We start from the raw sequence: 263,328 nt of genomic DNA, 5'->3' as shown, positions 1-263,328 counted from the left end.
GAGCCATGGCTACATGGAACTCTATTCCACATCGGCTAACTGATGCAAGCAGTAGAATCAGATTTAAAAAACGGATACAAATACACCTTATTTAAGGATTGGCGTTCAGTTGTAACTCATGCAGCACGTTATATCAAGATCACAGATCTTAGAGTAACAACACATTTCGGTACATAGAAGTGTCTTAAATTGGCTGAAAGCTTATATTCTTGTTAATATAACTGCACTGTCCAATTTACAGTAGCTATTACTGTGAACAAATGCCAGGCTATTGTTTGAGGAGAGCTCCTAAGAACAAAACTTTTTCAGGTTTGATAAATTCACCTCTGAAGGTGAAATGTGTACTTATATTCTGAAATCTTGCTCTGGTTTATAATCCAAAGAGTCCCAGAGATAACATGAAGTGCCGTTTTGTTAGATAAAATTATTTTTCATATCCTAAAAAGGTCTATGTAGCACGTGTGATCGATTTTGTGTTTCCACTCGTTCAATTTGCGAAGAAAGGAATCTGTGAAAATCTCACCCTAAACGTTATTTGAACGAGTCAAATCACATCCGTATGTATTCCTCAGAGATCCTAGAAGGTAACAAGACTTCACTATTTCATTAGGGCTGTAGTATATCCTATAGGACACCATATTTGGTCAGAGAGCGACACCTTCATGGCACGTAGATGACGCGGGCAGCCATCACTTGAAGGACTGTATCTTTGTCAAATAAGCACTAATTGGGGTCAAACAAAGCTAGCTATATAGCCAATGAGCTGGGCTTTACAGTAGTATCCGGAAACCCCGTCTCAAAATGTAGGCGCTAACCTTTTGGACACAACGTATAAGAATATTCAGAGTAATGAAGTTATGAAAACTGTTTTTTTTGCAAATGTTGAACTTATAATATGGCTACTAATACTTGGAAAGCTAATTCAAAGTCCAAGTATACAGATTTGATGATATTCTTGCAGAAAAATGTAATATGAATGCGAATGTCTCATTCACGATTTGCCCAAATGTACCTGAGGACTTGACACTAAACGTCTTGCTGTACAGTCATTTTTTAAGTTATCTATCTTACACTTTGCACATACACTGCTGTCATCTTGTGGACACTATCGGAATTACAACCAGAGTGATGGCTATAAATATGACCTTTCTCTTGCATTTCAAAGATGGTGGTAAAAAAAGACAGGTTGTTTTTTTCTTAGTATTTTCTTCTACCAGATCTATTGTGTTATATTCTCCTACATTCAATTCACATTTCCACAAACTTCAAAGGGTTTTCAATTCCAATGGTACCAAGAACATGCATATCCTTGCTTCAGGGCATGAGCTACAGGCAGTTAGATTTGGGTATGTCATTTAGGCAAGAATTGAAAAAAAGGGGACTATCCCTAAGAAGATTTTTTGGAACAACAGGGACTGCGAAGACACACACACAGGCACAGACACACACATAGCTAATTTTCCCCCCACATCGGACACCCCTAACTTCAGACCCTCTGTAGCGATTAGAGGATTAAATCACCTCGAGTTCAACATTTAAATGGACTGGAAAATAACAGTAAGTTTTGTGACTAAATAAACCCTTCTAGCTAGCTGACCATCAATTTTTATTGCAAAATTAGGTTTTGAGAGTTTTCAAAAAGTTATATATATACACATTTTGTGGGACACACTCTATATTGTAAAAATCGACTGTGCGACAGACCACACATCATTTAATATCCAACTTTTTACCTCTGAAATATAGGATTTTAGGCAAGTATTTTTTTTTTTTACCAGAAGACTAGCCAACTAGTCAACTATCCAGTAAACACTTCGGATACGAGGTTGGTAACATAATTAAACGGGTATATCTTGTAATTGAACAAAATAGTAAGGTGGCCAATAAATGGTGACCATATGCCGATAATACGGGACTTATCTTTTTTGCTAAACCGCTTATCAAAAAGCTGATAGTAGTAGTATTTCCACTGAAATGTCAAACATGCTAATTACTAACCCGTTAGCTAACATTTTAACCAATAATCACTAATATGAATCGATAATACCAATAATCACAAAACATTGATGGCTTGATCACAAGATAACACTGTTGAAGGTAATATATTTCTTAAACAAATCAAATAAAATTGTATTTGTCACATGCGCCGAATACAACAGGTATAGATAGACCTTACAGTGAAATGCTTATTTACAAGCCCTTAACCAACAATGTAGTTGAATATGCCGAATATGCCGATAATACGGGGTGCTACGCTACACATGATAAGACACTCGCTATTCACACACATATACATAAATGTTGTATTGTAAATATGTGATAGTGGAGTAATGGCCTAAAAGGAACATTCTAAATGTATTGGGTAAAGTTTTCTGAATTGTAATGCCATGTAATATTTGAAGTTGTATATAACTGCCTAAATGTTGGAAGAGTAGCTGCTAATAGAAATCCTTAATAAATACAAATACAAATGTTCTTTCAGTGTTTCCCAAATATACATTTAGTAGCCTAACTCTGCTACCACTGCTGGAAACTCCTAGGGGAAACACTGGTTTTGTGCCCTGTTTGTGATGGAAGAGAAAGAAAAAGCCCTCTGTAAGAGGCGAGTCTGTTATTCTGGCCTACATATGTGTACACACACACACACACACACACACACACACACACACACACACACACACACAGACACACACACACACACACACACATATCCTCAGGGCGCCAAATAAGTTACCATGACGCTGTACACATGGAGAGAGGTGTTTTCACACCGCTATAATTACTCCGGGGAGCACACACACACCAAATAAAATCACTTGGACGAGATATCACTAAGTACCAAGTACCAAGTAAGTCCAATAATCAGTATCCTATACATGATGCCTCATCAAAGCATACATTCGGTAGTGAGTTCCAGCCAGGGCAATGAAAACAGATTAAAGAAGATGATATTCTACATTACATTTAGCATATGTAACGGATATGAAATGGCTAGCTAGTTAGCGGTGGTGTGTGCTAATAGCTTTTCAATCGGTGACGTCACTTGCTCTGAGACCTTGAAGTAGTGGTTCCCCTTGCTCTGCAAGGGCCGTAGAGCGATGGGTAACAATGTTTCCTGGGTGTCAGTTGTTGATGTGTGCAGAGGGTCCCTGGTTCGCACCCGGCGAGGGGACGGACTGAAGTTATACTGTTACACATGTTCTATTCAGCTCTATGGTCTATACCTCATCATGAATCTCGTTGGGGTGTCTTTTTGAATAAATGCAATGATCTACAAAATATAAAAAATGAAAAAGGATTAAGAAATGATGAAGTGCCTTGATTTCATAGTGCTTTGCGTCTGGATAAAAGATGAATCCAGGATGAAGCCGACGTTTGGCCCATTACGTTCTTTGAACAGTGACAAGAGCCATTTCCGCTGCATTGTGCCTCCTCTATTATCTAATCTGAACACTTCAAAGCACCTTTTATCCAAGACATGTCAGAGAAATGTTTAATGTGCTCCGACTGATGAAGCATCAAAGGCAAAGGAAACAGCCGACAGTTTGCCTAACAGACACACAACAGTACACACAGTCTGCTGGACAATTTCCCTCTACGTCACACGACAGTATAGGCTACCTACGTGTTAGTGTTTATAGTAGTCCTATTCACTGCAGTGGTTATGTATTTATAATGGGGTGGATCAGAAGCCTCTTTTTAACCCACAGACCTAACAACTAAGCTTTAGCTAAGCAGGATGAATAAGACATTCTTAGATTTCTCAGACAACCCATGTTTGCTACCAGGGCAGTTGCACTATTTTGTTCACAAATCAGGTATAAAGACCACACAAATAATTGACCCCATCCTCATTCCTGATTCCACATGAGGTAGGTTTGAATCAAATATTCCCATCATCATATTTTTACACACAAAGTCTCCCTCCACATTAGAGCATCAGTCTAATCAGTAATGCTCAGTTAATCTTCGTTATCTAAGGCACAGTGTGCCTCAAGTCAATGCTATTACATAGGCCTAACTTCTGGCTTTTTCTAAATTCCCAGTAGTGTATAGGCAACCAACCAGCCAGAAGCGGTGTCATCTAGACATAAACATCGTGAGAATGCATTCCCCAGAATATTGCTATTCAATTTACATAGGCTACATAAGCCTGTTGGACAACCTGTCATCTATGCACTTGCATAAGACACAACGAAACACCCATATCCCCTTACCTTTCTGACTGGACAACATGCAGACGGTGATTCAACGAGCGTATGTGCAAAATCCCCAAAATAACACGTATTTTCCCCTGTAGCGTTGTCACAGATGACTATTGCCACTTCGCTTCCCCACCAGCCAGCTCGCAACATAGGAATCCCAATGAGTGACAGTTTCTGTTAAGAATTAGGTACGGCATGGGGTGTTACCTGTGTTCTCTTTAACCAATGGGAACAGTGCATAAAACACGATCGAGGAACGTGAGTTGTCACTTGTTACCACAGCCACAATGTCAAAATGGTCTAAATCCCCGAAATTCATGAAAACAAAATTCATGAAATTCATGAAAATGTGCTTTTTTGGTCTTAATTAAATGTTAGGGTTAGGGATAAGGTTAGCAGTGTGGTTAATGTTAGGGTTAAGGTTAGGGTTAGGTTTAAAATCGAATTTCAAGAAAATAAATATTTGAAATAGGCGGGGTTTAGACATTTGTGGCTGTAGTAACAAGTGATGACCAGGAAGCTGGCTGGAATGCAAGCTCATGGATAAATTAAGCACCACGGGAGCTCTCCATGGTATTACAGAACTTGCCTCTCCATGGTACTACAGAACTTGCCCAAAGGAGCTAAAGTGTGATGGTAGGCTATAGATAGGTATTCACCATCAGGTTGGTTAGGCTACCATATCATAACACTTGTCTTGGCATTATTATTCACTATTATCTAATGTATGGCTTTTTGTTTATCACCCCAATGTTTTTTTCTCAAATAAAAAAATATTGCAATTAAACTGTGTAACGCCTCTCTCCTAGTTGTTTCATTTATCTATAGGCAACCTATCTGACAGAAGTGATCAACTTAAAACAAACACACATATTGTAAACACTATTTAAGCTAATTCTCTTTGGTGTAGCGCTTGGGGGTTAGTTGTTCTTACAGAAAACATATATGTCAAATCAAATCAAATTGTATTAGTCATGTGCCAAATGCAACAGTTGTAGATCTTACAGTGAAATGCTTACTGACGAGCCCATAACCAACAATGCAGTTTTAAAAATATGTAGATAAGAATAAGAGATAAAAGTAACAAGTAATTAAAGAGCAGCAGTAAAATAACTATAGGGAGACTATATACAGGGGGGTACCGATACAGTCAATGTGCGGGGGCACCGGTTAATTGAGGTAGTATGTACATGTAGGTAGAGTTATTAAAGTGAGTATGCGTAGATGACAACAGAGAGTAGCAGTGGTGTGTGTGTGTGTGGATGTTCAGGCGTCTTATGGCTTGGGGGTAGAAGCTGTTTAGAAGCCTCTTGGACTGAGACTTAGCGCTCCAGTACTGCTTGACGTGCGGTAGCAAAGAGAACAGTCTATGACTAGGGTGGCTGGAGTCTTTGACCATTTTTAGGGCTTCCTCTGACATCGCCCGGTATAAAGGTCCTGGATGGCAGGAAGCTTGGCCACAGTGATGTACTGGGCCATTCCTACTACCCTCTGTGGTGCCTTGCGGTCAGAGGCCGAGCAGTTGCCATACCAGGCAGTGATGTAACCCGTTAGGATGCTCTTGATGGTGCAGCTGTAGAACCTTTTGAGGATCTGAGGACCCATGCCAAATATTTTTTTGTCTCCTGAGGGGGAATAGGTTTTGTCGTGCCCTCTTCACATTGTTTCATTGCTATGGATAAATCCCACTGCATCCCACTTCTGGCTTGCTTCTGAAGCTAAGCAGCGTTGGTCCTGGTCTGTCCCTGGATGGGAGACCAGATGCTGCTGGAAGTGGTGTTGGAGGGCCAGTAGGAGGCACTCTTTCCTCTGGTCTAAAAACATATTCCAATGCCCCAGGGCAGTGATTGGGGACACTGCTCTGTGTAGGGTGCTGTCTTTCGGATGGGACGTTAAACGGGTGTCCTGACTCTCTGAGGTCATTAAAGATCCCATGGAACTTATCTTAAGAGAAGGGGTGTTAACCTCAGTGTCCTGGATAAATTCCCAAGCTGTCCCTCATACCATCATGGTCATCTAATCATCCCCAGCTTACAATTGGCTCATTCATCCCCCTCCTCTCCCTGTAACTATTCCCCAGGTTGTTGCTGTAAATGAAAAAGTGTTCTCAGTCAACTTACCTGGTAAAATAACAGTAAAATAAAAATAATAATCATAATTAATTGTTTTGTTGTAACAAACGGAGGAGATTAAATCAGAAAGAGCAGCAGTGCCTTAACTTTATTAGATAGGCTATCATCAGTGCTTGACTTGGGCACCTCAAATGTTCTTCTGCTTGAGTTCCAACACCTCTTATAGAATATTGGCTTTATAATATTGCTGGGTTCTGGGACCTAAAAATAATCCCTAACGGTACCCAAAATGAATAGCCTAATGGCATCTATATCAGTCCACTATATCAAGCACGGGATATCTTCATATTTGGTTTCACTGCTGAGAGGATATGGTGTGTCTTTTATGTCATGTACTGTCATGTTGTCTTGTCTCTGTCCTTTCCCTTCACCCTGTCTCCCTCTGCTGGTCGTGTTAGGTTACCTTTTCTCCCCCGCTTTCCCCCAGCTGTCCCTTGTCTCCTCTAACTACCCATTCACCCCGTTCCCCACCTGTTCCCTTTTTTCCCTCTGATTAGGTCCCAATATCTCTCTCTGTTTCTGCTCCTGTCCTTGTCGGATTCTTGTTTGTTTGTGTCATTCATGCCTGAACCAGACTGTCGTCATGTTTGCTGTAACCTTGTCCTGTCCTGTCGGAATCTGCCGGTCCATCTGAGCCTACCTATGTTTGGTAATTAAAGAAGCTCTGTTTAAGTTGATTCGCTTTTGGGTCCTCATTCACGCACCGTAACAGAAGAATCCGACCAAGAATGGACCCAGCGACTTCGGATCCTCTCCACTCAGCCGTCGAGATCCAGGGAGCGATGCTAGGCAGACACAAGCAGGAATTGTCTGCTGCTCGACATGCCGTTGAGACCCTGGCCACCCAAGTCTCCAACCTCACAGAACAGGTTCACCATCTCCGCCTCGATCCACCGGCCACTTCCAGGGCTTTCGAATCTCCGGAGCCCAGAATCAATAACCCGCCGTGTTACTCTGGGGAGCCCACTGAATGCCGCTCGTTCCTCACCCAGTGTGATATTGTGTTTTCTCTCCAGCCCAACACTTACTCCAGGAGCACTGCTCGTGTCGCCTACGTCATATCTCTCCTTATTGGACGGGCTCGTGAGTGGGGCACGGCAATCTGGGAGGCAAGGGCTGAGTGTACTAACCAGTATCAAGACTTTAAGGAGGAGATGATACGGGTTTTTGATCGATCTGTTTTTGGGCAGGAGGCTTCCAGGGCCCTGTCTTCCCTATGTCAAGGCAATCGATCCATAACAGACTACTCTATTGAGTTTCGCACTCTTGCTGTCTCCAGTGGCTGGAACGAGCCGGCCTTGCTCGCTCGTCTTCTGGAGGGTTTCCGCGCAGAGGTAAAGGATGAGATTCTCTCCCGGGAGGTTCCTTCCAGCGTGGATTCCTTGATTGAACTCGCTATTCGCATTGAGCGACGGGTTGATCTTCGTCACCGAGCTCGTGGAAAGGAGCTCGCGCTCTCCGTCGCCTCCCTCTCCGCATCACTACCATCTTCCTCTGCCGGCTCGGGTGCTGAGCCCATGCAGCTGGGAGGTATCCGCATCTCGACTGAGGAGAGGGAACGGAGAATCACCAACCGCCTCTGTCTCTATTGCGGTTCCGCTGGTCATTTTGTCACTTCATGTCCAGTAAAAGGCCAGAGCTCGTCAGTAAGCGGAGGGCTACTGGTGAGCGCTACTACTCCTGTCTCTCCTTCAAGATCCTGCACTACCTTGTCGGTCCATCTACGCTGGACCGGTTCGTCAGCTTCCTGCAGTGCCTTAATAGACTCTGGGGCGGAGGGCTGTTTTATGGACGAGACCTGGGCTCGGGAACATGACATTCCTCTCAGACAGTTAAAGGAGCCCACGGCCTTGTTCGCCCTGGATGGTAGTCCTCTCCCCAGGATTCAGCGTGAGACGCTACCTCTAACCCTCACTGTTTCTGGTAATCATAGTGAAACCATTTCTTTTTAAATTTTTCGTTCACCTTTTACACCTGTTGTTTTGGGCCATCCCTGGCTAGTTTGTCATAATCCTTCCATTAATTGGTCTAGTAATTCTATCCTCTCCTGGAACGTCTCTTGTCATGTGAAATGTTTAATGTCTGCTATCCCTCCTGTTTCCTCTGTCTCTTCTTCACAGGAGGAGCCTGGTGATTTGACAGGGGTGCCGGAGGAATATCACGATCTGCGCACGGTGTTCAGTCGGTCCAGGGCCACCTCTCTTCCTCCACACCGGTCGTATGATTGTAGTATTGATCTCCTTCCGGGAACCACCCCCCCCCGGGGTAGACTATACTCTCTGTCGGCTCCCGAACGTAAGGCTCTCGAGGATTATTTGTCTGTAGCTCTTGACGCCGGTACCATAGTCCCCTCCTCCTCTCCCGCCGGAGCGGGGTTTTTTTTTGTCAAGAAGAAGGACGGGTCTCTGCGCCCCTGCATAGATTATCGAGGGCTGAATGACATAACAGTGAAGAATCGTTATCCGCTTCCTCTTATGTCTTCAGCCTTCGAGATCCTGCAGGGAGCCAGGTTTTTCACTAAGTTGGACCTTCGTAACGCTTACCATCTCGTGCGCATCAGGGAGGGGGACGAGTGGAAGACGGCGTTTAACACTCCGTTAGGGCACTTTGAATACCGGGTTCTTCCTTTCGGCCTCGCTAACGCTCCAGCTGTCTTTCAGGCATTAGTCAATGATGTCCTGAGAGACATGCTGAACATCTTTGTTTTCGTTTACCTTGACGATATCCTGATTTTTTCACCGTCACTCCAGATTCATGTTCAGCACGTTCGACGTGTCCTCCAGCGCCTTTTAGAGAATTGTCTTTTTGTGAAGGCTGAGAAGTGCACTTTTCATGCCTCCTCCGTCACATTTCTCGGTTCTGTTATTTCCGCTGAAGGCATTAAGATGGATCCCGCTAAGGTCCAAGCTGTCATTGATTGGCCCGTCCCTAAGTCACGCGTCGAGCTGCAGCGCTTTCTCGGCTTCGCGAACTTCTATCGTCGTTTCATCCGTAATTTCGGTCAGGTGGCAGCTCCTCTCACAGCCCTTACTTCTGTCAAGACGTGCTTTAAGTGGTCCGTTTCCGCCCAGGGAGCTTTTGATCTCCTCAAGAATCGTTTTACATCCGCTCCTATCCTTGTTACACCTGACGTCTCTAGACAGTTCGTTGTCGAGGTTGACGCGTCAGAGGTGGGAGTGGGAGCCATCCTTTCTCAGCGCTCCCTCTCTGACGACAAGGTCCACCCATGCGCGTATTTTTCTCATCGCCTGTCGCCGTCGGAACGTAACTATGATGTGGGTAACCGCGAACTGCTCGCCATCCGGTTAGCCCTAGGCGAATGGCGACAGTGGTTGGAGGGGGCGACCGTTCCTTTTGTCGTTTGGACTGACCATAGGAACCTTGAGTACATCCGTTCTGCCAAACGACTTAATGCGCGTCAGGCGCGTTGGGCGCTGTTTTTCGCTCGTTTCGAGTTCGTGATTTCTTATCGTCCGGGCTCTAAGAACACCAAGCCTGATGCTTTGTCTCGTCTCTTCAGTTCTTCAGTAGCCTCCACTGACCCCGAGGGGATTCTCCCTGAGGGGCGTGTTGTCGGGTTGACTGTCTGGGGAATTGAGAGGCAGGTAAAGCAAGCACTCACTCAAACTCCGTCGCCGCGCGCTTGTCCTAGGAACCTTCTTTTCGTTCCCGTTCCTACTCGTCTGGCCGTTCTTCAGTGGGCTCACTCTGCCAAGTTAGCCGGCCACCCTGGCGTTCGGGGTACGCTTGCTTCCATTCGCCAGCGTTTCTGGTGGCCCACCCGGGAGCATGACACGCGTCGTTTCGTGGCTGCTTGTTCGGTCTGCGCGCAGACTAAGTCCGGTAACTCTCCTCCTGCCGGCCGTCTCAGGCCGCTTCCTATTCCCTCTCGACCGTGGTCTCACATCGCCTTAGATTTTGTCACCGGACTGCCTTCGTCAGCGGGGAAGACTGTTATTCTTACGGTTGTCGATAGGTTCTCTAAGGCGGCTCATTTCATTCCCCTTGCTAAGCTTCCTTCTGCTAAAGAGACGGCACAAATCATCATCGAGAATGTTTTCAGAATTCATGGCCTTCCGTCAGACGTCGTTTCGGACAGAGGTCCGCAATTCACGTCTCAATTTTGGAGGGAGTTTTGCCGTTTGATTGGGGCTTCCGTCAGTCTCTCTTCCGGCTTTCACCCCCAGTCTAACGGTCAAGCAGAACGGGCCAATCAGACTATTGGTCGCATCTTACGCAGTCTTTCTTTTCGCAACCCTGCGTCTTGGTCAGAACAGCTCCCCTGGGCAGAATACGCCCACAACTCGCTTCCTTCGTCTGCGACCGGGCTATCTCCTTTTCAGAGTAGCCTCGGGTACCAGCCTCCGTTGTTCTCATCTCAGTTCGCCGAGTCCAGCGTCCCCTCCGCTCAGGCTTTTGTCCAACGTTGCGAGCGCACCTGGAAGAGGGTCAGGTCTGCACTTTGCCGTTATAGGGCGCAGACTGTGAGAGCTGCTAATAAGCGTAGAACTAAGAGCCCTAGATATTGTCGCGGTCAGAGAGTTTGGCTCTCCACTCAGAACCTTCCCCTTAAGACGGCTTCTCGCAAGTTGACCCCGCGGTTCATTGGTCCATTCCGTATCTCTCAGGTCATTAATCCTGTCGCAGTGCGACTTCTTCTTCCGCGATATCTTCGTCGCGTCCACCCGGTCTTCCATGTCTCCTGTGTTAAGCCCGTTCTTCGCGCCCCCGCTCGTCTTCCCCCCCCCCCCCCCCATCCTTGTCGAGGGCGCACCTATCTACAGGGTCCGTAAAATCTTGGACATGCGTCCTCGGGGCCGTGGTCATCAGTACCTAGTTGACTGGGAGGGGTACGGTCCTGAGGAGAGGAGTTGGGTTCCCTCTCGGGACGTGCTGGACCGTGCGCTGATTGATGATTTCCTCCGTTGCCGCCAGGTTTCCTCCTCGAGTGCGCCAGGAGGCGCTCGGTGAGTGGGGGGGTACTGTCATGTACTGTCATGTTGTCTTGTCTCTGTCCTTTCCCTTCACCCTGTCTCCCTCTGCTGGTCGTGTTAGGTTACCTTTTCTCCCCCGCTTTCCCCCAGCTGTCCCTTGTCTCCTCTAACTACCCATTCACCCCGTTCCCCACCTGTTCCCTTTTTTCCCTCTGATTAGGTCCCAATATCTCTCTCTGTTTCTGCTCCTGTCCTTGTCGGATTCTTGTTTGTTTGTGTCATTCATGCCTGAACCAGACTGTCGTCATGTTTGCTGTAACCTTGTCCTGTCCTGTCGGAATCTGCCGGTCCATCTGAGCCTACCTATGTTTGGTAATTAAAGAAGCTCTGTTTAAGTTGATTCGCTTTTGGGTCCTCATTCACGCACCGTAACATTTTAAGTGTTTGGACCGCAGCCCATGAGTTGTTTCTGACCACGTGACCTGACCAGGAAAAACATGTGACCCAACTAGAGTTTTACTGTGTGGTCAGGAAAAAAATGACTAGTTTAACCTTTGAGGACAAAGTGTTAGGAGGAGACAGAGTTTTTGACACCATTATCACTGCTGTTGATATGGACAACTCAGCCCTGCTTGGGCTGGGGCTGGAGCAGTTGGAGGCTCCCATCTCTGACAGCAAAAAGATAGCCAGCATTATGAAAACCATAACATCATCCCTGGCAAGAAACAATGCATATCTGGCTATCTAGGCGACACCTCAGAAGTACTCTACCACAGTAGAGCAGATAGGAAGCGTTGACCTTTCTGTAGAGAGCAGCTCCAGCTCCCTTAGCTGTGCAGCAGAGGCAGTAGCGGACCTACCAATATTCCCAGACATGGAGGACTTCATCGCAGTGCAGGCTAAACCTAGATAGGTATGGGGTTAAGGCCCCAGGATCAAGCACACAGAGCGGATCAGAGGAGGACAGCTCCAGTGTCATGAGTCAAGAGACTTTACGCAAGATCATTAGAAAGATCCTAATCGTAATTTTCAGGTCGAAGTTCCCCAGCCATATTCTGGTCTCGGTAACAATCTATGATCAGTTGCTGCAGCCTCTGGCCACATACAAGGAACTTACAGTCATCTGCTTTCATCAAGAAAGCAACGTTTTCAGAGGGGAGAAAGAACTGGGTGCCATAGTGATCGCTGTGTATAAAGACATCTCAGCTCTGCTGGATGTAGGGCTATCACAGCTGATGGCTCCCATCACTGACAGCCAGAGCACAGCTTGCACTTTCAAGGCTGTAACGTCATCGCTGGCAAGAAACGTAGCCTCTCTGGCTAGCCAGGCAACAGAAGTCCACAAAGGGAATGGGAGCACGATGGCTCAGGAGACCAGCTCCCGGTGCACTGGAGACATTGCAGAGGGCACAAGTACAGAGCCAAATGACACCCATTAATTAAGATGTTTCATATTTTATAGCTACATACAGTTGAAGTTGGAAGTTTACATACACCTTAGCCAAATACATTTAAACTCAGTTTTTCACAATTCCTGACATTCAATCCCATGAAAGATTCCGTGCCTTAGGTCAGTTAGGATCACTACTTTATTTTAAGAATGTGAAATGTCAGAATAATAGTAGAGAGAATGATTCATTTCAGCTTTTATTTCTTTCATCACATTCCCAGTGGGTCAGAAGTTTTCATACACTCAATTAGTATTTGGTGGCATTGCCTTGAAATTGTTTAACTTTGGTCAAACGTTTCGGGTAGCATTCCACAAGCATATTGACTGATATATACCGGCTGATATATCACATCCATATTTATGTAAGTACTGTATATATTTAAGAGAGAAGCATTTTATTTCCTTTGTATTGATATTCTAACCATTACAGACAAGCACTGGAGACTAAATAATGTTGATTTACTTGCATCTTTATTGATTCAGTTTGATTAAGCCAGGAAAGACTTTTGTCAAGCCATTACAGTAACATAAATATAAAAAATGTAAATAACAATTCGCTCTCTAAAACAATATATTAATTACACTGATATCAACAACATTAAAAGTCAACAAACAATGGCTTTGGAGATGGTTGATGTGGTTGTACCATGTAGTAGAGTCATATAGCATTCATATATACAGTACAGTAAAAAAAACATTAAAGAAAAGCTTGTAACACTCTGCCGATTCACAAGAATAATAACGATGATAATAGTCACAATTATCTTTAAAAAAATTCACAGGTAGTGTCTTACTATCTTGGTATACTGGAATAAACATGTCCACATTCTGTCTGACCTCCTCAGCAGGACATAGTGCAGTAAATCTGAACCATATCTAGGGAAGGCAATGTCTTTCTTTGTCTGGCTCTCTAACTCTATGAGCTGAATCCCACTTTGAAAAATGTGCACCCAGCCTTGCTGATTTAAAAGGCCTGGACACAGTCCTCTCACTCGTCTATCTTTACATGTGAAGGCAGTTTGACCTCTGTCTTTTCTCTTTCTGCTCACTATTGTCACTTTCTCATCCCACTTTTGGTCATAAAAGCATTATCTGAAAGTATAAATAACAACAATATCAGAGTAAAGCCAGCGTTCTGCCATGTCTCTTTCCCAGACCATGGGATAAAGTCATTTTCAAGTCATTTTCTCTGATGGTGGGGAGCCCTGACAAGAGCTTGGGGGCTGCAAAACATGCCGATACAATATGAAAAAGTGTAATTTTTCCACACTGAATTCTCCTAAATGTTGATTTCATACATTGTGACAATAATGACACACCATGAGAATGGCTGCAAGTGAACAGATATGCATTAGATTCCCTTTTCTTTCACACTATTTCTTGAATATCGGTTATCGTTGGAGTTATCGGACAATACCAATATAGTGTTAAAAGGCCACTATTGGCAGATAATATCAGTGAACCTATATAATCAGTTGGGCTCTAGCCCTGACACAACTTAATGCTGACCCCTTGTGTTCATCTTTAGGTACCGCAGACGGTTTGCAGTGTCAGAGAGCCAGGCTCTCCAATTACCCCACACTAAGAACCATTCAAAGTCAATTACATTTAATCTCAAGCCATTTGAGGATATTTTCTGAAACGGAACCAACCAACTACCAATCAACTTTACCATTATTTTCCTAATTTCCTCATATTAAAAAATACTTGTGAGTCTTCATCCCCAATTTTAACCACTGTCTCCAAAAACATCCCCTCACACACCTGAGTATCATCACCCCAGAAATGCCAAAGACAAGCACATTCTCCAAAACATCCCCTCACACACCTGAGTATCATCACCCCAGAAATGCCAAAGACAAGCACATTCTCCAAAACATCCCCTCACACACCTGAGTATCATCACCCCAGAAATGCCAAAGACAAGCACATTCTCCAAAACATCCCCTCACACACCTGAGTATCATCACCCCAGAAATGCCAAAGACAAACACATTCTCCAAAACATCACTCTTGATTATCATCTAAAATCTTCTTAAAATATGATTTTCTTATCTCCTGACCTAATGTCTCATTACCATAGACATGCGATTTGGCAAACTACCCTCCAGGTTGGCACTAAACCTTCCAGAGGAATAACGTTATCAAGCTACAATGTTATTGTCTTGCAACTTTTGGTGCCATCCTTGCTTCCCTTTAAGTGTCACTGCTTCCCACCAAGACTGCCTGGATACTTTACATTAAAGGCAAAGAATTTCAATATTTAACCTAAACCATGTCAATGACAGTTTGTATTGCATTCTACAGTGTAGCAGTTCAGTTTATGTTTTTTTTGTAGTTCTATGCTCTTTATAGTTTGTGTTCATAGTCTAAACTCAATTGTATGGTTCTCTGCTGTTCAGTTTGCATTGGTTGTTTTCACTATATATTGTGCAGTTCTGCGTTGTAGTTTAATCTGTCTTGCAGCCTATCCAATTGTGTAGTTTGTAATCAAGTTGATATTAAATAAAATGGAGCCTCTCTAAATCTCAGTGGACTCTATCCTCTCTAGACGTGAGGGTCCGGCCCAGGGGGTGGGCAGTTGGAGGAGGGAAGGGGAACCTTTCACGTCCTCACAAGGCGGTGGGGAGGGGGTTAGGGCAAGGGGAGCAGGGAGAGGGACTGAGTGCATGGGAGGGAAAATTGACAGGGCCGGTGGTGGGGGAGGGGAGCTGGAGGATGAGGAGGTGGGGGTGGGTTTGGACCCCAGCTGTCCCACCTGTTGCTCCAGAGCCTGGTTCTTCTGTAGAGTCTCCACATAGCTGACCTGAAGCTGTGCCTGGTATTTCAGCACATGCTCCTTCTCGTCAATCCAGCTGTCTCGTTCCTGGTCGAAACTAAGGGCCTGGCACTCTCTCTGTTGACGTTCTAGACGTAAAGTCCCCTGGAGCTGATCCAGCTGCTCACGCAGGTTCCCTGATTCCACCTGGGTCTCTTGGCACTTATGCTGGGCCTCCTGGTGGAAGTGGGCCTCCTGACACAAGTGGGCCCCCTGATGAAGTCGAGCTTCCTTGCGCAGTTGGGCTTCCTGGTGGAGATGAGCCTCCTGATATAGATGGGCTTTCAGGCGCTGGTGGGCCTCCTGGCGCTGTTGCATGTCATGCCACTGGGCCTCTTCACGCTGCTGCCTCTCTTTTCTCTGCACCTCTTGCCTCTGGGCTTTTGCCTCGTCACTCTGGAGGCTGAGCAGGGAATCTGAGGTGGGGGTGAGAGGGGTGGACGAGGGCTCTGGGGGAGTGCGGGGGCAGTAGAGAGCCCCCCAGGGTGGGAGTAGCCCCACAGCTCCTAGGGTTTGGGTTATGGCAGGATCAACCCCTCCGCCCATCTCCCACAGAGCTTGTTGAAGACCCAGCACCTCAGCCTCAAACACACCCAGCTTCTCCCTCAGGATAGACACCTGACAAAGGGAATGAGGAATAGTATGAGTCTGTCAATATGTGTGTGCATGGTTCAGTTTCACTTCCATCCCTAACTCTGAACGGACAGGATAACTCATCTACTGTAGTGTACACGTTAGTGTCATCAGATAGGTGACTTACAGGTTTCTATGTGTATGGGTTGTTGGAATCGGCTAAACTTTGAACATTGAGATATTAAATAAATGATAGAGAAGAAGCCTTGAATAGAAAGAGTGGAAAAGAATGGGTTTTATGTCAGAAGTTAAGTGTCCTCTGTAGAAAGCCAGAAGGCTTTGGAATGTGTTCGATGGAGGAGAGGCGAGCGACGTGTTGATATAGGGAAGACAGATGGATATCTGTGGATTAGGTGAAGGAGGGGTTACGGTCAGGAGGTGAGGGGTGAGGTCAGTTCCCCTTAAGGGAGTAATCAGGGTTTAGTATCTGGTTACCTTCTTCCAGTTGGGCATAAACTGTAAGGATTGGAAAGAGGGCGTGTTTTAAGTAGGATGTATATAACTGTGATGGAGAGACATTTTTGCAGTCTGATTACAGCTGTACAGCACCTTTGGGAAGAATTAAACTTGGTTAAAGCTTCTCTAGTGTCCGTGGGTTATTTACTGAAAAATAAGAACCTAACAGGGTATAGGTACCTCGGTCAGCGTCCTCCTCAGCTCTCCTTGGCAGCTCTCCAGCTCCAGGCTCTTGGAACTATATGAGTTCTTGAGGCCCAGCATGGCCTCCTCCCGGTCCCTAAGCTGGGAATTGGCCTCCTTCAGCTGGCCCCTGAGGGCCACCATCTCCGCCGCCCGCTGGGTCAGCTCCACCTGGCTCTCCCTTAGCTGCTGCTTCAGCAGGGAGATCTCCCCTGCCTTCTGACACACCTGGACCACACATAGTAGGTCAGTGTTATGAGGAGGCTGTTCACAAAGTCGCACACACACACACACACACACACACACACACACACTCACACACACACAAACACACCTCCCACTTGGTCTCATCCAGGCGTGGCAGTATGTCAGTCTGTTCCATCCTGAAGTGCAGACACTTCCTCTCCAGATCCTCTCTCTGGGCCAGCAGGGCAGCCATCTCCTCCTGCAGACGTCGCTTGTCCTGCGACAGACGGGTGATCTGGGCCTGCAGGGCATTCTGGGAGCGCTGGGCGCGACGGGTCACCTGCACACAGAGGAAGAGAGTATCAACATTTGGTAGACTGTTATTGGTTACCGCTGCTGTGGAATGTGTGGTCACCTGCTGCAGACGAGAGGCGTAGTTCTGCCCCAGCTCATCCATCTGTCTCTCCCACACACGCTGCTTCTCCTCAAACACCTGGACGATGGCGGCCTCGCTCTGCTCCAAGTTACGACACATGTGTTGCACCTGGGAAAGTGGAGGAGAGGTGAAAAAGAGGACAGAAGAGGAGGACAGGATTTTTGGGACTAACCCAAAGCAATGACAATTGCTACGCTCATGAAATCTATGAAAATATATCACGCATGAACATTGACCCCAAAATTATCTTTCAGCTCTCACCTCTTGCTCCTTCTCCCAGAGCCGGTTCTCCAGGTCTTGGATGACATCATCAGAGGAAGGAGTGGGACGTTGGGGTGGTGGGGTGTCCCCCAGGTGGTTCAGCTGCTGATAGGACGAGGAGCTCTTTACTAAAGAGGAGCGGTCACTGTACGAGGCACTCAGCCCGTTCTGGAATAGTTGCATACATTTATATACAATCCACTCCTGCTGTGGCTTTGGTATGATAGTGTACCAAACTGGATAGATGCAGATACCCAGACAAAGTAAAACAAATGTACATGAATTGCTGCTGGTGAGCTGCACTGCACTAAAAGGATGTTAGCACTCATCAGGAGTCGACTGCAGTGGCTTTCATTACGTTTAAAAAATCCCATTTGCGTAGCAGCAAGCAATGCACCCACCTGGTAGCCTGGTTGCTCCAGCTTTTCCAGAGCCACTGCAGCTCCAGCTGTGGTCCCTAGTCTGTTGATATTGCTGGTAGAAGCACTGAGAGACCCCAGGGCCTCTTGAGGCCCATAGCACAAACCAGAGCCTGCATATGTGGGCAGGCTGGTTAGAGAGTTCCTTCCCGAAGCTGACATCCCTCCATGGACCCCTCTGTTACTCTTACCCCCTCCTGCTCTCTCTGCCAGGCATCTGCCCATCCCTGGGCTGTCCTGGTCTAGGAGGAGGGCCTCTGGAACTGCCACTAGTTCTCCTCCCCCTGCTCCTTCTTCTCTCTGCCCCCCCGCACCCCTACCCTCACATCCACCCCCACTGGTTGGGTCAAGGAGGTTCTGCATGGAATGAAAGCTCTTGGGAACCACTGGTTTGAATGCAGAGGGACGAACCAGCCCCGAGTTGTTCTGGAGGGTTGAAGGCCAGGAAGAGGCAGAGAGAGAAAGGGAGATAAAAGGGGAGAAAAACGGTTTGCGTAGAGGGATATCAGTAAAGAACGTTCTAAAGAAACTGGAAAGGAAACTGTTAGCATACAACACTTTAAAGCCTTTACATTACTGTCTTGAATCAGTAGACAATATAAATAATTGTCAAATGCTATGCCAATAATTATTTGTAAGACCTTTTCACCATTCTATTTCATCAGTTGTTATAAGAAAAAAAAGTATTTATGTAACTGTGTAATTATGAAGTCATAATGTAACTGCAATGATATAATGATACAGCAGCGTATACGTGTCGCTGTGATGTAATTGTGAGCTAACCCAATATGCCAATAAGCCACAGGACCCTATAGCTACACACATACAGTACTTGTTTGAGAAGAGGAACATACCTGCTCTAGTTTGCCAGAGACAGGCAGGATTTTGGGTGGGTTGTGGGTTGGAGGGTTGTTGTGATTGTCGGTTTTGTTCTCTCCAGTTTCTCTGTGTTGGTGGGGAGTCATCCCGGTACCACTGTCATTCCCCCCCAGTCCCACCAAGTTACTGCATACATCCAGACTCACAAAACCTCCTTGTGTCTCTCTCTCCACCCTCTCTCTTTCCCTCTCTATCTCAACCCTCTCCCGCTCTCCATCCCTCTCTACCCTCTCTCTTTCCCTCTCTCTCTCAACCCTCTCCCGCTCTCTCTCCCTCTCTACCCTGTCTCTATCCCTCTCTGTCCTCTCCCTTTTTCTCTCCCATACTCTTTCTCTCTCCATCTCTTTGCTCTCCATTTCCCTCCCTCTACTCTCCCTCTCCCATTCCCTCTCCCTCCTTCCTGCTCCGTTCCCATATCCCACCCATGGATCCTCCTGGTCACAGTTGGATGCCTTTGTAGTGGTATGGTCTGTGTCAGAGTCCGGTGGCCGGTCTGTTCCAGTCCCAGTCCCAGTTCCAGTCCCGGTACCAATACTAACACTTCCTCTTTCGTCACTAGAAGCGGTTCCCTCTGAGACTGTCTCTGGGGGGAGTCGTTCGGTCCTGCAGCTACGGTCAGCGGTGCAATGGCGAGACAGGGCCGGGGAGTGGGGCAGGGTGGTCCTAGTGCCCACTGATTTCATGGCAAACTCCTGCTCCCCTGCCACTCCGCTACCCACACTGCCCATGGCGAGGGGTCAGGGGTCAGAGGTGAGAAGTTAAGGGGGACAGAGAGTCACTCTGCCTCACACACTGGGAAGCAGTGTCGGTCATCATGGGTTAAAGGGGGAACCGGATGCACACACACTGAAGAGAAAGGGAGAGAGAGAGAGAGTAGTTAAACATGTTCTGTTCATAAGTACCCTCACACACAATGTTCATCCAGATGGAAGAAGAAGGCAGGGGCAGTAATATTTACACAATGAATGGAGTTGGATCAACTGAACAATTATACACAGTGAAATGCAGTGTAGCTCCAGTCAAATAGTGTTGTAGTATGCAACATCCAATTTTACACAGTTACCATTACAATTGTTTCTGAGTTTATATTACTTATGTGTGCAACACGTGTGTGTGTGTGTGTGTGTGTGTGTGTGTGTGTGTGTGTGTGTGTGTGTGTGTGTGTGTGTGTGTGTGTGTGTGTGTGTGTGTGTGTGTGTGTGTGTCTGTGTCTGTGTATAGGTCTACAGATGTTGACAGCTACATCAGGTTACAGCTGGCTACGATTGCACCTCTCAATCTACTATGCATTCTAGATGGAGTGATTGCTGCAAAAGGAAGCAGGAGTGCAGCCCTTCTCACTAACTCTCTCCTACTACATAATGTGTGTTTGTTGGCATACAGCACACTACCCCGGGTGCCCTCAATGCCTTGATATGAGAGGAAGAGAGAGACAGAGAGAAAAAAAAAGAGAGAGAGAGAGAGAGAGAGTTGCTCTTGCCACAGGCAAAATCCCCTCCCGTGTCAATGTGTTACAATATTTACTTCCAGTGGTGAGTTGTAGTAGCAGCCTAACACACTGTCTCTCTACTGATCTGATCTCTCCTCTCACTCCCGCACTTCACGATTCTATCCAACTCTCTCACTCCTCCCTCCATCCCAACGCGACTATATCAGCATTCGAATCGCACCAAGACTGAATCCGAAACACTCACGGTTATTAGATTGGAATTGTTATCCTTCTCAAACGGACATGTATTTGTCATAGACCGAGCCGCATTGATGTAGCCTGGGATACCGTATCCCCCAGCAAACCCGTATGCCCTGTCTACAAGATACGTACTCTTTTCAGCACCACAGTCGTTTGTCCGTTAGAAAACAACCTTGGCCTCTTTCCGGTCGGTTATGAAGGACCCTAGGATGTGGTCAGTGGATTTTTTTTTCTCTCTCGATATTATCGACTTCAGCCACTGTCGGTGTTGTATCGATGATGATGGAGGAAGCGGCGGATGCGACTATCAGCTGTAACCACACACAACCCAGACACGCCCCTCCTTGTGCACGGCAGAAACGCCACTTTTTACGCCACTCAACCATACATGAGCAAAGGCTATATGTAGGCCTACAGTAGTGGTGCGCAGATCAGCTGTTCGTTCACCCGCACCCCGCCCGCAATTGATAATAACCCATCTGCAATTATATGTGACAAAGTGAAAATCGGAGGCCCGTACCCAAACCTAACCCGCTAATATAGAAAATGTGGTGTAGGCTGCAGTCAGAAATGGCAGAATGATTTTTTGACCGTTTTTTGTTGCTGTTGTGATTTCTGCTTATATTATGATTTCTGCTTGTAATTTATGACATTTTGATGGGGGTTTTGTTAGACAACTAGTCTATTAGTAGATACACGCAGCTTATTTTCTGTCATTTTACAGTATGTTGCCCTAGAATACTAAATAAACCACTGAGAAGCAGAAAAGCATCATAAATAGATAGAATGAATCTAATTGCCATCGCCGAAGTTTTTTCTGTAATATTTGCTTCTTTCACCGAGCAAAGACGGACCGGAGAGAAGATGCAGTAGCCTAACAAAAAAAACGAGAACGATTGCCAAATGACTTCAGTTTGACCGGTTCTAAGGATGTATAAAGCTGTGAAACGACCTAACTTGTTTATGATAAGATTTCAGTTCGGCTTGGATGCATATTTATTGTAGTTGAAATACTATCAATATCAGATATTTTGCTGTCCTGTCTTTACGATCATTAAATCGAAGACTTAGTTTTATCAAAGATTCTCTGTAATTAGTATTTCCCGATCAAACTGATTAATCATGTAACTGTAATTAACTAGGAGGTCGGGGCACCAAGGAAAATGTTCAGATTACAAAGTTATCATCTCCTAAAATAACTTTTCAGATATTTTATATCTGATCAAGTAGTCTTCTGATTAATGAAGTATTTACTTTACCTCACGTTAGTCTCATTCCAAACATAGTAAATTGTTGGTTATCTGCACGAACCCAGTCTTCACTATGAGTCATCCATAGATCCATTGTCTTAAATCATTTATTTATTAACTAACTACACAATCACAGAAATGCATAAACAAACAGTAGATAGTTACAAGGAATGATAGGAGAATGTGCCCTAGTGGGCTAAAGTGGGGGTCGACTAAGATGAGACACTACAAAGTTGATAATTATAACAATTGAAATGCTAATCCTTTGTACATGAACGCTCACTCATTCAGAAAATATTCAGATTTCAAAGTTATCATTTCCTAAAATAACTTTAAACGTTTGTTTCTGTTTGAGAGTTTTCGTCCTCTCTCTCTCTCTCTCTCTCTCTCTCTCTCTCTCTCTCTCTCTCTCTCTCTCTCTCGCTCTCGCTCTCGCTCTCTCTCTCTCTCTCTCTCTCTCTCTCTCTCGCTCTCCATAGAATCTCTCTCTCTCTCTCTCCCCTCTCTCTCTCTCTCTCTCTCTCTCTCTCTCTCTCTCTCTCTCTCTCTCTCTCTCTCTCTCTCTCGCTCTCTCTCCATAGAATCTCTCTCTCTCTCTCTCTCTCTCTCTCTCTCTCTCTCTCTCGCTCTCTCTCTCTCTCTCTCTCGCTCTCTCTCTCTCTCTCTCTCTCTCTCTCTCTCTCTCTCGCTCTCTCTCCATAGAATCTCTCTCTCTCCATAGAATGGATGTTTTGGCGGTTGTCGTTCTTCGCGTTCAATGATACCGAATTCCTAGCTGCAGACTAGTAATTCATATCAAAGACTTGTTCTTATTCTGTCGGTATCGATAGTCTAAGAGTTTAACCACGTGGTATGGTTAAAAAACTCAGCAATGGTCTACAACCTTTGTCCCCTCGTAATGGAGGAAAACATGGTCTGATTAGAATTTTTTAAAGGTGGGTTTTATTCGAAATTGCAGAAAAGGGCTGTCCCAGGATGCCTGACCCTAACTGGGCTCATGGGTGATCCCCTAATTTAGTTCAACTCAAAAGGAAATTGGAGTTTCCTTAATTAAACAGTCCAAAATCACATTACACAATTTTACAAACAGTATCATACTCACTTATTCATCTTATACAACAATTAAATGTAAACCTCATTTCTGAGGCTATTATACAAACAGCGTTATGGTAATGTGGCCACACCGTCTCCCATGAGCCCCAAGTTGTAACAAACAGACCAGTTCGTAGCTGGATTCTTCACCAATCTTTGATACCTTCTCCGGAACGTAAACGTTGTTCGGACCTCAAGTTCTGTGAGGTGGAAGAAATGCCTTTGTTCTCTATGAAACTTCACTCTGACCACAGCAGCCTAGTTGAAGGAGGCAAGCGGGAGACAGGGAGAGGGGTATGGGGCTTGCTGTACCCAAAGAGGGCAACGTCATGACAATGCTGATAAAGATAGCCCCTCTACAGAGGACTGCGCATTCGCATTCTCTCAAGATGATGAAATAAAGAAATCGTCTTTTTCCACTCCTGTTCGCGAGTAAAAAATGTTGACTACATTTGATGTATCATTTTATTGCAAGAAATGCTTAATTCTGCAAGAGTTAATGTTAAGGCTATGTGATAGGTGATAGACCTACTCTCAGTGTTCAGATTTCTGTTTTCATTTAACCCATCTGAACAGTAGGTTACAGTTCCCTTGACGTGCCAGAAACCTATTTGAAGTCATTGTCTTGTGACAGTCGAATCTGTAGGCTATAGCTGGCACTGCTAGCATCCTCTTCTACCACTTCACCAACTATTTCCCAAACATTACTTTTCTGTCCCTCCCTTCTCTTTATTTTCAACTCTACATTTCGCACCAAATAGCAGATAGCCTAAAATAATGAAAGAAAACCTCAATGTAGAATATGAGAATGATAGGCTATATATCGCGGGGACTACGGTTATGAGTCAACCCGCCTTCAGAAAGTACCTCACAGTACCTTCACACCTCTTGACATTTTCCACACTTTGTTGTGTTACAATATTGTAGTCAAATTGATTTAATTGTAACTTTTTGTCACCGATATACACAAAATACTCTGTAATACTATCTACACAAAATACTCTGTAATACTATCTACACAAAATAGTCTGTAATACTATCTACACAAAATACTCTGTAATACTATCTACACAAAATACTCTGTAATACTATCTACACAAAATACTCTGTAATGTCAGTGAAAGAAAAATTGAACAACAAAAAATGTTTTTATTTCATGAAAAATAAAACACTAATATATTTTGATTAGATAAGTATTCAACCCCCTGAGGCAATACATGTTAGAATCACCTTCGGCAGCATTTATAGCTGTGAATCCTCTTTCTGGGTAAATCTCTAACAGCTTTGTAATCCTGGATTGTACAATATTTGGCCATTATTGTTTTAAAAATGAATCATTGCTAAACAGACATTTTCAAGTCTTGCCATAGATTTTGAAGCTGATTTAAGTCAAGACTGTAACTAAACCATGTTGTCTTGGTAAGTAACTCCAGAGTACACTGAGTGTATAAAACATTATGAACACCTGCTCTTTCCATGGCATAGACTGACCAGGTGAATTCAGGTGAAAGCTATGATCCCTTATCCCGTATGATCCCGTAACTTGCTAAATCCACTTCAATCAGTATAGATGAAGGGGAGGAGACAGATTAAATAAGTTTCAAGCCTGGAGACAATTGAGACATGGGTTGTGTATGTGTGCTATTCAAAGGGTGAATGGGAAAATGGGGAATGGTAGTAGGTGCCAGTGTCACGCCTTCCGCCGAAGTCGGTGCCTCTCCTTGTTCAGGCAGCGCTCGGCATCGCCGGTCTACTAGCCATCGCCAATCCACTGTTCTTTTTCCTCTGCTTTTGTCTTTGTTTTCACACACCTGTTTTCCATTTCACATTATTGGTTCCTGTATTTAAACCCTCTGTTTTCCTCATGGGTTTGTGCGGGATTATTTTATTGTTCAGTTAGGTTTTTGTGTATGGCTGGTTTATTTCGACGAGTGCTGTGTTCACCCGGGCGTCATCATTACCATCTTATTTTTGTCAAGTGTAATTGTTACCTTGTGCCTTATTGAATAAAGTACGTTGCTCACTCATTCTGCTCTCCTGCGCCTGACTTCATGCATCAGCTACACTGACCTTCTGACAGCCAGGCGCACTGGTTTGTGTCAAGAATTGCAATGCAGTGGGGTTTTTCACACTCGTTTCCCGTGTGTATCGAGAATGGTCCACCACCCTAAGGACATCCAGCCAACTTGACACAACTGTGCGAAACATTGGAGTCAACATTACTGTGGAATGCTTTTGACACCTTGTAGTCCAAGCCCAGACGAATTGAGGCTGTTCTGAAGTCAAAAGGGGGAGTGCAATTCAAGATTAGGAAGGTAAAGTTTTGTATACTCAGTGTATTTTTGGCCTTGGGTTGTAGGCTATTGCCCTGCTGAAAGGTCAATTTGTTTCCAAGTGTCTATTGAAAAGTTGCCACATTTTTGGGAGTTTTACTTTAGTACCTTATTGCAAACAGGATGCATTTTTAAGAATATTTTCTGTTCAACCTTCTTTCTTTTCATTCCGTCATTTTGGTTAGTATGGTTGAGTAACTACAATGTTGTTGATCCATCCTCAGTTTTCTCCTATCATAGCCAGTTAACTCTGCAACTGGTTTAAAATCCCCATTGGCCTCATAGTGAAATCACTGAGCTGTTTCCTTCCTCTCCGTCAACTGAGTTAGGAAGGACGCCTATATCTTTGTAGTGGCTGGGTGTATTGATCAGGGGATGGAAACTGTTCAGGGAAGTTGGCCGAAAACAGAACCGAGAACGAAAGTGATCTATAATGTTCTGGAACAGAACCGTTATTTTTTTAAAGCATGGGAACCGGTTAATAATGTTACGTTCTGGGCATTTTTTAAATCTCCAGTCCCACAAAACAAGATGTCCAGTGCTTCATGCCCAGCACACTCCTCACCCGCAAAATGTCAGTTTAAACGTCTGTCCATTGCATGTACATAGCTTGCCCGCTCCATAGCAAACTGCTCTATCCACTGGTGAAGTCATTTCATGTTGAGCTAAACATACAAAAAATGTAGAATTCAGAGGTTTAAAAAGGAACAGAAAGGATTGATATAAACCGCTACTTTTTGGGGGTTCGAAGGTTCAGAACTAATGGTTCTGTTCAGAACAAAACGATTGGAAATAATTTTTGGTTCCAACCCCTGGTATTGATACACCATCCAAAGTGTAATTCATAACTTAACCATGCTCAAAGAGATATTCAATGTCTACCTTTTTACATTTTTACCCATCTACCAATAGGTGCCCTTCTTTGTGAGGAAATGTAAAACCTCCCTTGTCTTTGTAGTTGAATCTGTGCTTGAAATGTACTGCTCAACTGAGAGACCTTACAAATAATTGTATGTGTGGATACAGAGATGGGGTAGTCATTCAAATATCATGTTAAACACACATAGTTAGTCCATCCAACTTATTATCAGACTTGTTAAGCACATTTTTACTCCTGAAGTTATTTAGGCTTTCCATAACAAAGGAGTTGAGTTGTATTGACTCAAGACATTTCAGCTTTTCATTTTCTATTAATTTGTAAAAAACAAATGAACACATTTTCCACTTTGACATCATGGTGGATTTTGTGTAGATCATTGATACATAGTCTAAATGTAATACATTTTAAATGTAGGCTGTAACACAACAAAATGTGGGAAGAGTTAAGGGGTGTGAATACTTTCTCAAGACACTGCATTTGCTACTGTCATCATTTATCAGTCAAAAGTACTGGAAATAAGTTTAATTATTTTAGAAATGATAGGCCTAGAAAATCAACTTGACTGGGTTGGTGCATAATGACTATGGTGCTTCAGAGACACTAAGGGGTGCCATGTCACTCTGGGTTCTTGTTATAGAGCTTGCCAGATTGTAGTCCTAAAATCCAAAAATGAGTTTGTTCAGCCAATAAGGTCTGAGGCTAATACAGGCTTAGGAGGTATTCTATGTTTTGTTCTATGAGATAATATCAATCAGTTAATGTGACCTTAATACATTATGAAGCCTTTATGTGCTTTATAAAATTCCATAAATGCTTCAAAACTCACAAAAAAGTGTTAACTGATGAAGATTATCTCATAGAACAAAACTTCTATGATCTCCTAAACCTGTTTTTACCACAACTTATTTTTGGCATTAATTGAAAAACCCTAAAAAAATTCCATTCATTTCCCCATAGGCTTGGGCCAATGAACCATGGCGGAGTTAGTGCCTACAAAAAAATAAGAAATTACATCAGGCTAATTAGCAGCATGCTGGAACCCTTGTGGATGTAGCCTAACAGAGCAGAATGTTCGATCACTCTATGGAGCCCCAAAGATGTTCTCTCTCTCTCTCTCTCTCTCACTCTCTCCTCTCCTCTCCTTTCTCTCTCTGCACCTAGGCCTATACAAGTGACACCAACATGTTGGAGTTGCCATGGAAACATGCTCTGTCTGCTCTGTGATCATGAGTTGAAGATAGGGTAGTGGTTGGATGCAGCAGGGAAAAGGAGAGGGAGGGAAAAAGAGATTGAAGAAGAAGCAGAGTAATTTAGGGATTATCTCAAAGGCATAATAGAAGTAGATTGCATCCCAATCTTCCTCGAACCCTCTACAAATGATTCTACCAAGAACCCTTTGATCATCTAAAGGTTCTTCCTAACCCTTACACTCTATGAACTGTTCCACCAGTTAAACCTTAACACAGTGGTGTTAAGAAAATCAGGCCTGCAAGTCACACAACCCATACACTACCCACCATTGCGACCTGTACGCTCTCGTTGCTTGGCCCTCGCTTCATACTCGTCGCCAAACCCACTGGCTACAGGTTATCTACAAGTCTCTGCTAGGTAAAGCCCCGCCTTATCTCAGCTCACTGGTCACCATAGCAGCACCCACTCGTAGCACACGCACCAGCAGGTATATCTCACTGGTCACCCCCAAAGCCAATTCCTCCTTTGGTCGTCTTTCCTTCCAGTTCTTTGCTGCCCATGATTGGAACGAATTGCAAAAATCTCTGAAGCTGGAGACTCACATCTCCCTCACTAGCTTTAAGCACCAGCTGTCAGAGCAGCTTACTAATCACTGTACCTGTACATAACCAATCTGTAAATAACACAGCCAACTACCTCATCCCCATATTGTTATTTATCCACTTGCTCTTTTGCACCCCAGTATCTCAACTTGCACATCATCATCTGCACATCTATCACTGCGGTGTTGATGCTAAATTGTAATTATTTCGCCTCTAAGGCCTATTTATTGCCTTACCTCCCTACTCTTCTACATTTGCACACACTGTACATCTATTTTTCTATTGTGTTATTGACTGTGCGTTTGTTTATGTGTATATCTGTTGTTGTTTTTGTCGCACTGCTTTGCTTTATCTTGGCCAGGTCGCAGTTGTGAAAGAGAACTTGTTGTCAACTGGCCTACCTGGTTAAATAAAGGTGAAATAAAATGTAAAAAATTAAATAAATAAACATCTGGAGGATCAGAATTTGTGGGTTCAATTACAGGCTCAAAATGGCTAGAAACAAAGACCTTTCTTCTGTAATTTGTCAGTCTATTTTTGTTCTAAGAAATTAAAGCTATTCCATGTGAGAAATTGCCAAGGAACTGAAGATCCTGTACAACTCTGTGTACTACTCCCTTAACAGAACAGTGCAAACTGTCTCTAACCAGAATAGAAAGAGGAGTTGGAGGCCCTGGTGCACAACTGAGCAAGAGGACAAGTACATTAGAGTGTCTAGTTTGAGAAACAGACACCTCATAAGTCCTCAACTGGCAACTTCATTAAATAGTACCCGCAAAACACCAGTCTCAACGTCAACAGTGAAGAGGCGACTCCGGGGTGTAGACCTTCTTGGCAGAGTTGTAAAGAAAAAGCCATATCTCTGTCCAGTGTCTGTGTTCTTTTGCCCATCTTAATATTTTATTTTTATTGGCCAGTCAGAGATATGGCTGAGATATGTATGGGGAAAAAAGTTTTAAAAAAATTCTAGGAATGTAGTGAAGTGAAAGTAAAATATAAATCGTCAAGTAAAGTAAAGTACAGATATCCAAAAACATGACTTAAGTAGTACTTTAAAGTATTTTTACTTAAGTTCTTTACACCACTGTCCATGGTCAATTTGATTCGACATTCAATATCCCTATTGGGCTTGTTAGGGACTATCAGTAAAGTACACAATATACATGGGACAATAGTAAAACAATTTCAATAGCTCCAAATATCAATTACTTAAAAACCTCAAACCAACATTTTAGAAATGAATTTACAAATATTGAAATCATTAAATGGGACAACTGAAAGATCTGCAACATGAAAATATAAATATAAATTATTGACGGTCCCTAACTAGCCCCAAAGATAGGCTGTCCAATGTCAAACCAACTTTGCCACAGTGGCACACCAGCCGCTGAAGCTAATTGGCGAAAGAAGTTGGCTTGCTTGCTAGTTAGTCTAGGCGACTTCAAGACACAAGATCTGGTTAGACTGTTTCACATTATCTAGAAGGGTGAATGACTGTAACTTTGTACTGTTTCGGTAGAGTGAATGTACACACACACAATAGATGACCACAACTCTTGTTTGGCTTCAGTCATGGCCACTGCATTTCTTAATGACCAAGCTGAAAAACAAGGCAAAATCATCAAGTTCAGCCACCCTTTAAAATGTATGAACCCAGAACTTAATACATCAGTTTACCAATTACGGAAGTATTTAGTTTTGGGTTAACCAAGATTAGCAATGATTCAATTCAAACAAGAACGAACATGTTTGTTATATCTCTCTTTCATTTTAGCAGATGCTCTTATCCAGAACAATTAGGGTTAAGTGCCTTGCTCAAGGGCACATTGACAGAATTTTCACATAGTTGGCTCAGGGATTCAAACCAGCAACATTTCAGTTACTGGCCCAACAGTCGTAAGTGCTAGACCACATGCCACCTCTTTCACATCCAGTAAGTATAAGAAGTGTTCCACGCTCTCCATAGACACAACAAATCGTAACATAATTTTAAAAACATAAAAGGCGGTACCACAAAAATGTAGGTTGGGTTATGACGTCCTTAGTCTAAATGACAAATGGTATACTTGCTCTTTCAAACACAGAAACAAGGTCCCATTGACAGGCAGATAAAATCCATTGTCTGGCCAAGTACTGGGGCTGTTTTAGGAATATTATTGTGTTGTGCTTTGTTTACCATACTGTATTACTATATTCAAACATATTTTTCAAATGTTACCATGCTACTGTGGTATTCAGGAAGACTGTCACTGATAACAGGTCTATTACCAGTACATGCATACCTTAAGGCTGACACAGTGTCTTATGAAACATAACCCAATGTCAAAGACAGGACTGAGATAGACAGAGGTCAAATAAGAAGCATAACCACTGAGTAACGTGGTGTAAGTCTACCCCTACAGAAAAAAACACATTACTTGACATGTGGAAATTCACTTGATTTCACATGACATTTCACGTGTTTTCTGAACACTTCACGTTTTCATGTTTAGTTTCATGTTATCACATGTTGCTTTACATGTTGTCACATGTTATCACATTAACTTCACACAAGATCACTTAATTTCACATGAAATGTCTTGTGTTTTTGGAACACTTCATGTGGGTTTTGCTTAAGGGTAACGACAGCTGGAATAGAAGTCTAATAGCCTATTCTTTGGATCTAAAAGCTTTTCTATAAATGAAATGTCTATTGTTATCAGACTTGAGCTGTTTTCGTCACTGTCATGACTGCTGACTCCTGGCTAATGGAAGAGAGCATGAACAGTGCACTGAACAGATTCTTCATGGTCCGTCAGCTGATAGAGGCCCTTCAATGTTTTACGTTTCAAAGTGTAAATGGGGTCACAATCAGAACAGAATCAGAATATAACCTCCTTACATATGTTGCCACAAATGATAATATACTGTGTGGCAGATGTCTCATATACAGTAGGTCATGACTCATACAGCGTTATCATGGCAAAATAATGTGACTTTCTTTCAAGCTTGAGTCCTCTTAAGAAATGGTACACATATTTTTCAATGTACACATTACAATGTACACATCATGTACGAAAATAGTCATCATGTTTGCCATTGAAGTGACACTTATTTTTATTTTTTTACTTTTACTGTTCAAAAGCAATGCCCCAAGTATAAATGCAATAAAGTACACATGCGAAAGGGTAAAAAAAAAATACATGTATTTCCTGTGCACCTTTGCCTTTGTCTCCATTTGTGTGAATTATTGGTGATGCCAAGCTCAAGAAATGCGTTTTTAGCTAAATAGTGTTTTCTAGACACAACTGCAAACTTCAAGGAGTAGGGAATTCAAGGAATTGGTCTGATGGGGATTTCTGGTGTCATCGGCCTTCCCCCTTGCATGAGGAACAAAACCTGCGCCATGTCATGAGGATACCTGGACCACCTATTGAAATGTGCCTTTTGTTAATCAGGTGATAAATCAGGTGATAAATGAGCTGAGAAGGAGTAGAGTAGTACTAAAGTAAGACTTTTTTTTAAATAGACTGTCTTCTGCCAAGTTTATGAAGATATCTTATTTAATTTGTTTAAAGTAACACTGTCAATCTCATATTCTTGGACATGGTCGCCCTAAAGATCTAGTCATAGATAGAGATAGAAAGAGACAGAAAGAGATAGAGAGAGAAAGTACCAGAACATGGTGGAGGAAAGGAGATAGTGTGGTGCTGGGTCTGACTAGCTTCCAGCAGCTGTCCAACGTCACCACAACTGACTCCTGACAGACAGGCCCAACTGAGAGACCAAAATACTCCTTAGGACCCAGGAGAGACCAACTCAGGACAATGTGTGTGTGTGTGTGGGGGGGGGGGGGGGGGGGGGATTCAACAGATCAAAGGAAAATAACAATAAAACCATTATAGTAATGGTAACTTTCTCAAAAATGGCAGATGAGCTTTAAGGACACTAGAATGTGATTGCAGTGATTTTGGTCTAGGATTCCTTCAAGACTAATTTAGTGGCACCCTTCAAACCCACACCAACCCCCTTCTCTATCTGACTTGGTTCAGCTCAAGTGGTGGAAGTCTATTTTAGTAGATTGGGGTGTGGAATGTGCAGTTGTTGAAGAACGTGAAAGATCTACTTTGTAGAGGACACCCAGACAGTACTCACTTCCAGTCTCTCTCTCTCTGTCTCCTTAACCTAACGGACTGTTTCTCTGTCTCTCGGACCGGACCACCACACCTGACATGGACAACATTGAGGTGTTTGACTCACCTGGAAAGGGGAGGGGCCTTAGAGCCACTAAGGAGCTGCTTTCCGGAGACGTTCTTTTCTCAGAACCCCCTTTTGCTGCAGTTGTCTTTGACAGGTAAGAAGATGCTGCAGTATGGATGGGGTTTGGCTGGGCACATGAGACATGACTAACTCCTAATGCATGGGCGACCACACATGAGCCCAATATTCCGATCCCGTGTTATATGTCTTTATGGCTGCGTTTACACAGGCAGCCCAATTCTGAAACTTTGCCACTTATTGGTATTTTGGCCAATCTGATCAAATCTTTTGCCAATTATTGGGCAAAAGATCAGAATTGGGCTGCAACCATTAACATGTGTTATTCACAGCCACATATAATTAGTTCAAAACATGTACATAGTGTAAAATGGTGATGAGGACAGGTCACACACAGGTCCCGTGCATGCTGACACATAGGCTAAAGCCTGCCATCGTTTAGTTGAAGATACAGCACTTTACTATTGTGGTGGAGCATTTCTTGTTTATCTGGAGAGACACAACAAACTTCACAAGATATTATAGGTACATATCAGTTTGTTAACAACAAGATCAGAGTGCTATGACCTCAGCAGGGGACAGATACATGGGGTCAAAGGTCATCACATGAAGTCATGTGGGGATGTACTTTCCCATCCTTCTTCCCCTGCTGTGGATCATGGAACTAGCCTCAATCTCATGTAAATAAGTAAGCATTGGACAAGTAAACTTTGCTGGAGCCAGAAGGCTCAAATCTCCTATTTCTGTAGTGCGTACAACAGAAGAGGCTAGTGGGAGGAGCAATAGGAGGACGGGCTCATTGTAATGCCTGAAATGGAATTAATGGAACGGAGTCAAACGTGGTTTCCATATGTTTGATGTGTTTGATATCGTTCCATTTATTCCATTCCAACCATTACAATGAGTGTTTCCTAATATAGCTCCTCTCAACAGCCTTCTCTGTTGTACAAGTACACCCCCTGTATAGGACCACAAGGCCACTGAGTTGGTTAAACCTTGTGTGGCCTGCAGTAGGGCTATAGAAACTCTAAAACTCTATATATCCCTCTCTTCCATTCACATCCTTCATACTCCCCTCACTCTCTCGTCTGTCTCTCTCTTTCTTCTCTCTCTGTCTCTCTCTCTGTCCCTGTCTCTCTCTCCTCTCTCATACTAGTCTTGCAGACAAGATCTGCCACAGCTGTTTCCGCAGACAGGACAAGCTGCAGCGCTGTGGCCAGTGTAAGTTTGCCCAGTACTGTGACAAGACATGCCAGAGCGCTGGCTGGAAGGAACACAAGCTGGAGTGTGGAGCCATCAAGGCTTTTGGGGCCATCGGGGACAACTTCGGCAAGGCACCCAATGAGAACATCCGGTGAGGAGGGATTGTGTGTGTGGGTGGTACTTGTGGGCCGTGGGCGAGGTGAGGTTAGGGGGAATAGAGGAGGAGGAGCCAAAGACTTAGGGGGGTGAATGGGGAGCGAGGGGAGCGAGAGATGGGGGATGCAGGGGGATAGAAAGTGTGCAATGTTGAATAGTTTACTGTCAATTGAGTCATTATCATGTTATGGATGAGCATTAAGGTTTGACCTAACAACTCATGTTCCGTGTCCCTGTCAGTTTGGCCGCCCGCATCATGTGGCGCCTCGATAAAGAGGGCGGTGTCATGTCAGACATGCAGATGACCTCATTGGACGATCTGGAGAACCACATCAGTGACATGCCAGAGGATGATCTGAAGGAGCTGAAGGTGGACATCCACAACTTCTTGGACTACTGGCCACGCAACAGCAAGCAACACCGTGTAGACGACATCTCGCACATCTTTGGAGTGGTAGGTTCTTCCCTCTTCTCTTTCTTCTCTCCATTTCTACCTGTTTCTCTTCCTGTTTCTTCTTATTCTATCACTTTCCTTTTTTCATCTGTCCATCTGTTCCTCTCCATCCATCTGTAGATCAACTGTAATGGCTTCACAGTGAGTGACCAGAGAGGTCTAAATGCTGTGGGAGTGGGTCTGTTCCCTAACCTGTGTCTGGTCAACCATGACTGCTGGCCTAACTGCACTGTCATCCTCAACCATGGCAAGTATGTACTGTAATTCAATAACAATAGGGACACCATGAGCATTGAGGTTGACTGAGTTGTAAGCTGTGTGTGTGTGTGTGTGTGTGTGTGTGTGTGTGTGTGTGTGTGTGTGTGTGTGTGTGTGTGTGTGTGTGTGTGTGTGTGTTTGGTGTAAACTGCTTCTTGCTTTGTCTTTCAGTCAGTTGGCTGTGAATACTGTGTATCACTCTCAGATGAGGTGGGTCTTTCTGGTACAATAGTATAACCCCAACAACTTCCTAAATATCATCAATTAAAATCTCACCATCATAAATCCTCATCTCCAACATCATCAATAAAAACCTCACACCCATTACTCCTATGATGCATCACTGTCAGCGATAAACTTGAAACAGGGTTCTTCATAGGAAGGGCTCAGTAAGACCTGACTTCAAGTTTAAAGTTGAGTTGCTTCACCATATCAAAAATGGTTGCTTGTGTAAAGGACATCACACTGCTCACTCCTGATTCGACCCATACTGAGGCTCGAACCCAGGACCTCTGCCTCACAAAAACACATGACCACCTTCCACAAGTGTCTTACCAAGTCGTGATGCTAAATACAGTGCCTTGCGAAAGTATTCGGCCCCCTTGAACTTTGCGACCTTTTGCCACATTTCAGGCTTCAAACATAAAGATATAAAACTGTATTTTTTTTGTGAAGAATCAACAACAAGTGGGACACAATCATGAAGTGGAACGACATTTATTGGATATTTCAAACTTTTTTAACAAATCAAAAACTGAAAAATTGGGCGCGCCACCTTTTGCTGCGATTACAGCTGTAAGTCGCTTGGGGTATGTCTCTATCAGTTTTGCACATCGAGAGACTGACATTTTTTCCCATTCCTCCTTGCAAAACAGCTCGAGCTCAGTGAGGTTGGATGGAGAGCATTTGTGAACAGCAGTTTTCAGTTCTTTCCACAGATTCTCGATTGGTTTCAGGTCTGGACTTTGACTTGGCCATTCTAACACCTGGATATGTTTATTTTTGAACCATTCCATTGTAGATTTTGCTTTATGTTTTGGATCATTGCCTTGTTGGAAGACAAATCTCCGTCCCAGTCTCAGGTCTTTTGCAGACTCCATCAGGTTTTCTTCCAGGATGGTCCTGTATTTGGCTCCATCCATCTTCCCATCAATTTGAACCATCTTCCCTGTCCCTGCTGAAGCAAAGCAGGCCCAAACCATGATGCTGCCACCACCATGTTTGACAGTGGGGATTGTGTGTTCAGCTGTGTTGCTTTTACACCAAACATAACGTTTTGTATTGTTGCCAAAAAGTTAAATTTTGGTTTCATCTGACCAGAGCACCTTCTTCCACGTTTGGTGTGTCTCCCAGGTGGCTTGTGACAAACTTTAACCGACACTTTTTATGGATATCTTTAAGAAATGGCTTTCTTCTTGCCACTCTTCCATAAAGGCCAGATTTGTGCAATATACGACTGATTGTTGTCCTATGGACAGAGTCTCCCACCTCAGCTGTAGATCTCTGCAGTTCATCCAGAGTCCAGAGTGATCATGGGCCTCTTGGCTGCATCTCTGATCAGTCTTCTCCTTGTATAAGCTGAAAGTTTAGAGGGACGGCCAGGTCTTGGTAGATTTGCATTGGTCTGATACTCCTTCCATTTCAATATTATCGCTTGCACAGTGCCTCTTGGGATGTTTAAAGCTTGGGAAATCTTTTTGTATCCAAATCCGGCTTTAAACTTCTTCACAACAGTATCTCGGACCTGCCTGGTGTGTTCCTTGTTCTTCATGATGCTCCTCTGAGACTATCACAGTGCAGGTGCATTTATACGGAGACTTGATTACACACAGGTGGATTGTATTTATCATCATTAGTCATTTAGGTCAACATTTGATCATTCAGAGATCCTCACTGAACTTCTGGAGAGAGTTTGCTGCACTGAAAGTAAAGGGGCTGAATAATTTTGCACGCCCAATTTTTCAGTTTTTGATTTGTTAAAAAGGTTTGAAATATCCAATAAATGTCGTTCCACTTCATGATTGTGTCCCACTTGTTGTTGATTCTTCACAAAAAAACACAGTTTTATATATTTATGTTTGAAGCCTGAAATGTGGCAAAAGGTTGCAAAGTTCAAGGGGGCCGAATACTTTCACAAGGCACTGTAGCTAGCAATTTGGCAGCACAAGTGGAAACACTTCAGATGGAGGATTTTCACAGATCCCCAACTGCTACATTCACCCCCTAAGCTCCCTCCGCAGCGACCCCAACATTGATCTTAGAGCAATTGCAGATTGGGGTCAGGGCACCATTGTAAATGAGGAGTGAGTTTCACAAATCCTCATCTGCTACACTTGTTAACTTACTAATTCTGTTACAACTCCACCTACCTCTCCCAGAGCCATATCTTTAGATATATATGGCTCTGCCCTCCCCCTTTCCACCACTTCAGTCCTGCAAGTCACTAGCACCACCTGTTTGCAAGCCAAGCTCAGCAAACATAAGGAATGTCCACCTGTCATCATGTCTTCCTTCACCATTTGTGCTGTTGGCACTTCTCTGAACATTGTGTTTGGGTTTCCCTCTGTCTGTCTATCTCTGTATCCCTCTGTCCAGCTCTGTCACCCTGTCTCCTCCTGTCTGCCTCTGTCACCCTCTGTCTCTCCTTCTCTCTGTCTCCCTTTCTCTCTGTCTATCTCCCTCTGTCTCCTTGTCTGTCTTGTACAGAGTGCCGTGTGAGTGATAGTAGATAGTAGCAAATTCTATGCTGGTGTTTGGAAATATTGATGAAAAGATCTGTGTAATGTAACCAAATGTTGCCTAAGACCCATTCAGGTGATCTGTGCATTGTAGCTATGGGTTCATCTCAGAATTCCATTTTAGACTATTGAGATGCACCCTGCCCTTTGCCTCCGGAGCACCCCACATAACCCCCTCACTGCCCCTCTCCTCACCCCAGGATTGAGTTGCGTGCCCTGGGCAAGATCGAGCCGGGTGAGGAGGTGACAGTGTCCTACGTGGATTTCCTGAACGTGACTGAGGACAGACAGAGACAGCTGAAAATGCATTACTTCTTTGACTGCACCTGTGAACACTGTAAAGGTCACATCAAAGACGACCTCAAGATGGGAGGCAAGGAGGTGGACGGGGTCAAGGTAGGGGCATGTGAATGTGAAATCCACCCATGTATGTCATTTAAATTTGACCAACAAATATCCCACTGGGTTCAGATCATGACTTATTATGATAGGATCAAATGATGGGTCCTAGGACTGATTATTGTTTAAAGTAAAAAGAACTGAACCTTGTGTTGCTTACGATTTATGAACATCATATCCTATACTAGGCCTTGTGGGAATGTGTTGACTTGCTGTAGGCTAAATCACTGCTTGCTGTAACATAAAATCAAACCACTTTAAAGTTGCTAATAGGCCATGAGTCTAGATGAGTCACTGCTTGAGAGGTCAGACTCAGGACAAAAGCCAGCCAAGACAGCTGCCCTCGACGACTACGCTCATAAAAGCAATACCCTAACATTAGAGTACTGGGACTATATAATTTAAATTCTGTTCCTAGGGCTTTTGTCAGTCAGCATGTACACAGATGGCATCATTATGAAAACAGAGAACATTATTGAGCATCTGCAACGGTGACATTGGTAACAAGGCACAATGCATTGTCATGTGATAATAACATGTTGTCATCGGTGTCAATCAGTGTGTAATTTTGACAAGACCAGATTCACATGTGAGACATGTCTAGTGACACGTTATATACTACCCCTACATGTATTCCAGCATACATACACTACCAGTCAAAAGTTTTAGTACATCTACTCATTCAAGGGTTTTTCTTTATTTTTTATTTTTTTACTGTTTTATACAATGTAGAGTAGTAGTGAAGACATCAAAACTATGAAATAACACATATGGAATTATGTAGTAACCAAAAAAGTGTTAAACAATTTAAAAAATATTTTATATTTGAGATTCCTGAAAGTAGCCACCCTTTGCCTTGATGACAGCTTTGTACACTCTTGGCATTCTCTCAATCAGCTTCATGAAGAATGCTTTTCCATGTGCTGAGCACCTGTTGGCTGCTTTTCCTTCACTCTGTGGTCCATTTGTGTGTATATATAGTACAGAAGCTTGGAAACACCTACTCATTCAAGATTTTTTCTTCATTTTACTATTTTCAACATTGCAGAGTAATAGCAAAGGCATCAAAACTATGAAATAACACACATGGAATTATGTAGTAACCAAAAAAGTGTTAAACAAATCAAAATATATTTTATATTTGAGATTCTTGAAAGTAGCCACCCTTTGCCTAGATGACAGCTTTAAACACTTATAGCATTCTCTCAACCAGCTTCATGAGGAATGCTTTTCCATGTGCTGAGCACGTGTGGCTGCTTTTCCTTCACTCTGCAGTCCAACTCCTCCCAAGCCATCTCAATTGGGTTGAGGTCAGGTGATTGTGGAGGCAAGGTTATCTGTTGCAGCAATCCATCACTCTCCTTCTTAGTCAAATAGCCCTTACACAGCCTGGAGGTGTGTTGAGTCATTGTTCTGTTGAAAAACAAACGATAGTCCCACTAACCGCAAACCAGATGGGATGGCACATCGCTGCAGAATGCTGTAGTAGCCATGCTGGTTAAGTGTGCCTTGAATTCTAAATAAATCCCTGACAGCGTCACCAGCAAAAAAATAAATAAAATAATATTTCACCTTTATTTAACCAGGTAGGCTAGTTGAGATCAAGTTCTAATTTGCAACTCCGACCTGGCCAAGATAAAGCATAGCAATTCGACACAAACAACAACACAGAGTTACACATGGTATAAACAAAACATACCGTCAATAACAGTAGAACAAAAGAAAACAAAAAGTCTATATACAGTGTGTGCAAATGAGGTAAGATAAGGGAGTTAAGGCAATAAATAGGTCATGGTGGTGAAGTAATTACAATATAGCAAGTAAACACTGGAATGGTAGATGTGCAGAAGATAAATGTGCAAGTAGAGATACTGGGGTGCAAAGGAGCAGGATAAATAAATAAATACTGTATGGGGATGAGGTAGGTAGATAGATGGGCTGGTTACAGATGGGCTATGTACAGGTGCAGTGATCTGTGAGTTGCTCTGACAGCTGGTGCTTAAAGCTAGTGAGGGAGATATGAGTCTCCAGCTTCAGAGATTTTTGCAGTTTGATCCAGTCATCGGCAGCAGAGAACTGGAAGGAAAGACAACCAAAGGAGGAATTGGCTTTGGGGGTGACCAGTGAGATATACCTGCTGGAGCGCGTGCTACGAGTGGGTGCTGCTATGGTGACCAGTGAGCTGAGATAAGGCGGGGCTTTACCTAGCAGAGACTTGTAGATAACCTACAGCCAGTGGGTTTAGTGATGAGTATGAAGTGAGGGCCAACCAACGAGAGCGTACAGGTTGCAATGGTGGGTAGTGTATGTGACTTTGGTGACAAAACGGATGGCACTGTGGTAGACTGCATCCAATTTGTTGAGTAGAGTATTTCAACATTGCACCCCCACACATCACACCTCCTCCTCCATGCTTCACGGTGGGAACCACACATGCAGAGATCATTCGTTCACCTACTCTGCATTTCACAAAGACAAGGTGGTTGCAATCAAAAATTTAAAATTTGGACTCATGACACCAAAGGACAGATTTCCACAGGTCTAATGTCTATTGCTCGTGTCTCTTGGCCTTAGCAAGTCTCTTCTTATTATTGGTGTCCTTTAGTATGGGTTTCTTTGCAGCAATCAGACCATGAAGGCTTGATAGTCTTCTCTGAACAGTTGATGTTGAGATGTGTCTGTTATATATATGCCATACAACTCTCCTTCCGTGGCCTCCAATTGCTCTTAAATACAAGTAAAACTAAATGCATGCTCTTCAACCGATCGCTACCTGCACCTACCCGCCTGTCCAACATCACTACTCTGGACGGCTCTGACTTAGAATACGTGGACAACTACAAATACTTAGGTGTCTGGTTAGACTGTAAACTCTCCTTCCAGACCCATATCAAACATCTCCAATCCAAAGTTAAATCTAGAATTGGCTTCCTATTTCGCAACAAAGCATCCTTCACTCATGCTGCCAAACATACCCTTGTAAAACTGACCATCCTACCAATCCTCGACTTTGGAGATGTAATTTACAAAATAGCCTCCAATACCCTACTCAACAAATTGGATGCAGTCTATCACAGTGCAATCCGTTTTGTCACCAAAGCCCCATATAATACCCACCATTGCGACCTGTACGCTCTCGTTGGCTGGCCCTCGCTTCATACTCGTCGCCAAACCCACTGGCTCAATGTCATCTACAAGACCCTGCTAGGTAAAGTCCCCCCTTATCTCAGCTCACTGGTCACCATAGCATCTCCCACCTGTAGCACACGCTCCAGCAGGTATATCTCTCTAGTCACCCCCAAAACCAATTCTTTCTTTGGCCGCCTCTCTTTCCAGTTCTCTGCTGCCAATGACTGGAACGAACTACAAAAATCTCTGAAACTGGAAACACTTATCTCCCTCACTAGCTTTAAGCACCAACTGTCAGAGCAGCTCACAGATTACTGCACCTGTACATAGCCCACCTATAATTTAGCCCTATCAACTACCTCTTTCCCAACTGTATTTAATTAATTTATTTATTTTGCTCCTTTGCACCCCATTATTTTTATTTCTACTTTGCACATTCTTCCATTGCAAAACTACCATTCCAGTGTTTTACTTGCTATATTGTATTTACCTTGCCACCAAGGCCTTTTTTGCCTTTACCTCCCTTCTCACCTCATTTGCTCACATTGTATATAGACTTGTTTATACTTTATTATTGACTGTATGTTTGTTTTACTCCATGTGTAACTCTGTGTTGTTGTATCTGTCGAACTGCTTTGCTTTATCTTGGCCAGGTCGCAATTGTAAATGAGAACTTGTTCTCAACTTGCCTACCTGGTTAAATAAAGGTAAAATAAAAATAAATAAAACATTTGAACTTTATTTGGGCTCCAATCTGAGGTGCAGTTAACTCTAATGAACTTATCCTCTGCAGAAGAGGTAACTCTGTGTCTTCATTTCCTGTGGTGGTCCTCATGAGAGCCAGTTTCATCACAGCGCTTGATGGTTTTTGCTACCGCACTTGAAGAAACTTTCAAAGTTCTTGAAATTTGACGGATTGACTGACCTTCATGTCTTAAAGTAACGATCGACTATTGTTTCTCTTTGCTTATTTGAGCTGTTCTTTCCATAATATGGACTTGGTCTTTTACCAAATAAGGCTATCTTCTGTATACCACCCCTACCTTGTTACAACACAAATTAATGGCTCAAACTCTTAAGAATCGGTCCCTTTTTTTGTTGTCTAAATTGTTGCCTAAAATTACATACCCAAATCTAACTGCCTGTAGCTCAGGCCCTGAAGCAAGGATATGCATTTTCTTGGTACCATTTGAAAGGGAACATTTTGAAGTCTGTGTAAATGTGAAAGGAATGTAAGATAACATAACACAATAGATCTGGTAAAAGATAATACAAAGAAAAAAAAATGTTTTATTGTATTTTTTTTCTACCATCATCTTTGAAATTCAAGAGAAAGGCCATAATGTATTATTCCAGCCAAGGTGCAATATAGATTTTAGACTGATCCAACGAACCATTTCATTTCTTTTCAAAATGTTGTATCTAGACCGCCCAAATGTGCCCAACACTTTTCATGTTCAAAACTGTGCACTCTCCTAAAACAACAGCTTGGTATTATTTCACTGTAATAGCTACTGTAAATTTGAAAGTGCAGTTAGATTAACAATAATTTAAGCTTTCTGACAATATCAGATATGTCTATGTCCTGGGAAATGTTCTTACAACCTCATGCTAATCGCATTAGCCTATGTTAGCTCAACTGTCCCGCCAGGGGCCCACTGATCCTGGAGAAGTTTTCAGAAGGAAAGAAATTCCACAAATTAACTTTTAACAAGGCACACCTGTTAATTGAAATGCATTCCAGGTGACTACCTCATGAGGCTGGTTGAGAGAATGCCAAGAGAGTGCAAAGCTGTGGTCAAGGCAAAGGGTGGCTACTTTCAAGAATGTCAAATTTTAAATATGTTTTGATCTATTTAACACTTTTTTGGTTACTACATTATTCCATATGTGTTATTTCATAGTTTTGATGTCTTTTCTATTATTCTACAATGTAGAAAACAGGAAAAATAAAGAAAAACCCATGAATGAGCAGGTGTGTCCAACCTTTTGACTGGTACTGTATATCTTTACTCCGTAGTCATTGGACATTCTTAATTCCATTATTTTACTTTTTAAATTTGTGTGGATTGTTGTGTATGGCTAGATATTACTGCACTGTTGGAGCTAAACACACAAGCATTTCACTACATCCACAATATAATCTAGTAAATATGTGTATCAGGCCAATAAAATGTGATTTGAGCAAGGCACTTAGACAAGCTCCAGGAACACTGCACTGTGGCTGACTGTGCTCCTTCCAATGTGTGTGTTTTATTTTTTCTCTTTCCTTTATTTAACCAGACAAGTCAGTTACTAACATCTTAATTTCAAAGACGACCTAGGAACAGTGGGTTAACTGCCTGTTCAGGGGCAGAACGACAGATTTGTACCTTGTCAGCTCGGGAGTTTGAACTTGCAACCTTCCGGTAACTAGTTCAACGCTCTAACCACTAGGCTACTCTGCCACCCCAGGGTGTGTGTTGTCTGGGGTAGGTGGGAGCAGAGCAGAAGAATAATATTTTTCTCTAAACCAGGGCTCCTCTCCTGACCTCTACTGTCCTATTCTCTCATCTCCTGTCCTTTTCTCTCCTCTTCTCTCCACTCCTGTCATTTTATCTCCTGACCTCACCTGTCCTCTCCTGTCCTCTCTTGTCCTGTAGGTACCTGAGGAGCAGGTGAAGGAGGTAACAGAGTACAGTCTGCAGATGCTGCAGAAGATGGATAAGGCTCGCATGGAGGGGAACTACCATGAGGTACAACATAAACACACACACACACACACACACACACACACACACACACACACACACACACACACACACACACACTGGATTCCAAGCCTAAATCAAACCTCCCGCTCTCCTCCTCTCTCCTCCCAGGTTATTAAGATATGCAGGGAGTGTATGGAGAAACAGGAGCCAGTGTTGGCTGATACACACATCTACCAGCTAAGGATGTGGAGCACAGCCAGCGAGGTGTTAGCCTACCTGCAGTTTATTGACGAGGCCGCTGACTATGCACGCAAAATGGTGGACGGATACAAGTAAGTACAATTGACCATAAGAAACCTCTTAATTAACAGAGTTTAGAAAAAAACGGTGTAATTAAATGTATCACTGTATCACATTTTGACAGCAAGCTATACCATCCATGCAACGCCCACCTGGGGATGGCAACCATGAGGGCAGGAGTGACCCACTGGCAGGCAGGGAAGATAGAGGTGGGACACGGCATGATCTGTAAAGCCTATGCCATCCTGCAGAGAACACACGGACCCACACATCCAATCACCAAAGACCTTGAGGTAAGACATGAGACATGCACACACACACATGCATTCTCACACAGAAATGCACACACACAGGGAACGATCTCCAAGATTAAAGTCACCTTGACGACCTGATCCCTCCCCCTCTCCCTAGGCTATGCGTATGCAGACAGAAATGGAGCTGAGGATGTTTAGAGAGAATGAGTATATTTACAAAAGTATGCGGGAGGCTGCCCTGAAGAACCAGCCAATGAACATGATGAACGAACCTATGGCGGAGAGCGTCAAGAATCTCTTCCGCCGGCAGAAGAAGTGATCTCACATACACACACACCACACACACAGACACACACAATAGCATAGCAGTGTACACAGTACACACCTTGAGATCAGTTTACATACAGATTGTCAGAGGAATCAACCCCTCTCAGTTCCAACATCCTTGGCTCCTCACCAACCATACTGTAGCTGGGAGACCCCTCACCCTCATATCCTCTCTCTTTATCACCTTGTCAGCTACACTGGTGTGAAAGAACTAGTAAAAGCAAATTCCCAAAACACATCCACCATTGCTTTAACCCAACTTGCATTTTCAAAATCACTAGAAATTGAGGAAGCCACTTTTAAACTATTATGGGCCCTTTAATGGAAGGATTCGGGCCCATCTGGTAACCCTTATATTGTAACAGACTAGATGGACGGCCCTACCAAAGCTTTAAAGCTAGAATTCTTAGTTGCTGTATCTATTTTAGGACTTATAAATTAATTATATATACCTATTGATTCTTGAAGAATATAACTTATAAATATATAAGCTTGTTTTACTCCAATGTTTGTAAACAATGGAAATGTAAACAAACACTGTATAGCTTTAAAACATGGGTAAAACTATAATTATTATATCGTGAATGGTCTGTCCTTCCATCCATAGCTCTGTATATCAAATTGAGAGTGGTTACATTTCTCCAGGCCCATCTATCGGCCTCATACCAAAACAGAGGAGGGGTGACCGCTTTGTTATTGGTTCAATGAGGAATTCTAGCTTTATTTTCTACACTGCTGGGCTTTTTTAACTTTATATAAAAAAAAGTAACGTCACATTAAAATTGTTGAGAAAAATCTATTGTTGGCTTGTGTGCTGATTTCCTAATGCATTGAATCCCACTGATCCACTGGTCCATATTCTTCCAAATTCCAAAATTGGTGTCTCATTATTGTTGAATTTCTCAATTTTCCCTGAAGTTCTGCCTAAGTATGTAAAATGCTATTACAATGCATTGCAGTGAGACCAGACGATTCCATGCCTTTTAAATGATATTAATCCACAGTGCACATTTGTTTGCTGCTGTGCCAGCTACAGTCATGAGCGGAAAAGAGAAAGAGCTTCATCTAGTGGATACATTTAATCATTACACTCAATATATCCATGCCAGTGCAGTAGACCTACAGGGCTTATAAGGCTGTAATAAGAGCACGGGTGGTGGCGAAGGGTTGAATTGCATTCATGTCACATAAGTCATAAACAGTTCATTCATTCACAATGTATTGATAAATGAACCCTAAAATAGTGTTATTAAATTAACCCCCCATACATATACCCCTGGACTCATGTGAGGAGGGACTGTGAGCCCAGTCACTGTGAAGAGCAGAGGAGATTCTCTGCCAAAGAACATCAGTCCTCCCACAGTGCACACATACACAAGCAGAGGGAAGAGGAAACTTCTGTACTTTCTGAAAGGCCTACACCAGGTGGTAAGGGTAGACAACATCACCTCTGCCACACTGACTCTCAACACAGGGCCCCACAAGGATGTGTGTTTAATCCCCTCTTGTACTCCTTGATCGCCATTGTTGGGGGTAATGCCTTAAAAAGTAACACGTTAGATTACTCAGATTACTTTGTTGTGGTTAAGAGGAACCTAACACATTCGTTTTTCACTTTAAGTAATCCGTTATTTAGTTACTTTTTCAAGTAAGCAAGTATTTGGAAAAATCCCTCCCTCTATGTTTGTTGAGGGTCTCTTTCTGTTTCCCAGAGGAACTGGCTCTTGGACAACTCCCTAATTTATTGCTACTTTGGAGGAAAGCAGTGAAATAAATAACCAAGGTGTGATTGAAGGTGTGCAGTTTTATTTAGACTCTGAGTCATGAATGTTGTAATGTGTTGAATGTTCTAATGAATGTTGTAATACGTTTTCTTTTGAAAAGCCTCCTGTACAGCCGCCAAAACTCATTTGACAGGTGTGCAGCAGGTATGTGAGGGGTTGTAATGTCCCTTTTCATAGCCGGGCATTTCAGCAAATAAATGCCTGTTTCAAATAAATGCCGGGTCTAAATGAATTGTTTTAGAGTGAACTTCAGTGAGTACCGTAAAGATTGTGCAAAATAAGATAAAGGTGAGCAACATCATTGACATGGATGAGACGGCAGTGTGGTCTTACTTGTTCGGCTCAACTGGATACATTCTCTCACTCACCCAACTACTGAGAGAATGGTGCTGTCACAGCCATGGATTGTAACCATCTGATTCCAAGGGTTGCAAGTTTGAATGCAGCGATAAAATGTTGTTTTTTATATTTTTGTTTTAAGCCTATCCCAAACCTTAACTCTTACCTTAACCATTCAGAGTTAATGCCTAACCTTAAGATTTCAGAGTTAATGCCTAAACTTAAAATTAAACACTTCTAAACACATTCTGCAGTTTCCAAATCACCTACACTTGCCGAACAACTGATTAAAATGACCCCCTGAGCTCTATTTCAAAATATTACTTTTGGGCAGAATTGCTGTGATTCCATGCACTCCCCACTGGCACTTGCAACACTCAAAGCACAGTAATATATTTAAACTCAAAGCACAGTAATATATTTAAACTCAAAGCACAGTAATATATTTAAACTCAAAGCACAGTAATATATTTAAACTCAAAGCACAGTAATATATTTAAACTCAAAGCACAGTAATATATTTAAACTCAAAGCACAGTAATATATTTAAACTCAAAGCACAGTAATATATTTAAACTCAAAGCACAGTAATATATTTAAACTCAAAGCACAGTGATATATTTAAACTCAAAGCACAGTAATATATTTAAACTCAAAGCACAGTAATATATTTAAACTCAAAGCACAGTAATATATTTAAACTCAAAGCACAGTAATATATTTAAACTCAAAGCACAGTAATATATTTAAACTCAAAGCACAGTAATATATTTAAACTCAAAGCACAGTAATATATTTAAACTCAAAGCACAGTAATATATTTAAACTCAAAGCACAGTAATATATTTAAACTCAAAGCACAGTAATATATTTAAACTCAAAGCACAGTAATATATTTAAACTCAAAGCACAGTAATATATTTAAACTCAAAGCACAGTAATATATTTAAACTCAAAGCACAGTAATATATTTAAACTCAAAGCACAGTAATATATTTAAACTCAAAGCACAGTAATATATTTAAACTCAAAGCACAGTAATATATTTAAACTCAAAGCACAGTAATATATTTAAACTCAAAGCACAGTAATATATTTAAACTCAAAGCACAGTAATATATTTAAACTCAAAGCACAGTAATATATTTAAACTCAAAGCACAGTAATATATTTAAACTCAAAGCACAGTAATATATTTAAACTCAAAGCACAGTAATATATTTAAACTCAAAGCACAGTAATATATTTAAACTCAAAGCACAGTAATATATTTAAACTCAAAGCACAGTAATATATTTAAACTCAAAGCACAGTAATATATTTAAACTCAAAGCACAGTAATATATTTAAACTCAAAGCACAGTAATATATTTAAACTCAAAGCACAGTAATATATTTAAACTCAAAGCACAGTAATATATTTAAACTCAAAGCACAGTAATATATTTAAACTCAAAGCACAGTAATATATTTAAACTCAAAGCACAGTAATATATTTAAACTCAAAGCACAGTAATATATTTAAACTCAAAGCACAGTAATATATTTAAACTCAAAGCACAGTAATATATTTAAACTCAAAGCACAGTAATATATTTAAACTCAAAGCACAGTAATATATTTAAACTCAAAGCACAGTAATATATTTAAACTCAAAGCACAGTAATATATTTAAACTCAAAGCACAGTAATATATTTAAACTCAAAGCACAGTAATATATTTAAACTCAAAGCACAGTAATATATTTAAACTCAAAGCACAGTAATATATTTAAACTCAAAGCACAGTAATATATTTAAACTCAAAGCACAGTAATATATTTAAACTCAAAGCACAGTAATATATTTAAACTCAAAGCACAGTAATATATTTAAACTCAAAGCACAGTAATATATTTAAACTCAAAGCACAGTAATATATTTAAACTCAAAGCACAGTGATATATTTAAACTCAAAGCACAGTGATATATTTAAACTCAAAGCACAGTAATATATTTAAACTCAAAGCACAGTGATATATTTAAACTCAAAGCACAGTAATATATTTAAACTCAAAGCACAGTAATATATTTAAACTCAAAGCACAGTAATATATTTAAACTCAAAGCACAGTGATATATTTAAACTCAAAGCACAGTGATATATTTAAACTCAAAGCACAGTAATATATTTAAACTCAAAGCACAGTAATATATTTAAACTCAAAGCACAGTAATATATTTAAACTCAAAGCACAGTAATATATTTAAACTCAAAGCACAGTAATATATTTAAACTCAAAGCACAGTAATATATTTAAACTCAAAGCACAGTAATATATTTAAACTCAAAGCACAGTAATATATTTAAACTCAAAGCACAGTAATATATTTAAACTCAAAGCACAGTAATATATTTAAACTCAAAGCACAGTAATATATTTAAACTCAAAGCACAGTAATATATTTAAACTCAAAGCACAGTAATATATTTAAACTCAAAGCACAGTAATATATTTAAACTCAAAGCACAGTAATATATTTAAACTCAAAGCACAGTAATATATTTAAACTCAAAGCACAGTAATATATTTAAACTCAAAGCACAGTAATATATTTAAACTCAAAGCACAGTAATATATTTAAACTCAAAGCACAGTAATATATTTAAACTCAAAGCACAGTAATATATTTAAACTCAAAGCACAGTAATATATTTAAACTCAAAGCACAGTAATATATTTAAACTCAAAGCACAGTAATATATTTAAACTCAAAGCACAGTAATATATTTAAACTCAAAGCACAGTAATATATTTAAACTCAAAGCACAGTAATATATTTAAACTCAAAGCACAGTAATATATTTAAACTCAAAGCACAGTAATATATTTAAACTCAAAGCACAGTAATATATTTAAACTCAAAGCACAGTAATATATTTAAACTCAAAGCACAGTAATATATTTAAACTCAAAGCACAGTAATATATTTAAACTCAAAGCACAGTAATATATTTAAACTCAAAGCACAGTAATATATTTAAACTCAAAGCACAGTAATATATTTAAACTCAAAGCACAGTAATATATTTAAACTCAAAGCACAGTAATATATTTAAACTCAAAGCACAGTAATATATTTAAACTCAAAGCACAGTAATATATTTAAACTCAAAGCACAGTAATATATTTAAACTCAAAGCACAGTAATATATTTAAACTCAAAGCACAGTAATATATTTAAACTCAAAGCACAGTGATATATTTAAACTCAAAGCACAGTAATATATTTAAACTCAAAGCACAGTGATATATTTAAACTCAAAGCACAGTAATATATTTAAACTCAAAGCACAGTAATATATTTAAACTCAAAGCACAGTAATATATTTAAACTCAAAGCACAGTAATATATTTAAACTCAAAGCACAGTAATATATTTAAACTCAAAGCACAGTAATATATTTAAACTCAAAGCACAGTGATATATTTAAACTCAAAGCACAGTAATATATTTAAACTCAAAGCACAGTAATATATTTAAACTCAAAGCACAGTAATATATTTAAACTCAAAGCACAGTGATATATTTAAACTCAAAGCACAGTAATATATTTAAACTCAAAGCACAGTAATATATTTAAACTCAAAGCACAGTAATATATTTAAACTCAAAGCACAGTGATATATTTAAACTCAAAGCACAGTAATATATTTAAACTCAAAGCACAGTAATATATTTAAACTCAAAGCACAGTAATATATTTAAACTCAAAGCACAGTAATATATTTAAACTCAAAGCACAGTAATATATTTAAACTCAAAGCACAGTAATATATTTAAACTCAAAGCACAGTAATATATTTAAACTCAAAGCACAGTAATATATTTAAACTCAAAGCACAGTAATATATTTAAACTCAAAGCACAGTAATATATTTAAACTCAAAGCACAGTAATATATTTAAACTCAAAGCACAGTAATATATTTAAACTCAAATGTCACGTTCTGACCTCTATTTCTGTTGTTTTGTATTTATTTAGTATGGTCAGGGCGTGAGTTGGGTGGGCAGTCTATGTTTGTTTTTCTATGTTTTGGGGCATTTCTATGTTTTCGGCCTAGTATGGTTCTCAATCAGAGGCAGGTGTCATTAGTTGTCTCTGATTGAGAATCATACTTAGGTAGCCTGGGTTTCACTGTGTGTTTGTGGGTGATTGTTCCTGTCACTGTGTTTGTCGTCACAGGATAGGACTGTTTTGCGTTCTCACATTTCTTGTTTTCGTTAGTTTGTTCATGTGTAGTGATTTATTAAAATATGAATAACCACCACGCTGCGCTTTGGTCCGCTTCTCCTCCTCCTACAGACGAACGCCGTTACATCAAAGCACAGTAATATATTTAAACTCAAAGCCCAGTAATATATTTAAACTCAAAGCCCAGTAATATATTTAAACTCAAAGCCCAGTAATATATTTAAACTCAAAGCACAGTAATATATTTAAACTCAAAGCACAGTAATATATTTAAACTCAAAGCACAGTAATATATTTAAACTCAAAGCACAGTAATATATTTAAACTCAAAGCCCAGTAATATATTTAAACTCAAAGCACAGTAATATATTTAAACTCAAAGCACAGTAATATATTTAAACTCAAAGCACAGTAATATATTTAAACTCAAAGTATGCCATTCTGTTCTTTTGAAATTAATTTTCAGAGTTTCAATGTTCTTTAATACCTGCCCTTAATGATTTAATAATGAATTATATTTGTGATGTTGTTTATTTAATGGATTATAGTACACTTGAATTGTGGTGTTTTCCATATAGCCTACAGTTAGCCTATATAAACTAAATAAAATACTATTGTGTTCTTTAAATAGCCTACATTTTCTTTCATATTCTAATGTTGCCTTAGACCTTCATAAACACAACCAAATGATTATTGTTGCAATAGACATAGGTCTATATGAAATGTATTTACCTGTACATAGCCCATCTATAAATAGCCCAAACAACAACCTCTTCCCCTACTGTATTTATTTATTTATTTTGCTCCTTTGCACCCCAGTATTTCTACTTTGCACACTCAACTACTGTCAAAACTACCATTCCAGTGTTTTAATTCCTATATTGTATTTACTTTGCCAACATGGCCTATTTATTACCTTTACCTCCCTTATCTCACCTCATTTGCTCACATTGTATATAGACTTATTTTTCTACTGTATTATTGACTGTATTTTTGTTTTACTCCATGTGTAACTCTGTGTTATATGTGTCGAACTGCTTTGCTTTATCTTGGCCAGGTCACAGTTGTAAATGAGAACTTGTTCTCAACTTGCCTACCTGGTTAAGTAAAGGTGAAATAAAATGTAAAAAATGTTTACAAATTATTAGACTTAGAATGCTGACATCAAGAAGCTGTATCACTGGCTTAGGTAGCCTATGGGGTATCAAGACCTGTCTTTTCGAGTGTTAAGGAAATACCTTAAGAATGACCAAGTCATTTTTGGGGGGTTACTTTCGACAGCAAATAATGTTATACCATAACGAGTTACTTTAAAAGGAAGTAACGTTGTAATATAACAAGTTACTTTTAACTTCTCAGCACTCTGTGTGTAACATCTGCTTCCAACTCCCACTCTCCAACACGTAGATCCCCTAAATGCAGCTCACTTACCAGTCCACTTTCCAGCTCACATTCTCAAACACATAGATCCCCTGAACGCAACTCACTCTCCAGATTCCAATCACCTGAATTCTGATCACCTGTTCACACACCTGTATGTCATTATCACACACTATTTAATTCAGTTCTTTTCACCCCATCATTGTGAGGTATTGTTTGTTTTGTGACACACTTCTAGTCGGAGCGCTGGGTTGCCTGTGAGTGTCTCCTCCTGTGTATGATGGTTTTGGCCTGCCTCACTAACAACACCTTTTGCCTATTCCCTCCTTGTACTTTAGCCTGCTATCAACCTATTGCCTGATCTCCCAGATGACCTTACTAGCCTTTTAATTAACCTGCCTGTACTGTTGCCTTTTTGGACCCCCTGTGTATGACCTTCTGCTTGCCCCTGGACCCAGGTTCCTGCCTCCTCCTGTGTATGACCTTCTGCTTGCCCCTGGACCCAGGTTCCTGCCTCCTCCTGTGGTCCTGTACAAATAAACACCTGCTGCTCCCTGCACTTGAAACCAGCTCTCTCCCATCGTGTTCACTAAACTGCGTGGCCAGCAGGACTCCAACACCGTCATCAAGTTTAATGATGACATGACGTGGTGATGATGGTGATGACTTGTCCTACAGGGAGGAGGTCATAGACCTGGGTTTTTTTCTCATTATTTTTCTTGTGTTTTTCTTCATATCTAAAGTATTACCTTTCATTGTGCATTGTTAGTAAAGAGCTCACAAGTGAAGCATTTCACTGTAATGTTTTACACCTGCTGTATCATGTATATGGGACAAGAAAACATGAACCTTTGAACTGTTGTTAGATGTGGGTATACTGCAAGGATATTATGTAAACTAAAGCTGAAACTAATCATTGAAAAATTATTTAGTAAAATAATTAACAAACTCTTGAAAAACGGACTATACTGAAATAATTATATTTGACTCAATGCTCCTGATAAATGCAGCTAGGAAAATATGTTTAAAAAATGCCTAGTTTCTGCATCACTATCACTAGCTTTCACAGAAAATTGGCTAGGTAGCTAACTTCATTCTTACATATACTAGGTCTACTACAAAAGTTTAAAAGCATTGTATTAGGTGTAAATACAGGCAAAAGTGTTTCCTTCCATCATAGTTTTTTGCGCCAGTCTCTGTGCTATTGCTTGCCACATTTTGTATGGAGGTAGTTTTGTGCCAACAAAAACAAGGGGTTAAATGTGTCCAAAAAAACACAATTTCCTGAGTTTTTATATATGTCCTAGATACAGGACAGACACCTCAACCTTATGATGTATTATTTGACTGCCTTTTTTGCCATTTATGAATGTGTTATTCCATGCGTTTCTACTGGCAATAGTAATAAAGGCCAAGTTCAATATATCAAATTTTGGGATTGAGACTTTTAGAGGTTGATTATGATTAAAAATATGCAATGGGACTGCAATGGCACTTATAAATGTAGATCCTTCAAACACCCACAAACAGGGAAATCGATCCCAATCAAAGGTGTTATTACTTGCTCCACTAAGGCAGGTATTTATCTTATAACTTGTCCTTGTGGTAAAAATGATGTGGGTAAAACAAAGCGTGAATAAAAGTACGTATCTCAGAGCATCGTAGCACCATTAGGTGTAAAAACTTGACCTACCCAGTTGCAGCCCACTTTTTGGAGGCAGGCCACTGGATTTGGTCTCTGCGTTATATTGGCATGGAACATGTCACCCTCCCTAGGAGAGGGGGTGACCTTGATCATTTATTGTCAAAACGAGAGGCTGCCTGGATCTTTAACTTAAAGACCCTTGCTCCCTTCGGTCTCAAAGTAGACTTTGATCTGAAGCCATTCTTGTGATTATTGTGACTTTGCCATTGTAATTGTTTGTAAGCTTGTGTAGTCGAAAATGAATCTATGATCGTATGCTATCCATTTGTTGTTTGTATGCTGTGCTTTGTATGCCATTTTAATATTTGAGAATTAACTAATGATATTAGGCCACTATTGGCCATGATTACAGACACCTGTGTCTTTTGACACTATATAAACGAGTCATCCCGCAGCGTTTGTGATTATACCCTGATGAAGACAGCTTGGCTGTCGAAAACTTAGTAATTACATTGTTGCATTTGAGCTCCTAGAGTGTGCGGCTCTCTTTAATTTTCAAGTTTTCTGCTCCGCTAGCCAGCACCTCACCTAAATATTATTTTTCTTCTAGATCATTCAAAAATAACCTTACAAATTATACACTTAATGTTAGCTGTTAAACCACAGGTTTCTGATGTAGATGTTAAACAACTGGTAATTGTTTAGCTGATAGAGAAAACTGCCTAAACCATGCACACTCTCACGTTTTATTAAAATACACCTGTGGACTCCTAACACTTGTAAGATTAATGATAGCTATTCCTATACATACAGTACATAAAATATATTAGTATGGAATAGAAAGGCAATCTACAGAGGAGTACACAGGTTCCAATCCAGTGAGGTTGCCTATAAACTGAAGGAGGCCAGTAAATGGGTGTGTAGGTGAAATAGATTAATTAATCAATGAACTACAACTAGGTTACCTTGAACTACAAATCCTAACAACCAATCTCTCAAGTGACCCCCATGGAAACCTGGCATCATTGGCAGCTCATTGGTGGACTCGATGAGGAGGGGTGTGGCCAGCCATGTGAAGGAGCCTGAGGAGGGCGTCATCGCTGCCCTCTGATTGGCTGATTTGATTGTCGCCTTCCTCCTCTGCCAGACAGGATTGGTCCGCACTGCAGCCCTCTGAGATACAGAAAGCAAAGCATTTTATCCACCACTATATTAGAACCAGTGGAATAACCATAGAAATCATCCCAGAAACATGACATTGAAGTTTCCTTACCTGAGTCACAACAGATGCCTGGTGCAGCGCAGCGTCCTTCTTCAGATCCACAGGGTCTCCCTCCTGCCTGACAGGGGGTGGGCAGGTAGTTCTCCTCCATGCAGCGTGCCGTCTCTGGGGAGCCCATCCAGCAGCCCAGCCCTTCCCCACAGCAGATACTGGGGCCGAAACAGCGGCCCTGCTCCCCTGGCCCACACAACATGCACTGCAGGAGGAAAGAAGGGACAATCGGGTATTAAGTTATACAATCATTCAAAAACATTGATTCTTATCAACATTCTTACTCCCTTTTTTCACAGGGAAGGTCAAATCTCAGAATTCAGATTCTTCAGAATTCAGTGCTTCTACAGAGCTTCACTTTCAGTTCCTACTCCTCTTGATGCATAAGACAAATCATGCCTGCTGTTTACAATACACATACGATTTAAGTAGTGTAGATCTAGATTCTAGACAGATACAGTTGCCACTCACCTTACGTTGTGGAGAGTCCATGACGGACCTCTTGCCCCCGATGGGACAGTTGGAGATGTAGCAGGCTGAACAGAAAGACATGAGGAAGAATAAACACAAGAACACAGCGGCTCCAGTCATCTCTACTGAGAGAAGAGGAATAGAGTACAAGTCGAATGTGTTTCTTCGTTTCGGAGTGACTCCCTGGTGAATGTTGAAGTTATGTATCTTCAGTAGCACCCAGACCTCTTATATACCCTCTCCCCTCTCTCCCGGGGAGTGACACGGACCCCTGACATCCACTTAGGGTTAATTAATGAGCCTGTCTTACTCACCCTCCCTCCTGATAGCACTGGCCCCTGGCTTGGGCTTGGCAGATGCCTGGCCAGTAGTACAGTCATACAGTGAGTGGCCTGGCGCGGCCTCAGCCATAGAGACAATCATTAGTGGAGGGCCTGTGTCCGTGACTATGCATGTGAAAGAGGAGAGGTGTCAGAAGAATGAGACAGACGGGAAGTGTTTGGTGTGTACATTGGGATGGGGGGGATGTGTTGAACCTGAACCTATTATTAGAGAGATGACGAAATGAGATGGTGATTGTGAGGCAATTAGTGTAGAGCAGTGTATTTCAGTGTTAGCTAACTATCTGACAGACTAGTTGGCTACATCCTGTAGATGGTTCCAGTTCAAGGATTGAGAAAACAGCACCATGTAGTAATGGGATAAGAAGACATATTTGTACCTACTGAGATTATACACCATTTCATCGACTAGATTCAGTTGCGGATTAATTTTTGCTTGAGCAGAGGGTCGGTGGCCGGAACACAATTACAAATCATTTGTAGACTGAAAATTGACCGCAAGAAGCCCAAACAGATAAAATGTTTGACTAAAATGTAATCATTTCAAACATTGTTTATATTTGTATATGATCACGTGTCTCTGTATTATGCGTGGGAATACTAAAAAACATTTCTTAAATTATAATCACTTGGAGCTGATTTCCCGGTATGTCCAACAATGAAAATTCCACTCCATTTTTATAATTTAAGTGATTATTATTATTATTATTGCTCAGAAGACTTGGGGGGCCAAATAAAACCACCCATGGGCCAAATTCAGCCCAGTTGGTGAACCCTGCACTAGGGGTTATCTTATTAATGCACTTTATGAGCTTTTTATTGGCTACACACATTGGCACACTAGCACACACACTAGCACACACACAAGCACACACACACATACACACACACACACGATATACCTGATATGTCACCTTAATAAACTTTCTAATTCCTCATAGTAATTAGTACACATTGTCGAGGTCTTAGGTTAATTGATTAACCGAGTCCGTTAACAGAGACAACGCTAATCGGCTTCCTATTAGAGACTTTCACTCTTCCAATGAGATGAGCTCAATTAGTGCCTTCCGGTTTAGTCATCCTGTACTGATGCAGAAAGGCAGGGTGAATATATACGCAAATTGTGGGGGAGGAGTTTACGTCGGATGATTGGTGCATACACGTGTCATAAGATTTATGTGATATCACAGTTTTCAACCTTTAAGAGCCAGTACCCACTATGAAGAGTCACTGTGCGTAAAGACAAGTAAAGGCTGGGTGTTGCTTCCAGGAACATGTCTATATGCTTGTGTATTGGCCTGACTGAGAGAGTAATGATGGACCAGTTCAAATATGTTGTCTATGCACACTTCATCACTTTTAAAGAGTATTTGAAATGGCCCAACTGAGCTCTTCTCCCATGGTGCAGTGGGGTTATCCTTCCCACATGTGGCTGTATTGACTCACTACATGTTACACTGTCATACATGAGCCAACTCAATCCTTCTGTTAATGCTGAATAAAATCTACCCATCACTCAAGAGGCTAAAGCAGACTAGTTGAACAAAGGAATACCTTGAAATACTCTAATATTCCTAGTCATTACGTTGATACCCTAGTATATGTGTAGATCAGACAGAGCTTCACTTTGATTTAGACGTGCGTCTAAATGACTTGGAACACTGTCATGTCATCAAGACACTTAAATGTTATGTCATAACCGTGAGCATTCACAGAGCATGCACCAGCTTCACATGACAACATATTCATTACCTTTCTGTGGTGGTTCCTAATTGGTCAATTAAATCATCTATGCATAATTGTCTTTCCAGCATCACATTTTTTCCACACGTCCTGAAGCCATTATTGCACTAACTAACGTCACAGATGTTATGTTTAAGCCGTGTGAATCTAGCATGTGAGGCGTAATCTGCAGGATGGGAAAAACAGGGTTGTGAAAGTGATTCCCAGAACTGTTGGTGTTGGCAGTTGAAAACTCCTCTCCTGGACTTCCATGCTTGTTTACAAATGCACAACATTCAATCAGCATTGTACTACTATTCAATTGTTTAAAACAAGCCTCATCCAGTCTCTCCCAAAGCTGTGTAAATCCTTATTTTGTAGAGAAATTGAGATGTCTATCTAGTGTTTCCTTATTTTTCAGCAGGAAGGCTTGTTGACTTCCTCTCCCTCCCTTCCTTCCTTCTCTCCGAAGGTACTCATCTGAAAAATGAGAACAAAGCGATTGTTCCTGTTCTCTTTCTTAAGTCACATCAAATGCTGTCCGTGGATGGGTGGCTCATTGTCAGGACAGCAGCAGGCCAGAGAGATTGTTACAGGAGCTGGAATACAGCCTAACACAGCTACTGCACAACCGCTGGACAGAGAGGTGAGTCTCTCAGGTCCAGCTGAGGACTAACAGGGCATGGCATGACATGAGGGTGATGGGGGGGCTTTTGTTTTATTGTCTTAGTTGTGTTGTATTGTTTTCACTGGGGATATACACTGGCAGGGCAGACAGAGAGAGAGAGGAAGAGACAGAGTGGTCTTTCAGTACTGCACCGTTCTGTGTAGAATAGATAGTAAGGGCATGGTTCTGGGGAAACATTTAAAAAATGTTGAGAAACTGTGTGTTGCCTAAATAGAGATATTGTAAGTACTTGTGTATCTGACAGTACTGTGTGTGGAGCAGAGTAATGTAGTGAACGTATTTGAGGTGATTCATGAAAATGAATAGAGAAAGTGTTTGAATATGCATTGACATCTGGTTGATAATGAATTGCTTGAGTGTCTGACAGTCAGGTACATGTGACTGGTTACTTGTCATCTGTTTGCATTTGAGGAAACATTTGATTTAACTGGTTTTCATAATATCGTAATATGTTTATATCGCATACTTTACATCATGATATTTTTTATACACTGTGACTGGAATAACACATTGAAGCTTAGAGTAGCCCATTATTAAGTGTCTTTTTATTAACAATAATTGAATTGTGCCCTAATCTTTATCCTTGATAATGACCATCACCATCCCAATCCCTATCAACATTGGAAGTTCTCAGTGTTTTGGTCTGTAGATTGATAGCAGTTCAGAGAAATAGCACACTGTATTTACATAACTGGCATCATTAACAATTAACCTTTTACAGCAGTGGGCTAAAAAAAAATTACTTTGAAACCGAAGTATACAGCTGACACACATGGTTATGGGCAACAACAAAAAAAGAAGACACCTGTACAGTGTCAGATATACAGTGCATTCGGAAAGTATTCTGACACCTTGACTTTTCCTCATTTAGCCTTATACTAAAATGGATTAAATCGTTTTTTCCCCCTCATCAATTTACACACAATAACCCAAAATGACAAAGCAAAACCAGGTTTTTAGACATTTTTGTAAATGTATTGTAAATAAAAAACAAAAATATCACATTTATGTAAGTATTCAACCCTTTACTCAGTACTTTGTTGAAGCACCTTTGGCAGCGATTACAGCCTCGAGTCTTCTTGGGTATGACGCTACAAGTTTGGCACACCTGTATTTGGTGAGTTTCTACCATTCTTCTCTGCAGATCCTCTCAAGCTTTGTCAGGTTGGGTGGGGGAGTGTTGCTGCACAGCTATTTTCAGGTCTCCCCAGAGATGTTCGATCGGCCACTCAAGAACATTCAGAAACTTGTCCCAAAACCACTCCTGCGTTGTCTTGGCTGTGTGCTTAGGGTTGTTGTCCTGTTGGAAGGTGAACCTTCACCCCAGTCTGAGGTCCTGAGCACTCTGGAGCAGGTTTTCATCAAGGATCTATCTGTACTTTGATCAGTACATCTTTCCCTGGATCCTGATCCCTGCAACTGAAAAACATCCCCACAGCATGATGCTGCCACCACCATGCTTCACCGTAGGGATGGTGCCAGGTTTCCTCCAAATGTGGCTCTTGACATTTAGGCCAAAGAGTTCATTCTTGATTTCATCAGACCAGAGAATCTTGTTTCTGATGGTCTGAGAGTCTTTAGGTGCCTTTTGGCAAACTCCAAGCTGGCTGTCATGTGCCTTTTATTGAGGAATGGCTTCCGTCTGGCCACTCTACCATAAAGGCCTGATTGGTGGAGTGCTGCAGAGATGTTTGGCCTTCTGGAAGGTTCTCCCATCTCCACAGAGGAACTATGTAGCTCTTTCAGAGTGACCATCAGGTTCTTGGTCACCTCCCTGACCAAGGCCATTCTCACCCGATTGCTCAGGTTGGCCAGGCGGCCAGCTCTAGGAAATGTCTTGGTGGTTACAAACTTCTTCCATTTAAGAATGATGGAGGCCACTGTGTTCTTGGGGACCTTCAATGCTTTGTCAATATGGGGTATTGTGTGTAGGTTGATGAGGGGAAAATGACTTAATCCATTTTAAAATAAGTCCGTAACGTAACAAAATGTGTAAAAAGTCAAAAGGTCTGAATACTTTCCGAATGCACTGTAGTGTTGAAATCTATTCAATTATGAGTTTGCATTCCAATATTACACTTTATTTGACATTGAAACACAATATTTTGTATCATCTTTATTAATAATCAAATTCATTCCACCCATGAGGCCAAATAGAGCGCTTTTGGTCATTGACTGCAGGAAAGGGCTACTAACAGTATTGTCTCGTCCTCCTTTAGCCGAACTGCAGAAGTTGAACACTTTATTGTTTGATTGTCTGATTCCCTCTGTCACAGCCAATCTCCTGTGTCCCTCCCACTTACTGTCTTCAGCTCATAACTACAAAAATGCCAACACTAATCCAATCATTCACACTCTATAGTGGATGGAGTTGGTTGGCTCTTCTTAAGCAGAGTATGCAGATCTACAAAGTGGTCAATTTGTTTGGAACTTGTGCTTCTCTAGAGCTAAGTAAGAAATCTAACACAGCGTTGTAGTGGAGGACAAAAGGAGAAGTGCCCTTCCACTAATCCATGCAAAAAGATGAACAAAGCAGAGAGAGGAGGAGAAGTGAACGTTAGTTCCTGTTTCAGAGGAATGGAGGGTAGAGGAAGAAGGGATGGTAGTACAGAAGCGAGAAGTGACAGGTTATAACGATGTAACAGAGGACAGCGATTAGTGTTGTCACGGCTACCTGTGCAGTAGGTAGGTAACCCAGAAGGACTGGTTCTCTTCCTCAGGTGTTGGAGAAGCATGCTTATGGTAATCATATTGTAATGGTTGACATACATAACTGATATCTTCTGTATATTTCACCATGCAGGTAAATGATGGACACAGACATGCTAGGTTTCAGATCAGACAGGAGGAGTCCTCATAGGGAAGACCTGAGACCTGTCTCTCACCACAGTCTTTATCTGAGCCCACCCCCACTCTACCTGAACCCGACCAAACTCTCCCTCTTCCCGACCAGAGAGGCCTACAGCCCCCTGACTCACCATCTGCCACGGGGCTCTGAGGGCATGCATTACACCCAGAGGGAAGGTTCCCAAAAACGCAAAAGAAGGCCACAAAAAATGGAGGGTTCCGAATCCCCTACAGGAGACATGGAGGAGGTGGAGCGTCGAGGCAACACCAAGACTGTTGATCTCAACCACCTTCCGTTCTCCCCCCCTCCTCGCCCATGTCTCCCTCCCTCTCCCATGCCCATTCAAGGTATGATCGACCTGAGCCGGCTCCAGCTGCACCACAGGGCTATGTCCAGATATGAAACAACTATGGGCCTCCCATTGCAGGTGAAACAGGAACCACTCAGCCCCTCACCTTTGTGGCCTCCCTCTCCTCTCCTCCATCACCACCCTTCTCCCCTATTCTTCCCCCCTCTCCACCCCAGCCTCCTCCCCTTCCCCTTCTTCATGCCTGGGCCCATCATGCACCTCTCTCCTGGAGCCTTCTACCCCGGAGAGGCACCACGACCTAGTCGGCGCAGCCCAGACAGAGGGCCCCGAGGTGGGATGACCAGCGCTGAGAAGCTGGGTCTCAACATCCACATCGACGACAGCTACCACGTAGATGTAGGAGGAAACCAGAAGCGTTGGAAGTGCCGTACATGTGAGAAGTCATACACATCTAAGTATAACCTGGTCACACACATCCTGGGCCACAGCGGGATCAAGCCTCACAGCTGCCATCTGTGTGGGAATCGGTTCAAGCAGCTGAGCCACCTGCACACTCACCTGCTCACCCACCAGGGCACACGACCACACAAGTGCCAGGTGTGCCACAAGGCCTTCACCCAGACCAGCCACCTGAAGAGACATATGATGCAGCATAGTGACGTGAAGCCGTACAGGTCAGTAATGGCACCATCTTAGTCTAGATTAGAGTTACTGGAGTTAATAGACTAGAGTTACTCTTTATTTAGTCTAGCTGAGAATTAAGAAAATTAGTTCAACAAGGACCTTACATTACATGCCTAGTCTGTGACTCAAACGCAGACCAAGGATAGAACAAACTTAGACCTGTCCATAAATTGTCATCAGTATGGGAGAGTGGGGTAAGTTGACCAATTTTTTTCCTTACATTTTTTCATTCAGCATCACTCCATCAAGGGATATATAGTATTCTTTCTAACAAAAGTATCTACATAGACTCAGTTTTCTCAGTTTATTAGGTACATCACCCAGTTCACGAAAATGGCTCACTCCTACAGACAGTGAGTCACGTGGCCATGGCTTGCTATATAAAGCAGGCAGACAGGCATCGAGGCATTCAGTTACTGTTCAATTGAATGTTAGAAGGGGCAAAAGAGAGACCTAAGAGGATTTGAGGTATGATCATCGGTACCAGGCGTAATGGATCCAGTATCTCAAAAAATGTCCACCCTCATGGGACTTTTCACGCACAACAGTGTCTAGGGTTTACCGAGAATGGTGTGACAAACATAAAACATGCAGTTAGCGGCACACCTGTGGGCGAAAACAGCTTGTTGATGAGATGTCGAAGGAGAATGGCAAGAATTGTGCAAGCTAACAGGCGGCCCACAAACAGGCAAGTAATGGCGCAGTACAACAGTGGTGTGCAGAACGGCATCTCGGAACGCACAATTAGTCGGCTCTTGTCACGGACGGGCTATTGCAGCAGACGACCACACTGGGTTCAACTCCTATCAGCTAAAAACAAGAAGAAGCGGCTCCAGTGGGCACGCAATCACCAACACTGGACATTGAGAAGTGGAAAAACCTTGCTTGGTCCGACGAATCCCGGTTTCTGTTGCATCAAGCTGATGGAAAATTCAGGATTTGGCTTAAGCAGCATGAGTCCATGTCCCCATCCTGCCTGGTGTCAATGGTACAGGCTGGTGGTGGTGTAATGGTGTGGGGATTTTTTTCCTAGCACACATTAGGTCCTTTAATATGAATTGAGTAATGTTTCCATGCCCTGAAGAATTCAGGCTGTTCTGGAGGCAAAGGGGGGTCCAACTAGATAGGGTGTACCTAGTAAACTGTCCACTGAGCGAGGTTCTACCTCGAACCAAAAAGGGTTCTCCTACGGGCACAGCCGAAGAACCATTTTGGAACCCTTTTTTCTACGCGTGTAGAGACCACAACTGATGTATAGAGCAATCTTAAAATGATTTACTTTGGTTTAGATACAAGCTTCATGAAATCTCTAACAAAATAAAACATTTTTTTTTTACCTAACTTGCTTATCACTTTTTCTATGTGGTTTCTTCTTTCACAGACTCCATGACCCCTTCCTAAATATTTGGTCAAATTATTAATTTTGTTTATTGTTTCTACTCCTCTCCTATCCTACCCTCTCTTCTCTAGTTGTGGGGTGTGTGGGAGGGGTTTTGCCTACCCTAGTGAGCTGCGGGCCCATGAGCTGAAGCATGAGAAAGGCCAGGAGAACGTGTGTGTGGAGTGTGGTTTGGACTTCCCCACTCTGGCCCAGCTCAAGAGACACCTGACGGCCCACAGAGGTCCCACCCTTTACAGGTATGCCCAGAAACACCCGATGGGCTGCACAATACCTCGTGTCTGTTACCCCTATTTCTGCTTGTAGATATTTTACATTACCACCACTGGAAGATTTGTGGGTTTGACAGTAAAAAAACAACAACAAGCAGGTTATCAGGAAACTGTTACTTTTTGGCTAAATCCAGGACACATCAGAGTGTGAGTTTTCTGTGTAGAATTATAGTTCTATCTCAATTCCAATTCTCATTCTATTTCAATAGTTTTCTGTCCAGGTGTAGCAAGTGTCTGTTTTTTGTCCAGGTGTAGTGAGTGCCAGAAGAGCTTCCAGTACCCCAGCCAGCTGCAGAACCACATGATGAAGCACAAAGACATCCGGCCATACATCTGCAGCGAGTGTGGCATGGAGTTCATACAGTCCCATCACCTCAAACAGCACACACTCACACATAAGGTAAGACTGGGTGGGCTTTTCATACTGCCCGCGTACTGCTGTCCACTAATGTCAACATGTGTGTTTAGAGGGACGTGTCTTTGCACGGCTAGGTTGTGTTGTGGAGATGAAGTGTCTGTGGGTCAAAGGGCTGTTAAGGCTTTATCTGTTGACAGCATCAGCTGGCTGGTGCCATGACACGTAGCCTGCATCAAGGGCCTTTACATTTGTTGACATTAAATGGTTTTGTTATGGGGTATACGTACATGACAGTATGATGACTTTCATACTACAAATTTCACATCATTGTTTTTGCTTCAAACTGTCTTTTAGTACTACATGGTGAAGCCAGGACAAAGAGCAGCTCTCCTCAAAAACCTTGAGCCCAGCAAACAGACAAATGAGACTTTAGAAAGAGATGTGAGTGCATGCTACAGTAACCGTAGCTACAAGTTCAGTCATGTAATATTGTGAGAATCCTACAATTCTGCCTTTTTCAGACGATACAAGGCATCCGCTCTCTTTTTGTCATGCCAACATGTCTGTCTTGTCGTTCTTGTACCTGACGGCCTTGCTTGTCAACATGTAAGAATTTTCCACTCTGATGGTTATTTAGACAAACAACAATTAATTAAAACATTATACCTCCCTCTCTCTCCCTCTCTCGCTCTCGCTCTCGCTCTCGCACTCGCTCTCGCTCTCTCAGGGGGTGAAGGAGCACAAGTGTCGTATCTGTGGTCGGGAGTTCACCCTCTTGGCAAACATGAAGCGCCACGTCTTGATCCATACTAACATCAGGTCTTACCAGTGTCACCTCTGCTTCAAGAGCTTTGTCCAGAAACAGACCCTCAAGGCCCACATGATTGTCCACTCTGACATTAAACCCTACAAATGCAAGGTGAGTGTTCTTATGGTACAATATGTTGAGCAGAGCGCTAGAGACAGTTTCATTTATGACATTTCAAAATCAACTGCAACAACTCCTTTTATTAAAGCCAGGGTATCTTTCCTCCGACACATTGGTGCAGCTGGCTTCCGGGTTGAGGGAGCAGTGTGTCAAGAAGCAGTGTGGCTTGGCGGGGCATGTATCGGAGGACACATGGCTCTCGAACGTCGCCTCTCCCGAGTCCGCGCGGGAGTGGCAGCGATGGGACAAGACTGTAACTACCAATTGGATATCACAAAATTGGGGGGAAAAAAAGAACAAATAACACAAACAATAGTTTTATTACTATAATATAAAGTCTAGAGAAGCCAATAGACGCTCTGAAGCAGCTCAACACTGTTTCTGAGTGTCTGTATGACCTTGTTCACTGATTAAAGAGTTGAGACGATGAGGAGAATGTAGACAGAGAGAAGATTTGGCAGTGAGATCCCTCCTCTTCCATAGGAAGGATATCGCTGCACAAACTGCCTCTCTAACAATGGCCCCCAGCCTCCCCGGAGATCAGGCCCCGCAAATAGATTTCATCTCGCTTTCTCTGCTGCTGGAGGGAACACTTCCTGTTTTCTCACGGTCCTCTTGGACAGTTTACAGTCCCTCTCTCCTCCTGAAGGAAACCCTAATCAAAAAGAATACAGAGGAAGGACAGAGCAGGAGTTGCCCTTCCCATCCCTCCTCTTCTGGCCCTTTCTCTCTCTCTCTGTCTGTCTGTCTGTCTGTCTGTCTGTCTGTCTGTCTGTCTGTCTGTCTGTCTGTCTGTCTGTCTGCACACATACGTTCACGATTGCATCCAGCTCCTATTACAGCTCTGAATGAGGATTCGTCATCTAACATGTTAGTTGTTTGATAGAGAAGAAAGTTTGATAAGTGGACACAGTTCTAGACTTGCCGTCGTTTTTCTACCCTTGAATGGTGTTTATACCAGGAAGTGCTATGATGTGGTTTGATGAATAATGGAATTCCCAAATTGTAATCAAGGAATGTGTACACAAACTATTTCAATAGTTGGTATTCAATGCATTTGTTTGAGGAAAAATTACAATAATTCTTTGCCAAAATGCTGGTTTGGGTTTATCAACTGATTGTCTGTTGCTTCCAAGCACATGCCCTGCTTTCCTAGGAGCCTGATGAAGTCTTTTAATGCCGAAAATAAATCTGTTCCACATTCTGTTTGTTCTTCAATTCATGTGCCTTACTGGTTTGTCCGTGAGCACATATTTTATTTTATTTTATTTATTATTTATATTTATTTATTTTATTTTTGTTCTTCCTTGTTTTCAGCTGTGTGGGAAGGAGTTCAACAGAATGCATAACCTGATGGGCCATATGCACCTGCACTCTGACAGCAGGCCCTTCAAGTGCCGCTACTGCCCCAGCAAGTTCACTCTGAAGGGGAACCTCACCCGCCATATGAAGGTCAAACACGGGATCATGGACATGGGCCTGAATGCAAGAGGTAAGTACTCCAGGCTATGGATACATGCATCATATGGTTCCTCCCTTTCTGCAGTGAGACTTTCTATAACCTTCCTACCCTGAAGCTAAATCAAAAACAGCCAGTCAAATTGGGATAAACAGTTCCTTCGGAAAGTACTTTTCTACATTTTGTTAGGTTACAAACGTATTCTAAAATGTATTGAATTGTTTTACAATACCCCGTAATGACAAAGCAAAAACATATATATTTTTAAATGTTTGCTAATTTATATAAATAAAAAAAACTGCAATATATAATTAACATAAGTACTTTGTTGAAGGACCTTTGGCAGCAATTACAGCATTGAGTCTCCTTGGGTATGACTCTGCAAGCTTGGCACACCTGTATTTGGGGAGTTTCTCCCATTCTTCTCTGCAGATCCTCTCAAGCTCTGTCAGGTTGCATGGGGAGTGTTGCTGCACAGCTATTTCCTGGTATTTCCTGCTATTTTCTGGTCTCTCCAGAGATTTTCAATCGGGTTCAAGTCCGGACTCTGGCTGGGCCACTCAAGGACATTCAGAGACTTGTTCCGAAGCCACTCAGGCATTGTCTTGGTTGTGTGCTTAGGGTCGTTGTCCTGTTGGAAGGTTCCCCAGTCTAAGGTCCTGAGCGCTCTGGAGCAGGTTTCATTAAGGATCTCTCTGTACTTTACTTAATTCATCTTTGCCTCGATCCTGACTAGTCTTCCAGTCCCTGCCATTAAAAAATATCCCCACACATGAGCCTTTTACTGAGGAGTGGCTTCCGTCTGTACACTCTACCATAAAGGCCTGATTGGTGGAGTGCTGCAGAGATGGTTGTCCTTCTAGAAGGTTTTCCCATCTCCACAGAGGAACTCTGTTGCTCTGTCAGAGTGACCATCGGGTTCTTGGTCACCTCCCTGACCAAGGCCCTTCTCCCCCAATTGCTCAGTTTGGCCCAGATGGCCAGCTCTAGGAATAGTCTTGGTGGTTTCAAACGTATTCCATTCAAGAATGATGGAGGCCAGTGTGTTCTTGGGGACCTTCAATGCTGCAGACATTTTTTCCTACCCTTCCCCATATCTGTGTCTCGACACGATCCTGTCTCGAAGCTCCACGGACAATTCCTTCGACCTCATGGCTTGGTTTTTGCTCTGCCAACTGCCAACTGTGGGACCTTATGTAGACAGGTGTGGGCCTTTCTAAATCATGTCCAATCAATTGAATTTAACACAGGTGGACTTCAATCAAGTTGTAGAGACAGCTCAAGGATGATCAATGGAAACAGGATGCACCTGAGCTGAATTTCAAGTCTCATAGCAAAAGGTCTGAATACTTATGTAAATAAGTGACATCTCAATCAACCAGACAGGTCCTACAGGCCCTCGTTTTGTCGCACCTGGACTACTACCTAGTAGCACCAAAGAAGGACATAGGCAAATTGCAGTTGGTCCAGAACAGAGCAGCACTTAGATGTACACGGAGGGCGAATGTCTTAACATGCATGTCTATCTCTCCTGGCTCAAAGTTGAGGAGAGATTGATTGCACACTATTGGTCTTTGTTGTATTATATATTGTATTTTATGTTGCATTATATATTGGATTGTGTATTGTGTTATATATTGTATTATACTATATTGTATTATGTATGTTATTATATATTGAATTATATTTTGTATTATGTATTGTATTATATATTGAGTTATGTATTGTGTTATGTATTGTATTTTAAATTGTATTAGGTGTGTCATGTATAATATGTATTTTCTTTGTTGTGTTTTGTTTCCTGTTTGGACCCCAGGAAGAGTAGCCTCTGCCTTGACAGCAGCTACAGTGCCTTGCGAAAGTATTCGGCCCCCTTGAACTTTGCGACCTTTTGCCACATTTCAGGCTTCAAACATAAATATATAAAACTGTATTTTTTTGTGAAGAATCAACAACAAGTGGGACACAATCATGAAGTGGAACGACATTTATTGGATATTTCAAACTTTTTTAACAAATCAAAAACTGAAAAATTGGGCGTGCAAAATTATTCAGCCCCCTTAAGTTAATACTTTGTAGCGCCACCTTTTGCTGCGATTACAGCTGTAAGTCGCTTGGGGTATGTCTCTATCAGTTTTGCACATCGAGAGACTGAAATTTTTTCCCATTCCTCCTTGCAAAACAGCTCGAGCTCAGTGAGGTTGGATGGAGAGCATTTGTGAACAGCAGTTTTCAGTTCTTTCCACAGATTCTCGATTGGATTCAGGTCTGGACTTTGACTTGGCCATTCTAACACCTGGATATGTTTATTTTTGAACCATTCCATTGTAGATTTTGCTTTATGTTTTGGATCATTGTCTTGTTGGAAGACAAATCTCCGTCCCAGTCTCAAGTATTTTGCAGACTCCATCAGGTTTTCTTCCAGAATGGTCCTGTATTTGGCTCCATCCATCTTCCCATCAATTTTAACCATCTTCCCTGTCCCTGCTGAAGAAAATCAGGCCCAAACCATGATGCTGCCACCACCATGTTTGACAGTGGGGATGGTGTGTTCAGTGTGATGAGCTGTGTTGCTTTTACGCCAAACATAACGTTTTGCATTGTTGCCAAAAAGTTCAATTTTGGTTTCTGACCAGAGCACCTTCTTCCACATGTTTGGTGTGTCTCCCAGGTGGCTTGTGGCAAACTTTAAACAACACTTTTTATGGATATCTTTAAGAAATGGCTTTCTTCTTGCCACTCTTCCATAAAGGCCAGATTTGTGCAATATACGACTGATTGTTGTCCTATGGACAGAGTCTCCCACCTCAGCTGTAGATCTCTGCAGTTCATCCAGAGTGATCATGGGCCTCTTGGCTGCATCTCTGATCAGTCTTCTCCTTGTATGAGCTGAAAGTTTAGAGGGACGGCCAGGTCTTGGTAGATTGGCAGTGGTCTGATACTCCTTCCATTTCAATATTATCGCTTGCACAGTGCTCCTTGGGATGTTTAAAGCTTGGGAAATCTTTTTGTATCCAAATCTGTCTTTAAACTTCTTCACAACAGTATCTCAGACCTGCCTGGTGTGTTCCTTGTTCTTCGTGATGCTCTCTGCGCTTTTAACGGACCTCTGAGACTATCACAGTGCAGGTGCATTTATACGGAGACTTGATTACACACAGGTGGATTGTATTTATCATCATTAGTCATTTAGGTCAACATTGGATCATTCAGAGATCCTCACTGAACTTCTGGAGAGAGTTTGCTGCACTGAAAGTAAAGGGGCTGAATAATTTTGCACGCCCAATTTTTCAGTTTTTGATTTGTTAAAAAAGTTTGAAATATCCAATAAATGTCGTTCCACTTCATGATTGTGTCCCACTTGTTGTTGATTCTTCACCAAAAAATACAGTTTTATATCTTTATGTTTGAAGCCTGAAATGTGGCAAAAGGTCGCAAAGTTCAAGGGGGCCGAATACTTTCGCAAGGCACTGTAATTGGGGATCCTAATAAAATACTAAATACGTATCTCTGTTGTGATATGTGTCTCTGTTCTCCAGTGTTCAGCAAATTCAGATTGTATCATGTGTCTCTCCTCCAGTGTTCAGGCGGCGGGGGCGGTTCTGCTTGTCAGCCCCTCTGGGTCTTCGGGCCCGCTCCAGACAGGAAGAGCCTTTTGACCTCTCCCAGAAGCCCCGGCCACCGCGGCCCAGCCTGAGCCTCTCCCAATCGGACGGGGAGAGCGTGGAGGATGAGGAAGACAGCCTGTACAGGAGGAGCCAGTACAGTCCTGAGGTCTACCAACACCACACTGGGGGACAGGGGTACAGGTCTGAGACAGATAGACAGGTGTATGGACAGGACATGGAGACAGGTGGACAGAGGTACAGGTCTGAGACAGATAGACAGGTGTATGGACAGGACATGGAGACAGGTGGACAGAGGTACAGGTCTGAGACAGATAGACAGGTGTATGGACAGGACATGGGAACATGTGGACAGTTGTACCCGCCTAGGGCAGGTGAAGAGGTTTATCAGCCTGTGTCAGAGCCAGGTGATGCAGAGGAAAAGGTGTACCAGCGTGTGACAGGTAGACAGATGTATGACTCCGACTCCGAGCTGGGGGGCCAGCTGTATGAACAAGAGGCAGGTGGACACCACATAGGTGCCAATGTGCGTTACCCTGGGTCAGGTAATAGAGGGAAACATGTGTACCACTCAGATTCAGAGTTAGATGACCAGTTGTATAAGCCTGACCCTGACCAGCTAGAGATAGGTGACCAGGTCTACCATTCTGACGCAGGTGAAGAGATGATGGACACACCTGAACCATGTGAAAGAGACTACCACTCAGACCCAGGTGTTTATTATCAGAAACCATAGGGCCTGATGAGGAGAAAGAATAGGATTTGGTGAGAGCTGGAAGCAGGGTAAAGGAAGAACAGAGGAAGAAGCATAGACATTCTTAGCAGGAGGAAAAGGAGTAGGGAATAGGCTACTGTGCTGAAGAGAAGAGGGTCAAGAACCATTCCAAAAGGGGTGGGGAGATATTTAAGTAGTACCTTGAACAAGCTGTGAAGCGTGTTGTATTTCAGACTGATAGGACTGACAATACTTGTGCATGTGAAAATATGTGTCTTTAAGAAAATGTTACATTTGCATGAAATTGTGATGTAAATAAAATGAAAATGGTTAAGAAAATATGAAAATATTTTGTCCTAAATTGTTACTTTTTAACTAGTACTTTTATAAAGCCAATCTGTAATTAATGAGCATGGGATTTCAATGTGATAACAATCATTTATCTTTTGTAATGGTAGTTTTAAATGATTTTCTACTGAACGTTTGAATTAGTCTGTAAATTGTTATTTTGTTGTGTGATGTAATGACTCAACAAAAGTTATTTCATCTAATGAGGGAAGCCATGATTTTGTGATTTCTTATAAACGCTTGAGTGACTGACTTTGAAATAAATGAGTGTCTGTAATCTGTATTTATAAAAAAATGAACTGAGATTTTAAAACACAAGGTTGTGTTTAATATTTTCACGTGTAAAGGATAGTGAGAAGGCACACCACAGGGTATTAAGGCTATGGTATATAGTCACATACACCAGATAGATGCTGTAAAATGTGTTGTTTTAAAGGGTCAGCCATAGTAGTACAGCATCCCTGGGCCACATAGGGTATCTGCCCCATATAGAGTTGAGTAGTAGCCTATCTGTAGTCCCTTCCTGTCTTATCAACTCCACAGCATCTTTCAGTATGACTCTGTCAAAGCCTTGTGTATATGGTGAAATGTCCTGCTGATAATTCAAATCAAATCAAATTGTATTAGTCAAATGTGCCCGAATACAACAGGTGAAATGCTTACAATCCCCTAACCAACAAACCAACAAAGCAGTTTAAAAAATATGGATAAGAATAAGAAATAAAAGTACAAAGTAATTAAAAAGCAACAGAAAAAGAACAATAGTGAGAATATATACAGGGGGTACCGGTACAGAGTCAATGTGCACCAGTTAGCTGAGGTAATATGTACATGAAGGTAGAGTTATTAAAGTGACTATTGCATAAATGATAACAACAGAGAGTATCAGCAGTGTAAAAGGGGGGGTGGGCAATGCAAATAGTCTGGGTAGTCATTTGATTAGTTGTTCAGGCATCTTATGGCTTGGGGTAGAAGCTGTTTATAGAAGCCTCTTGGACCTAGACTTGGCAATCCGGTACCGCTTGCCGTGAGGTAGCAGAGAGAACAGTCTATGACTAGGGTGGCTGGAGTTTGACAATTTTTAGGGCCTTCCTCTGACACCGACTGGTCTAGAGGTCCTGGATGGCAGGAAGCTTGGACCCAGTGATGTACTGGGCCGTTCCTCTGTAGTGCCTTGTGGTCGGAGGCCGAGCAGTTGCCATACCAGGTAGTGATGGAATTGCCAGTAATCTACTGTATGTATCCACATTTGCATTCTATAGCAACTACGGTATGGCTGACGATAAGAGAGAAAAATGACAACACTGGAATAATGAGTAGTTTCCATTTAATTTCTTGCCTGTCATGTGAAACAGCTTAAAAATATATACAGTACCAGTCAAATCAATCCCAGAATAAAAGCAAACGACCTTGTGAAGAGGGTGGAGGAAACAGGTACATGTATCTATATCCACAGTAAAACGAGTCCTAAGAAGCCACAGCTCCAAAAAAAAAACAGACTACGGTTTGCAACAAATATCGTACTTTTTTGAGAAATGTCCTCTGGTCTGATGAAACAAAAATAGAACTGTTTGGCCAAAATGACCATATGATTGGAGGAAAAAGGGGGAGGCTTGCAAGTCGAAGAACACCATCCCAACCGTGAAGCACAGGGGTGGCAGCATCATGTTGTGGGGGTGCTTTGTTGCAGGAGGAACTGGTGCTATATAATAATTCTCTCTACTATTATTCTGACATTTCACATTCTTAAAATAAAGTGGTGATCCTAACTGACCTAAGACAGTGTCAGGAATTGTGGAAAACTGAGTTTAAATGTATTTGGCTAAGATGTGGCTAAGGTGTATGTAAACTTCTGACTTCAACTGTTTATATATATATATATATATATATATATATATATATATATATATATATATACTGACAGTATTTCCCCACTTAGGCTTTGCAATGGTGCCAGTTTGTTTCTGCTTTAGACAATTCATAGTTGTATTTATTGGCTAGGCAATAGTGTAGCATTGTGACATCAGAAACAGTGAGACACCCATAATAGGAGGTGTACTTAGGTGACTAACAGACATAAGAATGTAAGACTCATGTCTCCTGTTCCCCCAGGCACTAAGTATCATCCACCTGCCACATTGTCTCCTCTCTGAAACTGAACAATACAGAACCAGAGATGATCACAATGACTTTCAAATGAGTTGCCTTTCTTCTCCGGGAACAGAGATCTCTCACTTCTCTCACAAAGGAGAGGAAGAGGAAGAGAAAACATCTCTCCTCATACCTCTTTTAGGTCCTGATCAAACAATTGTTCACTAGACTCTGTGGGTGTCCCAGACAACACGTCTCCAGAACTCTTACGTGATTCAGAATAAAGCATTTTGTTGATTGTAGGAAAAGGGGAGTGTGTGCATTGTACTTGTGAGTTTAACTTTGTGTTATTTTGAAAGTCGAGGCCAGTTCTTGATCACTGACATGTTGATCATTGGACATTTGGAACAGCCAGCCCACCATTTATGTCATCTCAGGTAATTTGCTAGACAATGAAGTATGAATGCTTCCCTATTCTATCAAGAGAGACCACCAAATCCCAGGGATTAAACTGCAAATGGTAAGAGGAACTTCTCAGATCCTCCTCTTCTTCTCTTCTCTCTTGACCTAAATGTTTCGATCCCAACCACCAGCTAAACGACACAGAAAGGAAAGGCAGAGAAGGTTCTGGGTAGAAGTTAGTAGGCACAGATCTAGGATCAGCTCAACCTCCCCCAATCTGAACCTTAACCATGAGAAGGAAATGCTAAACTGACATTACATCAGCAGTTAAAGTAATAATCCACTCCAAAATTATTTTGTCAATGTTTTCATTAGTCCACTGTTGATACAGTTCCAAAAACGTTTTGCACGTCAGCAGTCAAGTTTTCAAGATATTGGACAGTATTGGCAGTGTGACATACCACATCATCATGATGATGCATTTTGCACGTTGCTTCTTGAAAGTCCAAGATCTTGAAAACTTGACTGCTGACATGCAAAACAGTGTGGGGCTGTATTAACAATGGACTAATGAAAAATAATCCCAAAATATTGTTTTTGAGTGGAGTTTTCCTTTAAGAGCAACTTCTTGCTGGTCCAGATCGACCACAGAGAGAATACCTCTGAAAGAGGTAGTGGGGTTCACTCTAGCTCAGGTTCTGCAGAAGTGAAACTGTTGGGGGAGTCAGGACAAAGGCAGTCTGGTAAATGAGTCACTCACTCTGACTGGAAAAGGTGTCCTGTCATTGAAGAAAAGTTAATGTGGCCGTTAGTGATTGGCCCGAAAGGTTTCTCTTTTGACCTTACCAGGCAGTAAGGTGTTTGTCTCATGATCACTAACGGCCACATCAAACCAGGATCAATCAACATAACAAAGCTGAATTGCATTTCAAAGCCAGATATACACACAGTGTACAAAACATTAGGAACACATTCCTAATATTGAGTTGCACCAACATTTGCCGTCAGAAAAGCCTCAATTTGTCAGGGCATGGACTCTACAAGATGTTGAAAGTGTTCCACAGGGATGCTAACCCATGTTGACTCCATGTTGACTCCCACAGTTGCGTCAAGTTGGCTCGATGTCCTTGAGGTGGTGGACCATTCTTGATACACACAGGAAACTGTTGAGCTTGAAAAACCCAGCAGCGTTGCCGTCCTTGACACACTCAAACCGTTGCTCAAGGCACCTACTGCCGTACCCTGTTCAAAGGCACTTCAATCTTTTGTCTTGCCCATCTACCCTCTGAATGGCACACATACACAATCCATGTCACAATTGTCTCAAGGCTTAAAAATCCTTCTTTAACCTGTCTCCTCCACTTCACCTACACTGATTGAAGTGGATTTAACAAGTGACCTCAATAAGGTCATCATAGCCTTCACCTGGTCAGTCGATGTCATGGAAAGTGTTCCTAATGTTTTTTACACTGTGTATTTTGGTGAATCTATTGAACCACAGCAGCTAGAGCTGTAGGCAGTTACTGCCACCATTTTGTGTTTTTCTACTTTTCTACTTAATGTGTCAGTCAAATCCGTTCGATTGCATCTGAAATGATTGATACAACCTCTTCTGTTTTCAAATACAGACTCTTCCTCTGCCTTATTCAATGTACATTTCTACCATTCCTTTCTTTTCCCGTGGCCAGACCTTCTGTCTGTTCTCATGGGGATGATCGTGTCCTTGCAACTTGGTTGTAATTGTCATCAGAGCCCCAAACTGGGTTGTAGAGTTCAAAACTGTTATTAGAGTCCTGAGAGTGTTTCAATGTGTAGTTTGATGTTAAATTTGGACAATATGTAATAATCGATGAGTGTAATATCAGTAATCACCATGAGTGGCTCAGTTGAACTATACAGATTGTGGGGATAGATTTTACACACAAATCAGGCTACATGTAGCTTGGAATAAAGAGGAACCCGTTTACGGGATGAAAGCCAGTTAAGGTACTGAAAAAGATTACTTCTGGATTCTTATCACCGCCTCACAGTCACAGAGAAAAACCTATTTAGACTTGGAAGCTCAATAAAAAACAAGAGTTTGTGACTTTAATCAATGCATAATGTGTAGAGATATTTCTGACTGGCAGGCCTTTATAAAATGCCATTTGACATTTAAAGTTGGGTGTGTAGCTTCTCTCCCTCTTTGCATGCACTATTGCCAGGAACGCACAAAGTTTCACAGAGGCAATAGTGTCTGTCTGGATGAGGGACAGCATTCTGTCTGCAGCTCCACTGCTGTGACTAAAACGGTTCACTTCCTGTGTGTTCTCTTTGGCACGTTTCTCAGGTAAGGACTTCCTGTTTCAGTGGTCACTGGACTAAAGCGTACAGAAACTATTCCCGCTTTTGTTTAATAACAAAGACCCACCCAGGGCACGACCTGTCACCTCCCTAGACCAAGAAGTTCACATACATCGGTCATGGTTTCCCCTAGTAAGAAAACATTCCACTGTTAGTTTACACCTGTTGTTTACAAAGCATGTGACAAATCAAATGTTATTTGATTTAGTTAACAAATATATTACACTACATTTTGAATATAAAAACATTGTCTCAAAGTCAAGGACACAAATACCTTAATACCTCCTGACACAAATACCTTAGACTACTTTAGTTAGTATATGGTCTTTGGTTAGAAAGGCCTGCTCTATAACTTACCTTTGGTAAATTCATTTATTCAATTGATTCAGAGAAGATTAAGCCATTAAAGTTATCTTGAATTTGAGGTAGCCTATATGTGAGTGGTGGAGTCAGGGTGGGATACATTGCAGTTACAATAACTTGTGTCAACTGCAATTCAGTTACGGCATTGAACTCACTATTATCCTAAATTGGCTACAATGACTGGCACAGTAGACAGTCAAATATAATGCTATAGACACAGCAAGTTGCACTTCAGAATCAAGAGGACCATAATAGATGGAAGTAATTTACATGTATTGAATGAAATGGGTTTGTCTCCCTCTCGTTAGCTTCAAGTTTGTGGAGAGGTGGCAGCTGCACTTAAATAAGTTGGTACTGATACCCGCACAACTACCTTCTGGGTCCTTTTTTTTTGCAGGGGAAGCAAACGTTTCGTTAGGGCAGCTGAGATCCATAGGAGAGCCTGTCGTTTCATTGGCTCATCCGCAGCCACAGTACCTGAACAGGTGACAGATGGCAAGGTATGACATCAAGATCGTAAATAGTACACAACGTAAAGGAAAATAAAAATACGCAGTTATTTTTATATAATACATTTTTAATTGTGTTTCTCCAAACCTGTTACAAACATCCACATACGTACAAACAACAATTTACAGACGCACACAAATGACTACATATCATCTGCCCAGATCCACATGCTCAGTCTCCCATCCCTAGTGTCTGCATTGGGTGCCACATGGCCTTAAATTGGGTCTCTCACTAGCCCCCTGAAGATAAAAAAGCATTCCTTATTGGACAAGTCCAGGTAGTCCCTCCCCGTTTCAGTCCATTTGGTGCCTGATGAATTTGACCCTAATAACTTCAATAACCACGTTTCCATCCACAGTACTTAGGGGAGTAAAGTCATATCGTATATAAAAAATAATAATAATGACAGCTGTGATGGAAACAGGAAGTATCGGTGTAATTTTTATATAATAGCCATCATATAGAAGTACATTTTGAGTCATGTGATGATATAGTGTGGGGTCCTGCCACTATGACTCGGGAAACCATGCAGTTTATTAGGCTACAGAATAAATATACTTCACAGGGTGCTGAAAGTGCATGGTGATGAGCTTGATGCTGCTTTCCAATAAATATCGAGGGTCTTATTCTGATGACCTGATCGATACTTGACTGCAGTTTGACAGATATTCTCTAATTGGCTATCCATAACAATATCATGTAGGCTAGCCAACCAGCACTGTATATGCAAACTGTTGGCCAGAGCGTAGGTGCCTATTTAATGCAACGGTGTGACAAAATTATTGGTAAAGTTGAAAATGCATTTTTATTTGGGTACATGAAAACGTAAGCAAAAAAGTACGTTGTGTGCATTGTCATCGCGCACTGATTTTTATTGCAACAAGTCCGCTTAGTGGGGTTGTTGCAATAAAGGGCAGCCCCAAGGTGGTGAAGGTAGGAAACATCTCCACCCCGCTGATCCTCAACACTGGGCCCCACAAGGGTGCTTTCTCAGCCCTCTCCTGTACTCCCTGTTCACCCACGACTGCGTGGCCATGCACTCTTCCAACTCAATCATCAAGTTTGCAGACGACACTACAGTGGTAGGCCTGGTTACCAACAACGATGAGACAGCCTACAGGGAGGAGGTGAGGGCCCTCGGAGTGTAGTGTCAGGAAAATAACCTCTTACTCAACGTCAACAAAACAAAGGAGATGATCATGGACTTCAGGAAACAGAGGGAGCATACACCCCCCCCCTCCCCCCCACAGCGACAGGACAATAGTGAAGAAGGTGGAAAGTTAGGTTCCTCTGCGTACACATCACGGACAAACTGAAATGGTCCATCCACACAGACAGCGTGGTGAGGAAGGCACAGCAGCGCCACTTCAACCTCAGGAGGCTGAAGAAACTTGGCTTGTTATCTAAAACACAAACTTTTGCAGATGCACAATCGAGAGCATCCTGTCAGGCTGTATCACCGCCTGGTACGGCAATTGTACCACCCTCAACCCCGGGGGCAAACTACCTGCCCTCCAGGACACCTACACCACCCGATGTCACAGGAAGGCCAAAAAATATCATCAAGGACAGCAACCATCCGAGCCACCGCCTGTTCACGCTGCTACCATCCAGAAGGCGAGGTCAGTACAGGTGCATCAAAGCTGGGATCGAGAGGCTGAAAAACAGCTTCTACCTCAAGGCCATCAGACTGTTAAACAGCCATCACTAACATAGAGAGGCTGCTGCCAACATACTGACTCAAATCTCTGGCCACTTAAATCAACGGACTTAATAAAAGGTACCACTAGTCACTTTAAATTACGCAACTTTAATAATGTTTACATATCCTACATTACTCATCTCATATGTATAGACTGTATTCTATACTATCTATTGTATCTTGCCTATGTCGCACACCATCATTCATCCATATATTTATATGTACATATTCTTCCCTTTACATTTGTGTGTATAAGGTAGTTGTGAATTTGTTAGATTAGTTGTTAGATTTTACTGCATAGTCGGAACTAGAAGCACAAGCATTTCGCTACACTCGCATTAACATCTGCTAACCATGTGTATGTGACCAATAACATTTGATTTGATATAGTGGAAACAGTGTGGAAATGGTGCCACTTGGATTTAAATGTAGTTATTGTCTCCCATCCTAACATTACAATCGCTCGTCTAAAATCTAAATAGTGTGTCTTTTTTTCCAAACATTGCTTTTTTGTGTCAGCAATTAGATAATAGTTCTTGGCTAGCTAAACTCACGCGCAGAAGTAGCTAATCGGAACTAAAATGGTTGTCTCAGGCCAAACGGCGCATGTGCAGGTCGTCAAGTGCACTCTGTATAACGTTGTTTAGGAAAATAACAGTGTCAGTTTGTCACTTTCATGTTGAGCTACATAAGACGTGGCTTGAATATAGGGTGCGATATTTGGAAGAGCACCACTATTTCCTCCCTTAGCTATATTTGCATCGAACACATCCTCCCTAGGAGAGGGGGTGACCTTGACAATTTGTTAAAATTAGGGGCTGTCTGGATCTTTAATTTAAAGACCCGTTCCCTTTCGGTCTCAATATAGAGTTAGAGCTGAAGCCATTCTTGTGATTGTGTTTTTTGCTATCCATTGTAAATAATGTTTGTAGGCCTATGCAGCCATTCATGCTTTTTTTTATAGCCTATGTTTTATTTATAAGCTCAGCAAAAAAATAAACGTCCCTTTTCAGGAACCCGTCTTTCAAAGATAATTTGTAAAAATCCAAATAACTTCACAGATCTTCATTGCAAAGGGTTTAAACACTGTTTCCCATGCTTGTTCAATGAACCATAAACAATTAATGAACATGCACCTGTGGAACGGTTGTTAAGAAACTAACAGCTTACAGAAGGTAGGCAATTAAGGTCACAGTTTTGAAAACTTAGGACACTGAAGAGGCCAATCTACTGACTGAAAAACACCAAAAGAAAGATGCCCAGGGTCCATGCTCATCTGCGTGAACATGCCTTAGGCATGCTGCAAGGAGGCATGAGGAATACAGATGTGGCCAGGGTAATAAATTGCAATGTCCGTACTATGAGACGCCAAAGACAGCGCTACAGGGAGACAGGACGGACAGCAGTGGCATACCACGTGTAACACCTGCATAGGATCGGTACATCCGAACATCACACCTGCGGGACAGGTACAGGATGGCAACAACAATTGCCCGAGTTACACCAGGAATGCACAATCCCTCCATCACCATTATTCCCTTTAGTCACATGGCTGTGGAACTTGTTCAGTTTATGTCTCAGTTGTTGAATCTTGTTATGTTCATACAAATACTTACATGTTAAGTTTGCTGAAAATGAGCCCAGTTGACAGTGAGAGGACTTTTCTTTTTTTGATGAGTTAAGCTGTAAATAGACCAAAGAAATCAAGCCACAGGCATCTGTGTGTGTCCTTTAAAACTATAGGCCAATATCTAGTGACAGGCGGTGCCTGTCATTATACGCTGATGAGAGGTATGCTGTCAAAACGTTGGTATTAAATTACTGCATCTCAGCACCTAGTGTGCAGCTCCCTTTTTCTTTTTGGAATCTATTGTGTGTCTTCAGATTGAGTAAATTAACAAAGCTAAAATGTCTCACTCCTCCCATTGAATTCCCAAACCAGGGCCTGGTCTGCTTAGTCTGATTCACAAGCGTTCCCAGAAGTTTTGCGATGTTGCCTCTCGGGTTAGATGCTGGTTTAGGGTTTCCCCAATTCTGTTTGATTCAGTAGGGTTATGGATCAATGTTGCCATCTACTGGAAGAACCATACATTACACAGGAGTGAAGCCATAAATCTTAGACTCAAAATAGCTAGACTTTGATTTCATTAAATTATACTGAACGAAATATAAAACATATGTAAAGTGATAAAATAAAGATCCCAGAAATGTTCCATTGGCATGAAAAGCGTATTTGTCAAATTCTTTGCGCAAATGTTTACATCCCTGTTTGTGAGCATTCCTCCTTTGCCAAGATAATCCATCCACCTGATTGATGTGGCATTTCAAGCTGATTAAACAGCATGATCCTTACACAGGTGCACCTTGTGCTGGGGACAATAAAAGGCCACAAAATTAGCGAGGTGGTCAAGGTCACAGATGTCTCAAGTTGAGGGAGTGTGCAATTGGCATGCTGGCTGCAGGAATGCCAATCAGAGCTGTTGCCAGATAATTTTATTTAAATTTCTCTACAATAAGCCATTTCCATCAATTTCTATAATTTGGCAGTACGTCCAACCGGCCTCAACTGCAGACCACACGTAACCAAGCCAGCCCAGGATCTCCACATCCAGCTGCGTCACCTGTAGGATCGTCTGAGACCAGCCACACACACAGCTGATGAAACTGGGTGTGCACAACGGAAGAATTTCTGCACAAACGGTCTCAGGTAGGCGCATCATCCTTACCAGGGTCTTGACCTGACTACATTTTGGCGTCGTAACAGACTTCAGTGGGCAAATGGTCACCTTCAATGGCCACTGGCATGGTGAAGATTGCTCATCATGGATGACTCCCAGTTTCAACAGGCAGATCGTATGTCATGCGGGCGAGCGGTTTGCTGATGTCAACATTGTGAACATAGTGGCTTTGGCATGGGCAAGCATTAGCTACAGACAAACATTTTAAATCAATGTCAATTTAAATGCAGTGATCCTTTGAGATTTTGAGGTCCATTTATGTCATCCATCCACCACCATCACCTCATGTTGCAACATAATGCACAGCCCCATGTCACAAGGATCTGTACACAATTCCAGGAAGCTGAAAATATCCCAGCTATGCCATGGCCTTACAGATGTCACCCATTGAACATGTTTGGGATGCTCTGGATCAGTGTAAGACAGAGCATTCTAGTTCCCACCAATATCCAGCAACGTCACACAGCCATTGAAGAGTGGTACAACATTCCACAATCAGCCTGAGCAACTCAATGCATAGGTGTCGCACTGCATTATGCAAATAGTTGTCACACCAAATACTGACTTTGCTGCTCCATGCCCCTACGTTTAAGTTATCTGACCAACGGTCATGCAAAATCCATAAATTAGGGTCCGATAAATGTATTTGACTGATTTCCTTATAACTCACTCAGTAAGATCTTTGAAATTGTTACATTTATATTTTTGTTCAGTCTAAATTCATTGGATTTTCACATTTTGCTTCCAGTCTTAGACCAAGCTGCAACATTTTATCACCAAATGTTCAACAAGGTAAGATATTACATTTAACTCAAAGGAAGGAGTAGTTCAGTGGATTATTTCTTACTTTTATTGACGTGTCAATAATCTGTTTTCATTATATTTATATCCTATTGCGTGTGCGGGACTGTCGCCATTGTTGCTGACCAGGGGGCTGGAACTAGCCATGTTGCGCAGGTTCACCTCCTTGGTCCCCCTACTTTTGCCATCGTAGCCGATGTCATCCGTTTTCCTGTAGGCATAAATCAGCTTCAATGGACTGTCCTATGAGAAGGGGAACGAACAAAACATACAAGAGAAAAGTATGGGGAAAAAAACAGGTTAACAAGTCAATGTAGTTGCATGGACTGACTCTGTATGCGATAATAGTGTTTATCATGTTTTTGAATGACTACTTCATCTCTGTACCCCACACATAAAATAAACTGTAAGGTCCCTCAGTCGAGCAATGAATTTCATTCAACCACAAAGACCAGGGAGGTTTTCCATTGTCTTGCAAAGAAGGACACCTATTGGTAGATGGGTAAAAAACAGACATTCAATATCCCTTTGAGCATGGTGAAGTTATTAATTACACTTTGGATGGTGTATCAATACACCCAGTCACTACAAATATAAAGGTGTCCTTCCTAACTCAGTTGCCGGAGAGGAAGGAAACCACTTAGGGATTTCACCATGAGGCCAATGTTGACTTTAAATCAGATACAGAGAGACGGGAGTACAGACTGTGATAGAAGAAAATTAAGGATGGAGCAACAAAGTATGTACTCCAAAATAATAACCTAATTAACAGAGTGAAAAGAAGGAAACCTGTAAAGAATTTAAAAAATTCCAAAACATGCATCCTGTTCGCAACAAGGCACTAATGTAATACTGCCCCCCAGAATTGCCAAAGCAATTCACTTTTTTGTCCTTAATACAATGTGTTATGTTTGGGACAAATCCAATACAACATATTTCTGCGTACCACTCTCCATATGTTCAAGAATAGTGGTGGCTGCATCATGTTATGGGCATGCTCGTAAATGTTAAGTACTGGGGAGTTTTTTCAGGATAAAAAAGAAACAGAATGGAGCAAAGCACAGGCAAAAATCCTACAGGAAAACCTGGTTCAGTCTACTATCCACTATACACTGGGAGATTAATTAATCTTTCAGCAAGACAATACCCTAAAACACAAGGCCAAATATACACTGCAGATGCTTCCTGAGTGGCCGAGTTATAGTTTTGACTTAAATCTGCTTGAAAATCTATTGCAAGACCTGAAACTGGTTATCTAGCAATTAATAAAACAACCAATTTGAAAGAGGTTGAAGAATTTTCAAAAGAATAATGGGCAAATGTTGCACAATCCAGGTGTGGAAAGCTCTTAGAGACTTACCCAGAAAGACTCAACTGTAATCGCTGCCAAAGGTGATTCTAACACATACTTACTAAGGGGGTTGAATACTTATCTAAACAAGATATTAGTATTTTATTGTTCATATTTGTTTTGACAATATACAGTATTTTGTGTAGATCATTGACCAAAAATTGTAATCCCGTAACACAACAAAATGTGGAAAAAAGTAAAGGGGTGTGAATCATTTCTGAAGGCACTGTATTTTGTATACTAAAATCAATTGGGAAATTATATTATTTTATACTAATACAAATGCTCAGAGAAATAGATTTTGTTCAACATGTACAAATTTTTTCTCAAAGGTAGGGTAAAAATGATTGACACCCTTAAAGATTCTTATGAATAAAGTAGTCAAACGTTTAGTATTTTGTCCAAATTCCTAGCATAAAATAACTACATCAAGCTTGTGACTCTACAAACTTGTTGGATGCATTTGTCGTCGTTTTGGTTGTGTTTCAGATTATTTTGGAATGGTAAATAACGATGTATTGTGTCATTTAAATAATTTTGGAGTTTCTAAACACTTCCACGTTAATGTGGATGCTACCATGATTATGGACCATCCTGAATGAATCGTGAATAATGATAAGTGAGAAAGTTAGAGGGTCAAAGATCATACCCCCAAGACATCCTAACCTCACCTGTCATTTTTAATGATGTGAGGTTAGCGTTTGCAAACTTGGTAGAATCTTATTCCAAATGATTCACAGCTTTAATAGCTGACAAAGCTGCTTCCACTAAGTATTAACTCTGGGGTGTTAATACCAGTACTGAAAAAGATTACTTCTGGATTCTTTATCACCACCAGTCACGGAGATAAAACCTTTTTAGACTTGGAAGGTCAATTTTATTTAAAGAGTTTGTGACATGGAATGGTACAAATGAACTGGTAGGATATCAAACTCCAAGGATACATCTTATACTAAACCCAACATGCTACAATTTCTACGATTTCACTGTTACATTTCATATAAAGAAATCGCTCAAATGAAATAAATTCATTAGCCTCTAATCCCCTCAAACTCAACTCTATACCTCAACGTCAGTTCCACTGCATTTTTTCAGAAACTGAAACTGACTTAGCCCTGGGACAGCAGGTGTGTGCAATTAATGACCAGGTAGAACAGAAAACCAGCAGGCTCCAGACCTCATAGTGTAGGAGTTGAGTAACCTTGCCCTAATCTATGGATTTCACATGACTGGACAGGGGTGCAGCCATGGGTGGGACTTGAGAGCCAGGCCCAGCCAATCAGAATTAGTTTTTCCCCTACAAAAGGGCTTTATTACAGACAGAAATACTCCGTTTCATCAGGTGTCCAGTTGGGCTGGTCTCAGATGATCCCGCAGGTGAAGAAGCCGGATGTGGAGGTTCTGGCGTGGCTACACGTGGTCTGCGGTTGTGAGGCCAGTTGGATGTACTGCCAAATTCTCTAACACAACTTATGGTAGAGAAATTAACATTTAATCATCTTGCAACAGTGCTGGTGGTGTCACGACTTCCGCCGAAGTCGGTCCCTCTCCTTGTTCGGCGGTCGACGTCACCGGCCTTCTAGCCATCACTGATCGATTTTTAATTTTCCATTGGTTTTGTCTGGTCTTCCTTCACACCTGGTTTCAATCCCTTCAATTACATGTTGTGTATTTAATGTCCTTGTCGGAGATTGTTTGATTGTGCTAGTATGTGTTGGTGTGCAACAGGTTTTGTACCCACTTTTGTTATTTTATATATTTGGGTTTTTGGAGTTTGGTCAGCGAATATTAAACGACTCTGTTTATACCTGTAATATTTGTGTTGTGGAGACATTACCAGGCAGGAGATGGGAGTACAGTTAGTTTTTGTTTAGTCAAAACCCCTCGTGCTCTACAGTTCCCGGCACCCTAGTGCCATGTGCATTTCCTATTAGGTGTAGTAACGTAACACTGCCGTAATACATTACTGCTTAGTAACAGCATAGTAACTAATATAAAGATGTAGATCCCAGATACTACAAAACCAAGTTCGTTCTCCTGCACCTGACTTCCCTGCCACCAACACGCACCCATTACAGGTGGACATTCCTGCAGTCAGCATTCCAATTGCACCCCGCCTCAACTTGAGACATCTGTGGCTTTGTGATGTGACAAAACTATACATTTTAGAATGGCCTTTTATTGTCCCCAGTATAAGGTGAACCTGTGTAATGATCATGCTGTTTAATCAGCTTCCCAATATGCCACACCTGTCATGTGGATGGATTATCTTGGCAAAAAAATAAATGCTCACCAACAAATTTGTACACAAGAGAAATAAGCTTTTGTGCGTATGAAACATTTCCGAGATATTTTATTTCAGCCCATGAAACCAACACTTCACATATTGCGTTTATATTTTTGTTCTGTATATGTCTGCCTGAATCAAAGCATAATGTGTAGACTGCCGTCATGCTTTTATATAAAATGCTGTAAGACTATTGAAGTTGGGTGTGTAGCCTCACCCTTCACTATTACCAGGAGCACACAGCTCTCCATGCTAAGTTTTACAGAGGCACTAGTGTCCATCTCTGGATGAAGGACAGCGTTCTGTCTGCAGCCCCTGTGTTGAGACTAAAATGGTTCACTTCCTGCACCGTTGGCACGGTTCTCAGGTCAGTGGACTAAAGGGTGCAGAAATTCTTCCCGCTTTTCTTTAATAAAAGACCCACCCAGGGCACAACCTTTCACCTCCCTTGAGAGAAGAATTTCACATAAAATTGGTCAAGGACTGCCCTCAAGTAAGTAAGGGAGCATTTCACTGTTAGTCTACACCTGTTTACAAAGCATGTGACAAATAAAATGTGATTTATTAATCAGATTACACTGTTTTGTATATAAAAACTTTAGCTCAAAGTGAAGAACTAAAATCTGACAAATAAATTGGACTACTTTCGTTTGCATATGATCTGGTTAAAAAGGCCTGCCCTAAGCATTACCTTCAATAAATTAGTTCAAATGACTCAAAGACTAAGCCATTATAGGGAGATTTCTCTTGGATTTGAGGTAGCCTATGTGAGTGGTGGAGAAAGGGTGGGATACAGTTACAGTAACTCTATTGCCCTTACTCCCATCCTAAGCTGGCTATAATTACTGGCACAGTAAAGTGTCAAAACTGCTTTATACACAGCAATTAGAACCTAATAACTGCATCAGTCTCCAATCCTAACATTAACATGGCATGTATTTCTCCCCAAAGTTGAATTTCCTCATTTTGTTTGAATCAGCAGGGTGATGCCATACGTCTGCATGCCCATAATAGCTAGACTTTATAGTCTAGTTAAATTCGTTGATGGTGTTGTTCAGACTAGCCCATATAAAGGAAAACTATTGATTGTGTCTCGATAAATCCAAGGTCCAGTTGACCTATTGGGTTTTGTAGACTTGAGATGCAACAGATTTATAAGATTCACATTTTGCTTCCAATCTAAGGCCAAAATGATACATCTATCAGTGTATAATGTTCAAACATGGTAAGACATGTAATATAAAGCATAAGAAGTTTAGTGGATTATTCCTTACATTTATCGACCAATATTTTCATCTTGAATAAATACACATTGACACATCTCCTATTGCGTGTGCGGGACACCCACCATTATTGCTGACCAGTGGACTGGATCTGGGCATGAAGTTTAGCAGGTTTACCTCCTTGGTCCCCGTACTTTTACCATGGCAGCCAATGTCAGTTTTCCCATAGGCATAGTTCAGCTTCACTGGACTGTCGTATGACAGGGGATAGAACAAAACATCAAATCGAAAACACATACAAGATAAAACAAAAATCACAGGTTAAATCAAATCAAACCAAATGTATTTGTGACATGGGCCGAATACAACAAGTGTAGACCTTACCGTGAAATGCTGACTTAAAAGCCATTGACCAACAGTGCAGTTCAAGAAGAGAAAATGTTTACCAAATAAACTAAAGTAAAAAATACAAATAAAAAATAAGAAAAGTAACATAATAACATAACAATAATGAGGCTATATACAGGGGGTGCTGGTACCGAGTCAGTGTACAGGTTAGTTGAGGTCATTTGTACATGTAGGTAGGGGTGATGTGACTATGCATAGATAATAAACAGTGAGCAATGTACAAAACAAATGGGAGGGGAAAATGTAATAGTCAGGTGGCAATTTGATTAATTGTTCAGCAGATTTATGGCTTGGGGGTAGAAGCTGTTGAGGAGCCGTTTGGTCCTACACTTGGCACTTCGGTACTGCTTGCCGTGTGGTAGCAGAGAAGACAGTCTATGACTTGGGTGACTGGAGTCTCTGACAATTTTATGAGCTTTCCTCTAACACCGCCTATTATATAGGTCCTGGATGGCAGGAAGCTTGGTCCCAGTGAGGTACTGGTCCGTACGTACTACCCTCTGACTGGTGAGGCAACCAGTCAGGATGCTCTCGATGGTGCAGCTGTAGAACGTTTTGAGATCTGGGGACCCATGACAAATCTTTTCAGTCTCCTGAGGTGGATAAGGTTTTGTCGTGCCCTCTTCACAACTGTCTTGGTGTGTTTGGACCATAATAGTTTGTTGGTGATGTGGACACCAAGAAACTTGAAACTCTCGACTTGCTCCACTACAGCCCCGTTGATGTTAATGGGGGCCTGTTCGGCCCGCCTTTTCCTGTCGTACACGATCAGCTCCTTTGACTTGCTCACATTGAGGGAGAGGTTGTTGTCCTGGCACTACACTGCCAGTTCTCTGACCTCCTCCCTAAAGGCTGTCTCATCGTTGTCAGTGATCAGGCCTACCACTGTTGTGTGATCAGCAAACTTAATGATAGTGTTGGAGTCGTGTTTGGCCACGCACTCGTGGGTGAATAGGGAGTACAGGAGGGGACTACGTACACACCCCTGACGGGCCCTAGTGTTGAGGATCAGCGTGGCAGACGTGTTGTTGCCTACCCTTACCACCTGGGGGCGGCCTGTCCGGAAGTGCAGGATCCAGTTGCAGAGAGAGGTGTTTAGTCCCAGGGTCATAATCAGCCTTTCAAAGCACTTCATGACTACAGATCGGTAGTCATTTAGGCAGGTTACCTTATTGTTCTTGGGCACAGGGACTATGGTGGTCTGCTTGAAACATGTAGGTATTGCAGACTCAGTCAGGGACAGGTTGAAAACACTTGCCAGTTGGTCCGCGCATGCTTTGAGTCCTGGTAATCCATCTGGCCTAGCGGCTTTGTGAATGTTGACCTGTTTAAAGGTCTTGCTCACTTTGGCTACCGAGAGTCGATGTAACACTAGCACAGTCCCCCCCTCAAACTCGGTCCTGTGTCCCAGTTTTTGCCCTAGCACTACAGCCGATTCAATAGATTTCTAGGGCAAAAACCAAAATGTGAACCCAGGACAGCATGGTCCAGAGCAGGGCTCTCCAACACTGTTCCTGGAGAGTACCCTCCTGTAGCATCACTCCAACACTGTTCCTGGAGAGTACCCTCCTGTAGCATCACTCCAACACTGTTCCTGGAGAGTACCCTCCTGTAGCATCGCTCCAACACTGTTCCTGGAGAGCTATCCTTCTGTAAGGTCACTCCAACACATTCATACCTGGATCTCGCAGCTAGCTAGCTGCTATCCGTGTGACTATCGGCTTTCGTAGATTCCGCAGCAAACATCAATTATTCCGGAGCTAGCCAGCTGAAGAGTTCCATCAATCACTCCTGGGCTACAATCACCTATCCGGACCCGTTTTACTGCCAACGCGGAGCCCCACCGGGCCTTCACAACTGGACTACTGACGTTATCTACCCGAAGGAGTTATCCGGCTGGCTCCTCCGTCGCGTTGTTACCTGAACGCCCATCTGCGGTCCGCTAACCGTTAGCTGTCTTATCGGCTGCTATCTGAATAGACCTATCAGACAATTATTTTTTTTATATACATCTTTTTTTTTCTTGGGCCTCTATAACTATATCTATTGTTTTTTTTGTGTGATTTGGATTCATCCCCTCTACCACACGGAACCCCACTAATCCTACCAACGGAAACGCACGAGGTGGCTAATAACAGACCTCCATCCTATGCTAGCTTGCTACCGATGGCCCGGCTAGCTGTCTAAATTGCCATGACCCCAACCAACCTCTCTACTCACTGGACCCTTTTGATCACTCGACAAAGCATGCCTCTCCTTAATGTCAATATGCTTGTCCATTGCTGTTCTGGTTAGTGTTTATTGGCTTATTTCACTGTAGAGCCTCTAGTCCTGCTCACTAAACCTTATCCAACCTATTAGTTCCACCACCCACACATGCGATGACATCTCCTAGTTTCAATTATGTTTCTAGAGACAATATCTCTCTCTTCGTCACTCAATACCTAGGTTTACCTCCACTGTATTCACATCCTACCATACCTTTGTCTGTACATTATACCTTGAAGCTATTTTATCGCCCCCAGAAACCTCCTTTTACTCTCTGTTCCAGACGTTCTAGACGACCAATTCTTATTGCTTTTAGCCGTACCCTTATCCTACTCCTCCTCTGTTCCTCTGGCGATGTAGAGGTGAATCCAGGCCCTGCAGTGCCTAGCTCTACTCCTATTCCCCAGGCGCTCTCTTTTGATGACTTCTGTAACCGAAATAGCCTTGGTTTCATGCATGTTAACATTAGAAGCCTCCTCCCTAAGTTTGTTCTATTCACTGCTTTAGCACACTCTGCCAACCCGGATGTTCTAGCTGTGTCTGAATCCTGGCTTAGGAAGACCACCAAAAATGCTGAAATTTTCACCCCAAACGACAACATTTTCAGACAAGATAGAACTGCCAGAGGGGGCGGTGTTGCAATCTACTGCAAAGATAGCCTGCAGAGTTCTGTCCTACTATCCAGGTCTGTACCCAAACAATTTGAACTTCTACTTTTAAAAATCCACCTCTCTAAAAACAAGTCTCTCACTGTTGCCGCCTGCTATAGACCACCCTCTGCCCCCAGCTGTGCTCTGGACACCATATGTGAACTGATTGCCCCCCATCTATCTTCAGAGCTCGTACTGCTAGGCGACCTAAACTGGAACATGCTTAACACCCTAGCCATCCTACAATCTAAGCTTGATGCCCTCAATCTCACACAAATTATCAATGAACCTACCAGGTACCTCCCCAAAGCCTTAAACATGGGCACCCTCATAGATATCATCCTAACCAACTTGCCCTCTAAAAACGACCTCCACTCATCACTGTCAAACGCTCCCTGACACATCTCTCATCGGCAGACTCGACAGCCTTGGTTTCTCAAATGATTGCCTCGCCTGGTTCACCAACTACTTCTCTAAAAGAGTTCAGTGTGTCAAATCGGAGGGTCTGCTGTCCGGACCTCTGGCAGTCTCTATGGGGGTGCCACAGGGTTCAATTCTTGAACCGACTCTCTTCTCTGTATACATCAATGATGTCGCTCTTGCTGCTGGTGAGTCTCTGATCCACTTCTACGCAGACGACACCGTTCTGTATACTTCTGGCCCTTCTTTGGACACTGTGTTAACAACCCTCCAGGCAAGCTTCAATGCCATACAACTCTCCTTCCGTGGCCTCCAATTGCTCTTAAATACAAGTAAAACTAAATGCATGCTCTTCAACCGATCGCTGCCTGCACCTGCCCGCCTGTCCAACATCACTACTCTGGACGGCTCTGACTTAGAATACGTGGACAACTACAAATACCTAGGTGTCTGGTTAGACTGTAAACTCTCCTTCCAGACCCACATCAAACATCTCCAATCCAAAGTTAAATCTAGAATTGGCTTCCGATTTCGCAACAAAGCATCCTTCACTCATGCTGCCAAACATACCCTTGTAAAACTGACCATCCTACCAATCCTCGACTTCGGCGATGTCATTTACAAAATAGCCTCCAATACCCTACTCAACAAATTGGATGCAGTCTATCACAGTGCAATCCGTTTTGTCACCAAAGCCCCATATACTACCCACCATTGCGACCTGTACGCTCTCGTTGGCTGGCCCTCGCTTCATACTCGTCGCCAAACCCACTGGCTCCATGTTATCTACAAGACCCTGCTAGGTAAATCCTTATCTCAGCTCGCTGGTCACCATAGCATCTCCCACCTGTAGCACACGCTCCAGCAGGTATATCTCTCTAGTCACCCCCAAAACCAATTATTTCTTTGGCCGCCTCTCCTTCCAGTTCTCTGCTGCCAATGACTGGAATGAACTACAAAAATCTCTGAAACTGGAAACACTTATCTCCCTCACTAGCTTTAAGCACCAACTGTCAGAGCAGCTCACAGATTACTGCACCTGTACATAGCACACCTATAATTTAGCCCAAACAACTACCTCTTTCCCTACTGTATTTATTTATTTATTTTGCTCCTTTGCACCCCATTATTTTTATTTCTACTTTGCACATTCTTCCACTGCAAATCTACCATTCCAGTGTTTTACTTGCTATATTGTATTTACTTTGCCACCATGGCCTTTTTTTGCCTTTACCTCCCTTATCTCACCTCATTTGCTCACATTGTATATAGACTTGTTTATACTGTATTATTGACTGTGTGTTTGTTTTACTCCATGTGTAACTCTGTGTCGTTGTATGTGTCGAACTGCTTTGCTTTATCGTGGCCAGGTCGCAATTGTAAATGAGAATTGACCGTCTGCTTCAGTCAGGAGGGTGTAGTTCTGTTTCTTATCCACCAAGGAGAATCCATTGCTTGTGGCATGATAATCCTGAAGGAGAGAAAATAAATACTGATGTTATCTGGAGAATGGATACATAGAGCCTACCAGAGTTCTGTGTTATAAAGGTGTGCTTGGTGAAAGCAAAGCACAACTTTAGACAGGCCAGAATCAACAGCCTGACCAACTCTGTGTGAGGCAAATAGTCACAGAAGATTCTGATTGGTTTTCTGATCCACACCCCTACCTTGGTTTTATGGTATCTGTGACCAGCAGATGCATATCTGTATTGATTTAAATAGATGATTTCCTTATATGAACTGTGACTTAGTAAAATCTTTGAAATTGTTTCATGTTGCATTTATATTTTTGTGTTCAGTGTATACAATGAGAAACTGCTTTTTACATTTTTTTATTTAACCTTTATTTAACTAGGCAAGTCAGTTAAGAACAAATTCGTATTTACAATGACAGCCTACTCCAGCCAAACTCAGACTATGCTGGGCCAATTGTGTGCCGCCCTATGGGACACCCAATCACGGCCGGTTGTGATACAGTCTGGAGTACACCTAATTTTGTTTGTAACTGGATCCTATCAAAAGTTATGATGGTTTGTTTAAACATAGTGTTACTTTGTACAACATCAATCATGACTGTTGCAAGTTTTCCCCTTTTTTCTACAGCAAATGGCATCTCCAGTATGTACATTAGAAGCTTTATTATCGCTTTTACTTTATGATTGGACATTACTTTAAAATATTAAATGTGTACAAATTATTCGTTCATGGGATTTAATTAAAGTAAATCAGGTTTTAGATTTGGATTTGTGATACCTCCATTATCAACAAAAGTACTTAAAAAAAAAAAAAGCATCCAACCTAAAAACCTGGAATCATATTTGTATGTAGTTTAATTCTGATATTATTTTCAATTATTTGTGTTTTTCCTGTAATTGGTCTTTTGACCATTCAGATCAGCTCTGAAATAGATCTAATGTGAAAAGATCTGTTGTGATTGGTCAAAAGACCAATTAGTGGTAAAAACATCAGAACTGGGGTGCATGTAAATGCAGCCTATGTCAGTTTCTTTTCAAGTACCTACATTATTTAACATAAGAATGTTAACAGTTCTAGGTTTCTGCAAATGCTTTTAAATCAGACAGGTTTACATAAGGTGAACAATACAAGGTAATTAACATAAATTAGTCTACCTTTAACATTGATCAGATCAAGCTTGCAGGGAACATAGCTCAGCCCAGCAACTGCCTTCCTTTCTGGACATCCTTGGCTGCTTTTACGCAGGCAGCCCAATTTTGATATTTTTTCCACCATTTGTTCTTTAAAAAAAATAATAGAAAAACCTATTTCCACTTTGACCTTATGGGGTATTGTGTGTTGGCCAGTAACAAAACAAAATATACATTTTATCAATTTTAAATTCAGGCTGTAATACAAAAAAAATATAGAAAAAGTCAAGGGGTGTGAATACTTTCTAAAGGCACTGTATCTAAATACCGAATACCGACCGGTATGTGCTCAGGGGCCCTGACCTCCAGGGGGTCCCCATTGATTTTCTTAGTCATTTTCACTCAGATATCATATCAACATGGCATAAGTCATTACAAAATGTGTAGAATTGCTGGAAATTAACTTTAAAATAGCAAACATTTCACTTAACCCCATGGCAAAATTGTAGAATCTTGCTTTAAAAGGCAACATTTTCTCTACACCCCCATGGAAAAATTATTATATCTCAGGAAATGAACTTTAAAACTAAAAACAATTCTATCCACCATGAAGAGGAGGGACACTAAAGTATTTTGCTGCGAGGTGGGGCAAGCAAATCTCACTTAGGGCCCCCAAAAGGCTATAACCGGCCCTGCACCTAATCATTAAGATTGGAGCAGGGTAAGCCCGATGATCCTATATCAGTGGTTTGGAAAAATGTTTCTTATTACCAGCTAGTAGCTAGTGAAATTGGTTGTTGGGCTGGGTTGCTGTAGTAAATGTCCAGCCTGTAGAAGTCCTCATAATCCTGTCCTCTAATAGGGATGCCAGCAAATGTCTGGAAGATCAAAAGCCTGGAATGGAGAAGACAATGAAGAGACAGAGCTCAGACAACATGCGTGTGGATGTGTGTTTATGCATGCATGCGTGTATGTACTGGTGTCCCCAGAACGGGGCAGTCTCTTACCCCTCATCCCACAACCCAGGCAAACACCACTCTGAAGCATTCATCCGCTGGTCCCCCCGTGAAGCATTTCTGCACGTAGGTCTGGTTCAAAGACAAGGGGCAGCCATAGACCAGCATGTGGTGGACCAGGTCCAGGTGCTCAATCATCGGCTCAATCTGAGATCGATAGAGAGAGAGGGAGACATGGGAAGGAGTAGGGAAAGGTAAGAGATGTTAGAAATCTTTATGGATAAACGTATGATGTAAATGTAAAATGCTTAGACCATAAAATGAAAGTGCTTAGACCATGAAGTGAAAGAGGGGTAATTTACACAAATGATGTGATTTTTCCTGTTGAGCTTTGGCACCTTTGTGACCTTGCAGTGGTAGTATGTACTGTATGTTTGACAGGGACAGTAACTGGCAATGGAAGAGGAAGTAGTGTGTTAATACTATGTGTTGCCAGTCCATTTTGTTCCAGTCACATGTTGTAAGCTAAGGATACTACCTCCTGATACCAATATCCCAATATCAAATCAATTCCATTTAATTCAATCATGTTTGACCCATTCCTGCCCAAGAGTAAAGTAAAATACAGTACTTTACTTCAAACTAAAAGTCCTGCTGTGGCTGACCTAGAGGGACAACATGATCCTTTTACAGGACATCATGTGCGTGAGGTCATTCTTACATTCTCCCCAACAATTTCCAGATAATTGATGTACAGGAGCCTGTGTCTGGGCATGAACTTGAGCAGGTTCACCTCCTTTTGTCATCAGTTTCCCCATAGGCATTGATCAGCTTCACTTAGGGTTGCCAACTTACTCACTACCAAATAAGGGACAAAAGGTGGCGTGGTGACACGTCGGTGTGGGTATGGTGTTATGGGAATTGGAAAGGCAAAAGGCATTATGAGTTATGTGAGCTAGGCAATTAGCTTTCAGAATGCGATTGTTGTCACTGCTCAATAACTGGTAAACGGAGTGGTGTTTTCCAAAGTTGACATTGGCATTATCTGCTGTATAGGCTGTGATGTGTCTAATATCCAGGTCATGATTTTCCAGGCAGTTCATCAGAGCTTGATGTATGCCATTTGCAGTTTAATCAGTCTTCATAAAAGTAAAGTAACTTGCACTGCACTCCATCAGACACAGAGAAATATCTCATGCACACTGGAAACATTTATATATTTCCTTGTTTGAGGCATCACTGGCAACTGAGAAACACACGGGCTCATCTTCCGTAGGAGTCAAATCATTTTCCGCAGTAGACGTCACGAAGAATGCGGCGATATTGCTAGCACCTTTAGCTAGCGTGGCATTGTGCATTTCTGTGGATGCATGCTGAGTTAGATCACTCTCCTCTCCATGGCCAATTGAGAATTCCTGACGGAATAAAGTACAGAAAGCTGTCGTCGAGTCACCACTGACAGCCTTAACCCACGTCTTTTTTGCTTCCCATTGTTTGCTATAGCTGCACAGTCTTTTCTTTTTTGCCGGTTTATCCATATTTCCTTGATATGCCAAACCGACTGAACAACATAAATTACTTTGCAGGAATTGGCGCGTTTACGCTATTACTGTGATTTGATGAATATACTGGACAAGGGCGATCCCGTATGACACAAACCAATTTAGCCCAATATAAGGGACATCCCGGCTAGTACGAGACAGTTGGCAACCCTAGCTTCACTGGACTTTCCAATAAGAGCAGGGGGGATAGAACCATTTACATAAACATACAAGAGCATAGAAGAACAAAAGATACAGGTTGACGACTATGTGTGAAGAAAAATACTATTGTAGGCAGAAGGCGCTTAAGTAGGGCCTACAGACTGCCGTGAGAAAATATTCTGGCCCAAACAATGGAAGGTACAACACTTGATATTACCAATGAATTAGCCACTGGGGCAATTGACATTGGATGTTCACCACAACAGGCGCTTGAGGCCGTACCAATAAAAGGGGTTCATTCAAATGTTATGTTTGATATCTTAAATTAAACGTATATAGTTACAGTATTTAGAAATATTAACGTAGTTTCTATTTCATTATTATATATTCCGTTTTTTATGGTGTTACGGTCCGCATTACAAATGTATTTGAGCACGGCTCTTTCTCTCACTCAAAATTGTTGCCTCCCTCTGTCATGGTGGTATCGTCCCAAGATGGCAGCCTCCCTGTTGCAACGCTGTTTAGGAGCTGTCAAAGTTATCCATAAATGTGGGACTTACAGTTTTATAGGTACATATTTGTATATGTAAAATATAAGTATTTAAATCAGTAACATTTGCTATCATTGATTCATTTTTTTCCCGAACCATTTTTATCTTTCCAAGCGAGTAGCTAGCAGGCTAGCCATATGGCTAGCTACCTAAAATGAATCCATTCTGACATAACTTATAACTGTCTAAATAAGATGCATCTTCTCCCGTTTGTTCAATACCTTAGTATTTGCTTGTACTGAAATCGTAATTAATTGCATTGTGCATGTTACCTTCAGTTCCAGCATTGTCTACCCAATGTAACTTGTAATCATTATTGTTTATATCCTACAGACAGAAGATGTCTACTTTCAGCAGCATACACAGACACCAAATTATGGGAGGAGAGAGAAAAAGATCATCAAAATCTGGGTAAACTATCCACCCAATACACTCTTTACCAATGATGTATTGTTCATTACTAACCATCCCCTTTGTCACTACCCATCACAACTAATAAAAAGTGGATCTCAAACACAGCTGTCGCACATTAGCTGTCAAGTAAGTGGACATGACATCAGTTGTGTTTTAGTTTTTTGAAACCCATGTGAATATAGAATAGACATTCTGTGCATAAGTACCCGAAGACATAACAACTGTAATTCGATGACAATGTCTATGAGTGTCTGCACCAAATGAACACAGGAGGGCAGTGTTAGCTAGCTACGTATTGACAGTTACAATACTGTGTCATTCATACTGTAAAATGCTTCAAGGGTTGAAATCATATTTTTAAATGGCAGAGAGTTTGAGCTTGGACTAGTTGTTGTGAAAGTAAAGCTTAATGTGAGTATGCCATCCTACAGCATTGATGGCCGCCTTGATGGACAGGATTTATGACCGAAACTTCCCTGTCAGCTCTCTGACAATATCACGGGTAAGAGCATGTTAGAGTGCAGAGAGATTACACCCTTCTAACCCAGATGTCAGCCTGTTTCTCCTTTAGAAAACTGCTTCATTGTCATATCTGGTACATTTAGGCTAAAACAGAATCCGATGTGTTGGCTAAAACTAGGGTTGCAACATTTCAGAAACTTTCAATAAATTCCGTCGTTTTCCCGAAATCCCGGTTGGAGGATTCCTGGAATAAGGGGGGAATAAGAAAGAAATCTGAAATCCTCCAACTAGAATTTCTGGAAAACCAATTTATTGAAAGTTCCTGGAATTGTGCAACCCTTGCCAAAAACAGAATCCAATGGGCACCCTAGTTAATATGATTTATGTTCTGCTCAACCTGTAGTCAAATTAGTGAAATATTCATCCATAATTTTTCTGTGTATTTTCTTTTTCAGTTTGTTGACAACATATCGTCAAGAGAAGAGGTTGATCAAGCAGAGTACTATCTTTATAAGTAAGTCTCATTTGCATGCCCTGTAAAATTATTTATTTTTTAGGGTGTTCACTTCCTGGTCTAAGATGCTTGCTAATCCTCTATGTGCAGACCTCTGTTTTGTCCTAGTCTTTTTTGGCGTGTTTATGTTCAGTCACATGCATGTTTCTTTGTTCTGTGCTGTGTTAGAGCTTTCCTGTTTTCCCCTTCTGTGGAATCTGTTTCTTATGTGATTAAAAGATTTACATGAATATTGTGTTGCAAGCGTATAGATTAAGAAGCGATTACACTTCACTTGACCCATCTATCATAAAGGCATCATAATAATTACATAACAAAAGTCATAAACATTCATGTCTTGTTTGTTGTTGTTTTTTAATGTTTGAACATTTCTCTCCTGTAGATTTCGCCACAGCCCAAACTGTTGGTACCTCAGAGACTGGACCGTCCACAGCTGGGTGAGACAGTGTCTCAGATACGGGGCCAGAGACAAGGCCTTACACACCCTCAAGAACAAGGTAGAGAACATTATGCCGAGCAGAGCCATAGAAAAAAGGTTCCACAAACTGTCCTCCATTTTGGCGCACAACCTTCCATGTTCATACCATTCTTTTTTATTCTTTTTTTATTTAGCCTTTATTTAAACAGGGAGTCACATTGAGATTAAAAATCTATTTTACAAGAGAGCCCTGTATACATCACAATAAAAACAGAATAATAAAACATACACTTCAATATGTGTATTTATTTTTTTATTTCACCTTTATTTAACCAGGTAGGCCAGTTGAGAACAAGATCTCATTTACAACTGCAACCTGGCCAAGATAAAGCAAAACAGTGCGACAAAAACAACAACACAGAGTTGCACATAAACAAACGTACGGTCAATAACGCAATAGAAAAATCTATGTACAGTGTGTGCAAATGTGAAAGAGTAGGGAGGTAAGGCAATAAATAGGCCATAGAGGCGAAATAATGACAATTTAGCATTAACATCGGAGTGATAGATGTGCAGATGATGATGTGCAAGTAGAACAATGTAGAAAACAATGTAATTCAGCACACAATAATAAAATAAATATATTTAATAAAAGCAATCACATTCAACAACATAATCAATAATGTAAACTGCCTGAGTGGCACCACACATGTAACTGCAGTGAACTCTGCAGATTGTTCCACAAATTATGTGCAAAAAAAAAAAAGATTTTCCCAAATCTGTGGAGACTGAAGGGATCTCTAATGTTGTCCATTCCTGAGAACGGGTTTGGTAACTTATTAACTTAATTAAGGAAGTTACATATGTTTGGTGGTGGCAGGTAGCCTAGTGGTCAGAGCGTTGGGCCAGTAACCGAAAGGTTGCTAGATTGAATCCCTGAGCTGACAAGGTAAAACTCTGTCGTTCTGCCCCTGAACAAGGCAGTTAACCCACTGTTCCTAGGCCGTCATTGTCAATAAGATTTTGTTCTTAACTGACTTGCCTAGTTAAATAAAGGTTAAATAAAAAAAAATATGGAGGCAATTTCTGTAAGATTTATTTGTAAATAAATAAAAGAGAACGTAGCTCTTTTTACAGACATTTTTATACAGACTAAAATGATAAAAGTCCTACAATTGTGCTGTGATAAAACATATTGTGGAATGTTAGACTGTGTCCAAGGGTATCAAAACAGGTTGCCGCATGTAAACAATATCACCAACATCCAATACAGGGAGAAGAGTTGTTTGAACAATCTTTCTCCTATTATCAATATGAGGCATGATTTATTTCCATATAAAAAAAAAACATATTGGATCTAAGCTTCTTAGTCAGATTTTCATATGCGTTACCAAGGACAACTTGTCATCAATCCAGACACCCTGGGTTAGAGCCAATTTCAGCTCCATTTGTTGCGCAAATATGCAGGTCCTCAGGGTCAACATTTTGTGACCTAGAGAACAGCATGAGCTTGATTTTACTTGTATTTAACACTAATTTAAGATCTGTAGGGAATTTCTGAATTGAATCAAAGTCATGCTGAAGTTCACGAATGGCCTGCTGCACCAAGGTGGCACAGGACCACAAAACTGTGTCATCTACATAGAGATGAATGTTACAAGTATTAACAGTGTTTCCTATGTCATTAATATACAAGGTGAACAATAATGGACCCAAAATAGAACCCTGAGTTACACGTTTTTGAATCTCAAGAAATTCAGATTTAACCCGATCTTCTTCAGCAAAACTGAAATGGGGCGATAGTTGTGGAGATAATTATTCCCCCACCCTTATGGAGTAGTAGCACATATGTGGATTTCCATGCTTTTGGAATACTTCCTGGTAACAATGTTAAATAAAACATGTGGGATACTGAGCCAGCAATAAAGGGAGCTACACGCCTAAACAGACCAGGCTTCAAATGATCAGCCCCTGTGGATTTGTTTTGTCTAGTGTTAGCGAAGCATCCAGGACTTCATTATCAGTGAATTTCCAAAAAGAAAACTGAACAGCATTTTCATTATCATTCAATAGATTTTCACCATCAGCATCCAAACTACACTTTTAAAGAGCTGGCTTTGAAATGCATTCAAATGTATAGCCTGCAGAGAAAAAAATGGTGATTAAACGCATGAATGAACATAAAATCCGTGGCATTCTAACTACAGTTGTATTGTCCAATACATGGTGCCTGTTGAAAACCTACATTCTAAAGAACCTCCATTTCTGAGGTTGACTATAATATTGCCGGGGGTATTTTTTATTTTATTTTATTTTTTAAATTACCATTCTCTGTTTCTGTATTTAGGTGCAATATGGAATGTTCCCAGATGATTTCACGTTTAACCTGCTGATAGATTCCTTCATTAAAGATGAAGACTTCAAAGGTGAAGAGTCTGTGACGTCTGAAATTATTATTTGTCAAACTGTAAAGTTATCCCAGGACCCCTTTGGAAAAACTCAGTTAAACTCAACGAAACCAATAATGTACACTAGCGTTCAAAAGTTTGGAATCACTTAGAAATGTCCTTGTTTTTGAAAGAAAAACTATTTTATTGTCCATTAAAACATCAAATTGATCAGAAATACAGTGTAGACATTGTTAATGTTGTAAAGGACTATTGTAGCTGGAAACGGCTGATTTTGAAAAATGTTTACTAATCCAAGTTTATAATTTTAAAAGACTAATTGATCATTAGAAAACCCTTGTGCAATGATGTTAGCACAGCTGAAAACTGTGGTGCTGATTAAAGATGCAATAAGTGACCCCAAACTTTTGAACGGTAGTGTATATTCTATATTCACACGGATAATATGTACCTTAAAACCTAAAAAGGTTTGGTCTTCTTCTGTAGGTGCCTGTTCTGTCGTGGAAGAGGTGATGCTTCAGGAGTCTTTTGATCTACCATCAACACAGATCCTGTCCATGTATGCACTGAGCAGTTACCTAGCAACCAAACCAGAGCTCAGTGTAAGTAAAGTAGCATTCATTGCTTGGTACTGTATGTGCACCAACATGTTTGGAGAAGTTATCGTGCCAAAGTACAGTTGGAATGTTTGGATTGTGTAGAACTGAACGATTGTTGGAAACTTAAGGAGGACATAATCTTATTTATGTAGATAAGTTAAGTCTGATCCCAGCACAACATCATTCCCATAAAAAAATATGCATATGCCGGAGTTTTGAATTCAGCAGCAACAGTTTTTTTCTGTCTAAATTAGTTATTATGCTTTTTGTAAACGTTGTGCTTGTGCTGTCTGATGTGTGTGGTGTGTGTGTTTGTTGGTTCACTACAGGTGTCAGAGCAGAGGGCTCTGGGAGCAGCACTGCTGATATGTGGTTTGAAGCAGGACAATTCTACAGGCCTCAGTGCTCAACTGTTGGGTTGTGCTCTGCTAGGTATGTGTTCCTCCAGTCATACCACAGACCTGGGCCTAAATCAAGTCCTTCCTCATGTTCCTAACCCTTTGGTGATGGCAGGAGGAGGTTTTCTCTCAATTTCTCAAGAATCCCTTCTCTTCATCTTCTTGTCAAACATCATTGAAGTCAACCTCTCTCTCTCTCCATGCCACATGGTTTTTGCCCTGGTTGTCATGTTGTGCTGATCAAGTCTCTGATAGTTTCCTCTCCCTGCTCCTCTCTCTTTGTCTGTCTCTAGGTAAGGTGGAGATGGCGGCTGGGATCCATGCTGTGTTCAGGGGCATGCCTCTGATGTGGACCCCAGGGTATCTGGGCCGGGCCCTGGCCATTATGGAGAGAGTAGCTGCCACTCCTGGAGATAGAAAACTATCAAAGGATGCCGTACGTTGCCTACTTACCAATACATGTCTCAGTGCTGTACTTTCTGTAATTCTTCAGTTACTGTCTCACACTAACAACATTGTTAGTAACACATTACACATGTATAATAGTAACTCTTTGTAAAGCGTGCAACACGAGTAAGAAGCATGCAGTTTATACTGTAACAGAGCTTATTGTTAGCAATTTCAGTTAACTCATCAAATAACACAATTACCATATGACACAAACCTGGTGGCAGTAGAAAGCTGTTATTGTCCAGGTAAGATGTATGACGCAGTCTTTCTCTGCAGGGCTTAGTCATATCTGTGTTATTTACACCCTGACACACGTCAGTGCACCCTGGTGCAGCACTCTTCTAGCCCTGTCGAGTTAAATAGTTCAACTCTGAACAAAGTAATGTGATTTATGGGAGTCTGGAGCCCAGGGGAAATCTGTAAGAATCTGTCCTTTGGGCACCAAACCAGGTTTGCTAGAAAGCAGGACAGTGTCAGACCTGATGGCTCTGTGTAGGTCAGGACGGACAGGACCTATTAATTGTGTGTCATTGTCTGTTTGCGTTTGTTTGTTTTCATGTCTGTCTTTTGTCCTGATGGACTTCTGAGAGGATGCTCCAGTGTGGCTTCGCTTCGCAAGTTATTGTGTCTGTCTGAGTGCAGGTCCGGCGGTCCCAGTTGTGTTTTTCCTTACGTGTGTGTGTGTGTGTGTGTGTGTGTGTGTGTGTGTGTGTGTGTGTGTGTGTGTGTGTGTGTTTCTCTTAGGTTGATTACCTGGGGGGGCTGCTACAGGACCTCTCCTCTGCTTTGGACTCCAAGTCCTCTTCTGTTGAGGACGAGTTAGGAGGAGAGGAGGAGGGGAAGAAGGAGGAGGAGGATGAAGATGAAGACGACCAGGCAGAGAGAGAAAAACTACCGCTCTATGCCAGCAGGTTCAAGGTAGAGACTGGGCAAAGATCTATCAGTCAAACAGGGAAAGAGTGTGTATGGACAGTGCGTGTATGTTGTGTTATGATTACAGATTTATCATTTTGAGAAGGTGAATAAATTGCTATTAAGCACTCTTAGTCTATAACAACAGTTACACTTAATCACTCCTTTTCCCTAGACCCCATTTCTAACCACCTCCTCTCCTCTGACCGTGTGTAGGAGCTGAGTGGGCAGCTCCAGTCTGGGGGTAAGGTGGACCCTAGTCCCCTGCAGGTGCTGGTCTCCAGCCTGGTCCAGCAGGGCCTGGCCTCAGCAGAGGGCCCTGACATGGAGCAGTACCAGAGGAAGGTACGGGAGTGGGAGGCAGAGAGGCAGCAGCTCATCAGAAGAGAGAAGGAGATGAGGGAGAGGGCTGAGGAAGAGAGAGAGGCCCGTCAGGCAGCCAAGGCAGCCGCACAATAGCGCTGAACACACAGCTGGATGGTGTTCATGGTGCATTCCTTGCAGTGTATACCACCACAAAGCATCAATACATATTACTGGTACTTTTTCATAACCTGTGGGGTCTCTACATCGTCTGCAGTGAAACATACATGAAAAGTGAGGGTCGTTTTTGAAATATATAATATAATCTGTTGTCTCCTGAAATCAGTTTATTTCATGTAACCTTTTTGTTGGTGTCTTTTGTACAAATGCCATTCACAGTTTAGCAATGTACCGTGAACAAGATGTCAACTCCCCATGATAGAAGTTTGTCTGTATTAAATTATCATGATCAACAAATAATGATGATTCTTGACTTGCTTTATACTCAAATATGAACAAATCAGAGAGTTTCGTTTGTAGTTACATGCATTGTTACACATAAGACTCGTAACCTCTATTTCATCCTTAGCTTCGTTTTCTTGAGATTTCTGAGTTTTCTTCGAAAATATGTGGTATTTCCTCTTGTGGACAGCAACTTGATGTTTTTGGTCTAGCTCCAGTCTCGTGATTGTTAAGCCTGATGGCCACTATGACCTCATGTAAGCAGAAAAGGAGGAAAGCGGGGGAAATCATGGCTTCACATCCTCCCACTCCCTTTCCTCTCTTCTCTCAGAATGAGGTGTTTGTGAGAGCACATGTAGACCTTTGTGTGTGTGTGTGGGGGGGGGGGGGGGGGGGGGGGGGGTTATACAATCCTAGGGGAGCTGATGACTGATCTAGGGAGAACAAAGTTTGTTCTTTACACAGGCGTGAATACAGTTGAATTTCTTAGCCTTATCCTGTCGGCCATTGCCACAAAGAAAAACACACCGTCGCAGATCCAGATCGTAAGTGAATTGCTTGGCCCTTGTTTAGAAGTTGACAGGTCTTTATGTGTCGTCTGGAAATCGACAGTATCAACAGTGGCATAACAGTAACGTAAGAAGACTAAAGTATCTTAGTAAACTTTAATAGACGTCAACTAACTGCAACAGGCTACTCAAATACCACAGGCTCAATTATTACTCAATTACCACTCAGTATTTCAGGCTAGGCTATCCCTGTTATTTTTTGTTTGAGGGAGATAAGTAATCAATGAGGAAAAAGAAGTGGCTCACAATGTGTTCATTCCACATTATGCTATTGCCCATTCATGGCATGGGCTTGGGAAACTGCCTGCTATGCAGACTAAGATGAATATAAGGCACAAATACTTTGTCACAAACGAGCCATTGTTGTCTTGAGGCTGTTGTTTTGAGGCTCCACATTGACTCCCTGAGAGTTGGAATGTCTCTAGTTAGAATGATCTTTATTTGCTAAAAATAGTTATATTCTACGAGAGTAGAATTTTCCATTTGTAAATGGCCAAGTCTCGGATCTGTTCAATTTAAGTTAAATAGAAAAGTAGAAAGCACACTTGCTTTTATTGAGAGCTAAGAGGATCTGAAAGTGTGTATTAAATATTCTACTAGTTTATCAATGTATCTTACAAAAAAATACAAATTTGCACTTTCTCATATATGCGAAATAGACGACCCATGAATGTAAACCTTGTCCCAAGCATCCCTCATCTCTATCAGAGTATATAATGATCTTTAGATTTCACCCTTCCTACGTGCAATATGTGCTCTCACATTTAGCCCTTTCCCAAAAACAGTGTTACATCTAATCATGTTGAAATGGCCAGATGACCCTGTCTTCATGTGATAGGGTTATGCATAATCAATACAGTGAGAATAGAGACCTCACTGATCTCCTGGCAATGTACAATTTCTGCTTTGATCAGCATTACTTTAGAGGGAAATTATGGCCAGGTCATCATGGTTAGTTGATGGTTCATTATACTTTAGTGAGGATGACTAATATTCTATCAAAGCTTATCTTATCTCACAATGATTCCATTTCTCCTAACCTAAGGCCAACAAAAGACTCCTTTTGGGAACATCCGTCATTTCTGTTTAGAAGTCTTTTCTATCTCTTTGGTAATTTTTTAAAAGCATTTTGGCTCAATAAAGTATAGGCCTACTATGGAACATTCAAAAAAAGAAACTTTACTTGTCAAACACAATTTTAAAAATAAATGTGACATTTGGGTCTCAGGCTGTCCTTCCACCAGGTGTGCAAGCAGCGAGTGAAATGAAGCCAATCAGCGTGTCTGATAGTCAGGAAGTCTCTTATTCAGGTCACTGGTTATTGGAAGCTCTGACTGCGATGGTTGAAGTGCACTAAAAGCCTCAGGTTTGGGGTTGTGTCTAATTTGGAACGGTAATGTAGTCCCAAATAACTGGCCATACGTGGCTCAAACTCTGTCATGGTCTGTTTGAGAACACTAACAGCAAATTGAGTAGAGAGGATTGCCTAGGAAGGAGTAACCATCAATAATGTTCCATGTTTGAAGTGTGGTGCTGATATACAGTACCAGTCAAAAGTTTGGACACACCTACTCATTCAAGTATTTTTATTTATTTTTACTAATTTAGTGAAGACATCAAAATGATGAAATAACACGTGAAATCATGTAGTAATCATGAAGAGCTCCCGAGTGGTGCGGTGGTCTAAGGCACTGCATCGCTGTGCTAGAAGAATATTACAGACCTTGGTTTGAGTCCAGCCTGTATCACGATTGGCCCCGGGTAGGCCGTAAATGTGAATTTCTTCTTAACGGACTTGCCTGGAAATTCAAAGTGTTAAACAAACTAAAATAATTTTAGATTCTTCAAAGTAGACACTCTTGGCATTCTCTTAACCAACTTCATGAGATAGTCACCTGGAATGCATTTCAATAAACAGGTGTGCCTTGTTAAAAGTTCATTTGTGGAATTGTTTTCCTTCTTAATGCATTTGAAACAATCAGTTGTGTTGTGACAAGGTAGGGGTGGTATACAGAAGATAGCCCTATTTGGTAAATGACCAAGTCCATATTATGTCATGAACGGCTCAAATAAGCAAAGAGAAATGACAGTCCATCATCACTTTTAAGACATGAAGGTCAGTCAATCTAAAACATTTCAAAAACTTTCAAGGTTTCTTCAAGTGCAGTCGCAAAAACCATCAAGCAATATGATGAATCTGGCTCTCATGGGGACCACCACAGGAAAGGAAGACCCAGATTTACCTCTGCTGCAGAGGATAAGTTAATACCTCTGCTGCATCACATCAGGCTGTGATTGGGAGTCCCAAAGGGCGGTGCACAATTGGCCCAGCATTGTCCGGGTTTTGCCGGGGTAGGCCGTCATTGTAAATAAGAATTTGTTCTTAACTGACTTGCGATACTCCATCCCATCTGGTTTGCACTTAGTGGGACTATCATTTGTTTTTTGACAGGACAATGACCCAACACACCTCCAGGCTGTGTAAAGGCTATTTGACCAAGAAGAAGAGTGATGGAGTGCAGCATCAGATGACCTCGCCTCCTCAATCACCCGACCTCAACCCAATTGAGATGGTTTGGGATGAGTTGGACCGCAGAGTGAAGGAAAAGCAGCCAGTAAGTGCTCAGCATATGAGGGAACTCCTTCAAGACTGTTGGAAAAGCATTCCAGGTGAATCTGGTTGAGAGAAGGCCAAGAGTGTTCAAAGCTGTCATCAAGGCAAAGTATGGCTACTTTGAAGAATCTAAAATTTTGTTTAACACTTTTTTGGTTACTACATGTTCCATATGTGTTATTTCATAGTGTTGATGTCTTCACTACTATTCTAGAATGTAGAAAATGGTTTAAAAAAATAAAGAAAAACCCTTGAATGAGTAGGTGTGTCCAAACTTTTGACTTGTACTGTATTTCCAGTGGTGTTTTAGAACAATGCAGATAGAAATGTAATAAATAAGGCGTCAAAATGCTCTATAGCACACAACATGAGTTCATCAATGTTCTATTAAATACATTTCTACTGTATCTGAACTAATATACATTATAAAACATACTGTACATTAAAGTGCTTGTCTAAAGGAATGTTGTATGTCGTCCTGTTTCAATATGTTTTCTGATATGACACATTTAGTGATGGCTATTTAGAAACTGTGAGAAAACCTCTTGACTTCTGAAGAGTGTTCCATCACCCCTGTAGAAAACTCAGTGTTCCCTCAAACGACTGTAGTGCTGGTCCTCAAAAATGCTTCATCAACAAATGCTCATGTTATTCTATTCCTCCCCTGTGCTGCTTGTTTTCTGGAATTACAAATTGAAGTTCCCAGAACTCTTTTCTCTCTTGATTTCTAGATGTGACGTACAGATTTGTATTTGTATTTATGAAGGATCCCCATTAGCTGACTTGGCAGCAGCTACTCTTCTTGGGGTCCAGATGTAATGGGAAGGGAAAATGTTCTGCAGCTTGTGACATGACAGCATTTCCCCTGTGTGTGCTGTGTCTGTAAATACTTTAAAACATATTATAGGATAAGATGCTGCAAGGGTATGTTTTTGTTGGCTAAGCAACTCGCAGTGCTGGTGTCTCTGGAGAGAAGTGTTTATTAATCTAAAGTACTTCATCAAGAAAAATGCTGCATACTTAACAATTTAAAGCCCGCTAAAGATTCATGAGAGCAAATAAGATCGAACTGATTTGTTTTGAGGGTTTGCAGACGTGTTGTTATGTTTATACAGAATATTTCACAAACATGGCAAACGTGAAAACATTAAATCTGCATTTACAAATGAGATTACTCTCATTGCTCTCTAATTTCTCTCTGTATTCCCCTTCTTCCAAAAACAGTAGCCTACATAAACAGTATCTCCTGACTGGTAGTAGGATCTGACAGAAGTTCCTTCAGCCTCCAGACATGGCCTGAAATTAAACACATGCCTTTGAAGTCATTCAATTCAAACCAATGAATAACCTACTACTTCTAAACCTGTATAGCTACAGCTTTAATAACTGGATATACAAACAATGGTGTGAAGGTTGTGAAAAGAGAGCTTTGATGAAGATACTGTCTGAGTGACCGTACAGTAAGTATGAGTTATGAGGGAGCCCTCAGACTCTGGGGACACAGCAATTCTACTGCCCTTCTGACGTGGTCATGGTATACAGTACCAGTCAAAAGTTTGTACACAACTACTGATTACAGGATTTTTTTCTTTATTTTTACTATTTTCTACATTTTATAATAATAGTAAATACATCAAAACTATGAAATAACACATATGGCATCATGTAGTAACCAAAAAAGTATTAAACAAATCAAAATAGATTTTATATTTGAGATTCTTCAAAGTAGCTACCCTTTGCCTTGATGACAGCTTTGCACACTCTCACTGGGCAACATTGAGAGAGAGGTAGGGCTACAGTACTGTAGCAGTATGTAAACAAATTAACCTTTTTACATTTGAGGAAGTAGAGTACAATCACAACACTGAATCTGACTAAGAGTGGAACTAGCAAATATAGTTGAATGAAATAATCATAAAATGATTTATAGACTAATTAGACATACTGTACAACCTGTGAGATGGGAAAGAAAGGGAGGTAGTGCTGGGTCTCGATAAGAGACTTTATTGAAAAGGCTTACTTACTTAACCTGATTAATGGGTTTATTAAACTAAATGATTCATGTATTAGAATGGCGCCGAAGGAGATTGCTGCCGTTTTATGATCCTGTAACCCATTGTGCTATTGTGTATGTTTTTCACGTTATTTGTAACTTATTATGTACATAACGTTTCTGCCACCGTGTCTTATGACCGAAAAGAGCTTCTAGATATCAGGACAGCGATTATCCACCCTGTACTGGAGGAATACATTTTCTTCAACGAGTCGGACGGATGGGAAGGATTTACTTCAGACGCCCGACAAGGGCCTCGTCCCCGTCATTCGCAGGAGAAAGAGACGGAGGTATCGGGGACGAAGGTCCGGGTGCCTTGTAAGGATCCTTCGCTGAGAGGGTAATCTACCGTTACCATCAGTCCTATTAGCCAACGTACAATCAATCGATAATAAAAATAGTCAAACTATAATCACGTATATCCAACCAACGGGACATTAAAAACTGTAATATCTTATGTTTCACCGAGTCGTGACTGAATGACATGAATCCCATACAACTGGTGGGTTTTAAGCTTGTTCGGCAGGATAGAACAGTCTATGTATATTTGTAAACGACAGCTGGTGCACGAAATCTAAGGAAGTCTCGAGGTTTTGTTCACCTGAGGTAGAGTATCTCATGATAAGCTGTAGACCACACTATTTTCCAAGAGAGTTTTCATCTGTATTTTCCATAGCTGTCTGTATACCACCACAAACCGATGCTGGCACTAAGACTGCACTCAATTAGCTGTATACGGCCATAAGCAAACAGGAAAACGCTCATCCAGAGGTGGCACTCCTAGTGGCCAGGGACTTTAATGCAGGGAAAATCTAATCCGTTTTATCTCATTTCTACCATCATGTTAAATGTGCAACCAGAGGGGAAAAAAACTCTAGACCACCTTTACTCCACACACAGAGACATGGAAAAAGCTCTCCCTCTCCTTCCATTTGGCAAATCTGACCATAATTATATCCTCCTGATTCCTGCTTACAAGCAAAAACTAAAGTAGGAAGCACCAGTGACTCTGTCAATAAGAAAGTGGTCAGATGAAGCAGATATTAAGCTACAGGACTGTACGGCTTGCACAAACTGGGAATAGGTTCTGGGATTCTTCCAATGGCATTGAGGAGTACACCACATCAGTCAATGACGTCGTCCCCACAGAAACTGTACGTACATACCCCAACCAGAAGCCATGAATTACAGGCAACATCCGCACTGAGCTAAAGAGTAGAGCTGCTGCTTTCAAGGAGGGGACTCTAACCCGGATCTTATAAGAAATCCCTCTATGCCCTCCGACGAACCATCAAACAGGCAAATCATCAATACAGGACTGAGATCGAATCATACAACACCGGATCCGACACTCGTCGGATGTGGCAGGGCTTGCAAACTATTACAGACTAAAAAGGGAAGCACAGCTAAATTACTTCTATGCACGCTTCGAGGAGAGCAACACTGAAACATGCATGAGAGCTTCAGCTGTTCCGGACGACTGTGTGATCACGCACTCCGTAGCCGATGTGAGTAATACCTTTAAACATGACAACATTCACAAGGCCGCAGGGCCAGACGGATTCCCAGGACGTGTATTCCGAGCATGCGCTGACCAATTGGCAAGTGTCTTCACTGACATTTTCAACCTGTCCCTGACTGAGTCTGTAATACCAACATGTTTCAAGCAGACCACCATAGTCCCTGTGCCCAGGAACTTTAAGTTAACCTGCCTAAATGACTACTGACCCGTAGCACTCATGTCTGTAGCCATTAAGGCTGGTCATGGCTCACATCAACACCATTGTCCCAGAAATCCTAGACCCACTCCGATTTGCATACTACCCCAACAGATCCACAGATGATGCACTCTCTATTGCACTCCACACTGCCCTTCCCACCTGGACAAATGGAACACCTATGTGAGAATGCTATTCATTGACTACAGCTCAGTGTTCAACACCATAGTGCCCTCAAACCTCTTTACTAAGCTAAGGATCCTGGGACTAAACACCTCCCTCTGCAACTGGATTCTGGACTTCCTGACGGGTCGCCCCCGGGTAGTAAGGGTAGGTAACAAACACATCCGCCACGCTGATCCTCAACAAGGGGGCCCCTCAGGGGTACGTGCTCAGTCCCCTCCTGTACTCCATGTTCAGTGATGACTGCATGTCCAGTCACGACTCCAACACCATCATCAAGTTTGCTGATCACCAACAATTATGAGACAGCCAATAGGGAGGAGGTCAAAGACCTGGCCGTGTGGTGCCAGGACAACAACCTATCCCTCAACATGAATAAGAGATGATTGTGGACTACAGGAAAAGGAGGATCGAGCACGCCCCCATTCTCATCGACGGGGCTGCAGTGGAGCAGGTTGAGAGCTTCAAGTTCCTTGGTGTCCACATCACCAACAAACTGTCATGGTCCAAACACACTAAGACAGTCGTGAAGAGGGCAGGACAAAACCTATTCCCCCTCAGGAGACTGAAAAGATTTGTCAAGGGTCCTCAGATCCTCAAAATCTTCCACAGCTGCACCATCGAGAGCATCCTGACTGGTTGCATCACTGCTTGGTTTGGCAACTGCTCTGCCTCCAACTGCAAGGCACTAATTAGGGTAGTGTGTATGGTCCAGTACATCACTGCAACCAAGCTTCCTGCCATCCAGGACCTCTATACCAGGTGGAGTGAGAGGATGGTCCTAAAATGTGTCAACGACTCCAGCCACCCTAGTCATAGACTGTTATCTCTGCTACCAAACGTCAAGCGTTACTGGAGCGCCGGGTCTACCCCCAAGCCATAAGACTCCTGAACAGCTAATCAAATGGCTACCCAGTCCCCTCTTTTACGCTTCTACTACTCTCGGTTTATTATCTATGCATAGTCACTTTAACTCTACGTACATGTACATATTACCTCAATTACCTCGACTATCCAGCGCATATGACAAATAAAATTAGATTATTCACAATATAAAACCCCAATTCAGTATGTTATACATTGGTTCCTAAAACACTCAACTAAATATATCTGTCTCCACAGGTTGATACCACAAGCACCTGTTTCCACTGTGTGCCAGTAAGTGGTCAGGAAAGTGAAGCATAACTGTTCCCGATGGCTGTCCAAGGAACTTGGGCACTACTATGTTAATAATTACACTTCATGCACTTGTTTACATGTTTAATGATTCACAGTAAAGGCTGCTCATTCCTCAGAATCTAAACAAGGTGGCTGGATCCTAGCTTGAGATGCCCATGTGAAATTAAAATGTTAATGTAAATCTCCCATTGACGTCAGTGCATAATTTACAAGAGTGTGAGTTACCTGTGAATACTCCAGATTCAAGGTGCAGAGCAACTATCACTGAAGGAGATTGTGTGACTACCGTGCGAATGGAACCTACAGGTTTACTCTACCATCGAGACTATAAAAATAGCTGGTAAAATACACAGAGAATTTCTCCAAATGGTGAAAGGAAAACACACGAACAGTGATTCACAGTGAGTCATAGTTTGAGAACAGAAAACACATGAAACGGGAATAATCGTTCGATACAGGTCATCATATGCCTAGTTTAGAATTCACTCACATTCAATTTCCTTAAAAAATGTTTTTACTGAATGTTTCATTAGCTTATAACATTATTTGTTTTCCATTCTTTGTATCTTAAGTGCTACATGTTTCCATCAGACATATCAGACTTTATGTACAAGAATCGTGAAAAACATATGAATTTTAAGGGTTCATAGTTGTTTGACAGATGTCATAATTTGAGAACAGAAAACACATGAAACAGGAATAATCGTTCGATACAGGTCATCATATCAGTCAGTATCAGGTCAGTTTCTAATTCAATTTTTAGACATTTTTTTACTATATCTTTCATTACCTTTTCACATTCTTTGTATTCTGTTCTATGTATCTTAAGTTCTGCATGTTTCCATCAGACATAACAGAATTTGTGTCACAGAATCATGAACAAATATACATTTTAAGGATTTATAATTGTCAGGTTTGCAGAGTGGTCTAAGGCGCTAGACTCAAGTTGAGAATCCTTCCTAGTTTCAGGGGTTTGCTGGTCTTCGAATGGAGGTGAGGGTTCTAAGCCCTCTTCTGACACAGCTTTTGCCTTAAAATGGTAGCTCTCTGTCAATACAGAATAAATTTTCCAAATGGTGAAAGGACAAAAAATGAACAGTGATTAATAGTTTGATAGATGTCATAGTTTGAGAACAGAAAACAAATGAAACGGGAATAATAGTTCAATACATGTCAACATATGCCTAGTTTAGAATTCAATAAGTTACTCAAATTCCATTGAAAAATGTTTTTTACTATATCTTTCATTAGCTTTTAAAATTTTTTGTTTCTTTTTCTTTGTATCTTATTATCTATATGTTTACATCAGACATATCAGACATTATGTTACAGAATCATGAAAAATTATGAATATTAAGGTTTTATAGTTATCAGGATGGCCAAGTGGTCGAAGGCGCCAGACTCAAGGTGAGAATCCTTCCAGGGGTATTCTGGTTGCTGAATGGAGGCGAGGGTTCAAAGCTAATGAAAGATATAGTAAAAAACATTTTTCAATGGAATTTTAGTAACTTATTGAATTCTAAACTAGGCATATGTTGATATGTATTGAACTATTATTCCCGTTTCATGTGTTTTCTGTTCTCAAACTATGACATCTATCAAACTATTAATCACTGTTCATGTGTTTTCCTTTCAACATTTGGAGAATTTTTCGGTTTTGACAAAGAGCTACTCTTTTTTAAGGCAAAAGGTGTGTCAGAAGAGGGATTTGAACCCTCGCCTCCAATCGGAGACCAGAATACCCCTGTAACTAGGAAGGATTCTCACCTTGAGTCTGGCGCCTTAAACCACTCGGCCATCCTGACACCTACAAAACCTTAAAATTCATATTTTTTCACGATTATGTAACATAACATCTGATATGTCTGATGGTTACATGCAGATCTTGAGATACAAAGAAAAAGAAACAAAAAATATTAAAAGCTAATGAAAGATATAGTAAAAAAACATTTTTCAATGGAATTTGAGTAACTTATTGAATTCTAAACTAGGCATATGTTCCCGTTTCATGTGTTTTCTGTTCTCAAACTATGACATCTATCAAACTATTAATCACTGTTCATGTGTTTTCCTTTCACCATTTGGAGAATTTTTCGGTTTTGACAAAGAGCTACTCTTTTTTTAAGGCAAAAGGTGTGTCAGAAGAGGGATTTGAACCCTCGCCTCCAATCGGAGACCAGAAAACCCTGTAACTAGGAAGGATTCTCACCTTGAGTCTGGCGCCTTAGACCACTCGGCCATCCTGACACTAATAAATGGATAAAATTAGTATTTTTTCATGATTCTGTAACATAATGTCTGATATGTCTGATGGAAACATGTAGATAATAAGATACAAAGAAAAAGAAACAAAAAATGTTAAAAGCTAATGAAAGATATATTAAAAAACATTTTTCAATGGAATTTTAGTAACGTATTGAATTCTAAACTAGGCATATGTTGACATGTATTGAACTATTATTCCCGTTTCATGTGTTTTCTGTTCTCAAACTATGACATCTATCAAAGTATTAATCACTGTTCATGTGTTTTCCTTCCACCATTTGGAGAATTTTTCGGTTTTGATAAAGAGCTACTCTTTTTTTAAGGCAAAAGGTGTGTCAGAAGAGGGATTTGAACCCTCGCCTCCAATCGGAGACCAGAATACCCCTGTAACTAGGAAGGATTCTCACCTTGAGTCTGGCGCCTTAGACCACTCGGCCATCCTGACAACTACAAAACCTTAAAATTCATATTTTTTCACGATTATGTAACATAACATCTGATATGTCTGATGGTTACATGCAGATCTTAAGATACAAAGAAAAAGAAACAAAAAATTTTAAAAGCTAATGAAAGATATAGTAAAAAACATTTTTCAATGGAATTTGAGTAACTTATTGAATTCTAAACTAGGCATATGTTCCCGTTTCATGTGTTTTCTGTTCTCAAACTATGACATCTATCAAACTATTAATCACTGTTCATGTGTTTTCCTTTCACCATTTGGAGAATTTTTCGGTTTTGACAAAGAGCTACTCTTTTTTAAGGCAAAAGGTGTGTCAGAAGAGGGATTTGAACCCTCGGCTCCAATCGGAGACCAGAATACCCCTGTAACTAGGAAGGATTCTCACCTTGAGTCTGGCGCCTTAGACCACTCGGCCATCCTGACACTAATAAATGGATAAAATTAGTATTTTTTCATGATTCTGTAACATAATGTCTGATATGTCTGATGGAAACATGTAGATAATAAGATACAAAGAAAAAGAAACAAAAAATGTTAAAAGCTAATGAAAGATATATTAAAAAACATTTTTCAATGGAATTTTAGTAACTTATTGAATTCTAAACTAGGCATATGTTGGTATGTATTGAACTATTATTCCCGTTTCATGTGTTTTCTGTTCTCAAACTATGACATCTATCAAACTATTAATCACTGTTCATGTGTTTTCCTTTCACCATTTGGAGAATTTTTCGGTTTTGACAAAGAGCTACTCTTTTTTTAAGGCAAAAGGTGTGTCAGAAGAGGGATTTGAACCCTCGCCTCCAATCGGAGACCAGAATACCCCTGTAACTAGGAAGGATTCTCACCTTGAGTCTGGCGCCTTAGACCACTCGGCCATCCTGACAACTACAAAACCTTAAATTCATATTTTTTCACGATTATGTAACATACCATCTGATATGTCTGATGGTTACATGCAGATCTTAAGATACAAAGAAAAAGAAACAAAAAATGTTAAAAGCTAATGAAAGATATAGTAAAAAACATTTTTCAATGGAATTTGAGTAACTTATTGAATTCTAAACTAGGCATATGTTCCCGTTTCATGTGTTTTCTGTCCTCAAACTATGACATCTATCAAACTATTAATCACTGTTCATGTGTTTTCCTTTCACCATTTGGAGAATTTTTCGGTTTTGACAAAGAGCTACTCTTTTTTAAGGCAAAAGCTGTGTCAGAAGAGGGATTTAAACCCTCGCCTCCAATCGGAGACCAGAATACCCCTGTAACTAGGAAGGATTCTCACCTTGAGTCTGGCGCCTTAGACCACTCGGCCATCCTGACACTTATAAATCCTTAAAATTCATATTTTTTCATGATTCTGTAACATAATGTCTGATATGTCTGATGGAAACATGTAGATAATAAGATACAAAGAAAAAGAAACAAAAAATGTTAAAAGCTAATGAAAGATATATTAAAAAACATTTTTCAATGGAATTTTAGTAACGTATTGAATTCTAAACTAGGCATATGTTGACATGTATTGAACTATTATTCCCGTTTCATGTGTTTTCTGTTCTCAAACTATGACATCTATCAAACTATTAATCACTGTTCATGTGTTTTCCTTCCACCATTTGGAGAATTTTTCGGTTTTGACAAAGAGCTACTCTTTTTTTAAGGCAAAAGGTGTGTCAGAAGAGGGATTTGAACCCTCGCCTCCAATCGGAGACCAGAATACCCCTGTAACTAGGAAGGATTCTCACCTTGAGTCTGGCGCCTTAGACCACTCGGCCATCCTGACAACTACAAAACCTTAAAATTCATATTTTTTCACGATTATGTAACATAACATCTGATATGTCTGATGGTTACATGCAGATCTTAAGATACAAAGAAAAAGAAACAAAAAATGTTAAAAGCTAATGAAAGATATAGTAAAAAACATTTTTCAATGGAATTTGAGTAACTTATTGAATTCTAAACTAGGCATATGTTCCCGTTTCATGTGTTTTCTGTTCTCAAACTATGACATCTATCAAACTATTAATCACTGTTCATGTGTTTTCCTTTCACCATTTGGAGAATTTTTCGGTTTTGACAAAGAGCTACTCTTTTTTTAAGGCAAAAGGTGTGTCAGAAGAGGGATTTGAACCCTCGCCTCCAATCGGAGACCAGAATACCCCTGTAACTAGGAAGGATTCTCACCTTGAGTCTGGCGCCTTAGACCACTCGGCCATCCTGACAACTACAAAACCTTAAAATTCATATTTTTTCACGATTATGTAACATAACATCTGATATGTCTGATGGTTACATGCAGATCTTAAGATACAAAGAAAAAGAAACAAAAAATGTTAAAAGCTAATGAAAGATATAGTAAAAAACATTTTTCAATGGAATTTGAGTAACTTATTGAATTCTAAACTAGGCATATGTTCCCGTTTCATGTGTTTTCTGTTCTCAAACTATGACATCTATCAAACTATTAATCACTGTTCATGTGTTTTCCTTTCACCATTTGGAGAATTTTTCGGTTTTGACAAAGAGCTACTCTTTTTTAAGGCAAAAGCTGTGTCAGAAGAGGGATTTGAACCCTCGCCTCCAATCGGAGACCAGAATACCCCTGTAAGTAGGAAGGATTCTCACCTTGAGTCTGGCGCCTTAGACCACTCGGCCATCCTGACACTTATAAATCCTTAAAATTCATATTTTTTCATGATTCTGTAACATAATGTCTGATATGTCTGATGGAAACATGTAGATAATAAGATACAAAGAAAAAGAAACAAAAAATGTTAAAAGCTAATGAAAGATATATTAAAAAACATTTTTCAATGGAATTTTAGTAACGTATTGAATTCTAAACTAGGCATATGTTGGTATGTATTGAACTATTATTCCCGTTTCATGTGTTTTCTGTTCTCAAACTATGACATCTATCAAACTATTAATCACTGTTCATGTGTTTTCCTTTCAACATTTGGAGAATTTTTCGGTTTTGACAAAGAGCTACTCTTTTTTAAGGCAAAAGGTGTGTCAGAAGAGGGATTTGAACCCTCGCCTCCAATCGGAGACCAGAATACCCCTGTAACTAGGAAGGATTCTCACCTTGAGTCTGGCGCCTTAGACCACTCGGCCATCCTGACACTAATAAATGGATAAAATTAGTATTTTTTCATGATTCTGTAACATAATGTCTGATATGTCTGATGGAAACATGTAGATAATAAGATACAAAGAAAAAGAAACAAAAAATTTTAAAAGCTAATGAAAGATATATTAAAAAACATTTTTCAATGGAATTTTAGTAACTTATTGAATTCTAAACTAGGCATATGTTGGTATGTATTGAACTATTATTCCCGTTTCATGTGTTTTCTGTTCTCAAACTATGACATCTATCAAACTATTAATCACTGTTCATGTGTTTTCCTTTCACCATTTGGAGAATTTTTCGGTTTTGACAAAGAGCTACTCTTTTTTTAAGGCAAAAGGTGTGTCAGAAGAGGGATTTGAACCCTCGCCTCCAATCGGAGACCAGAATACCCCTGTAACTAGGAAGGATTCTCACCTTGAGTCTGGCGCCTTAGACCACTCGGCCATCCTGACAACTACAAAACCTTAAATTCATATTTTTTCACGATTATGTAACATACCATCTGATATGTCTGATGGTTACATGCAGATCTTAAGATACAAAGAAAAAGAAACAAAAAATGTTAAAAGCTAATGAAAGATATAGTAAAAAACATTTTTCAATGGAATTTGAGTAACTTATTGAATTCTAAACTAGGCATATGTTCCCGTTTCATGTGTTTTCTGTCCTCAAACTATGACATCTATCAAACTATTAATCACTGTTCATGTGTTTTCCTTTCACCATTTGGAGAATTTTTCGGTTTTGACAAAGAGCTACTCTTTTTTAAGGCAAAAGCTGTGTCAGAAGAGGGATTTAAACCCTCGCCTCCAATCGGAGACCAGAATACCCCTGTAACTAGGAAGGATTCTCACCTTGAGTCTGGCGCCTTAGACCACTCGGCCATCCTGACACTTATAAATCCTTAAAATTCATATTTTTTCATGATTCTGTAACATAATGTCTGATATGTCTGATGGAAACATGTAGATAATAAGATACAAAGAAAAAGAAACAAAAAATGTTAAAAGCTAATGAAAGATATATTAAAAAACATTTTTCAATGGAATTTTAGTAACGTATTGAATTCTAAACTAGGCATATGTTGACATGTATTGAACTATTATTCCCGTTTCATGTGTTTTCTGTTCTCAAACTATGACATCTATCAAACTATTAATCACTGTTCATGTGTTTTCCTTTCACCATTTGGAGAATTTTTCGGTTTTGACAAAGAGCTACTCTTTTTTTAAGGCAAAAGGTGTGTCAGAAGAGGGATTTGAACCCTCGCCTCCAATCGGAGACCAGAATACCCCTGTAACTAGGAAGGATTCTCACCTTGAGTCTGGCGCCTTAGACCACTCGGCCATCCTGACAACTACAAAACCTTAAAATTCATATTTTTTCACGATTATGTAACATAACATCTGATATGTCTGATGGTTACATGCAGATCTTAAGATACAAAGAAAAAGAAACAAAAAATGTTAAAAGCTAATGAAAGATATAGTAAAAAACATTTTTCAATGGAATTTGAGTAACTTATTGAATTCTAAACTAGGCATATGTTCCCGTTTCATGTGTTTTCTGTTCTCAAACTATGACATCTATCAAACTATTAATCACTGTTCATGTGTTTTCCTTTCACCATTTGGAGAATTTTTCGGTTTTGACAAAGAGCTACTCTTTTTTAAGGCAAAAGCTGTGTCAGAAGAGGGATTTAAACCCTCGCCTCCAATCGGAGACCAGAATACCCCTGTAACTAGGAAGGATTCTCACCTTGAGTCTGGCGCCTTAGACCACTCGGCCATCCTGACACTTATAAATCCTTAAAATTCATATTTTTTCATGATTCTGTAACATAATGTCTGATATGTCTGATGGAAACATGTAGATAATAAGATACAAAGAAAAAGAAACAAAAAATGTTAAAAGCTAATGAAAGATATATTAAAAAACATTTTTCAATGGAATTTTAGTAACGTATTGAATTCTAAACTAGGCATATGTTGGTATGTATTGAACTATTATTCCCGTTTCATGTGTTTTCTGTTCTCAAACTATGACATCTATCAAACTATTAATCACTGTTCATGTGTTTTCCTTTCAACATTTGGAGAATTTTTCGGTTTTGACAAAGAGCTACTCTTTTTTAAGGCAAAAGGTGTGTCAGAAGAGGGATTTGAACCCTCGCCTCCAATCGGAGACCAGAATACCCCTGTAACTAGGAAGGATTCTCACCTTGAGTCTGGCGCCTTAAACCACTCGGCCATCCTGACACCTACAAAACCTTAAAATTCATATTTTTTCACGATTATGTAACATAACATCTGATATGTCTGATGGTTACATGCAGATCTTGAGATACAAAGAAAAAGAAACAAAAAATATTAAAAGCTAATGAAAGATATAGTAAAAAAACATTTTTCAATGGAATTTTAGTAACTTATTGAATTCTAAACTAGGCATATGTTCCCGTTTCATGTGTTTTCTGTTCTCAAACTATGACATCTATCAAACTATTAATCACTGTTCATGTGTTTTCCTTTCACCATTTGGAGAATTTTTCGGTTTTGACAAAGAGCTACTCTTTTTTTAAGGCAAAAGGTGTGTCAGAAGAGGGATTTGAACCCTCGCCTCCAATCGGAGACCAGAAAACCCTGTAACTAGGAAGGATTCTCACCTTGAGTCTGGCGCCTTAGACCACTCGGCCATCCTGACACTAATAAATGGATAAAATTCGTATTTTTTCATGATTCTGTAACATAATGTCTGATATGTCTGATGGAAACATGTAGATAATAAGATACAAAGAAAAAGAAACAAAAAATGTTAAAAGCTAATGAAAGATATATTAAAAAACATTTTTCAATGGAATTTTAGTAACTTATTGAATTCTAAACTAGGCATATGTTGGTATGTATTGAACTATTATTCCCGTTTCATGTGTTTTCTGTTCTCAAACTATGACATCTATCAAACTATTAATCACTGTTCATGTGTTTTCCTTTCACCATTTGGAGAATTTTTCGGTTTTGACAAAGAGCTACTCTTTTTTTAAGGCAAAAGGTGTGTCAGAAGAGGGATTTGAACCCTCGCCTCCAATCGGAGACCAGAATACCCCTGTAACTAGGAAGGATTCTCACCTTGAGTCTGGCGCCTTAGACCACTCGGCCATCCTGACACTAATAAATGGATAAAATACGTATTTTTTCATGATTCTGTAACATAATGTCTGATATGTCTGATGGAAACATGTAGATAATAAGATACAAAGAAAAAGAAACAAAAAATGTTAAAAGCTAATGAGAGATATATTCATAAAACATTTTTCAATGGAATTTTAGTAACTTATTGAATTCTAAACTAGGCATATGTTGATATGTATTGAACTATTATTCCCGTTTCATGTGTTTTCTGTTCTCAAACTATGACATCTATCAAACTATTAATCACTGTTCATGTGTTTTCCTTTCACCATTTGGAGAATTTTTCGGTTTTGACAAAGAGCTACTCTTTTTTAAGGCAAAAGGTGTGTCAGAAGAGGGATTTGAACCCTCGCCTCCAATCGGAGACCAGAATACCCCTGTAACTAGGTAGGATTCTCACCTTGAGTCTGGCGCCTTAGACCACTCGGCCATCCTGACAACTACAAAACCTTAAAATTCATATTTTTTCACGATTATGTAACATAACATCTGATATGTCTGATGGTTACATGCAGATCTTAAGATACAAATAAAAAGAAACAAAAAATGTTAAAAGCTAATGAAAGATATAGTAAAAAACATTTTTCAATGGAATTTGAGTAACTTATTGAATTCTAAACTAGGCATATGTTCCCGTTTCATGTGTTTTCTGTTCTCAAACTATGACATCTATCAAACTATTAATCACTGTTCATGTGTTTTCCTTTCACCATTTGGAGAATTTTTCGGTTTTGACAAAGAGCTACTCTTTTTTAAGGCAAAAGGTGTGTCAGAAGAGGGATTTGAACCCTCGCCTCCAATCGGAGACCAGAATACCCCTGTAAGTAGGAAGGATTCTCACCTTGAGTCTGGCGCCTTAGACCACTCGGCCATCCTGACACTTATAAATCCTTAAAATTCATATTTTTTCATGATTCTGTAACATAATGTCTGATATGTCTGATGGAAACATGTAGATAATAAGATACAAAGAAAAATAAACAAAAAATGTTAAAAGCTAATGAAAGATATATTAAAAAACATTTTTCAATGGAATTTTAGTAACGTATTGAATTCTAAACTAGGCATATGTTGGTATGTATTGAACTATTATTCCCGTTTCATGTGTTTTCTGTTCTCAAACTATGACATCTATCAAACTATTAATCACTGTTCATGTGTTTTCCTTCCACCATTTGGAGAATTTTTCGGTTTTGACAAAGAGCTACTCTTTTTTTAAGGCAAAAGGTGTGTCAGAAGAGGGATTTGAACCCTCGCCTCCAATCGGAGACCAGAATACCCCTGTAACTAGGAAGGATTCTCACCTTGAGTCTGGCGCCTTAGACCACTCGGCCATCCTGACACCTACAAAACCTTAAAATTCATATTTTTTCACGATTATGTAACATAACATCTGATATGTCTGATGGTTACATGCAGATCTTAAGATACAAAGAAAAAGAAACAAAAAATGTTAAAAGCTAATGAAAGATATAGTAAAAAACATTTTTCAATGGAATTTGAGTAACTTATTGAATTCTAAACTAGGCATATGTTCCCGTTTCATGTGTTTTCTGTTCTCAAACTATGACATCTATCAAACTATTAATCACTGTTCATGTGTTTTCCTTTCACCATTTGGAGAATTTTTCGGTTTTGACAAAGAGCTACTCTTTTTTTAAGGCAAAAGGTGTGTCAGAAGAGGGATTTGAACCCTCGCCTCCAATCGGAGACCAGAATACCCCTGTAACTAGGAAGGATTCTCACCTTGAGTCTGGCGCCTTAGACCACTCGGCCATCCTGACACTAATAAATGGATAAAATTCGTATTTTTTCATGATTCTGTAACATAATGTCTGATATGTCTGATGGAAACATGTAGATAATAAGATACAAAGAAAAAGAAACAAAAAATGTTAAAAGCTAATGAAAGATATATTAAAAAACATTTTTCAATGGAATTTTAGTAACTTATTGAATTCTAAACTAGGCATATGTTCCCGTTTCATGTGTTTTCTGTTCTCAAACTATGACATCTATCAAACTATTAATCACTGTTCATGTGTTTTCCTTTCACCATTTGGAGAATTTTTCGGTTTTGACAAAGAGCTACTCTTTTTTAAGGCAAAAGGTGTGTCAGAAGAGGGATTTGAACCCTCGCCTCCAATCGGAGACCAGAATACCCCTGTAAGTAGGAAGGATTCTCACCTTGAGTCTGGCGCCTTAGACCACTCGGCCATCCTGACACTTATAAATCCTTAAAATTCATATTTTTTCATAATTCTGTAACATAATGTCTGATATGTCTGATGGAAACATGTAGATAATAAGATACAAAGAAAAAGAAACAAAAAATGTTAAAAGCTAATGAAAGATATAGTAAAAAACATTTTTCAATGGAATTTGAGTAACTTATTGAATTCTAAACTAGGCATATGTTCCCGTTTCATGTGTTTTCTGTTCTCAAACTATGACATCTATCAAACTATTAATCACTGTTCATGTGTTTTCCTTTCACCATTTGGAGAATTTTTCGGTTTTGACAAAGAGCTACTCTTTTTTAAGGCAAAAGGTGTGTCAGAAGAGGGATTAGAACCCTCGCCTCCAGTCGGAGACCAGAATACCCCTGTAACTAGGAAGGATTCTCACCTTGAGTCTGGCGCCTTAGACCACTCGGCCATCCTGACAACTACAAAACCTTAAAATTCATATTTTTTCACGATTATGTAACATAACATCTGATATGTCTGATGGTTACATGCAGATCTTAAGATACAAATAAAAAGAAACAAAAAATGTTAAAAGCTAATGAAAGATATAGTAAAAAACATTTTTCAATGGAATTTGAGTAACTTATTGAATTCTAAACTAGGCATATGTTCCCGTTTCATGTGTTTTCTGTTCTCAAACTATGACATCTATCAAACTATTAATCACTGTTCATGTGTTTTCCTTTCACCATTTGGAGAATTTTTCGGTTTTGACAAAGAGCTACTCTTTTTTAAGGCAAAAGGTGTGTCAGAAGAGGGATTTGAACCCTCGCCTCCAATCGGAGACCAGAATACCCCTGTAACTAGGAAGGATTCTCACCTTGAGTCTGGCGCCTTAGACCACTCGGCCATCCTGACACTAATAAATGGATAAAATTCGTATTTTTTCATGATTCTGTAACATAATGTCTGATATGTCTGATGGAAACATGTAGATAATAAGATACAAAGAAAAAGAAACAAAAAATGTTAAAAGCTAATGAAAGATATATTAAAAAACATTTTTCAATGGAATTTTAGTAACGTATTGAATTCTAAACTAGGCATATGTTGGTATGTATTGAACTATTATTCCCGTTTCATGTGTTTTCTGTTCTCAAACTATGACATCTATCAAACTATTAATCACTGTTCATGTGTTTTCCTTCCACCATTTGGAGAATTTTTCGGTTTTGACAAAGAGCTACTCTTTTTTTAAGGCAAAAGGTGTGTCAGAAGAGGGATTTGAACCCTCGCCTCCAATCGGAGACCAGAATACCCCTGTAACTAGGAAGGATTCTCACCTTGAGTCTGGCGCCTTAGACCACTCGGCCATCCTGACACCTACAAAACCTTAAAATTCATATTTTTTCACGATTATGTAACATAACATCTGATATGTCTGATGGTTACATGCAGATCTTAAGATACAAAGAAAAAGAAACAAAAAATGTTAAAAGCTAATGAAAGATATAGTAAAAAACATTTTTCAATGGAATTTGAGTAACTTATTGAATTCTAAACTAGGCATATGTTCCCGTTTCATGTGTTTTCTGTTCTCAAACTATGACATCTATCAAACTATTAATCACTGTTCATGTGTTTTCCTTTCACCATTTGGAGAATTTTTCGGTTTTGACAAAGAGCTACTCTTTTTTTAAGGCAAAAGGTGTGTCAGAAGAGGGATTTGAACCCTCGCCTCCAATCGGAGACCAGAATACCCCTGTAACTAGGAAGGATTCTCACCTTGAGTCTGGCGCCTTAGACCACTCGGCCATCCTGACACTAATAAATGGATAAAATTCGTATTTTTTCATGATTCTGTAACATAATGTCTGATATGTCTGATGGAAACATGTAGATAATAAGATACAAAGAAAAAGAAACAAAAAATGTTAAAAGCTAATGAAAGATATATTAAAAAACATTTTTCAATGGAATTTTAGTAACTTATTGAATTCTAAACTAGGCATATGTTCCCGTTTCATGTGTTTTCTGTTCTCAAACTATGACATCTATCAAACTATTAATCACTGTTCATGTGTTTTCCTTTCACCATTTGGAGAATTTTTCGGTTTTGACAAAGAGCTACTCTTTTTTAAGGCAAAAGGTGTGTCAGAAGAGGGATTTGAACCCTCGCCTCCAATCGGAGACCAGAATACCCCTGTAAGTAGGAAGGATTCTCACCTTGAGTCTGGCGCCTTAGACCACTCGGCCATCCTGACACTTATAAATCCTTAAAATTCATATTTTTTCATAATTCTGTAACATAATGTCTGATATGTCTGATGGAAACATGTAGATAATAAGATACAAAGAAAAAGAAACAAAAAATGTTAAAAGCTAATGAAAGATATAGTAAAAAACATTTTTCAATGGAATTTGAGTAACTTATTGAATTCTAAACTAGGCATATGTTCCCGTTTCATGTGTTTTCTGTTCTCAAACTATGACATCTATCAAACTATTAATCACTGTTCATGTGTTTTCCTTTCACCATTTGGAGAATTTTTCGGTTTTGACAAAGAGCTACTCTTTTTTAAGGCAAAAGGTGTGTCAGAAGAGGGATTTGAACCCTCGCCTCCAGTCGGAGACCAGAATACCCCTGTAACTAGGAAGGATTCTCACCTTGAGTCTGGCGCCTTAGACCACTCGGCCATCCTGACAACTACAAAACCTTAAAATTCATATTTTTTCACGATTATGTAACATAACATCTGATATGTCTGATGGTTACATGCAGATCTTAAGATACAAATAAAAAGAAACAAAAAATGTTAAAAGCTAATGAAAGATATAGTAAAAAACATTTTTCAATGGAATTTGAGTAACTTATTGAATTCTAAACTAGGCATATGTTCCCGTTTCATGTGTTTTCTGTTCTCAAACTATGACATCTATCAAACTATTAATCACTGTTCATGTGTTTTCCTTTCACCATTTGGAGAATTTTTCGGTTTTGACAAAGAGCTACTCTTTTTTAAGGCAAAAGGTGTGTCAGAAGAGGGATTTGAACCCTCGCCTCCAATCGGAGACCAGAATACCCCTGTAACTAGGAAGGATTCTCACCTTGAGTCTGGCGCCTTAGACCACTCGGCCATCCTGACACTAATAAATGGATAAAATTCGTATTTTTTCATGATTCTGTAACATAATGTTCCCGTTTCATGTGTTTTCTGTTCTCAAACTATGACATCTATCAAACTATTAATCACTGTTCATGTGTTTTCCTTTCACCATTTGGAGAATTTTTCGGTTTTGACAAAGAGCTACTCTTTTTTAAGGCAAAAGGTGTGTCAGAAGAGGGATTTGAACCCTCGCCTCCAATCGGAGACCAGAATACCCCTGTAACTAGGAAGGATTCTCACCTTGAGTCTGGCGCCTTAGACCACTCGGCCATCCTGACACTAATAAATGGATAAAATTCGTATTTTTTCATGATTCTGTAACATAATGTCTGATATGTCTGATGGAAACATGTAGATAATAAGATACAAAGAAAAAGAAACAAAAAATGTTAAAAGCTAATGAAAGATATATTAAAAAACATTTTTCAATGGAATTTTAGTAACTTATTGAATTCTAAACTAGGCATATGTTCCCGTTTCATGTGTTTTCTGTTCTCAAACTATGACATCTATCAAACTATTAATCACTGTTCATGTGTTTTCCTTTCACCATTTGGAGAATTTTTCGGTTTTGACAAAGAGCTACTCTTTTTTTAAGGCAAAAGGTGTGTCAGAAGAGGGATTTGAACCCTCGCCTCCAATCGGAGACCAGAATACCCCTGTAACTAGGAAGGATTCTCACCTTGAGTCTGGCGCCTTAGACCACTCGGCCATCCTGACACCTACAAAACCTTAAAATTCATATTTTTTCACGATTATGTAACATAACATCTGATATGTCTGATGGTTACATGCAGATCTTAAGATACAAAGAAAAAGAAACAAAAAATGTTAAAAGCTAATGAAAGATATAGTAAAAAACATTTTTCAATGGAATTTGAGTAACTTATTGAATTCTAAACTAGGCATATATTCCCGTTTCATGTGTTTTCTGTTCTCAAACTATGACATCTATCAAACTATTAATCACTGTTCATGTGTTTTCCTTTCACCATTTGGATAATTTTTCGGTTCTGACAAAGAGCTACTCTTTTTTAAGGCAAAAGGTGTGTCAGAAGAGGGATTTGAACCCTCGCCTCCAATCGGAGACCAGAATACCCCTGTAACTAGGAAGGATTCTCACCTTGAGTCTGGCGCCTTAGACCACTCGGCCATCCTGACAACTACAAAACCTTAAAATTCATATTTTTTCACGATTATGTAACATAACATCTGATATGTCTGATGGTTACATGCAGATGTTAAGATACAAAGAAAAATAAACAAAAAAATGTTAAAAGCTAATGAAAGATATAGTAAAAAACGTTTTTCAATTGAATTTGAGTAACTTATTGAATTCTAAACTAGGCATATGTTCCCGTTTCATGTGTTTTCTGTTCTCAAACTATGACATCTATCAAACTATTAATCACTGTTCATGTGTTTTCCTTCCACCATTTGGAGAATTTTTCGGTTTTGACAAAGAGCTACTCTTTTTTTAAGGCAAAAGGTGTGTCAGAAGAGGGATTTGAACCCTCGCCTCCAATCGGAGACCAGAATACCCCTGTAACTAGGAAGGATTCTCACCTTGAGTCTGGCGCCTTAGACCACTCGGCCATCCTGACACCTACAAAACCTTAAAATTCATATTTTTTCACGATTATGTAACATAACATCTGATATGTCTGATGGTTACATGCAGATCTTAAGATACAAAGAAAAAGAAACAAAAAATGTTAAAAGCTAATGAAAGATATAGTAAAAAACATTTTTCAATGGAATTTGAGTAACTTATTGAATTCTAAACTAGGCATATGTTCCCGTTTCATGTGTTTTCTGTTCTCAAACTATGACATCTATCAAACTATTAATCACTGTTCATGTGTTTTCCTTTCACCATTTGGAGAATTTTTCGGTTTTGACAAAGAGCTACTCTTTTTTTAAGGCAAAAGGTGTGTCAGAAGAGGGATTTGAACCCTCGCCTCCAATCGGAGACCAGAATACCCCTGTAACTAGGAAGGATTCTCACCTTGAGTCTGGCGCCTTAGACCACTCGGCCATCCTGACACTAATAAATGAATAAAATTCGTATTTTTTCATGATTCTGTAACATAATGTCTGATATGTCTGATGGAAACATGTAGATAATAAGATACAAAGAAAAAGAAACAAAAAATGTTAAAAGCTAATGAAAGATATATTAAAAAACATTTTTCAATGGAATTTTAGTAACTTATTGAATTCTAAACTAGGCATATGTTCCCGTTTCATGTGTTTTCTGTTCTCAAACTATGACATCTATCAAACTATTAATCACTGTTCATGTGTTTTCCTTTCACCATTTGGAGAATTTTTCGGTTTTGACAAAGAGCTACTCTTTTTTAAGGCAAAAGGTGTGTCAGAAGAGGGATTTGAACCATCGCCTCCAATCGGAGACCAGAATACCCCTGTAAGTAGGAAGGATTCTCACCTTGAGTCTGGCGCCTTAGAACACTCGGCCATCCTGACACTTATAAATCCTTAAAATTCATATTTTTTCATGATTCTGTAACATAATGTCTGATATGTCTGATGGAAACATGTAGATAATAAGATACAAAGAAAAAGAAACAAAAAATGTTAAAAGCTAATGAAAGATATAGTAAAAAACATTTTTCAATGGAATTTGAGTAACTTATTGAATTCTAAACTAGGCATATGTTCCCGTTTCATGTGTTTTCTGTTCTCAAACTATGACATCTATCAAACTATTAATCACTGTTCATGTGTTTTCCTTTCACCATTTGGAGAATTTTTCGGTTTTGACAAAGAGCTACTCTTTTTTAAGGCAAAAGGTGTGTCAGAAGAGGGATTTGAACCCTCGCCTCCAATCGGAGACCAGAATACCCCTGTAACTAGGAAGGATTCTCACCTTGAGTCTGGCGCCTTAGACCACTCGGCCATCCTGACAACTACAAAACCTTAAAATTCATATTTTTTCACGATTATGTAACATAACATCTGATATGTCTGATGGTTACATGCAGATCTTAAGATACAAAGAAAAAGAAACAAAAAATGTTAAAAGCTAATGAAAGATATAGTAAAAAACATTTTTCAATGGAATTTGAGTAACTTATTGAATTCTAAACTAGGCATATGTTCCCGTTTCATGTGTTTTCTGTTCTCAAACTATGACATCTATCAAACTATTAATCACTGTTCATGTGTTTTCCTTTCACCATTTGGAGAATTTTTCGGTTTTGACAAAGAGCTACTCTTTTTTAAGGCAAAAGGTGTGTCAGAAGAGGGATTTGAACCCTCGCCTCCAATCGGAGACCAGAATACCCCTGTAACTAGGAAGGATTCTCACCTTGAGTCTGGCGCCTTAGACCACTCGGCCATCCTGACAACTACAAAACCTTAAATTCATATTTTTTCACGATTATGTAACATACCATCTGATATGTCTGATGGTTACATGCAGATCTTAAGATACAAAGAAAAAGAAACAAAAAATGTTAAAAGCTAATGAAAGATATATTAAAAAACATTTTTCAATGGAATTTTAGTAACGTATTGAATTCTAAACTAGGCATATGTTGGTATGTATTGAACTATTATTCCCGTTTCATGTGTTTTCTGTTCTCAAACTATGACATCTATCAAACTATTAATCACTGTTCATGTGTTTTCCTTCCACCATTTGGAGAATTTTTCGGTTTTGACAAAGAGCTACTCTTTTTTTAAGGCAAAAGGTGTGTCAGAAGAGGGATTTGAACCCTCGCCTCCAATCGGAGACCAGAATACCCCTGTAACTAGGAAGGATTCTCACCTTGAGTCTGGCGCCTTAGACCACTCGGCCATCCTGACACCTACAAAACCTTAAAATTCATATTTTTTCACGATTATGTAACATAACATCTGATATGTCTGATGGTTACATGCAGATCTTAAGATACAAAGAAAAAGAAACAAAAAATGTTAAAAGCTAATGAAAGATATAGTAAAAAACATTTTTCAATGGAATTTGAGTAACTTATTGAATTCTAAACTAGGCATATGTTCCCGTTTCATGTGTTTTCTGTTCTCAAACTATGACATCTATCAAACTATTAATCACTGTTCATGTGTTTTCCTTTCACCATTTGGAGAATTTTTCAGTTTTGACAAAGAGCTACTCTTTTTTTAAGGCAAAAGGTGTGTCAGAAGAGGGATTTGAACCCTCGCCTCCAATCGGAGACCAGAATACCCCTGTAACTAGGAAGGATTCTCCCCTTGAGTCTGGCGCCTTAGACCACTCGGCCATCCTGACAACTACAAAACCTTAAAATTCATATTTTTTCACGATTATGTAACATAACATCTGATATGTCTGATGGTTACATGCAGATCTTAAGATACAAAGAAAAAGAAACAAAAAATGTTAAAAGCTAATGAAAGATATAGTAAAAAACATTTTTCAATGGAATTTGAGTAACTTATTGAATTCTAAACTAGGCATATATTCCCGTTTCATGTGTTTTCTGTTCTCAAACTATGACATCTATCAAACTATTAATCACTGTTCATGTGTTTTCCTTTCACCATTTGGATAATTTTTCGGTTCTGACAAAGAGCTACTCTTTTTTAAGGCAAAAGGTGTGTCAGAAGAGGGATTTGAACCCTCGCCTCCAATCGGAGACCAGAATACCCCTGTAACTAGGAAGGATTCTCACCTTGAGTCTGGCGCCTTAGACCACTCGGCCATCCTGACAACTACAAAACCTTAAAATTCATATTTTTTCACGATTATGTAACATAACATCTGATATGTCTGATGGTTACATGCAGATGTTAAGATACAAAGAAAAATAAACAAAAAATGTTAAAAGCTAATGAAAGATATAGTAAAAAACGTTTTTCAATTGAATTTGAGTAACTTATTGAATTCTAAACTAGGCATATGTTACCGTTTCATGTGTTTTCTGTTCTCAAACTATGACATCTATCAAACTATTAATCACTGTTCATGTGTTTTCCTTTCAACATTTGGAGAATTTTTCGGTTTTGACAAAGAGCTACTCTTTTTTAAGGCAAAACGTGTGTCAGAAGAGGGATTTGAACCCTCGCCTCCAATCGGAGACCAGAATACCCCTGTAACTAGGAAGGATTCTCACCTTGAGTCTGGCGCCTTAAACCACTCGGCCATCCTGACACCTACAAAACCTTAAAATTCATATTTTTTCACGATTATGTAACATAACATCTGATATGTCTGATGGTTACATGCAGATCTTGAGATACAAAGAAAAATAAACAAAAAATGTTAAAAGCTAATGAAAGATATAGTAAAAAAACATTTTTAAATGGAATTTGAGTAACTTATTGAATTCTAAACTAGGCATATGTTCCCGTTTCATGTGTTTTCTGTTCTCAAACTATGACATCTATCAAACTATTAATCACTGTTCATGTGTTTTCCTTTCACCATTTGGAGAATTTTTCGGTTTTGACAAAGAGCTACTCTTTTTTTAAGGCAAAAGGTGTGTCAGAAGAGGGATTTGAACCCTCGCCTCCAATCGGAGACCAGAAAACCCTGTAACTAGGAAGGATTCTCACCTTGAGTCTGGCGCCTTAGACCACTCGGCCATCCTGACACTAATAAATGGATAAAATTCGTATTTTTTCATGATTCTGTAACATAATGTCTGATATGTCTGATGGAAACATGTAGATAATAAGATACAAAGAAAAATAAACAAAAAATGTTAAAAGCTAATGAAAGATATATTAAAAAACATTTTTCAATGGAATTTTAGTAACTTATTGAATTCTAAACTAGGCATATGTTGGTATGTATTGAACTATTATTCCCGTTTCATGTGTTTTCTGTTCTCAAACTATGACATCTATCAAACTATTAATCACTGTTCACGTGTTTTCCTTTCACCATTTGGAGAATTTTTCGGTTTTGACAAATAGCTACTCTTTTTTTAAGGCAAAAGGTGTGTCAGAAGAGGGATTTGAATCCTCGCCTCCAATCGGAGACCAGAAAACCCCTGTAACTAGGAAGGATTCTCACCTTGAGTCTGGCACCTTAGACCACTCGGCCATCCTGACACTAATAAATGGATAAAATTCGTATTTTTTCATGATTCTGTAACATAATGTCTGATATGTCTGATGGAAACATGTAGATAATAAGATACAAAGAAAAAGAAACAAAAAATGTTAAAAGCTAATGAGAGATATATTCATAAAACATTTTTCAATGGAATTTTAGTAACTTATTGAATTCTAAACTAGGCATATGTTGATATGTATTGAACTATTATTCCCGTTTCATGTGTTTTCTGTTCTCAAACTATGACATCTATCAAACTATTAATCACTGTTCATGTGTTTTCCTTTCACCATTTGGAGAATTTTTCGGTTTTGACAAAGAGCTACTCTTTTTTAAGGCAAAAGGTGTGTCAGAAGAGGGATTTGAACCCTCGCCTCCAATCGGAGACCAGAATACCCCTGTAACTAGGAAGGATTCTCACCTTGAGTCTGGCGCCTTAGACCACTCGGCCATCCTGACAACTACAAAACCTTAAAATTCATATTTTTTCACGATTATGTAACATAACATCTGATATGTCTGATGGTTACATGCAGATCTTAAGATACAAAGAAAAAGAAACAAAAAATGTTAAAAGCTAATGAAAGATATAGTAAAAAACATTTTTCAATGGAATTTGAGTAACTTATTGAATTCTAAACTAGGCATATGTTCCCGTTTCATGTGTTTTCTGTTCTCAAACTATGACATCTATCAAACTATTAATCACTGTTCATGTGTTTTCCTTTCACCATTTGGAGAATTTTTCGGTTTTGACAAAGAGCTACTCTTTTTTAAGGCAAAAGCTGTGTCAGAAGAGGGATTTAAACCCTCGCCTCCAATCGGAGACCAGAATACCCCTGTAACTAGGAAGGATTCTCACCTTGAGTCTGGCGCCTTAGACCACTCGGCCATCCTGACACTTATAAATCCTTAAAATTCATATTTTTTCATGATTCTGTAACATAATGTCTGATATGTCTGATGGAAACATGTAGATAATAAGATACAAAGAAAAAGAAACAAAAAATGTTAAAAGCTAATGAAAGATATATTAAAAAACATTTTTCAATGGAATTTTAGTAACGTATTGAATTCTAAACTAGGCATATGTTGGTATGTATTGAACTATTATTCCCGTTTCATGTGTTTTCTGTTCTCAAACTATGACATCTATCAAACTATTAATCACTGTTCATGTGTTTTCCTTCCACCATTTGGAGAATTTTTCGGTTTTGACAAAGAGCTACTCTTTTTTTAAGGCAAAAGGTGTGTCAGAAGAGGGATTTGAACCCTCGCCTCCAATCGGAGACCAGAATACCCCTGTAACTAGGAAGGATTCTCACCTTGAGTCTGGCGCCTTAGACCACTCGGCCATCCTGACACCTACAGAACCTTAAAATTCATATTTTTTCACGATTATGTAACATAACATCTGATATGTCTGATGGTTACATGCAGATCTTAAGATACAAAGAAAAAGAAACAAAAAATGTTAAAAGCTAATGAAAGATATAGTAAAAAACATTTTTCAATGGAATTTGAGTAACTTATTGAATTCTAAACTAGGCATATGTTCCCGTTTCATGTGTTTTCTGTTCTCAAACTATGACATCTATCAAACTATTAATCACTGTTCATGTGTTTTCCTTTCACCATTTGGAGAATTTTTCGGTTTTGACAAAGAGCTACTCTTTTTTAAGGCAAAAGGTGTGTCAGAAGAGGGATTTGAACCCTCGCCTCCAATCGGAGACCAGAATACCCCTGTAACTAGGAAGGATTCTCACCTTGAGTCTGGCGCCTTAGACCACTCGGCCATCCTGACAACTACAAAACCTTAAAATTCATATTTTTTCACGATTATGTAACATAACATCTGATATGTCTGATGGTTACATGCAGATCTTAAGATACAAAGAAAAAGAAACAAAAAATGTTAAAAGCTAATGAAAGATATAGTAAAAAACATTTTTCAATGGAATTTGAGTAACTTATTGAATTCTAAACTAGGCATATGTTCCCGTTTCATGTGTTTTCTGTTCTCAAACTATGACATCTATCAAACTATTAATCACTGTTCATGTGTTTTCCTTTCACCATTTGGAGAATTTTTCGGTTTTGACAAAGAGCTACTCTTTTTTAAGGCAAAAGGTGTGTCAGAAGAGGGATTTGAACCCTCGCCTCCAATCGGAGACCAGAATACCCCTGTAAGTAGGAAGGATTCTCACCTTGAGTCTGGCGCCTTAGACCACTCGGCCATCCTGACACTTATAAATCCTTAAAATTCATATTTTTTCATGATTCTGTAACATAATGTCTGATATGTCTGATGGAAACATGTAGATAATAAGATACAAAGAAAAAGAAACAAAAAATGTTAAAAGCTAATGAAAGATATATTAAAAAACATTTTTCAATGGAATTTTAGTAACTTATTGAATTCTAAACTAGGCATATGTTGGTATGTATTGAATTATTATTCCCGTTTCATGTGTTTTCTGTTCTCAAACTATGACATCTATCAAACTATTAATCACTGTTCATGTGTTTTCCTTCCACCATTTGGAGAATTTTTCGGTTTTGACAAAGAGCTACTCTTTTTTTAAGGCAAAAGGTGTGTCAGAAGAGGGATTTGAACCCTCGCCTCCAATCGGAGACCAGAATACCCCTGTAACTAGGAAGGATTCTCACCTTGAGTCTGGCGCCTTAGACCACTCGGCCATCCTGACACCTACAAAACCTTAAAATTCATATTTTTTCACGATTATGTAACATAACATCTGATATGTCTGATGTTTACATGCAGATCTTAAGATACAAAGAAAAAGAAACAAAAAATGTTAAAAGCTAATGAAAGATATAGTAAAAAACATTTTTCAATGGAATTTGAGTAACTTATTGAATTCTAAACTAGGCATATGTTCCCGTTTCATGTGTTTTCTGTTCTCAAACTATGACATCTATCAAACTATTAATCACTGTTCATGTGTTTTCCTTTCACCATTTGGAGAATTTTTCGGTTTTGACAAAGAGCTACTCTTTTTTTAAGGCAAAAGGTGTGTCAGAAGAGGGATTTGAACCCTCGCCTCCAATCGGAGACCAGAATACCCCTGTAACTAGGAAGGATTCTCACCTTGAGTCTGGCGCCTTAGACCACTCGGCCATCCTGACACTAATAAATGGATAAAATTCGTATTTTTTCATGATTCTGTAACATAATGTCTGATATGTCTGATGGAAACATGTAGATAATAAGATACAAAGAAAAAGAAACAAAAAATGTTAAAAGCTAATGAAAGATATATTAAAAAACATTTTTCAATGGAATTTTAGTAACTTATTGAATTCTAAACTAGGCATATGTTGATATGTATTGAACTATTATTCCCGTTTCATGTGTTTTCTGTTCTCAAACTATGACATCTATCAAACTATTAATCACTGTTCATGTGTTTTCCTTTCACCATTTGGAGAATTTTTCAGTTTTGACAAAGAGCTACTCTTTTTTAAGGCAAAAGGTGTGTCAGAAGAGGGATTTGAACCTTCGCCTCCAATCGGAGACCAGAATACCCCTGTAACTAGGAAGGATTCTCACCTTGAGTCTGGCGCCTTAAACCACTCGGCCATCCTGACACTAATAAATGGATAAAATTCGTATTTTTTCATGATTCTGTAACATAATGTCTGATATGTCTGATGGAAACATGTAGATAATAAGATACAAAGAAAAAGAAACAAAAAATGTTAAAAGCTAATGAAAGATATATTAAAAAACATTTTTCAATGGAATTTTAGTAACTTATTGAATTCTAAACTAGGCATATGTTGATATGTATTCAAATCAATCAAATCAAATTTTATTTGTCACATACACATGGTTAGCAGATGTTAATGCGAGTGTAGCGAAATGCTTGTGCTTCTAGTTCCGACAATGCAGTAATAACCAACAAGTAATCTAACTAACAATTCCAAAACTACTGTCTTGTACACAGTGTAAGGGGATAAAGAATATGTACATAAGGATATATGAATGAGTGATGGTACAGAGCAGCATAGGCAAGATACAGTAGATGGTATCGAGTACAGTATGTACAAATGAGATGAGTATGTAAACAAAGTGGCATAGTTTAAAGTGGCTAGTGATACATGTATTACATAAGGATACAGTCGATGATATAGAGTACAGTATATACGTATGCATATGAGATGAATAATGTAGGGTAAGTAACATTATATAAGGTAGCATTGTTTAAAGTGGCTAGTGATATATTTACATCATTTCCCATCAATTCCCATTATTAAAGTGGCTGGAGTTGAGTCAGTGTCAGTGTGTTGGCAGCAGCCACTCAATGTTAGTGGTGGCTGTTTAACAGTCTGATGGCCTTGAGATAGAAGCTGTTTTTCAGTCTCTCGGTCCCAGCTTTGATGCACCTGTACTGACCTCGCCTTCTGGATGATAGCGGGGTGAACAGGCAGTGGCTCGGGTGGTTGATGTCCTTGATGATCTTTATGGCCTTCCTGTGACATCGGGTGGTGTAGGTGTCCTGGAGGGCAGGTAGTTTGCCCCCGGTGATGCGTTGTGCAGACCTCACCACCCTCTGGAGAGCCTTACGGTTGAGGGCGGAGCAGTTGCCGTACCAGGCGGTGATACAGCCCGCCAGGATGCTCTCGATTGTGCATCTGTAGAAGTTTGTGAGTGCTTTTGGTGACAAGCCAAATTTCTTCAGCCTCCTGAGGTTGAAGAGGCGCTGCTGCGCCTTCTTCACGATGCTGTCTGTGTGAGTGGACCAATTCAGTTTGTCTGTGATGTGTATGCCGAGGAACTTAAAACTTGCTACCCTCTCCACTACTGTTCCATCGATGTGGATAGGGGGGTGTTCCCTCTGCTGTTTCCTGAAGTCCACAATCATCTCCTTAGTTTTGTTGACGTTGAGTGTGAGGTTATTTCCCTGACACCACACTCCGAGGGCCCTCACCTCCTCCCTGTAGGCCGTCTCGTCGTTGTTGGTATTGTTGTTGGTATTGAACTATTATTCCCGTTTCATGTGTTTTCTGTTCTCAAACTATGACATCTATCAAACTATTAATCACTGTTCATGTGTTTTCCTTTCACCATTTGGAGAATTTTTCGGTTTTGACAAAGAGCTACTCTTTTTTAAGGCAAAAGGTGTGTCAGAAGAGGGATTTGAACCTTCGCCTCCAATCGGAGACCAGAATACCCCTGTAACTAGGAAGGATTCTCACCTTGAGTCTGGCGCCTTAAACCACTCGGCCATCCTGACACCTACAAAACCTTAAAATTCATATTTTTTCACGATTATGTAACATAACATCTGATATGTCTGATGGTTACATGCAGATCTTGAGATACAAAGAAAAAGAAACAAAAAATATTAAAAGCTAATGAAAGATATAGTAAAAAAACATTTTTCAATGGAATTTGAGTAACTTATTGAATTCTAAACTAGGCATATGTTCCCGTTTCATGTGTTTTCTGTTCTCAAACTATGACATCTATCAAACTATTAATCACTGTTCATGTGTTTTCCTTTCACCATTTGGAGAATTTTTCGGTTTTGACAAAGAGCTACTCTTTTTTTAAGGCAAAAGGTGTGTCAGAAGAGGGATTTGAACCCTCGCCTCCAATCGGAGAACAGAAAACCCTGTAACTAGGAAGGATTCTCACCTTGAGTCTGGCGCCTTAGACCACTCGGCCATCCTGACACTAATAAATGGATAAAATTCGTATTTTTTCATGATTCTGTAACATAATGTCTGATATGTCTGATGGAAACATGTAGATAATAAGATACAAAGAAAAAGAAACAAAAAATGTTAAAAGCTAATGAGAGATATATTCATAAAACATTTTTCAATGGAATTTTAGTAACTTATTGAATTCTAAACTAGGCATATGTTGATATGTATTGAACTATTATTCCCGTTTCATGTGTTTTCTGTTCTCAAACTATGACATCTATCAAACTATTAATCACTGTTCATGTGTTTTCCTTTCACCATTTGGAGAATTTTTCGGTTTTGACAAAGAGCTACTCTTTTTTAAGGCAAAAGGTGTGTCAGAATAGGGATTTGAACCCTCGCCTCCAATCGGAGACCAGAATACCCCTGTAACTAGGAAGGATTCTCACCTTGAGTCTGGCGCCTTAAACCACTCGGCCATCCTGACACCTACAAAACCTTAAAATTCATATTTTTTCACGATTATGTAACATAACATCTGATATGTCTGATGGTTACATGCAGATCTTGAGATACAAAGAAAAATAAACAAAAAATATTAAAAGCTAATGAAAGATATAGTAAAAAAACATTTTTCAATGGAATTTGAGTAACTTATTGAATTCTAAACTAGGCATATGTTCCCGTTTCATGTGTTTTCTGTTCTCAAACTATGACATCTATCAAACTATTAATCACTGTTCATGTGTTTTCCTTTCACCATTTGGAGAATTTTTCGGTTTTGACAAAGAGCTACTCTTTTTTTAAGGCAAAAGGTGTGTCAGAAGAGGGATTTGAACCCTCGCCTCCAATCGGAGACCAGAACACCCCTGTAACTAGGAAGGATTCTCACCTTGAGTCTGGCGCCTTAGACCACTCGGCCATCCTGACACTAATAAATGGATAAAATTCGTATTTTTTCATGATTCTGTAACATAATGTCTGATATGTCTGATGGAAACATGTAGATAATAAGATACAAAGAAAAAGAAACAAAAAATGTTAAAAGCTAATGAAAGATATATTAAAAAACATTTTTCAATGGAATTTTAGTAACTTATTGAATTCTAAACTAGGCATATGTAAGTATGTATTGAACTATTATTCCCGTTTCATGTGTTTTCTGTTCTCAAACTATGACATCTATCAAACTATTAATCACTGTTCATGTGTTTTCCTTTCACCATTTGGAGAATTTTTCGGTTTTGACAAAGAGCTACTCTTTTTTTAAGGCAAAAGGTGTGTCAGAAGAGGGATTTGAACCCTCGCCTCCAATCGGAGACCAGAATACCCCTGTAACTAGGAAGGATTCTCACCTTGAGTCTGGCTCCTTAGACCACTCGGCCATCCTGACACTAATAAATGGATAAAATTCATATTTTTTCATGATTCTGTAACATAATGTCTGATATGTCTGATGGAAACATGTAGATAATAAGATACAAAGAAAAAGAAACAAAAAATGTTAAAAGCTAATGAAAGATATATTAAAAAACATTTTTCAATGGAATTTTAGTAACTTATTGAATTCTAAACTAGGCATATGTTGGTATGTATTGAACTATTATTCCCGTTTCATGTGTTTTCTGTTCTCAAACTATGACATCTATCAAACTATTAATCACTGTTCATGTGTTTTCCTTTCACCATTTGGAGAATTTTTCGGTTTTGACAAAGAGCTACTCTTTTTTTAAGGCAAAAGGTGTGTCAGAAGAGGGATTTGAACCCTCGCCTCCAATCGGAGACCAGAATACCCCTGTAACTAGGAAGGATTCTCACCTTGAGTCTGGCGCCTTAGACCACTCGGCCATCCTGACAACTACAAAACCTTAAAATTCATATTTTTTCACGATTATGTAACATAACATCTGATATGTCTGATGGTTACATGCAGATCTTAAGATACAAAGAAAAAGAAACAAAAAATGTTAAAAGCTAATGAAAGATATAGTAAAAAACATTTTTCAATGGAATTTGAGTAACTTATTGAATTCTAAACTAGGCATATGTTCCCGTTTCATGTGTTTTCTGTTCTCAAACTATGACATCTATCAAACTATTAATCACTGTTCATGTGTTTTCCTTTCACCATTTGGAGAATTTTTCGGTTTTGACAAAGAGCTACTCTTTTTTTAAGGCAAAGGTCTGTCAGAAGAGGGATTTGAACCCTCGCCTCCAATCGGAGACCAGAATACCCCTGTAACTAGGAAGGATTCTCACCTTGAGTCTGGTGCCTTAGACCACTCGGCCATCCTGACACTAACAAATGGATAAAATTCGTATTTTTTCATGATTCTGTAACATAATGTCTGTTATGTCTGATGGAAACATGTAGATAATAAGATACAAAGAAAAAGAAACAAAAAATGTTAAAAGCTAATGAAAGATATATTAAAAAACATTTTTCAATGGAATTTTAGTAACTTATTGAATTCTAAACTAGGCATATGTTGGTATGTATTGAACTATTATTCCCGTTTCATGTGTTTTCTGTTCTCAAACTATGACATCTATCAAACTATTAATCACTGTTCATGTGTTTTCCTTTCACCATTTGGAGAATTTTTCGGTTTTGACAAAGAGCTACTCTTTTTTTAAGGCAAAAGGTGTGTCAGAAGAGGGATTTGAACCCTCGCCTCCAATCGGAGACCAGAATACCCCTGTAACTAGGAAGGATTCTCACCTTGAGTCTGGCGCCTTAGACCACTCGGCCATCCTGACAACTACAAAACCTTAAAATTCATATTTTTTCACGATTATGTAACATAACATCTGATATGTCTGATGGTTACATGCAGATCTTAAGATACAAAGAAAAAGAAACAAAAAATGTTAAAAGCTAATGAAAGATATAGTAAAAAACATTTTTCAATGGAATTTGAGTAACTTATTGAATTCTAAACTAGGCATATGTTCCCGTTTCATGTGTTTTCTGTTCTCAAACTATGACATCTATCAAACTATTAATCACTGTTCATGTGTTTTCCTTTCACCATTTGGAGAATTTTTCGGTTTTGACAAAGAGCTACTCTTTTTTTAAGGCAAAAGGTCTGTCAGAAGAGGGATTTGAACCCTCGCCTCCAATCGGAGACCAGAATACCCCTGTAACTAGGAAGGATTCTCACCTTGAGTCTGGCGCCTTAGACCACTCGGCCATCCTGACACTAATAAATGGATAAAATTCGTATTTTTTCATGATTCTGTAACATAATGTCTGTTATGTCTGATGGAAACATGTAGATAATAAGATACAAAGAAAAATAAACAAAAAATGTTAAAAGCTAATGAAAGATATATTAAAAAACATTTTTCAATGGAATTTTAGTAACTTATTGAATTCTAAACTGTTGATATGTATTGAACTATTATTCCCGTTTCATGTGTTTTCTGTTCTCAAACTATGACATCTATCAAACTATTAATCACTGTTCATGTGTTTTCCTTTCACCATTTGGAGAATTTTTCAGTTTTGACAAAGAGCTACTCTTTTTTAAGGCAAATGGTGTGTCAGAAGATGGATTTGAACCCTCACCTCCAATCGGAGACCAGAATACCCCTGTAACTAGGAAGGATTCTCACCTTGAGTCTGGCGCCTTAGACCACTCGGCCATCCTGACAACTACAAAACCTTAAAATTCATATTTTTTCACGATTATGTAACATAACATCTGATATGTCTGATGGTTACATGCAGATCTTAAGATACAAAGAAAAAGAAACAAAAAATGTTAAAAGCTAATGAAAGATATAGTAAAAAACATTTTTCAATGGAATTTGAGTAACTTATTGAATTCTAAACTAGGCATATGTTCCCGTTTCATGTGTTTTCTGTTCTCAAACTATGACATCTATCAAACTATTAATCACTGTTCATGTGTTTTCCTTTCACCATTTGGAGAATTTTTCGGTTTTGACAAAGAGCTACTCTTTTTTTAAGGCAAAAGGTGTGTCAGAAGAGGGATTTGAACCCTCGCCTCCAATCGGAGACCAGAATACCCCTGTAACTAGGAAGGATTCTCACCTTGAGTCTGGCGCCTTAGACCACTCGGCCATCCTGACACTAATAAATGGATAAAATTCGTATTTTTTCATGATTCTGTAACATAATGTCTGTTATGTCTGATGGAAACATGTAGATAATAAGATACAAAGAAAAAGAAACAAAAAATGTTAAAAGCTAATGAAAGATATATTAAAAAACATTTTTCAATGGAATTTTAGTAACTTATTGAATTCTAAACTAGGCATATGTTGATATGTATTGAACTATTATTCCCGTTTCATGTGTTTTCTGTTCTCAAACTATGACATCTATCAAACTATTAATCACTGTTCATGTGTTTTCCTTTCACCATTTGGAGAATTTTTCAGTTTTGACAAAGAGCTACTCTTTTTTAAGGCAAATGGTGTGTCAGAAGAGGGATTTGAACCCTCACCTCCAATCGGAGACCAGAATACCCCTGTAACTAGGAAGGATTCTCACCTTGAGTCTGGCGCCTTAGACCACTCGGCCATCCTGACAACTACAAAACCTTAAAATTCATATTTTTTCACGATTATGTAACATAACATCTGATATGTCTGATGGTTACATGCAGATCTTAAGATACAAAGAAAAAGAAACAAAAAATGTTAAAAGCTAATGAAAGATATAGTAAAAAACATTTTTCAATGGAATTTGAGTAACTTATTGAATTCTAAACTAGGCATATGTTCCCGTTTCATGTGTTTTCTGTTCTCAAACTATGACATCTATCAAACTATTAATCACTGTTCATGTGTTTTCCTTTCACCATTTGGAGAATTTTTCGGTTTTGACAAAGAGCTACTCTTTTTTTAAGGCAAAAGGTGTGTCAGAAGAGGGATTTGAACCCTCGCCTCCAATCGGAGACCAGAATACCCCTGTAACTAGGAAGGATTCTCACCTTGAGTCTGGCGCCTTAGACCACTCGGCCATCCTGACAACTACAAAACCTTAAAATTCATATTTTTTCACGATTATGTAACATAACATCTGATATGTCTGATGGTTACATGCAGATCTTAAGATACAAAGAAAAAGAAACAAAAAATGTTAAAAGCTAATGAAAGATATAGTAAAAAACATTTTTCAATGGAATTTGAGTAACTTATTGAATTCTAAACTAGGCATATGTTCCCGTTTCATGTGTTTTCTGTTCTCAAACTATGACATCTATCAAACTATTAATCACTGTTCATGTGTTTTCCTTTCACCATTTGGAGAATTTTTCGGTTTTGACAAAGAGCTACTCTTTTTTTAAGGCAAAAGGTCTGTCAGAAGAGGGATTTGAACCCTCGCCTCCAATCGGAGACCAGAATACCCCTGTAACTAGGAAGGATTCTCACCTTGAGTCTGGCACCTTAGACCACTCGGCCATCCTGACACTAATAAATGGATAAAATTCGTATTTTTTCATGATTCTGTAACATAATGTCTGTTATGTCTGATGGAAACATGTAGATAATAAGATACAAAGAAAAAGAAACAAAAAATGTTAAAAGCTAATGAAAGATATATTAAAAAACATTTTTCAATGGAATTTTAGTAACTTATTGAATTCTAAACTAGGCATATGTTGATATGTATTGAACTATTATTCCCGTTTCATGTGTTTTCTGTTCTCAAACTATGACATCTATCAAACTATTAATCACTGTTCATGTGTTTTCCTTCCACCATTTGGAGAATTTTTCGGTTTTGACAAACAGCTACTCTTTTTTTAAGGCAAAAGGTGTGTCAGAAGAGGGATTTGAACCCTCGCCTCCAATCGGAGACCAGAATACCCCTGTAACTAGGAAGGATTCTCACCTTGAGTCTGGCGCCTTAGACCACTCGGCCATCCTGACACCTACAAAACCTTAAAATTCATATTTTTTCACGATTATGTAACATAACATCTGATATGTCTGATGGTTACATGCAGATCTTAAGATACAAAGAAAAAGAAACAAAAAATGTTAAAAGCTAATGAAAGATATAGTAAAAAACATTTTTCAATGGAATTTGAGTAACTTATTGAATTCTAAACTAGGCATATGTTCCCGTTTCATGTGTTTTCTGTTCTCAAACTATGACATCTATCAAACTATTAATCACTGTTCATGTGTTTTCCTTTCACCATTTGGAGAATTTTTCGGTTTTGACAAAGAGCTACTCTTTTTTAAGGCAAAAGGTGTGTCAGAAGAGGGATTTGAACCCTCGCCTCCAATCGGAGACCAGAATACCCCTGTAACTAGGAAGGATTCTCACCTTGAGTCTGGCGCCTTAGACCACTCGGCCATCCTGACAACTACAAAACCTTAAAATTCATATTTTTTCACGATTATGTAACATAACATCTGATATGTCTGATGGTTACATGCAGATCTTAAGATACAAAGAAAAAGAAACAAAAAATGTTAAAAGCTAATGAAAGATATAGTAAAAAACATTTTTCAATGGAATTTGAGTAACTTATTGAATTCTAAACTAGGCATATGTTCCCGTTTCATGTGTTTTCTGTTCTCAAACTATGACATCTATCAAACTATTAATCACTGTTCATGTGTTTTCCTTTCACCATTTGGAGAATTTTTCGGTTTTGACAAAGAGCTACTCTTTTTTTAAGGCAAAAGGTGTGTCAGATTAGGGATTTGAACCCTCGCCTCCAATCGGAGACCAGAATACCCCTGTAACTAGGAAGGATTCTCACCTTGAGTCTGGCGCCTTAGACCACTCGGCCATCCTGACACTAATAAATGGATAAAATTCGTATTTTTTCATGATTCTGTAACATAATGTCTGATATGTCTGATGGAAACATGTAGATAATAAGATACAAAGAAAAAGAAACAAAAAATGTTAAAAGCTAATGAAAGATATAGTAAAAAACATTTTTCAATGGAATTTTAGTAACTTATTGAATTCTAAACTAGGCATATGTTGATATGTATTGAACTATTATTCCCGTTTCATGTGTTTTCTGTTCTCAAACTATGACATCTATCAAACTATTAATCACTGTTCATGTGTTTTCCTTTCACCATTTGGAGAATTTTTCGGTTTTGACAAAGAGCTACTCTTTTTTAAGGCAAAAGGTGTGTCAGAAGAGGGATTTGAACCCTCGCCTCCAATCGGAGACCAGAATACCCCTGTAACTAGGAAGGATTCTCACCTTGAGTCTGGCGCCTTAGACCACTCGGCCATCCTGACACTAATAAATGGATAAAATTCATATTTTTTCATGATTCTGTAACATAATGTCTGATATGTCTGATGGAAACATGTAGATAATAAGATACAAAGAAAAAGAAACAAAAAATGTTAAAAGCTAATGAAAGATATATTAAAAAACATTTTTCAATGGAATTTGAGTAACTTATTGAATTCTAAACTAGGCATATGTTCCCGTTTCATGTGTTTTCTGTTCTCAAACTATGACATCTATCAAACTATTAATCACTGTTCATGTGTTTTCCTTTCACCATTTGGAGAATTTTTCGGTTTTGACAAAGAGCTACTCTTTTTTAAGGCAAAAGGTGTGTCAGAAGAGGGATTTGAACCTTCGCCTCCAATCGGAGACCAGAATACCCCTGTAACTAGGAAGGATTCTCACCTTGAGTCTGGCGCCTTAAACCACTCGGCCATCCTGACACCTAGAAAACCTTAAAATTCATATTTTTTCACGATTATGTAACATAACATCTGATATGTCTGATGGTTACATGCAGATCTTGAGATACAAAGAAAAAGAAACAAAAAATATTAAAAGCTAATGAAAGATATAGTAAAAAAACATTTTTCAATGGAATTTGAGTAACTTATTGAATTCTAAACTAGGCATATGTTCCCGTTTCATGTGTTTTCTGTTCTCAAACTATGACATCTATCAAACTATTAATCACTGTTCATGTGTTTTCCTTTCACCATTTGGAGAATTTTTCGGTTTTGACAAAGAGCTACTCTTTTTTTAAGGCAAAAGGTGTGTCAGAAGAGGGATTTGAACCCTCGCCTCCAATCGGAGACCAGAAAACCCTGTAACTAGGAAGGATTCTCACCTTGAGTCTGGCGCCTTAGACCACTCGGCCATCCTGACACTAATAAATGGATAAAATTCGTATTTTTTCATGATTCTGTAACATAATGTCTGATATGTCTGATGGAAACATGTAGATAATAAGATACAAAGAAAAAGAAACAAAAAATGTTAAAAGCTAATGAAAGATATATTAAAAAACATTTTTCAATGGAATTTTAGTAACTTATTGAATTCTCTCACCTTGAGTCTGGCGCCTTAGACCACTCGGCCATCCTGACAACTACAAAACCTTAAAATTCATATTTTTTCATGATTATGTAACATAACATCTGATATGTCTGATGGTTACATGCAGATCTTAAGATACAAAGAAAAAGAAACAAAAAATGTTAAAAGCTAATGAAAGATATAGTAAAAAACATTTTTCAATGGAATTTGAGTAACTTATTGAATTCTAAACTAGGCATATGTTCCCGTTTCATGTGTTTTCTGTTCTCAAACTATGACATCTATCAAACTATTAATCACTGTTCATGTGTTTTCCTTTCACCATTTGGAGAATTTTTCGGTTTTGACAAAGAGCTACTCTTTTTTTAAGGCAAAAGGTGTGTCAGAAGAGGGATTTGAACCCTCGCCTCCAATCGGAGACCAGAATACCCCTGTAACTAGGAAGGATTCTCACCTTGAGTCTGGCGCCTTAGACCACTCGGCCATCCTGACAACTACAAAACCTTAAAATTCATATTTTTTCACGATTATGTAACATAACATCTGATATGTCTGATGGTTACATGCAGATCTTAAGATACAAAGAAAAAGAAACAAAAAATGTTAAAAGCTAATGAAAGATATAGTAAAAAACATTTTTCAATGGAATTTGAGTAACTTATTGAATTCTAAACTAGGCATATGTTCCCGTTTCATGTGTTTTCTGTTCTCAAACTATGACATCTATCAAACTATTAATCACTGTTCATGTGTTTTCCTTTCACCATTTGGATAATTTTTCGGTTTTGACAAAGAGCTACTCTTTTTTTAAGGCAAAAGGTGTGTCAGAAGAGGGATTTGAACCCTCGCCTCCAATCGGAGACCAGAATACCCCTGTAACTAGGAAGGATTCTCACCTTGAGTCTGGCGCCTTAGACCACTCGGCCATCCTGACAACTACAAAACCTTAAAATTCATATTTTTTCACGATTATGTAACATAACATCTGATATGTCTGATGGTTACATGCAGATCTTAAGATACAAAGAAAAAGAAACAAAAAATGTTAAAAGCTAATGAAAGATATAGTAAAAAACATTTTTCAATGGAATTTGAGTAACTTATTGAATTCTAAACTAGGCATATGTTCCCGTTTCATGTGTTTTCTGTTCTCAAACTATGACATCTATCAAACTATTAATCACTGTTCATGTGTTTTCCTTTCACCATTTGGAGAATTTTTCGGTTTTGACAAAGAGCTACTCTTTTTTTAAGGCAAAAGGTCTGTCAGAAGAGGGATTTGAACCCTCGCCTCCAATCGGAGACCAGAATACCCCTGTAACTAGGAAGGATTCTCACCTTGAGTCTGGCGCCTTAGACCACTCGGCCATCCTGACACTAATAAATGTATAAAATTCATATTTTTTCATGATTCTGTAACATAATGTCTGTTATGTCTGATGGAAACATGTAGATAATAAGATACAAAGAAAAAGAAACAAAAAATGTTAAAAGCTAATGAAAGATATATTAAAAAACATTTTTCAATGGAATTTTAGTAATTTATTGAATTCTAAACTAGGCATATGTTGGTATGTATTGAACTATTATTCCCGTTTCATGTGTTTTCTGTTCTCAAACTATGACATCTATCAAACTATTAATCACTGTTCATGTGTTTTCCTTTCACCATTTGGAGAATTTTTCGGTTCTGACAAAGAGCTACTCTTTTTTTAAGGCAAAAGGTGTGTCAGAAGAGGGATTTGAACCCTCGCCTCCAATCGGAGACCAGAATACCCCTGTAACTAGGAAGGATTCTCACCTTGAGTCTGGCGCCTTAAACCACTCAGCCATCCTGACACCTACAAAACCTTAAAATTCATATTTTTTCACGATTATGTAACATAACGTCTGATATGTCTGATGGTTACATGCAGATCTTAAGATACAAAGAAAAAGAAACAAAAAATATTAAAAGCTAATGAAAGATATAGTAAAAAACATTTTTCAATGGAATTTGAGTAACTTATTGAATTCTAAACTAGGCATATGTTCCCGTTTGATGTGTTTTCTGTTCTCAAACTATGACATCTATCAAACTATTAATCACTGTTCATGTGTTTTCCTTTCACCATTTGGAGAATTTTTCGGTTTTGACAAAGAGCTACTCTTTTTTAAGGCAAAAGCTGTGTCAGAAGAGGGATTTGAACCCTCGCCTCCAATCGGAGACCAGAATACCCCTGTAACTAGGAAGGATTCTCACCTTGAGTCTGGCGCCTTAGACCACTCGGCCATCCTGACACTAATAAACGGATAAAATTCGTATTTTTTCATGATTCTGTAACATAATGTCTGTTATGTCTGATGGAAACATGTAGATAATAAGATACAAAGAAAAATAAACAAAAAATGTTAAAAGCTAATGAAAGATATAGTAAAAAACATTTTTCAATGGAATTTTAGTAACTTATTGAATTCTAAACTAGGCATATGTTGATATGAATTGAACTATTATTCCCGTTTCATGTGTTTTCTGTTCTCAAACTGTGACATCTATCAAACTATTAATCACTGTTCATGTGTTTTCCTTTCACCATTTGGAGAATTTTTCGGTTCTGACAAAGAGCTACTCTTTTTTAAGTCAAAAACTGTGTCAGAAGAGGGATTTGAACCCTCGCCTCCAATAGGAGACCAGAATACCCCTGTAACTAGGAAGGATTCTCACCTTGAGTCTGGCGCCTTAAACCACTCGGCCATCCTGACACCTACAAAACCTTAAAATTCATATTTTTTCACGATTATGTAACATAACATCTGATATGTCTGATGGTTACATGCAGATCTTAAGATACAAATAAAAAGAAACAAAAATATTAAAAGCTAATGAAAGATATAGTAAAAAAACATTTTTCAATGGAATTTGAGTAACTTATTGAATTCTAAACTAGGCATATGTTCCCGTTTCATGTGTTTTCTGTTCTCAAACTATGACATCTATCAAACTATTAATCACTGTTCATGTGTTTTCCTTTCACCATTTGGAGAATTTTTCGGTTTTGACAAAGAGCTACTCTTTTTTTAAGGCAAAAGGTGTGTCAGAAGAGGGATTTGAACCCTCGCCTCCAATCGGAGACCAGAATACCCCTGTAACTAGGAAGGATTCTCACCTTGAGTCTGGCGCCTTAGACCACTCGGCCATCCTGACACTAATAAATGGATTAAATTCGTATTTTTTCATGATTCTGTAACATAATGTCTGATATGTCTGATGGAAACATGTAGATAATAAGATACAAAGAAAAAGAAACAAAAAATGTTAAAAGCTAATGAAAGATATATTAAAAAACATTTTTCAATGGAATTTTAGTAACTTATTGAATTCTAAACTAGGCATATGTTGACATGTATTGAACTATTATTCCCGTTTCATGTGTTTTCTGTTCTCAAACTATGACATCTATCAAACTATTAATCACTGTTCATGTGTTTTCCTTTCACCATTTGGAGAATTTTTCGGTTCTGACAAAGAGCTACTCTTTTTTAAGTCAAAAACTGTGTCAGAAGAGGGATTTGAACCCTCGCCTCCAATAGGAGACCAGAATACCCCTGTAACTAGGAAGGATTCTCACCTTGAGTCTGGCGCCTTAGACCACTCGGCCATCCTGACAAGTACAAAACCTTAAAATTCATATTTTTTCACGATTATGTAACATAACATCTGATATGTCTGATGGTTACATGCAGATCTTAAGATACAAAGAAAAATAAACAAAAAATGTTAAAAGCTAATGAAAGATATAGTAAAAAACATTTTTCAATGGAATTTGAGTAACTTATTGAATTCTAAACTAGGCATATGTTCCCGTTTCATGTGTTTTCTGTTCTCAAACTATGACATCTATCAAACTATTAATCACTGTTCATGTGTTTTCCTTTCACCATTTGGAGAATTTTTCAGTTTTGACAAAGAGCTACTCTTTTTTTAAGGCAAAAGGTGTGTCAGAAGAGGGATTTGAACCCTCGCCTCCAATCGGAGACCAGAATACCCCTGTAACTAGGAAGGATTCTCACCTCAAACTATTAATCACTGTTCATGTGTTTTCCTTTCACCATTTGGAGAATTTTTCGGTTCTGACAAAGAGCGACTCTTTTTTAAGTCAAAAGCTGTGTCAGAAGAGGGATTTGAACCCTCGCCTCCAATCGGAGACCAGAATACCCCTGTAACTAGGAAGGATTCTCACCTTGAGTCTGGCGCCTTAGACCACTCGGCCATCCTGACAACTACAAAACTTTAAAATTCATATTTTTTCACGATTATGTAACATAACATCTGATATGTCTGATGGAAACATGTAGATAATAAGATACAAAGAAAAATAAACAAAAAATGTTAAAAGCTAATGAAAGATATAGTAAAAAACATTTTTCAATGGAATTTTAGTAACTTATTGAATTCTAAACTAGGCATATGTTGATATGTATTGAACTATTATTCCCGTTTCATGTGTTTTCTGTTCTCAAACTATGACATCTATCAAACTATTAATCACTGTTCATGTGTTTTCCTTTCACCATTTGGAGAATTTTTCGGTTTTGACAAAGAGCTACTCTTTTTTAAGGCAAAAGGTGTGTCAGAAGAGGGATTTGAACCCTCGCCTCCAATAGGAGACCAGAATACCCCTGTAACTAGGAAGGATTCTCACCTTGAGTCTGGCGCCTTAAACCACTCGGCCATCCTGACACCTACAAAACCTTAAAATTCATATTTTTTCACGATTATGTAACATAACATCTGATATGTCTGATGGTTACATGCAGATCTTAAGATACAAAGAAAAAGAAACAAAAATATTAAAAGCTAATGAAAGATATAGTAAAAAAACATTTTTCAATGGAATTTGAGTAACTTATTGAATTCTAAACTAGGCATATGTTCCCGTTTCATGTGTTTTCTGTTCTCAAACTATGACATCTATCAAACTATTAATCACTGTTCATCTGTTTTCCTTTCACCATTTGGAGAATTTTTCGGTTTTGACAAAGAGCTACTCTTTTTTAAGGCAAAAGGTGTGTCAGAAGAGGGATTTGAACCCTCGCCTCCAATCGGAGACCAGAATACCCCTGTAACTAGGAAGGATTCTCACCTTGAGTCTGGCGCCTTAGACCACTCGGCCATCCTGACAACTACAAAACCTTAAAATTCATATTTTTTCACGATTATGTGACATAACATCTGATATGTCTGATGGTTACATGCAGATCTTAAGATACAAAGAAAAATAAACAAAAAATGTTAAAAGCTAATGAAAGATATAGTAAAAAACATTTTTCAATGGAATTTGAGTAACTTATTGAATTCTAAACTAGGCATATGTTCCCGTTTCATGTGTTTTCTGTTCTCAAACTATGACATCTATCAAACTATTAATCACTGTTCATGTGTTTTCCTTTCACCATTTGGAGAATTTTTCGGTTTTGACAAAGAGCTACTCTTTTTTTAAGGCAAAAGGTGTGTCAGAAGAGGGATTTGAACCCTCGCCTCCAATCGGAGACCAGAATACCCCTGTAACTAGGAAGGATTCTCACCTTGCGTCTGGCGCCTTAGACCACTCGGCCATCCTGACAACTACAAAACCTTAAAATTCATATTTTTTCACGATTATGTAACATAACATCTGATATGTCTGATGGTTACATGCAGATCTTAAGATACAAAGAAAAAGAAACAAAAAATGTTAAAAGCTAATGAAAGATATAGTAAAAAACATTTTTCAATGGAATTTGAGTAACTTATTGAATTCTAAACTAGGCATATGTTCCCGTTTCATGTGTTTTCTGTTCTCAAACTATGACATCTATCAAACTATTAATCACTGTTCATGTGTTTTCCTTTCACCATTTGGAGAATTTTTCGGTTCTGACAAAGAGCTACTCTTTTTTAAGTCAAAAACTGTGTCAGAAGAAGGATTTGAACCCTTGCCTCCAATCAGAGACCAGAATACCCCTGTAACTAGGAAGAATTCTCACCTTGAGTCTGGCGCCTTAGACCACTCGGCCATCCTGACAACTACAAAACTTTAAAATTCATATTTTTTCACGATTATGTAACATAACATCTGATATGTCTGATGGTTACATGCAGATCTTAAGATACAAAGAAAAAGAAACAAAAATATTAAAAGCTAATGAAAGATATAGTAAAAAACATTTTTCAATGGAATTTGAGTAACTTATTGAATTCTAAACTAGGCATATGTTCCCGTTTCATGTGTTTTCTGTTCTCAAACTATGACATCTATCAAACTATTAATCATTGTTCATGTGTTTTCGTTCCACCATTTGGAGAATTTTTCGGGTTTTGACAAAGAGCTACTCTTTTTTAAGGCAAACGCTGTGTCAGAAGAGGGATTTGAACCCTCGCCTCCAATCAGAGACCAGAATACACCTGTAACTAGGAAAGATTCTCACCTTAGACCACTCGGCCATCCTGACAACTACAAAACCTTAAAATTCATATTTTTTCACGATTATGTAACATAACATCTGATATGTCTGATGGTTACATGCAGATCTTAAGATACAAAGAAAAAGAAACAAAAAATGTTAAAAGCTAATGAAAGATATAGTAAAAAACATTTTTCAATGGAATTTGAGTAACTTATTGAATTCTAAACTAGGCATATGTTCCCGTTTCATGTGTTTTCTGTTCTCAAACTATGACATCTATCAAACTATTAATCACTGTTCATGTGTTTTCCTTTCACCATTTGGAGAATTTTTCGGTTTTGACAAAGAGCTACTCTTTTTTAAGGCAAAAGGTGTGTCAGAAGAGGGATTTGAACCCTCGCCTCCAATCGGAGAACAGAATACCCCTGTAACTAGGAAGGATTCTCACCTTGAGTCTGGCGCCTTAGACCACTCGGCCATCCTGACAACTACAAAACCTTAAAATTCATATTTTTTCACGATTATGTAACATAACATCTGATATGTCTGATGGTTACATGCAGATCTTAAGATACAAAGAAAAAGAAACAAAAAATGTTAAAAGCTAATGAAAGATATAGTAAAAAACATTTTTCAATGGAATTTGAGTAACTTATTGAATTCTAAACTAGGCATATGTTCCCGTTTCATGTGTTTTCTGTTCTCAAACTATGACATCTATCAAACTATTAATCACTGTTCATGTGTTTTCCGTTCACCATTTGGAGAATTTTTCGGTTTTGACAAAGAGCTACTCTTTTTTAAGGCAAAAGCTGTGTCAGAAGAGGGATTTAAACCCTCGCCTCCAATCGGAGACCAGAATACCCCTGTAACTAGGAAGGATTCTCACCTTGAGTCTGGCGCCTTAGACCACTCGGCCATCCTGACACTTATAAATCCTTAAAATTCATATTTTTTCATGATTCTGTAACATAATGTCTGATATGTCTGATGGAAACATGTAGATAATAAGATACAAAGAAAAAGAAACAAAAAATGTTAAAAGCTAATGAAAGATATATTAAAAAACATTTTTCAATGGAATTTTAGTAACGTATTGAATTCTAAACTAGGCATATGTTGGTATGTATTGAACTATTATTCCCGTTTCATGTGTTTTCTGTTCTCAAACTATGACATCTATCAAACTATTAATCACTGTTCATGTGTTTTCCTTCCACCATTTGGAGAATTTTTCGGTTTTGACAAAGAGCTACTCTTTTTTTAAGGCAAAAGGTGTGTCAGAAGAGGGATTTGAACCCTCGCCTCCAATCGGAGACCAGAATACCCCTGTAACTAGGAAGGATTCTCACCTTGAGTCTGGCGCCTTAGACCACTCGGCCATCCTGACACCTACAAAACCTTAAAATTCATATTTTTTCACGATTATGTAACATAACATCTGATATGTCTGATGGTTACATGCAGATCTTAAGATACAAAGAAAAAGAAACAAAAAATGTTAAAAGCTAATGAAAGATATAGTAAAAAACATTTTTCAATGGAATTTGAGTAACTTATTGAATTCTAAACTAGGCATATGTTCCCGTTTCATGTGTTTTCTGTTCTCAAACTATGACATCTATCAAACTATTAATCACTGTTCATGTGTTTTCCTTTCACCATTTGGAGAATTTTTCGGTTTTGACAAAGAGCTACTCTTTTTTTAAGGCAAAAGGTGTGTCAGAAGAGGGATTTGAACCCTCGCCTCCAATCGGAGACCAGAATACCCCTGTAACTAGGAAGGATTCTCACCTTGAGTCTGGCGCCTTAGACCACTCGGCCATCCTGACACTAATAAATGGATAAAATTCGTATTTTTTCATGATTCTGTAACATAATGTCTGATATGTCTGATGGAAACATGTAGATAATAAGATACAAAGAAAAAGAAACAAAAAATGTTAAAAGCTAATGAAAGATATATTAAAAAACATTTTTCAATGGAATTTTAGTAACTTATTGAATTCTAAACTAGGCATATGTTGATATGTATTGAACTATTATTCCCGTTTCATGTGTTTTCTGTTCTCAAACTATGACATCTATCAAACTATTAATCACTGTTCATGTGTTTTCCTTTCACCATTTGGAGAATTTTTCGGTTTTGACAAAGAGCTACTCTTTTTTAAGGCAAAAGGTGTGTCAGAAGAGGGATTTGAACCCTCGCCTCCAATCGGAGACCAGAATACCCCTGTAACTAGGAAGGATTCTCACCTTGAGTCTGGCGCCTTAGACCACTCGGCCATCCTGACAACTACAAAACCTTAAAATTCATATTTTTTTCACGATTATGTAACATAACATCTGATATGTCTGATGGTTACATGCAGATCTTAAGATACAAAGAAAAAGAAACAAAAAATGTTAAAAGCTAATGAAAGATATAGTAAAAAACATTTTTCAATGGAATTTGAGTAACTTATTGAATTCTAAACTAGGCATATGTTCCCGTTTCATGTGTTTTCTGTTCTCAAACTATGACATCTATCAAACTATTAATCACTGTTCATGTGTTTTCCGTTCACCATTTGGAGAATTTTTCGGTTTTGACAAAGAGCTACTCTTTTTTAAGGCAAAAGCTGTGTCAGAAGAGGGATTTAAACCCTCGCCTCCAATCGGAGACCAGAATACCCCTGTAACTAGGAAGGATTCTCACCTTGAGTCTGGCGCCTTAGACCACTCGGCCATCCTGACACTTATAAATCCTTAAAATTCATATTTTTTCACGATTCTGTAACATAATGTCTGATATGTCTGATGGAAACATGTAGATAATAAGATACAAAGAAAAAGAAACAAAAAATGTTAAAAGCTAATGAAAGATATATTAAAAAACATTTTTCAATGGAATTTTAGTAACGTATTGAATTCTAAACTAGGCATATGTTGGTATGTATTGAACTATTATTCCCGTTTCATGTGTTTTCTGTTCTCAAACTATGACATCTATCAAACTATTAATCACTGTTCATGTGTTTTCCTTCCACCATTTGGAGAATTTTTCGGTTTTGACAAAGAGCTACTCTTTTTTTAAGGCAAAAGGTGTGTCAGAAGAGGGATTTGAACCCTCGCCTCCAATCGGAGACCAGAATACCCCTGTAACTAGGAAGGATTCTCACCTTGAGTCTGGCGCCTTAGACCACTCGGCCATCCTGACACCTACAAAACCTTAAAATTCATATTTTTTCCCGATTATGTAACATAACATCTGATATGTCTGATGGTTACATGCAGATCTTAAGATACAAAGAAAAAGAAACAAAAAATGTTAAAAGCTAATGAAAGATATAGTAAAAAACATTTTTCAATGGAATTTGAGTAACTTATTGAATTCTAAACTAGGCATATGTTCCCGTTTCATGTGTTTTCTGTTCTCAAACTATGACATCTATCAAACTATTAATCACTGTTCATGTGTTTTCCTTTCACCATTTGGAGAATTTTTCGGTTTTGACAAAGAGCTACTCTTTTTTTAAGGCAAAAGGTGTGTCAGAAGAGGGATTTGAACCCTCGCCTCCAATCGGAGACCAGAATACCCCTGTAACTAGGAAGGATTCTCACCTTGAGTCTGGCGCCTTAGACCACTCGGCCATCCTGACACTAATAAATGGATAAAATTCGTATTTTTTCATGATTCTGTAACATAATGTCTGATATGTCTGATGGAAACATGTAGATAATAAGATACAAAGAAAAAGAAACAAAAAATGTTAAAAGCTAATGAAAGATATATTAAAAAAAAAATTTCAATGGAATTTTAGTAACTTATTGAATTCTAAACTAGGCATATGTTGATATGTATTGAACTATTATTCCCGTTTCATGTGTTTTCTGTTCTCAAACTATGACATCTATCAAACTATTAATCACTGTTCATGTGTTTTCCTTTCACCATTTGGAGAATTTTTCGGTTTTGACAAAGAGCTACTCTTTTTTAAGGCAAAAGGTGTGTCAGAAGAGGGATTTGAACCCTCGCCTCCAATCGGAGACCAGAATACCCCTGTAACTAGGAAGGATTCTCACCTTGAGTCTGGCGCCTTAGACCACTCGGCCATCCTGACAACTACAAAACCTTAAAATTCATATTTTTTCACGATTATGTAACATAACATCTGATATGTCTGATGGTTACATGCAGATCTTAAGATACAAAGAAAAAGAAACAAAAAATGTTAAAAGCTAATGAAAGATATAGTAAAAAACATTTTTCAATGGAATTTGAGTAACTTATTGAATTCTAAACTAGGCATATGTTCCCGTTTCATGTGTTTTCTGTTCTCAAACTATGACATCTATCAAACTATTAATCACTGTTCATGTGTTTTCCTTTCACCATTTGGAGAATTTTTCGGTTTTGACAAAGAGCTACTCTTTTTTAAGGCAAAAGCTGTGTCAGAAGAGGGATTTAAACCCTCGCCTCCAATCGGAGACCAGAATACCCCTGTAACTAGGAAGGATTCTCACCTTGAGTCTGGCGCCTTAGACCACTCGGCCATCCTGACACTTATAAATCCTTAAAATTCATATTTTTTCATGATTCTGTAACATAATGTCTGATATGTCTGATGGAAACATGTAGATAATAAGATACAAAGAAAAAGAAACAAAAAATGTTAAAAGCTAATGAAAGATATATTAAAAAACATTTTTCAATGGAATTTTAGTAACGTATTGAATTCTAAACTAGGCATATGTTGATATGTATTGAACTATTATTCCCGTTTCATGTGTTTTCTGTTCTCAAACTATGACATCTATCAAACTATTAATCACTGTTCATGTGTTTTCCTTCCACCATTTGGAGAATTTTTCGGTTTTGACAAAGAGCTACTCTTTTTTTAAGGCAAAAGGTGTGTCAGAAGAGGGATTTGAACCCTCGCCTCCAATCGGAGACCAGAATACCCCTGTAACTAGGAAGGATTCTCACCTTGAGTCTGGCGCCTTAGACCACTCGGCCATCCTGACACCTACAAAACCTTAAAATTCATATTTTTTCACGATTATGTAACATAACATCTGATATGTCTGATGGTTACATGCAGATCTTAAGATACAAAGAAAAAGAAACAAAAAATGTTAAAAGCTAATGAAAGATATAGTAAAAAACATTTTTCAATGGAATTTGAGTAACTTATTGAATTCTAAACTAGGCATATGTTCCCGTTTCATGTGTTTTCTGTTCTCAAACTATGACATCTATCAAACTATTAATCACTGTTCATGTGTTTTCCTTTCACCATTTGGAGAATTTTTCGGTTTTGACAAAGAGCTACTCTTTTTTTAAGGCAAAAGGTGTGTCAGAAGAGGGATTTGAACCCTCGCCTCCAATCGGAGACCAGAATACCCCTGTAACTAGGAAGGATTCTCACCTTGAGTCTGGCGCCTTAGACCACTCGGCCATCCTGACACTAATAAATGGATAAAATTCGTATTTTTTCATGATTCTGTAACATAATGTCTGATATGTCTGATGGAAACATGTAGATAATAAGATACAAAGAAAAAGAAACAAAAAATGTTAAAAGCTAATGAAAGATATATTAAAAAACATTTTTCAATGGAATTTTAGTAACTTATTGAATTCTAAACTAGGCATATGTTGATATGTATTGAACTATTATTCCCGTTTCATGTGTTTTCTGTTCTCAAACTATGACATCTATCAAACTATTAATCACTGTTCATGTGTTTTCCTTTCACCATTTGGAGAATTTTTCGGTTTTGACAAAGAGCTACTCTTTTTTAAGGCAAAAGGTGTGTCAGAAGAGGGATTTGAACCCTCGCCTCCAATCGGAGACCAGAATACCCCTGTAACTAGGAAGGATTCTCACCTTGAGTCTGGCGCCTTAGACCACTCGGCCATCCTGACAACTACAAAACTTTAAAATTCATATTTTTTCACGATTATGTAACATAACATCTGATATGTCTGATGGTTACATGCAGATCTTAAGATACAAAGAAAAAGAAACAAAAAATGTTAAAAGCTAATGAAAGATATAGTAAAAAACATTTTTCAATGGAATTTGAGTAACTTATTGAATTCTAAACTAGGCATATGTTCCCGTTTCATGTGTTTTCTGTTCTCAAACTATGACATCTATCAAACTATTAATCACTGTTCATGTGTTTTCCTTTCACCATTTGGAGAATTTTTCGGTTTTGACAAAGAGCTACTCTTTTTTAAGGCAAAAGCTGTGTCAGAAGAGGGATTTAAACCCTCGCCTCCAATCGGAGACCAGAATACCCCTGTAACTAGGAAGGATTCTCACCTTGAGTCTGGCGCCTTAGACCACTCGGCCATCCTGACACTTATAAATCCTTAAAATTCATATTTTTTCATGATTCTGTAACATAATGTCTGATATGTCTGATGGAAACATGTAGATAATAAGATACAAAGAAAAAGAAACAAAAAATGTTAAAAGCTAATGAAAGATATATTAAAAAACATTTTTCAATGGAATTTTAGTAACGTATTGAATTCTAAACTAGGCATATGTTGATATGTATTGAACTATTATTCCCGTTTCATGTGTTTTCTGTTCTCAAACTATGACATCTATCAAACTATTAATCACTGTTCATGTGTTTTCCTTCCACCATTTGGAGAATTTTTCGGTTTTGACAAAGAGCTACTCTTTTTTTAAGGCAAAAGGTGTGTCAGAAGAGGGATTTGAACCCTCGCCTCCAATCGGAGACCAGAATACCCCTGTAACTAGGAAGGATTCTCACCTTGAGTCTGGCGCCTTAGACCACTCGGCCATCCTGACACCTACAAAACCTTAAAATTCATATTTTTTCACGATTATGTAACATAACATCTGATATGTCTGATGGTTACATGCAGATCTTAAGATACAAAGAAAAAGAAACAAAAAATGTTAAAAGCTAATGAAAGATATAGTAAAAAACATTTTTCAATGGAATTTGAGTAACTTATTGAATTCTAAACTAGGCATATGTTCCCGTTTCATGTGTTTTCTGTTCTCAAACTATGACATCTATCAAACTATTAATCACTGTTCATGTGTTTTCCTTTCACCATTTGGAGAATTTTTCGGTTTTGACAAAGAGCTACTCTTTTTTTAAGGCAAAAGGTGTGTCAGAAGAGGGATTTGAACCCTCGCCTCCAATCGGAGACCAGAATACCCCTGTAACTAGGAAGGATTCTCACCTTGAGTCTGGCGCCTTAGACCACTCGGCCATCCTGACACTAATAAATGGATAAAATTCGTATTTTTTCATGATTCTGTAACATAATGTCTGATATGTCTGATGGAAACATGTAGATAATAAGATACAAAGAAAAAGAAACAAAAAATGTTAAAAGCTAATGAAAGATATATTAAAAAACATTTTTCAATGGAATTTTAGTAACTTATTGAATTCTAAACTAGGCATATGTTGATATGTATTGAACTATTATTCCCGTTTCATGTGTTTTCTGTTCTCAAACTATGACATCTATCAAACTATTAATCACTGTTCATGTGTTTTCCTTTCACCATTTGGAGAATTTTTCGGTTTTGACAAAGAGCTACTCTTTTTTAAGGCAAAAGGTGTGTCAGAAGAGGGATTTGAACCCTCGCCTCCAATCGGAGACCAGAATACCCCTGTAACTAGGAAGGATTCTCACCTTGAGTCTGGCGCCTTAGACCACTCGGCCATCCTGACAACTACAAAACCTTAAAATTCATATTTTTTCACGATTATGTAACATAACATCTGATATGTCTGATGGTTACATGCAGATCTTAAGATACAAAGAAAAAGAAACAAAAAATGTTAAAAGCTAATGAAAGATATAGTAAAAAACATTTTTCAATGGAATTTGAGTAACTTATTGAATTCTAAACTAGGCATATGTTCCCGTTTCATGTGTTTTCTGTTCTCAAACTATGACATCTATCAAACTATTAATCACTGTTCATGTGTTTTCCTTTCACCATTTGGAGAATTTTTCGGTTTTGACAAAGAGCTACTCTTTTTTAAGGCAAAAGCTGTGTCAGAAGAGGGATTTAAACCCTCGCCTCCAATCGGAGACCAGAATACCCCTGTAACTAGGAAGGATTCTCACCTTGAGTCTGGCGCCTTAGACCACTCGGCCATCCTGACACTTATAAATCCTTAAAATTCATATTTTTTCATGATTCTGTAACATAATGTCTGATATGTCTGATGGAAACATGTAGATAATAAGATACAAAGAAAAAGAAACAAAAAATGTTAAAAGCTAATGAAAGATATATTAAAAAACATTTTTCAATGGAATTTTAGTAACGTATTGAATTCTAAACTAGGCATATGTTGGTATGTATTGAACTATTATTCCCGTTTCATGTGTTTTCTGTTCTCAAACTATGACATCTATCAAACTATTAATCACTGTTCATGTGTTTTCCTTCCACCATTTGGAGAATTTTTCGGTTTTGACAAAGAGCTACTCTTTTTTTAAGGCAAAAGGTGTGTCAGAAGAGGGATTTGAACCCTCGCCTCCAATCGGAGACCAGAATACCCCTGTAACTAGGAAGGATTCTCACCTTGAGTCTGGCGCCTTAGACCACTCGGCCATCCTGACACTAATAAATGGATAAAATTCATATTTTTTCATGATTCTGTAACATAATGTCTGATATGTCTGATGGAAACATGTAGATAATAAGATACAAAGAAAAAGAAACAAAAAATGTTAAAAGCTAATGAAAGATATATTAAAAAACATTTTTCAATGGAATTTTAGTAACTTATTGAATTCTAAACTAGGCATATGTTGATATGTATTGAACTATTATTCCCGTTTCATGTGTTTTCTGTTCTCAAACTATGACATCTATCAAACTATTAATCACTGTTCATGTGTTTTCCTTTCACCATTTGGAGAATTTTTCGGTTTTGACAAAGAGCTACTCTTTTTTAAGGCAAAAGGTGTGTCAGAAGAGGGATTTGAACCTTCGCCTCCAATCGGAGACCAGAATACCCCTGTAACTAGGAAGGATTCTCACCTTGAGTCTGGCGCCTTAAACCACTCGGCCATCCTGACACTAATAAATGGATAAAATTCGTATTTTTTCATGATTCTGTAACATAATGTCTGATATGTCTGATGGAAACATGTAGATAATAAGATACAAAGAAAAAGAAACAAAAAATGTTAAAAGCTAATGAAAGATATATTAAAAAACATTTTTCAATGGAATTTGAGTAACTTATTGAATTCTAAACTAGGCATATGTTCCCGTTTCATGTGTTTTCTGTTCTCAAACTATGACATCTATCAAACTATTAATCACTGTTCATGTGTTTTCCTTTCACCATTTGGAGAATTTTTCGGTTTTGACAAAGAGCTACTCTTTTTTAAGGCAAAAGGTGTGTCAGAAGAGGGATTTGAACCTTCGCCTCCAATCGGAGACCAGAATACCCCTGTAACTAGGAAGGATTCTCACCTTGAGTCTGGCGCCTTAAACCACTCGGCCATCCTGACACCTACAAAACCTTAAAATTCATATTTTTTCACGATTATGTAACATAACATCTGATATGTCTGATGGTTACATGCAGATCTTGAGATACAAAGAAAAAGAAACAAAAAATATTAAAAGCTAATGAAAGATATAGTAAAAAAACATTTTTCAATGGAATTTGAGTAACTTATTGAATTCTAAACTAGGCATATGTTCCCGTTTCATGTGTTTTCTGTTCTCAAACTATGACATCTATCAAACTATTAATCACTGTTCATGTGTTTTCCTTTCACCATTTGGAGAATTTTTCGGTTTTGACAAAGAGCTACTCTTTTTTTAAGGCAAAAGGTGTGTCAGAAGAGGGATTTGAACCCTCGCCTCCAATCGGAGACCAGAAAACCCTGTAACTAGGAAGGATTCTCACCTTGAGTCTGGCGCCTTAGACCACTCGGCCATCCTGACACTAATAAATGGATAAAATTCGTATTTTTTCATGATTCTGTAACATAATGTCTGATATGTCTGATGGAAACATGTAGATAATAAGATACAAAGAAAAAGAAACAAAAAATGTTAAAAGCTAATGAAAGATATATTAAAAAACATTTTTCAATGGAATTTTAGTAACTTATTGAATTCTAAACTAGGCATATGTTGATATGTATTGAACTATTATTCCCGTTTCATGTGTTTTCTGTTCTCAAACTATGACATCTATCAAACTATTAATCACTGTTCATGTGTTTTCCTTTCACCATTTGGAGAATTTTTCGGTTTTGACAAAGAGCTACTCTTTTTTAAGGCAAAAGGTGTGTCAGAAGAGGGATTTGAACCCTCGCCTCCAATCGGAGACCAGAATACCCCTGTAACTAGGAAGGATTCTCACCTTGAGTCTGGCGCCTTAGACCACTCGGCCATCCTGACAACTACAAAACCTTAAAATTCATATTTTTTCACGATTATGTAACATAACATCTGATATGTCTGATGGTTACATGCAGATCTTAAGATACAAAGAAAAAGAAACAAAAAATGTTAAAAGCTAATGAAAGATATAGTAAAAAACATTTTTCAATGGAATTTGAGTAACTTATTGAATTCTAAACTAGGCATATGTTCCCGTTTCATGTGTTTTCTGTTCTCAAACTATGACATCTATCAAACTATTAATCACTGTTCATGTGTTTTCCTTTCACCATTTGGAGAATTTTTCGGTTTTGACAAAGAGCTACTCTTTTTTAAGGCAAAAGCTGTGTCAGAAGAGGGATTTAAACCCTCGCCTCCAATCGGAGACCAGAATACCCCTGTAACTAGGAAGGATTCTCACCTTGAGTCTGGCGCCTTAGACCACTCGGCCATCCTGACACTTATAAATCCTTAAAATTCATATTTTTTCATGATTCTGTAACATAATGTCTGATATGTCTGATGGAAACATGTAGATAATAAGATACAAAGAAAAAGAAACAAAAAATGTTAAAAGCTAATGAAAGATATATTAAAAAACATTTTTCAATGGAATTTTAGTAACGTATTGAATTCTAAACTAGGCATATGTTGATATGTATTGAACTATTATTCCCGTTTCATGTGTTTTCTGTTCTCAAACTATGACATCTATCAAACTATTAATCACTGTTCATGTGTTTTCCTTCCACCATTTGGAGAATTTTTCGGTTTTGACAAAGAGCTACTCTTTTTTTAAGGCAAAAGGTGTGTCAGAAGAGGGATTTGAACCCTCGCCTCCAATCGGAGACCAGAATACCCCTGTAACTAGGAAGGATTCTCACCTTGAGTCTGGCGCCTTAGACCACTCGGCCATCCTGACACCTACAAAACCTTAAAATTCATATTTTTTCACGATTATGTAACATAACATCTGATATGTCTGATGGTTACATGCAGATCTTAAGATACAAAGAAAAAGAAACAAAAAATGTTAAAAGCTAATGAAAGATATAGTAAAAAACATTTTTCAATGGAATTTGAGTAACTTATTGAATTCTAAACTAGGCATATGTTCCCGTTTCATGTGTTTTCTGTTCTCAAACTATGACATCTATCAAACTATTAATCACTGTTCATGTGTTTTCCTTTCACCATTTGGAGAATTTTTCGGTTTTGACAAAGAGCTACTCTTTTTTTAAGGCAAAAGGTGTGTCAGAAGAGGGATTTGAACCCTCGCCTCCAATCGGAGACCAGAAAACCCTGTAACTAGGAAGGATTCTCACCTTGAGTCTGGCGCCTTAGACCACTCGGCCATCCTGACACTAATAAATGGATAAAATTCGTATTTTTTCATGATTCTGTAACATAATGTCTGATATGTCTGATGGAAACATGTAGATAATAAGATACAAAGAAAAAGAAACAAAAAATGTTAAAAGCTAATGAAAGATATATTAAAAAACATTTTTCAATGGAATTTTAGTAACTTATTGAATTCTAAACTAGGCATATGTTGATATGTATTGAACTATTATTCCCGTTTCATGTGTTTTCTGTTCTCAAACTATGACATCTATCAAACTATTAATCACTGTTCATGTGTTTTCCTTTCACCATTTGGAGAATTTTTCGGTTTTGACAAAGAGCTACTCTTTTTTAAGGCAAAAGCTGTGTCAGAAGAGGGATTTAAACCCTCGCCTCCAATCGGAGACCAGAATACCCCTGTAACTAGGAAGGATTCTCACCTTGAGTCTGGCGCCTTAGACCACTCGGCCATCCTGACACTTATAAATCCTTAAAATTCATATTTTTTCATGATTCTGTAACATAATGTCTGATATGTCTGATGGAAACATGTAGATAATAAGATACAAAGAAAAAGAAACAAAAAATGTTAAAAGCTAATGAAAGATATATTAAAAAACATTTTTCAATGGAATTTTAGTAACGTATTGAATTCTAAACTAGGCATATGTTGGTATGTATTGAACTATTATTCCCGTTTCATGTGTTTTCTGTTCTCAAACTATGACATCTATCAAACTATTAATCACTGTTCATGTGTTTTCCTTCCACCATTTGGAGAATTTTTCGGTTTTGACAAAGAGCTACTCTTTTTTTAAGGCAAAAGGTGTGTCAGAAGAGGGATTTGAACCCTCGCCTCCAATCGGAGACCAGAATACCCCTGTAACTAGGAAGGATTCTCACCTTGAGTCTGGCGCCTTAGACCACTCGGCCATCCTGACACTAATAAATGGATAAAATTCATATTTTTTCATGATTCTGTAACATAATGTCTGATATGTCTGATGGAAACATGTAGATAATAAGATACAAAGAAAAAGAAACAAAAAATGTTAAAAGCTAATGAAAGATATATTAAAAAACATTTTTCAATGGAATTTTAGTAACTTATTGAATTCTAAACTAGGCATATGTTGATATGTATTGAACTATTATTCCCGTTTCATGTGTTTTCTGTTCTCAAACTATGACATCTATCAAACTATTAATCACTGTTCATGTGTTTTCCTTTCACCATTTGGAGAATTTTTCGGTTTTGACAAAGAGCTACTCTTTTTTAAGGCAAAAGGTGTGTCAGAAGAGGGATTTGAACCTTCGCCTCCAATCGGAGACCAGAATACCCCTGTAACTAGGAAGGATTCTCACCTTGAGTCTGGCGCCTTAAACCACTCGGCCATCCTGACACTAATAAATGGATAAAATTCGTATTTTTTCATGATTCTGTAACATAATGTCTGATATGTCTGATGGAAACATGTAGATAATAAGATACAAAGAAAAAGAAACAAAAAATGTTAAAAGCTAATGAAAGATATATTAAAAAACATTTTTCAATGGAATTTGAGTAACTTATTGAATTCTAAACTAGGCATATGTTCCCGTTTCATGTGTTTTCTGTTCTCAAACTATGACATCTATCAAACTATTAATCACTGTTCATGTGTTTTCCTTTCACCATTTGGAGAATTTTTCGGTTTTGACAAAGAGCTACTCTTTTTTAAGGCAAAAGGTGTGTCAGAAGAGGGATTTGAACCTTCGCCTCCAATCGGAGACCAGAATACCCCTGTAACTAGGAAGGATTCTCACCTTGAGTCTGGCGCCTTAAACCACTCGGCCATCCTGACACCTACAAAACCTTAAAATTCATATTTTTTCACGATTATGTAACATAACATCTGATATGTCTGATGGTTACATGCAGATCTTGAGATACAAAGAAAAAGAAACAAAAAATATTAAAAGCTAATGAAAGATATAGTAAAAAAACATTTTTCAATGGAATTTGAGTAACTTATTGAATTCTAAACTAGGCATATGTTCCCGTTTCATGTGTTTTCTGTTCTCAAACTATGACATCTATCAAACTATTAATCACTGTTCATGTGTTTTCCTTTCACCATTTGGAGAATTTTTCGGTTTTGACAAAGAGCTACTCTTTTTTTAAGGCAAAAGGTGTGTCAGAAGAGGGATTTGAACCCTCGCCTCCAATCGGAGACCAGAAAACCCTGTAACTAGGAAGGATTCTCACCTTGAGTCTGGCGCCTTAGACCACTCGGCCATCCTGACACTAATAAATGGATAAAATTCGTATTTTTTCATGATTCTGTAACATAATGTCTGATATGTCTGATGGAAACATGTAGATAATAAGATACAAAGAAAAAGAAACAAAAAATGTTAAAAGCTAATGAAAGATATATTAAAAAACATTTTTCAATGGAATTTTAGTAACTTATTGAATTCTAAACTAGGCATATGTTGATATGTATTGAACTATTATTCCCGTTTCATGTGTTTTCTGTTCTCAAACTATGACATCTATCAAACTATTAATCACTGTTCATGTGTTTTCCTTTCACCATTTGGAGAATTTTTCGGTTTTGACAAAGAGCTACTCTTTTTTAAGGCAAAAGGTGTGTCAGAAGAGGGATTTGAACCCTCGCCTCCAATCGGAGACCAGAATACCCCTGTAACTAGGAAGGATTCTCACCTTGAGTCTGGCGCCTTAGACCACTCGGCCATCCTGACAACTACAAAACCTTAAAATTCATATTTTTTCACGATTATGTAACATAACATCTGATATGTCTGATGGTTACATGCAGATCTTAAGATACAAAGAAAAAGAAACAAAAAATGTTAAAAGCTAATGAAAGATATAGTAAAAAACATTTTTCAATGGAATTTGAGTAACTTATTGAATTCTAAACTAGGCATATGTTCCCGTTTCATGTGTTTTCTGTTCTCAAACTATGACATCTATCAAACTATTAATCACTGTTCATGTGTTTTCCTTTCACCATTTGGAGAATTTTTCGGTTTTGACAAAGAGCTACTCTTTTTTAAGGCAAAAGCTGTGTCAGAAGAGGGATTTAAACCCTCGCCTCCAATCGGAGACCAGAATACCCCTGTAACTAGGAAGGATTCTCACCTTGAGTCTGGCGCCTTAGACCACTCGGCCATCCTGACACTTATAAATCCTTAAAATTCATATTTTTTCATGATTCTGTAACATAATGTCTGATATGTCTGATGGAAACATGTAGATAATAAGATACAAAGAAAAAGAAACAAAAAATGTTAAAAGCTAATGAAAGATATATTAAAAAACATTTTTCAATGGAATTTTAGTAACGTATTGAATTCTAAACTAGGCATATGTTGATATGTATTGAACTATTATTCCCGTTTCATGTGTTTTCTGTTCTCAAACTATGACATCTATCAAACTATTAATCACTGTTCATGTGTTTTCCTTCCACCATTTGGAGAATTTTTCGGTTTTGACAAAGAGCTACTCTTTTTTTAAGGCAAAAGGTGTGTCAGAAGAGGGATTTGAACCCTCGCCTCCAATCGGAGACCAGAATACCCCTGTAACTAGGAAGGATTCTCACCTTGAGTCTGGCGCCTTAGACCACTCGGCCATCCTGACACCTACAAAACCTTAAAATTCATATTTTTTCACGATTATGTAACATAACATCTGATATGTCTGATGGTTACATGCAGATCTTAAGATACAAAGAAAAAGAAACAAAAAATGTTAAAAGCTAATGAAAGATATAGTAAAAAACATTTTTCAATGGAATTTGAGTAACTTATTGAATTCTAAACTAGGCATATGTTCCCGTTTCATGTGTTTTCTGTTCTCAAACTATGACATCTATCAAACTATTAATCACTGTTCATGTGTTTTCCTTTCACCATTTGGAGAATTTTTCGGTTTTGACAAAGAGCTACTCTTTTTTTAAGGCAAAAGGTGTGTCAGAAGAGGGATTTGAACCCTCGCCTCCAATCGGAGACCAGAAAACCCTGTAACTAGGAAGGATTCTCACCTTGAGTCTGGCGCCTTAGACCACTCGGCCATCCTGACACTAATAAATGGATAAAATTCGTATTTTTTCATGATTCTGTAACATAATGTCTGATATGTCTGATGGAAACATGTAGATAATAAGATACAAAGAAAAAGAAACAAAAAATGTTAAAAGCTAATGAAAGATATATTAAAAAACATTTTTCAATGGAATTTGAGTAACTTATTGAATTCTAAACTAGGCATATGTTCCCGTTTCATGTGTTTTCTGTTCTCAAACTATGACATCTATCAAACTATTAATCACTGTTCATGTGTTTTCCTTTCACCATTTGGAGAATTTTTCGGTTTTGACAAAGAGCTACTCTTTTTTAAGGCAAAAGGTGTGTCAGAAGAGGGATTTGAACCTTCGCCTCCAATCGGAGACCAGAATACCCCTGTAACTAGGAAGGATTCTCACCTTGAGTCTGGCGCCTTAAACCACTCGGCCATCCTGACACCTACAAAACCTTAAAATTCATATTTTTTCACGATTATGTAACATAACATCTGATATGTCTGATGGTTACATGCAGATCTTGAGATACAAAGAAAAAGAAACAAAAAATATTAAAAGCTAATGAAAGATATAGTAAAAAAACATTTTTCAATGGAATTTGAGTAACTTATTGAATTCTAAACTAGGCATATGTTCCCGTTTCATGTGTTTTCTGTTCTCAAACTATGACATCTATCAAACTATTAATCACTGTTCATGTGTTTTCCTTTCACCATTTGGAGAATTTTTCGGTTTTGACAAAGAGCTACTCTTTTTTTAAGGCAAAAGGTGTGTCAGAAGAGGGATTTGAACCCTCGCCTCCAATCGGAGACCAGAAAACCCTGTAACTAGGAAGGATTCTCACCTTGAGTCTGGCGCCTTAGACCACTCGGCCATCCTGACACTAATAAATGGATAAAATTCGTATTTTTTCATGATTCTGTAACATAATGTCTGATATGTCTGATGGAAACATGTAGATAATAAGATACAAAGAAAAAGAAACAAAAAATGTTAAAAGCTAATGAAAGATATATTAAAAAACATTTTTCAATGGAATTTTAGTAACTTATTGAATTCTCTCACCTTGAGTCTGGCGCCTTAGACCACTCGGCCATCCTGACAACTACAAAACCTTAAAATTCATATTTTTTCACGATTATGTAACATAACATCTGATATGTCTGATGGTTACATGCAGATCTTAAGATACAAAGAAAAAGAAACAAAAAATGTTAAAAGCTAATGAAAGATATAGTAAAAAACATTTTTCAATGGAATTTGAGTAACTTATTGAATTCTAAACTAGGCATATGTTCCCGTTTCATGTGTTTTCTGTTCTCAAACTATGACATCTATCAAACTATTAATCACTGTTCATGTGTTTTCCTTTCACCATTTGGAGAATTTTTCGGTTTTGACAAAGAGCTACTCTTTTTTTAAGGCAAAAGGTGTGTCAGAAGAGGGATTTGAACCCTCGCCTCCAATCGGAGACCAGAATACCCCTGTAACTAGGAAGGATTCTCACCTTGAGTCTGGCGCCTTAGACCACTCGGCCATCCTGACAACTACAAAACCTTAAAATTCATATTTTTTCACGATTATGTAACATAACATCTGATATGTCTGATGGTTACATGCAGATCTTAAGATACAAAGAAAAAGAAACAAAAAATGTTAAAAGCTAATGAAAGATATAGTAAAAAACATTTTTCAATGGAATTTGAGTAACTTATTGAATTCTAAACTAGGCATATGTTCCCGTTTCATGTGTTTTCTGTTCTCAAACTATGACATCTATCAAACTATTAATCACTGTTCATGTGTTTTCCTTTCACCATTTGGATAATTTTTCGGTTTTGACAAAGAGCTACTCTTTTTTTAAGGCAAAAGGTGTGTCAGAAGAGGGATTTGAACCCTCGCCTCCAATCGGAGACCAGAATACCCCTGTAACTAGGAAGGATTCTCACCTTGAGTCTGGCGCCTTAGACCACTCGGCCATCCTGACAACTACAAAACCTTAAAATTCATATTTTTTCACGATTATGTAACATAACATCTGATATGTCTGATGGTTACATGCAGATCTTAAGATACAAAGAAAAAGAAACAAAAAATGTTAAAAGCTAATGAAAGATATAGTAAAAAACATTTTTCAATGGAATTTGAGTAACTTATTGAATTCTAAACTAGGCATATGTTCCCGTTTCATGTGTTTTCTGTTCTCAAACTATGACATCTATCAAACTATTAATCACTGTTCATGTGTTTTCCTTTCACCATTTGGAGAATTTTTCGGTTTTGACAAAGAGCTACTCTTTTTTAAGGCAAAAGCTGTGTCAGAAGAGGGATTTAAACCCTCGCCTCCAATCGGAGACCAGAATACCCCTGTAACTAGGAAGGATTCTCACCTTGAGTCTGGCGCCTTAGACCACTCGGCCATCCTGACACTTATAAATCCTTAAAATTCATATTTTTTCATGATTCTGTAACATAATGTCTGATATGTCTGATGGAAACATGTAGATAATAAGATACAAAGAAAAAGAAACAAAAAATGTTAAAAGCTAATGAAAGATATATTAAAAAACATTTTTCAATGGAATTTTAGTAACGTATTGAATTCTAAACTAGGCATATGTTGGTATGTATTGAACTATTATTCCCGTTTCATGTGTTTTCTGTTCTCAAACTATGACATCTATCAAACTATTAATCACTGTTCATGTGTTTTCCTTCCACCATTTGGAGAATTTTTCGGTTTTGACAAAGAGCTACTCTTTTTTTAAGGCAAAAGGTGTGTCAGAAGAGGGATTTGAACCCTCGCCTCCAATCGGAGACCAGAATACCCCTGTAACTAGGAAGGATTCTCACCTTGAGTCTGGCGCCTTAGACCACTCGGCCATCCTGACACTAATAAATGGATAAAATTCATATTTTTTCATGATTCTGTAACATAATGTCTGATATGTCTGATGGAAACATGTAGATAATAAGATACAAAGAAAAAGAAACAAAAAATGTTAAAAGCTAATGAAAGATATATTAAAAAACATTTTTCAATGGAATTTTAGTAACTTATTGAATTCTAAACTAGGCATATGTTGATATGTATTGAACTATTATTCCCGTTTCATGTGTTTTCTGTTCTCAAACTATGACATCTATCAAACTATTAATCACTGTTCATGTGTTTTCCTTTCACCATTTGGAGAATTTTTCGGTTCTGACAAAGAGCTACTCTTTTTTAAGTCAAAAACTGTGTCAGAAGAGGGATTTGAACCCTCGCCTCCAATAGGAGACCAGAATACCCCTGTAACTAGGAAGGATTCTCACCTTGAGTCTGGCGCCTTAGACCACTCGGCCATCTTGACAAGTACAAAACCTTAAAATTCATATTTTTTCACGATTATGTAACATAACATCTGATATGTCTGATGGTTACATGCAGATCTTAAGATACAAAGAAAAATAAACAAAAAATGTTAAAAGCTAATGAAAGATATAGTAAAAAACATTTTTCAATGGAATTTGAGTAACTTATTGAATTCTAAACTAGGCATATGTTCCCGTTTCATGTGTTTTCTGTTCTCAAACTATGACATCTATCAAACTATTAATCACTGTTCATGTGTTTTCCTTTCACCATTTGGAGAATTTTTCGGTTCTGACAAAGAGCGACTCTTTTTTAAGTCAAAAACTGTGTCAGAAGAGGGATTTGAACCCTCGCCTCCAATAGGAGACCAGAATACCCCTGTAACTAGGAAGGATTCTCACCTTGAGTCTGGCGCCTTAAACCACTCGGCCATCCTGACACCTACAAAACCTTAAAATTCATATTTTTTCACGATTATGTAACATAACATCTGATATGTCTGATGGTTACATGCAGATCTTAAGATACAAAGAAAAAGAAACAAAAATATTAAAAGCTAATGAAAGATATAGTAAAAAAACATTTTTCAATGGAATTTGAGTAACTTATTGAATTCTAAACTAGGCATATGTTCCCGTTTCATGTGTTTTCTGTTCTCAAACTATGACATCTATCAAACTATTAATCACTGTTCATCTGTTTTCCTTTCACCATTTGGAGAATTTTTCGGTTTTGACAAAGAGCTACTCTTTTTTAAGGCAAAAGGTGTGTCAGAAGAGGGATTTGAACCCTCGCCTCCAATCGGAGACCAGAATACCCCTGTAACTAGGAAGGATTCTCACCTTGAGTCTGGCGCCTTAGACCACTCGGCCATCCTGACACTAATAAATGGATAAAATTCATATTTTTTCATGATTCTGTAACATAATGTCTGATATGTCTGATGGAAACATGTAGATAATAAGATACAAAGAAAAAGAAACAAAAAATGTTAAAAGCTAATGAAAGATATATTAAAAAACATTTTTCAATGGAATTTTAGTAACTTATTGAATTCTAAACTAGGCATATGTTGATATGTATTGAACTATTATTCCCGTTTCATGTGTTTTCTGTTCTCAAACTATGACATCTATCAAACTATTAATCACTGTTCATGTGTTTTCCTTTCACCATTTGGAGAATTTTTCGGTTCTGACAAAGAGCTACTCTTTTTTAAGTCAAAAACTGTGTCAGAAGAGGGATTTGAACCCTCGCCTCCAATAGGAGACCAGAATACCCCTGTAACTAGGAAGGATTCTCACCTTGAGTCTGGCGCCTTAGACCACTCGGCCATCTTGACAAGTACAAAACCTTAAAATTCATATTTTTTCACGATTATGTAACATAACATCTGATATGTCTGATGGTTACATGCAGATCTTAAGATACAAAGAAAAATAAACAAAAAATGTTAAAAGCTAATGAAAGATATAGTAAAAAACATTTTTCAATGGAATTTGAGTAACTTATTGAATTCTAAACTAGGCATATGTTCCCGTTTCATGTGTTTTCTGTTCTCAAACTATGACATCTATCAAACTATTAATCACTGTTCATGTGTTTTCCTTTCACCATTTGGAGAATTTTTCGGTTCTGACAAAGAGCGACTCTTTTTTAAGTCAAAAACTGTGTCAGAAGAGGGATTTGAACCCTCGCCTCCAATAGGAGACCAGAATACCCCTGTAACTAGGAAGGATTCTCACCTTGAGTCTGGCGCCTTAAACCACTCGGCCATCCTGACACCTACAAAACCTTAAAATTCATATTTTTTCACGATTATGTAACATAACATCTGATATGTCTGATGGTTACATGCAGATCTTAAGATACAAAGAAAAAGAAACAAAAATATTAAAAGCTAATGAAAGATATAGTAAAAAAACATTTTTCAATGGAATTTGAGTAACTTATTGAATTCTAAACTAGGCATATGTTCCCGTTTCATGTGTTTTCTGTTCTCAAACTATGACATCTATCAAACTATTAATCACTGTTCATCTGTTTTCCTTTCACCATTTGGAGAATTTTTCGGTTTTGACAAAGAGCTACTCTTTTTTAAGGCAAAAGGTGTGTCAGAAGAGGGATTTGAACCCTCGCCTCCAATCGGAGACCAGAATACCCCTGTAACTAGGAAGGATTCTCACCTTGAGTCTGGCGCCTTAGACCACTCGGCCATCCTGACAACTACAAAACCTTAAAATTCATATTTTTTCACGATTATGTGACATAACATCTGATATGTCGGATGGTTACATGCAGATCTTAAGATACAAAGAAAAATAAACAAAAAATGTTAAAAGCTAATGAAAGATATAGTAAAAAACATTTTTCAATGGAATTTGAGTAACTTATTGAATTCTAAACTAGGCATATGTTCCCGTTTCATGTGTTTTCTGTTCTCAAACTATGACATCTATCAAACTATTAATCACTGTTCATGTGTTTTCCTTTCACCATTTGGAGAATTTTTCGGTTTTGACAAAGAGCTACTCTTTTTTTAAGGCAAAAGGTGTGTCAGAAGAGGGATTTGAACCCTCGCCTCCAATCGGAGACCAGAATACCCCTGTAACTAGGAAGGATTCTCACCTTGCGTCTGGCGCCTTAGACCACTCGGCCATCCTGACAACTACAAAACCTTAAAATTCATATTTTTTCACGATTATGTAACATAACATCTGATATGTCTGATGGTTACATGCAGATCTTAAGATACAAAGAAAAAGAAACAAAAAATGTTAAAAGCTAATGAAAGATATAGTAAAAAACATTTTTCAATGGAATTTGAGTAACTTATTGAATTCTAAACTAGGCATATGTTCCCGTTTCATGTGTTTTCTGTTCTCAAACTATGACATCTATCAAACTATTAATCACTGTTCATGTGTTTTCCTTTCACCATTTGGAGAATTTTTCGGTTCTGACAAAGAGCTACTCTTTTTTAAGTCAAAAACTGTGTCAGAAGAGGGATTTGAACCCTTGCATCCAATCGGAGACCAGAATACCCCTGTAACTAGGAAGGATTCTCACCTTGAGTCTGGCGCCTTAGACCACTCGGCCATCCTGACAACTACAAAACCTTAAAATTCATAGTTTTTCACGATTATGTAACATAACATCTGATATGTCTGATGGTTACATGCAGATCTTAAGATACAAAGAAAAAGAAACAAAACATGTTAAAAGCTAATGAAAGATATAGTAAAAAACATTTTTCAATGGAATTTGAGTAACTTTATGAAATCTAAACTAGGCATATGTTCCCGTTTCATGTGTTTTCTGTTCTCAAACTATGACATCTATCAAACTATTAATCACTGTTCATGTGTTTTCCTGTTTCCATTTTCGGTTTTGACAAAGAGCTACTCTTTTTTAAGGCAAAAGCTGTGTCAGAAGAGGGATTTGAACCCTCGCCTCCAATCAGAGACCAGAATACCCCTGTAAGTAGGAAAGATTCTCACCTTAGACCACTCGGCCATCCTGACAACTACAAAACCTTAAAATTCATATTTTTTCACGATTATGTAACATAACATCTGATATGTCTGATGGTTACATACAGATCTTAAGATACAAAGAAAAATAAACAAAAAATGTTAAAAGCGAATTAAAGATATAGTAAAAAACATTTTTCAATGGAATTTGAGTAACTTATTGAATTCTAAACTAGGCATATGTTCCCGTTTCATGTGTTTTCTGTTCTCAAACTATGACATCTATCAAACTATTAATCACTGTTCATGTGTTTTCCTTTCACCATTTGGAGAATTTTTCGGTTTTGACAAAGAGCTACTCTTTTTTAAGGCAAAAGGTGTGTCAGAAGAGGGATTTGAACCCTCGCCTCCAATCGGAGACCAGAATACCCCTGTAACTAGGAAGGATTCTCACCTTGAGTCTGGCGCCTTAGACCACTCGGCCATCCTGACAACTACAAAACCTTAAAATTCATATTTTTTCACGATTATGTAACATAACATCTGATATGTCTGATGGTTACATGCAGATCTTAAGATACAAAGAAAAATAAACAAAAAATCTTAAAAGCTAATGAAAGATATAGTAAAAAACATTTTTCAATGGAATTTGAGTAACTTATTGAATTCTAAACTAGGCATATGTTGACATGTATTGAACTATTATTCCCGTTTCATGTGTTTTCTGTTCTCAAACTATGACATCTATCAAACTATTAATCACTGTTCATGTGTTTTCCTTTCACCATTCGGAGAATTTTTCGGTTTTGACAAAGAGCTACTCTTTTTTAAGGCAAAAGGTGTGTCAGAAGAGGGATTTGAACCCTCGCCTCCAATCGGAGACCAGAATACCCCTGTAACTAGGAAGAATTCTCACCTTGAGTCTGGCGCCTTAGACCACTCGGCCATCCTGACAACTACAAAACTTTAAAATTCATATTTTTTCACGATTATGTAACATAACATCTGATATGTCTGATGGTTACATACAGATCTTAAGATACAAAGAAAAAGAAACAAAAAATATTAAAAGCTAATTAAAGATATAGTAAAAAACATTTTTCAATGGAATTTGAGTAACTTATTGAATTCTAAACTAGGCATATGTTCCCGTTTCATGTGTTTTCTGTTCTCAAACTATGACATCTATCAAACTATTAATCACTGTTCATGTGTTTTCCTGTTTCCATTTTCTGTTTTGACAAAGAGCTACTCTTTTTGAAGGCAAAAGGTGTGTCAGAAGAGGGATTTGAACCCTCGCCTCCAATCGGAGACCAGAATACCCCTGTAACCAGGAAGGATTCTCACCTTGAGTCTGGCGCCTTAGACCACTCGGCCATCCTGACAACTACAAAACCTTAAAATTCATATTTTTTCACGATTATGTAACATAACATCTGATATGTCTGATGGTTACATGCAGATCTTAAGATACAAAGAAAAAGAAACAAAAAATGTTAAAAGCTAATGAAAGATATAGTAAAAAACATTTTTCAATGGAATTTGAGTAACTTATTGAATTCTAAACTAGGCATATGTTCCTGTTTCATGTGTTTTCTGTTCTCAAACTATGACATCTATCAAACTATTAATCACTGTTCATGTGTTTTCCTTTCACCATTTGGAGAATTTTTCGGTTTTGACAAAGAGCTACTCTTTTTCAAGGCAAAAGGTGTGTCAGAAGAGGGATTTGAACCCTCGCCTCCAATCAGAGACCAGAATACCCCTGTAACTAGGAAGGATTCTCACCTTGAGTCTGGCGCCTTGGACCACTCGGCCATCCTGACACTCATAAATGCGTAAAATTCATATTTTTTCATGATTCTGTAACATAATGTCTGATATGTCTGATGGAAACATGTAGATAATAAGATACAAAGAAAAATAAACAAAAAATGTTAAAAGCTAATGAAAGATATAGTAAAAAACATTTTTCAATGGAATTTTAGTAACTTATTGAATTCTAAACTAGGCATATGTTGACATGTATTGAACTATTATTCCCGTTTCATGTGTTTTCTGTTCTCAAACTATGACATCTATCAAACTATTAATCACTGTTCATGTGTTTTCCTTTCACCATTTGGAGAATTTTTCGGTTTTGACAAAGAGCTACTCTTTTTTAATGCAAAAGCTGTGTCAGAAGAGGGATTTGAACCCTCGCCTCCAATCGGAGACCAGAATACCCCTGTAACTAGGAAGGATTCTCACCTTGAGTCTGGCGCCTTAGACCACTCGGCCATCCTGACAACTACAAAACCTTAAAATTCATATTTTTTCACGATTATGTAACATAACATCTGATATGTCTGATGGTTACATGCAGATCTTAAGATACAAAGAAAAAGAAACAAAAAATATTAAAAGCTAATTAAAGATATAGTAAAAAACATTTTTCAATGGAATTTGAGTAACTTATTGAATTCTAAACTAGGCATATGTTCCCGTTTCATGTGTTTTCTGTTCTCAAAATATGACATCTATCAAACTATTAATCACTGTTCATGTGTTTTCCTGTTTCCATTTTCTGTTTTGACAAAGAGCTACTCTTTTTGAAGGCAAAAGGTGTGTCAGAAGAGGGATTTGAACCCTCGCCTCCAATCGGAGACCAGAATACCCCTGTAACCAGGAAGGATTCTCACCTTGAGTCTGGCGCCTTAGACCACTCGGCCATCCTGACAACTACAAAACCTTAAAATTCATATTTTTTCACGATTATGTAACATAACATCTGATATGTCTGATGGTTACATGCAGATCTTAAGATACAAAGAAAAAGAAACAAAAAATGTTAAAAGCTAATGAAAGATATAGTAAAAAACATTTTTCAATGGAATTTGAGTAACTTATTGAATTCTAAACTAGGCATATGTTCCTGTTTCATGTGTTTTCTGTTCTCAAACTATGACATCTATCAAACTATTAATCACTGTTCATGTGTTTTCCTTTCACCATTTGGAGAATTTTTCGGTTTTGACAAAGAGCTACTCTTTTTCAAGGCAAAAGGTGTGTCAGAAGAGGGATTTGAACCCTCGCCTCCAATCAGAGACCAGAATACCCCTGTAACTAGGAAGGATTCTCACCTTGAGTCTGGCGCCTTGGACCACTCGGCCATCCTGACACTCATAAATGCGTAAAATTCATATTTTTTCATGATTCTGTAACATAATGTCTGATATGTCTGATGGAAACATGTAGATAATAAGATACAAAGAAAAATAAACAAAAAATGTTAAAAGCTAATGAAAGATATAGTAAAAAACATTTTTCAATGGAATTTTAGTAACTTATTGAATTCTAAACTAGGCATATGTTGACATGTATTGAACTATTATTCCCGTTTCATGTGTTTTCTGTTCTCAAACTATGACATCTATCAAACTATTAATCACTGTTCATGTGTTTTCCTTTCACCATTTGGAGAATTTTTCGGTTTTGACAAAGAGCTACTCTTTTTTAATGCAAAAGCTGTGTCAGAAGAGGGATTTGAACCCTCGCCTCCAATCGGAGACCAGAATACCCCTGTAACTAGGAAGGATTCTCACCTTGAGTCTGGCGCCTTAGACCACTCGGCCATCCTGACAACTACAAAACCTTAAAATTCATATTTTTTCACGATTATGTAACATAACATCTGATATGTCTGATGGTTACATGCAGATCTTAAGATACAAAGAAAAAGAAACAAAAAATATTAAAAGCTAATTAAAGATATAGTAAAAAACATTTTTCAATGGAATTTGAGTAACTTATTGAATTCTAAACTAGGCATATGTTCCCGTTTCATGTGTTTTCTGTTCTCAAAATATGACATCTATCAAACTATTAATCACTGTTCATGTGTTTTCCTTTCACCATTTGGAGAATTTTTTGGTTTTGACAAAGAGCTACTCTTTTTTTAAGTCAAAAACTGTGTCAGAAGAGGGATTTGAACCCTCGCCTCCAATCAGAGACCTGTAACTAGGAAGGATTCTCACCTTGAGTCTGGCGCCTTAGACCACTCGGCCATCCTGACACTTGTAAATCCTTAAAATCCATATTTTTTCATGATTCTGTAACATAATGTCTGATATGTCTGATGGAAACATGTAGATAATGAGATACAAAGAAAAATAAACAAAAAATCTTAAAAGCTAATGAAAGATATAGTAAAAAACATTTTTCAATGGAATTTGAGTAAGTTATTGAATTCTAAACTAGGCATATGTTGACATGTATTGAACTATTATTACCGTTTCATGTGTTTTCTGTTCTCAAACTATGACATCTATCAAACTATTAATCACTGTTCATGTGTTTTCCTGTTTCCATTTTCTGTTTTGACAAAGAGCTACTCTTTTTTAAGGCAAAAGGTGTGTCAGAAGAGGGATTTGAACCCTTGCCTCCAATCGGAGACCAGAATACCCCTGTAACTAGGAAGGATTCTCACCTTGAGTCTGGCGCCTTAGACCACTCGGCCATCCTGACACTTATAAATCCTTAAAATTCATATTTTTTAATAATTCTGTAACATAATGTCTGATATGTCTGATGGAAACATGTACATAATAAGATACAAAGAAAAAGAAACAAAAAATGTTAAAAGCTAATGAAAGATATAGTAAAAAACATTTTTCAATGGAATTTGAGTAACTTATTGAATTCTAAACTAGGCATATGTTGACATGTATTGAACTATTATTCCCGTTTCATGTGTTTTCTGTTCTCAAACTATGACATCTATCAAACTATTAATCACTGTTCATGTGTTTTCCTTTCACCATTTGGAGAATTTTTCGGTTTTGACAAAGAGCTACTCTTTTTTAAGGCAAAAGCTGTGTCAGAAGAGGGATTTGAACCCTCGCCTCCAATCAGAGACCAGAATACCCCTGTAACTAGGAAGGATTCTCACCTTGAGTCTGGCGCCTTAGACCACTCGGCCATCCTGACAACTACAAAACCTTAAAATTCATATTTTTTCACGATTATGTAACATAACATCTGATATGTCTGATGGTTACATGCAGATCTTAAGATACAAAGAAAAAGAAACAAAAAATGTTAAAAGCTAATTAAAGATATAGTAAAAAACATTTTTCAATGGAATTTGAGTAACTTATTGAATTCTAAACTAGGCATATGTTCCCGTTTCATGTGTTTTCTGTTCTCAGACTATGACATCTATCAAACTATTAATCACTGTTCATGTGTTTTCCTGTTTCCATTTTCTGTTTTGACAAAGAGCTACTCTTTTTGAAGGCAAAAGGTGTGTCAGAAGAGGGATTTGAACCCTCGCCTCCAATCGGAGACCAGAATACCCCTGTAACCAGGAAGGATTCTCACCTTGAGTCTGGCGCCTTAGACCACTCGGCCATCCTGACAACTACAAAACCTTAAAATTCATATTTTTTCACGATTATGTAACATAACATCTGATATGTCTGATGGTTACATGCAGATCTTAAGATACAAAGAAAAAGAAACAAAAAATGTTAAAAGCTAATGAAAGATATAGTAAAAAACATTTTTCAATGGAATTTGAGTAACTTATTGAATTCTAAACTAGGCATATGTTCCCGTTTCATGTGTTTTCTGTTCTCAAACTATGACATCTATCAAACTATTAATCACTGTTCATGTGTTTTCCTTTCACCATTTGGAGAATTTTTCGGTTTTGACAAAGAGCTACTCTTTTTTAAGGCAAAAGGTGTGTCAGAAGAGGGATTTGAACCCTCGCCTCCAATCGGAGACCAGAATACCCCTGTAACTAGGAAGGATTCTCACCTTGTGTCTGGCGCCTTGGACCACTCGGCCATCCTGACACTTATAATTGCGTAAAATTCATATTTTTTCATGATTCTGTAACATAATGTCTGATATGTCTGATGGTTACATGCAGATCTTAAGATACAAAGAAAAAGAAACAAAAAATGTTAAAAGCTAATGAAAGATATAGTAAAAAACATTTTTCAATGGAATTTGAGTAACTTATTGAATTCTAAACTAGGCATATGTTCCCGTTTCGTGTGTTTTCTGTTCTCAAACTATGACATCTATCAAACTATTAATCACTGTTCATGTGTTTTCCTTTCAACATTTGGAGAATTTTTCGGTTTTGACAAAGAGCTACTCTTTTTTAAGGCAAAAGGTGTGTCAGAAGAGGGATTTGAACCCTCGCCTCCAATCGGAGACCAGAATACCCCTGTAACTAGGAAGGATTCTCACCTTGAGTCTGGCGCCTTAAACCACTCGGCAATCCTGACACCTACAAAACCTTAAAATTCATATTTTTTCACGATTATGTAACATAACATCTGATATGTCTGATGGTTACATGCAGATCTTAAGATACAAAGAAAAAGAAACAAAAAATGTTAAAAGCTAATGAAAGATATAGTAAAAAACATTTTTCAATGGAATTTGAGTAACTTACTGAATTCTAAACTAGGCATATGTTCCCGTTTCATGTGTTTTCTGTTCTCAAACTATGACATCTATCAAACTATTAATCACTGTTCATGTGTTTTCCTTTCACCATTTGGAGAATTTTTCGGTTTTGACAAAGAGCTACTCTTTTTTAAGGCAAAAGGTGTGTCAGAAGAGGGATTTGAACCCTCGCCTCCAATCGGAGACCAGAATACCCCTGTAACTAGGAAGGATTCTCACCTTGTGTCTGGCGCCTTGGACCACTCGGCCATCCTGACACTTATAATTGCGTAAAATTCATATTTTTTCATGATTCTGTAACATAATGTCTGATATGTCTGATGGTTACATGCAGATCTTAAGATACAAAGAAAAAGAAACAAAAAATGTTAAAAGCTAATGAAAGATATAGTAAAAAACATTTTTCAATGGAATTTGAGTAACTTATTGAATTCTAAACTAGGCATATGTTCCCGTTTCGTGTGTTTTCTGTTCTCAAACTATGACATCTATCAAACTATTAATCACTGTTCATGTGTTTTCCTTTCAACATTTGGAGAATTTTTCGGTTTTGACAAAGAGCTACTCTTTTTTAAGGCAAAAGGTGTGTCAGAAGAGGGATTTGAACCCTCGCCTCCAATCGGAGACCAGAATACCCCTGTAACTAGGAAGGATTCTCACCTTGAGTCTGGCGCCTTAAACCACTCGGCAATCCTGACACCTACAAAACCTTAAAATTCATATTTTTTCACGATTATGTAACATAACATCTGATATGTCTGATGGTTACATGCAGATCTTAAGATACAAAGAAAAATAAACAAAAAATATTAAAAGCTAATGAAAGATATAGTAAAAAAACATTTTTCAATGGAATTTGAGTAACTTATTGAATTCTAAACTAGGCATATGTTCCAGTTTCACGTGTTTTCTGTTCTCAAACTATGACATCTATCAAACTATTAATCACTGTTCATGTGTTTTCCTTTCACCATTTGGAGAATTTTTCGGTTTTGACAAAGAGCTACTCTTTTTTTAAGGCAAAAGGTGTGTCAGAAGAGGGATTTGAACCCTTGCCTCCAATCGGAGACCAGAATACCCCTGTAACTAAGAAGGATTCTCACCTTGAGTCTGGCGCCTTAGACCACTCGGCCAGCCTGACACTAATAAATGGATAAAATTCGTATTTTTTCATGATTCTGTAACATAATGTCTGTTATGTCTGATGGAAACATGTAGATAATAAGATACAAAGAAAAAGAAACAAAAAATGTTAAAAGCTAATGAAAGATATATTAAAAAACATTTTTCAATGGAATTTGAGTAACTTATTGAATTCTAAACTAGGCATATGTTGATATGTATTGAACTATTATTCCCGTTTCATGTGTTTTCTGTTCTCAAACTATGACATCTATCAAACTATTAATCACTGTTCATGTGTTTTCCTTTCACCATTTGGAGAATTTTTCGGTTTTGACAAAGAGCTACTCTTTTTTAAGGCAAAAGGTGTGTCAGAAGAGGGATTTGAACCCTCACCTCCAATCGGAGACCAGAATACCCCTGTAACTAGGAAGGATTCTCACCTTGAGTCTGGCGCCTTAGACCACTCGGCCATCCTGACAACTACAAAACCTTAAAATTCATATTTTTTCACGATTATGTAACATAACATCTGATATGTCTGATGGTTACATGCAGATCTTAAGATACAAAGAAAAAGAAACAAAAAATGTTAAAAGCTAATGAAAGATATAGTAAAAAACATTTTTCAGTGGAATTTGAGTAACTTATTGAATTCTAAACTAGGCATATGTTCCCGTTTCATGTGTTTTCTGTTCTCAAACTATGACATCTATCAAACTATTAATCACTGTTCATGTGTTTTCCTTTCACCATTTGGAGAATTTTTCGGTTTTGACAAAGAGCTACTCTTTTTTTAAGGCAAAAGGTGTGTCAGAAGAGGGATTTGAACCCTCGCCTCCAATCGGAGACCAGAATACCCCTGTAACTAGGAAGGATTCTCACCTTGAGTCTGGCGCCTTAGACCACTCGGCCATCCTGACAACTACAAAACCTTAAAATTCATATTTTTTCACGATTATGTAACATAACATCTGATATGTCTGATGGTTACATGCAGATCTTAAGATACAAAGAAAAAGAAACAAAAAATGTTAAAAGCTAATGAAAGATATAGTAAAAAACATTTTTCAATGGAATTTGAGTAACTTATTGAATTCTAAACTAGGCATATGTTCCCGTTTCATGTGTTTTCTGTTCTCAAACTATGACATCTATCAAACTATTAATCACTGTTCATGTGTTTTCCTTTCACCATTTGGATAATTTTTCGGTTTTGACCAAGAGCTACTCTTTTTTAAGGCAAAAGGTGTGTCAGAAGAGGGATTTGAACCCTCGCCTCCAATCGGAGACCAGAATACCCCTGTAACTAGGAAGGATTCTCACCTTGAGTCTGGCGCCTTAGACCACTCGGCCATCCTGACACTAATAAATGGATAAAATTCGTATTTTTTCATGATTCTGTAACATAATGTCTGTTATGTCTGATGGAAACATGTAGATAATAAGATACAAAGAAAAATAAACAAAAAATGTTAAAAGCTAATGAAAGATATAGTAAAAAACATTTTTCAATGGAATTTTAGTAACTTATTGAATTCTAAACTAGGCATATGTTGACATGTATTGAACTATTATTCCCGTTTCATGTGTTTTCTGTTCTCAAACTATGACATCTATCAAACTATTAATCACTGTTCATGTGTTTTCCTTTCACCATTTGGAGAATTTTTCGGTTCTGACAAAGAGCTACTCTTTTTTTAAGGCAAAAGGTGTGTCAGAAGAGGGATTTGAACCCTCGCCTCCAATCGGAGCTACTCTTTTTTAAGGCAAAAGGTGTGTCAGAAGAGGGATTTGAACCCTCACCTCCAATCGGAGACCAGAATACCCCTGTAACTAGGAAGGATTCTCACCTTGAGTCCTGACACTTATAAATCCTTAAAATTCATATTTTTTAATAATTCTGTAACATAATGTCTGATATGTCTGATGGAAACATGTACATAATAAGATACAAAGAAAAAGAAACAAAAAATGTTAAAAGCTAATGAAAGATATAGTAAAAAACATTTTTCAATGGAATTTGAGTAACTTATTGAATTCTAAACTAGGCATATGTTGACATGTATTGAACTATTATTCCCGTTTCATGTGTTTTCTGTTCTCAAACTATGACATCTATCAAACTATTAATCACTGTTCATGTGTTTTCCTTTCACCATTTGGAGAATTGTTCGGTTTTGACAAAGAGCTACTCTTTTTTAAGGCAAAAGCTGTGTCAGAAGAGGGATTTGAACCCTCGCCTCCAATCAGAGACCAGAATACCCCTGTAACTAGGAAGGATTCTCACCTTGAGTCTGGCGCCTTAGACCACTCGGCCATCCTGACAACTACAAAACCTTAAAATTCATATTTTTTCACGATTATGTAACATAACATCTGATATGTCTGATGGTTACATGCAGATCTTAAGATACAAAGAAAAAGAAACAAAAAATGTTAAAAGCTAATTAAAGATATAGTAAAAAACATTTTTCAATGGAATTTGAGTAAATTATTGAATTCTAAACTAGGCATATGTTCCCGTTTCATGTGTTTTCTGTTCTCAAACTATGACATCTATCAAACTATTAATCACTGTTCATGTGTTTTCCTGTTTCCATTTTCTGTTTTGACAAAGAGCTACTCTTTTTGAAGGCAAAAGGTGTGTCAGAAGAGGGATTTGAACCCTCGCCTCCAATCGGAGACCAGAATACCCCTGTAACCAGGAAGGATTCTCACCTTGAGTCTGGCGCCTTAGACCACTCGGCCATCCTGACAACTACAAAACCTTAAAATTCATATTTTTTCACGATTATGTAACATAACATCTGATATGTCTGATGGTTACATGCAGATCTTAAGATACAAAGAAAAATAAACAAAAAATGTTAAAAGCTAATTAAAGATATAGTAAAAAACATTTTTCAATGGAATTTGAGTAACTTATTGAATTCTAAACTAGGCATATGTTCCTGTTTCATGTGTTTTCTGTTCTCAAACTATGACATCTATCAAACTATTAATCACTGTTCATGTGTTTTCCTTTCACCATTTGGAGAATTTTTCGGTTTTGACAAAGAGCTACTCTTTTTTAAGGCAAAAGCTGTGTCAGAAGAGGGATTTGAACCCTTGCCTCCAATCAGAGACCAGAATACCCCTGTAACTAGGAAGGATTCTCACCTTGAGTCTGGCGCCTTAGACCACTCGGCCATCCTGACAACTACAAAACCTTAAAATTCATATTTTTTCACGATTATGTAACATAACATCTGATATGTCTGATGGTTACATGCAGATCTTAAGATACAAAGAAAAAGAAACAAAAAATGTTAAAAGCTAATGAAAGATATAGTAAAAAACATTTTTCAATGGAATTTGAGTAACTTATTGAATTCTAAACTAGGCATATGTTCCCGTTTCATGTGTTTTCTGTTCTCAAACTATGACATCTATCAAACTATTAATCACTGTTCATGTGTTTTCCTTTCACCATTTGGAGAATTTTTCGGTTTTGACAAAGAGCTACTCTTTTTTAAGGCAAAAGGTGTGTCAGAAGAGGGATTTGAACCCTCGCCTCCAATCGGAGACCAGAATACCCCTGAAACTAGGAAGGATTCTCACCTTGTGTCTGGCGCCTTGGACCACTCGGCCATCCTGACACTTATAATTGCGTAAAATTCATATTTTTTCATGATTCTGTAACATAATGTCTGATATGTCTGATGGTTACATGCAGATCTTAAGATACAAAGAAAAAGAAACAAAAAATGTTAAAAGCTAATGAAAGATATAGTAAAAAACATTTTTCAATGGAATTTGAGTAACTTATTGAATTCTAAACTAGGCATATGTTCCCGTTTCGTGTGTTTTCTGTTCTCAAACTATGACATCTATCAAACTATTAATCACTGTTCATGTGTTTTCCTTTCAACATTTGGAGAATTTTTCGGTTTTGACAAAGAGCTACTCTTTTTTAAGGCAAAAGGTGTGTCAGAAGAGGGATTTGAACCCTCGCCTCCAATCGGAGACCAGAATACCCCTGTAACTAAGAAGGATTCTCACCTTGAGTCTGGCGCCTTAGACCACTCGGCCATCCTGACACTAATAAATGGATAAAATTCGTATTTTTTCATGATTCTGTAACATAATGTCTGTTATGTCTGATGGAAACATGTAGATAATAAGATACAAAGAAAAAGAAACAAAAAATGTTAAAAGCTAATGAAAGATATATTAAAAAACATTTTTCAATGGAATTTGAGTAACTTATTGAATTCTAAACTAGGCATATGTTGATATGTATTGAACTATTATTCCCGTTTCATGTGTTTTCTGTTCTCAAACTATGACATCTATCAAACTATTAATCACTGTTCATGTGTTTTCCTTTCACCATTTGGAGAATTTTTCGGTTTTGACAAAGAGCTACTCTTTTTTAAGGCAAAAGGTGTGTCAGAAGAGGGATTTGAACCCTCACCTCCAATCGGAGACCAGAATACCCCTGTAACTAGGAAGGATTCTCACCTTGAGTCTGGCGCCTTAGACCACTCGGCCATCCTGACAACTACAAAACCTTAAAATTCATATTTTTTCACGATTATGTAACATAACATCTGATATGTCTGATGGTTACATGCAGATCTTAAGATACAAAGAAAAAGAAACAAAAAATGTTAAAAGCTAATGAAAGATATAGTAAAAAACATTTTTCAGTGGAATTTGAGTAACTTATTGAATTCTAAACTAGGCATATGTTCCCGTTTCATGTGTTTTCTGTTCTCAAACTATGACATCTATCAAACTATTAATCACTGTTCATGTGTTTTCCTTTCACCATTTGGAGAATTTTTCGGTTCTGACAAAGAGCTACTCTTTTTTTAAGGCAAAAGGTGTGTCAGAAGAGGGATTTGAACCCTCGCCTCCAATCGGAGACCAGAATACCCCTGTAACTAAGAAGGATTCTCACCTTGAGTCTGGCGCCTTAGACCACTCGGCCATCCTGACACTATTAAATGGATAAAATTCGTATTTTTTCATGATTCTGTAACATAATGTCTGTTATGTCTGATGGAAACATGTAGATAATAAGATACAAAGAAAAAGAAACAAAAAATGTTAAAAGCTAATGAAAGATATATTAAAAAACATTTTTCAATGGAATTTGAGTAACTTATTGAATTCTAAACTAGGCATATGTTGATATGTATTGAACTATTATTCCCGTTTCATGTGTTTTCTGTTCTCAAACTATGACATCTATCAAACTATTAATCACTGTTCATGTGTTTTCCTTTCACCATTTGGAGAATTTTTCGGTTTTGACAAAGAGCTACTCTTTTTTTAAGGCAAAAGGTGTGTCAGAAGAGGGATTTGAACCCTCACCTCCAATCGGAGACCAGAATACCCCTGTAACTAGGAAGGATTCTCACCTTGAGTCTGGCGCCTTAGACCACTCGGCCATCCTGACACTATTAAATGGATAAAATTCGTATTTTTTCATGATTCTGTAACATAATGTCTGTTATGTCTGATGGAAACATGTAGATAATAAGATACAAAGAAAAAGAAACAAAAAATGTTAAAAGCTAATGAAAGATATATTAAAAAACATTTTTCAATGGAATTTGAGTAACTTATTGAATTCTAAACTAGGCATATGTTGATATGTATTGAACTATTATTCCCGTTTCATGTGTTTTCTGTTCTCAAACTATGACATCTATCAAACTATTAATCACTGTTCATGTGTTTTCCTTTCACCATTTGGAGAATTTTTCGGTTTTGACAAAGAGCTACTCTTTTTTTAAGGCAAAAGGTGTGTCAGAAGAGGGATTTGAACCCTCGCCTCCAATCGGAGACCAGAATACCCCTGTAACTAGGAAGGATTTTCACCTTGAGTCTGGCGCCTTAGACCACTCGGCCATCCTGACAACTACAAAACCTTAAAATTCATATTTTTTCACGATTATGTAACATAACATCTGATATGTCTGATGGTTACATGCAGATCTTAAGATACAAAGAAAAAGAAACAAAAAATGTTAAAAGCTAATGAAAGATATAGTAAAAAACATTTTTCAGTGGAATTTGAGTAACTTATTGAATTCTAAACTAGGCATATGTTCCCGTTTCATGTGTTTTCTGTTCTCAAACTATGACATCTATCAAACTATTAATCACTGTTCATGTGTTTTCCTTTCACCATTTGGAGAATTTTTCGGTTCTGACAAAGAGCTACTCTTTTTTTAAGGCAAAAGGTGTGTCAGAAGAGGGATTTGAACCCTCGCCTCCAATCGGAGACCAGAATACCCCTGTAACTAAGAAGGATTCTCACCTTGAGTCTGGCGCCTTAGACCACTCGGCCATCCTGACACTATTAAATGGATAAAATTCGTATTTTTTCATGATTCTGTAACATAATGTCTGTTATGTCTGATGGAAACATGTAGATAATAAGATACAAAGAAAAAGAAACAAAAAATGTTAAAAGCTAATGAAAGATATATTAAAAAACATTTTTCAATGGAATTTGAGTAACTTATTGAATTCTAAACTAGGCATATGTTGATATGTATTGAACTATTATTCCCGTTTCATGTGTTTTCTGTTCTCAAACTATGACATCTATCAAACTATTAATCACTGTTCATGTGTTTTCCTTTCACCATTTGGAGAATTTTTCGGTTTTGACAAAGAGCTACTCTTTTTTTAAGGCAAAAGGTGTGTCAGAAGAGGGATTTGAACCCTCGCCTCCAATCGGAGACCAGAATACCCCTGTAACTAGGAAGGATTCTCACCTTGAGTCTGGCGCCTTAGACCACTCGGCCATCCTGACAACTACAAAACCTTAAAATTCATATTTTTTCACGATTATGTAACATAACATCTGATATGTCTGATGGTTACATGCAGATCTTAAGATACAAAGAAAAAGAAACAAAAAATGTTAAAAGCTAATGAAAGATATAGTAAAAAACATTTTTCAATGGAATTTGAGTAACTTATTGAATTCTAAACTAGGCATATGTTCCCGTTTCATGTGTTTTCTGTTCTCAAACTATGACATCTATCAAACTATTAATCACTGTTCATGTGTTTTCCTTTCACCATTTGGATAATTTTTCGGTTTTGACCAAGAGCTACTCTTTTTTAAGGCAAAAGGTGTGTCAGAAGAGGGATTTGAACCCTCGCCTCCAATCGGAGACCAGAATACCCCTGTAACTAGGAAGGATTCTCACCTTGAGTCTGGCGCCTTAGACCACTCGGCCATCCTGACACTAATAAATGGATAAAATTCGTATTTTTTCATGATTCTGTAACATAATGTCTGTTATGTCTGATGGAAACATGTAGATAATAAGATACAAAGAAAAATAAACAAAAAATGTTAAAAGCTAATGAAAGATATAGTAAAAAACATTTTTCAATGGAATTTTAGTAACTTATTGAATTCTAAACTAGGCATATGTTGACATGTATTGAACTATTATTCCCGTTTCATGTGTTTTCTGTTCTCAAACTATGACATCTATCAAACTATTAATCACTGTTCATGTGTTTTCCTTTCACCATTTGGAGAATTTTTCGGTTTTGACAAAACTCTTTTTTAAGACAAAAGATGTGTCAGAAGAGGGATTTGAACCCTCGCCTCCAATCGGAGACCAGAATACCCCTGTAACTAGGAAGGATTCTCACCTTGAGTCTGGCGCCTTAGACCAATCGGCCATCCTGACAACTACAAAACCTTAAAATTCATATTTTTTCACGATTATGTAACATAACATCTGATATGTCTGATGGTTACATGCAGATCTTAAGATACAAAGAAAAAGAAACAAAAAATGTTAAAAGCTAATGAAAGATATAGTAAAAAACATTTTTTAGTGGAATTTGAGTAACTTATTGAATTCTAAACTAGGCATATGTTCCCGTTTCATGTGTTTTCTGTTCTCAAACTATGACATCTATCAAACTATTAATCACTGTTCATGTGTTTTCCTTTCACCATTTGGAGAATTTTTCGGTTCTGACAAAGAGCTACTCTTTTTTTAAGGCAAAAGGTGTGTCAGAAGAGGGATTTGAACCCTCGCCTCCAATAGGAGCTACTCTTTTTTAAGGCAAAAGGTGTGTCAGAAGAGGGATTTGAACCCTCACCTCCAATCGGAGACCAGAATACCCCTGTAACTAGGAAGGATTCTCACCTTGAGTCCTGACACTTATAAATCCTTAAAATTCATATTTTTTAATAATTCTGTAACATAATGTCTGATATGTCTGATGGAAACATGTACATAATAAGATACAAAGAAAAAGAAACAAAAAATGTTAAAAGCTAATGAAAGATATAGTAAAAAACATTTTTCAATGGAATTTGAGTAACTTATTGAATTCTAAACTAGGCATATGTTGACATGTATTGAACTATTATTCCCGTTTCATGTGTTTTCTGTTCTCAAACTATGACATCTATCAAACTATTAATCACTGTTCATGTGTTTTCCTTTCACCATTTGGAGAATTTTTCGGTTTTGACAAAGAGCTACTCTTTTTTAAGGCAAAAGCTGTGTCAGAAGAGGGATTTGAACCCTCGCCTCCAATCGGAGACCAGAATACCCCTGTAACTAGGAAGGATTCTCACCTTGAGTCTGGCGCCTTAGACCACTCGGCCATCCTGACACTAATAAATGGATAAAATTAGTATTTTTTCATGATTATGTAACATAACATCTGATATGTCTGATGGTTACATGCAGATCTTAAGATACAAAGAAAAAGAAACAAAAAATGTTAAAAGCTAATGAAAGATATAGTAAAAAACATTTTTCAATGGAATTTGAGTAACTTATTGAATTCTAAACTAGGCATATGTTCCCGTTTCATGTGTTTTCTGTTCTCAAACTATGACATCTATCAAACTATTAATCACTGTTCATGTGTTTTCCTTTCACCATTTGGATAATTTTTCGGTTTTGACCAAGAGCTACTCTTTTTTAAGGCAAAAGGTGTGTCAGAAGAGGGATTTGAACCCTCGCCTCCAATCGGAGACCAGAATACCCCTGTAACTAGGAAGGATTCTCACCTTGAGTCTGGCGCCTTAGACCACTCGGCCATCCTGACACTAATAAATGGATAAAATTCGTATTTTTTCATGATTCTGTAACATAATGTCTGTTATGTCTGATGGAAACATGTAGATAATAAGATACAAAGAAAAATAAACAAAAAATGTTAAAAGCTAATGAAAGATATAGTAAAAAACATTTTTCAATGGAATTTTAGTAACTTATTGAATTCTAAACTAGGCATATGTTGACATGTATTGAACTATTATTCCCGTTTCATGTGTTTTCTGTTCTCAAACTATGACATCTATCAAACTATTAATCACTGTTCATGTGTTTTCCTTTCACCATTTGGAGAATTTTTCGGTTTTGACAAAACTCTTTTTTAAGACAAAAGATGTGTCAGAAGAGGGATTTGAACCCTCGCCTCCAATCGGAGACCAGAATACCCCTGTAACTAGGAAGGATTCTCACCTTGAGTCTGGCGCCTTAGACCAATCGGCCATCCTGACAACTACAAAACCTTAAAATTCATATTTTTTCACGATTATGTAACATAACATCTGATATGTCTGATGGTTACATGCAGATCTTAAGATACAAAGAAAAAGAAACAAAAAATGTTAAAAGCTAATGAAAGATATAGTAAAAAACATTTTTTAGTGGAATTTGAGTAACTTATTGAATTCTAAACTAGGCATATGTTCCCGTTTCATGTGTTTTCTGTTCTCAAACTATGACATCTATCAAACTATTAATCACTGTTCATGTGTTTTCCTTTCACCATTTGGAGAATTTTTCGGTTCTGACAAAGAGCTACTCTTTTTTTAAGGCAAAAGGTGTGTCAGAAGAGGGATTTGAACCCTCGCCTCCAATAGGAGCTACTCTTTTTTAAGGCAAAAGGTGTGTCAGAAGAGGGATTTGAACCCTCGCCTCCAATCGGAGACCAGAATACCCCTGTAACTAGGAAGGATTCTCACCTTGAGTCCTGACACTTATAAATCCTTAAAATTCATATTTTTTAATAATTCTGTAACATAATGTCTGATATGTCTGATGGAAACATGTACATAATAAGATACAAAGAAAAAGAAACAAAAAATGTTAAAAGCTAATGAAAGATATAGTAAAAAACATTTTTCAATGGAATTTGAGTAACTTATTGAATTCTAAACTAGGCATATGTTGACATGTATTGAACTATTATTCCCGTTTCATGTGTTTTCTGTTCTCAAACTATGACATCTATCAAACTATTAATCACTGTTCATGTGTTTTCCTTTCACCATTTGGAGAATTTTTCGGTTTTGACAAAGAGCTACTCTTTTTTAAGGCAAAAGCTGTGTCAGAAGAGGGATTTGAACCCTCGCCTCCAATCAGAGACCAGAATACCCCTGTAACTAGGAAGGATTCTCACCTTGAGTCTGGCGCCTTAGACCACTCGGCCATCCTGACAACTACAAAACCTTAAAATTCATATTTTTTCACGATTATGTAACATAACATCTGATATGTCTGATGGTTACATGCAGATCTTAAGATACAAAGAAAAAGAAACAAAAAATGTTAAAAGCTAATTAAAGATATAGTAAAAAACATTTTTCAATGGAATTTGAGTAAATTATTGAATTCTAAACTAGGCATATGTTCCCGTTTCATGTGTTTTCTGTTCTCAAACTATGACATCTATCAAACTATTAATCACTGTTCATGTGTTTTCCTGTTTCCATTTTCTGTTTTGACAAAGAGCTACTCTTTTTGAAGGCAAAAGGTGTGTCAGAAGAGGGATTTGAACCCTCGCCTCCAATCGGAGACCAGAATACCCCTGTAACCAGGAAGGATTCTCACCTTGAGTCTGGCGCCTTAGACCACTCGGCCATCCTGACAACTACAAAACCTTAAAATTCATATTTTTTCACGATTATGTAACATAACATCTGATATGTCTGATGGTTACATGCAGATCTTAAGATACAAAGAAAAAGAAACAAAAAATGTTAAAAGCTAATGAAAGATATAGTAAAAAACATTTTTCAATGGAATTTGAGTAACTTATTGAATTCTAAACTAGGCATATGTTCCTGTTTCATGTGTTTTCTGTTCTCAAACTATGACATCTATCAAACTATTAATCACTGTTCATGTGTTTTCCTTTCACCATTTGGAGAATTTTTCGGTTTTGACAAAGAGCTACTCTTTTTTAAGGCAAAAGCTGTGTCAGAAGAGGGATTTGAACCCTCGCCTCCAATCAGAGACCAGAATACCCCTGTAACTAGGAAGGATTCTCACCTTGAGTCTGGCGCCTTAGACCACTCGGCCATCCTGACAACTACAAAACCTTAAAATTCATATTTTTTCACGATTATGTAACATAACATCTGATATGTCTGATGGTTACATGCAGATCTTAAGATACAAAGAAAAAGAAACAAAAAATGTTAAAAGCTAATGAAAGATATAGTAAAAAACATTTTTCAATGGAATTTGAGTAACTTATTGAATTCTAAACTAGGCATATGTTCCCGTTTCATGTGTTTTCTGTTCTCAAACTATGACATCTATCAAACTATTAATCACTGTTCATGTGTTTTCCTTTCACCATTTGGAGAATTTTTCGGTTTTGACAAAGAGCTACTCTTTTTTAAGGCAAAAGGTGTGTCAGAAGAGGGATTTGAACCCTCGCCTCCAATCGGAGACCAGAATACCCCTGTAACTAGGAAGGATTCTCACCTTGTGTCTGGCGCCTTGGACCACTCGGCCATCCTGACACTTATAATTGCGTAAAATTCATATTTTTTCATGATTCTGTAACATAATGTCTGATATGTCTGATGGTTACATGCAGATCTTAAGATACAAAGAAAAAGAAACAAAAAATGTTAAAAGCTAATGAAAGATATAGTAAAAAACATTTTTCAATGGAATTTGAGTAACTTATTGAATTCTAAACTAGGCATATGTTCCCGTTTCGTGTGTTTTCTGTTCTCAAACTATGACATCTATCAAACTATTAATCACTGTTCATGTGTTTTCCTTTCAACATTTGGAGAATTTTTCGGTTTTGACAAAGAGCTACTCTTTTTTAAGGCAAAAGGTGTGTCAGAAGAGGGATTTGAACCCTCGCCTCCAATCGGAGACCAGAATACCCCTGTAACTAAGAAGGATTCTCACCTTGAGTCTGGCGCCTTAGACCACTCGGCCATCCTGACACTAATAAATGGATAAAATTCGTATTTTTTCATGATTCTGTAACATAATGTCTGTTATGTCTGATGGAAACATGTAGATAATAAGATACAAAGAAAAAGAAACAAAAAATGTTAAAAGCTAATGAAAGATATATTAAAAAACATTTTTCAATGGAATTTGAGTAACTTATTGAATTCTAAACTAGGCATATGTTGATATGTATTGAACTATTATTCCCGTTTCATGTGTTTTCTGTTCTCAAACTATGACATCTATCAAACTATTAATCACTGTTCATGTGTTTTCCTTTCACCATTTGGAGAATTTTTCGGTTTTGACAAAGAGCTACTCTTTTTTAAGGCAAAAGGTGTGTCAGAAGAGGGATTTGAACCCTCACCTCCAATCGGAGACCAGAATACCCCTGTAACTAGGAAGGATTCTCACCTTGAGTCTGGCGCCTTAGACCACTCGGCCATCCTGACAACTACAAAACCTTAAAATTCATATTTTTTCACGATTATGTAACATAACATCTGATATGTCTGATGGTTACATGCAGATCTTAAGATACAAAGAAAAAGAAACAAAAAATGTTAAAAGCTAATGAAAGATATAGTAAAAAACATTTTTCAGTGGAATTTGAGTAACTTATTGAATTCTAAACTAGGCATATGTTCCCGTTTCATGTGTTTTCTGTTCTCAAACTATGACATCTATCAAACTATTAATCACTGTTCATGTGTTTTCCTTTCACCATTTGGAGAATTTTTCGGTTCTGACAAAGAGCTACTCTTTTTTTAAGGCAAAAGGTGTGTCAGAAGAGGGATTTGAACCCTCGCCTCCAATCGGAGACCAGAATACCCCTGTAACTAAGAAGGATTCTCACCTTGAGTCTGGCGCCTTAGACCACTCGGCCATCCTGACACTATTAAATGGATAAAATTCGTATTTTTTCATGATTCTGTAACATAATGTCTGTTATGTCTGATGGAAACATGTAGATAATAAGATACAAAGAAAAAGAAACAAAAAATGTTAAAAGCTAATGAAAGATATATTAAAAAACATTTTTCAATGGAATTTGAGTAACTTATTGAATTCTAAACTAGGCATATGTTGATATGTATTGAACTATTATTCCCGTTTCATGTGTTTTCTGTTCTCAAACTATTAATCACTGTTCATGTGTTTTCCTTTCACCATTTGGAGAATTTTTCGGTTTTGACAAAGAGCTACTCTTTTTTTAAGGCAAAAGGTGTGTCAGAAGAGGGATTTGAACCCTCGCCTCCAATCGGAGACCAGAATACCCCTGTAACTAGGAAGGATTCTCACCTTGAGTCTGGCGCCTTAGACCACTCGGCCATCCTGACAACTACAAAACCTTAAAATTCATATTTTTTCACGATTATGTAACATAACATCTGATATGTCTGATGGTTACATGCAGATCTTAAGATACAAAGAAAAAGAAACAAAAAATGTTAAAAGCTAATGAAAGATATAGTAAAAAACATTTTTCAATGGAATTTGAGTAACTTATTGAATTCTAAACTAGGCATATGTTCCCGTTTCATGTGTTTTCTGTTCTCAAACTATGACATCTATCAAACTATTAATCACTGTTCATGTGTTTTCCTTTCACCATTTGGAGAATTTTTCGGTTTTGACCAAGAGCTACTCTTTTTTAAGGCAAAAGGTGTGTCAGAAGAGGGATTTGAACCCTCGCCTCCAATCGGAGACCAGAATACCCCTGTAACTAGGAAGGATTCTCACCTTGAGTCTGGCGCCTTAGACCACTCGGCCATCCTGACAACTACAAAACCTTAAAATTCATATTTTTTCACGATTATGTAACATAACATCTGATATGTCTGATGGTTACATGCAGATCTTAAGATACAAAGAAAAAGAAACAAAAAATGTTAAAAGCTAATGAAAGATATAGTAAAAAACATTTTTCAGTGGAATTTGAGTAACTTATTGAATTCTAAACTAGGCATATGTTCCCGTTTCATGTGTTTTCTGTTCTCAAACTATGACATCTATCAAACTATTAATCACTGTTCATGTGTTTTCCTTTCACCATTTGGAGAATTTTTCGGTTCTGACAAAGAGCTACTCTTTTTTTAAGGCAAAAGGTGTGTCAGAAGAGGGATTTGAACCCTCGCCTCCAATCGGAGACCAGAATACCCCTGTAATTAGGAAGGATTCTCACCTTGAGTCTGGCGCCTTAGACCACTCGGCCATCCTGACACTAATAAATGGATAAAATTCGTATTTTTTCATGATTCTGTAACATAATGTCTGTTATGTCTGATGGAAACATGTAGATAATAAGATACAAAGAAAAAGAAACAAAAAATGTTAAAAGCTAATGAAAGATATAGTAAAAAACATTTTTCAATGGAATTTGAGTAACTTATTGAATTCTAAACTAGGCATATGTTCCCGTTTCGTGTGTTTTCTGTTCTCAAACTATGACATCTATCAAACTATTAATCACTGTTCATGTGTTTTCCTTTCAACATTTGGAGAATTTTTCGGTTTTGACAAAGAGCTACTCTTTTTTAAGGCAAAAGCTGTGTCAGAAGAGGGATTTGAACCCTCGCCTCCAATCGGAGACCAGAATACCCCTGTAACTAAGAAGGATTCTCACCTTGAGTCTGGCGCCTTAGACCACTCGGCCATCCTGACACTAATAAATGGATAAAATTCGTATTTTTTCATGATTCTGTAACATAATGTCTGTTATGTCTGATGGAAACATGTAGATAATAAGATACAAAGAAAAAGAAACAAAAAATGTTAAAAGCTAATGAAAGATATATTAAAAAACATTTTTCAATGGAATTTGAGTAACTTATTGAATTCTAAACTAGGCATATGTTGATATGTATTGAACTATTATTCCCGTTTCATGTGTTTTCTGTTCTCAAACTATGACATCTATCAAACTATTAATCACTGTTCATGTGTTTTCCTTTCACCATTTGGAGAATTTTTCGGTTTTGACAAAGAGCTACTCTTTTTTAAGGCAAAAGGTGTGTCAGAAGAGGGATTTGAACCCTCACCTCCAATCGGAGACCAGAATACCCCTGTAACTAGGAAGGATTCTCACCTTGAGACTGGCGCCTTAGACCACTCGGCCATCCTGACAACTACAAAACCTTAAAATTCATATTTTTTCACGATTATGTAACATAACATCTGATATGTCTGATGGTTACATGCAGATCTTAAGATACAAAGAAAAAGAAACAAAAAATGTTAAAAGCTAATGAAAGATATAGTAAAAAACATTTTTCAGTGGAATTTGAGTAACTTATTGAATTCTAAACTAGGCATATGTTCCCGTTTCATGTGTTTTCTGTTCTCAAACTATGACATCTATCAAACTATTAATCACTGTTCATGTGTTTTCCTTTCACCATTTGGAGAATTTTTCGGTTCTGACAAAGAGCTACTCTTTTTTTAAGGCAAAAGGTGTGTCAGAAGAGGGATTTGAACCCTCGCCTCCAATCGGAGACCAGAATACCCCTGTAACTAAGAAGGATTCTCACCTTGAGTCTGGCGCCTTAGACCACTCGGCCATCCTGACACTATTAAATGGATAAAATTCGTATTTTTTCATGATTCTGTAACATAATGTCTGTTATGTCTGATGGAAACATGTAGATAATAAGATACAAAGAAAAAGAAACAAAAAATGTTAAAAGCTAATGAAAGATATATTAAAAAACATTTTTCAATGGAATTTGAGTAACTTATTGAATTCTAAACTAGGCATATGTTGATATGTATTGAACTATTATTCCCGTTTCATGTGTTTTCTGTTCTCAAACTATGACATCTATCAAACTATTAATCACTGTTCATGTGTTTTCCTTTCACCATTTGGAGAATTTTTCGGTTTTGACAAAGAGCTACTCTTTTTTTAAGGCAAAAGGTGTGTCAGAAGAGGGATTTGAACCCTCGCCTCCAATCGGAGACCAGAATACCCCTGTAACTAGGAAGGATTCTCACCTTGAGTCTGGCGCCTTAGACCACTCGGCCATCCTGACAACTACAAAACCTTAAAATTCATATTTTTTCACGATTATGTAACATAACATCTGATATGTCTGATGGTTACATGCAGATCTTAAGATACAAAGAAAAAGAAACAAAAAATGTTAAAAGCTAATGAAAGATATAGTAAAAAACATTTTTCAATGGAATTTGAGTAACTTATTGAATTCTAAACTAGGCATATGTTCCCGTTTCATGTGTTTTCTGTTCTCAAACTATGACATCTATCAAACTATTAATCACTGTTCATGTGTTTTCCTTTCACCATTTGGAGAATTTTTCGGTTTTGACCAAGAGCTACTCTTTTTTAAGGCAAAAGGTGTGTCAGAAGAGGGATTTGAACCCTCGCCTCCAATCGGAGACCAGAATACCCCTGTAACTAGGAAGGATTCTCACCTTGAGTCTGGCGCCTTAGACCACTCGGCCATCCTGACAACTACAAAACCTTAAAATTCATATTTTTTCACGATTATGTAACATAACATCTGATATGTCTGATGGTTACATGCAGATCTTAAGATACAAAGAAAAAGAAACAAAAAATGTTAAAAGCTAATGAAAGATATAGTAAAAAACATTTTTCAGTGGAATTTGAGTAACTTATTGAATTCTAAACTAGGCATATGTTCCCGTTTCATGTGTTTTCTGTTCTCAAACTATGACATCTATCAAACTATTAATCACTGTTCATGTGTTTTCCTTTCACCATTTGGAGAATTTTTCGGTTCTGACAAAGAGCTACTCTTTTTTTAAGGCAAAAGGTGTGTCAGAAGAGGGATTTGAACCCTCGCCTCCAATCGGAGACCAGAATACCCCTGTAATTAGGAAGGATTCTCACCTTGAGTCTGGCGCCTTAGACCACTCGGCCATCCTGACACTAATAAATGGATAAAATTCGTATTTTTTCATGATTCTGTAACATAATGTCTGTTATGTCTGATGGAAACATGTAGATAATAAGATACAAAGAAAAAGAAACAAAAAATGTTAAAAGCTAATGAAAGATATAGTAAAAAACATTTTTCAATGGAATTTGAGTAACTTATTGAATTCTAAACTAGGCATATGTTCCCGTTTCGTGTGTTTTCTGTTCTCAAACTATGACATCTATCAAACTATTAATCACTGTTCATGTGTTTTCCTTTCAACATTTGGAGAATTTTTCGGTTTTGACAAAGAGCTACTCTTTTTTAAGGCAAAAGGTGTGTCAGAAGAGGGATTTGAACCCTCGCCTCCAATCGGAGACCAGAATACCCCTGTAACTAAGAAGGATTCTCACCTTGAGTCTGGCGCCTTAGACCACTCGGCCATCCTGACACTAATAAATGGATAAAATTCGTATTTTTTCATGATTCTGTAACATAATGTCTGTTATGTCTGATGGAAACATGTAGATAATAAGATACAAAGAAAAAGAAACAAAAAATGTTAAAAGCTAATGAAAGATATATTAAAAAACATTTTTCAATGGAATTTGAGTAACTTATTGAATTCTAAACTAGGCATATGTTGATATGTATTGAACTATTATTCCCGTTTCATGTGTTTTCTGTTCTCAAACTATGACATCTATCAAACTATTAATCACTGTTCATGTGTTTTCCTTTCACCATTTGGAGAATTTTTCGGTTTTGACAAAGAGCTACTCTTTTTTAAGGCAAAAGGTGTGTCAGAAGAGGGATTTGAACCCTCACCTCCAATCGGAGACCAGAATACCCCTGTAACTAGGAAGGATTCTCACCTTGAGACTGGCGCCTTAGACCACTCGGCCATCCTGACAACTACAAAACCTTAAAATTCATATTTTTTCACGATTATGTAACATAACATCTGATATGTCTGATGGTTACATGCAGATCTTAAGATACAAAGAAAAAGAAACAAAAAATGTTAAAAGCTAATGAAAGATATAGTAAAAAACATTTTTCAGTGGAATTTGAGTAACTTATTGAATTCTAAACTAGGCATATGTTCCCGTTTCATGTGTTTTCTGTTCTCAAACTATGACATCTATCAAACTATTAATCACTGTTCATGTGTTTTCCTTTCACCATTTGGAGAATTTTTCGGTTCTGACAAAGAGCTACTCTTTTTTTAAGGCAAAAGGTGTGTCAGAAGAGGGATTTGAACCCTCGCCTCCAATCGGAGACCAGAATACCCCTGTAACTAAGAAGGATTCTCACCTTGAGTCTGGCGCCTTAGACCACTCGGCCATCCTGACACTATTAAATGGATAAAATTCGTATTTTTTCATGATTCTGTAACATAATGTCTGTTATGTCTGATGGAAACATGTAGATAATAAGATACAAAGAAAAAGAAACAAAAAATGTTAAAAGCTAATGAAAGATATATTAAAAAACATTTTTCAATGGAATTTGAGTAACTTATTGAATTCTAAACTAGGCATATGTTGATATGTATTGAACTATTATTCCCGTTTCATGTGTTTTCTGTTCTCAAACTATGACATCTATCAAACTATTAATCACTGTTCATGTGTTTTCCTTTCACCATTTGGAGAATTTTTCGGTTTTGACAAAGAGCTACTCTTTTTTTAAGGCAAAAGGTGTGTCAGAAGAGGGATTTGAACCCTCGCCTCCAATCGGAGACCAGAATACCCCTGTAACTAGGAAGGATTCTCACCTTGAGTCTGGCGCCTTAGACCACTCGGACATCCTGACAACTACAAAACCTTAAAATTCATATTTTTTCACGATTATGTAACATAACATCTGATATGTCTGATGGTTACATGCAGATCTTAAGATACAAAGAAAAAGAAACAAAAAATGTTAAAAGCTAATGAAAGATATAGTAAAAAACATTTTTCAATGGAATTTGAGTAACTTATTGAATTCTAAACTAGGCATATGTTCCCGTTTCATGTGTTTTCTGTTCTCAAACTATGACATCTATCAAACTATTAATCACTGTTCATGTGTTTTCCTTTCACCATTTGGAGAATTTTTCGGTTTTGACCAAGAGCTACTCTTTTTAAGGCAAAAGGTGTGTCAGAAGAGGGATTTGAACCCTCGCCTCCAATCGGAGACCAGAATACCCCTGTAACTAGGAAGGATTCTCACCTTGAGTCTGGCGCCTTAGACCACTCGGCCATCCTGACAACTACAAAACCTTAAAATTCATATTTTTTCACGATTATGTAACATAACATCTGATATGTCTGATGGTTACATGCAGATCTTAAGATACAAAGAAAAATAAACAAAAAATGTTAAAAGCTAATGAAAGATATAGTAAAAAACATTTTTCAGTGGAATTTGAGTAACTTATTGAATTCTAAACTAGGCATATGTTCCCGTTTCATGTGTTTTCTGTTCTCAAACTATGACATCTATCAAACTATTAATCACTGTTCATGTGTTTTCCTTTCACCATTTGGAGAATTTTTCGGTTCTGACAAAGAGCTACTCTTTTTTTAAGGCAAAAGGTGTGTCAGAAGAGGGATTTGAACCCTCGCCTCCAATCGGAGACCAGAATACCCCTGTAATTAGGAAGGATTCTCACCTTGAGTCTGGCGCCTTAGACCACTCGGCCATCCTGACACTAATAAATGGATAAAATTCGTATTTTTTCATGATTCTGTAACATAATGTCTGTTATGTCTGATGGAAACATGTAGATAATAAGATACAAAGAAAAATAAACAAAAAATGTTAAAAGCTAATGAAAGATATAGTAAAAAACATTTTTCAATGGAATTTTAGTAACTTATTGAATTCTAAACTAGGCATATGTTGACATGTATTGAACTATTATTCCCGTTTCATGTGTTTTCTGTTCTCAAACTATGACATCTATCAAACTATTAATCACTGTTCATGTGTTTTCCTTTCACCATTTGGAGAATTTTTCGGTTTTGACAAAACTCTTTTTTAAGACAAAAGATGTGTCAGAAGAGGGATTTGAACCCTCGCCTCCAATCGGAGACCAGAATACCCCTGTAACTAGGAAGGATTCTCACCTTGAGTCTGGCGCCTTAGACCACTCGGCCATCCTGACAACTACAAAACCTTAAAATTCATATTTTTTCACGATTATGTAACATAACATCTGATATGTCTGATGGTTACATGCAGATCTTAAGATACAAAGAAAAAGAAACAAAAAATGTTAAAAGCTAATGAAAGATATAGTAAAAAACATTTTTTAGTGGAATTTGAGTAACTTATTGAATTCTAAACTAGGCATATGTTCCCGTTTCATGTGTTTTCTGTTCTCAAACTATGACATCTATCAAACTATTAATCACTGTTCATGTGTTTTCCTTTCACCATTTGGAGAATTTTTCGGTTCTGACAAAGAGCTACTCTTTTTTTAAGGCAAAAGGTGTGTCAGAAGAGGGATTTGAACCCTCGCCTCCAATCGGAGCTACTCTTTTTTAAGGCAAAAGGTGTGTCAGAAGAGGGATTTGAACCCTCACCTCCAATCGGAGACCAGAATACCCCTGTAACTAGGAAGGATTCTCACCTTGAGTCTGGTGCCTTAGACCACTCGGCCATCCTGACAACTACAAAACCTTAAAATTCATATTTTTTCACGATTATGTAACATAACATCTGATATGTCTGATGGTTACATGCAGATCTTAAGATACAAAGAAAAAGAAACAAAAAATGTTAAAAGCTAATGAAAGATATAGTAAAAAACATTTTTCAATGGAATTTGAGTAACTTATTGAATTCTAAACTAGGCATATGTTCCCGTTTCATGTGTTTTCTGTTCTCAAACTATGACATCTATCAAACTATTAATCACTGTTCATGTGTTTTCCTTTCACCATTTGGAGAATTTTTCGGTTTTGACAAAGAGCTACTCTTTTTTAAGGCAAAAGGTGTGTCAGAAGAGGGATTTGAACCCTCGCCTCCAATCGGAGACCAGAATACCCCTGTAACTAGGAAGGATTCTCACCTTGAGTCTGGCGCCTTAGACCACTCGGCCATCCTGACAACTACAAAACCTTAAAATTCATATTTTTTCACGATTATGTAACATAACATCTGATATGTCTGATGGTTACATGCAGATCTTAAGATACAAAGAAAAAGAAACAAAAAATGTTAAAAGCTAATGAAAGATATAGTAAAAAACATTTTTCAGTGGAATTTGAGTAACTTATTGAATTCTAAACTAGGCATATGTTCCCGTTTCATGTGTTTTCTGTTCTCAAACTATGACATCTATCAAACTATTAATCACTGTTCATGTGTTTTCCTTTCACCATTTGGAGAATTTTTCGGTTCTGACAAAGAGCTACTCTTTTTTTAAGGCAAAAGGTGTGTCAGAAGAGGGATTTGAACCCTCGCCTCCAATCGGAGACCAGAATACCCCTGTAACTAGGAAGGATTCTCACCTTGAGTCTGGCGCCTTAGACCACTCGGCCATCCTGACACTAATAAATGGATAAAATTCGTATTTTTTCATGATTCTGTAACATAATGTCTGATATGTCTGATGGAAACATGTAGATAATAAGATACAAAGAAAAAGAAACAAAAAATGTTAAAAGCTAATGAAAGATATATTAAAAAACATTTTTCAATGGAATTTTAGTAACTTATTGAATTCTAAACTAGGCATATGTTGATATGTATTGAACTATTATTCCCGTTTGATGTGTTTTCTGTTCTCAAACTATGACATCTATCAAACTATTAATCACTGTTCATGTGTTTTCCTTTCACCATTTGGAGAATTTTTCGGTTTTGACAAAGAGCTACTCTTTTTTAAGGCAAAAGGTGTGTCAGAAGAGGGATTTGAACCCTCGCCTCCAATCGGAGACCAGAATACCCCTGTAACTAGGAAGGATTCTCACCTTGAGTCTGGCGCCTTAGACCACTCGGCCATCCTGACAACTACAAAACCTTAAAATTCATATTTTTTCACGATTATGTAACATAACATCTGATATGTCTGATGGTTACATGCAGATCTTAAGATACAAAGAAAAAGAAACAAAAAATGTTAAAAGCTAATGAAAGATATAGTAAAAAACATTTTTCAATGGAATTTGAGTAACTTATTGAATTCTAAACTAGGCATATGTTCCCGTTTCTTGTGTTTTCTGTTCTCAAACTATGACATCTATCAAACTATTAATCACTGTTCATGTGTTTTCCTTTCACCATTTGGAGAATTTTTCGGTTTTGACCAAGAGCTACTCTTTTTTAAGGCAAAAGGTGTGTCAGAAGAGGGATTTGAACCCTCGCCTCCAATCGGAGACCAGAATACCCCTGTAATTAGGAAGGATTCTCACCTTGAGTCTGGCGCCTTAGACCACTCGGCCATCCTGACACTAATAAATGGATAAAATTCGTATTTTTTCATGATTCTGTAACATAATGTCTGTTATGTCTGATGTAAACATGTAGATAATAAGATACAAAGAAAAATAAACAAAAAATGTTAAAAGCTAATGAAAGATATAGTAAAAAACATTTTTCAATGGAATTTTAGTAACTTATTGAATTCTAAACTAGGCATATGTTGACATGTATTGAACTATTATTCCCGTTTCATGTGTTTTCTGTTCTCAAACTATGACATCTATCAAACTATTAATCACTGTTCATGTGTTTTCCTTTCACCATTTGGAGAATTTTTCGGTTTTGACAAAACTCTTTTTTAAGACAAAAGATGTGTCAGAAGAGGGATTTGAACCCTCGCCTCCAATCGGAGACCAGAATACCCCTGTAACTAGGAAGGATTCTCACCTTGAGTCTGGCGCCTTAGACCACTCGGCCATCCTGACAACTACAAAACCTTAAAATTCATATTTTTTCACGATTATGTAACATAACATCTGATATGTCTGATGGTTACATGCAGATCTTAAGATACAAAGAAAAAGAAACAAAAAATGTTAAAAGCTAATGAAAGATATAGTAAAAAACATTTTTTAGTGGAATTTGAGTAACTTATTGAATTCTAAACTAGGCATATGTTCCCGTTTCATGTGTTTTCTGTTCTCAAACTATGACATCTATCAAACTATTAATCACTGTTCATGTGTTTTCCTTTCACCATTTGGAGAATTTTTCGGTTCTGACAAAGAGCTACTCTTTTTTTAAGGCAAAAGGTGTGTCAGAAGAGGGATTTGAACCCTCGCCTCCAATCGGAGCTACTCTTTTTTAAGGCAAAAGGTGTGTCAGAAGAGGGATTTGAACCCTCACCTCCAATCGGAGACCAGAATACCCCTGTAACTAGGAAGGATTCTCACCTTGAGTCTGGTGCCTTAGACCACTCGGCCATCCTGACAACTACAAAACCTTAAAATTCATATTTTTTCACGATTATGTAACATAACATCTGATATGTCTGATGGTTACATGCAGATCTTAAGATACAAAGAAAAAGAAACAAAAAATGTTAAAAGCTAATGAAAGATATAGTAAAAAACATTTTTCAATGGAATTTGAGTAACTTATTGAATTCTAAACTAGGCATATGTTCCCGTTTCATGTGTTTTCTGTTCTCAAACTATGACATCTATCAAACTATTAATCACTGTTCATGTGTTTTCCTTTCACCATTTGGAGAATTTTTCGGTTTTGACAAAGAGCTACTCTTTTTTTAAGTCAAAAACTGTGTCAGAAGAAGGATTTGAACCCTCGCCTCCAATCAGAGACCAGAATACCCCTGTAACTAGGCAGGATTCTCACCTTGAGTCTGGCGCCTTAGACCACTCGGCCATCCTGACACTTATAAATCCTTAAAATTCATATTTTTTAATGATTCTGTAACATAATGTCTGATATGTCTGATGGAAACATGTAGATAATGAGATACAAAGAAAAATAAACAAAAAATCTTAAAAGCTAATGAAAGATATAGTAAAAAACATTTTTCAATGGAATTTGAGTAACTTATTGAATTCTAAACTAGGCATATGTTGACATGTATTGAACTATTATTACCGTTTCATGTGTTTTCTGTTCTCAAACTATGACATCTATCAAACTATTAATCACTGTTCATGTGTTTTCCTGTTTCCATTTTCTGTTTTGACAAAGAGCTACTCTTTTTTAAGGCAAAAGGTGTGTCAGAAGAGGGATTTGAACCCTCGCCTCCAATCGGAGACCAGAATACCCCTGTAACTAGGAAGGATTCTCACCTTGAGTCTGGCGCCTTAGACCACTCGGCCATCCTGACAACTACAAAACCTTAAAATTCATATTTTTTCACGATTATGTAACATAACATCTGATATGTCTGATGGTTACATGCAGATCTTAAGATACAAAGAAAAAGAAACAAAAAATGTTAAAAGCTAATGAAAGATATAGTAAAAAACATTTTTCAGTGGAATTTGAGTAACTTATTGAATTCTAAACTAGGCATATGTTCCCGTTTCATGTGTTTTCTGTTCTCAAACTATGACATCTATCAAACTATTAATCACTGTTCATGTGTTTTCCTTTCACCATTTGGAGAATTTTTCGGTTCTGACAAAGAGCTACTCTTTTTTTAAGGCAAAAGGTGTGTCAGAAGAGGGATTTGAACCCTCGCCTCCAATCGGAGACCAGAATACCCCTGTAACTAGGAAGGATTCTCACCTTGAGTCTGGCGCCTTAGACCACTCGGCCATCCTGACACTAATAAATGGATAAAATTCGTATTTTTTCATGATTCTGTAACATAATGTCTGATATGTCTGATGGAAACATGTAGATAATAAGATACAAAGAAAAAGAAACAAAAAATGTTAAAAGCTAATGAAAGATATATTAAAAAACATTTTTCAATGGAATTTTAGTAACTTATTGAATTCTAAACTAGGCATATGTTGATATGTATTGAACTATTATTCCCGTTTGATGTGTTTTCTGTTCTCAAACTATGACATCTATCAAACTATTAATCACTGTTCATGTGTTTTCCTTTCACCATTTGGAGAATTTTTCGGTTTTGACAAAGAGCTACTCTTTTTTAAGGCAAAAGGTGTGTCAGAAGAGGGATTTGAACCCTCGCCTCCAATCGGAGACCAGAATACCCCTGTAACTAGGAAGGATTCTCACCTTGAGTCTGGCGCTAGACCACTCGGCCATCCTGACAACTACAAAACCTTAAAATTCATATTTTTTCACGATTATGTAACATAACATCTGATATGTCTGATGGTTACATGCAGATCTTAAGATACAAAGAAAAAGAAACAAAAAATGTTAAAAGCTAATGAAAGATATAGTAAAAAACATTTTTCAATGGAATTTGAGTAACTTATTGAATTCTAAACTAGGCATATATTCCCGTTTCATGTGTTTTCTGTTCTCAAACTATGACATCTATCAAACTATTAATCACTGTTCATGTGTTTTCCTTTCACCATTTGGAGAATTTTTCGGTTTTGACAAAGAGCTACTCTTTTTTAATGCAAAAGCTGTGTCAGAAGAGGGATTTGAACCCTCGCCTCCAATCGGAGACCAGAATACCCCTGTAACTAGGAAGGATTCTCACCTTGAGTCTGTCGCCTTACACCACTCGGCCATCCTGACAACTACAAAACCTTAAAATTCATATTTTTTCACGATTATGTAACATAACATCTGATATGTCTGATGGAAACATGTAGATAATAAGATACAAAGAAAAAGAAACAAAAAATGTTAAAAGCTAATGAAAGATATAGTAAAAAACATTTTTCAATGGAATTTGAGTAACTTATTGAATTCTAAACTAGGCATATGTTCCCGTTTCATGTGTTTTCTGTTCTCAAACTATGACATCTATCAAAATATTAATCACTGTTCATGTGTTTTCCTTTCACCATTTGGATAATTTTTTGATTTTGACAAAGAGCTAATCTTTTTTAAGGCAAAAGGTGTGTCAGAAGAGGGATTTGAACCCTCACCTCTAATCGGAGACCAGAATACCCCTGTACCTAGGAAGGATTCTCACCTTGAGTCTGGCACCTTAGACCACTCGGCCATCCTGACACTTATAAATGTGTAAAATTCATATTTTTTCATGATTCTGTAACATAATGTCTGATATGTCTGATGGAAACATGTAGATAATAAGATACAAAGAAAAAGAAACAAAAAATGTTAAAAGCTAATGAAAGATATAGTAAAAAACATTTTTCAATGGAATTTGAGTAACTTATTGAATTCTAAACTAGGCATATGTTGACATGTATTGAACTATTATTCCCGTTTCATGTGTTTTCTGTTCTCAAACTATGACATCTATCAAACTATTAATCACTGTTCATGTGTTTTCCTTTCACCATTTGGAGAATATTTCGGTTTTGACAAAGAGCTACTCTTTTTTAAGGCAAAAGGTGTGTCAGAAGAGGGATTTGAACCCTCGCCTCCAATCGGAGACCAGAATACCCCTGTAACTAGGACGGATTCTCACCTTGAGTCTGGCGCCTTAGACCACTCGGCCATCCTGACAACTACAAAACCTTAAAATTCATATTTTTTCACGATTATGTAACATAACATCTTATATGTCTGATGGTTACATGCAGATCTTAAGATACAAAGAAAAATAAACAAAAAATGTTAAAAGCTAATTAAAGATATAGTAAAAAACATTTTTCAATGGAATTTGAGTAACATATTGAATTCTAAACTAGGAATATGTTCCCGTTTCATGTGTTTTCTGTTCTCAAACTATGACATCTATCAAACTATTAATCACTGTTCATGTGTTTTCCTTTCACCATTTGGAGAATTTTTCGGTTCTTACAAAGAGCTACTCTTTTTTAAGTCAAAAGGTGCGTCAGAAGAGGGATTTGAACCCTCGCCTCCAATCGGAGACCAGAATACCCCTGTAACTAGGAAGGATTCTCACCTTGTGGTCTGGCGCCTTAGACCACTCGGCCATCCTGACACTTATAAATGCGTGAAATTCATATTATTTCATGATTCTGTAACATAATGTCTGATATGTCTGATGGAAACATGTAGATAATAAGATACAAAGAAAAAGAAACAAAAAATGTTAAAAGCGAATTAAAGATATAGTAAAAAACATTTTTCAATGGAATTTGAGTAACATTGAATTCTAAACTAGGCATATGTTGACATGTATTGAACTATTATTCCTGTTTCATGTGTTTTCTGTTCTCAAACTATGACATCTATCAAACTATTTATCACTGTTCATGTGTTTTCCTTTCACCATTTGGAGAATTTTTCGGTTTTGACAAAGAGCTACTCTTTTTTAATGCAAAAGCTGTGTCAGAAGAGGGATTTGAACCCTCGCCTCCAATCGGAGACCAGAATACCCCTGTAACTAGGAAGGATTCTCACCTTGAGTCTGGCGCCTTAGACCACTCGGCCATCCTGACAACTACAAAACCTTAAAATTCATATTTTTTCACGATTATGTAACATAACATCTGATATGTCTGATGGTTACATGCAGATCTTAAGATACACAGAAAAAGAAACAAAAAATATTAAAAGCTAATTAAAGATATAGTAAAAAACATTTTTCAATGGAATTACTTATTGTAACTTAACTTATTGAATTCTAAACTAGGCATATGTTCCCGTTTCATGTGTTTTCTGTTCTCAAACTATGACATCTATCAAACTATTAATCACTGTTCATGTGTTTTCCTTTCACCATTTGGAGAATTTTTCGGTTTTGACAAAGAGCTACTCTTTTTTTAAGTCAAAAACTGTGTCAGAAGAGGGATTTGAACCCTCGCCTCCAATCAGAGACCTGTAACTAGGAAGGATTCTCACCTTGAGTCTGGCGCCTTAGACCACTCGGCCATCCTGACACTTGTAAATCCTTAAAATCCATATTTTTTCATGATTCTGTAACATAATGTCTGATATGTCTGATGGAAAAATGTAGATAATAAGATACAAAGAAAAATAAACAAAAAATATTAAAAGCTAATTAAAGATATAGTAAAAAACATTTTTCAATGGAATTTGAGTAACTTATTGAAATCTAAACTAGGCATATGTTCCCGTTTCATGTGTTTTCTGTTCTCAAACTATGACATCTATCAAACTATTAATCACTGTTCATGTGTTTTCCTTTCACCATTTGGATAATTTCTCGGTTTTGACAAAGGCAAAAGCTTTTTTTAAGGCAAAAGCTGTGTCAGAAGAGGGATTTGAACCCTCGCCTCCAATCGGAGACCAGAATACCCCTGTAACTAGGAAGGATTCTCACCTTGAGTCTGGCGCCTTAGACCACTCGGCCATCCTGACACATACAAATGCATAAAATTCGAATATTTTTAAATGATTCTGTAACATAATGTCTGATATGTCTGATGGAAAAATGTAGATAATAAGATACAAAGAAAAATAAACAAAAAATGTTAAAAGCTAATGAAGGATATAGTAAAAAACATTTTTCAATGGAATTTTAGTAACTTATTGAATTCTAAACTAGGCATATGTTGATATGTATTGAACTATTATTACCGTTTCATGTGTTTTCTGTTCTCAAACTATGACATCTATCAAACTATTAATCACTGTTCATGTGTTTTCCTGTTTCCATTTTCGGTTTTGACAAAGAGCTACTCTTTTTTAAGGCAAAAGGTGTGTCAGAAGAGGGATTTGAACCCTCACCTCCAATCGGAGACCAGAATACCCCTGTAACTAGGAAAGATTCTCACCTTGAGTCTGGCGCCTTAGACCACTCGGCCATCCTGACAACTACAAAACCTTAAAATTCATATTTTTTCACGATTATGTAACATAACATCTGATATGTCTGATGGTTACATGCAGATCTTAACATACAAAGAAAAAGAAACAAAAAATGTTAAAAGCTAATGAAAGATATAGTAAAAAACATTTTTCAATGGAATTTGAGTAACTTCTTGAATTCTAAACTAGGCATATGTTCCCGTTTCATGTGTTTTCTGTTCTCAAACTATGACATCTATCAAACTATTAATCACTGTTCATGTGTTTTCCTTTCACCATTTGGAGAATTTTTCGGTTTTGACAAAGAGCTACTCTTTTTTTAAGTCAAAAACTGTGTCAGAAGAGGGATTTGAACCCTCGCCTCCAATCAGAGACCTGTAACTAGGAAGGATTCTCACCTTGAGTCTGGCGCCTTAGACCACTCGGCCATCCTGACACTTGTAAATCCTTAAAATCCATATTTTTTCATGATTCTGTAACATAATGTCTGATATGTCTGATGGAAAAATGTAGATAATAAGATACAAAGAAAAATAAACAAAAAATATTAAAAGCTAATTAAAGATATAGTAAAAAACATTTTTCAATGGAATTTGAGTAACTTATTGAAATCTAAACTAGGCATATGTTCCCGTTTCATGTGTTTTCTGTTCTCAAACTATGACATCTATCAAACTATTAATCACTGTTCATGTGTTTTCCTTTCACCATTTGGATAATTTCTCGGTTTTGACAAAGGCAAAAGCTTTTTTTAAGGCAAAAGCTGTGTCAGAAGAGGGATTTGAACCCTCGCCTCCAATCGGAGACCAGAATACCCCTGTAACTAGGAAGGATTCTCACCTTGAGTCTGGCGCCTTAGACCACTCGGCCATCCTGACACATACAAATGCATAAAATTCGAATATTTTTAAATGATTCTGTAACATAATGTCTGATATGTCTGATGGAAAAATGTAGATAATAAGATACAAAGAAAAATAAACAAAAAATGTTAAAAGCTAATGAAAGATATATTAAAAAACATTTTTCAATGGAATTTTAGTAACTTATTGAATTCTAAACTAGGCATATGTTGATATGTATTGAACTATTATTACCGTTTCATGTGTTTTCTGTTCTCAAACTATGACATCTATCAAACTATTAATCACTGTTCATGTGTTTTCCTGTTTCCATTTTCGGTTTTGACAAAGAGCTACTCTTTTTTAAGGCAAAAGGTGTGTCAGAAGAGGGATTTGAACCCTCACCTCCAATCGGAGACCAGAATACCCCTGTACCTAGGAAGGATTCTCACCTTGAGTCTGGCGCCTTAGACCACTCGGCCATCCTGACAACTACAAAACCTTAAAATTCATATTTTTTCACGATTATGTAACATAACATCTGATATGTCTGATGGTTACATGCAGATCTTAAGATACAAAGAAAAAGAAACAAAAAATGTTAAAAGCTAACGAAAGATATAGTAAAAAACATTTTTCAATAGAATTTGAGTAACTTATTGAAATCTAAACTAGGCATATGTTCCCGCTTCATGTGTTTTCTGTTCTCAAACTATGACATCTATCAAACTATTAATCACTGTTCATGTGTTTTCCTTTCACCATTTGGAGAATTTTTCGGTTTTGACAAAGAGCTACTCTTTTTTAAGGCAAAAGCCGTGTCAGAAGAGGGATTTGAACCCTCGCCTCCAATCAGAGACCAGAATACCCCTGTAAACTAGGAAGGATTCTCACCTTGAGTCTGGCGCCTTAGACCACTCGGCCATCCTGACAACTACAAAACCTTAAAATTCATATTTTTTCACGATTATGTAACATAACATCTGATATGTCTGATGGTTACATGCAGATCTTAACATACAAAGAAAAAGAAACAAAAAATGTTAAAAGCTAATGAAAGATATAGTAAAAAACATTTTTCAATGGAATTTGAGTAACTTCTTGAATTCTAAACTAGGCATATGTTCCCGTTTCATGTGTTTTCTGTTCTCAAACTATGACATCTATCAAACTATTAATCACTGTTCATGTGTTTTCCTTTCACCATTTGGATAATTTCTCGGTTTTGACAAAGAGCTACTCTTTTTTAAGGCAAAAGCCGTGTCAGAAGAGGGATTTGAACCCTCGCCTCCAATCAGAGACCAGAATACCCCTGTAAACTAGGAAGGATTCTCACCTTGAGTCTGGCGCCTTAGACCACTCGGCCATCCTGACAACTACAAAACCTTAAAATTCATATTTTTTCACGATTATGTAACATAACATCTGATATGTCTGATGGTTACATGCAGATCTTAACATACAAAGAAAAAGAAACAAAAAATGTTAAAAGCGAATTAAAGATATAGTAAAAAACATTTTTCAATGGAATTTGAGTAACTTATTGAATTCTAAACTAGGCATATGTTCCCGTTTCATGTGTTTTCTGTTCTCAAACTATGACATCTATCAAACTATTAATCACTGTTCATGTGTTTTCCTTTCACCATTTGGATAATTTCTCGGTTTTGACAAAGGCAAAAGCTTTTTTTAAGGCAAAAGCTGTGTCAGAAGAGGGATTTGAACCCTCGCCTCCAATCGGAGACCAGAATACCCCTGTAACTAGGAAGGATTCTCACCTTGAGTCTGGCGCCTTAGACCAATCGGCCATCCTGACACATACAAATGCATAAAATTCGAATATTTTTAAATGATTCTGTAACATAATGTCTGATATGTCTGATGGAAAAATGTAGATAATAAGATACAAAGAAAAATAAACAAAAAATGTTAAAAGCTAATGAAAGATATAGTAAAAAACATTTTTCAATGGAATTTTAGTAACTTATTGAATTCTAAACTAGGCATATGTTGACATGTATTGAACTATTATTCCCGTTTCATGTGTTTTCTGTTCTCAAACTATGACATCTATCAAACTATTAATCACTGTTCATGTGTTTTCCTGTTTCCATTTTCGGTTTTGACAAAGAGCTACTCTTTTTTAAGGCAAAAGCCGTGTCAGAAGAGGGATTTGAACCCTCGCCTCCAATCAGAGACCAGAATACCCCTGTAAACTAGGAAGGATTCTCACCTTGAGTCTGGCGCCTTAGACCACTCGGCCATCCTGACAACTACAAAACCTTAAAATTCATATTTTTTCACGATTATGTAACATAACATCTGATATGTCTGATGGTTACATGCAGATCTTAACATACAAAGAAAAAGAAACAAAAAATGTTAAAAGCGAATTAAAGATATAGTAAAAAACATTTTTCAATGGAATTTGAGTAACTTATTGAATTCTAAACTAGGCATATGTTCCCGTTTCATGTGTTTTCTGTTCTCAAACTATGACATCTATCAAACTATTAATCACTGTTCATGTGTTTTCCTTTCACCATTTGGAGAATTTTTCAGTTTTGACAAAGAGCTACTCTTTTTTAAGGCAAAAGCTGTGTCAGAAGAGGGATTTGAACCCTCGCCTCCAATCGGAGACCAGAATACCCCTGTAACTAGGAAGGATTCTCACCTTGAGTCTGGCGCCTTAGACCACTCGGCCATCCTGACAACTACAAACCTTAAAATTCATATTTTTTCTCTATTATGTAACATAACATCTGATATGTCTGATGGTTACATGCAGATCTTAAGATACAAAGAAAAAGAAACAAAAAATGTTAAAAGCTAATGAAAGATATAGTAAAAAACATTTTTCAATGGAATTTGAGTAACTTATTGAAATCTAAACTAGGCATATGTTCCCGTTTCATGTGTTTTCTGTTCTCAAACTATGACATCTATCAAACTATTAATCACTGTTCATGTGTTTTCCTTTCACCATTTGGATAATTTCTCGGTTTTGACAAAGAGCTACTCTTTTTTAAGGCAAAAGCTGTGTCAGAAGAGGGATTTGAACCCTCGCCTCCAATCGGAGACCAGAATACCCCTGTAACTAGGAAGGATTCTCACCTTGAGTCTGGCGCCTTAGACCACTCGGCCATCCTGACAACTACAAAACCTTAAAATTCATATTTTTTCTCGATTATGTAACATAACATCTGATATGTCTGATGGTTACATGCAGATCTTAAGAAACAAAGAAAAAGAAACAAAAAATGTTAAAAGCTAATTAAAGATATAGTAAAAAACATTTTTCAATGGAATTTGAGTAACTTATTGAATTCTAAACTAGGCATATGTTCCTGTTTCATGTGTTTTCTGTTCTCAAACTATGACATCTATCAAACTATTAATCACTGTTCATGTGTTTTCCTTTCACCATTTGGAGAATTTTTCGGTTTTGACAAAGAGCTACTCTTTTTTAATGCAAAAGCTGTGTCAGAAGAGGGATTTGAACCCTCGCCTCCAATCAGAGACCAGAATACCCCTGTAACTAGGAAGGATTCCCACCTTGAGTCTGGCGCCTTAGACCACTCGGCCATCCTGACAACTACAAAACCTTAAAATTCATATTTTTTCTCGATTATGTAACATAACATCTGATATGTCTGATGGTTACATGCAGATCTTAACATACAAAGAAAAAGAAACAAAAAATGTTAAAAGCAAATTAAAGATATAGTAAAAAACATTTTTCAATGGAATTTGAGTAACTTATTGAATTCTAAACTAGGCATATGTTCCCGTTTCATGTGTTTTCTGTTCTCAAACTATGACATCTATCAAACTATTAATCACTGTTCATGTGTTTTCCTTTCACCATTTGGAGAATTTTTCAGTTTTGACAAAGAGCTACTCTTTTTTAAGGCAAAAGCTGTGTCAGAAGAGGGATTTGAACCCTCGCCTCCAATCGGAGACCAGAATACCCCTGTAACTAGGAAGGATTCTCACCTTGAGTCTGGCGCCTTAGACCACTCGGCCATCCTGACAACTACAAAACCTTAAAATTCATATTTTTTCTCGATTATGTAACATAACATCTGATATGTCTGATGGTTACATGCAGATCTTAAGATACAAAGAAAAATAAACAAAAAATGTTAAAAGCTAATGAAAGATATAGTAAAAAACATTTTTCAATGGAATTTGAGTAACTTATTGAAATCTAAACTAGGCATATGTTCCCGTTTCATGTGTTTTCTGTTCTCAAACTATGACATCTATCAAACTATTAATCACTGTTCATGTGTTTTCCTTTCACCATTTGGAGAATTTTTCGGTTTTGACAAAGAGCTACTCTTTTTTAAGGCAAAAGGTGTGTCAGAAGAGGGATTTGAACCCTCGCCTCCAATCGGAGACCAGAATACCCCTGTAAGTAGGAAGGATTCTCACCTTGAGTCTGGCGCCTTAGACCACTCGGCCATCCTGACACTTATAAATCCTTAAAATTCATATTTTTTCATGATTCTGTAACATAATGTCTGATATGTCTGATGGAAACATGTAGATAATAAGATACAAAGAAAAAGAAACAAAAAATGTTAAAAGCTAATGAAAGATATATTAAAAAACATTTTTCAATGGAATTTTAGTAACGTATTGAATTCTAAACTAGGCATATGTTGGTATGTATTGAACTATTATTCCCGTTTCATGTGTTTTCTGTTCTCAAACTATGACATCTATCAAACTATTAATCACTGTTCATGTGTTTTCCTTTCAACATTTGGAGAATTTTTCGGTTTTGACAAAGAGCTACTCTTTTTTAAGGCAAAAGGTGTGTCAGAAGAGGGATTTGAACCCTCGCCTCCAATCGGAGACCAGAATACCCCTGTAACTAGGAAGGATTCTCACCTTGAGTCTGGCGCCTTAGACCACTCGGCCATCCTGACACTAATAAATGGATAAAATTAGTATTTTTTCATGATTCTGTAACATAATGTCTGATATGTCTGATGGAAACATGTAGATAATAAGATACAAAGAAAAAGAAACAAAAAATGTTAAAAGCTAATGAAAGATATATTAAAAAACATTTTTCAATGGAATTTTAGTAACTTATTGAATTCTAAACTAGGCATATGTTGGTATGTATTGAACTATTATTCCCGTTTCATGTGTTTTCTGTTCTCAAACTATGACATCTATCAAACTATTAATCACTGTTCATGTGTTTTCCTTTCACCATTTGGAGAATTTTTCGGTTTTGACAAAGAGCTACTCTTTTTTTAAGGCAAAAGGTGTGTCAGAAGAGGGATTTGAACCCTCGCCTCCAATCGGAGACCAGAATACCCCTGTAACTAGGAAGGATTCTCACCTTGAGTCTGGCGCCTTAGACCACTCGGCCATCCTGACAACTACAAAACCTTAAATTCATATTTTTTCACGATTATGTAACATACCATCTGATATGTCTGATGGTTACATGCAGATCTTAAGATACAAAGAAAAAGAAACAAAAAATGTTAAAAGCTAATGAAAGATATAGTAAAAAACATTTTTCAATGGAATTTGAGTAACTTATTGAATTCTAAACTAGGCATATGTTCCCGTTTCATGTGTTTTCTGTCCTCAAACTATGACATCTATCAAACTATTAATCACTGTTCATGTGTTTTCCTTTCACCATTTGGAGAATTTTTCGGTTTTGACAAAGAGCTACTCTTTTTTAAGGCAAAAGCTGTGTCAGAAGAGGGATTTAAACCCTCGCCTCCAATCGGAGACCAGAATACCCCTGTAACTAGGAAGGATTCTCACCTTGAGTCTGGCGCCTTAGACCACTCGGCCATCCTGACACTTATAAATCCTTAAAATTCATATTTTTTCATGATTCTGTAACATAATGTCTGATATGTCTGATGGAAACATGTAGATAATAAGATACAAAGAAAAAGAAACAAAAAATGTTAAAAGCTAAGGAAAGATATATTAAAAAACATTTTTCAATGGAATTTTAGTAACGTATTGAATTCTAAACTAGGCATATGTTGACATGTATTGAACTATTATTCCCGTTTCATGTGTTTTCTGTTCTCAAACTATGACATCTATCAAACTATTAATCACTGTTCATGTGTTTTCCTTCCACCATTTGGAGAATTTTTCGGTTTTGACAAAGAGCTACTCTTTTTTTAAGGCAAAAGGTGTGTCAGAAGAGGGATTTGAACCCTCGCCTCCAATCGGAGACCAGAATACCCCTGTAACTAGGAAGGATTCTCACCTTGAGTCTGGCGCCTTAGACCACTCGGCCATCCTGACAACTACAAAACCTTAAAATTCATATTTTTTCACGATTATGTAACATAACATCTGATATGTCTGATGGTTACATGCAGATCTTAAGATACAAAGAAAAAGAAACAAAAAATGTTAAAAGCTAATGAAAGATATAGTAAAAAACATTTTTCAATGGAATTTGAGTAACTTATTGAATTCTAAACTAGGCATATGTTCCCGTTTCATGTGTTTTCTGTTCTCAAACTATGACATCTATCAAACTATTAATCACTGTTCATGTGTTTTCCTTTCACCATTTTGAGAATTTTTCGGTTTTGACAAAGAGCTACTCTTTTTTAAAGGCAAAAGGTGTGTCAGAAGAGGGATTTGAACCCTCGCCTCCAATCGGAGACCAGAATACCCCTGTAACTAGGAAGGATTCTCACCTTGAGTCTGGCGCCTTAGACCACTCGGCCATCCTGACAACTACAAAACCTTAAAATTCATATTTTTTCACGATTATGTAACATAACATCTGATATGTCTGATGGTTACATGCAGATCTTAAGATACAAAGAAAAAGAAACAAAAAATGTTAAAAGCTAATGAAAGATATAGTAAAAAACATTTTTCAATGGAATTTGAGTAACTTATTGAATTCTAAACTAGGCATATGTTCCCGTTTCATGTGTTTTCTGTTCTCAAACTATGACATCTATCAAACTATTAATCACTGTTCATGTGTTTTCCTTTCACCATTTGGAGAATTTTTCGGTTTTGACAAAGAGCTACTCTTTTTTAAGGCAAAAGCTGTGTCAGAAGAGGGATTTGAACCCTCGCCTCCAATCGGAGACCAGAATACCCCTGTAAGTAGGAAGGATTCTCACCTTGAGTCTGGCGCCTTAGACCACTCGGCCATCCTGACACTTATAAATCCTTAAAATTCATATTTTTTCATGATTCTGTAACATAATGTCTGATATGTCTGATGGAAACATGTAGATAATAAGATACAAAGAAAAAGAAACAAAAAATGTTAAAAGCTAATGAAAGATATATTAAAAAACATTTTTCAATGGAATTTTAGTAACGTATTGAATTCTAAACTAGGCATATGTTGGTATGTATTGAACTATTATTCCCGTTTCATGTGTTTTCTGTTCTCAAACTATGACATCTATCAAACTATTAATCACTGTTCATGTGTTTTCCTTTCAACATTTGGAGAATTTTTCGGTTTTGACAAAGAGCTACTCTTTTTTAAGGCAAAAGGTGTGTCAGAAGAGGGATTTGAACCCTCGCCTCCAATCGGAGACCAGAATACCCCTGTAACTAGGAAGGATTCTCACCTTGAGTCTGGCGCCTTAGACCACTCGGCCATCCTGACACATACAAATGCATAAAATTCGAATATTTTTAAATGATTCTGTAACATAATGTCTGATATGTCTGATGGAAAAATGTAGATAATAAGATACAAAGAAAAATAAACAAAAAATGTTAAAAGCTAATGAAAGATATAGTAAAAAACATTTTTCAATGGAATTTGAGTAACTTATTGAATTCTAAACTAGGCATATGTTCCCGTTTCATGTGTTTTCTGTTCTCAAACTATGACATCTATCAAACTATTAATCACTGTTCATGTGTTTTCCTGTTTCCATTTTCTGTTTTGACAAAGAGCTACTCTTTTTGAAGGCAAAAGGTGTGTCAGAAGAGGGATTTGAACCCTCGCCTCCAATCGGAGACCAGAATACCCCTGTAACTAGGAAGGATTCTCACCTTGTGTCTGGCGCCTTGGACCACTCGGCCATCCTGACACTTATAAATGCTTAAAATTCATATTTTTTCATGATTCTGTAACATAATGTCTGATATGTCTGATGGAAACATGTAGATAATAAGATACAAAGAAAAATAAACAAAAAATGTTAAAAGCTAATGAAAGATATAGTAAAAAACATTTTTCAATGGAATTTGAGTAACTTATTGAATTCTAAACTAGGCATATGTTGACATGTATTGAACTATTATTCCCGTTTCATGTGTTTTCTGTTCTCAAACTATGACATCTATCAAACTATTAATCACTGTTCATGTGTTTTCCTTTCACCATTTGGAGAATTTTTCGGTTTTGACAAAGAGCTACTCTTTTTTAATGCAAAAGCTGTGTCAGAAGAGGGATTTGAACCCTCGCCTCCAATCGGAGACCAGAATACCCCTGTAACTAGGAAGGATTCTCACCTTGAGTCTGGCGCCTTAGACCACTCGGCCATCCTGACAACTACAAAACCTTAAAATTCATATTTTTTCACGATTATGTAACATAACATCTGATATGTCTGATGGTTACATGCAGATCTTAAGATACACAGAAAAAGAAACAAAAAATATTAAAAGCTAATTAAAGATATAGTAAAAAACATTTTTCAATGGAATTTGAGTAACTTATTGAATTCTAAACTAGGCATATGTTCCCGTTTCATGTGTTTTCTGTTCTCAAACTATGACATCTATCAAACTATTAATCACTGTTCATGTGTTTTCCTTTCACCATTTGGAGAATTTTTCAGTTTTGACAAAGAGCTACTCTTTTTTTAAGTCAAAAACTGTGTCAGAAGAGGGATTTGAACCCTCGCCTCCAATCAGAGACCTGTAACTAGGAAGGATTCTCAGAGACCTGTAACTAGGAAGGATTCTCACCTTGAGTCTGGCGCCTTAGACCACTCGGCCATCCTGACACTTGTAAATCCTTAAAATCCATATTTTTTCATGATTCTGTAACATAATGTCTGATATGTCTGATGGAAAAATGTAGATAATAAGATACAAAGAAAAATAAACAAAAAATATTAAAAGCTAATTAAAGATATAGTAAAAAACATTTTTCAATGGAATTTGAGTAACTTATTGAATTCTAAACTAGGCATATGTTCCCGTTTCATGTGTTTTCTGTTCTCAAACTATGACATCTATCAAACTATTAATCACTGTTCATGTGTTTTCCTTTCACCATTTGGATAATTTCTCGGTTTTGACAAAGGCAAAAGCTTTTTTTAAGGCAAAAGCTTTGTCAGAAGAGGGATTTGAACCCTCGCCTCCAATCGGAGACCAGAATACCCCTGTAACTAGGAAGGATTCTCACCTTGAGTCTGGCGCCTTAGACCACTCGGCCATCCTGACACATACAAATGCATAAAATTCGAATATTTTTAAATGATTCTGTAACATAATGTCTGATATGTCTGATGGAAAAATGTAGATAATAAGATACAAAGAAAAATAAACAAAAAATGTTAAAAGCTAATGAAAGATATAGTAAAAAACATTTTTCAATGGAATTTTAGTAACTTATTGAATTCTAAACTAGGCATATGTTGACATGTATTGAACTATTATTCCCATTTCATGTGTTTTCTGTTCTCAAACTATGACATCTATCAAACTATTAATCACTGTTCATGTGTTTTCCTGTTTCCATTTTCGGTTTTGACAAAGAGCTACTCTTTTTTAAGGCAAAAGCCGTGTCAGAAGAGGGATTTGAACCCTCACCTCCAATCGGAGACCAGAATACCCCTGTAACTAGGAAAGATTCTCACCTTGAGTCTGGCGCCTTAGACCACTCGGCCATCCTGACAACTACAAAACCTTAAAATTCATATTTTTTCACGATTATGTAACATAACATCTGATATGTCTGATGGTTACATGCAGATCTTAAGATACAAAGAAAAAGAAACAAAAAATGTTAAAAGCTAATGAAAGATATAGTAAAAAACATTTTTCAATAGAATTTGAGTAACTTATTGAAATCTAAACTAGGCATATGTTCCCGCTTCATGTGTTTTCTGTTCTCAAACTATGACATCTATCAAACTATTAATCACTGTTCATGTGTTTTCCTTTCACCATTTGGAGAATTTTTCGGTTTTGACAAAGAGCTACTCTTTTTTAAGGCAAAAGCCGTGTCAGAAGAGGGATTTGAACCCTCGCCTCCAATCAGAGACCAGAATACCCCTGTAAACTAGGAAGGATTCTCACCTTGAGTCTGGCGCCTTAGACCACTCGGCCATCCTGACAACTACAAAACCTTAAAATTCATATTTTTTCACGATTATGTAACATAACATCTGATATGTCTGATGGTTACATGCAGATCTTAACATACAAAGAAAAAGAAACAAAAAATGTTAAAAGCGAATTAAAGATATAGTAAAAAACATTTTTCAATGGAATTTGAGTAACTTATTGAATTCTAAACTAGGCATATGTTCCCGTTTCATGTGTTTTCTGTTCTCAAACTATGACATCTATCAAACTATTAATCACTGTTCATGTGTTTTCCTTTCACCATTTGGATAATTTCTCGGTTTTGACAAAGAGCTACTCTTTTTTAAGGCAAAAGCCGTGTCAGAAGAGGGATTTGAACCCTCGCCTCCAATCAGAGACCAGAATACCCCTGTAAACTAGGAAGGATTCTCACCTTGAGTCTGGCGCCTTAGACCACTCGGCCATCCTGACAACTACAAAACCTTAAAATTCATATTTTTTCACGATTATGTAACATAACATCTGATATGTCTGATGGTTACATGCAGATCTTAACATACAAAGAAAAAGAAACAACAAATGTTAAAAGCGAATTAAAGATATAGTAAAAAACATTTTTCAATGGAATTTGAGTAACTTATTGAATTCTAAACTAGGCATATGTTCCCGTTTCATGTGTTTTCTGTTCTCAAACTATGACATCTATCAAACTATTAATCACTGTTCATGTGTTTTCCTTTCACCATTTGGAGAATTTTTCAGTTTTGACAAAGAGCTACTCTTTTTTAAGGCAAAAGCTGTGTCAGAAGAGGGATTTGAACCCTCGCCTCCAATCAGAGACCAGAATACCCCTGTAAACTAGGAAGGATTCTCACCTTGAGTCTGGCGCCTTAGACCACTCGGCCATCCTGACAACTACAAAACCTTAAAATTCATATTTTTTCTCGATTATGTAACATAACATCTGATATGTCTGATGGTTACATGCAGATCTTAAGATACAAAGAAAAAGAAACAAAAAATGTTAAAAGCGAATTAAAGATATAGTAAAAAACATTTTTCAATGGAATTTGAGTAACTTATTGAATTCTAAACTAGGCATATGTTCCCGTTTCATGTGTTTTCTGTTCTCAAACTATGACATCTATCAAACTATTAATCACTGTTCATGTGTTTTCCTTTCACCATTTGGAGAATTTTTCAGTTTTGACAAAGAGCTACTCTTTTTTAAGGCAAAAGGTGTGTCAGAAGAGGGATTTGAACCCTCACCTCCAATCGGAGACCAGAATACCCCTGTAACTAGGAAGGATTCTCACCTTGAGTCTGGCGCCTTAGACCACTCGGCCATCCTGACAACTACAAAACCTTAAAATTCATATTTTTTCACGATTATGTAACATAACATCTGATATGTCTGATGGTTACATGCAGATCTTAAGATACAAAGAAAAATAAACAAAAAATGTTAAAAGCGAATTAAAGATATAGTAAAAAACATTTTTCAATGGAATTTGAGTAACTTATTGAATTCTAAACTAGGCATATGTTCCCGTTTCATGTGTTTTCTGTTCTCAAACTATGACATCTATCAAACTATTAATCACTGTTCATGTGTTTTCCTTTCACCATTTGGATAATTTCTCGGTTTTGACAAAGGCAAAAGCTTTTTTTAAGGCAAAAGCTGTGTCAGAAGAGGGATTTGAACCCTCGCCTCCAATCGGAGACCAGAATACCCCTGTAACTAGGAAGGATTCTCACCTTGAGTCTGGCGCCTTAGACCAGTCGGCCATCCTGACACATACAAATGCATAAAATTCGAATATTTTTAAATGATTCTGTAACATAATGTCTGATATGTCTGATGGAAAAATGTAGATAATAAGATACAAAGAAAAATAAACAAAAAATGTTAAAAGCTAATGAAAGATATAGTAAAAAACATTTTTCAATGGAATTTTAGTAACTTATTGAATTCTAAACTAGGCATATGTTGACATGTATTGAACTATTATTCCCGTTTCATGTGTTTTCTGTTCTCAAACTATGACATCTATCAAACTATTAATCACTGTTCATGTGTTTTCCTGTTTCCATTTTCGGTTTTGACAAAGAGCTACTCTTTTTTAAGGCAAAAGCCGTGTCAGAAGAGGGATTTGAACCCTCGCCTCCAATCAGAGGCCAGAATACCCCTGTAAACTAGGAAGGATTCTCACCTTGAGTCTGGCGCCTTAGACCACTCGGCCATCCTGACAACTACAAAACCTTAAAATTCATATTTTTTCACGATTATGTAACATAACATCTGATATGTCTGATGGTTACATGCAGATCTTAAGATACAAAGAAAAAGAAACAAAAAATTTTAAAAGCGAATTAAAGATATAGTAAAAAACATTTTTCAATGGAATTTGAGTAACTTATTGAATTCTAAACTAGGCATATGTTCCCGTTTCATGTGTTTTCTGTTCTCAAACTATGACATCTATCAAACTATTAATCACTGTTCATGTGTTTTCCTTTCACCATTTGGAGAATTTTTCGGTTTTGACAAAGAGCTACTCTTTTTTAAGGCAAAAGGTGTGTCAGAAGTGGGATTTGAACCCTCGCCTCCAATCGGAGACCAGAATACCCCTGTAACTAGGAAGGATTCTCACCTTGAGTCTGGCGCCTTAGACCACTCGGCCATCCTGACACTTATAAATCCTTAAAAATCATATTTTTTCATGATTCTGTAACATAATGTCTGATATGTCTGATGGAAACATGTAGATAATAAGATACAAAGAAAAATAAACAAAAAATGATAAAAGCTAATGAAAGATATAGTAAAAAACATTTTTCAATGGAATTTTAGTAACTTATTGAATTCTAAACTAGGCATATGTTGACATGTATTGAACTATTATTCCCGTTTCATGTGTTTTCTGTTCTCAAACTATGACATCTATCAAACTATTAATCACTGTTCATGTGTTTTCCTGTTTCCATTTTCGGTTTTGACAAAGAGCTACTCTTTTTTAAGGCATAAGCCGTGTCAGAAGAGGGATTTGAACCCTCGCCTCCAATCAGAGACCAGAATACCCCTGTAAACTAGGAAGGATTCTCACCTTGAGTCTGGCGCCTTAGACCACTCGGCCATCCTGACAACTACAAAACCTTAAAATTCATATTTTTTCACGATTATGTAACATAACATCTGATATGTCTGATGGTTACATGCAGATCTTAAGATACAAAGAAAAAGAAACAAAAAATGTTAAAAGCTAATGAAAGATATAGTAAAAAACATTTTTCAATGGAATTTGAGTAACTTATTGAATTCTAAACTAGGCATATGTTCCCGTTTCATGTGTTTTCTGTTCTCAAACTATGACATCTATCAAACTATTAATCACTGTTCATGTGTTTTCCTTTCACCATTTGGAGAATTTTTCGGTTTTGACAAAGAGCTACTCTTTTTTAAGGCAAAAGCTGTGTCAGAAGAGGGATTTGAACCCTCGCCTCCAATCGGAGACCAGAATACCCCTGTAACTAGGAAGGATTCTCACCTTGAGTCTGGCGCCTTAGACCACTCGGCCATCCTGACACTTATAAATCCTTAAAAATCATATTTTTTCATGATTCTGTAACATAATGTCTGATATGTCTGATGGAAACATGTAGATAATGAGATACAAAGAAAAATAAACAAAAAATGTTAAAAGCTAATGAAAGATATAGTAAAAAACATTTTTCAATGGAATTTGAGTAACTTATTGAATTCTAAACTAGGCATATGTTGACATGTATTGAACTATTATTCCCGTTTCATGTGATTTCTGTTCTCAAACTATGACATCTATCAAACTATTCATGTTCATGTGTTTTCCTGTTTCCATTTTCGGTTTTGACAAAGAGCTACTCTTTTTTAAGGCAAAAGCCGTGTCAGAAGAGGGATTTGAACCCTCGCCTCCAATCAGACACCAGAATACCCCTGTAAACTAGGAAGGATTCTCACCTTGAGTCTGGCGCCTTAGACCACTCGGCCATCCTGACAACTACAATACCTTAAAAATAATATTTTTTCACGATTATGTAACATAACATCTGATATGTCTGATGGTTACATGCAGATCTTAAGATACAAAGAAAAAGAAACAAAAAATGTTAAAAGCTAATGAAAGATATAGTAAAAAACATTTTTCAATGGAATTTGAGTAACTTATTGAATTCTAAACTAGGCATATGTTCCCGTTTCATGTGTTTTCTGTTCTCAAACTATGACATCTATCAAACTATTAATCACTGTTCATGTGTTTTCCTTTCACCATTTGGAGAATTTTTCAGTTTTGACAAAGAGCTACTCTTTTTTAAGGCAAAAGCTGTGTCAGAAGAGGGATTTGAACCCTCGCCTCCAATCGGAGACCAGAATACCCCTGTAACTAGGAAGGATTCTCACCTTGAGTCTGGCGCCTTAGACCACTCGGCCATCCTGACAACTACAAAACCTTAAAATTCATATTTTTTCTCGATTATGTAACATAACATCTGATATGTCTGATGGTTACATGCAGATCTTAAGATACAAAGAAAAAGAAACAAAAAATGTTAAAAGCTAATGAAAGATATAGTAAAAAACATTTTTCAATGGAATTTGAGTAACTTATTGAAATCTAAACTAGGCATATGTTCCCGTTTCATGTGTTTTCTGTTCTCAAACTATGACATCTATCAAACTATTAATCACTGTTCATGTGTTTTCCTGTTTCCATTTTCGGTTTTGACAAAGAGCTACTCTTTTTTAAGGCAAAAGCCGTGTCAGAAGAGGGATTTGAACCCTCGCCTCCAATCAGAGGCCAGAATACCCCTGTAAACTAGGAAGGATTCTCACCTTGAGTCTGGCGCCTTAGACCACTCGGCCATCCTGACAACTACAAAACCTTAAAATTCATATTTTTTCACGATTATGTAACATAACATCTGATATGTCTGATGGTTACATGCAGATCTTAAGATACAAAGAAAAAGAAACAAAAAATTTTAAAAGCGAATTAAAGATATAGTAAAAAACATTTTTCAATGGAATTTGAGTAACTTATTGAATTCTAAACTAGGCATATGTTCCCGTTTCATGTGTTTTCTGTTCTCAAACTATGACATCTATCAAACTATTAATCACTGTTCATGTGTTTTCCTTTCACCATTTGGAGAATTTTTCGGTTTTGACAAAGAGCTACTCTTTTTTAAGGCAAAAGGTGTGTCAGAAGAGGGATTTGAACCCTCGCCTCCAATCGGAGACCAGAATACCCCTGTAACTAGGAAGGATTCTCACCTTGAGTCTGGCGCCTTAGACCACTCGGCCATCCTGACACTTATAAATCCTTAAAATTCATATTTTTTCATGATTCTGTAACATAATGTCTGATATGTCTGATGGAAACATGTAGATAATAAGATACAAAGAAAAATAAACAAAAAATGATAAAAGCTAATGAAAGATATAGTAAAAAACATTTTTCAATGGAATTTTAGTAACTTATTGAATTCTAAACTAGGCATATGTTGACATGTATTGAACTATTATTCCCGTTTCATGTGTTTTCTGTTCTCAAACTATGACATCTATCAAACTATTAATCACTGTTCATGTGTTTTCCTGTTTCCATTTTCGGTTTTGACAAAGAGCTTCTCTTTTTTAAGGCAAAAGCCGTGTCAGAAGAGGGATTTGAACCCTCGCCTCCAATCAGAGACCAGAATACCCCTGTAAACTAGGAAGGATTCTCACCTTGAGTCTGGCGCCTTAGACCACTCGGCCATCCTGACAACTACAAAACCTTAAAATTCATATTTTTTCACGATTATGTAACATAACATCTGATATGTCTGATGGTTACATGCAGATCTTAAGATACAAAGAAAAAGAAACAAAAAATGTTAAAAGCTAATGAAAGATATAGTAAAAAACATTTTTCAATGGAATTTGAGTAACTTATTGAATTCTAAACTAGGCATATGTTCCCGTTTCATGTGTTTTCTGTTCTCAAACTATGACATCTATCAAACTATTAATCACTGTTCATGTGTTTTCCTTTCACCATTTGGAGAATTTTTCGGTTTTGACAAAGAGCTACTCTTTTTTAAGGCAAAAGCTGTGTCAGAAGAGGGATTTGAACCCTCGCCTCCAATCGGAGACCAGAATACCCCTGTAACTAGGAAGGATTCTCACCTTGAGTCTGGCGCCTTAGACCACTCGGCCATCCTGACACTTATAAATCCTTAAAAATCATATTTTTTCATGATTCTGTAACATAATGTCTGATATGTCTGATGGAAACATGTAGATAATGAGATACAAAGAAAAATAAACAAAAAATGTTAAAAGCTAATGAAAGATATAGTAAAAAACATTTTTCAATGGAATTTGAGTAACTTATTGAATTCTAAACTAGGCATATGTTGACATGTATTGAACTATTATTCCCGTTTCATGTGATTTCTGTTCTCAAACTATGACATCTATCAAACTATTCATGTTCATGTGTTTTCCTGTTTCCATTTTCGGTTTTGACAAAGAGCTACTCTTTTTTAAGGCAAAAGCCGTGTCAGAAGAGGGATTTGAACCCTCGCCTCCAATCAGAGACCAGAATACCCCTGTAAACTAGGAAGGATTCTCACCTTGAGTCTGGCGCCTTAGACCACTCGGCCATCCTGACAACTACAAAACCTTAAAATTCATATTTTTTCACGATTATGTAACATAACATCTGATATGTCTGATGGTTACATGCAGATCTTAAGATACAAAGAAAAAGAAACAAAAAATGTTAAAAGCTAATGAAAGATATAGTAAAAAACATTTTTCAATGGAATTTGAGTAACTTATTGAATTCTAAACTAGGCATATGTTCCCGTTTCATGTGTTTTCTGTTCTCAAACTATGACATCTATCAAACTATTAATCACTGTTCATGTGTTTTCCTTTCACCATTTGGAGAATTTTTCGGTTTTGACAAAGAGCTACTCTTTTTTAAGGCAAAAGCCGTGTCAGAAGAGGGATTTGAACCCTCGCCTCCAATCAGACACCAGAATACCCCTGTAAACTAGGAAGGATTCTCACCTTGAGTCTGGCGCCTTAGACCACTCGGCCATCCTGACAACTACAATACCTTAAAAATAATATTTTTTCACGATTATGTAACATAACATCTGATATGTCTGATGGTTACATGCAGATCTTAAGATACAAAGAAAAAGAAACAAAAAATGTTAAAAGCTAATGAAAGATATAGTAAAAAACATTTTTCAATGGAATTTGAGTAACTTATTGAAATCTAAACTAGGCATATGTTCCCGTTTCATGTGTTTTCTGTTCTCAAACTATGACATCTATCAAACTATTAATCACTGTTCATGTGTTTTCCTGTTTCCATTTTCGGTTTTGACAAAGAGCTACTCTTTTTTAAGGCAAAAGGTGTGTCAGAAGAGGGATTTGAACCCTCGCCTCCAATCGGAGACCAGAATACCCCTGTAACTAGGAAGGATTCTCACCTTGAGTCTGGCGCCTTAGACCACTCGGCCATCCTGACAACTACAAAACCTTAAAATTCATATTTTTTCTCGATTATGTAACATAACATCTGATATGTCTGATGGTTACATGCAGATCTTAAGATACAAAGAAAAAGAAACAAAAAATGTTAAAAGCTAATGAAAGATATAGTAAAAAACATTTTTCAATGGAATTTGAGTAACTTATTGAAATCTAAACTAGGCATATGTTCCCGTTTCATGTGTTTTCTGTTCTCAAACTATGACATCTATCAAACTATTAATCACTGTTCATGTGTTTTCCTGTTTCCATTTTCGGTTTTGACAAAGAGCTACTCTTTTTTAAGGCAAAAGGTGTGTCAGAAGAGGGATTTGAACCCTCGCCTCCAATCGGAGACCAGAATACCCCTGTAACTAGGAAGGATTCTCACCTTGAGTCTGGCGCCTTAGACCACTCTGCCATCCTGACACTTATAAATGCATAAAATTCGTATATTTTTAAATGATTCTGTAACATAATGTCTGATATGTCTGATGGAAACATGTAGATAATAAGATACAAAGAAAAATAAACAAAAAATGTTAAAAGCTAATGAAAGATATAGTAAAAAACATTTTTCAATGGAATTTGAGTAACTTATTGAATTCTAAACTAGGCATATGTTGATATGTATTGAACTATTATTCCCGTTTCATGTGTTTTCTGTTCTCAAACTATGACATCTATCAAACTATTCATGTTCATGTGTTTTCCTGTTTCCATTTTCGGTTTTGACAAAGAGCTACTCTTTTTTAAGGCAAAAGCCGTGTCAGAAGAGGGATTTGAACCCTCGCCTCCAATCAGACACCAGAATACCCCTGTAAACTAGGAAGGATTCTCACCTTGAGTCTGGCGCCTTAGACCACTCGGCCATCCTGACAACTACAATACCTTAAAAATAATATTTTTTCACGATTATGTAACATAACATCTGATATGTCTGATGGTTACATGCAGATCTTAAGATACAAAGAAAAAGAAACAAAAAATGTTAAAAGCTAATGAAAGATATAGTAAAAAACATTTTTCAATGGAATTTGAGTAACTTATTGAATTCTAAACTAGGCATATGTTCCCGTTTCATGTGTTTTCTGTTCTCAAACTATGACATCTATCAAACTATTAATCACTGTTCATGTGTTTTCCTTTCACCATTTGGAGAATTTTTCAGTTTTGACAAAGAGCTACTCTTTTTTAAGGCAAAAGCTGTGTCAGAAGAGGGATTTGAACCCTCGCCTCCAATCGGAGACCAGAATACCCCTGTAACTAGGAAGGATTCTCACCTTGAGTCTGGCGCCTTAGACCACTCGGCCATCCTGACAACTACAAAACCTTAAAATTCATATTTTTTCTCGATTATGTAACATAACATCTGATATGTCTGATGGTTACATGCAGATCTTAAGATACAAAGAAAAAGAAACAAAAAATGTTAAAAGCTAATGAAAGATATAGTAAAAAACATTTTTCAATGGAATTTGAGTAACTTATTGAAATCTAAACTAGGCATATGTTCCCGTTTCATGTGTTTTCTGTTCTCAAACTATGACATCTATCAAACTATTAATCACTGTTCATGTGTTTTCCTGTTTCCATTTTCGGTTTTGACAAAGAGCTACTCTTTTTTAAGGCAAAAGGTGTGTCAGAAGAGGGATTTGAACCCTCGCCTCCAATCGGAGACCAGAATACCCCTGTAACTAGGAAGGATTCTCACCTTGAGTCTGGCGCCTTAGACCACTCTGCCATCCTGACACTTATAAATGCATAAAATTCGTATATTTTTAAATGATTCTGTAACATAATGTCTGATATGTCTGATGGAAACATGTAGATAATAAGATACAAAGAAAAATAAACAAAAAATGTTAAAAGCTAATGAAAGATATAGTAAAAAACATTTTTCAATGGAATTTGAGTAACTTATTGAATTCTAAACTAGGCATATGTTGATATGTATTGAACTATTATTCCCGTTTCATGTGTTTTCTGTTCTCAAACTATGACATCTATCAAACTATTAATCACTGTTCATGTGTTTTCCTGTTTCCATTTTCGGTTTTCACAAAGAGCTACTCTTTTTTTAAGGCAAAAGGTGTGTCAGAAGAGGGATTTGAACCCTCGCCTCCAATCGGAGACCAGAATACCCCTGTAACTAGGAAGGATTCTCACCTTGAGTCTGGCGCCTTAGACCACTCGGTCATCCTGACACTTATAAATGCATAAAATTCGTATTTTTTCTTGATTCTGTAACATTATGTCTGATATGTCTGATGGAAACATTTAGATAATAAGATACAAAGAAAAAGGAACAAAAAATGTTAAAAGCTAATGAAAGATATAGTAAAAAACATTTTTCAATGGAATTTGAGTAACTTACTGAATTCTAAACTAGGCATATGTTGACATGTATTGAACTATTATTCCCGTTTCATGTGTTTTCTGTTCTCAAACTATGACATCTATCAAACTATTAATCACTGTTCATGTGTTTTCCTGTTTCCATTTTCGGTTTTGACAAAGAGCTACTCTTTTTTAAGGCAAAAGCTGTGTCAGAAGAGGGATTTGAACCCTCGCCTCCAATCAGAGACCAGAATACCCCTGTAACTAGGAAAGATTCTCACCTTAGACCACTCGGCCATCCTGACAACTACAAAACCTTAAAATTCATATTTTTTCACGATTATGTAACATAACATCTGATATGTCTGATGGTTACATGCAGATCTTAAGATACAAAGAAAAAGAAACAAAAAATGTTAAAAGCTAATTAAAGATATAGTAAAAAACATTTTTCAATGGAATTTGAGTAACTTATTGAATTCTAAACTAGGCATATGTTCCCGTTTCATGTGTTTTCTGTTCTCAAACTATGACATCTATCAAACTATTAATCACTGTTCATGTGTTTTCCTGTTTCCATTTTCGGTTTTGACAAAGAGCTACTCTTTTTTAAGGCAAAAGGTGTGTCAGAAGAGGGATTTGAACCCTCGCCTCCAATCGGAGACCAGAATACCCCTGTAACTAGGAAGGATTCTCACCTTGAGTCTGGCGCCTTAGACCACTCGGCCATCCTGACAACTACAAAACCTTAAAATTCATATTTTTTCACGATTATGTAACATAACATCTGATATGTCTGATGGTTACATGCAGATCTTAAGATACAAAGAAAAAGAAACAAAAAATGTTAAAAGCTAATGAAAGATATAGTAAAAAACATTTTTCAATGGAATTTGAGTAACTTATTGAATTCTAAACTAGGCATATGTTCCCGTTTCATGTGTTTTCTGTTCTCAAACTATGACATCTATCAAACTATTAATCACTGTTCATGTGTTTTCCTTTCACCATTTGGAGAATTTTTCGGTTTTGACAAAGAGCTACTCTTTATTAAGGCAAAGGGTGTGTCAGAAGAGGGATTTGAACCCTCGCCTCCAATCGGAGACCAGAATACCCCTGTAACTAGGAAGGATTCTCACCTTGAGTCTGGCGCCTTAGACCACTCGGTCATCCTGACACTTATAAATGCATAAAATTCGTATTTTTTCTTGATTCTGTAACATTATGTCTGATATGTCTGATGGAAACATGTAGATAATAAGATACAAAGAAAAATAAACAAAAAATGTTAAAAGCTAATGAAAGATATAGTAAAAAACATTTTTCAATGGAATTTGAGTAACTTATTGAATTCTAAACTAGGCATATGTTGACATGTATTGAACTATTATTCCCGTTTCATGTGTTTTCTGTTCTCAAACTATGACATCTATCAAACTATTAATCACTGTTCATGTGTTTTCTGTTCTCAAACTATGACATCTATCAAACTATTAATCACTGTTCATGTGTTTTCCTGTTTCCATTTTCGGTTTTGACAAAGAGCTACTCTTTTTTAAGGCAAAAGCTGTGTCAGAAGAGGGATTTGAACCCTCGCCTCCAATCAGAGACCAGAATACCCCTGTAACTAGGAAAGATTCTCACCTCAGACCACTCGGCCATCCTGACAACTACAAAACCTTAAAATTCATATTTTTTCACGATTATGTAACATAACATCTGATATGTCTGATGGTTACATGCAGATCTTAAGATACAAAGAAAAAGAAACAAAAAATGTTAAAAGCTAATTAAAGATATAGTAAAAAACATTTTTCAATGGAATTTGAGTAACTTCTTGAATTCTAAACTAGGCATATGTTCCCGTTTCATGTGTTTTCTGTTCTCAAACTATGACATCTATCAAACTATTAATCACTGTTCATGTGTTTTCCTGTTTCCATTTTCGGTTTTGACAAAGAGCTACTCTTTTTTAAGGCAAAAGGTGTGTCAGAAGAGGGATTTGAACCCTCGCCTCCAATCGGAGACCAGAATACCCCTGTAACTAGGAAGGATTCTCACCTTGAGTCTGGCGCCTTAGACCACTCGGCCATCCTGACACTTATAAAACCTTAAAATTCATATTTTTTAATGATTCTGTAACATAATGTCTGATATGTCTGATGGAAACATGTAGATAATAAGATACAAAGAAAAATAAACAAAAAATGTTAAAAGCTAATGAAAGATATAGTAAAAAACATTTTTCAATGGAATTTTAGTAACTTATTGAATTCTAAACTAGGCATATGTTGACATGTATTGAACTATTATTCCCGTTTCATGTGTTTTCTGTTCTCAAACTATGACATCTATCAAACTATTAGTCACTGTTCATGTGTTTTCCTTTCACCATTTTTCATTATTGACAAAGAGCTACTTTTTTAAGGCAAACGCTCTGTCAGAAGAGGGATTTGAACCCTTCCCTCTAACACTGAGATCAGAATACCCCTTTAAGTAGGAAGGATTCTAGTCTGGAGTCTGGCGCCTTAGCCATCCTGACAACTATGAAAACATCATATTCATATTTAGCAAGGTCAGGACCGAATTTTGCTCACACAGTCTTTGTTTAAGATATTATAAAGATTTATTGTACAGATATATTGTTTTACCCTAATTCTGACTAAAACTACACACATCATTAATAATAATTTTATGATCCTAATCAATTTCATACAATTATATGTTTTCAGGGTGGAATATTCTAATCATTAATTTAGACATATAAATTCCATTAACAATCCACCCTTAATGACTAAATAATACACACTGATACCTCAAATACAATATGGAAACATAAATGGTATACAAGAATAATTCAAAACAATACTTTTAACAAAGGCAAATCAAATTTATTTGTCACATACACATGGTTAGCAGATGTTAATGCGAGTGTAGCGAAATGCTTGTGCTTCTAGTTCCGACAATGCAGTAATAACCAACGAGTAATCTAACCTAACAATTCCAAAACTACTTCCTTATACACACAAGTGTAAAGGGATAAAGAATATGTACATAAAGATATATGAATGAGTGATGGTACAGAACGGCGTAGGCAAGATACAGTAGATGGTATCAAGTACAGTATATACATATGAGATGAGTAATGTAGGGTATGTAAACAAAGTGGCATAGTTTAAAGTGGCTAGTGATACATGTATTACATAAAGATGCAGTAGATCATATAGGGTACAGTATATACATATACATATGAGATGAGTAATGTAGGGTATGTCAACATTATATTGAGTAGCATTGTTTAAAGTGGCTAGTGATGTATTTTACATCAATTTCCATCAACTCCCATTATTAAAGTGGCTGGAGTTGAGTCAGTATGTTGGCAGCAGCCACTCAATGTTAGTGGTGGCTGTTTAACAGTCTGATGGCCTTGGAGATAGAAGCTGTTTTTCAGTCTCTCGGTCCCTGCTTTGATGCACCTGTACTGACCTCGCCTTCTGGATGATAGCGGGGTGAACAGGCAGTGGCTCGAGTGGTTGTTGTCTTTGATGATCTTTATGGCCTTTCTGTGACATCGGGTGGTGTAGATGTCCTGGAGGGCAGGTAGTTTGAATGTACATACATGTATGTACATTCGATATTCATCAATGACTGTTATAGGCCTATATCCAAATATAACGCTTCCTGTTAAGATTTTTATTACAATCTTCATAAAAAAAACAGTCTTAAACATTAAAAACAGTCTTATTCAACATTGGCTCCTCGTAGTTAATAGAAATGGAGCCCTCTCCTAGGCCTGGAGGCCTGTATTCGTCATCCACTGTCCGGAGCTCGGAATCGGATCGTACCTCACCATCTGTTGCGTCATTGTTCTCTCCAGAGTCCCGGTAATCAAACCTCTCACACAGGGGACCAAACAACATCCACACAGAACCAAAACACTCATACAGGTAAAAGTCGCCCACAACACAGTGATGATGACATTTTTCCATTTCCCAAACATACTGTCAAACCAATTTGTTAGAGAATTATCCACCCCAGAGTTTTCTGCTAATTCGTGAGCTAATCTGGTTAAACCAGCCAGGGCCTTGGTCACTGATCTGTCTGGAGCTGTGTTATTGGGGATGAAAGTACAACATTCTAATCTGAATATCACACACACCCCACCCTTTTCAGCCAGCAAAATATCCAATGCTATTCTATTCTGCCAAACCATCGAACTAGTTGCAGCTGTTTGTTCTGCTAACCCTTTTATCGCCTCTCTAGTATAGTTGATGAAACGCTGTTGGTTGTTGTAGATATAATTGATCCAATCTACATTTTTATTGAGAGTTTACCATCAGAAGATGCTTGATTCCAATCCAATCCAATCCAGCCCATATCTGATTCCTAGCTTTGAACTCATCAGGCACCCCCTTGGAACTCCAATGCTATCAATAATGGTAATTCGTACCTTTATGCAATACTTCCCTCGCTCCGGATTACAGTCAAAACCCCTCACCTTCACCTTCACTATACTCCATCTTCCTCCATACTGGATATGTGGATTTATATAGCCCTCTCTCTCGGTGTGAGCTATGACCTGTTTCCATGAACTACACGGGGACCTGCACATATATATTCCATAATGGCTCACAGTCCTAGACTGCCAAGGGGTCAGAGACCCCATTTTGGTCTACATAGAACTCAACTGAGACATCCTTCCCTATCTCTACTCTCACTTCCTGTTTACCCAGATTAAGTTATCTTTTATGCTTGGTTAATACAAAATCCTCATCTTCTACACTATGGGTCAAGTTACCACCTTCTTCCTACTCGGATAGGTCATGGTGTATTAGGAATATGGCTCCCACAATCAGACCACAATCAGATCAGACCTATCAGCAATCCTGTAAAGCCCCACCCTTTCACAGAGAACATATCATCAGCTAGAGGCTACTTTCACTTTTATGAACGCACACAGGGAGAATAGGGCGGGTTAGGGAATCTTCGTTAGAGAGGTGACCTCCAAACCTTATTGGTATTCGGTTCTTCTCCTAACTCTGTGATTGTTCGCCAGTGTCAGTGTGTCTTACCCTCTTGCAATGTGTGACATGAACCCAGGTAGCTCTTTCAGATATTCTCACCGCGAAGGCTGTCACCAGGAGTACTTGATATGGCCCCTCCCACTGTGGTTGCTTCCAGTCTATTCCCCTCAGAGACTGGATCCACATGGAATGAGTGAATCACCTTCTCCTGTAATTCACCTGTTGGACACAAAATCTTGGAAACCTTGGTTTGGTTAACAAACAGTCTTCTCATGTGTTCTGCTAGTATATCTTCAACTTCTATGTCTATTTGTTCTGGTCCTTAACTCTGGCCTTCTATTTGTTCTACCTGATTAGCTAAACTGTCATCCATTATTTAAAGACTTAGATCATAGTAAACCAACTCTAGGGATAATATCTTGACCTAATATTTTAGTTACCATAATCGTGTCCGCCAAGTAAGTTGGGAACGCTTCTACCCATTTGCTATATCTATTATATACATAAACAATTGTTTTTATTTTTTATTATCCAAAAGGCCACAAAGTGTGTCCTAACCTAACCCCTCCTGTTGATACATGGCTCTGCCCATGTATCAATAATGGCGCATGTCTAAACAGTGACTTAGGTAAGATTAGTAAATTATCCTTATGTTTGACATTATCTTGTAGGATCGTCCCTTTCATTTTCCACATGTCCAATTCTCCCTGGGGCGTTCGTTCTTGGCTATCCTGTAGCAATTCACTGTCAAGTGTCTTTTCTTCTTTAAGATTTATCTGTGCTGCTTCGTATGGTTTTTAATGCCTATGTGCTTGTCTGTGTAAATAGTCACCTTTCTCCCCTATCTTATTTGGCAGGCACTCGTCAATGCTATTATTTTGGCCTGTTGTGCAGAATCATTTCTGGGCAATGGTTCAGTGTCTAACACCTTAGTTCCTGAAACCAACTAAGCTTTCATTCCCCTTTTGTCTCCACTCAGTAACTGTTATCTACCCATTCTGTATCACTTTTATCTTCTCTCCTCATGCTACTCCTCAACCATCAAGGTCTCAGCAGTGCGGGGAGGGCTTCTCCGTCTGCCCATCCTACTATCTGTCTGTCGCTCTTTCTCATAACAGTCAGTATCAAATATGGGTTGTTTCCAAAGATTTACTAAATGTCTCACTGTCTCCTTGTCTGAACTCATGGATTTTTTGAAAAATCACCTGTCTATGGTGGCTATCTCTAAGGTTATTACATAGTTTGATTAAGGTTATCTCGATGCTCTCAATGATCCTGAATCACCACAGTCATATATCCCTGTCCTGTTGGCTTAGATTAGGTTCTAAATAATTAACATAAGTCTACCATTAATCCAAGGCTTTGTCATTTCTTTCTTCTCATTGGTTGAAATTACAAATATGTCAAAGAACTCTAAACTCGTTCATAATTATCCATTACACATATTAACTTAAAATCAGTATCACAAATGACCTTACATTCATTATCCAAATGGCCCTCCCATGAGGCTGATCAGACCACAAAGGAAAGCCACGATAGAGTTCAAAAGTCATAACACCCTTTTAGAGTCGTGTTTCATACTATATTATACAAATGAAAGAAAAACCATCAAACATTTTCTACATGTTGTATCCCAGGTTCCCAGAACATTCCCTTTATCTAAAGAATTCACGTGTTTAATTAAAACTCAGAAAATAAACTTATAATATTCTATATGTGTGTGTACCCCTTTAAGATATCGTCTCTAGGAAACATGGAAATCTCCTCAAACTTAAAGGCTAAAAACAAACGAAACATTTCCAGGCCTTTTCAATTTGGTAGAAACATGCTGTCACACCTTGACATTAGTATTCTTTGTTTTCCTTGTTATTTTGGTTAGGTCAGGGTGTGACATGGGTGATGTATTGTTTTTGTCTCATCTAGGGTGTTTGTACTGTCTAGGGTGTTTTGTAGATTTATGGGGTTGTGTTCATTCTAGGTGTTTATGTAAGTCTATGGTTGCCTAGATTGGTTCTCAATCAGAGGCAGGTGTTTATCGTTGTCTCTGATTGGGAACCATATTTAGGCAGCCATGTTCTTTGTGTATTTTGTGGGTGATTTTTTCCTGTGTCAGTGTTTGTGCCACACGGGACTGGTTCGTTGCCAGTTCACTTTATTATTTTGTATTTGTGTTCATGTTTAGTTTTTCTTATTAAAAACCATGGACACCTACCATGCTGCGTATTGGTCCGATCCTTGTTTCATAGTTTGAGGAAATCTGCCGTGACACATGCCTCTATCTCACTCGCTCCCCACAAGATTACAGCCCCCAGAAAACATTCCAAAGAAAGACAATGAAGCACTCCTTTTCACAGAAAAAAAACACTTGGTCATCATTCATTATGCTACCCCGATTCAGAGACCCAAACGTTTACTACAAAGAAAACCTAATAATAATGATAATTCCATTGTACTCCCTCTAATCATTAGTTTTAAATTTCCTCAATGGTTATATGTACTTAATTTAACATGCGCTACCCTTGGATACAATACTGTACTTTAAATCTATGAAATTCACCTACTACTTGACTAGTTTAGCCCAAGCTTGCTTTTCAACATTAAAACCTATTCAGTCTTTCTTCAAGCAGTCTCTCAAAATGCTTGATAGGAATACCCTGCCTCACACACACACAACTATGATTAATGTTCACTGTCCCTGTAAAATAAAATGAACTCAACCTGCAATCCACTTTACTGACCTGACATTGTTCCACGTAATGGAAACTTTAACTTTCTGTTCCAGTTGGTGTTACTGCAATAATCAAACCAATAATGAATAACCAGAAACTATCACAAAACTTTTACGATTCAACTATTCAGACCTGAATCTCTTACAGCCAAATATAGCCTAGTAAGCGACTAACTCTCCTCTTCTTACCAGTGGACAAAAATAGAACCTCTCCTCCAACCATGTTCTGCCTTACCGCTATCGTACGATTAAAACCAAACGTTACAACTGTCCCTTCTCTTTCGGCTTCACCCTTATGAAATGTCAATACTTAAAAGTAACATGTGAGTCGCCAAATATATGACCTACATCAGTCAATCCATAAGAAAAAAAACACAATTCGATGGGCACAACTCTATTGCAATTATCTCTCTGCTATTATTTAGAATTCATTAGATTTACGTAACTGTCTCTTCTATGATCCAGCCATTTAAAATCAACCCAATTCTCAATACGTTATTCCAGCAGATCATTTAGGCAAGACAAAGTATTACATCGAAATCGCTTCGCTATTATTTAGAGTGAATTAGTCTTTCAATTTAACCTAAACAAGCTATTAAAACAGTTTATATCTTAAACAAACACTAACAACCATATCTTTCCAGGCCAAACATATCAATAGTGACAGAGACGCAAATAACCCTGTTATTATAATTGTCTGTAGTCGTAAACTCAGGCACGTACTACTGAGACAATTCCCAGAAAATAGCCCTGATTTTAAGGTCCAAGCGTTTCCCCAGCGAGCATTCCCATTAATCTCGCTCTCGTTGTCTCTGCCTCTCTCTTTCTCTCCTGATTGTCGTGCCTGTCCTTCCCCTTATGTTTGCAATTGAGGTGGTTGTGTCCTACTCGGTCACAATGTTTACAGGGAGCCTTACACTCTCTGGCGAAATGTCCTGTCTCATCGCAATTGAAACATTTTCTATCATCTGATCCTGTCCATTTTTCCCTTCTCTCTTAGGTCCCTTCCCCTTAAGGCCTCCTTTATGTTTTGTCTACAATTACCCCGATAGTTACTGGCAGATGCTCTGACTCAACCTGTTCTCTCTGTTTACAAACTCTGTGATTATGGCCTACTTTATTGCAGTGTTTACACAGTGCCTCACAATCTCTAGCTAAATGACCTGGTTTGTGACAGTTAAAGCATCTATCTCCGCCTTCCTATTGACTGTCTCTATCCACTTTTCTCAACTTTCTCCCTTCCTCTACCTCTATACACTTTCTCAATAAGGTTGCTAAATCCTGTCCTCCTTTCTGTGCCTCTTCCTCTCTTCCTCCCTCAGCTCCCCGAGGACCAGCATAAAGGGGAGGGGGTACGGGACGGGCGGCACCTGATGCGGCTGACTCCGTTTCATCACCACCACCTCGTCGTCTGGATTTCCCCTCTCCCCCTGGTCTGCCAGGGAGGGGTATAATTTGGGTTTAGGCGATGTCTCTGTGGGAGACGTGGGAGTCCTCTCTGTCTGCTCCTGGCTACCTAATTCTTCCTCCTTAATAGCTCCCTTTTTCTTTGCCCCCTCCGCTCTTTCCCTAGCTTCAGCCAGCCAAATACGAGCATGTCGAGCCCTTCTGTCCGTTGCTCTTCTACCTTGTCCCCACAAACCCTATTTATTTGTTTAATCATTGATTCCAGTTTTTCTATATTTAAACGTCCGTCAAATTCATAGTTTTTTCTCCATTTGGGGCCAAAATAGATGTTCCTCTTATCTTTTCCCTGCATATATTTCCCATCTCCTGTTAATTCCGGGACCTCCTTTGAGGATTTACTACCCATGTTTAGTACAACCTTGTAGTTACTATGCTTTATTCTCACAATCTATGTCTATGTATTTCTATGATCTATGTATGTGCTCTTTTCCCGTTATCCAATTACTATAGTTACTCTCCTGCACAATCTATGTATGTGTCTCTTTACTCTCTTACTCATTTGCTATCTTCCTTTACTATTGTATATTCTCTTAACCTATGTGTGTTTTTCCTTTCCACAAAATTCTAAAAATGGTTCAACAGGTTAGAATGCCCTATGGGAATTTTTTAACACCTAAACTACACAAAAACAATCAAAAATATATTTCTGAATGTAGCCCGAGCGTCAATTCCCCATAATTCTTGAATAAAGATTTACTGACCTTCGTCTCGTAGACTGGGAAAAGCAATGTAGGTTAGATTCCATCACCGTCTCTGCCGACCTTAGATATATACCGGCCTGTTATAGAACCCCAATGTCAGGGGACAGGTCTTTAATTTACGGGTCAATGACCCGCCCGTGCACGGATTTCGGTGTGGTACCTTCGGACGGCAGGGACAGGTATTGGAATTCGGCTCGAAGGACCAAATTGTCACGAGAATTATGTTCTCAATGTTCATAACCCATTTCTATTAAACTACTCGGTCTGCAACCCAGAATTTGTAAGATACTGGTTGAATGAAACAGACAGAGGCCCAGCTAAAATAGTCAAAATGTTTATTCACGAGAGCGCTGGATCGTTGTACAAAACCTTTGATTTTATACTAGCTCCTTACGCACATACTTTTGCACACAAACAGAAGGTATCCTACGCACATACTGTATCAATACCCAGCCGACAAAGATTAGGGACCGTGAGAAGCACTCCCTGCCCTCCCTCAAGATTAGGGGATACACACTGCCCTCTCCCAAATCTCTCAGAGGCCCCTAGCAAGGTCGGCACCGAATTTTGCTCAGACAGTTTGTGTTAAGATACTAAGAAGATATATTGTACAGATATATTGTTTTACCCTAATTCTGACTAAAATTACACACATCCTTTATTATAATTTTACTGACTAAAACTATACACATCATTAATAATACTTTTATGATTCTAATCAATTTCATACAATTATATGGTTTCAGGGTGGAATATTCTAATCATTCATTTAAACATATGAATTCCATTAAAAAGGGTCATAGTTATCAGGATGGACGAGTGGTCAAAGGTGCCAAACTTAAGGTGGGAAGCCTTCCTGGTTATAGGGGTTTCCTGATTGGAGGAGAGGGTTCAAATCACTCTTCTGAAAAGTTATTTCCTAAAAAGTAGTTTTTTGTCAACATTGACAAATAGTGAAAGAAAAACACATGAATAGTGATTGATATTTTGATAGATGTCATCATTTGAGAACAGAAAACACAGGAAACGTGAATAACCGTTCGATACAGGTCATCATATGGCCAGCTTAGAATTCACTCACCTCCGCAATTTCCTTAAAAAAATGTTTTTTACTATATCTGTCATTAGCTTTTAGCATTTTTTTGGCTTCCGTTCTTTGTATCTGAAGGTTTTATAGTTGTCAGTATGGCAGAGTGGTCTAAGGTGACAGAATCAAGGTGAGAAGCATTCCTGGTTATAGGGTTTTTCTGATTGAAGGGGATGGTTCAAATCCCTCGTCTGACATACCTCTTTCCAAAAAAAAAGCATTTTGTCAACATTGAGAATTTCTCCAAATAGTGAAAGGAATACACATGAATAGTGATTAATAGTTTGATAGATGTCATAATTTGAGAACAGAAAACAAATGAAACGGGAAAAATCGTTCGATACAGGTCATCTTAAGCCTAGCTTTTAACATTTTTAAGTTCTGGATGTTTCAATCAGACAGATCAGACTTTATGTTACAGAATACTGATAGATACTTTGTATCTTATTATCTATATGTTTTGTTACATAATCGTGAAAAAATATGAATTTTAAGGGTTGATAGTTGTCAGGATGGCCAAGCAGTCTAAGGCATCAGACTCAAGGTGGAAAGTCTTCCTGGATATATGGGTATTCAGGTGTCTGATTGAAGGAGAGGGATCAAATCCCTCTGTTGACATATCATTTTTCTATAAAAGTTGCTTTTTGTCAACACTGAGAATTTCTGAAAATGGTGAAAGCAAAACACATGAACAGTGATTAATAGTTTGATAGATGTCATAATTTTAAAATTGAAAAAACATGAAATTGGAATAATCGTTTGATACAGGTCATCAGGTCATCATATGCCTAGCTTAGAATTCACTAAGTTATGCAAATTCCTTAAAATATATATTTTTGCTATATCTTTCATTACCTTTTAACATTTTTTTGTTTTCCGTTCTTTGTATCACTTTTCAATCCTGACAACTATAAAGATTTAAAATGATTCTGTTTTTCACTATTCTGTCACATAAAATTTGATCTATAGGTAGGATTCATGCGGGACTTAAGCTACACAGAATTGAAAACAAAAAAATGAAATGAGATTTGAAACCATGCCTCCAATCGGTGACCAGAATACACATATACAGGTTTATCCAGAAAGACTTCTCACCTTGACTACCACTCAGCCATCCTGACAACTTAAAGCACTTAATATTCTGATATGTTTTTCACTATTCGTTATCATGAAGTCTGAACTGTAGGTATGATATATGCATGACTTAAACTACTAATAATGAAAAATGACAACATTCTAAAATGTAATAAAACAAAGAGTAAAAACTGTTTTTTTAAGTACATCTATTAAGTGAGCACATTCAAAGCCATAGGTCATTGATGACCTGTGTAAAACAATTATTCCCGTTTCATGTGTTTTGTTTTCACCATTTGGGGCAGTCCTCTATGTAGATTGTTTAAGTATGAGTTCCTTAGGGAAATTCACTGTCAGAAGTGGGATTTTAACCCACGCCTCCATTCGGAAACCAGAATACCCATATCTCCAAGAAGGATTCACTCCTTGAGTCCAGTGCCTTAGACAACTAGGCCATCCTGACAACAGTAAATAGACATTTCTGTTATATATTTTAGACTATTCCGTAATCTAATGTCTGGACTGTAGGTAAGCATCTCTTATATATACATATATAGCTTACCTACAGTCCAGATATTACAGTGCCTTGCGAAAGTATTCGGCCCCCTTGAACTTTGCGACCTTTTGCCACATTTCAGGCTTCAAACATAAAGATATAAAACTGCATTTTTTTGTGAAGAATCAACAACAAGTGGAACACAATCATGAAGTGGAACGACATTTATTGGATATTTCAAACTTTTTTAACAAATCAAAAACTGAAAAATTGGGCGTGCAAAATTATTCAGCCCCCTTAAGTTAATACCTTTTGCTGCCCAAACCATGATGCTGCCACCACCATGTTTGACAGTGGGGATGGTGTGTTCAGGGTGATGAGCTGTGTTGCTTTTACGCCAAACATAACGTTTTGCATTGTTGCCAAAAAGTTCAATTTTGGTTTCATCTGACCAGAGCACCTTCTTCCACATGTTTGGTGTGTCTCCCAGGTGGCTTGTGGCAAACTTTAACCGACACTTTTTATGGATATCTTTAAGAAATGGCTTTCTTCTTGCCACTCTTCCATAAAGGCCAGATTTGTGCAATATACAACTGATTGTTGTCCTATGGACAGAGTCTCCCACCTCAGCTGTAGATCTCTGCAGTTCATCCAGAGTGATCATGGGCCTCTTGGCTGCATCTCTGATCAGTCTTCTCCTTGTATGAGCTGAAAGTTTAGAGGGACGGCCAGGTCTTGGTAGATTTGCAGTGGTCTGATACTCCTTCCATTTCAATATTATCACTTGCACAGTGCTCCTTGGGATGTTTAAAGCTTGGGAAATCTTTTTGTATCCAAATCCGTCTTTAAACTTCTTCACAACAGTATCTCGGACCTGCCTGGTGTGTTCCTTGTTATTCATGATGCTCTCTGCGCTTTTAACGGACCTCTGAGACTATCACAGTGTAGGTACATTTATACGGAGACTTGATTACACACAGGTGGATTGTATTTATCATCATTAGTCATTTAGGTCAACATTGGATCATTCAGAGATCCTCACTGAACTTCTGGAGAGAGTTTGCTGCACTGAAAGTAAAGGGGCTGAATAATTTTGCACACCCAATTTTTCAGTTTTTGATTTGTTAAAATAATTTGAAATATCCAATAAATGTCGTTCCACTTCATGATTGTGTCCCACTTGTTGTTGATTCTTCACAAAAAAATACAGTTTTATATCTTTATGTTTGAAGCCTGAAATGTGGCAAAAGGTCGCAAAGTTCAAGGGGGCCGAATACTTTCGCAAGGCACTGTATATATATATATATATATATATATATATATATATATATATATTTATATTTATATATATATATATAAAGTTAAAAATGTATATATTTTAAATGTATTAGTCGTATGTAAGTGATAAGTGATTCTGTTTTAGGAAGCCGTTGATGGGCCTATTATGTTGAAACCACACAATAATATAAATTATACCTAGCTACCTACTGTAACGGGCCTTTGCTTACATAACGTGTTATTTCTGTTTCTGCTGCAATAATGTTACTGATGTGCTGTACTGAAATATTACATTTTAAAAATGATATAAATCTCAGATATGCAGAGAGCATCCCGGAAGTTCTGTGGGCATCATGGAAAGTAATCATGGAAAGTGAGGAACTCTAAACCTTTGTGCGTTTAAGAAGCAAACTACTTCTAAGAGGTATTGACAGCTGGAGGCTTGGAGCAGGGGGCGGGGCAGTGCTCATGCAGAGGGGAATTTAAAACCACACAGACTCAATCATATCAGTGAACTGTAGATTACACAGGCAGACGAGTGAGCATGAATTTTAAACATGGATCAGTCATTTGTAAACGTCAATGGACAGGGGATAAGACAATGACGTCGACGGGTTACAGATACTTGGACAAAATCAACTGAACAACGAAACAACAGTTTTAAAGGCGTTCTAACTTCTGTTGTGAATATGTTGATTCAGCTCACATTCAGGATGAAGATTTCAATCATGTTTGATACGCTTCACTTTTGTAGATACCATGCCTAATGCATCTACTGTATTTCTTATTGGGAAATATTAACGACAGCCTATAATGTAACTAAATATTTGTTTAAAATGAGTAACAACACTGTGACCGGGAGGATCATGATCCCGACTATACCGTCCATCATGTTTATTTTCGGTGTGGTGGGAAATGTCATTGCCATCGTGGTACTCTGCAAATCCAGGAAAGAACAGAAGGAGACCACGTTCTACACGCTGGTATGCGGTCTGGCGGTTACAGACCTTTTGGGGACACTCCTAGCCAGTCCCGTCACCATCGCAACCTATGTGAAAGGCTCGTGGCCAGGCGGGGAGCCACTGTGCCAGTATTTTGGATTCATCATGCTTTTCTTCTCTCTAGCGGGGCTCAGCATTATATGCGCTATGTCCGTGGAGAGATACTTGGCGATAAACCACGCGTATTTCTACAACGACTATGTGGATCAGAGACTGGCGGGCATGACGCTTCTGGCTATTTACATCTCCAACGTGCTTTTCTGCGCTCTACCTAGCATGGGTCTGGGACAAGTCAAAAAGCAGTACCCACAAACCTGGTGCTTCATAGAGTGGCGGAGCAACGTGAGTACCGATGCCGCCTTTTCATATATGTACGCGGGGTTCAGTTCGATTCTAATTCTAGCCACAGTTATCTGTAACGTTCTGGTATGCGGTGCTCTGATTCGAATGCACCGGCGGTTTGTCCGGAAGATGTCATTGTGGACAGACCCCGGACGAAACACAGAACCGAGAAGGAGACGCAGCTTCGGGCATCTGGCCGGCGCAGAGATCCAGATGGTGATTGTACTCATTTGTACCTCAGCGGTGGTGCTTATATGCTCCATTCCACTTGTTGTAAGTTTCTCTTCTCACTTTGTGAACCATTTTATTTATTTTTCCTATTCGCAGAAAGGCCATTTTAAAACTTTGTGCGCACGATTTAAATGTACGCACGAGTTGATATTTTACGCACGAGTTGATATTTTACGCACATTGTGAATGTAAGTTAGAGTCCGTTGTTTTCTCATAGTTTATGTACATAGTAGTGTAATACGTGTTCTGAGTGTACAAAACAATAGGAACACCTGATCTTTCCATGACAGAGACTGGGCCAGTATCCCTGTGGAATGCTTTCGACACCTTGTAGAGTTAATGCCTGGACGAATTGAGGCTGTTCTGATGACAAAGGGTGTGCAACTCAATATTAGGAAGGGGTTCCTAATGTTCGTACACTCTGTGTACACTGAGTGTACAAAACATTAAGGACACATTCCTAATATTGAATTGCACTTGCCACTTTTGTCCTTAGAACAGCTTCAATTCGTCCAGACATTAACTCTACAAGTTGTGGAAAGCATTCCACAGGGATGCTGGCCCATGTTGACTTCAATGCTTCCCACAGTTGTGTCAAGTTGGCTGAATGTCCTTTGGTTTGTGGACCATTCTTGATACACACGGGAAACTGTTGAGCATGAAAAAACGAGCAGCATTGTAGTTCTTTACACAGACCAGTGCTCCTGGCACCTACTACCATACCCGTTCAAAGGCATTTAAATCTTGTCACTACAGTGCCCCTTCACCCTCTGAATGACACACATACACAATCCATGTCTCAATTCGTAAAAATCCTTGAAGTCAACATCTCCTCCTCTTCATCTACAAATTGTATAACTGCCTTAATTTAGCTGAGCCCCAAGAAGGCAGCAGCTACTGGGGATCCATAATACATACAAATACAAATCTACACTGATTGAAGTGACATCAGAAAAGGCATCATGAATCCTTTCACCTGGATTCATCTGGTCAGTCTGAAAGATCTGGTGTTCCTAATGTTTTGTACACTCATTTCATTCTGCTTTGTGTACCAGCACTGACTTAGCTGATAAATTCTTTGTTGAGGGAAAATGTACTTGATATGTGATGTGTTGTTGTCTCACCTAGCTATCTGACGATGAATGCACTAATTGTAAGTCGCTTTGGTTGAGTGTCTTCTAAATGACTAAAAAGTAAAATATCACACACGGTCGCACACACACATGGTCGCACACACACACATGCACGCCACACAAATAGGCATCATTAGTTATGTGTGGTGTGTGTGTTAGTTGTGTATGTTTTTACTGAGTGCCACACCTGGTGTTCCCCTTGGGCAGAATTCAATCAGATTAAATTAAATTTCTCTTGCAGATGTAGGTGTCAAAAAGCTGTATAAAAACATAAGCATCAATGTCAATTAAATCCCATTTATTCCCTCTCCTTTGCAGGTGCAAGTGTTTCTGAACCAGATTTATAAGACTCCGGTGGAGCTGAGACTGGAGAAGAACCCAGATCTACGGGCGATCCGCTTCGCCTCATTCAACCCCATCCTGGACCCCTGGATCTACATCCTCCTCCGCAAGGCCGTGCTCCTCAAGCTCATTGAGCAGATCAAGTGTCTGTTCTGTAAGATAGGAGCACAGAGACAGCAGAGACAGGGAGCACAGAACTGCCACTGCATTGATGAACACCAGCTCCACTCCATCATCTCTTCACAAGAGTTCCCGTCATTGGTGTCCCGTGAGCTGAAGGAGGTGTCCAGCACCTCTCAGGTCGTCCTCTACCTTCCTGATGGAAGCTGTCATCACACAGGAGAGCAGGTTGGGCTCCGCAATTCCTCTGTCCAAGACCCCCAAAGTTCTTATTTGTCAGAACAGAGTACAGAGGATGGGAGGAGGATGGGAGGAGAGAGGTGACAAACCTAACCAGGGACCCCTCTGGTGTGGGAGGACAGACCACTCAGTCATGTGTGAAAGAACAGGCTCTTCATGTGTTGCTAAGTAATGAGACGGTACAGGAGAAATGCATATAGATCTTGTGTATTTGGAATCCCATGAACGGTTACTTCAACTAAGACTCCTCATATTATTGTGAAGTTTCTGTGAGTCAGAGGGATGTCCACACATACATTGACAACACTGCCTTCAGACTGCCAAAGATGGCTTTTCAGACAGCTTCTGCTCTCCTAAGGGACTTATTCGGTTAGCGGAAGTGTTAGTGCCAACAGAAATAGATTGGCTCCCAGGATGACTCATTTGACATCCTCTAAAGACAAGGAATGGCACATTTAAACAATGTTGAAAAGCTTTTGGTAAGCCAGACAGGAGGAAGGACAAACAAGAGAGAGACAACTGTGAGAGAGAGAGAGGATGTCTGCTCCACTTTGATGTCAAGCTACCTCGACCAGAAACATCAATGTTTGTTTGTTTTTCCTGTCTTCTCGCACAGGTCAGAGAGCGGCAGTAAGAGCAGAGCAGCTTCTCCATGGCCTAAAGGGGCATTGGCTGTACACTGTAGCTAAACAGTTTAACACTAGCTTCTTTCAATCATTGTAAAAACTGTGAGTTAGTATTTAGAGTATTTAAGCTACAATGATTGAGATGTACAGAATAGTTATTTCGATTCATTGAAAGGAATGTAGTATAGGGCCTGTCATTACGTGCCAAACTGCCATGAAACCAAGGAAAAGTCAGTTCTCACAAAAACGATATGTCTGTAGAAGGTTTGCTGTTCAGAGATACACTTCACTTGACTGTTTTGCATCACATAATAGCTTTAGAGAGTTAATGTATAGTGCAGTATTGTCTGTAATAACATTATCCATGTGTTGTCCTTCAGGTGAGTGAAATGAGTTGTGCCAACATGCAGGGTAGTTTGCCAAACTCTGTATATGTATTTCTATTACTCTGGTGTCAGTTTTTGAACGTTTATCAGATTATCAGTAATTCACCTAAGTATTGTCATTGTCATTATTTAGTGATTTACGCAATCAGCCTGGTCTCATGTATACTAGTATACATAAACCAGGGACACCAGATTAGTATGCCATGTTATGTTTGGTATGATTACATAAGACAGAAGGTTACTTAAGGAAAAATGAAAGGAGGGCGGTTAGTTGGCGGTGTATAAAGCAAACGTCTAGCGCGAACGTCTAGCGCGAACGTCTAGCGCGAACGTCTAGCGCGAACGTCTAGCGCGAACGTCTAGCAACCCAAAGGTTGCGCGTGCGAATCTCATCACGGACAACTTTAGCATTTTAGATAATTAGCAACTTTGCACCTACTTAGTATGTTAGCTAACCTTTCCCCTAACCCTAACTTTAACCTAACTCATAAGCTTAACCCCTAGCCGAGCTAACATTAGCCAGCTAGCTAACATTAGCCAGCTACCTGAGATCAGGTTGATGTAATTTCTTCTCTATGAGAAGTTTCAAGTAATTCAATCCCGCCATGAAATGTTACGATAGCATAATATGAAAGGTCCTTGTCAATTTTTTAATATTATGTTCTGCCATATCTGTAAACCCCCTAAAATGACAGATGTTTTTCATTTTAAATCCAATATGCTTTTGTTGTATCCACCCGATAGAATATTAATTTAAGCAATACATTCTAAAAATGAATTCAATTGATTAACAGTAATTGAGACCCATCTATTGTCTTCAAGGATTTGTGCATGACTCCATTTCCTTTGGACCACCTATGAGAATGAACGTGTGTATGTGCAAAACATCACGCACAAGAGTCAGTGTCATGCAGTGTGTGTGTGTGTCATTAAACTACATGTCATCTAAGAACAAGCGGAAATCATTTATGTAAGCAGGAAGGTTCTCAGACTCAGATTCCTGACAGAGTTTAGAGGTCATATTGTGACCCTGTTAGCACACAGATGCTACTGAAAGGTACAGGTCACTGCTTTCCAAGTTTACACAAGTATAATTGGCTAAACAAACCCTAACGAACTTGGGTCCAAGGCTGTTAACGATGAATTCAAGTCCAAACACGCAAGTTAGTTAGTAACTGCACACACACACACGCACAAAATATTGTGATTAGCAGAAGGCAGACTTCCCATAACTTGAATGAGGCAGCATCTTTCATTAAACAACAAGCGTCTATGGCTCCGATTCAACATGATTCAAGGTCCAGTGCAGCCAAAATTGAGTGTTTCCTTGTATCATAAAGAACATCACCTGATGAAATTAACACTGTAAAAAGGTGTGATTTTTAAAATCAGTGTTATTTACTGATAGTTCGTCGTAAGGATGAGACCAAGGTGCAGCGTGGTAGGCCTACATTATTACTTTTAATGAATGAACACCGAACAAAAACAACAAAACGAACAAACTAAACGTGAAGCCACATAACTAGTTCTGACAGGCAACTTAACATAGACAAGATCCCACACCAGAAAGTGGGAAAAAGGTCTGCCTAAATATCATCCCCAATCAGAGACAACGATAAACAGCTGTCTCTGATTGGGAACCATATAGACATACAAAACCCCTAGACATACAAAAAACCCTAGACATACAAAAAACCTAGAGTACCTAGAGTCACACCCTGACCTAACCAAAATATATAGAAAACGGAGATATCTAAGGTGTGCGTGACTATCTGCGTGACAGATAGTTGCTGGCAATCTACACAGGACAGGTTTGCATGGAGTTTCGACTTTCCATGGTGACATTACTATGCGGCAAATTGGTTAATTGACCACAGTTCCAAACCTCTCTGCCTCTCTCATAGCTAGTCTTCAGTTTTCCTCTCCCTACTTGTAAGTAAGCATTTTTTAACTTTTTTAAATTTTACCCCTTTTTCTCCCCATTTTCGTGGTATCCAATTGTTGTAGTAGCTACTATCTTGTCTCATTGAGACAACTCCCGTACGGGCTCGGGAGAGACGAAGGCTCATGCGTCCTCCGATACACAACACAACCCAACCAGCCGTACTGCTTCTTAACCTGAAAGCCAGCCGCACCAATGTGTCGGAGGCACACCATGCACCTCGCCACCTTGGCTAGCGCACACTGCGCCCGGCCCGCCACAGAAGTCGCTGGTGCGCGATGAGACAAGGAGATCCCTACCGACCAATCCCTCCGACCAATCGCTAGGCCAATTGTGCGTCGCCCCACGGACCTCCCGGTCGCGGCCGGTTACGACAGAGCGAACCCAGGGACTCTGATGGCACAGCTGGCGCTGTGTACAGCGCCCTTAACCACTGCGCCACCCGGGAGGCCTGTAAAGTAAGTAAGTAATATATTTTTGTCCCTAATGGAAATCTATTACAGTAAGGTACTTAATTACTACCCATGAAGGATTTGATATTGATATAGAAATGACTGCATTGGGCCTTTAAGCTTGAACTAGCAATGCTTTGACAAATATGCTGAGAATGGGATATCAACACAGAGTGTGTGAGAGCAACCAACCTCAACATGAGTAACCACAACAGCCACGTGATGTGTGGTGGAGAGAGCAGATAAACTGTGAAAGGCTGTCATTTATCAAAACACGCTACTGCATGGAGTACTTCCAAAGAGACAATAGGGCTTGTTCACTGCAGTAATTGTCTTGTATATTGGCCCAGGTCTGATTGCAACCTTACGTGACACACACTTTTACCAAATGTGTTTTTGCCTCTTCCACAAACTACACTTTCATAAGATAGAGCCAGTAGATGCTCATGGACACTCTTAATGAACAAAAATGGGCATAGAGTTGGCGAGCAAGTTCATAAGCTATTAGGTTTCAGGGTCTGGGTTGAGCTAGTGGCCACACTTCCGTCCAGTCTATATTTCCGTCCATTCTCCTGTAACATGGCCATATAATGTCAGTAACTACACATATTTTGCCGTTCTGTGCTGTGCATCACATTACAGTAACAAGGAAACAGAAAGCTGCTTTAAGTCAACAGGACGCACGCCAACATCAATTCTCTGTCCTGTGTCTCCTGGGGGCTATGACACTGACTGCTCAGCATCAGGGCACATCTGCTGTCAGCTACAGATGAACAGGACAGTAGACCACTACGTCATTATTATTATAGAATTATACATGACAGAGACCAGAAACTATGGAATGGTAGAGATGATAAACCCGCAGTAATGTGCATAAGCTGTCTTTCTCAGGTAGTGGGGAGAAAAGACAAATCTAATGTAAAGAGGAAGACCAGGCAATGGTTGAAACCTTGTAAAAACAACACTTTTTTCTCAGGGTACAGGTGGTAATGGTTTATAACAGTGTCATTCATTTTAGGCACGTAAAATCTGTAAATAATTAGTATTTCACCAATTGAGGCACTGCATCTCAGTGCTGTAGTCGAAGCCATACAGTGTTAGCAGACCAGGGGTCTAAGGCACTGCATCTCAGTGCTGTAGTCGAAGCCATACAGTGTTAACAGACCAGGGGTCTAAGGCACTGCATCTCAGTGCTGTAGTCGAAGCCATACAGTGTTAACAGACCAGGGGTCTAAGGCACTGCATCTCAGTGCTGTAGTCGAAGCCATACAGTGTTAACAGACCAGGGGTCTAAGGCACTGCCTCTCAGTGCTGTAGTCGAAGCCATACAGTTTTAGCAGACCAGGGGTCTAAGGCACTGCCTCTCAGTGCTGTAGTCGAAGCCATACAGTGTTAGCAGACCAGGGGTCTAAGGCACTGCATCTCAGTGCTGTAGTCGAAGCCATACAGTGTTAACAGACCAGGGGTCTAAGGCACTGCCTCTCAGTGCTGTAGTCGAAGCCATACAGTGTTAGCAGACCAGGGGTCTAAGGCACTGCATCTCAGTGCTGTAGTCGAAGCCATACAGTGTTAGCAGACCAGGGAGGGAGAAGATGATCTAAAAAGCTTCAGGAATTAGTCAACCTTCTGACTCTGTTAAGCCCTACACAAACATAGTTTGGACTCAGAATACAGGCTTAATTCATGGGGTTCAGAACAGTATTAAACACAGCCCGTTCCCATGAAACCAGTTATTAATTACATGTTACACGTTGATCCTCATTGTTGTGTAACATCAACCAAAGCAAATAGGAAAGTCTTAGGCGCTCAAGATGACCTGCATAGAATCAGAAAGTAAAGCCCATCAGATATGATTCAAGCAAAACAATGTGCTAAAGATCTCGCTTCAGCAAGATGTGAACGCATTTACCTCCATACAAGAAAAACATATTCAGCAATAGAGATGCACCCAAGGGAACAGAGGGAATGTGCAGAAGTGCCCATCGAGTCGAATACACACATTGAGGCCAACAGTAAGAACAAACAAATTTGACTTGGCACTTACTCTTCAATGTCATTTGGTTTGAAATGGTCTTCCATTATTGTGTTCAGATTAAGTGTCATTAAACACCTTCACTTGCGTCATTGTTACCCCAAGAAACCAAGAGGCCAAAAATGTACATCTGTTGTTTAGGTTCCAAGAAAACAGACAGGGTAAAAACCTTTTGAGGAAAGCCATGAATTATTTGGTGTCATTCTTGTTATCGAGGTCAATGGAGTTGAAAGGGGGAATAGATTCAGTTCATGTACAGTGGGGCAAAAAAGTATTTAGTGAGCCACCAATTGTGCAAGTTCTCCCACTTAAAAAGATGAGAGAGGCCTGTAATTTTCATCATAGGTACACTTCAACTATGACAGACAAAATTAGAAAAAAAATCCAGAAAATCACATTGTAGGATTTTTAATGAATTTATTTGCAAATTATGGTGGAAAATAAGTATTTGGTCAATAACAAACGTTTATCTCAATACTTTTTTGCCCCACTGTAAATCCATGATAACGGACCTTTTAACTGCTTAGGCTTCAGACCTCTTCAGCGGACACATAATAAAGCAATGGATAATATTATATTACAGTCAGTAGATGGAGAAACCTTTATTATTACTGACATCCACTTCCCTGTCCCAAAATTAGGGAAGTACTGTCAGTGGTCATATTTACAGAGTATACATTATTTGTTTGTTTGCCTCTAGTTCAAGACAAAATGTCAAAGAAAATATATTGCATACATACTTATGCACCACAGCGAGTAAAGACGAGTAAGTAAGGCTATATTAGACCTGTAGAAAAGTACAGCAATACAGTCATGTGGCTAACACACTGGAAACACACAAGCATTTCCCAGCTAAAAGCTAGTGTACCAGCCAACTCCGGTCTCCACTCAGTGATTTTTGGAGACGATTTCAGACGTTCACAAGAGCCCAATTTGAGTATGTTTTCGTTCATTTTTCATCGTGATTATTTACAGACGTTGCCTAGCAACCACAGTGCAGAATTCCCCCATTTTCCCCACATGATTAATCACCCATTACAAACGTTATCAATGTATTTAACCACTGAGCCTTTCCAGATTCTCTGATATGCTTCTTTACTCTGGTCAAATTTCATATGAACTCTTGGAAGTGCTTGGGAAGTTGTGTGGACCATATTGTATGTTTATATAGTGCCCATGTTGTATCTTAGCATGGTGTCCTGTCTCTCTATATGAGAGTGCCCAGTGTCCCATCATACCAAACTCTGGCCATGCCCAGGGCCAGCCAGCACTGACTGCAGTCTGATTCCCAACTGTGTGTCTGTTTTAATTGCGGGTTCTCAGAAGACTGATGTGAAACAGTATTTGTTGGGGAATAATATTTAACATGGCTTCCCTCCCTTCAGGTGTGTGATTGAATGAGTGATATAAATGTCTGACAGCCAATGGGAAGTGTGGGAACCTTATAGTAAGCAGTGAACATGGGGAACTGGATCTAGTAAAATGGTCACCCTGGAAGACATAGCAAAACAACAACTGGTCATAAGTTCATCAGCTTTCAGACACCCTGACATGTTTTACCAGTTAACATGAACTCAGTGACTTACCAATAAGCAAAAGAGAACATTTCCGACTTTTTATATATATATGGGAACAGGGACTTATTGTACAATCAAACTATTGTGTGTGTGTAATGTACTCTTTGCAAGCTATTTCAGAACTTGGTACAGTAAAGCTTCAAACACTAATGTACTGTATTATTGTGAAATAATGAATTTAATCATTTGATCAAATGTCATAATTTGGATAAAGCTCTGCCATATCGGTCTATGGTTGAAGTCAGCTGTCAGCTGTGATGCCTTACCCCTCCAACCTTCTTTCTCACACTCGTTTCCACTGTTTGATTCAAATTGTAAGTGGCATTGATCAACACCAATGGTAAGTGCTTTACCAGAGGTTGGAAACAGATGACAACTACGCTTACTCACACGCTGTATCCGATGTCGCCTCTAAGTGTGTTAGCGGGGAGCTGGGCCTAGCAAATACGTCAAGATCTAAGGGACTGCAGATGTGGGTTGAAGTCCTCCAATGAGGGTCATGCCAAAAAGGTTTCTGGGGAGGGAGAGCCTTTAAAAGGACTCATATTAGTGTCCTCTCTCTCCTTCTCTTCCAGGATTGTGGTCACAATGAGTTTTACAGGAACTGAGATCTCCTCCACTGTTGCGGTTGCCTCGGATTACATCCACCCTCCTTAATGAGGGAAACCTGACCCTTCCGTCAAACAGTGAAGTCATGCTGCTATGATAAAGATAGATTTTATTATACTTAGAATAGCTGAATTATAACTTCTTTGTTAGAAGAATAGAATAAGCAATGTGCTTGGCTGTTTTTCATTGTATTATCATTATATTAATCATGTAATACAGAGGTACTTTCTCAGCAATGTAGTTTGAGATGTCAGTTTAACATCTGTTACAGTTCACCTCTGTTCACCTGGAACCCTAAACAGATTTCCTGTTGAGTATTCACTTGTTGAGGATCAGGTTTTGGAATCTAACAAATTGCTTGTCATCCAAGGACATGCTGAAACTTGTGCTACACACACTATAAAATACAAGGTTCGATCCTCCGGCTTAGGTGTGCTAATCGGGAATTCACCGTGACTGACTACCAATAAGTCCCCGAATGTGATGAGCAAACAAGGCAATGGGACCAGACATTCCAGTTTACTCACTTTGAGCTGATGTGAACATAAAAAAGAACATTGCTGCCTAATAACAAACCTGGGTTTGATAATCAATAATGACGTAACCAACATTAGGTTCAGTCAATATACATTTGAAGGTTTGATCATTCTGAACTTTGCACTAATAACAACCCCAGACCTTCTGTGCCAGTGGTTTCTTTATTCAACAATTTCAAAGGACAAACATCTAGGGCCCACATCCTTTGTAGCAACATTCACTTGTATCCTTTCAGTGAAATTCCAAACTGCAACGACCCTGTCCCACAATAACAAAGAGTCAAGCTGTTATGCATCCGAGTGGTTGTCTTATCTTTTCTATCACACACGTCAGAGGTAAACCATCTTCTGAACATTTCAAATAGAACTCAATGCACTGTGAGGAGTTTCTACCGGAATTAAGATGGCCATGACAGCTAGGTCTAAGTGTTTGGGTTGAACTCTTAGTTTTAAACCATTTGGTTGTGTAAACACTCCCAGAACACTTGAATCAGAGTGGAAACTAAAGGAGTAGCCTAAATAAAACAAATGTGTTAGGTTCTAAATGAACCGAGTAGAAACTCACAGACGATTAGTAAAGCTCAAACCAAGTTTATTCACCCAAATGGTCAGACAGCTGAACAGACAAAGACATGTTCCCACCAGAACAAGTATATACACATCCCAATTTAGGTGAAGTATCCCCCTTCCTTCTGAAAATTACATATGTATTGCTAGGCAGGAAGTGATGCGGGTATTAAACTGTTCCTTCTCCCTTAACGTGACCAGACCTTTCAAGTTTAGAAGTCAGAACCCGTCATGAGTTTAGACATATCAGGCTGTTCGATATGGATCCATTGGTAGGCTATATTACCCCTCTTACAAAAGGGACCTCTGAAGTCCAGCTACCTTTTGTACTTAGTTGATGCTGACATACTGTTAGGTTCTAAATGAACCTAATAAAACTCACGGACACTTAGTAAAGCTCAAACCAAGTTTATTCCCCCATTAGGTCATACAGCTGCATAAGACCAAGACATGGCTCCACCAGTGGTAGTATATATACCCCAATTTGGGGTGGAATCTCCCTCTCCTTCCTCCCTTAACGTGACCGGACCTCGGCCCCCTTCCTCACTAAACCACATCTCTCCACCACTATCAGTGCCTGCCAGCATGTGATCGTGTTTCCTTCACTCAGTACATTCCAAGCTTAATTGTCACCACCATACACATTCCTCCTACAGACTTTAACTTATGGTGTAGGCCCTAGAACATAGCACTCTATTTCAATAGGATACCTGATAATGAACACTATTACAAGTTTGAGTTAGAACCCAGAATCCATCAACACAAACAGACTACATTGGAGTAAATCCCTCATGTTTTATGCACTTGGTATCAAGTTGTCTTTTAAAAAGGGTTGTCTTCTTGCAACACGGTCAGTAAGAAAAACACAAACGCAGATAAAGTTCCTCCTAAGTGCTGACAGACACACACCATCATGATGCTTATCATCCTCTCTCCTCAACCGTGACCTTTAGTTTGAAAATGTTGCAGAATAATTCAATTTACCCTAACCTGAGAAACCACATCATCAACTGTCATAGCTGTCACTATCAAGGGCTTTTACCCAAACGTTAAACGCTCTGGCCGACATGACTGACACGTTCTTCTCCTTTCCTGCTGTGATAAACTATCTTCATTTCCGCCTTTACATCCTGTATGGACTAACCACAATGTTTATTTTGAATTTCTTTTTAGAGTCTTCATTGTAAAGACGACCAGCTACTTTGTTATGATGAAGCTCCTTCTGGATTCTGATAGAAAAAAAGCATATTCAGCCATGGAAATCCAATTCAGTTGGAGGTCTACTATGCCATGGGCTAATGGGAAACTGGATAAGATGGAGAACTTTCACTGTAAAGCAAAACACCACTCCCACCTTATACGGGGTCAGCTACTAATATCAGGGACCTAGATTCCAATTCGACATTTTCTGTCAAGCGTCTCCAAAACAGTCACATGGACATGTTCAAATGAAATAACACTCCACTACCACCTACAGTTGAAGTCGGAACTTTACATACACTTAGGTTGGAGTCATTAAAACTTGTTTTTCAACCACGCCACAAATTTCTTGTTAAACTAGTTTCGGCAAGACGGTTAGGACATCTACTTTGTGCAAGTCATTTTTTCAAAAATTTTTTTTTTTACAGACATTATTTCACTGTATCACATTCCAGTGGGTCAGAAGTTTACATGCACCAAGTTGACTGTGCCTTTCAACAGCTTGGAAAATTCCAGAAAATTGTGTCATGGCTTTAGAAGCTTCTGATTGACTCATGACGTCAATTAGCCTATTGGAGGTGTACCTGTGGATGTATTTCAAGGCCTACCTTCAAACTCAGTGCCTCTTTGCTTGACATCATGGGAAAAATCAAAAGAAATCAGCCAAGACCTCAGAAAAAAAATTGGAGACCCTCCACAAGTCTCGTTCATACTTGGGAGCAATTTCCAAATCTGTACAAATAGTATGCAAGTATAAACACCATGGGACCATGCAGGCGTCATACCACTCAGGAAGGAGAAGCGTTCTGCCTTCTAGAGATGAACGTACTATGGTGCGAAAAGTGCCAATCAATCCCAGAACAACAGCAAAGGACCATGTGAAGATGCTGGAGGAAACAGGTACAAAAGTATCTAAATCCACAGTAAAACGAGTCCTATATCGACATAACCTGAAAGGCCACACACAGCAAGGAAGAAGCCACTGCTCCAAAACTGCCATAAAAAAGCCAGACTACGGTTTGCAACTGCACACGGGGACAAAGATCATACTATTTGGAGAAATGTCCTCTGGTCTGATGAAACAAAAATAGAACTGTTTGGCCAGAATGACCATCATTATGTTTGGAGGAAAAAGGGGGAGGCTTGCAAGCCAAAGAACACCATCCCAACCGTGAAGCACGTGGGTGGCAGCATCATGTTGTGGGGCGGCTTTGCTGCAGGAGGGACTGGTGCACTTCACAAAATAGACGGCATCACGAGAAAGGAAAATTTGGTGGATATATTGAAGCAACATCTCAAGACAGTCAGGACGTTAAAGCTTGGTCGCAAATTGGTCTTCCAACAGGACAATGACCCCAAGCATACTTCCAAAGTTGTGGCAAAATGGCTTATGGACAACAAAGTCAAGGTATTGGAGTGGCCATCAATGTTCTGACATCAATCCCATAGAAAATCTGTGGGTAGAGCTGAAAAAGCATGTGCGTGCGAGGAGGCCTACAAACCTGACTCAGTTGCACCAGCTGTCAGGAGGAATGGGCCAAATTTCACCCAACTTATTGTGAGAAGCTTGTGGAAGGCTACCCGAAACATTTGACCCAAGATGAACAATTTAAAGGCAATGCTACCAAATACTAATTGAGTGTATGTAAACTTATGACCCACTGGGAATGTGATGAAAGAAATGCTGAAATAAATCACTACTAATATTCTGACATTTCACATTCTTAAAATAAAGTGGTGATCCTAACTGACCTAAAACAGGGAATTTTTCCTAGGATTAAATGTCAGGCATTGTGAAAAACTGAGTTTAAATGTATTTGGCTAAGGTGTATGTAAACTTTGACATCAACTCTACCTTTACACTAAAACACTGTTGACATGTAGATATGAAAAGAGCCATTAAGGCTGGCTTCATTTATGATAAATGAAAGCCAAATAAATGTCTTGTTACATGGACTTCATTTCTTCTAGTGATCATGTTCAGTGAAAGGAAGAGGCCATAAACATTGCTTTGAGACACTGAGTGGCCATGCAGCAAAGCCTAATGGACATCTGCTCTGGCAAACTGACAGTGTCACCTGTGAGCTAAAGAGCAAGGAAGGGCAACTCGAGCCCTCAGGGCCGAAGAGGTTTCACCTTTATCCCCCATCCCTAGCAAAACACCGCTGATTAAACTAACTGCATCCTAAACTGAAGATCACGATTAGTAGAAAATTGGTGTCAGGTGTGTTAGCTGGGGCAAAAGTGTGACACCAATCAGGCCCCAGAGGACAGGAGATGCCCATCCTTGCATTCGAGGATGTATAGGTTTGGGCCTATTGAAAACAGACACAGCATAATGTTTGGTTAACCACAAGGATCACCGCCTGGATAGCAGCCGTAGTGAAACCCTTTGAATTTACTGACAAACATAGTGATTTGTAATAAATGTATTGAATCAGATTACCATAGCAGTTAGTCTCTCTCCATGGAGTCACTGAGACCCATGACATTTTCACATCTTATCTAGTAGTATGAGTTGTGGGAAATATATTTCTTGATAGAACTGCTAAATATCTATGTTTTTTTTTCATCCTTCGTGTCTCCTTTGTCAAATCACAATACTGTGACTCCCTAAACATTTTTCTGCCTTTGACTGTTATACTTCAAAGGCAGAAAAATGTTTAGCATAACAGTGGATTATTTCAGATGTTTGTTTGTTTTGTTGATCTTCTAGAAACAAAAACCATGGAGAAATGTGTCCCTCTGCTGGTTGCAGGAAAACCCTTCCATCAAACAAGTTCTAGTGATAGAACTGAAAGTGTCAGAGAACATCTTCATTGTATATCTTAAAACTGACCAAAGAGGACGAGAGGCGATGAAGTTGTCATTTTATGATGACTTTATTTCAGACAGAGTCTAAGAAGAGCT

The 263,328-nt window shown here is 38.3% G+C and overlaps 7 protein-coding genes and 174 non-coding genes across 185 annotated transcripts in view; 4 read left to right on the top strand and 177 right to left on the bottom strand.

The window, feature by feature from the left end:
• Positions 1-13,179: 13,179 nt before the first annotated feature.
• Positions 13,180-21,016, bottom strand: LOC110536338 (uncharacterized). The gene is made up of 8 exons (XM_090191095.1): positions 20,815-21,016; positions 18,968-19,838; positions 18,096-18,539; positions 17,695-17,862; positions 17,413-17,541; positions 17,146-17,337; positions 16,809-17,039; positions 13,180-16,157 (listed from the first exon to the last, which is right to left on the bottom strand). Exons 2-8 carry the CDS (start codon positions 19,718-19,720, stop codon positions 15,243-15,245), a joined length of 2,832 nt encoding a protein of 943 aa, XP_090047221.1. The 5' UTR covers positions 19,721-19,838; positions 20,815-21,016; the 3' UTR covers positions 13,180-15,242.
• Positions 21,017-31,771: 10,755 nt separating this feature from the next.
• On the top strand, positions 31,772-44,993 carry smyd1b (SET and MYND domain containing 1b). 2 transcript variants are annotated; one of them, XM_036973799.2, is made up of 10 exons: positions 32,080-32,363; positions 33,444-33,641; positions 33,887-34,100; positions 34,221-34,351; positions 34,530-34,568; positions 37,297-37,492; positions 43,267-43,359; positions 43,486-43,649; positions 43,742-43,910; positions 44,029-44,993. In XM_036973799.2, exons 1-10 carry the CDS (start codon positions 32,242-32,244, stop codon positions 44,188-44,190), a joined length of 1,488 nt encoding a protein of 495 aa, XP_036829694.2. In that variant the 5' UTR covers positions 32,080-32,241; the 3' UTR covers positions 44,191-44,993. The 2 variants fall into 2 exon arrangements, with proteins under 2 accessions (XP_036829695.1, XP_036829694.2); XM_036973800.2 differs by lacking the exon at positions 34,530-34,568 and having other exon boundaries at positions 31,772-32,363.
• A 9,321-nt stretch (positions 44,994-54,314) lies between these two features.
• On the bottom strand, positions 54,315-55,530 carry LOC110536335 (isotocin-neurophysin IT 2). Its single transcript, XM_021622072.2, has 3 exons — positions 55,327-55,530; positions 54,856-55,060; positions 54,315-54,755 (listed from the first exon to the last, which is right to left on the bottom strand). The coding sequence occupies exons 1-3, from the start codon at positions 55,444-55,446 to the stop codon at positions 54,616-54,618; spliced, it is 465 nt and encodes a 154-aa protein (XP_021477747.1). The 5' UTR covers positions 55,447-55,530; the 3' UTR covers positions 54,315-54,615.
• Positions 55,531-57,652: 2,122 nt separating this feature from the next.
• On the top strand, positions 57,653-71,288 carry znf366 (zinc finger protein 366). Of its 4 annotated transcripts, none has more exons than XM_090191093.1 (8): positions 57,861-58,035; positions 60,881-61,909; positions 63,390-63,557; positions 63,840-63,990; positions 64,303-64,389; positions 64,676-64,867; positions 66,259-66,368; positions 69,916-71,288. In XM_090191093.1, exons 2-8 carry the CDS (start codon positions 60,885-60,887, stop codon positions 69,992-69,994), a joined length of 1,812 nt encoding a protein of 603 aa, XP_090047219.1. In that variant the 5' UTR covers positions 57,861-58,035; positions 60,881-60,884; the 3' UTR covers positions 69,995-71,288. The 4 variants fall into 4 exon arrangements, with proteins under 4 accessions (XP_090047220.1, XP_090047218.1, XP_090047219.1 ...); XM_021622070.3 differs by having other exon boundaries at positions 66,194-66,368; XM_090191094.1 differs by lacking the exon at positions 64,303-64,389 and having other exon boundaries at positions 57,653-58,035.
• Positions 71,289-96,301: 25,013 nt separating this feature from the next.
• LOC110536333 (small ribosomal subunit protein mS27) lies at positions 96,302-103,752 on the top strand. Its single transcript, XM_021622069.3, has 11 exons — positions 96,302-96,416; positions 96,731-96,808; positions 97,243-97,313; positions 97,729-97,787; positions 98,170-98,284; positions 100,553-100,631; positions 101,100-101,215; positions 101,542-101,644; positions 101,904-102,046; positions 102,805-102,978; positions 103,189-103,752. Exons 1-11 carry the CDS (start codon positions 96,341-96,343, stop codon positions 103,429-103,431), a joined length of 1,257 nt encoding a protein of 418 aa, XP_021477744.3. The 5' UTR covers positions 96,302-96,340; the 3' UTR covers positions 103,432-103,752.
• A 9,994-nt stretch (positions 103,753-113,746) lies between these two features.
• On the bottom strand, positions 113,747-113,858 carry trnal-caa (transfer RNA leucine (anticodon CAA)). The gene is made up of 2 exons: positions 113,821-113,858; positions 113,747-113,792 (listed from the first exon to the last, which is right to left on the bottom strand). It is a non-coding gene; the product is annotated as a tRNA-Leu (tRNA).
• A 331-nt stretch (positions 113,859-114,189) lies between these two features.
• Positions 114,190-114,300, bottom strand: trnal-caa (transfer RNA leucine (anticodon CAA)). The gene is made up of 2 exons: positions 114,263-114,300; positions 114,190-114,235 (listed from the first exon to the last, which is right to left on the bottom strand). It is a non-coding gene; the product is annotated as a tRNA-Leu (tRNA).
• A 351-nt stretch (positions 114,301-114,651) lies between these two features.
• On the bottom strand, positions 114,652-114,763 carry trnal-caa (transfer RNA leucine (anticodon CAA)). Its single transcript has 2 exons — positions 114,726-114,763; positions 114,652-114,697 (listed from the first exon to the last, which is right to left on the bottom strand). It is a non-coding gene; the product is annotated as a tRNA-Leu (tRNA).
• A 792-nt stretch (positions 114,764-115,555) lies between these two features.
• On the bottom strand, positions 115,556-115,667 carry trnal-caa (transfer RNA leucine (anticodon CAA)). Its single transcript has 2 exons — positions 115,630-115,667; positions 115,556-115,601 (listed from the first exon to the last, which is right to left on the bottom strand). It is a non-coding gene; the product is annotated as a tRNA-Leu (tRNA).
• A 791-nt stretch (positions 115,668-116,458) lies between these two features.
• On the bottom strand, positions 116,459-116,570 carry trnal-caa (transfer RNA leucine (anticodon CAA)). Its single transcript has 2 exons — positions 116,533-116,570; positions 116,459-116,504 (listed from the first exon to the last, which is right to left on the bottom strand). It is a non-coding gene; the product is annotated as a tRNA-Leu (tRNA).
• Positions 116,571-116,900: 330 nt separating this feature from the next.
• trnal-caa (transfer RNA leucine (anticodon CAA)) lies at positions 116,901-117,012 on the bottom strand. The gene is made up of 2 exons: positions 116,975-117,012; positions 116,901-116,946 (listed from the first exon to the last, which is right to left on the bottom strand). It is a non-coding gene; the product is annotated as a tRNA-Leu (tRNA).
• Positions 117,013-117,341: 329 nt separating this feature from the next.
• trnal-caa (transfer RNA leucine (anticodon CAA)) lies at positions 117,342-117,453 on the bottom strand. The gene is made up of 2 exons: positions 117,416-117,453; positions 117,342-117,387 (listed from the first exon to the last, which is right to left on the bottom strand). It is a non-coding gene; the product is annotated as a tRNA-Leu (tRNA).
• A 350-nt stretch (positions 117,454-117,803) lies between these two features.
• On the bottom strand, positions 117,804-117,915 carry trnal-caa (transfer RNA leucine (anticodon CAA)). The gene is made up of 2 exons: positions 117,878-117,915; positions 117,804-117,849 (listed from the first exon to the last, which is right to left on the bottom strand). It is a non-coding gene; the product is annotated as a tRNA-Leu (tRNA).
• Positions 117,916-118,266: 351 nt separating this feature from the next.
• Positions 118,267-118,378, bottom strand: trnal-caa (transfer RNA leucine (anticodon CAA)). Its single transcript has 2 exons — positions 118,341-118,378; positions 118,267-118,312 (listed from the first exon to the last, which is right to left on the bottom strand). It is a non-coding gene; the product is annotated as a tRNA-Leu (tRNA).
• A 791-nt stretch (positions 118,379-119,169) lies between these two features.
• trnal-caa (transfer RNA leucine (anticodon CAA)) lies at positions 119,170-119,281 on the bottom strand. The gene is made up of 2 exons: positions 119,244-119,281; positions 119,170-119,215 (listed from the first exon to the last, which is right to left on the bottom strand). It is a non-coding gene; the product is annotated as a tRNA-Leu (tRNA).
• A 791-nt stretch (positions 119,282-120,072) lies between these two features.
• On the bottom strand, positions 120,073-120,184 carry trnal-caa (transfer RNA leucine (anticodon CAA)). Its single transcript has 2 exons — positions 120,147-120,184; positions 120,073-120,118 (listed from the first exon to the last, which is right to left on the bottom strand). It is a non-coding gene; the product is annotated as a tRNA-Leu (tRNA).
• A 331-nt stretch (positions 120,185-120,515) lies between these two features.
• Positions 120,516-120,626, bottom strand: trnal-caa (transfer RNA leucine (anticodon CAA)). Its single transcript has 2 exons — positions 120,589-120,626; positions 120,516-120,561 (listed from the first exon to the last, which is right to left on the bottom strand). It is a non-coding gene; the product is annotated as a tRNA-Leu (tRNA).
• Positions 120,627-120,977: 351 nt separating this feature from the next.
• On the bottom strand, positions 120,978-121,089 carry trnal-caa (transfer RNA leucine (anticodon CAA)). Its single transcript has 2 exons — positions 121,052-121,089; positions 120,978-121,023 (listed from the first exon to the last, which is right to left on the bottom strand). It is a non-coding gene; the product is annotated as a tRNA-Leu (tRNA).
• A 351-nt stretch (positions 121,090-121,440) lies between these two features.
• trnal-caa (transfer RNA leucine (anticodon CAA)) lies at positions 121,441-121,552 on the bottom strand. Its single transcript has 2 exons — positions 121,515-121,552; positions 121,441-121,486 (listed from the first exon to the last, which is right to left on the bottom strand). It is a non-coding gene; the product is annotated as a tRNA-Leu (tRNA).
• A 329-nt stretch (positions 121,553-121,881) lies between these two features.
• On the bottom strand, positions 121,882-121,993 carry trnal-caa (transfer RNA leucine (anticodon CAA)). The gene is made up of 2 exons: positions 121,956-121,993; positions 121,882-121,927 (listed from the first exon to the last, which is right to left on the bottom strand). It is a non-coding gene; the product is annotated as a tRNA-Leu (tRNA).
• Positions 121,994-122,344: 351 nt separating this feature from the next.
• On the bottom strand, positions 122,345-122,456 carry trnal-caa (transfer RNA leucine (anticodon CAA)). The gene is made up of 2 exons: positions 122,419-122,456; positions 122,345-122,390 (listed from the first exon to the last, which is right to left on the bottom strand). It is a non-coding gene; the product is annotated as a tRNA-Leu (tRNA).
• A 330-nt stretch (positions 122,457-122,786) lies between these two features.
• On the bottom strand, positions 122,787-122,898 carry trnal-caa (transfer RNA leucine (anticodon CAA)). The gene is made up of 2 exons: positions 122,861-122,898; positions 122,787-122,832 (listed from the first exon to the last, which is right to left on the bottom strand). It is a non-coding gene; the product is annotated as a tRNA-Leu (tRNA).
• Positions 122,899-123,227: 329 nt separating this feature from the next.
• trnal-caa (transfer RNA leucine (anticodon CAA)) lies at positions 123,228-123,339 on the bottom strand. The gene is made up of 2 exons: positions 123,302-123,339; positions 123,228-123,273 (listed from the first exon to the last, which is right to left on the bottom strand). It is a non-coding gene; the product is annotated as a tRNA-Leu (tRNA).
• Positions 123,340-124,109: 770 nt separating this feature from the next.
• trnal-caa (transfer RNA leucine (anticodon CAA)) lies at positions 124,110-124,221 on the bottom strand. The gene is made up of 2 exons: positions 124,184-124,221; positions 124,110-124,155 (listed from the first exon to the last, which is right to left on the bottom strand). It is a non-coding gene; the product is annotated as a tRNA-Leu (tRNA).
• Positions 124,222-124,572: 351 nt separating this feature from the next.
• trnal-caa (transfer RNA leucine (anticodon CAA)) lies at positions 124,573-124,684 on the bottom strand. Its single transcript has 2 exons — positions 124,647-124,684; positions 124,573-124,618 (listed from the first exon to the last, which is right to left on the bottom strand). It is a non-coding gene; the product is annotated as a tRNA-Leu (tRNA).
• Positions 124,685-125,014: 330 nt separating this feature from the next.
• trnal-caa (transfer RNA leucine (anticodon CAA)) lies at positions 125,015-125,126 on the bottom strand. The gene is made up of 2 exons: positions 125,089-125,126; positions 125,015-125,060 (listed from the first exon to the last, which is right to left on the bottom strand). It is a non-coding gene; the product is annotated as a tRNA-Leu (tRNA).
• Positions 125,127-125,455: 329 nt separating this feature from the next.
• trnal-caa (transfer RNA leucine (anticodon CAA)) lies at positions 125,456-125,567 on the bottom strand. Its single transcript has 2 exons — positions 125,530-125,567; positions 125,456-125,501 (listed from the first exon to the last, which is right to left on the bottom strand). It is a non-coding gene; the product is annotated as a tRNA-Leu (tRNA).
• A 329-nt stretch (positions 125,568-125,896) lies between these two features.
• trnal-caa (transfer RNA leucine (anticodon CAA)) lies at positions 125,897-126,008 on the bottom strand. Its single transcript has 2 exons — positions 125,971-126,008; positions 125,897-125,942 (listed from the first exon to the last, which is right to left on the bottom strand). It is a non-coding gene; the product is annotated as a tRNA-Leu (tRNA).
• A 329-nt stretch (positions 126,009-126,337) lies between these two features.
• Positions 126,338-126,449, bottom strand: trnal-caa (transfer RNA leucine (anticodon CAA)). Its single transcript has 2 exons — positions 126,412-126,449; positions 126,338-126,383 (listed from the first exon to the last, which is right to left on the bottom strand). It is a non-coding gene; the product is annotated as a tRNA-Leu (tRNA).
• Positions 126,450-126,636: 187 nt separating this feature from the next.
• Positions 126,637-126,748, bottom strand: trnal-caa (transfer RNA leucine (anticodon CAA)). Its single transcript has 2 exons — positions 126,711-126,748; positions 126,637-126,682 (listed from the first exon to the last, which is right to left on the bottom strand). It is a non-coding gene; the product is annotated as a tRNA-Leu (tRNA).
• A 330-nt stretch (positions 126,749-127,078) lies between these two features.
• Positions 127,079-127,190, bottom strand: trnal-caa (transfer RNA leucine (anticodon CAA)). The gene is made up of 2 exons: positions 127,153-127,190; positions 127,079-127,124 (listed from the first exon to the last, which is right to left on the bottom strand). It is a non-coding gene; the product is annotated as a tRNA-Leu (tRNA).
• Positions 127,191-127,519: 329 nt separating this feature from the next.
• trnal-caa (transfer RNA leucine (anticodon CAA)) lies at positions 127,520-127,631 on the bottom strand. The gene is made up of 2 exons: positions 127,594-127,631; positions 127,520-127,565 (listed from the first exon to the last, which is right to left on the bottom strand). It is a non-coding gene; the product is annotated as a tRNA-Leu (tRNA).
• Positions 127,632-127,962: 331 nt separating this feature from the next.
• Positions 127,963-128,074, bottom strand: trnal-caa (transfer RNA leucine (anticodon CAA)). Its single transcript has 2 exons — positions 128,037-128,074; positions 127,963-128,008 (listed from the first exon to the last, which is right to left on the bottom strand). It is a non-coding gene; the product is annotated as a tRNA-Leu (tRNA).
• Positions 128,075-128,404: 330 nt separating this feature from the next.
• Positions 128,405-128,516, bottom strand: trnal-caa (transfer RNA leucine (anticodon CAA)). The gene is made up of 2 exons: positions 128,479-128,516; positions 128,405-128,450 (listed from the first exon to the last, which is right to left on the bottom strand). It is a non-coding gene; the product is annotated as a tRNA-Leu (tRNA).
• Positions 128,517-129,286: 770 nt separating this feature from the next.
• Positions 129,287-129,398, bottom strand: trnal-caa (transfer RNA leucine (anticodon CAA)). The gene is made up of 2 exons: positions 129,361-129,398; positions 129,287-129,332 (listed from the first exon to the last, which is right to left on the bottom strand). It is a non-coding gene; the product is annotated as a tRNA-Leu (tRNA).
• Positions 129,399-129,727: 329 nt separating this feature from the next.
• Positions 129,728-129,839, bottom strand: trnal-caa (transfer RNA leucine (anticodon CAA)). The gene is made up of 2 exons: positions 129,802-129,839; positions 129,728-129,773 (listed from the first exon to the last, which is right to left on the bottom strand). It is a non-coding gene; the product is annotated as a tRNA-Leu (tRNA).
• A 350-nt stretch (positions 129,840-130,189) lies between these two features.
• Positions 130,190-130,301, bottom strand: trnal-caa (transfer RNA leucine (anticodon CAA)). The gene is made up of 2 exons: positions 130,264-130,301; positions 130,190-130,235 (listed from the first exon to the last, which is right to left on the bottom strand). It is a non-coding gene; the product is annotated as a tRNA-Leu (tRNA).
• Positions 130,302-130,631: 330 nt separating this feature from the next.
• On the bottom strand, positions 130,632-130,743 carry trnal-caa (transfer RNA leucine (anticodon CAA)). Its single transcript has 2 exons — positions 130,706-130,743; positions 130,632-130,677 (listed from the first exon to the last, which is right to left on the bottom strand). It is a non-coding gene; the product is annotated as a tRNA-Leu (tRNA).
• A 329-nt stretch (positions 130,744-131,072) lies between these two features.
• Positions 131,073-131,184, bottom strand: trnal-caa (transfer RNA leucine (anticodon CAA)). Its single transcript has 2 exons — positions 131,147-131,184; positions 131,073-131,118 (listed from the first exon to the last, which is right to left on the bottom strand). It is a non-coding gene; the product is annotated as a tRNA-Leu (tRNA).
• A 329-nt stretch (positions 131,185-131,513) lies between these two features.
• Positions 131,514-131,625, bottom strand: trnal-caa (transfer RNA leucine (anticodon CAA)). Its single transcript has 2 exons — positions 131,588-131,625; positions 131,514-131,559 (listed from the first exon to the last, which is right to left on the bottom strand). It is a non-coding gene; the product is annotated as a tRNA-Leu (tRNA).
• A 331-nt stretch (positions 131,626-131,956) lies between these two features.
• trnal-caa (transfer RNA leucine (anticodon CAA)) lies at positions 131,957-132,067 on the bottom strand. Its single transcript has 2 exons — positions 132,030-132,067; positions 131,957-132,002 (listed from the first exon to the last, which is right to left on the bottom strand). It is a non-coding gene; the product is annotated as a tRNA-Leu (tRNA).
• Positions 132,068-132,881: 814 nt separating this feature from the next.
• trnal-caa (transfer RNA leucine (anticodon CAA)) lies at positions 132,882-132,993 on the bottom strand. Its single transcript has 2 exons — positions 132,956-132,993; positions 132,882-132,927 (listed from the first exon to the last, which is right to left on the bottom strand). It is a non-coding gene; the product is annotated as a tRNA-Leu (tRNA).
• A 792-nt stretch (positions 132,994-133,785) lies between these two features.
• trnal-caa (transfer RNA leucine (anticodon CAA)) lies at positions 133,786-133,897 on the bottom strand. Its single transcript has 2 exons — positions 133,860-133,897; positions 133,786-133,831 (listed from the first exon to the last, which is right to left on the bottom strand). It is a non-coding gene; the product is annotated as a tRNA-Leu (tRNA).
• Positions 133,898-134,226: 329 nt separating this feature from the next.
• trnal-caa (transfer RNA leucine (anticodon CAA)) lies at positions 134,227-134,338 on the bottom strand. Its single transcript has 2 exons — positions 134,301-134,338; positions 134,227-134,272 (listed from the first exon to the last, which is right to left on the bottom strand). It is a non-coding gene; the product is annotated as a tRNA-Leu (tRNA).
• Positions 134,339-134,667: 329 nt separating this feature from the next.
• Positions 134,668-134,779, bottom strand: trnal-caa (transfer RNA leucine (anticodon CAA)). Its single transcript has 2 exons — positions 134,742-134,779; positions 134,668-134,713 (listed from the first exon to the last, which is right to left on the bottom strand). It is a non-coding gene; the product is annotated as a tRNA-Leu (tRNA).
• Positions 134,780-135,130: 351 nt separating this feature from the next.
• On the bottom strand, positions 135,131-135,242 carry trnal-caa (transfer RNA leucine (anticodon CAA)). Its single transcript has 2 exons — positions 135,205-135,242; positions 135,131-135,176 (listed from the first exon to the last, which is right to left on the bottom strand). It is a non-coding gene; the product is annotated as a tRNA-Leu (tRNA).
• Positions 135,243-135,572: 330 nt separating this feature from the next.
• On the bottom strand, positions 135,573-135,684 carry trnal-caa (transfer RNA leucine (anticodon CAA)). The gene is made up of 2 exons: positions 135,647-135,684; positions 135,573-135,618 (listed from the first exon to the last, which is right to left on the bottom strand). It is a non-coding gene; the product is annotated as a tRNA-Leu (tRNA).
• A 3,347-nt stretch (positions 135,685-139,031) lies between these two features.
• Positions 139,032-139,143, bottom strand: trnal-caa (transfer RNA leucine (anticodon CAA)). Its single transcript has 2 exons — positions 139,106-139,143; positions 139,032-139,077 (listed from the first exon to the last, which is right to left on the bottom strand). It is a non-coding gene; the product is annotated as a tRNA-Leu (tRNA).
• An 814-nt stretch (positions 139,144-139,957) lies between these two features.
• Positions 139,958-140,069, bottom strand: trnal-caa (transfer RNA leucine (anticodon CAA)). The gene is made up of 2 exons: positions 140,032-140,069; positions 139,958-140,003 (listed from the first exon to the last, which is right to left on the bottom strand). It is a non-coding gene; the product is annotated as a tRNA-Leu (tRNA).
• Positions 140,070-140,398: 329 nt separating this feature from the next.
• trnal-caa (transfer RNA leucine (anticodon CAA)) lies at positions 140,399-140,510 on the bottom strand. The gene is made up of 2 exons: positions 140,473-140,510; positions 140,399-140,444 (listed from the first exon to the last, which is right to left on the bottom strand). It is a non-coding gene; the product is annotated as a tRNA-Leu (tRNA).
• A 351-nt stretch (positions 140,511-140,861) lies between these two features.
• Positions 140,862-140,973, bottom strand: trnal-caa (transfer RNA leucine (anticodon CAA)). Its single transcript has 2 exons — positions 140,936-140,973; positions 140,862-140,907 (listed from the first exon to the last, which is right to left on the bottom strand). It is a non-coding gene; the product is annotated as a tRNA-Leu (tRNA).
• A 330-nt stretch (positions 140,974-141,303) lies between these two features.
• trnal-caa (transfer RNA leucine (anticodon CAA)) lies at positions 141,304-141,415 on the bottom strand. Its single transcript has 2 exons — positions 141,378-141,415; positions 141,304-141,349 (listed from the first exon to the last, which is right to left on the bottom strand). It is a non-coding gene; the product is annotated as a tRNA-Leu (tRNA).
• Positions 141,416-142,199: 784 nt separating this feature from the next.
• trnal-caa (transfer RNA leucine (anticodon CAA)) lies at positions 142,200-142,311 on the bottom strand. Its single transcript has 2 exons — positions 142,274-142,311; positions 142,200-142,245 (listed from the first exon to the last, which is right to left on the bottom strand). It is a non-coding gene; the product is annotated as a tRNA-Leu (tRNA).
• Positions 142,312-142,661: 350 nt separating this feature from the next.
• On the bottom strand, positions 142,662-142,773 carry trnal-caa (transfer RNA leucine (anticodon CAA)). Its single transcript has 2 exons — positions 142,736-142,773; positions 142,662-142,707 (listed from the first exon to the last, which is right to left on the bottom strand). It is a non-coding gene; the product is annotated as a tRNA-Leu (tRNA).
• A 330-nt stretch (positions 142,774-143,103) lies between these two features.
• On the bottom strand, positions 143,104-143,215 carry trnal-caa (transfer RNA leucine (anticodon CAA)). The gene is made up of 2 exons: positions 143,178-143,215; positions 143,104-143,149 (listed from the first exon to the last, which is right to left on the bottom strand). It is a non-coding gene; the product is annotated as a tRNA-Leu (tRNA).
• Positions 143,216-143,545: 330 nt separating this feature from the next.
• On the bottom strand, positions 143,546-143,657 carry trnal-caa (transfer RNA leucine (anticodon CAA)). Its single transcript has 2 exons — positions 143,620-143,657; positions 143,546-143,591 (listed from the first exon to the last, which is right to left on the bottom strand). It is a non-coding gene; the product is annotated as a tRNA-Leu (tRNA).
• Positions 143,658-144,008: 351 nt separating this feature from the next.
• trnal-caa (transfer RNA leucine (anticodon CAA)) lies at positions 144,009-144,120 on the bottom strand. The gene is made up of 2 exons: positions 144,083-144,120; positions 144,009-144,054 (listed from the first exon to the last, which is right to left on the bottom strand). It is a non-coding gene; the product is annotated as a tRNA-Leu (tRNA).
• Positions 144,121-144,449: 329 nt separating this feature from the next.
• On the bottom strand, positions 144,450-144,561 carry trnal-caa (transfer RNA leucine (anticodon CAA)). The gene is made up of 2 exons: positions 144,524-144,561; positions 144,450-144,495 (listed from the first exon to the last, which is right to left on the bottom strand). It is a non-coding gene; the product is annotated as a tRNA-Leu (tRNA).
• Positions 144,562-145,353: 792 nt separating this feature from the next.
• On the bottom strand, positions 145,354-145,465 carry trnal-caa (transfer RNA leucine (anticodon CAA)). The gene is made up of 2 exons: positions 145,428-145,465; positions 145,354-145,399 (listed from the first exon to the last, which is right to left on the bottom strand). It is a non-coding gene; the product is annotated as a tRNA-Leu (tRNA).
• A 772-nt stretch (positions 145,466-146,237) lies between these two features.
• Positions 146,238-146,348, bottom strand: trnal-caa (transfer RNA leucine (anticodon CAA)). Its single transcript has 2 exons — positions 146,311-146,348; positions 146,238-146,283 (listed from the first exon to the last, which is right to left on the bottom strand). It is a non-coding gene; the product is annotated as a tRNA-Leu (tRNA).
• Positions 146,349-146,899: 551 nt separating this feature from the next.
• Positions 146,900-147,011, bottom strand: trnal-caa (transfer RNA leucine (anticodon CAA)). The gene is made up of 2 exons: positions 146,974-147,011; positions 146,900-146,945 (listed from the first exon to the last, which is right to left on the bottom strand). It is a non-coding gene; the product is annotated as a tRNA-Leu (tRNA).
• Positions 147,012-147,341: 330 nt separating this feature from the next.
• On the bottom strand, positions 147,342-147,453 carry trnal-caa (transfer RNA leucine (anticodon CAA)). The gene is made up of 2 exons: positions 147,416-147,453; positions 147,342-147,387 (listed from the first exon to the last, which is right to left on the bottom strand). It is a non-coding gene; the product is annotated as a tRNA-Leu (tRNA).
• Positions 147,454-147,783: 330 nt separating this feature from the next.
• trnal-caa (transfer RNA leucine (anticodon CAA)) lies at positions 147,784-147,895 on the bottom strand. The gene is made up of 2 exons: positions 147,858-147,895; positions 147,784-147,829 (listed from the first exon to the last, which is right to left on the bottom strand). It is a non-coding gene; the product is annotated as a tRNA-Leu (tRNA).
• A 351-nt stretch (positions 147,896-148,246) lies between these two features.
• On the bottom strand, positions 148,247-148,358 carry trnal-caa (transfer RNA leucine (anticodon CAA)). Its single transcript has 2 exons — positions 148,321-148,358; positions 148,247-148,292 (listed from the first exon to the last, which is right to left on the bottom strand). It is a non-coding gene; the product is annotated as a tRNA-Leu (tRNA).
• A 329-nt stretch (positions 148,359-148,687) lies between these two features.
• trnal-caa (transfer RNA leucine (anticodon CAA)) lies at positions 148,688-148,799 on the bottom strand. The gene is made up of 2 exons: positions 148,762-148,799; positions 148,688-148,733 (listed from the first exon to the last, which is right to left on the bottom strand). It is a non-coding gene; the product is annotated as a tRNA-Leu (tRNA).
• Positions 148,800-149,149: 350 nt separating this feature from the next.
• On the bottom strand, positions 149,150-149,261 carry trnal-caa (transfer RNA leucine (anticodon CAA)). Its single transcript has 2 exons — positions 149,224-149,261; positions 149,150-149,195 (listed from the first exon to the last, which is right to left on the bottom strand). It is a non-coding gene; the product is annotated as a tRNA-Leu (tRNA).
• A 330-nt stretch (positions 149,262-149,591) lies between these two features.
• trnal-caa (transfer RNA leucine (anticodon CAA)) lies at positions 149,592-149,703 on the bottom strand. The gene is made up of 2 exons: positions 149,666-149,703; positions 149,592-149,637 (listed from the first exon to the last, which is right to left on the bottom strand). It is a non-coding gene; the product is annotated as a tRNA-Leu (tRNA).
• A 350-nt stretch (positions 149,704-150,053) lies between these two features.
• Positions 150,054-150,165, bottom strand: trnal-caa (transfer RNA leucine (anticodon CAA)). Its single transcript has 2 exons — positions 150,128-150,165; positions 150,054-150,099 (listed from the first exon to the last, which is right to left on the bottom strand). It is a non-coding gene; the product is annotated as a tRNA-Leu (tRNA).
• A 500-nt stretch (positions 150,166-150,665) lies between these two features.
• Positions 150,666-150,777, bottom strand: trnal-caa (transfer RNA leucine (anticodon CAA)). Its single transcript has 2 exons — positions 150,740-150,777; positions 150,666-150,711 (listed from the first exon to the last, which is right to left on the bottom strand). It is a non-coding gene; the product is annotated as a tRNA-Leu (tRNA).
• Positions 150,778-151,127: 350 nt separating this feature from the next.
• trnal-caa (transfer RNA leucine (anticodon CAA)) lies at positions 151,128-151,239 on the bottom strand. The gene is made up of 2 exons: positions 151,202-151,239; positions 151,128-151,173 (listed from the first exon to the last, which is right to left on the bottom strand). It is a non-coding gene; the product is annotated as a tRNA-Leu (tRNA).
• Positions 151,240-151,568: 329 nt separating this feature from the next.
• Positions 151,569-151,680, bottom strand: trnal-caa (transfer RNA leucine (anticodon CAA)). Its single transcript has 2 exons — positions 151,643-151,680; positions 151,569-151,614 (listed from the first exon to the last, which is right to left on the bottom strand). It is a non-coding gene; the product is annotated as a tRNA-Leu (tRNA).
• A 2,543-nt stretch (positions 151,681-154,223) lies between these two features.
• On the bottom strand, positions 154,224-154,335 carry trnal-caa (transfer RNA leucine (anticodon CAA)). The gene is made up of 2 exons: positions 154,298-154,335; positions 154,224-154,269 (listed from the first exon to the last, which is right to left on the bottom strand). It is a non-coding gene; the product is annotated as a tRNA-Leu (tRNA).
• A 330-nt stretch (positions 154,336-154,665) lies between these two features.
• Positions 154,666-154,777, bottom strand: trnal-caa (transfer RNA leucine (anticodon CAA)). The gene is made up of 2 exons: positions 154,740-154,777; positions 154,666-154,711 (listed from the first exon to the last, which is right to left on the bottom strand). It is a non-coding gene; the product is annotated as a tRNA-Leu (tRNA).
• A 350-nt stretch (positions 154,778-155,127) lies between these two features.
• Positions 155,128-155,239, bottom strand: trnal-caa (transfer RNA leucine (anticodon CAA)). The gene is made up of 2 exons: positions 155,202-155,239; positions 155,128-155,173 (listed from the first exon to the last, which is right to left on the bottom strand). It is a non-coding gene; the product is annotated as a tRNA-Leu (tRNA).
• A 793-nt stretch (positions 155,240-156,032) lies between these two features.
• On the bottom strand, positions 156,033-156,144 carry trnal-caa (transfer RNA leucine (anticodon CAA)). Its single transcript has 2 exons — positions 156,107-156,144; positions 156,033-156,078 (listed from the first exon to the last, which is right to left on the bottom strand). It is a non-coding gene; the product is annotated as a tRNA-Leu (tRNA).
• A 330-nt stretch (positions 156,145-156,474) lies between these two features.
• trnal-caa (transfer RNA leucine (anticodon CAA)) lies at positions 156,475-156,586 on the bottom strand. The gene is made up of 2 exons: positions 156,549-156,586; positions 156,475-156,520 (listed from the first exon to the last, which is right to left on the bottom strand). It is a non-coding gene; the product is annotated as a tRNA-Leu (tRNA).
• Positions 156,587-156,936: 350 nt separating this feature from the next.
• trnal-caa (transfer RNA leucine (anticodon CAA)) lies at positions 156,937-157,048 on the bottom strand. Its single transcript has 2 exons — positions 157,011-157,048; positions 156,937-156,982 (listed from the first exon to the last, which is right to left on the bottom strand). It is a non-coding gene; the product is annotated as a tRNA-Leu (tRNA).
• A 792-nt stretch (positions 157,049-157,840) lies between these two features.
• On the bottom strand, positions 157,841-157,952 carry trnal-caa (transfer RNA leucine (anticodon CAA)). Its single transcript has 2 exons — positions 157,915-157,952; positions 157,841-157,886 (listed from the first exon to the last, which is right to left on the bottom strand). It is a non-coding gene; the product is annotated as a tRNA-Leu (tRNA).
• Positions 157,953-158,282: 330 nt separating this feature from the next.
• trnal-caa (transfer RNA leucine (anticodon CAA)) lies at positions 158,283-158,394 on the bottom strand. Its single transcript has 2 exons — positions 158,357-158,394; positions 158,283-158,328 (listed from the first exon to the last, which is right to left on the bottom strand). It is a non-coding gene; the product is annotated as a tRNA-Leu (tRNA).
• Positions 158,395-158,744: 350 nt separating this feature from the next.
• Positions 158,745-158,856, bottom strand: trnal-caa (transfer RNA leucine (anticodon CAA)). Its single transcript has 2 exons — positions 158,819-158,856; positions 158,745-158,790 (listed from the first exon to the last, which is right to left on the bottom strand). It is a non-coding gene; the product is annotated as a tRNA-Leu (tRNA).
• A 792-nt stretch (positions 158,857-159,648) lies between these two features.
• On the bottom strand, positions 159,649-159,760 carry trnal-caa (transfer RNA leucine (anticodon CAA)). The gene is made up of 2 exons: positions 159,723-159,760; positions 159,649-159,694 (listed from the first exon to the last, which is right to left on the bottom strand). It is a non-coding gene; the product is annotated as a tRNA-Leu (tRNA).
• A 330-nt stretch (positions 159,761-160,090) lies between these two features.
• trnal-caa (transfer RNA leucine (anticodon CAA)) lies at positions 160,091-160,202 on the bottom strand. Its single transcript has 2 exons — positions 160,165-160,202; positions 160,091-160,136 (listed from the first exon to the last, which is right to left on the bottom strand). It is a non-coding gene; the product is annotated as a tRNA-Leu (tRNA).
• A 350-nt stretch (positions 160,203-160,552) lies between these two features.
• Positions 160,553-160,664, bottom strand: trnal-caa (transfer RNA leucine (anticodon CAA)). Its single transcript has 2 exons — positions 160,627-160,664; positions 160,553-160,598 (listed from the first exon to the last, which is right to left on the bottom strand). It is a non-coding gene; the product is annotated as a tRNA-Leu (tRNA).
• A 792-nt stretch (positions 160,665-161,456) lies between these two features.
• trnal-caa (transfer RNA leucine (anticodon CAA)) lies at positions 161,457-161,568 on the bottom strand. The gene is made up of 2 exons: positions 161,531-161,568; positions 161,457-161,502 (listed from the first exon to the last, which is right to left on the bottom strand). It is a non-coding gene; the product is annotated as a tRNA-Leu (tRNA).
• A 1,234-nt stretch (positions 161,569-162,802) lies between these two features.
• trnal-caa (transfer RNA leucine (anticodon CAA)) lies at positions 162,803-162,913 on the bottom strand. Its single transcript has 2 exons — positions 162,876-162,913; positions 162,803-162,848 (listed from the first exon to the last, which is right to left on the bottom strand). It is a non-coding gene; the product is annotated as a tRNA-Leu (tRNA).
• A 350-nt stretch (positions 162,914-163,263) lies between these two features.
• On the bottom strand, positions 163,264-163,375 carry trnal-caa (transfer RNA leucine (anticodon CAA)). The gene is made up of 2 exons: positions 163,338-163,375; positions 163,264-163,309 (listed from the first exon to the last, which is right to left on the bottom strand). It is a non-coding gene; the product is annotated as a tRNA-Leu (tRNA).
• A 792-nt stretch (positions 163,376-164,167) lies between these two features.
• On the bottom strand, positions 164,168-164,279 carry trnal-caa (transfer RNA leucine (anticodon CAA)). The gene is made up of 2 exons: positions 164,242-164,279; positions 164,168-164,213 (listed from the first exon to the last, which is right to left on the bottom strand). It is a non-coding gene; the product is annotated as a tRNA-Leu (tRNA).
• A 330-nt stretch (positions 164,280-164,609) lies between these two features.
• On the bottom strand, positions 164,610-164,720 carry trnal-caa (transfer RNA leucine (anticodon CAA)). The gene is made up of 2 exons: positions 164,683-164,720; positions 164,610-164,655 (listed from the first exon to the last, which is right to left on the bottom strand). It is a non-coding gene; the product is annotated as a tRNA-Leu (tRNA).
• An 813-nt stretch (positions 164,721-165,533) lies between these two features.
• Positions 165,534-165,645, bottom strand: trnal-caa (transfer RNA leucine (anticodon CAA)). The gene is made up of 2 exons: positions 165,608-165,645; positions 165,534-165,579 (listed from the first exon to the last, which is right to left on the bottom strand). It is a non-coding gene; the product is annotated as a tRNA-Leu (tRNA).
• Positions 165,646-166,879: 1,234 nt separating this feature from the next.
• Positions 166,880-166,990, bottom strand: trnal-caa (transfer RNA leucine (anticodon CAA)). Its single transcript has 2 exons — positions 166,953-166,990; positions 166,880-166,925 (listed from the first exon to the last, which is right to left on the bottom strand). It is a non-coding gene; the product is annotated as a tRNA-Leu (tRNA).
• A 350-nt stretch (positions 166,991-167,340) lies between these two features.
• On the bottom strand, positions 167,341-167,452 carry trnal-caa (transfer RNA leucine (anticodon CAA)). Its single transcript has 2 exons — positions 167,415-167,452; positions 167,341-167,386 (listed from the first exon to the last, which is right to left on the bottom strand). It is a non-coding gene; the product is annotated as a tRNA-Leu (tRNA).
• A 792-nt stretch (positions 167,453-168,244) lies between these two features.
• trnal-caa (transfer RNA leucine (anticodon CAA)) lies at positions 168,245-168,356 on the bottom strand. The gene is made up of 2 exons: positions 168,319-168,356; positions 168,245-168,290 (listed from the first exon to the last, which is right to left on the bottom strand). It is a non-coding gene; the product is annotated as a tRNA-Leu (tRNA).
• Positions 168,357-168,686: 330 nt separating this feature from the next.
• trnal-caa (transfer RNA leucine (anticodon CAA)) lies at positions 168,687-168,797 on the bottom strand. The gene is made up of 2 exons: positions 168,760-168,797; positions 168,687-168,732 (listed from the first exon to the last, which is right to left on the bottom strand). It is a non-coding gene; the product is annotated as a tRNA-Leu (tRNA).
• Positions 168,798-169,569: 772 nt separating this feature from the next.
• trnal-caa (transfer RNA leucine (anticodon CAA)) lies at positions 169,570-169,680 on the bottom strand. Its single transcript has 2 exons — positions 169,643-169,680; positions 169,570-169,615 (listed from the first exon to the last, which is right to left on the bottom strand). It is a non-coding gene; the product is annotated as a tRNA-Leu (tRNA).
• A 551-nt stretch (positions 169,681-170,231) lies between these two features.
• On the bottom strand, positions 170,232-170,343 carry trnal-caa (transfer RNA leucine (anticodon CAA)). Its single transcript has 2 exons — positions 170,306-170,343; positions 170,232-170,277 (listed from the first exon to the last, which is right to left on the bottom strand). It is a non-coding gene; the product is annotated as a tRNA-Leu (tRNA).
• A 330-nt stretch (positions 170,344-170,673) lies between these two features.
• trnal-caa (transfer RNA leucine (anticodon CAA)) lies at positions 170,674-170,785 on the bottom strand. The gene is made up of 2 exons: positions 170,748-170,785; positions 170,674-170,719 (listed from the first exon to the last, which is right to left on the bottom strand). It is a non-coding gene; the product is annotated as a tRNA-Leu (tRNA).
• Positions 170,786-171,577: 792 nt separating this feature from the next.
• Positions 171,578-171,689, bottom strand: trnal-caa (transfer RNA leucine (anticodon CAA)). The gene is made up of 2 exons: positions 171,652-171,689; positions 171,578-171,623 (listed from the first exon to the last, which is right to left on the bottom strand). It is a non-coding gene; the product is annotated as a tRNA-Leu (tRNA).
• Positions 171,690-172,039: 350 nt separating this feature from the next.
• trnal-caa (transfer RNA leucine (anticodon CAA)) lies at positions 172,040-172,151 on the bottom strand. Its single transcript has 2 exons — positions 172,114-172,151; positions 172,040-172,085 (listed from the first exon to the last, which is right to left on the bottom strand). It is a non-coding gene; the product is annotated as a tRNA-Leu (tRNA).
• A 329-nt stretch (positions 172,152-172,480) lies between these two features.
• trnal-caa (transfer RNA leucine (anticodon CAA)) lies at positions 172,481-172,592 on the bottom strand. Its single transcript has 2 exons — positions 172,555-172,592; positions 172,481-172,526 (listed from the first exon to the last, which is right to left on the bottom strand). It is a non-coding gene; the product is annotated as a tRNA-Leu (tRNA).
• Positions 172,593-172,921: 329 nt separating this feature from the next.
• Positions 172,922-173,033, bottom strand: trnal-caa (transfer RNA leucine (anticodon CAA)). Its single transcript has 2 exons — positions 172,996-173,033; positions 172,922-172,967 (listed from the first exon to the last, which is right to left on the bottom strand). It is a non-coding gene; the product is annotated as a tRNA-Leu (tRNA).
• A 350-nt stretch (positions 173,034-173,383) lies between these two features.
• On the bottom strand, positions 173,384-173,495 carry trnal-caa (transfer RNA leucine (anticodon CAA)). The gene is made up of 2 exons: positions 173,458-173,495; positions 173,384-173,429 (listed from the first exon to the last, which is right to left on the bottom strand). It is a non-coding gene; the product is annotated as a tRNA-Leu (tRNA).
• Positions 173,496-173,824: 329 nt separating this feature from the next.
• On the bottom strand, positions 173,825-173,936 carry trnal-caa (transfer RNA leucine (anticodon CAA)). The gene is made up of 2 exons: positions 173,899-173,936; positions 173,825-173,870 (listed from the first exon to the last, which is right to left on the bottom strand). It is a non-coding gene; the product is annotated as a tRNA-Leu (tRNA).
• A 329-nt stretch (positions 173,937-174,265) lies between these two features.
• Positions 174,266-174,377, bottom strand: trnal-caa (transfer RNA leucine (anticodon CAA)). Its single transcript has 2 exons — positions 174,340-174,377; positions 174,266-174,311 (listed from the first exon to the last, which is right to left on the bottom strand). It is a non-coding gene; the product is annotated as a tRNA-Leu (tRNA).
• A 1,629-nt stretch (positions 174,378-176,006) lies between these two features.
• trnal-caa (transfer RNA leucine (anticodon CAA)) lies at positions 176,007-176,118 on the bottom strand. The gene is made up of 2 exons: positions 176,081-176,118; positions 176,007-176,052 (listed from the first exon to the last, which is right to left on the bottom strand). It is a non-coding gene; the product is annotated as a tRNA-Leu (tRNA).
• A 350-nt stretch (positions 176,119-176,468) lies between these two features.
• trnal-caa (transfer RNA leucine (anticodon CAA)) lies at positions 176,469-176,580 on the bottom strand. The gene is made up of 2 exons: positions 176,543-176,580; positions 176,469-176,514 (listed from the first exon to the last, which is right to left on the bottom strand). It is a non-coding gene; the product is annotated as a tRNA-Leu (tRNA).
• Positions 176,581-176,899: 319 nt separating this feature from the next.
• Positions 176,900-177,011, bottom strand: trnal-caa (transfer RNA leucine (anticodon CAA)). Its single transcript has 2 exons — positions 176,974-177,011; positions 176,900-176,945 (listed from the first exon to the last, which is right to left on the bottom strand). It is a non-coding gene; the product is annotated as a tRNA-Leu (tRNA).
• A 791-nt stretch (positions 177,012-177,802) lies between these two features.
• trnal-caa (transfer RNA leucine (anticodon CAA)) lies at positions 177,803-177,914 on the bottom strand. The gene is made up of 2 exons: positions 177,877-177,914; positions 177,803-177,848 (listed from the first exon to the last, which is right to left on the bottom strand). It is a non-coding gene; the product is annotated as a tRNA-Leu (tRNA).
• A 319-nt stretch (positions 177,915-178,233) lies between these two features.
• trnal-caa (transfer RNA leucine (anticodon CAA)) lies at positions 178,234-178,345 on the bottom strand. The gene is made up of 2 exons: positions 178,308-178,345; positions 178,234-178,279 (listed from the first exon to the last, which is right to left on the bottom strand). It is a non-coding gene; the product is annotated as a tRNA-Leu (tRNA).
• Positions 178,346-179,136: 791 nt separating this feature from the next.
• Positions 179,137-179,248, bottom strand: trnal-caa (transfer RNA leucine (anticodon CAA)). Its single transcript has 2 exons — positions 179,211-179,248; positions 179,137-179,182 (listed from the first exon to the last, which is right to left on the bottom strand). It is a non-coding gene; the product is annotated as a tRNA-Leu (tRNA).
• A 1,665-nt stretch (positions 179,249-180,913) lies between these two features.
• trnal-caa (transfer RNA leucine (anticodon CAA)) lies at positions 180,914-181,025 on the bottom strand. The gene is made up of 2 exons: positions 180,988-181,025; positions 180,914-180,959 (listed from the first exon to the last, which is right to left on the bottom strand). It is a non-coding gene; the product is annotated as a tRNA-Leu (tRNA).
• A 2,557-nt stretch (positions 181,026-183,582) lies between these two features.
• On the bottom strand, positions 183,583-183,694 carry trnal-caa (transfer RNA leucine (anticodon CAA)). Its single transcript has 2 exons — positions 183,657-183,694; positions 183,583-183,628 (listed from the first exon to the last, which is right to left on the bottom strand). It is a non-coding gene; the product is annotated as a tRNA-Leu (tRNA).
• A 330-nt stretch (positions 183,695-184,024) lies between these two features.
• trnal-caa (transfer RNA leucine (anticodon CAA)) lies at positions 184,025-184,136 on the bottom strand. The gene is made up of 2 exons: positions 184,099-184,136; positions 184,025-184,070 (listed from the first exon to the last, which is right to left on the bottom strand). It is a non-coding gene; the product is annotated as a tRNA-Leu (tRNA).
• A 329-nt stretch (positions 184,137-184,465) lies between these two features.
• On the bottom strand, positions 184,466-184,577 carry trnal-caa (transfer RNA leucine (anticodon CAA)). Its single transcript has 2 exons — positions 184,540-184,577; positions 184,466-184,511 (listed from the first exon to the last, which is right to left on the bottom strand). It is a non-coding gene; the product is annotated as a tRNA-Leu (tRNA).
• A 1,283-nt stretch (positions 184,578-185,860) lies between these two features.
• On the bottom strand, positions 185,861-185,972 carry trnal-caa (transfer RNA leucine (anticodon CAA)). The gene is made up of 2 exons: positions 185,935-185,972; positions 185,861-185,906 (listed from the first exon to the last, which is right to left on the bottom strand). It is a non-coding gene; the product is annotated as a tRNA-Leu (tRNA).
• Positions 185,973-187,183: 1,211 nt separating this feature from the next.
• trnal-caa (transfer RNA leucine (anticodon CAA)) lies at positions 187,184-187,295 on the bottom strand. Its single transcript has 2 exons — positions 187,258-187,295; positions 187,184-187,229 (listed from the first exon to the last, which is right to left on the bottom strand). It is a non-coding gene; the product is annotated as a tRNA-Leu (tRNA).
• A 350-nt stretch (positions 187,296-187,645) lies between these two features.
• Positions 187,646-187,757, bottom strand: trnal-caa (transfer RNA leucine (anticodon CAA)). The gene is made up of 2 exons: positions 187,720-187,757; positions 187,646-187,691 (listed from the first exon to the last, which is right to left on the bottom strand). It is a non-coding gene; the product is annotated as a tRNA-Leu (tRNA).
• A 330-nt stretch (positions 187,758-188,087) lies between these two features.
• On the bottom strand, positions 188,088-188,199 carry trnal-caa (transfer RNA leucine (anticodon CAA)). Its single transcript has 2 exons — positions 188,162-188,199; positions 188,088-188,133 (listed from the first exon to the last, which is right to left on the bottom strand). It is a non-coding gene; the product is annotated as a tRNA-Leu (tRNA).
• A 351-nt stretch (positions 188,200-188,550) lies between these two features.
• trnal-caa (transfer RNA leucine (anticodon CAA)) lies at positions 188,551-188,662 on the bottom strand. The gene is made up of 2 exons: positions 188,625-188,662; positions 188,551-188,596 (listed from the first exon to the last, which is right to left on the bottom strand). It is a non-coding gene; the product is annotated as a tRNA-Leu (tRNA).
• Positions 188,663-189,013: 351 nt separating this feature from the next.
• trnal-caa (transfer RNA leucine (anticodon CAA)) lies at positions 189,014-189,125 on the bottom strand. Its single transcript has 2 exons — positions 189,088-189,125; positions 189,014-189,059 (listed from the first exon to the last, which is right to left on the bottom strand). It is a non-coding gene; the product is annotated as a tRNA-Leu (tRNA).
• Positions 189,126-189,455: 330 nt separating this feature from the next.
• trnal-caa (transfer RNA leucine (anticodon CAA)) lies at positions 189,456-189,567 on the bottom strand. Its single transcript has 2 exons — positions 189,530-189,567; positions 189,456-189,501 (listed from the first exon to the last, which is right to left on the bottom strand). It is a non-coding gene; the product is annotated as a tRNA-Leu (tRNA).
• Positions 189,568-189,918: 351 nt separating this feature from the next.
• trnal-caa (transfer RNA leucine (anticodon CAA)) lies at positions 189,919-190,030 on the bottom strand. Its single transcript has 2 exons — positions 189,993-190,030; positions 189,919-189,964 (listed from the first exon to the last, which is right to left on the bottom strand). It is a non-coding gene; the product is annotated as a tRNA-Leu (tRNA).
• Positions 190,031-190,359: 329 nt separating this feature from the next.
• Positions 190,360-190,471, bottom strand: trnal-caa (transfer RNA leucine (anticodon CAA)). Its single transcript has 2 exons — positions 190,434-190,471; positions 190,360-190,405 (listed from the first exon to the last, which is right to left on the bottom strand). It is a non-coding gene; the product is annotated as a tRNA-Leu (tRNA).
• Positions 190,472-191,759: 1,288 nt separating this feature from the next.
• trnal-caa (transfer RNA leucine (anticodon CAA)) lies at positions 191,760-191,871 on the bottom strand. The gene is made up of 2 exons: positions 191,834-191,871; positions 191,760-191,805 (listed from the first exon to the last, which is right to left on the bottom strand). It is a non-coding gene; the product is annotated as a tRNA-Leu (tRNA).
• Positions 191,872-192,200: 329 nt separating this feature from the next.
• On the bottom strand, positions 192,201-192,312 carry trnal-caa (transfer RNA leucine (anticodon CAA)). The gene is made up of 2 exons: positions 192,275-192,312; positions 192,201-192,246 (listed from the first exon to the last, which is right to left on the bottom strand). It is a non-coding gene; the product is annotated as a tRNA-Leu (tRNA).
• Positions 192,313-194,031: 1,719 nt separating this feature from the next.
• Positions 194,032-194,143, bottom strand: trnal-caa (transfer RNA leucine (anticodon CAA)). The gene is made up of 2 exons: positions 194,106-194,143; positions 194,032-194,077 (listed from the first exon to the last, which is right to left on the bottom strand). It is a non-coding gene; the product is annotated as a tRNA-Leu (tRNA).
• A 1,211-nt stretch (positions 194,144-195,354) lies between these two features.
• Positions 195,355-195,466, bottom strand: trnal-caa (transfer RNA leucine (anticodon CAA)). The gene is made up of 2 exons: positions 195,429-195,466; positions 195,355-195,400 (listed from the first exon to the last, which is right to left on the bottom strand). It is a non-coding gene; the product is annotated as a tRNA-Leu (tRNA).
• Positions 195,467-195,816: 350 nt separating this feature from the next.
• Positions 195,817-195,928, bottom strand: trnal-caa (transfer RNA leucine (anticodon CAA)). Its single transcript has 2 exons — positions 195,891-195,928; positions 195,817-195,862 (listed from the first exon to the last, which is right to left on the bottom strand). It is a non-coding gene; the product is annotated as a tRNA-Leu (tRNA).
• Positions 195,929-196,258: 330 nt separating this feature from the next.
• Positions 196,259-196,370, bottom strand: trnal-caa (transfer RNA leucine (anticodon CAA)). The gene is made up of 2 exons: positions 196,333-196,370; positions 196,259-196,304 (listed from the first exon to the last, which is right to left on the bottom strand). It is a non-coding gene; the product is annotated as a tRNA-Leu (tRNA).
• Positions 196,371-196,704: 334 nt separating this feature from the next.
• trnal-caa (transfer RNA leucine (anticodon CAA)) lies at positions 196,705-196,816 on the bottom strand. The gene is made up of 2 exons: positions 196,779-196,816; positions 196,705-196,750 (listed from the first exon to the last, which is right to left on the bottom strand). It is a non-coding gene; the product is annotated as a tRNA-Leu (tRNA).
• A 329-nt stretch (positions 196,817-197,145) lies between these two features.
• Positions 197,146-197,257, bottom strand: trnal-caa (transfer RNA leucine (anticodon CAA)). Its single transcript has 2 exons — positions 197,220-197,257; positions 197,146-197,191 (listed from the first exon to the last, which is right to left on the bottom strand). It is a non-coding gene; the product is annotated as a tRNA-Leu (tRNA).
• A 330-nt stretch (positions 197,258-197,587) lies between these two features.
• trnal-caa (transfer RNA leucine (anticodon CAA)) lies at positions 197,588-197,699 on the bottom strand. Its single transcript has 2 exons — positions 197,662-197,699; positions 197,588-197,633 (listed from the first exon to the last, which is right to left on the bottom strand). It is a non-coding gene; the product is annotated as a tRNA-Leu (tRNA).
• A 329-nt stretch (positions 197,700-198,028) lies between these two features.
• Positions 198,029-198,140, bottom strand: trnal-caa (transfer RNA leucine (anticodon CAA)). Its single transcript has 2 exons — positions 198,103-198,140; positions 198,029-198,074 (listed from the first exon to the last, which is right to left on the bottom strand). It is a non-coding gene; the product is annotated as a tRNA-Leu (tRNA).
• Positions 198,141-198,932: 792 nt separating this feature from the next.
• On the bottom strand, positions 198,933-199,044 carry trnal-caa (transfer RNA leucine (anticodon CAA)). Its single transcript has 2 exons — positions 199,007-199,044; positions 198,933-198,978 (listed from the first exon to the last, which is right to left on the bottom strand). It is a non-coding gene; the product is annotated as a tRNA-Leu (tRNA).
• Positions 199,045-199,395: 351 nt separating this feature from the next.
• On the bottom strand, positions 199,396-199,507 carry trnal-caa (transfer RNA leucine (anticodon CAA)). The gene is made up of 2 exons: positions 199,470-199,507; positions 199,396-199,441 (listed from the first exon to the last, which is right to left on the bottom strand). It is a non-coding gene; the product is annotated as a tRNA-Leu (tRNA).
• Positions 199,508-199,836: 329 nt separating this feature from the next.
• On the bottom strand, positions 199,837-199,948 carry trnal-caa (transfer RNA leucine (anticodon CAA)). The gene is made up of 2 exons: positions 199,911-199,948; positions 199,837-199,882 (listed from the first exon to the last, which is right to left on the bottom strand). It is a non-coding gene; the product is annotated as a tRNA-Leu (tRNA).
• A 330-nt stretch (positions 199,949-200,278) lies between these two features.
• Positions 200,279-200,390, bottom strand: trnal-caa (transfer RNA leucine (anticodon CAA)). The gene is made up of 2 exons: positions 200,353-200,390; positions 200,279-200,324 (listed from the first exon to the last, which is right to left on the bottom strand). It is a non-coding gene; the product is annotated as a tRNA-Leu (tRNA).
• A 329-nt stretch (positions 200,391-200,719) lies between these two features.
• Positions 200,720-200,831, bottom strand: trnal-caa (transfer RNA leucine (anticodon CAA)). The gene is made up of 2 exons: positions 200,794-200,831; positions 200,720-200,765 (listed from the first exon to the last, which is right to left on the bottom strand). It is a non-coding gene; the product is annotated as a tRNA-Leu (tRNA).
• Positions 200,832-201,623: 792 nt separating this feature from the next.
• On the bottom strand, positions 201,624-201,735 carry trnal-caa (transfer RNA leucine (anticodon CAA)). Its single transcript has 2 exons — positions 201,698-201,735; positions 201,624-201,669 (listed from the first exon to the last, which is right to left on the bottom strand). It is a non-coding gene; the product is annotated as a tRNA-Leu (tRNA).
• Positions 201,736-202,526: 791 nt separating this feature from the next.
• Positions 202,527-202,638, bottom strand: trnal-caa (transfer RNA leucine (anticodon CAA)). The gene is made up of 2 exons: positions 202,601-202,638; positions 202,527-202,572 (listed from the first exon to the last, which is right to left on the bottom strand). It is a non-coding gene; the product is annotated as a tRNA-Leu (tRNA).
• A 330-nt stretch (positions 202,639-202,968) lies between these two features.
• On the bottom strand, positions 202,969-203,080 carry trnal-caa (transfer RNA leucine (anticodon CAA)). The gene is made up of 2 exons: positions 203,043-203,080; positions 202,969-203,014 (listed from the first exon to the last, which is right to left on the bottom strand). It is a non-coding gene; the product is annotated as a tRNA-Leu (tRNA).
• Positions 203,081-203,425: 345 nt separating this feature from the next.
• On the bottom strand, positions 203,426-203,537 carry trnal-caa (transfer RNA leucine (anticodon CAA)). The gene is made up of 2 exons: positions 203,500-203,537; positions 203,426-203,471 (listed from the first exon to the last, which is right to left on the bottom strand). It is a non-coding gene; the product is annotated as a tRNA-Leu (tRNA).
• A 394-nt stretch (positions 203,538-203,931) lies between these two features.
• On the bottom strand, positions 203,932-204,043 carry trnal-caa (transfer RNA leucine (anticodon CAA)). The gene is made up of 2 exons: positions 204,006-204,043; positions 203,932-203,977 (listed from the first exon to the last, which is right to left on the bottom strand). It is a non-coding gene; the product is annotated as a tRNA-Leu (tRNA).
• A 329-nt stretch (positions 204,044-204,372) lies between these two features.
• Positions 204,373-204,484, bottom strand: trnal-caa (transfer RNA leucine (anticodon CAA)). The gene is made up of 2 exons: positions 204,447-204,484; positions 204,373-204,418 (listed from the first exon to the last, which is right to left on the bottom strand). It is a non-coding gene; the product is annotated as a tRNA-Leu (tRNA).
• A 330-nt stretch (positions 204,485-204,814) lies between these two features.
• trnal-caa (transfer RNA leucine (anticodon CAA)) lies at positions 204,815-204,926 on the bottom strand. Its single transcript has 2 exons — positions 204,889-204,926; positions 204,815-204,860 (listed from the first exon to the last, which is right to left on the bottom strand). It is a non-coding gene; the product is annotated as a tRNA-Leu (tRNA).
• Positions 204,927-205,276: 350 nt separating this feature from the next.
• Positions 205,277-205,388, bottom strand: trnal-caa (transfer RNA leucine (anticodon CAA)). Its single transcript has 2 exons — positions 205,351-205,388; positions 205,277-205,322 (listed from the first exon to the last, which is right to left on the bottom strand). It is a non-coding gene; the product is annotated as a tRNA-Leu (tRNA).
• Positions 205,389-205,717: 329 nt separating this feature from the next.
• Positions 205,718-205,829, bottom strand: trnal-caa (transfer RNA leucine (anticodon CAA)). The gene is made up of 2 exons: positions 205,792-205,829; positions 205,718-205,763 (listed from the first exon to the last, which is right to left on the bottom strand). It is a non-coding gene; the product is annotated as a tRNA-Leu (tRNA).
• A 345-nt stretch (positions 205,830-206,174) lies between these two features.
• trnal-caa (transfer RNA leucine (anticodon CAA)) lies at positions 206,175-206,286 on the bottom strand. Its single transcript has 2 exons — positions 206,249-206,286; positions 206,175-206,220 (listed from the first exon to the last, which is right to left on the bottom strand). It is a non-coding gene; the product is annotated as a tRNA-Leu (tRNA).
• A 394-nt stretch (positions 206,287-206,680) lies between these two features.
• Positions 206,681-206,792, bottom strand: trnal-caa (transfer RNA leucine (anticodon CAA)). The gene is made up of 2 exons: positions 206,755-206,792; positions 206,681-206,726 (listed from the first exon to the last, which is right to left on the bottom strand). It is a non-coding gene; the product is annotated as a tRNA-Leu (tRNA).
• Positions 206,793-207,574: 782 nt separating this feature from the next.
• Positions 207,575-207,686, bottom strand: trnal-caa (transfer RNA leucine (anticodon CAA)). Its single transcript has 2 exons — positions 207,649-207,686; positions 207,575-207,620 (listed from the first exon to the last, which is right to left on the bottom strand). It is a non-coding gene; the product is annotated as a tRNA-Leu (tRNA).
• Positions 207,687-208,016: 330 nt separating this feature from the next.
• Positions 208,017-208,128, bottom strand: trnal-caa (transfer RNA leucine (anticodon CAA)). Its single transcript has 2 exons — positions 208,091-208,128; positions 208,017-208,062 (listed from the first exon to the last, which is right to left on the bottom strand). It is a non-coding gene; the product is annotated as a tRNA-Leu (tRNA).
• A 1,692-nt stretch (positions 208,129-209,820) lies between these two features.
• trnal-caa (transfer RNA leucine (anticodon CAA)) lies at positions 209,821-209,932 on the bottom strand. The gene is made up of 2 exons: positions 209,895-209,932; positions 209,821-209,866 (listed from the first exon to the last, which is right to left on the bottom strand). It is a non-coding gene; the product is annotated as a tRNA-Leu (tRNA).
• Positions 209,933-210,261: 329 nt separating this feature from the next.
• Positions 210,262-210,374, bottom strand: trnac-aca (transfer RNA cysteine (anticodon ACA)). The gene is made up of 2 exons: positions 210,337-210,374; positions 210,262-210,307 (listed from the first exon to the last, which is right to left on the bottom strand). It is a non-coding gene; the product is annotated as a tRNA-Cys (tRNA).
• Positions 210,375-210,722: 348 nt separating this feature from the next.
• On the bottom strand, positions 210,723-210,834 carry trnal-caa (transfer RNA leucine (anticodon CAA)). The gene is made up of 2 exons: positions 210,797-210,834; positions 210,723-210,768 (listed from the first exon to the last, which is right to left on the bottom strand). It is a non-coding gene; the product is annotated as a tRNA-Leu (tRNA).
• Positions 210,835-211,605: 771 nt separating this feature from the next.
• On the bottom strand, positions 211,606-211,717 carry trnal-caa (transfer RNA leucine (anticodon CAA)). Its single transcript has 2 exons — positions 211,680-211,717; positions 211,606-211,651 (listed from the first exon to the last, which is right to left on the bottom strand). It is a non-coding gene; the product is annotated as a tRNA-Leu (tRNA).
• Positions 211,718-212,059: 342 nt separating this feature from the next.
• Positions 212,060-212,171, bottom strand: trnal-caa (transfer RNA leucine (anticodon CAA)). Its single transcript has 2 exons — positions 212,134-212,171; positions 212,060-212,105 (listed from the first exon to the last, which is right to left on the bottom strand). It is a non-coding gene; the product is annotated as a tRNA-Leu (tRNA).
• Positions 212,172-212,933: 762 nt separating this feature from the next.
• trnal-caa (transfer RNA leucine (anticodon CAA)) lies at positions 212,934-213,045 on the bottom strand. Its single transcript has 2 exons — positions 213,008-213,045; positions 212,934-212,979 (listed from the first exon to the last, which is right to left on the bottom strand). It is a non-coding gene; the product is annotated as a tRNA-Leu (tRNA).
• A 342-nt stretch (positions 213,046-213,387) lies between these two features.
• On the bottom strand, positions 213,388-213,499 carry trnal-caa (transfer RNA leucine (anticodon CAA)). The gene is made up of 2 exons: positions 213,462-213,499; positions 213,388-213,433 (listed from the first exon to the last, which is right to left on the bottom strand). It is a non-coding gene; the product is annotated as a tRNA-Leu (tRNA).
• A 2,110-nt stretch (positions 213,500-215,609) lies between these two features.
• On the bottom strand, positions 215,610-215,721 carry trnal-caa (transfer RNA leucine (anticodon CAA)). The gene is made up of 2 exons: positions 215,684-215,721; positions 215,610-215,655 (listed from the first exon to the last, which is right to left on the bottom strand). It is a non-coding gene; the product is annotated as a tRNA-Leu (tRNA).
• Positions 215,722-216,049: 328 nt separating this feature from the next.
• Positions 216,050-216,161, bottom strand: trnal-caa (transfer RNA leucine (anticodon CAA)). Its single transcript has 2 exons — positions 216,124-216,161; positions 216,050-216,095 (listed from the first exon to the last, which is right to left on the bottom strand). It is a non-coding gene; the product is annotated as a tRNA-Leu (tRNA).
• A 770-nt stretch (positions 216,162-216,931) lies between these two features.
• On the bottom strand, positions 216,932-217,043 carry trnal-caa (transfer RNA leucine (anticodon CAA)). The gene is made up of 2 exons: positions 217,006-217,043; positions 216,932-216,977 (listed from the first exon to the last, which is right to left on the bottom strand). It is a non-coding gene; the product is annotated as a tRNA-Leu (tRNA).
• Positions 217,044-217,372: 329 nt separating this feature from the next.
• On the bottom strand, positions 217,373-217,484 carry trnal-caa (transfer RNA leucine (anticodon CAA)). The gene is made up of 2 exons: positions 217,447-217,484; positions 217,373-217,418 (listed from the first exon to the last, which is right to left on the bottom strand). It is a non-coding gene; the product is annotated as a tRNA-Leu (tRNA).
• Positions 217,485-217,834: 350 nt separating this feature from the next.
• trnal-caa (transfer RNA leucine (anticodon CAA)) lies at positions 217,835-217,946 on the bottom strand. Its single transcript has 2 exons — positions 217,909-217,946; positions 217,835-217,880 (listed from the first exon to the last, which is right to left on the bottom strand). It is a non-coding gene; the product is annotated as a tRNA-Leu (tRNA).
• Positions 217,947-218,297: 351 nt separating this feature from the next.
• On the bottom strand, positions 218,298-218,409 carry trnal-caa (transfer RNA leucine (anticodon CAA)). The gene is made up of 2 exons: positions 218,372-218,409; positions 218,298-218,343 (listed from the first exon to the last, which is right to left on the bottom strand). It is a non-coding gene; the product is annotated as a tRNA-Leu (tRNA).
• A 791-nt stretch (positions 218,410-219,200) lies between these two features.
• trnal-caa (transfer RNA leucine (anticodon CAA)) lies at positions 219,201-219,312 on the bottom strand. The gene is made up of 2 exons: positions 219,275-219,312; positions 219,201-219,246 (listed from the first exon to the last, which is right to left on the bottom strand). It is a non-coding gene; the product is annotated as a tRNA-Leu (tRNA).
• Positions 219,313-219,642: 330 nt separating this feature from the next.
• trnal-caa (transfer RNA leucine (anticodon CAA)) lies at positions 219,643-219,754 on the bottom strand. The gene is made up of 2 exons: positions 219,717-219,754; positions 219,643-219,688 (listed from the first exon to the last, which is right to left on the bottom strand). It is a non-coding gene; the product is annotated as a tRNA-Leu (tRNA).
• Positions 219,755-220,083: 329 nt separating this feature from the next.
• Positions 220,084-220,195, bottom strand: trnal-caa (transfer RNA leucine (anticodon CAA)). Its single transcript has 2 exons — positions 220,158-220,195; positions 220,084-220,129 (listed from the first exon to the last, which is right to left on the bottom strand). It is a non-coding gene; the product is annotated as a tRNA-Leu (tRNA).
• Positions 220,196-220,545: 350 nt separating this feature from the next.
• On the bottom strand, positions 220,546-220,657 carry trnal-caa (transfer RNA leucine (anticodon CAA)). Its single transcript has 2 exons — positions 220,620-220,657; positions 220,546-220,591 (listed from the first exon to the last, which is right to left on the bottom strand). It is a non-coding gene; the product is annotated as a tRNA-Leu (tRNA).
• A 783-nt stretch (positions 220,658-221,440) lies between these two features.
• trnal-caa (transfer RNA leucine (anticodon CAA)) lies at positions 221,441-221,552 on the bottom strand. Its single transcript has 2 exons — positions 221,515-221,552; positions 221,441-221,486 (listed from the first exon to the last, which is right to left on the bottom strand). It is a non-coding gene; the product is annotated as a tRNA-Leu (tRNA).
• Positions 221,553-222,341: 789 nt separating this feature from the next.
• Positions 222,342-222,453, bottom strand: trnal-caa (transfer RNA leucine (anticodon CAA)). Its single transcript has 2 exons — positions 222,416-222,453; positions 222,342-222,387 (listed from the first exon to the last, which is right to left on the bottom strand). It is a non-coding gene; the product is annotated as a tRNA-Leu (tRNA).
• A 342-nt stretch (positions 222,454-222,795) lies between these two features.
• trnal-caa (transfer RNA leucine (anticodon CAA)) lies at positions 222,796-222,907 on the bottom strand. The gene is made up of 2 exons: positions 222,870-222,907; positions 222,796-222,841 (listed from the first exon to the last, which is right to left on the bottom strand). It is a non-coding gene; the product is annotated as a tRNA-Leu (tRNA).
• A 1,655-nt stretch (positions 222,908-224,562) lies between these two features.
• On the bottom strand, positions 224,563-224,674 carry trnal-caa (transfer RNA leucine (anticodon CAA)). The gene is made up of 2 exons: positions 224,637-224,674; positions 224,563-224,608 (listed from the first exon to the last, which is right to left on the bottom strand). It is a non-coding gene; the product is annotated as a tRNA-Leu (tRNA).
• A 2,120-nt stretch (positions 224,675-226,794) lies between these two features.
• Positions 226,795-226,906, bottom strand: trnal-caa (transfer RNA leucine (anticodon CAA)). The gene is made up of 2 exons: positions 226,869-226,906; positions 226,795-226,840 (listed from the first exon to the last, which is right to left on the bottom strand). It is a non-coding gene; the product is annotated as a tRNA-Leu (tRNA).
• Positions 226,907-227,684: 778 nt separating this feature from the next.
• On the bottom strand, positions 227,685-227,796 carry trnal-caa (transfer RNA leucine (anticodon CAA)). The gene is made up of 2 exons: positions 227,759-227,796; positions 227,685-227,730 (listed from the first exon to the last, which is right to left on the bottom strand). It is a non-coding gene; the product is annotated as a tRNA-Leu (tRNA).
• Positions 227,797-228,557: 761 nt separating this feature from the next.
• On the bottom strand, positions 228,558-228,669 carry trnal-caa (transfer RNA leucine (anticodon CAA)). Its single transcript has 2 exons — positions 228,632-228,669; positions 228,558-228,603 (listed from the first exon to the last, which is right to left on the bottom strand). It is a non-coding gene; the product is annotated as a tRNA-Leu (tRNA).
• Positions 228,670-229,451: 782 nt separating this feature from the next.
• Positions 229,452-229,563, bottom strand: trnal-caa (transfer RNA leucine (anticodon CAA)). The gene is made up of 2 exons: positions 229,526-229,563; positions 229,452-229,497 (listed from the first exon to the last, which is right to left on the bottom strand). It is a non-coding gene; the product is annotated as a tRNA-Leu (tRNA).
• Positions 229,564-230,773: 1,210 nt separating this feature from the next.
• On the bottom strand, positions 230,774-230,885 carry trnal-caa (transfer RNA leucine (anticodon CAA)). Its single transcript has 2 exons — positions 230,848-230,885; positions 230,774-230,819 (listed from the first exon to the last, which is right to left on the bottom strand). It is a non-coding gene; the product is annotated as a tRNA-Leu (tRNA).
• A 1,211-nt stretch (positions 230,886-232,096) lies between these two features.
• On the bottom strand, positions 232,097-232,208 carry trnal-caa (transfer RNA leucine (anticodon CAA)). Its single transcript has 2 exons — positions 232,171-232,208; positions 232,097-232,142 (listed from the first exon to the last, which is right to left on the bottom strand). It is a non-coding gene; the product is annotated as a tRNA-Leu (tRNA).
• A 1,643-nt stretch (positions 232,209-233,851) lies between these two features.
• trnal-caa (transfer RNA leucine (anticodon CAA)) lies at positions 233,852-233,963 on the bottom strand. Its single transcript has 2 exons — positions 233,926-233,963; positions 233,852-233,897 (listed from the first exon to the last, which is right to left on the bottom strand). It is a non-coding gene; the product is annotated as a tRNA-Leu (tRNA).
• Positions 233,964-235,214: 1,251 nt separating this feature from the next.
• trnal-caa (transfer RNA leucine (anticodon CAA)) lies at positions 235,215-235,326 on the bottom strand. The gene is made up of 2 exons: positions 235,289-235,326; positions 235,215-235,260 (listed from the first exon to the last, which is right to left on the bottom strand). It is a non-coding gene; the product is annotated as a tRNA-Leu (tRNA).
• Positions 235,327-247,544: 12,218 nt separating this feature from the next.
• LOC110536332 (prostaglandin E2 receptor EP4 subtype) lies at positions 247,545-251,613 on the top strand. Its single transcript, XM_036936243.2, is given in 3 exon segments — positions 247,545-248,698; positions 250,108-250,548; positions 250,551-251,613. Coding segments are annotated over 3 exon segments (1,362 nt in total). The 5' UTR covers positions 247,545-247,918; the 3' UTR covers positions 250,692-251,613.
• Positions 251,614-263,281: 11,668 nt separating this feature from the next.
• Positions 263,282-263,328, bottom strand: part of LOC110536331 (large ribosomal subunit protein eL37) — a 6,621-nt gene continuing 6,574 nt past the window's right edge. Inside the window, exon 4 of the mRNA XM_021622068.3 lies at positions 263,282-263,328. This exon is cut by the window's right edge and continues 58 nt beyond it. Coding sequence (XP_021477743.1) covers positions 263,317-263,328 — 12 coding nt within the window. The 3' untranslated portion in view covers positions 263,282-263,316.

The sequence above is a fragment of the Oncorhynchus mykiss genome, chromosome 11, assembly GCF_057628025.1.
Source record: "Oncorhynchus mykiss isolate SJ-2025 chromosome 11, ASM5762802v1, whole genome shotgun sequence".
NCBI lineage: Eukaryota > Metazoa > Chordata > Actinopteri > Salmoniformes > Salmonidae > Oncorhynchus > Oncorhynchus mykiss.
Note: the sequence above shows the minus strand (reverse complement) of the source record. Positions and strands in the feature narration are given on the sequence as shown.

What these genes read in the sequence shown, in the direction of transcription:
- LOC110536338 (XM_090191095.1), bottom strand. Translation starts at nt 19,720, where the DNA reads ATGGGCAGTGTGGGTAGCGGAGTGGCAGGGGAGCAGGAGTTTGCCATG. An exon ending in TCTCTGGCAAACTAGAGCAG is followed by an intron (nt 18,540 to 18,967) that starts GTATGTTCCTCT and finishes TCAACCCTCCAG; the next exon opens with AACAACTCGGGGCTGGTTCG. An exon ending in TGGATGAGACCAAGTGGGAG is followed by an intron (nt 17,040 to 17,145) that starts GTGTGTTTGTGT and finishes TGTGTGGTCCAG; the next exon opens with GTGTGTCAGAAGGCAGGGGA.
- smyd1b (XM_036973799.2), top strand. Translation starts at nt 32,242, where the DNA reads ATGGACAACATTGAGGTGTTTGACTCACCTGGAAAGGGGAGGGGCCTT. An exon ending in TCTCGCACATCTTTGGAGTG is followed by an intron (nt 34,101 to 34,220) that starts GTAGGTTCTTCC and finishes ATCCATCTGTAG; the next exon opens with ATCAACTGTAATGGCTTCAC. An exon ending in AAAATGGTGGACGGATACAA is followed by an intron (nt 43,650 to 43,741) that starts GTAAGTACAATT and finishes ACATTTTGACAG; the next exon opens with CAAGCTATACCATCCATGCA.
- LOC110536335 (XM_021622072.2), bottom strand. Translation starts at nt 55,446, where the DNA reads ATGACTGGAGCCGCTGTGTTCTTGTGTTTATTCTTCCTCATGTCTTTC. An exon ending in TGGACTCTCCACAACGTAAG is followed by an intron (nt 55,061 to 55,326) that starts GTGAGTGGCAAC and finishes TTCCTCCTGCAG; the next exon opens with TGCATGTTGTGTGGGCCAGG. An exon ending in AGGCATCTGTTGTGACTCAG is followed by an intron (nt 54,756 to 54,855) that starts GTAAGGAAACTT and finishes TCTGTATCTCAG; the next exon opens with AGGGCTGCAGTGCGGACCAA.
- znf366 (XM_021622070.3), top strand. Translation starts at nt 60,885, where the DNA reads ATGATGGACACAGACATGCTAGGTTTCAGATCAGACAGGAGGAGTCCT. An exon ending in AGTGACGTGAAGCCGTACAG is followed by an intron (nt 61,910 to 63,389) that starts GTCAGTAATGGC and finishes TCTCTTCTCTAG; the next exon opens with TTGTGGGGTGTGTGGGAGGG. An exon ending in AGCACACACTCACACATAAG is followed by an intron (nt 63,991 to 64,302) that starts GTAAGACTGGGT and finishes ACTGTCTTTTAG; the next exon opens with TACTACATGGTGAAGCCAGG.
- LOC110536333 (XM_021622069.3), top strand. Translation starts at nt 96,341, where the DNA reads ATGGCAGCCTCCCTGTTGCAACGCTGTTTAGGAGCTGTCAAAGTTATC. An exon ending in GCAGAGTACTATCTTTATAA is followed by an intron (nt 97,788 to 98,169) that starts GTAAGTCTCATT and finishes TCTCTCCTGTAG; the next exon opens with ATTTCGCCACAGCCCAAACT. An exon ending in TACACACCCTCAAGAACAAG is followed by an intron (nt 98,285 to 100,552) that starts GTAGAGAACATT and finishes TTCTGTATTTAG; the next exon opens with GTGCAATATGGAATGTTCCC.